Genomic DNA, 237,739 nt, shown 5'->3' on the forward strand with positions numbered 1-237,739 from the left:
GATGTCAACTAAATGTTTAAACTAAACTTAATGGAACAGAAGAAGAAGAAAAGCAAACGAATGAAATGAAAATGATCATAAAAATACATTTAAATTTTATGTATGGATATAGACAACACCAATTTTGTGTATGCCAATCGATATGCGAATGATATCGATAGCGACTAACGTCAAGCGACTATCGTCTATCGACTATCGCAATCGATAGGCGTATATACCAAGTATATCTAAAGTACGTACTTATATATGTATATCACAAGATAAAAACTAAGGCAATGGGGAATGATAACGATAACGATACCGATAACGTTTATGATAAAGCGAATGATGATGATGATGAGATGATGATGATGATGAATATGGAACTGCCAACTGGCAAACCAATTAAAAATACTATAACAAAATGAAACTTAAATACAATTCAACTGCAGTTTTATTCTGGGCTTATTTTTCATCTGAATGTTAACTTTAATTGCAACAAACTGGGAAAACTTAACAGCTAGCTTACATTTTATTATTGTATAACAGTTTTGTCGACTCATTTTCCTTTAATTTTAAAAACTTTTGACTTTTAGCTGTCCGAATTTATATTTATTTTAATTTGTCATCAACATGTTGGTAAGTCATCGTTTGATTGGCAAACTTACTTCGTTTTATTGCTAGGTGGCAACGCTGTGATATGCTCCTCATGTTTTATTTTTATTAAAAATATATTGGTAATTAGTTTAACATGTGGTTTGTATTTCACTACAATCAAATTGTTGGAAAATGAAGTTATAGTATTAAAAATCTCGTGGTTTTTTTTAGTACCGAAACTGAAACCGTAACTGAAATTATTACTCTTTCAAGAAAAAAAAATTGCTAGGTCAAAGAGTTGCCCAACTTCCAACTGTCATAACTTAATCAAAACTAAATAGATTTTGAATTTTGATCATGATTTGGCCTCTTAATTCGTCCTGCATTCAAATTTTATTAAATTCCTAAAAAAAAAATGTCTAGATTCTACAAGGTATTGATTTCGATGCTAAGGGTCCCCCCTTTGAAATTTTGAAAATTCAAAAATTTAAATCTCAAGTTTTCACTTTTGATCAACTCCTTATATCATAATTAGTATAATACAACACTTTAAACTTGATTCTGAGATCTTTCATTTTTTTTGTAAAAAATCATTTGAAATTGGACAAAAATGTGGACTTGTAAAGTGGCTAAATACGAAGTCTGACCAACTTCAAATTGTCATAACTTGATCAAAACTGAACCGATTTTCAAGCGGAATGTCATTTTGATCATTATTTGGTATTTTAATTCATTCTGCATTTAAATTTTATTAAATTCTAAAAAAAAAAAATAATTTTCTCTATATTCTACTAGATATTGATTTCGATGCTAAGAGTCCCCCCTTTGAAATTTTGAAAATTCAAAATTTTAAATCTCAAGCTTTCACTTTTAATCAACTCCTTATATCGTAATTAGTATAATACAACACTTTAAACTTGATTCTGAGACCTTTCATTTTTTTGTAAAAAATCATGTGAAATTGAACAAACATTTTGACTTGTAAAGTGGCTGAATCCGCAGTCTGACCAACTTCAAACTGTCATAACTTGATCAAAACTGAACCGATTTTCAAGAGGAATGTCATTTTGATCATGATTTGGCCTCCCAAATGATTCTGCATTCAAATATTTTTAAATTCTTTCAAAAAATTATTGTACCGTAACGTACCGGTACTGAAACCGGAACCGAAAAAAAACCTATATAGAACCTTTTACCGAACCGGAATGATCGGAACCGAAACCGTATTCCATATTTGTTTTGACTTGATTACCAGACTTTGTTAATTATATAAAATATTCCTAAATCTAAAAATGTTGTTAAAACTGGAAGTAAGCCAAATATAGGGACTTCGAAAATATGTTCGAAAAAACTGAATCTCTGACATTTAAGGAACACCAACATTTCGAACGTTTGTTTTCAAAATCTCTAGACTCCTGATAATGACATGTTCGTGTAAAACATTTTCAAATACACTTAATATTTAAGTTATAATTTCTGCCCATTTAATTAGGCGACATTTTGTAAGCTTTACTTCAGTCATGTTAACATGAGGTGTAGCAAATGAGACATGGACTTTTTTTGCTATATTATCTTAATTATGCAGATATTTATGACTTTTGTTAATTTCGCTAAAAATAAAACGTGTTATCTTGATCAGAGGTTGGGACGAAGTGAAGTTGATTTTTGTGTTATTGAGCTGCAGTTTATCGATAGAGTGGTTTGGTATTTTTCCGACCGCCACAGAGGTTGCTGTTAGTAGCGTTACCCGACGTTAGATGGCGCTAAGTTGCAAAGCAAATTTGAATATCCCTAAAATATCCCTTTGCCGTTAACTATCGTTGTGCTGGTCATGTAATAAACAAAATCGATATTATATCGATAAGGCGACTGGTAAAAGATTTGTCAATTAAGAATATATAAAAAACAGAAATATAAGCTAACAGAATTAATGATTTTGCTGAAAAAAGAACTTTTGTTTGGCCATATTTGAGTTAAAGTCCAATGTTTACATTTACTAAAGAGAGCAACTTGTAAGTGAGCGCGCTGTGTAAGTGACAGCGTGAGCGTAACGGAATGCGGCTCTCAATTGTCGCTGTCAGCGGGCGCTGTCGCTGCCGCAGTCGCTGTCGCTGTCACCGTCGCTGCCCCCAAATCGAGTTGTCGCTGCTTTTGGCTGCTTTATTTGTGCGTGCGCGTTGCCAATAAACGGGCAGAGGCTTCTCTGGCTTCTCCTCGCCAAGTGGCGCAGCGAATTTTGTTGTTTGTGATAAAAAAAAAATTAATGGAAATTGAGGCGTAACTAAAAGAAAAGTGCAAGCGTTTCCGTTTCCGTTAGCTCGTGTAAAATATATGCTAGCCCTTAAAGTAGGCAACAAAAATTGTGCTGCTAGTGAATTTCGCTTAAATTATGCGAATTGTAACTCAGTTGTATTTGCCAACTCTCTCACACACACACTCACACACACACCCAGTCACCAGGAATTCCCTAGCAGCGTCAAGCGCAAATTGTTTGTGTTATACACAGGACGTGGCAGAATACAGCGACGCGACGCCCACGCAGCAGCAGCAGCAAGAGCAAGAGAGCAACGACCACAGAGAGCGAGTGAGCGCAGGCACAGTGGTGCCAATGTTGCCAACTATCTTACAATTTGATGACTAATCCGCTGCCCAGCCCAGCTGTAGATAGGCTTAAGAACAGAAAGAGAGAGGGAGAGAAAAAGTGAAAACTGCTGCTGATCCGCTTTAAAATTGATAAAATAATGGTTAAGGCTTTACAAAGTGCTTACATTTAATTCAGCATTACCTTAATTTTTTCGATTATATTTTCCTTAAATTAAATTTTTTAATGTTATCCACATTACACGCAATCTGTTGCCTACTTAACGGGATCCACAAGGTTACGAATGTGAAGTGTAGAAAGAAGTCAAATAAAGCGCTCTCTATGTTGCTCTCTTTCACTCAAGCTCTTAAAAATTGTTCAATCAGTGTTACCAGAATTTTTTTAAAATTAAACTAAATTGGACAAAAATAAATAATAAATAAAAAGATGAAAAAGATATAAAAATAAATCAGGGAATGTAAACAATATAAATTATAAATAAATAAATATAAATTATAAATATGTACATATAATGTTAAACTGTCAGTAATGAATTCCCTCTGCCCAATTTAAAGCTTAACTGGAAATACTGAATGCACGCTGTTCATTACAAAGCTAAATGCTATGTGACTTCATTGCCTGCGCTCGCTTCAAAGCAGAGTTTGCATAATAAAGTCAAGAAGCGCAGTTTTCGCGCACTCTCTGCCCACTGTTTGCATTGAGAGAGAGACAGCAGCAGCAGAAGAAGCAGCAATAACAACAACAACGACAACAACTTGACAACGACAACAAATGCGGCGCTTTGGTTGCCAACGCGCCGTATAACTCTCTCCTGTTTTTTTTACGTTTGCTTCAGTGCCGTATTCCGTGTGTGTGTGTTTGTGTAATATTTTGCGCTCTTCTCTCATTACTTACGCAAAATTAGACAAAACGTGAAATGTGAAATGTGTGTCGTGAGTTGTCGCTGTTGCTTTTTGCTGCTGTTGATTGCAGCTATGCATTTATTTGTGCCCAAGTGTTGAAATATTAATCATAAAAATATTATTAAAATATGTAAAAGAAACACAACAAATATTTCAATTTTTTCTTGCAATTTTTTTGCGAGTGCGTGTTTGTGTATATGTGTGTGTGTGTGTTGCTCTCTCTCTCTATCTGCAATTCACAAATCATTTTCATTCACAAGTGCAATAGCAAACAACAACAATGAGCGGCAGAAGAAGCAGTGGGAGAAGAAGCAGCGGGGAGGGGGAAATAACTCAACGATAACAATGGCGCGGCTTAACGAAATGAGTGAAGCGCGTGCTTAACCTAAAAGTGCATGACAAAAGTTTTCGCACACTCAAACACAAACACACACAACGAGTGAAACAGCAGTGAGCTTCTGTGTGTGTGTGTGTGTGTGTTTGGTTAAACTCAATTCATTGCTTATTGTTTTTCACTTCCGCTATACACAGATAACAACAAGAACAACAACAAAGACAACAACTAAAGCAAACGCAACAAATAAATAATAAAAACAACAACAACAATGCATAGTTCCTGCTGAGTAGCTTTTTTTTCTTGCTGTCGCTATTGTGTGTGTGTATGTGTATGTGTGTGAGTGACTGTTATTGTGAGACTCTGTGTATGTGTGTGTGTGAAAGTCTGTAGCCATGTTAATGTTGTTGTTGCAACACTTAGTGAAAACTAAACACTGCCAGCTCGCAACAATAAGCTAACGACAACAACAACGAAAACAACAACAACAACAACTTCCACTACAGTTAAAAAAGCCCCTGTAGCTAGACACAATAAAAGGAAGGATAAACAAAAAAAAAGCAACACCAAAACAACAACTAGGTATTAAAACCGTAAGCGAAATCATAACCCTTAACCGGCATTAACCGATTGAAATCGGTAACCGTAACTATAACCCCAACCGGAAAAAATAAAATTTTTCTTAAATTATGTTAAGTTGTATTCTGCGTTTTCCAAACTAATTTTGATTTTCAATTTTGAAGATTAATCTTATTAACTAGATGTTTTTTTTAAATCAGTGAAATTTTGTTTATATCAAGGCTGCAAACCCACAAAATTTTGTTAAAGGTTCAAACCAAAGTGAAACACTTAGGTTCGGTTCGCATACCGGTTTATATAGCTCCTGAAGCCAAGATTTTGGTTTTAACTTTTGTTAAACTAATAAAATTTTTTTTTTTACAAAAAAAATTTGAATTTTGATTATTATCTAACTTAATTGAAGACTTAAATCTGACTTATCTTTATCTAAAATTTAAAATAGTTCAGTAATATTAGAAAAACTTAAAATTTAAATAGTTATTTTTTTTTTTTCGAAGCAAGTCTTTTATTTAGAAAAGTGATTCAGTCAGGTTCGGGTTCGTTGGGATATATAATTGCCAGAAATCGGTTCTTTGCGGCGTTCTCTTCAGAACCGGTTTGCAGCTTTGGTTTAAATATTAAATTTTTTTTAAAATTTCTTCCACTTATTATTATCATTATATTTTTGTTGATCCATAATTTCGGTTTTTCGGTATTTCGAAAACAAAACCTATTAAAAACCGGTAACCGTTACGCAACCGATATACAAGGATTTTTTCGTAACCAATAGCCAAAATAAAAACCAAAATTCGAACTGAAAGCGATATTCGATTAATTTTAATGCGCTGAAAACAGTAAATTAGACAAAGACAACAACGACAACAATTTAGACTAAATAGAATCCACAAATATGGAACGCATGTGGCGCAAAGTGAATCACAGTCTGCGCAATAGCAAATCGCAGTCGCAGTCTCAACTGCAACAGCAGCAACAACAACAACCGCAGCAGCAACAACAACAACAGCAGCAACAACAACTGCAACAACAACAATGTAATGCTGCAACACCACAATCCACCGACACCATTAGCTCAGCAGGCGGCTTTGGTGATGCACAACTTGTGGTTGCCGTGCAGAATTTACAGGCGCCATGTGGCGCCACAGCTGCTACTGCTGCTGCTACCTCTGCTGCCGCTGCCACATCCTCTGCCGCTGCCGCTGCCACATGCACAACTGCCGCCTCAGCCGCCGCCGCCGCCGCCGCCGCTGGTGGCAGCAATGCAACCGGTCGCCGCTTGGCCAGCAGCGGACTGCAACAACAAACTGCAACTGGCTCAAGTTGCCACAAATCGCTGAGTCAACATGTGCTGCAAACGCGTACCGCATCCTCGGAGCGTCGACGTCGACGGCGACGCAAGAGTCGACCGCGTCGCAGCGGCGGCATGGCCGGTGTGACCAGCTGTGTGGGCGATAACGGTGGCGATAATATGTCGTAAGTATGTTCCCGGATTTTCAAGAGAGAATCAATGCAGGGTGTCCAATTTAAGCTCTTACATGAGCTATTTATGCTGAGAAATGGTCACACTGAAGTGGTAGGATCAATAAACGGTGCTCCCAAAAGGTGTATCGGTTGGTCTCAGGCTTTACCATTGAATATTCTCTCTTAATTTTGTAATTTCATTGAAATATGGTCACACTAAAGCGAGAGGATCAATAGGGTGACCCTAAATAGGTAAATCGGTTCTTTTTAGGCTAATTCGACAAATTCATCCCCTTCGATAAGTTATTTATGCTGAGAAATGCTCCCAAAGGTGTATCGGTTGGTCTCAGGCTTTACCATTGATTATTCTCTTTTAATGATGTTGTTTCATTGAAATACGGTCACACTAAAGCAATAGGATCAATAGAGGGTGCTCCTTAATAGGTAAATCGGTTGGTTTTAGGCTAATTCGACAAATTCATCCCCTTAGATAAGTTATTTATGGTCACACTGAAGTGCTAGGATCAATATTGGTGGCTTCTTAATAGATTAGTCAGTTGGTTTATGGTCGCACTTAAGCAGTGTGTCGTATGTTCCAGGATTCTTGAATGGGTTAATCGGTTGGTTCTAGGTCTTACGATTGATTCTTCCCTCTCAATTATGTTATTTTCATTGAAATACGGTCACACTGAAGAGGTATGTCGTAAGTAGTTCCAGGATTCTCAAGAGATAATCAATGCAGGCTGCTCAATAGGTTAATCGCAGGACAGTAAATTATGATTATTTGGTTTTTTTAATTGAAAAAATCATTCACTTCTAGTAAAATATAACACAATTTTTCTTTACGGATAATCTATGCAATTTTACCATGATCTTAAGAACATAAAAAACCTCTACACGAGGTAAAAGTCTAGTGACAAAAGCAATTTCTAGCCCCAAAATTTCTGATATCCAATTTTGTGACGAACAAAATTCAGTTTATTATAAAAATTTAAAAAAAAAATATAAAATAATAAATAAAAAGACGCAATTTGGCATTGTGCACTGTGCGTTGAAAGGGTGAGCTTCTTTGTACATAAAAAATAACAGATTGGTCAGTTGTTTTTAACTGACCTATGACTAATTCTTCCCTTTTAATTATGTTATTTTCATTGGAATACGGTCACACTGTTCACTTTTTCCCAAGAGTCAAGGGGAAACGCTTGTTTGAAATCTTTAAACTGTCATAACTTGTTCAAAACTGAGCCAATTTCCTTGCGGAATGTAAATTTTATCTCTGTTTGAACTCTGATTTAATTCTGCATCAAAATTGGAAATATCTCTTTTTCCCTCACTGCCTATTTTTGCCATAGTTTAGATTATAGTTTTTTATTTCCACTAGTTTAACCCTGACGCTTTATGAAAACTTCAATCTGCCATAACTTTGTCAAATCTTAACCGATTTCCTTGCGGATTAGTATAATGGATGGTTTTTTTTTTCAATATAGCTACTGATAACATTTCCATGAATAGTAATGATAAAAGCTTAAAAATACATAAGTTAACTTTATGATAAATTTAAATTGAATTGTCGCAGCTTAAGCAATTCAACCTAACCTTACTTTTGTAGCTCCTCTGGCGGCTTTTACACACTGAAGGAGCACCATCAGCACTATAGACATGGTCATGGTCATCATGGAAGCGGCGGCGTCTCCAGTTCACATCGTTTGTTTGCCACATCGGCGCCCAGTGGCACCGTCATGATGTATCCAAATGCACAGCGTGCAACAGCAGCAATGGCTGCCACGGGCACAATGGGAGGTGGAACAGGTGGAGGAGCAGGCGGAGGTGGAGGAGGAGGAGGAGGTGGTGCAAGTGGTGGTGCTGGTGTTGCAGTGGCACCAACGCCACCGGACATTTCGCTGAGGCAACGTGCGGTGGCAAAGTTGCGCATGTTCAACTTTCATCTAAACTGGGATCTGCATATGACGCACTGCAAACCCTGCGGGTGAGTGGCACCTGTAGCAGTTGCAACCTGGAGTTGCTGCCTGGAGTTGCAACATGCAAGTGGCAACCACTTGAAAGCTCCCCTTTGTATACCCGTGACTCTAAAAATAAGTAAAAGGGTATATTGTGTTCGTTGGAATGTATGCAACATAAAGAAGCAGGCGTCTTCGACCCTATAAAGTATATATATTCTTGATCAGCCTCAATAGCAGAGTTGATTTTGCCTTGTCCATCTGTCCGGCCGTCCGTCTGTCTGTCCGAACGTCTGTCTGTCCGTCTGTCCGTCCGTGTGAGCGCCTTGATCTCAGAGCTTGGCACTTCTATAAACCACCACTCCTACAGTTTTAAAGATATACAGCTAATTTTGGTAACTAACTTTATCTATTATTATTATATATTATTCCACTTAATCACACCAAAATCGGGCAAGTAGAACGGCAGTAATAGCTAACCAAAGTTATTAATAAATAAGACAATGCAAGCACCCAAAAGTATGCAGTAGTTTTTTTTAGATAGTTATTATAATAAAGTACTCTTATATATATGGAAACAAGTAACGGGTATTCCTATAGTTGGACTCTCGCCTTTCCGACTAGTTTTTTCTTGCTTTTTTTTCTATTTTTTTCAAGTGTTTTTTGTGCTTTTTGTTGGGCATCAGGATTTGGTTTTTTTTTTTTTTTTATTTTATTTTGCTTTGTTTTGTGGCAAGGTTTGGGGGCACACACAACAGAGTCGGTTAGTTGGTTGCATTGAAGTGTGGCAAGTGCTGCGGGGCGTTGACTGAATACCCAAAGTGGGTCGTCAGTATTCCCAAACATTCTGCTTTAAATTTAGCGGCTTTAATCCATGTAAATTCAAGTAAGTAAATGAAACACAGAATCACAGCTCAACTCTTTTCAGTATCCAAATGTGTCAAATTTTAATGAAGCAACGAAGCTAACGAGCTTCTTGCCACGACAGGTGGCAAGTGGGGCATGCCACAGCGAGTTCGTTTGAGGCCTCTGTTGGCCGCAAGCCGCAAGCGCCAAAGTTAATGATGTGGGCCAATGGGAAAACATCCATTTACCTTCTTCTTTTTCCTCTTTTTTCATCAACTTTGATTTTACATTTTTTATTTTTTGGCAGCTCAAAAAACCGTAGAAATTTAGAAGATAAACTATGAGGTGGAATGTCATGAAAATTATTGAGGTCGATATAAATATATTTCTAGTCTAAGGTTAAAGATAGCATGCAATTAGAAAATGTACTATAATCTGAGATAAATGTAACATATTTATGTAATTTCAGTAGAAAAAGATTTGGAAAAGTACTGGCGGTTTTAAGTTAGAATGTGAAAAAGTAGAAATTAAAGAAATCGCTTGAAGTTTTATTTATCTATACTTTCAAGCGAACAATTGTTGAATAGTCAACAATTATCTTAATTATAATACTTGTTTTTATGATGAATTATTTTTTTAGATTTTTATATTTCTCTTAAAGTTCTTTAATTTGAAAAAATTACTATACAACATTTTTTTTGCTTTTAGAATCATGTCTTTTTTTTATTGTGTACATTAGATATTATTAAAAAAAATTGTTTATTCTATTTGAATTCAATACGATCAATGAACTTTAGAGATGAATACTACAGCATTGTCTTAAGCTAGTTATCATACCTTTAGTTCAAGTTGATTTCATACTAACTTGAATAACAATTGACAACTTCCACTTTATTATCTTCAACTATTTTTTTTTTTGTTGCATCTCTTTGGTACAGTCCACGTCTGAGTGGCAGCGGCAACATCATCACCCGTCGTCTGTGCCGCAATCGTCGACGTGAAGACAATGAGCTCTATCGCTCCAATAGCTTCAAGTTCGAGCGTTTCGAGCGCAAAGAATGCCTCGAGGAGCTCTCCAACACTCTACAGAAGCAGGTGAGTGCTACCAAGTATTTATATGGTATACATATATTTATGTACAGTTGTGCACAAAATCTTTGCCACACACTGACCGTTTTGAAAACACAAAAAAGGCAATATACCAGGAATGTTTAACAAAATAATAATATTAATAATTAGTATAAAAAGAGGCCATTGTAAAATTAAGTGTCCACCAAGAACTGTGATAGCCATAATCGTGATAATTTTTTTAGTTATTCTTGATCAGGATCAACAGCCGAGTCGATTGAACCATATCCGTCTGTCTGTCTGTCTGTCTGTCTGTCTGTCCGTCCGTCTGCTTGAACGCGTCGATCTCAGGAACCATAAGAGCTAGAGACTTCAAACTTGGTATGTTGCTTTCTGGATACCATACGCAGATCAAGTTTGTCTTTAGTTTTGGATAGGACCACTATATCATATAGCTGCCATAGAAACGATTCATCAAAAATGAAGTTTTAGTATGAAAAGTTTTTTGTTTTTTTGAGATATGTTAATCAAACTGATAGAATATGTATCTGGGCTGGTCTTATACATCCTGACCAAATTTGGCTAAAATCGGCCCGCTATATCATATAGCTGCCATAGGAACGATACATCGATAATGAAGTTTTAGTATAAAAAAGTTTTTTGTTGTTTGAGATATCTTAACCAAACTGTTTGAGTATGCCTTTAAGTTGGTTTTGTACATTATATCCAAATTTGGATTAATTCGGTTCCATATATCATATGGCTGCCATAGGAACAATCGGTCGAAAATCAACTTTCAGTACAGAGTAGCTGGGCACAGGGTATCCTACTGTCGAGCGTGCTCGACTGTAGCTCCATCCATCTAGTTTTTTGTGTGGCTGTGTTACCTTTAAACAATAATTTGTTATACACTTCACGGCCCTTAAAAGTAACTACAAGTAAATTTGTTTTTCTCTATGAAAAAATAAAACAAAATAATCATTATTTCTTTTCCCTAAAAAAAAAAGACAATTAAAGAGCCTGTTTTTGGTTAGCGTAATTTATGCGTGCCTGGACCACATGTTGCATGCCACGTCTATCCATCTTGCTAGAAAAAATTTATGCGCATAGATTACAACTAATTGAAGTGTCGAAGGAAGAAATTTTCTATTCGGCACTCCCTTCTAATTAGAAAGGTTTCCTCTTCCTTTATTCCCTGTCTCAGCTGCAGTTCAATGAAAATTGCATTAAATTTCAACTTAATTTGGTGTTGCGTCTAGGGGTCTAAGGGATCTAGGGACGGGGACGGGGACGGGGTTGGGGTTGGGTTTTTTTTGGGGGATCAGGTCCTGTGGTCTTCGTCACAGGTGTCTGTCTGAAACGCTTGTTTTGGCGAAAGTTCATGCCCCCCGGGGGGACAAGTTCAAGGGGTTTGGCAGGGGAATCTAATTAATGGCGCGCAACAAATTGAATTTTAATTGAGCGTCGAATTTGATTTGCCTTGTGAAGTGTGGTCCAGGGGCCATTTGAGGTGTTTACTCCCCATCCCCATCCCCATCCTCAACCTTCAACTATCAGTCTTTCAGTCTGAGCGTCTGCCTGGGAGCTGTTAACCAACTTAACTAAATTTTGTGCCATTGATTGGAACTTGTAAGAGAGCTGGTAATTATCAAAAAGACTCTCAGCTGGACTTGAATTTAACATGACTAATATTACGAATTACGAATTGATGTATAATTTATTTTTAGCACTAAAATAAGTGCTCTTTCAACTTGACAAAGTATTTGAAAAAGTAATGACGGTAGGCAATATCAGAAGAATCTAGTTTTTGGGTCTAAAATACCCAATAAGTTAAAATTGTTTTAGAAAAGAGTTGACCAACTTCCAACTATCATAACTTGATCAAAACTGAAGCGATTTTCAAATAGATTGTCATTTTGATCAGGATTTGGCCTCTAAATTCATTCTGCATTTAAATTTTGTTTATTTAGGAAAATTTATATTTTTCGATTATAGCCATGGTTCGATGCTAAGGGTCCCCCCTTTAAAATTTCGAAAATACAAAATTTTAAATGTCAAGTTTTCACTTTTAATCAGTTCCTTACATCATAATTAGTATAAAACAACACTTTAAACATGATTCTGAGACCTTTCATTTTTTTGTAAAAAATTATGCCAAATTAAACAAAAATTTGGACTTGTAAAGTTGCGAAATCCGCAGTCTGACCAACTTCAAACTGTCATAACTTGATCAAAACTGAACCAATTTTCGAATAGAATGTCATTTTGATTATGATTTGACCTCTTAATTAATTCTGCATTTAAATATTTTGAAATTCGTTCAAAATTTTTTTGATGCATCTTTTTAGTTTACATATTTAAAGTTTAGCATTCTTCGTCACTAGCACGAACTGCCGCCCGCACTGATGACTTTAATATTTTATTGATTATTAGGCTCACAAATAAAGAATTGCTTATAATGACATTTATTGTCATTCATTAGGTGCTTATTGTCATTCCACCACAAATCGCCGCAGTGCTCGAGATTATTATCGTTGTCTGGATCTGATGCATGCCAATTGAGATAGGTTGCTTGAAGACCGGTGCTTGCCGAGCGAAAGACTCCCTCCGTACCAAGATCGTTAATGTCAATCCAATAAGATTTATGGGGCTGCAGTTTAGCTACAATTGCGTTAAGCTCAGACCGATTTTTGATACTAACCAAGTGTCCACCTAATGTGAGACATTTATGAAGAGCTTCAAACCAATTCAAACCTTCCGATTGTTCAATATAATAATATTTCGAGCCAATTTTCCGAAATGGCCGCCTATCAGTTTTCGATTCAATCAATCTGCGTAAATCTTCCAACTTCTGTTCAATCTTTTTGTCTTGTAAATCATGTCTTGATTCTATTTTTTGTTCCACTTTCTCGAGCTTGTCCAAATATTCCGTTTTGTTCTTGAAATCTTCCATTTGGGTCTGCAAAAACTTTGTATAGTCCAAGATAGGCTTCAAGGCTTTAAAACAATAATTTCCACAATTTGGCTCAGCTTCCCTTGTGTCCTGACAATTCTGTTAATTAAAACTAATACTTTAAATCATCTCAATGATGATTAGACACCTGAACACACCTCTTTATATCCTTGCACTGCAAGGATTGAAATGAGAAGCACAATTAAAATGATTTTCATTGCGATTCAACTTATTTGGTCCGTTGTGTCCCAAAGATTTTAAAGCACTGAAATCTGTTTCCAACAACGCAATAAATGTCTACAAATGTATGTAAATTCGTATATTAAATATACCTGTACACTGATAAAAAAAATGTTTTAAAATCAAGATTTTGGTCTCAGAACTAAGATTTTTTGTCTAAAAAATGCGTCGAGAACATAAAATTCTAAAATTAAGAGAACACATCTTGATTTTAAAAACATTTTAAATAAGACCACGTTCTTATTTTAGGAATAAATGTTCATAAAATTAAAATCAAAAAAAAAAAAAAAAATAAAAAAATATTTTAGTTATTTATTTTTTTTTTTATTTTTTTAAATTTTGATTTATTTATATTTTATTCTGTTTTAGTAATCTAATAAATGTTATTTTAGTTTGTTACTCGTGGGATTCGAACCACCGCCTACTGCTTCCCAAATGAAGCGACCTCTCTAACCAGAGCGCCACAGCGCCACCATTTGTTTGATACGAAATAGTACCTATTTATATTTTCCTAACAATTTAGGATTTGTATTTTTATATTAAGATTTTAAGATTTTTGAGATTAATAATCTTAGTTTTAGTATTTTGGTCTTAAAATAATCTTATTTTAGGAACAAAATATTTAAGATGAATGTTCTTGATTTTAGAAGCTGGTCTCTTTTTTCAGTGTACCGCCTATTGAATGGCCTTGAGGTTATCAATTATAAAAAAATCATCTAAGAAAAACATCCGGTTCGCTTACAGTTATTGGTCAAACAGGTAGAACAAAATACCTAATCTTAATAATATGTATAAGTATATATAGCTTATCAGCAGTTTTTTTGCTATAAATATAATTGAGACCTGCAGAGTGTATTCACTAGGGCATATACGACTTCAAGGGCGTAGGGCAATATCCCTAAACTCATGGCTAACAAATGTTCAGCTTTTTATATCAATTCAGAGGGGATCAAAAAGCCGAAAAATTTCATATTCTCGATCTTTTATTGCTTGAAAGGTGTTGAATATGAATTCCAACAGTGGTAATACCACTGGACTGCAGTACCAATGACACCTTGGGCTCATCCAAGTGAGAAATCTATGTAAAATTCAATAGGACAACAATTTGAGTCCAATTTGGATAAACTTCACTAGAAAATCTATCGAATTCTGATGTCATTTTGCACACAGACACAAACAGTAAACAACAAGTTGGCAGTACCAATTAGGCCTTTGGCCTTTAGACCTAACTGAAGTGTTAAGCATTAAGTGTGGCATGTCCTGCACTAATGTAATTCAATTTTTAAAGCTTTAGCTGCCCCCAAGGCGATTTGCCGTTGCGTGTTTGTGTGACTGAATTGGCAGCACTGCCAGGGAAAATGCTGCTTTCTAAGAAAGGGAAGAAGATTGAGATTGTGGCTGAAGGTGGGTGGGTAAAAACCGCGTGACAGGCAGACCATTTATCAGAGAAAAGTTGCAAGTGCGCTGCGGCTTTTTTTTCGTCTGCAGAAGCACTTGAAAATGTTGTCGTCTTTTGCTGAGGATACAACATGAAGTCGCCACATCGTCTGTCCGTCTATCCGTCTGTCTGTCAGCTGTCCAACTCGATAAGCAGCACCTCTGCCAAGGAAGTGCAAGTTTTTATACCCTGTGATCATTTAAAATGTACAAAATTGGGTATAATGTATGTAACAGGCAAAAGCAGGTGTGACAGACCACATAAAGTATATAAAGTATATACAGAAAGCGAAACCAACCGAAAATCTCCCAAAACTCCATACATTTTTGGGAAATTTTTGGTTGGTTTCATTTTCTGTTGCACCCCTTAATATGTATATTCTGGATCAGTATCAACAGCTGAGTCGATTTAGCACTGCTCCGTACATCCATCCTTATGTTTAAACGCCACGATCTCAGTGTCTACAAGAGCTAGAGTCCTTAAATTTTGTATTTAAGGTACTGGATACCATACGCAACTTAAGCTTTTTTTTATTTTTGGATCGGACCACTGTACCATATAGCCGTCATAGAAACAAGAGGTTGAAAATTAAGTTATATTATGAAAAACTTGTTTTTTTTTAAAGATATCTCAATCAAACTGACAAAATATTCATTAAAGTTGATCTTATACTTGCTGACCAAATTTGGTTCAAATCAGTCTATTATATCATATAGCTGCCATAGGAACAATTGGTCGAAAATCAAGTTGCAGTATGAAAAACTTTTTAATTTTCTAAGATATCTCAACCGATCTCATAGAAAATGCATTTAAATTGGTATTATACATCCTGACCAAATCTGGTTCAAATTGATTTACTATATCATATAGCTAACATTGCAACAATCAGTCAAAAATTGTATACAAAGCCAAACAAATTTGTATAATTGAATTCATTGCAGCAAAAGCCATTAAAGTGTCTAAATACAGGGCATCCCACTGTCGAGTGCGCTCGACTGCTCCGCTTGTTTCTACAAGGTGATAAATAAATAAAAATTCATCTCCCTCCACCGCACATTCAATTAGAGGCTGACGTTGTCTGGCCAAAAAATAAGAAAAAAAGAAAAAAAAACTTCTCAGATTTTGATGGGTTTATCAGAAACTTCAACTTCAACGTCAACTCCCAATTCCCAGCTACTGACTCCGGTTACTCTTGCCGTTCCCATTTCGAATTTGAGTTGTACTTCAGCTTAGATTTATGTTCTCTGCGCCGCATTGTGACATGACGGTCTCACGTGAATCTCACCTGTCTGTCCCATTGCCATGCTACTAATCATGCTGGAGTGCCTCTGGAGTAGACGTGTCTGTTGCGTGCCACCTACTGCTGCCACATGCCACATGACCTGCCTACCTCCCACTGCCCCGCCCACTTGTGGCTGTCGCTGTCAATTTGATTTCCAACGGAGCGAGAAAAATGCGACGCCCAAGACAAATGGCAACGAAATTTTCTTTGGCAGTTTAAGTAGTTACCAAACCGCAGCAAGAACACCCCTACCAAAAAAAAAAAAAAAAATACCCCTATCTCTTTCAATTTTCCTTTTCTGGATGCCTACAAATATTTATACTTATGTAAATATTCAATTTTAATACAACTCACTGTCTTTTTTTTTTTTTGCTTACGTCAGCTTTGGCTTTTGGCTTATCGTAAGCAGCTTAAATAGGGTACACCTAATCACATGTATATCCTGTAATTATAAAAAGTTGAAAGATAATTAATTTCAACGCATTCGTTGAAAAAATCTTCTAAAACTGCAGTAAATTGGTAAAAAAAATAAGGAAGAATCACAAGTATTATAGTTTAACCCACTAGAATAGTTATTTAATAGAGTTTGTCATATGGATATTCTACTGCTTTGGCTTTTTCTAGAATCTTTTAAATCTTTCTTCTATTATTTTATACTCACTTACAGCTACTATACAAAGCTTAGCTTAGTATCTCTTTTTTAAAGCAACACTTTACAGTTACTTCGGAGACATTTCCTTTTTTTGTAGAAAATCAGGACAAATATGTTGCTTGCTGGGTCAAAATTCGGACTATCTTCAAACTGGCATAACTTTGCCAAAATTTAACCGATTTTTAAGCGAAATATAATTTTAATCATTATTTGGCCCCTAAATTGATTCTGCATCAAAATATTACTAGCTTAAAAAATTTAATTTTTTGGTCATCACTGTGCATTTTTTCCATACCTACCCCTTGACACTTTATCTCAAACTTCAAACAGCCATAACTTTGCCAAAACTTGACCGATTTTCATGCGGAATGTCATTTTGATCATTATTTGACCCCCAAATTGATTCTGCATCAAAATATTACTAGCTTAAAAAATTTAATTTTTTGGTCATCACTGTGCATTTTTTCCATACCTACCCCTTGACACTTTATCTCAAACTTCAAACAGCCATAACTTTGCCAAAACTTGACCGATTTTCATGCGGAATGTCATTTTGATCATTATTTGACCGCCAAATTGATTCTGCATCAAAATATTACTAGCTTAAAAAATTTAATTTTTTGGTCATCACTTTGCATTTTTTCCATACATACCCCTTGACACTTTATCTCAAACTTCAAACAGCCATAACTTTGCCAAAACTTGACCGATTTTCATGCGGAATGTCATTTTGATCATTATTTGACCCCCAAATTGACTCTGCATCAAAATATTACTAGCTTAAAAAATTTAATTTTTTGGTCATCACTGTGCATTTTTTCCATACCTACCCCTTGACACTTTATCTCAAACTTCAAACAGCCATAACTTTGCCAAAACTTGACCGATTTTCATGCGGAATGTCATTTTGATCATTATTTGACCCCCAAATTGATTCTGCATCAAAATATTACTAGCTTAAAAATTTCATTTTTTGGTCATCACTGTGCATTTTTTCCATACCTACCCCTTGACACTTTATCTCAAACTTCAAACAGCCATAACTTTGCCAAAATTTAACCGATTTTCAAGCGAAATGTCATTTTGATCATAATTTGACCCCCAAATTGATTCTGCATAAAAATATTACTAGCTTAAAAATTTCATTTTTTGGTCATCACTTTGCATTTTTTCCATACATACCCCTTGACACTTTATCTCAAACTTCAAACAGCCATAACTTTGCCAAAACTTGACCGATTTTCATGCGGAATGTCATTTTGATCATTATTTGGCCCCCAAATTGATTCTGCATCAAAATATTACTAGCTTAAAAAATTTAATTTTTTGGTCATCACTGTGCATTTTTTCCATACCTACCCCTTGATATTAAATTATAATTTATGAATAGCTAACTGATTTCCTGACTGGCAAAGCTCAAACCGTAAGAGCTAGAAGGCTGAATTTTATGCACATGTTGGTATAATCTTTTATGTCACGCTCCTTATCTCGATCCTGTCACTAAGTTTCATTAACGTTGCCATCTTCCAAGGATTTATTTATGAGAGAAAAATTAACAAAATTTCTGAATAACCAACCCTATATCCTAAGCAACTCGTATACAACTACAAATTTGAGTTGACACTTTCAATAAAACTTGCACAATTATCAGGAAATTAAGTACACATTTGCTTAACCATATTAAGAAACTATGCTGAAAGTTTGAAAACAAACGCTTGGCAAACACAAAAGTTATACAAAAATAAAAGAGTTTGAAAAGGGAGCAGAACTTTATTCCCACTCCTGGGTTAAACAGCCTACCTATCCTATTCGTATATTATGTTTTGTTTCCCAAAGGGCTTTGTAAGTTGGTCAATAGAAGTTCAACTTCAGTTTCAGCCTTCAGCTTGTAAATTGTTTATTATAAAAAACAAAACAGCAGAAAAAAAAAAATAAATACAAGAAAACTTTTGCCTTTTGGGCCTATTTTTTCTCTTAGCTATTGAATTATGTGGACTTCAAATTATTAGATATGGGGCTTGGTTTTGGGTTTTAGTTTTGTTTTTGTGACCCAACGCCCATAGGGTCAAATGCAATTATTTTAAATGAGATTTGACCAGGGGTCAATGCAACTGTTCAATAAATATTTTGCAAAATTTCATTTGTAAACCAAATTTATTGCAAATTTCATTTGTGGCTTATTTTTCCGGTTACCTGTAAACTTAACCGTTCGTATGTGTGTGTTTTTTTTTTAAGGAGTGAGAACTTATATTGTTTTTTGAACTAGCAAAAATAGTTTCAAACTTTATAATTTGTATATTTGTTGGCAAAGTTGACTATCAAAGTAATTAAATTTGTAGAAAACTGAGCTTTTTTAAATGTAGAAAGCACATGAAAGCGCTTGAAGGAAAATTTTACGATCAAAATATTTGAATTTGTAAAAAACTGAGCTTTTTAAATGTAGAAAGCACATGAAAGCGCTTGAAGGACATTGAAAGCTTTACTGAAGTAGTTTAAATGTACTTAACATCTGAGCTTTTTAATAAAAACTAGTTCTTTTGGTATATAGGTGCGTCAAAGCTTTAATACTAATTGAAAGCTCATTCCAAATATAAAATATTTCAAATGCTGCATCTTTGACTAGAAGTTATACTTTTGCTTCAATATTACATTAAAGGTTTTGAAAATATGAACTTTTTGATAGATTTATAACATTGAAATGCAGCTTATTGTCTTAAAAGCTCATTAAAAGCTTCACCACTGCTATGGTTTGCTATCTTAACGACAGTTTTCGTTCTAAAATCTAATAAAAAGCTGATTCTTACTCAATAATGAATCTTTGAAACGCAGCTTTTACTTTAAGAACTATAATTCATCGAAAACTACAAAATATTTTTTTTTTTCTAATTAGCTGTATCACAATAAAGCGTTCTTTACCCATGTCTGTCTAAATCTATATGCTTTTTATCGAACAAACTCTCTGTTTAACCCAACATTTATTTTCTAAAAGCCTATAAAAAGCTTCATTTTTCCTAAAAATAAATTTTTGAAATGCAACGTTTACTTTGAATGCTTGAGTCCAACATAACTTTAAAAAATGTTCAATTTGCAGTATCAAATGTAAGCGTTCTCAACCCATGTCTGCCTTACACAACATGCTTAGTATCGAACAAATTCTTTGTTTAACACTTGCTGGCACTATGGAAACTTTCTACTTGAAAAGTTGACAACTTTTCTCTTCTCATTATATGTTTCTACCTATTTTATCATGTTGTACATTTGTTTGAGCTGCAATTTATTTTAGTCTAAGTGAATTTCTCACACCATTGAGGCTTTGCCTGTGTCCATTCATTTTCATCTCACAACTGTCGACAGCCATTTGTTGGCGGGCATCGTCATTGTCCTTGATAATTTCCCCAAAGCATCTAATGCGCTATCAGTGCCCCGCCTACGCATTATATTTGATGGCACAATTTGGAGCACGCTCTCTACCTTCAACTTTAACCCCCATTCCATTCATTCCAGTCAAAGCATGGGGAAGAAATTGCGCAGTGATCTGTGTGCTGGCAATCATTAGCCTCAAACAATCAGTCGAAATAAGCTGGAGTCGCATCACCCTGTTTATTCATGCAACAATTGTTGATTGCGTTGCGTGGCTTAACCCACCACTGCCACAAATTTCATTTCTCTGCCTTTTTTTTCTTCTGGTATTTCTGTGTGTGTGAATTATTGTTTGGGCTCATAATGAGAATTACTCTGTCAGCTGAGATATGTTATGATATTTGACCCAACTGCAATTGAGAAATTAGTTAACTTGTGAGTTGCTTCCAAAACCACTTGATAGGGTGGGGCCCTTTTTAAATGAAATGCGCAATAAAACGAGTTAATTTCCGACGCCTTGGTAAAAGTACAAGTGGCAACAAATTTAATCAAACATTACACACGTATCCACATTTGCAACAGTCGGGGGAAAGCTGGGTACTACCTCTATTTCCTACATTTCTCTCCCTTTCAGCTTTTCTCCCCCCCTTCTCATTTCGCTTGGGCGTTCTAAATAATTCATGTCGGCAACATTGTTCTGTGTCCTTTTGTGCTGGAATTTTGTACGTCTAAAACTTGTTGTAATACATTCAAATGAGTCCACAGTTGTATGTGTGTACCCCTCTCTCTCTTATCATCTCTCCCTCCCTCTCTTTCGCTCTCTGTGTATGCGACCATGTATTTTGTGTAAATCTCAAGTTGTTGAAAAAAAAAAATAAATAAATATGTACAACAACGACGCAGCAAGTAGAAAGTTTTTCAAGCTTTTCAGCTGCACTGTGCGCACAGTGGTATCAAAGTGCTAAGTAATTGTCCAAAAAGTAATTATCCAAAGCTTTGAATATTTGTGATTTTATCTCTTTTAGTTTAAAGACAAGCTCTTAGAAAATTACAATTGACAATGGGAAATTTTTAAAAGTTCTTTATTACGTCAAAAGCTAAAAGCTCATTAAAGCTCTAGTTTACTATGTGATTTATTAAGAGTTATTTAAAGATACTTTTGGATGAAAGCTGCTTTCTTGCTGTGTATTACTGCAATTTAGTCGGTCTTAAGTATAAAAAGCTTTTCTAAAGCTTTCTTTTTAAAAACGCTTTGTCGGTTAAGTTTGACTTAGATAATGTATGCTCCTTAAAACCGTTTTTATTTATAATTTAATGTCAAACTATATTTATGAAATGTACTTACCTCAAAGACTAAAGCACATTAAAAGCCAACTTTTTATGCAATCTTTGTAAAATTAGATTTTTATTTGAACTACTTTACACAAAAGCTACTCAATATGAATAACAGCTGTATCAGGCTTTTTTTTCTTTCATAGTTGAAGATTAACATAGTGCTTTAAGCTTATTAAAAGCTTTTAATTTGCTGTTATGCAGCTTAAGTATTATGATAATTGCCTAATAATACTTAAATTACTTTGAAAGCTTGAAGCTTTGGACTTAAGTCAAAGCTCTGCTAAAGCGCATTAAAAGCTTTAACTTTTGCTTTGATTTTTAGGGACTTTAAGCTTAGTATGCTATACTGTGCGTGCATTTGTAACATTACTTTACTTCTATACTATCTCCTCTCCCTCTCTTTCGCCTTGCATCACTGTTGCATGGTCCCAAAAAAAAAATAGTCGGTGAATTCACGTTCTCATTCTCATTCTCGTAGTCAACTTAAATATGCGTTTCACTTGTCTTGCGTATTATTTGGCGCATTAAATTTATGTGCGCAATTGTGCTGAGTTGTGTGAAATACTCACACACACATCCATACACGCACACTTGACACCCTCCTGCTCTTCTTCTTCCCCCATCACTTCTCTCAGTTCCTTTATGGGTGTATTACATGGCACTGGGCTCCCTTTGTGCGCTTGTTCTGGTCGCAATTCTTGGGTTTCCATCTCGATTTCGATTTGAACCGGTGGTACCTTTCTCTCTCTTCCTGGTATCGCATAGCTCCTTTGGCTCCTTTGGCTCCTTTGGGTGCTTTGGGGCTCCTTTGTGTGTTATTATTCAAAATCCAGTCAATAATACGAAACGCGACGCTAATTTATTATCACAAAATGCGAGGCACTTTGTAAATATTTCAAGAGAGCAGTTACAATTACAGTCTTCTCATACTCCGTTCTTCAATCTCCAATGTACCCACCCTATTTTTTGGCTCCTGCCATGTGTGTATGTTCTGGCGTTTTTCAATTTTATCCCTTTTATTGGCTTTGCATTTTTTACAGCTGCTTAAAATTCATACACAAATATTCCGACAGGACCTTACATTGCCCGACAGGACCTCAACCTTCTGCTCCTCCTGCTCCTCACTTGCTTTCTACCCTTTCCCCTGAAAACTTCAATTCCAATCCCAGTTTTATTTTCATTTCCTTCGCTTTTCCCTCCGCCTTTCGCTGTCTTTCTCGCTTTCGTGTGCAAATTAGTTTATTGGAATTTCTTGTTTGCGTTTTACCCAATCTCTTTTATTCTTCCCTCCTCCCTTGCTCCTTTCGAACCGCCTTCGATACGTTCATCACTTGGTTACACTTTGGTTTTTATTGCATACATATGTGTCCACTCATTGCTGCGGTTGAACCGAGACCAACTCCACAAAACTCCAAAAACCTCCCAGGAAGTCGCGTACTGTATTAGATTTGAGCTTAAAGAGTTAAGCTTAAGCTTTAAGCTCTTTTACGTTTCGGCTGACGTGCAGTTTTTTCAGATATTTTTACTTTAAGCTGATCTGACTGACTGAAAATGCAATTTACTTTCCTTTTAGATTAAATAAATTTTTTTAGTAGCAGCTTAAAGTTGTGAAATACTTAAAAGCTCTTTTTTTAAATAAGCATTTCGATAAGTACAGTGTTTTCTAGTAGAGTTGTGTGTAAATCGAAGCTGATCAAGCTTACAAATTAATCAACTAGCACATTCCATATATGAGCTTTTAATTATATAAGTGCTTTAAGCTCAGCCCTTGGGGAGCTTATCTTTTGAAATATATTTATACTTTTTTTTGTATATTATGTATAATTTGAGTTGTAGCTTATAAAACATAATACAGCTTTAATGTGCTTTAAGCTTTGGCATAGGAGAGCTTTTTTTTTTAATCAAGTTTCAGCATGCTAACATTATATTGTCTATTGCATAATTAAAATTATAGCTTAGCTGTTTGAAAAAACTATTTTAGCTTTAATGTGCTTTAAGCTTCACGTATTGCAAAACATTTTAAAATAATCTCCTTAAATCACGTTATATAAACTTTTAGATTTGCTACCGCTTAAATAAATTCAGCATTATCATATTATTAAAGAAAATACGCCGTTGGCGAATTTTAAACAATCTGTATTTTATTTAAACAATTGAATTTTAAATACTCTGGGCTTTTTATAAGCTGAATTTTGCTCTTAACTATCTAAATACTATACTTAATAACTGGTACATCTGATGAAATTTTTTTATTCGAAAATAGGCTAAAGCCCTTTGAAAACATTAACCAAAAGCTTTTGCTGTGATAGCAGCGATCTCATTTGACATCTTCTTTGCTATTCTGCTTTGCTACGATATTCGCTAACGTTTTACGCTCTTTTTTTTAAGTTAAAAGTGTGTAAAAATAAACAAGCTGAAATATTTTGACACTGAGAATTGCCTTTCAGTTGTGTTGAGTGACTCTTGAGATTGGCGAGAAGGACATTGTTTTAGACAAGTTATGGATATGACTAGTTAGTTGGCAGACAGGCAAGAGGCAGAGAGACGGCAAAGGAAGAGGAGGGAGAAAAGAACAAACAAGGCTATTAAAATTTTAATGAAAATGATGTCCGCTGGGACGAGTAACGGGTAACGAGAGGCAACAACGAAACAAGCCGACAATGACTCACATAGCAAGAGAAATAGTGTTGGTAAATAAAAGTCAAGGAACGGGGGAAAAGGTAAGGGGTTAGGGAGTACAGTAGGAAGAGGGAAGTTGCATGAAATGTAGTAAGCTTTTAGGCGAGTGCGTGGAAAGAAGCGTTGTGCGTGCAACTGCCATATCAATATCAAAATAAAGTGTAGTCCACACACACACACACTCTTACACACACATGTGTGTATATAAACATCAAGTCTGACTGACACGCCGCTAGATGGCGCCCTTCGCAGCTACGCTTTGTTGACAGGCACGCAATGCCGTCCCAAATTCTCCAGCTCCCCAAACTTCTTCTTCCACAACCTTCAACTTTTTCTCCATCTGCTGCTCTCCTTCCATCAGCTCTTTCTCCTCCTTCTTCTCCCATTTAGTTGGCAAATTATTTGCACGTCTTTTGGCTTTAAGTTTGCGCATAGCTTTCAGAAGTTAACTACTTACTAGATGTTATTTGTTACTTGTGGAGTTATTCATGCTATTTATATTTTCCTCCCTCCATTTCCAAGCTATACTTTGCCAAACTCTTCCCCAAGTTGCTGAAATGTTGCAAAGGTTGTCTTTTAATTATTTAACAGGTGAAAGATGCTTATAATTTTGTTAATAATAGTTCGAACTTTTAGCAAGAGGTTGACATTGAGATGAGGAAAAGAACAGAGAATTCTTTGCTACCTTGAACGCTTCAATAATTGTGAAGAGATTGAAGTAGAATCGAATTTTTAAATTCAATTTGTTTGCTTTCGTTACTAAACTTTTACCTTGTAAAGAGGTTTTATATTTATAAGATATTCAAAATCAACAAATTTCTTCTTTTTTTTTTTGTATCTTCTGGTTGTAGCTTCTTGATGTAGAATAGTTGAATGAAAGCAAAAATAGCATCTTTTAAAATCAAGAAGATTCATCTTAAATATTTTGTTTTTAAAATAAGAACATTTTAAGACCATATCACTAATACTAAGAATTTTTACCTAAAAACTCAAAGTTCTTAATCTATATATATAAAATTCTTTGTCCTGTACACTCATTCACTCATCCATATATCATCGTACAGGCTAAACGGCTTAAGCTACAAGCTTGAAATTTTGACACAACACAGATATGACATTTTCATCGGGAGATACGACGGCATTTCAAAAATTCGACTTTCAAGTGTGTCAAAATCGAGGTCAAAGTTCGCGTTTATTTTGCATATAGCAACGATTGGTCAACCGGCGGGCTTAGTACTGAAGTAGTGCAGAAGTTAGTGTGTTAAATATATAAACCTCTAGACGAGGTGAGAGTCTAGTGATGAATGCATATTCAAGACCCAACATTTCTGATATTTGGTTTTGAAGGTTATTCTACTTAAATTATGAGCTGATAAAAAAAATAAAATTATTTTGCCCTTTAATGTTTATATATACGTGTAGTACACAAAGTAATTTACAACAGCTTAGAGGTGATAAGAATTAAAATGGCAAATTGTAAATTTTGGAAATAGTTATGGCATATTTCCGAAAAGAATTTCCAAATAGAGATAATAAAAATGATAATAAAAAATTCTTAGAAACTAATTCGATTGATAAAGTGCAAAACAGTTTTATTTCATTAGATAGCTTAGAAGTTATCTTGAAAGTAAGGGCAAAGGAAATTAATTCAAGTTATCATCATTTTTATAGGATGCGGGCTTTAGTGCTTTACTGATTAAAGACTTAAATTTATATAAGCAAAGATGGTTTGTCCTTTCAATTTTATTATGAGTTGAGCCTTTGTCTAATCTTAATATTCTTGTTTTCAAAACATAATTATAGGGATTGAAGTGTGTTCTTCGATATGATTAACTTTTTAATGCTGGAACTAGATTTCGTTGTTTTCTTTTTCAAAGAACTTATGATTATCATTAAATCTCTAGATAACATTATTGCGATCAGCATTTTGCCAACTGTACAAATATTTAATTGATGCCAAATCATGTACATAATGTATTTAGATAAAAAAAACCATCATTATCCTTTGTCCTTCTGTCTATAAAAATATAATAGAAATAAATTCATAGAATTTGTATTAGCTGAAAAAAAACTAATAGATTGGTTTTCAAACGTCTTTTATGAAAATAGAATCAAGTTTATGCATGCTCATTTTCTTTATTTCTCAAAAAGTATTTTTTAAAACATTTGTGTTTTTGGCCAAAACTGAAGTGTTTTCACAGGATCCAGGCTAGCGGCAAATCTTTGTATTATACTTAATTTTTGATTTGCTCACAGATGTAAGAACGCACTGCACTGCAATTTTCTACATACAGACCGCTATTTGCAGCGGGAACCGCGACGGTGGTCTCGTAGGGGTGAGAGGTGGTGCTGGAGGGCTTGGAGTTAAGAACCAGGCAATCTCCTTGATTTGGACGGGGCTGACCCAATGACCAAGGCAGATAGCTAGCCTTCTCTCCAGTGCTCTGCCAATAATAGACACCTTTATGACCAAAAGAATTTCCAGAAGTCCAGAACTCATTACTCCAAGTATCGTTTTGATCCAACCAGTCTTCAATCTGCTTCAACTGCCTCTGATTTTGGAAACTCAAGAGTCCAGCACCCAAGGAATGACAATGACGATCCGCGTTATGCCAATTGGTATTAATGTAGGAAATTAGATACAGACACTTGTCTCCCACCTTGGAGAATTTGTTAGTGCAACCGGAATCATGACCCTGGGCAAACTCGAGTTGAGTCAGCACCAGACTGAGAATTGCGAAGCCAATTAATTTGCACCCCAACATCTTCGATAGTCACTTTTTAAGTGGTAACTGGTCAGTTGGAAGTGCGACTTATATAGTCCATTTTTGTAAACTTATCTATGACATTTTAGTTTGATGAAATGATCCGCATATCTGAGCTTTGATTGAGTACAAATAATTTGCACGTGTCGCCAATTGGATCCATTTTTAACAACCTCAAGACATTTCTCTCCCTTCTGACATCGAGAATTAAAATAGAAAAGACTTTAAGTCGATGCCGATTCACGTTGAGACTGTATGCAGATGATTCATCACTTTGGTAATAAATCGGAATAATAAGACCACATTTAGTTGTGGTCAACTTGATTGACAACAATTTAACAGATAAGATAAGAATATATTTATGAGCATTAAAGTAAAATAAAATTAAAGCGTCAACCATAAATTTATCACGCCTCAAAGAAGCACAATAAGTCAAATTAAATAAAATGTCGATTAAATTTAATCTTAGGAAATAAGTAAACAGCCAATTTCCTGGTGCCTTTTTAAACAATTAAAAACGAATTAATCAACTATTCTTTTTAGACCCCGTAAAAGTACAGGGGTCTATTGAGTTTGTTTTAACGAATATGTGCGTAACAGGCAGAAGAAGGCGTGGCAGACCCTATAAAGTATATATATTCTTGATCAGCATCAATAGCCGAGTCGATATAGCAATGTCCGTCCGTCTGTATGAACACCTAGATCACAGAGACTATAAGAGCTAGAGACACTAAACTTGGTATGTAGGTTCCTCTATATTGCAAACAGATCAATTTTGTTTCAGAATTCGGCCACGCCCCCTTTTCCGTCAAAAAATCGACATAGAAAATTTCATATCCAAATTATAAGAACAATTTAAAAGCTAGAGACACCAAACTCGGTATGTAGGTTGCTCTATATTGCAAGCAGATCAAGCTTGTTTCTTTCTTCGATCAAACTTCTATATCATATAGCGCCTATAGGAACAATCGGGCGAAAATCAAGTCTTTGTATGAAAAACTTTTTTGTTTTATGAGATATCATAATCAGACTTTTAGAATATGCATTAAACTTAGTTTTATATATCCTGACCAAAGTTGGTTCAAATCGGACTACTATATCATATAGCTGTCATAGGACCGATCGAGCGAAAATCAGGTCTTAGTAGGAAAAACTTTTTTGTTTTTTGAGACATCGTAACCAATCTGATAGAATTTTTTCCATTCTTAGTTTTTGCCATAGTAAGTACGGGGTCTCCGACGGTCCAGTATGCTCGACTGTTGCACCGGCCCACTAGTTTTTATTTTGACTTTTATAAATTTTAGCATCACGGGGCCACCATTTGTTTCGTATGATATAGTACATATTTGTACTTTCCCAACAATTTAAGACTCTTAAAGCTTAAGACTTGATCTGCTTGCAATATAGAGGAACCTACATTCTAAGTTTGGGGTCTCTAGCTCTTATAGTGTCTGAGATCTAGGTGTTCATACAGACGGACGGACATTGCTATATCGACTCGGCTATTGATGCTGATCAAGAATATATATACTTTATAGGGTCTGCCACGCCTCCTTCTGCGTGTTACGCACATATTCTTTAAAACAAACAAACTAGACCCCTGTACTTTTTTTAAGTACGGTGTCTAAAAAGAATAGTTGATTAATTTGTTATTAATTGTTTAAAAAGGCACCAGGAAATTGGCTGTTTACTTATTTCCTAAGATTAAATTTAATCGACATTTTATTTAATTTGACTTATTGTGCTTCTTTGAGACGTGATAAATTTATGGTTGACGCTTTAATTTTATTTTACTTTAATGCTCATAAATATATTCTTATCTTATCTGTTTAATGTGGTCTTATTAGTCCGATTTATTACCAAAGTGATGAATCATCTGCATACAGTCTCAACGTGAATCGGCATCGACTTAAAGTCTTTTCTATTTTAATTCTCGATGTCAGAAGGGAGAGAAATGTCTTGAGGTTGTTAAAAATGGATCCAATTGGCGACACGTGCAAATTATTTGTACTCAATCAAAGCTCAGATATGCGGATCATTTCATCAAACTAAAATGTCATAGATAAGTTTACAAAAATGGACTATATAAGTCGCACTTCCAACTGACCAGTTACCACTTAAAAAGTGACTATCGAAGATGTTGGGGTGCAAATTAATTGGCTTCGCAATTCTCAGTCTGGTGCTGACTCAACTCGAGTTTGCCCAGGGTCATGATTCCGGTTGCACTAACAAATTCTCCAAGGTGGGAGACAAGTGTCTGTATCTAATTTCCTACATTAATACCAATTGGCATAACGCGGATCGTCATTGTCATTCCTTGGGTGCTGGACTCTTGAGTTTCCAAAATCAGAGGCAGTTGAAGCAGATTGAAGACTGGTTGGATCAAAACGATACTTGGAGTAATGAGTTCTGGACTTCTGGAAATTCTTTTGGTCATAAAGGTGTCTATTATTGGCAGAGCACTGAGAGAAGGCTAGCTATCTGCCTTGGTCATTGGGTCAGCCCGTCCAAATCAAGGAGATTGCCTGGTTCTTAACTCCAAGCCCTCCAGCACCACCTCTCACCCCTACGAGACCACCGTCGCGGTTCCCGCTGCAAATAGCGGTCTGTATGTAGAAAATTGCAGTGCAGTGCGTTCTTACATCTGTGAGCAAATCAAAAATTAAGTATAATACAAAGATTTGCCGCTAGCCTGGATCCTGTGAAAACACTTCAGTTTTGGCCAAAAACACAAATGTTTTAAAAAATACTTTTTGAGAAATAAAGAAAATGAGCATGCATAAACTTGATTCTATTTTCATAAAAGACGTTTGAAAACCAATCTATTAGTTTTTTTTCAGCTAATACAAATTCTATGAATTTATTTCTATTATATTTTTATAGACAGAAGGACAAAGGATAATGATGGTTTTTTTATATCTAAATACATTATGTACATGATTTGGCATCAATTAAATATTTGTACAGTTGGCAAAATGCTGATCGCAATAATGTTATCTAGAGATTTAATGATAATCATAAGTTCTTTGAAAAAGAAAACAACGAAATCTAGTTCCAGCATTAAAAAGTTAATCATATCGAAGAACACACTTCAATCCCTATAATTATGTTTTGAAAACAAGAATATTAAGATTAGACAAAGGCTCAACTCATAATAAAATTGAAAGGACAAACCATCTTTGCTTTAATAATTTAAGTCTTTAATCAGTAAAGCACTAAAGCCCGCATCCTATAAAAATGATCAAGTTTTGGCCCAAACTTAACTAACTGAAATTGATTTGATAACTTGAATTAATTTCCTTTGCCCTTACTTTCAAGATAACTTCTAAGCTATCTAATGAAATAAAACTGTTTTGCACTTTATCAATCGAATTAGTTTCTAAGAATTTTTTATTATCATCTTTATTATCTCTATTTGGAAATTCTTTTCGGAGATATGCCATAACTATTTCCAAAATTTACAATTTGCCATTTTAATTCTTATCACCTCTAAGCTGTTGTAAATTACTTTGTGTACTACACGTATATATAAACATTAAAGGGCAAAATAATTTTATTTTTTTTATCAGTTCATAATTTAAGTAGAATAACCTTCAAAACCAAATATCAGAAATGTTGGGTCTTGAATATGCATTCATCACTAGACTCTTACCTCGTCTAGAGGTTTATATATTTAACACACTATCCTCTGCACTACCTAAGTACTTAACCCGCCGGTTGACCAATCGTTGCTATATGCAAAATAAACGCGAACTCTGACCTCGATTTAGACACACTTGAAAGTCGAATTTTTGAAATGCCGTCGTATCTCCCGATGAAAATGTCATATCTGTGTTGTGTTAAAATTTCAAGCTTGTAGCTTAAGCCGATTAGCCTGTACGATGATATATGGATGAGTGAATGAGTGTACAGGACAAAGAATTTTATATATATAGATTAAGAACTTTGAGTTTTTAGGTAAAAATTCTTAGTATTAGTGATATGGTCTTAAAATGTTCTTATTTATTAGTGTCTGAGATCTAGGTGTTCATACCAATGGACGGACAGACGGACATTGCTATATCGACTCGGCTATTGATGCTGATCAAGAATATATATACTTTATAGGGTCTGCCACGCCTCCTTCTGCGTGTTACGCACATATTCTTTAAAACAAACAAACTAGACCCCTGTACTTTTTTTAAGTACGGTGTCTAAAAAGAATAGTTGATTAATTTGTTATTAATTGTTTAAAAAGGCACCAGGAAATTGGCTGTTTACTTATTTCCTAAGATTAAATTTAATCGACATTTTATTTAATTTGACTTATTGTGCTTCTTTGAGACGTGATAAATTTATGGTTGACGCTTTAATTTTATTTTACTTTAATGCTCATAAATATATTCTTATCTTATCTGTTTAATGTGGTCTTATTAGTCCGATTTATTACCAAAGTGATGAATCATCTGCATACAGTCTCAACGTGAATCGGCATCGACTTAAAGTCTTTTCTATTTTAATTCTCGATGTCAGAAGGGAGAGAAATGTCTTGAGGTTGTTAAAAATGGATCCAATTGGCGACACGTGCAAATTATTTGTACTCAATCAAAGCTCAGATATGCGGATCATTTCATCAAACTAAAATGTCATAGATAAGTTTACAAAAATGGACTATATAAGTCGCACTTCCAGCTGACCAGAAACCACTTTAAAAGTGACTATCGAAGATGTTGGGGTGCAAATTAATTGGCTTCGCAATTCTCAGTCTGGTGCTGACTCAACTCGAGTTTGCCCAGGGTCATGATTCCGGTTGCACTAACAAATTCTCCAAGGTGGGAGACAAGTGTCTGTATCTAATTTCCTACATTAATACCAATTGGCATAACGCGGATCGTCATTGTCATTCCTTGGGTGCTGGACTCTTGAGTTTCCAAAATCAGAGGCAGTTGAAGCAGATTGAAGACTGGTTGGATCAAAACGATACTTGGAGTAATGAGTTCTGGACTTCTGGAAATTCTTTTGGTCATAAAGGTGTCTATTATTGGCAGAGCACTGGAGAGAAGGCTAGCTATCTGCCTTGGTCATTGGGTCAGCCCCGTCCAAATCAAGGAGATTGCCTGGTTCTTAACTCCAAGCCCTCCAGCACCACCTCTCACCCCTACGAGACCACCGTCGCGGTTCCCGCTGCAAATAGCGGTCTGTATGTAGAAAATTGCAGTGCAGTGCGTTCTTACATCTGTGAGCAAATCAAAAATTAAGTATAATACAAAGATTTGCCGCCAACCTGGATCCTGTGAAAACACTACAGTTTTGGCCAAAAACACAAATGTTTTAAAAAATACTTTTTGAGAAATAAAAAAAATGAGCATGCATAAACTTGATTCTATTTTCTTAAAAGACGTTTGAAAACCAATCTATTAGTTTTTTTTTCAGCTAATAGAATTTCTATGAATTTACTTCTATTATATTTTTATAGACAGAAATATTATTAATTTTTGATATCTAATATCTAAGTTTTTTATATCTAAATACCTTATGTACATGATTTGGCATCAATTAAATATTTTTACAGTTGGCAAAATGCTGATCGCAATTATGTTAGCTAGAGATTTAATGATAATCATAAGTTCTTTGAAAAAGAAAACAACGATATCTAGTTCCAGCATTAAAAAGTTAATCATATAGAAGAACACACTTCAATCCCTATAATGAAGTTTTTTAAACAAGAATATTAAGATCAGACAAAGGCTCAACTCATAATAAAATTGAAAGAACAAACCATCTTTGCTTATATCAATTTAAGTCTTTAATCAGTAAAGTCAATAGTTTTTTCTCTCTTTTACTTATAATAGTTCAATTTTTCAAATTGATAAGTCAATGATAAGCAAAGATAAAATGACTATATGTCTGACCAGTTACTACTTTAAAACTGAGTATTAAAAATGTTGTGGCAAAGATTAATTGGATTCGCAGTTCTCAGTCTGCAAGGATAATACAGATTTTCCTGAGGCCCAGATCGTATGAAAATGAGTACGGGGTCTAAAAAGAAAATTATAAATTGAAAAATTCATTTTTAATTTTTTTATTTGAATTATAAGAACATTTATTCATTAAATAAGATCTTGGTCTTACAATTTCTGCAACTCTTCGTAAAGTCTGATAAATTTCAGTCCCAACAAACTGTTTATACCTCAAATGCAGTTTAACAATTGGCTTGCGAATTGGCAGTCAAAACTCTATAGCCATTTAAGCCAAGCAGTTGAAATTTATTATGTGACAGCTGCATATATTGTCAGTGATAATACAGTTAAAGCCAATGGCACTTGATAAAATTCATAAAACAGTTGAAAAAGTTGTGAAATGTGCGGCAGAAGTTGAACTTAATCAAAAGTGATTAAAAATGGTATCAACTTAATTCTCTTAACCACTCTGCTATTGCTGTAATTCCCTGCTTTGAATAAATTGCTAATTTTACTGCAAAAGTAAGTGTTGCAAATGCGCTGACACTATTGAGTTTTGCCCAACACTTGACACTAAAAAAAAAAAAAAATGAAACTTTAAATTCGTTTGACAAATGCAAAAACTAAGTAGAAAGTTGTGTGGGTGTTTAAGGTGCTTTGACAGCGACAACCCTGCATTGCACAACACTCACACCATCCGCTGCTGGCAACACTGAAGACGTTTTTGAGGGTTGGTAAACGCGTTTTGCTCGAGGCGCAACGCAAATCCGTTTAAATTTATGGCGTGTCATTGTTTTGGCATAAAATTAAGTGAGTGCAGTGTACGGAATGGTCGGGGGTAGAGCTTTGTCAAGGCTGGAAGGGTGGTAAGGGTGGCAGGGTGGTAAGGAGGCAAGGAGGGGTAGTACATGTGTAACTTGTGTGGTTAAACATGCACAGACATGCATGCAAATGATTGCAGTAGTGCGTCCAATGAAATTCAATAAGAATGTTGCCTACTTTTAGGCTTCCCACCTCACTCCTTACCTTACCGCCTCTTAAGAGCCAATGTCTGCTTCTAATGGGAAAATATAATTCATAAAATTCATAAGCGCCCTTTTAATTTATGAATACTCTCCCTACCCTTAAAATATACGCCCCCGAGCGATGCTGTGTAATTTTAATTAATGCGACCGTCGTTTAACATCAACGAAATGCGAATACGAAACGATAAATGAGAAGAATGCATAAATAAAACAAAAAAAAAAAAAACAAGAAAAGAAAGACAGTCAGAAAGGAATTAAAGTAGAGTAGGGGAAGACTTAAGACAGCTAAAGATGCTGAGGAAAAATCTATGAACAAAAAAGTTTTTAGCAGAGACAATGCTCAAAACTTGACAATTTTCTTCTTCTTTGCGCTATTTTTTTGTTCTTTCTATGATTATTGTATACCCTGTAATTATGCAAATACTAAGAAAGAGTAGCATATTCTATTGGTAGAGTGTGTAACTTTAAGTTGAACACTTTGGGTGACTCTGAGAAATATTCTGCTTATCAAGCACAGCTGAAAATTCTTTCTTTGCGTTTTTTCCACATTTCGAGCTCAACAATCTCGGGAACTATAAGACTTTGAGTCGAGAAATTTGGTATGTGCTTGCATTTGAACATAATTTAATTGAATTTCCATAAAACTCTGGAATATTATTAATAGTTCTTGTAAAAATTGATTTAAAAAAAAGATATTTCAGTGAACATTGCATAAATTTTTTTGCTTTTGATTCGAAAACATTAAAAATATGAAATTTACTTTTTGGTACTTATGTAACTAAATAAATCGTGTACTAATTGTAAAATCTATTTATTAAAAACTTGTACTTTCTTTTCAACTATCGCTAGGGTATTCTTTAGTTGTGCACACTCCCCATGCTAATTTTCTTTGTTGTTCTCAATTCCCATTTCGAAGAAATTTCTCGACAGCATCTTTAAGTTTTCCATCACTTTGTTTTGCATACTAAGTACGAGTATGCTATATGTTAACTGGTCTATCCAGATGGTATGCTTGGATATTTTATGGTCTGTTATATATGTATGGATTTGTATGTATATATGATTAATGTTCTTGACAATGGCAAAAAAGTTGCCAAAAAATAAAGTTGAGTGCGACAACTTTTTAGCTTGTTTTGATTTTAGAAAGCAGAGGACAAAACTCAAAAGGGAGAAAAGTAAGACTGAAGTGGAGAGAAGGGTGAAGAATAGAGGGGCAATTGTGGCTTTTGGTGTTGTTTTTAACTGCTTAACTGCATATTAATCAGTTTTACTTTTGCCTGACGATGGAACTTTGCCAAACTTGAGAGCATGCAGCATTTAACACTGAACAGCAAAGGGGCGTGCCAATAGACTTGGTACAGCCCTATGGGCGTGTATATGTGTGTGAGTGTATGAGTGTGTGTGTGTGTTTCAGAACTTGTTATAACAGCTGATGCTGCTGAATTTTTATAGAATAATGTTAACAATTACTGGTAAACACTATAATATAATTAATTTTGATAAACTAAAATCTGTCAATTTAAAAAGGATTTATTATAAGGAATAAATAAAAAAATCTCTAGATCTTATTAAATGTTTGTAATAAATGTTGACTGTTAATGTTAACAAACCAACTTTAATCTAAAAAACCTTTGTTTAAACTACGCAGATTTTCAACCAGAATGTCAAACTTCAAACTTCCATAACTCTGGAAAAACTGAACCGATTTTCAAGCGGAATGTCGTTTTGATCATGATTTGCACTCTTGATTGATTCTGCATTCAAAATTTAATTCATTTTGAAAAAAAATAATTTTTACTTAAAATCTTGATTTTGGAATTTCGAAAATTTCAAATTTAAAATCTCAAGTTTTCACTTTTAATCAACTCCTTATGTCGTAATTAGTATAAAACAACACTTTAAATTTGATTTTGAGACGTTTCATTTCCTTGTCAAAAATCATGTCAAACTGCATGAAAATTTTGACTTGTAAAGTTGCTAGGTCAAAGGTCTGATTAACTTCCAAGACTCTTAACTTTTTCAAAACTGAACCAATTTTCAAGCGGGAAGTCATATTGATCATAATTTGGGTTCTTTATTTACGTTGCATTCAAATTAAATTAATATCGTTAAAAAAAATTTTTCCTCTTGATTTTAATTTCGATTCCTCTGCTTTGGAATTTTGAAAAATGTTCCGTATTTTGATTGGAACGCGATTCTTAAATGAAAAGCTTTAATTTTTGATACGTTTATAGATATAGTATTTGTTATTATGGATTAGAATGCATTTCTGCCAAGTATACTTTTTCTTCTTTATTCCTGATATAATAAGATTAAGAAAACACTAAATATATCGGGAAATTCAACTAAAATTTATTCATATTCGAAAAAAAATACATTTTCTTAAAGAATAGAACTATAAATTGAGTGCAGGCCAATCTGAAGAGCTTGGGTTCAATCGAAAATGTGGTAGAGATCTAGAAATGTCTGCGCTGACGATAACCAGCAGGCAGATAACGGGCTGAAGTTGCTGGAGAACTGGCAGCACCATGATAGGAATTAGCATGATATCCTCCAGCGGAGCCAGCGGCACTACGATGTTGATGATGACTATAATATCAAAAGAAAAAAAAAGTGGAAGTGAAAATTTTTTAATAAAGTCTTAATCAAGTTGGAGAGTAGCTTAGAAATATTACTTACTCGGCAGGCAGCGATGGAGAGGTTGGCAAATGTGCACCCTCCGCATGGAAACCGTTCTTGTCGGCCTTGTAATTAACCGTATACTGTTGACCATCATCACCAGTGTAGGAATAGGAGCCACGTACGCCTAGGGAACCATGGGGCCAGCCTCCCTTGAACTCGCCAGTCTCATCGCGATGAATTCCATTGCCAGTATCGAAACTGAAAGTGCAGCAAAATTTTACAAAAGTTATACAATTTGTTCAATTTTCTTAATTATTTGAGTCCCCAAAAAATGTTCGCAAAATTATAGAATTAATGCGAAGGAGGGAAAAAATTAGAGTCACAAAATTAGAATTTAATTTCTATTCCTACTACTATTCAATTCAGATATGCTACTAACTATATCAGAATGAAATAAGATTTTTCGTAAAAGTATTTAAAATCCCTTCAGATTTTAGAAAGCGCATTGAAAATTAGAAGAATACTTTTAAATATAGTACATAAGTATGCTAGAAACTTAAGTGAATTCAAATGAATATTATAAATTGCTCCTTAGATATTTCAACCATTTTATGATTAACGGCTTTTAATGATTTAATGAGATTAATACCCCAACTTCTATTAAATAATGATACTACAGCAATTTCCTAATCAAAAAATGTTTAAATATTTCAAAATATAATTCAATCGGAGTCAGAAAAATTTTAATTTGTATTTTTCATATATTAAAGAGCTTGATTTCCCTTAGTTTTTGTAATCTACATGTTTTTTGCTTCATTTTCTACCAAAATAAAAAAGAATTATTCTAAAATTCAAAGTTCAATTCCAAATTTTGGATTTTTGTATTTTTTTTTGAGTTTGTATTCAAGATATTTAAATTAAGTTAAGACAAGAAGCGGATTACTTTATTCTAAGGCTCAACATTATTAAATTATCAGAAGTCTACAAAATATTAGATCTAACTAAAAAATAAATGAAAAAAAGAACCCAGAAAATCAAAATGTTGCTGAGAAAAATGCTGCTTGAATCAAGTGTTTTATACTTGGTTTAAGAAAATCCGGCATTATTGTATATTTTGATTGATATTATTTCAGAATTACGCAAATCTTTCTTTCTGTGTAGCATTTTAATTAGTGATGTAAGCCCAAACTTTAGATCGAGTCTTATATCGAAATAGAAAATCGCCAAAAATAAGTTTGGAGTTGTCGATATAACGGAAAATATTAGATCGAGTGGCAAAAAAAGAGATTAAAAAAAATAATTTTTTTTTATTTGAAATCGCTATAATCGATTTTACTATCGATATAACTATCGATATGTCGATATATCGAAAAATAGTAGATCTAGTTGCAAAAATAGAGTTTTTTAAAAAAGAATTTTTTTTTATTTGAAATCGCTATAATCGATTTTACTATCGATATTATTATCGATAGTTTCGATTGCGCTCACCCAAAGTTATAGTTGCCGCTGGTATCGCTCTGATAATCGCTCCTCACAATGGGAATCTGCTGCTGACGATGTCCATGTCCTTGTCCATGTCCTTGTCCTTGTCCGTGTCCAGCAAAAGACGAGGCAACTCCAGCTCCGATTCCAGCTCCAGCTCCAGCTCCAACTCCAGCAATTCTGCCATGGGACTGAGCGCCGTTAACACCATGATAGTGCAGCTGAGTGGACTGTGGGGCCAGATATTGGTTTGAGGGCAAATAACGTTGGTTCAGACGACCGGCAACGACGGCGCTAACAAACAACAGGCAACCAAAAAGGACGACACGATGTTGCAACATCTTCAGTACTAGCACTTGCCACAAAACACTCACAAAACAAAAAAAAAGTATAAGTAATGCACAACAAAAAAAATAATTAGTATCTGTAAGTTTCGCTTTCGTATCTGTATCTGTAACTGTATCTGTATCTGTATCTTTAGCCTGCTCGGTTGCTGCGACGACTGTTTGTGGGTTGATTGTGCAGCTTTGGTTTTATAGTCGTTGAGCGAGCCACATTTCATGCTCAATTTTAATTGTTTTTTGTTCAAAGTCTTGTCTTCAGCTCTTCTGCGTCTACGTCTACGTCTTCTTTTTCTTGTTCTTTGTTGTCTTTTTTGACGTTTAAGCTGGTTTTTTTTTTGTCTATTTTTTTTCTCTTCATTTTAGCCGTTTAATTAACCAAATGCTGACATGCACCAAAACGCTTTTTGCAATTTTCAAATTTTTTGTATTGTGTTTTTCATTTTTTTTTCCTTTTTTTTTTTTGTAATTAATGCTAGATTTTAGCTGGGTGTGTGTGTGTGTGTGTGCGAGTGTGTGTGTGTTCATGTGGGTGGCAACGGCAACTTTAGCATGTTTTGGGCCAAATTTTGGCGGCTTTAACTAATTATAGCAGCGGGCTTCAGCTCGCATTCCATCATTAGCGTAGCACACACACACACACACACCAACACACACACTCACTCACTCACACACACTCTGACACATACTCTGAAGTGTGTTTTCTAGAGCTTTTTAGAGTTCCGGCTCGCCTCGCTTCTTTGAAGTGGCTCTACCCGAAAAATAAAAGTGCCCTCACTTGAGGGCCATTACAATCGGGCTTAAAAGTGCCGCGGGGTGTGGGGCGGGGGGGAGGGGGTGGGATTCAAAACAACTTGAGACGTTGATCAACAACAAGTTTAATCCGTAAACGGTAGCCACAACATTTCTTCGTTCTTCTGCTCACCCATTTTTTAAACCAGCTCAGTCAGATATTTTTAGTACCATCTTTTTATTTTATTTACGTTTAGTAATAAATTTTATTATAATTCAACTTTAAAATACTTAAATTTTTTTTTTTTTTTACAAAATAATTTACATTTTTTTCGTAAATTTTTTAGTTTCTGTTTTTTGGAGTCTTCGGTAACGGTGTGACTATTACATGTAGAAGCTTTTAGAAAAGATGGTTAATTTTTTATGATATTTAAGACTTTTTATGGATCACATTCTATAAAGCTTTTATTTTGCCGAATTTAGACCACTGCAAAACTTTGCAAAACGTTTACGAATGCAATGCAAAGCAGAATGACGAAAAATTACAAATTTTCTTATCAGAAAAGTTACAGGTGTGTTTCTCAAAATTCTAGATATTTAAATGACAATTGCCAACACAATAAATAGCATATTCAAAAACTAATATCAAAATTAATATTAGAACTAAAGTTAATATTGTACATTTAAATTCATTGCTAACTTTTTTCTTATTAATTGTAAATTTTTGTTTTTTTTTAGGTCTTAATAACATCTACAAATTAATTATTAATTGTAAATTTGTGTTTTTTTTTTAATAACATCTAAAAATGTATAACAGCGCCTTAAATACTAAGCGTTTGCTTGTAGCATCAAGAATCAAAATATATAAATAAATAAATAAACATATAATTAAAATGCCTATGGAATAACAGAGACAAAAAATAATAAATAAAAAATAAATAAATTATTAAAATGCCTGTGAAATGTCAGACATTTATGTTAGTATTCTTTGCTCAAATTATTGGAGGTACATCTATAATAATAATAATTTTAATAATTAAAATATACATTGGTTTATTTTTTACCATGCATAAATTCAATGTATTTTATGCATTTTTGTTCAACAACATTTTTTTTTTCGTTTTATTTGAATTACTTTAAATTTTAACAAATATTTTGGCAATTAAAGTTTTTGGGTTGAATATACTTATATAATGGGAAATGATTTAAATTAAATAAAAGAAGAACAAATTATGCATATGCTGTCTATTAAAAAATAGATAAATTAAGTAAGGTATTTTAGATTGCATTAGAAGTATTAATTAAAAGCTAGCCATACAAATGCGGTTTATCATAGTGTAAATAGCAAGTTCATTTAATTGTCTCGCATATCCAATAAGAGGAACTCGAATTGAAAAGAAATTTGCCAAATCATTTGATATGAAATTCATGAGCTGACTTGCTTCCATTATAAGTGTAGGATTTTCCAGAAGCAATCAAACAAAACATAAACAAAATAAGAACTATTTCCCCTGCCTCTTTTGGCCGTAGTTCCTCTCATTTAAGCCGTAAATAAACTTGTACTCATAGCATAACAATGAATAGTTAAGAATTAACTCGCACATATCCGCAATTATTAGTATAATGACAACAAATTGTTGTTGTTGTTGTTGTTAACATTGTTGTTGCTGTTGTAGTTATTAAAAATAGCTGTCGATAAACGAAACGCAACTTTATTAATTAATAATAATTAATGATGATGATGAACTAATCAAATAAAAGCGTGAAAAGTTAACTTCGTCATAGTTCGAACTTTAACAATAAATCATTATCATCTTTATTATTATCTTTAGAGTAATATTCATCATGATCGGAGTGAATGTCGATAGCCCCAAAGAATTACAGAACGCGTGCCCAGCTCTTTGTTCTTTAGCGTCTTTTCAACCGTAATTATCACATTGTTTCTATATTTATCCAAACATTCAACTATCTAACTGATCATTCGTCTGTATATTAATCTTCCATTTCAACTGTTTTCTGTTCAACAATCTAAATTAGTATTTACCGATCGACGCTTTTAAGTAAATACTTTTTATCTATCGCTTATGCATAATTATTCTAAAAATACCAATTGAGCTATACATTTGCTTAAATATCTAAGTACTTATCTACTAATTTAAGCTTATTCCTAACTTCCAACACCCATAACTTTGTCAAAACTGAACCGATTTTTAAGCGGAATGTCATTTTGATCATGATTTGGCCTCTTAATCGATTCTGCATTTAAAATTTAATTCATTTCGATAAAAAATATTTTTCTCTTCAGATCTTGGTTTTGAGCTAAGGGTCCCCCCTTGGAAATTTTGAAAATTGAAAATTTTAAATCTCAAGTTTTAACTTTTAATCAACTCCTTATATCTTAATTAGTATAAAACAACACTTTAAACTTGATTCTGAGATACTTTATTTTCTTGTAAAAAATCATGTCAAAATTAAGAAATATTTTGGCTTGTAAAGTTGCTAGGTCAGAGGCTTGACCAACTTCGAACTTTCATAACTTTGGCAAAACCTAACCGATTTTAAAGTGGAATACCATTTTGATCATGGTTTAACCTCTTTATTCATTCTGCATTTAAATTTTGTTTATTTATAAAATTTTATATTTTTCGATTATAGCCATGGTTTAATGCTAAGGGTCCCCCCTTTGATATTTTGAAAAATGAAAATTTTAAATCTCAAGTTTTCACTTTTAATCAACTCCTTATATCGTAATTAGTATAAAACAACACTTTAAACTTGATTTTGAGACCTTTAATTTTTCTGTAAAAAATCAAGTCAAAATTAAGAAATATTTTGGCTTGTAAAGTGGCTAGGTCAAAGGTCTGACTAACTTTCGACACTTAAATCAAATCTTAACCGATTTTCATGCGGAATATAAATTTGATCATTATTTAGCCTCTAATTTGATTCTGCATCAATATGCAAAGATTTATAACTTTGTCAAATTTTAACCGATTTCCCTGAGGAATATGATTCTGATTAATATTTGTCTTCGAAATTGATTCTGCATCCAAATTTAATTATATATCTATCAGTTTCCTTTCATACTCGTATTTTTACTTAATCATCTATTTATCTATCTATCTATGACTTTCACAATTGGTTTAGTGACTCCAAAAAATACACAATATACTAAAAAAAAAAAAGACAAGTACAATATTCTCTTTGTCCTCTTCTGCTCGCTCCCTTCGGTCAGTTTTGAACTTCGCGCTTCGGTGGCGCCTCAAAATGCATATTGTACAGTTAGCTGGACAGCAGCGTCTCATTGCGACGACACTCGCTAATGGGGCATCATTAAGTTTCATTATGAGCTGAACTGAACTGCAGCAACATTATCATTATCATTATCATGACTGTACTGTCTTACAGTCTCTCCAATACGAAACTCTCTGTTTCAGTTGGTTCGGTTCTTCGACCTGCCTCTTTAATTTATGCAGCAAAAGTTGATATTCAGTTTGTGGCAGACCTTAAGACCGTTTAAGCGGATGTAATGCCGCATCCACAGCCGCAAATGAACTTGTAATTTACAATGAATTTGACACTGACAGCTGGCAGCTGCTAAAACGGCACTCACTGTCCAAGTATTCATATACTTTTGGCATTGACTGTACAACAAAGCTACCAAAAAAGTTGTGCAACTTTTGTTTTTTGTTTTGTTTTTGTTTTTTGTTTTGTATTCTTGGCTTAAGCCACTTGAGCAACATTTTGGATTAAACCACAATTTGAAAGAACTTCTGATTATGCAACAAATTCACAAATAGATTCTATTTTCATATTCATTAAGTTTATAATCTTGATGGGGGTTTTTCAGCTTATTTACTTCCAAGTAATAATATCAAATTTATATTCTTTCATCGTTAGTTCAAATGTCTTAGTTTTAGGGAATTTTCTTAGAGTTATTTCTAATATATCAAGGATTTGTCTAGAAATGTCTTTGAATATTTTTTATAAATACCTTTACACTGATTTCTAAGGATTGTAAAAATTTGTAAAAAAAATTTAAATTGTCAGCTAACTTAATGAAATTAATTTCAAACAATTTAAAAGTGTTTTAAAGAATTTCTTGACTAATAAAATAAATTGAAGTATAAGTCGTATGATGTTTCGGAAAGAGATCTTAAATAAATAAACAAGCCTAAGATTTTTAATATGCCTTACAAAACAGTAAGAAACAAATACCATAGAAATTTAAAGCTAAGTAAATTATTTAAAATTACAGACTAAAGTTCTATGATATAGGACTTACTTAAAACCAAAACTAGAGCTGCTCTTAAAAATTAAAATAATTTTAAAGCCTAAACTAGTTTTTTGTTTAAAAAAAATTTGTCAAAAAAAAAGATTAATAACTTGATAAGAATAAATTTTAATGAGTTCTAAGAAGGAACTTTTTTGTAAGTTAAATATATTTTAGTTCTCTCTGTATTAGATTTCCTAATCATTAGCTAGCTGATATAAGTAATTAAATAAATTATATTTTTCTTTACATATCCAATTATAACTTTCTCTTTTTCTTTTTCCCAGCCCTAGTAGACTCTTTAGAGCTTTTTGCAGGGTATCAGCTCTAGCGACTGTTCAGGATTGAGTTTATGTACTTTACCTTTTTTCCATTGCAACACTTTTTTTTCCCATTTTTTATTTGTGGTAACTTGGTTATTTTTAGACGCTTCTTAGCCATTAAAATTGTATTATATCAGATTAGTTGAAAGCTTAACAAACTGACGATGCAAAGGAAGAGTGGTATGGAAAGAGAGAGAGGTGGAGGGGGAGATAGAGAGAGAGAGAGAGAGACAGTTGCTTAACTTGTTTCTCTGGCCATAACTCATAACATGGCAAATGGGGGCAAGGCACTGGCTATGATAGATAATTGCTTTGCTTGCTTTTGATACCCTGTAATTGTAAATATGACTAAAAAGAGTCGCATAAAACTATATGATATGTTTTTAAACTATTTATAATCGATCAAATCATTATGGTTACATATTTAACTTTAATTTTAGATTAACAAATGGATCTTAAAATATATAACTGTTGAATAATATAATAAAAATACTAAATACAAACTCTGTAAGCCTTGGGATTTTTTTTTTTTAATATTTTATAGAAGAAGTACTTTTTAAAATAGCTAAAATAAGAAAATCCCATTTAGTTACAGCATATCTATAAATAAAGCAGTTTTGGTTACTTTGTTTAAAGTTTATGTTATTGTATTAAAAATATTTCTTATACAAAAATCGCAGGGTTTTTTAAGACTTTATTAAAAAACATTTTTATATGTATAGTCTTTTTTTATTCTTTAAAAAAATTTCAACCCCATTTTTTAAAGGGTTTCTATAAATTGTGCAGTCTTGGCTTATTTCTTTAAAATTTTTGCCATTATGTTAAATATATTTTGGAACATAGAGTGGCAAAACGCTTAACATTTTTAAACATATAATTTGATCGAAAAAAAAACTTTAAAGATGAACAGAAATAAATTACACATTGATTTGGTTACAGGGTATCTTTAAATCGCGCAGTCTTGGCTATTTTATTTCAGAATATTGCAGCTATGTTTAAAATATTTGAGCTAGAAACTCGCAAAGCTCTTGGATTTTTTTAAAACATGATTGAAATTTGCATTTGATAATTTATGCAACCACTTAGTTAAAAGGTCTTGGAAATTTGATTAATGATTTTTGATATTTAAGTTAAAATGTCTTGGAAATTTAATTAATGATTTTTGATATATAATTTTTTGAAATTATATTTTTATAATGTTAAATTTAAAGCTCGAAAAGCTCTTCCAAACTGTGTTTTTTTGTGTCGCAGCAAAGGGTAACTATTAGTCTAGCAGTCTTATACGTTTTTTTCCTTTAAATTTTTGTTATTTTTTGTTATATTACTTTATGGTTTTCAATTGAAAACTCGAGAGACACGCCCAGCTAAGCGCATTGGTCTGTGGCTAATTGAATCATGAGATGCTCCGAAGAAATTGCAGAAATGTTTATACCCATAAATGTGTGTAATCGCTTAAGAGGTACAGAGGTGGCTCAAGAGGGTGCAGAGGAGTTGGGGGGGTAGCATAGGAAAAAGAAGAAGAAGCAGAAGAGATGGGGGATGGTTGGAAATAAACATTTGCCTAGGCAGTGAGGACGATTGCAGCTGTTATTGTCGATGCCAATGCACTGATAAGAAACAACAAGAAGAAGCAGAGAAAGGGAAAGGGAGGGGGGGGGGGAAGAGATAGAGTAGGAAGAATAGGAAGTAAAAGCGGTAGCAGTTGAAAAAGAAAAATGACAGGGGACAACAGCTGTGGATATCGAAGAAAATGCTGAAAGTTGCCAGTCGATAAGCGGGTTCGATGCCAAGGGGGCGACAGAATGAGAGAGAGAGAGAGTCAGAGAGAGTGTGAGAGAGAGGTGGGAGGTCGCAGTTCAGTTGCGTTGTCCTTGTCAGCACTGTGTTATCGTGCTTTCTCAGCTCGTTATTTCCTTTAGCTTATGATATTCCTTTGAACTTGATGCCATTTTCTTTGGAGCCAACAAAAATGTCAAATTCAGCTATTTGTTTAATTGAAAAAATTGTTAAAGTTGAAGTGTATGAAGCAGCACAACGCCGCTCCCCACCTCTTTCCTCCCACTCATCCCCCTGCCCTTCAACTTGTTCCCAATTTCCTGTCACTTGAAACAGCGCATCAAATTGTTATGTGCCATTAAATTAAATAAGAGTGTAATGCGACCTTTTCTCTCTCCATCTTCCTCTTTTCTCAATGAATACCAATACAAGTACTCGTATTCGTACTCGCACTCATATGCTCTATAAGTACTCGTAATCACACTCATTTTCCATTCATTGTCTGTATTTGCTTCGTATGCAAATTCATTTGATATGCAGTTCTTAACTTTTGATATAGGGGATAACTGCGAGTTTTTCTCATTTTCCTCGTTTTCCTCATTTTCAGCTAAGCTCTGGATTTCAACTAGACAATTGATGGAGAAACTTGACAACTTTTTTTTTTGACAGTGCCGATTTTTTAAACAAATTAGGGAGAGTTCTAAGAGCCACTTCAGTCCTATTTTTATTTCGGTTTTTTCATGCTTTTTTTTTTTAAAGTCCATGTAAGGTCTATTAGTTTAATAATTATTAGCATCATTTAATTCATATGAACCTCTTTTATAAAGTTTTAATTTTTAAAAGTGCTCTTTAGAGGAATAATTTATTAACTTTTTAGACAACTATAATTTCTAGCTTTAAACTTATAACACAATTTCAACTAGAAATTTCCAAAAAAAATTATGGGATGTTTTTTAAGCTCGAATTAAGTTTTAAGCATCTCTTCTTGTTGAAAATTTTTTATTCAGAACTACAATTTTTCTATTTTAAATTGGAGTTATAAAATAAAACTAAAATACAATTATTAAGAAAAATTATGAAGTAAAATTTAGATAGTATGAAATAAGCTGAGATAAGAGTAGTTTCTACTCTAATCATTTTTACAGCATCCAAAATTAATCTTGCATTAAATGTAGTAAAAGACAAGTTTTAGTTTTTCAATTAAATATCGAAATTTCAGGTTATCTATCTATTCTTCATGATATTCAGTAACGCTATTCAGTTTACAAGAGAATTATGACAATTCCTATATGAGTTTTAGCTTTTCAGTGTTGAATGACGTTAAATAAATATGTTCTTAAGCTTATCTAGTGAATTTTCTCTAATTAAGTCTGACTTTGCTCATCAGCTAAAATATCTTTGCCAACTCACTCTTCTTTGTGTTTGGATTAATCATTGATACAAACAAATCTGATTTTGTGGTGTTTTTCTCTACGAATCTATTGCTGAATTCAAAAAATAATTTCCTTGACTTTTGCTCTGTGATTTTCTTTAAGCTGTCAGATCGCTTATCCACATTCAACGGATTAATTCCCTGTACGAGTTCTCCCTGACAATTCTCCCACTTTGAACTATGACTATTCGCACAGTGGCTGACAAAAGTCTGTTGCCTATGTAGTAACAATAACAATTTGTTGCTATTGCACATTTTGTTTGTCCAAACGCGAATTAAGCCACAAGTGACCCCCAGATCCGAGAGCAAACTCGACTCATTAAGAGAAACTTTTGGGCATTGGGGCAGATTTGGTCAGATATGCTTTGCTATATTCCCCCAATATGCTATGCTATGCTATGCTATGTTTGATTAAGCAATTCCAGGCGGAAATTAAATGGACACGCAAACAAACTGTGTACCAGGGACGCACCATCCATAGGGCGGGGGTTGGAAAAGGGATACCAAATAGAGAGAAGAGAAAAAAAAGCCAAGTAAGCACTCTGAAGTCGAGTGTGCTCGACTGTAAGATACCCGTTAACCCTTACGCATTTATACAGACGGTCATAGCTAAAAAAAATATTGTCTTCTTCTTTCTATTGACCTGATGTTGCTTAAAAGTGTTTCTTAAATAACTGCAGACTTTATAAACCGATCCTGCTGAAATTTTCAAGTCACTTCAGAACTATCATGTTGAATATATGCGCCAAAACTAAAGATTGTTAATTCAAAATTGCTTTAGTTACACATTTTTATGATTTGCTGGAGCGTAGGGCTCAAAATTCATAAGCAAACTTGATGTACAGGTACATTATAAACTTATATTAAATATGTTTCTATATGTTTTTTTGTGGTTAAGAGAACTTATTAGAAAAAGGCAAGGGGGCTCCGACATTTGCTCGCTTCGCTCGCCTAGCAAGATAAGATAAGTCTAAGACTTTTTTTTTAGAACAAACTCTAAAAAATAGGGTATTGCCAATAAATTTGGTAGCTTAAAGTTTTCTTCAGACGAGCGCTTTCTCACCGACAGTTTTTCACCTTCGGTGAATTTGTCTTTCGCATCGGTTGTCAAACCAAAACCTTATCAGTTTTTTTTCTCGCAGAATTTGGAAGCACTTTTAACAATTATATACCCAAAATTTCTAACCTAGTAGGATCTTGTCGGACACAAAAAAAATCCAATGGAAATAGGATTTGTTTAAGTTTTAAGTGTTCTGAGTGTTTATATTCTAGAGGTAGTGAAAAAAACGATACTTCAACGGGAATTATAGTCTTTGGAACAGGGTTAAAGATATCTGCTTCTGCCTGTTGCATAAGTTGAAGCGAACTTATAAGACCCTTGCACCATTTGGGTACAGGGTACAAAAAGGGTCAGCTGGTGACTTGGGCTGCTGCAAGGGAGTTGCTTTTGGTGTCTATCAAACTTAACTGAGCAGCGTTCAAGTGAGAAGATTAAATCGCCATAAATATTAACTACAGTTGCTTCCGTTTGTATACGCTCAGGGGGAGGGGGGAACAGGTGGGTGGAGTAGAAGGAGGAGAAGGAGGCGGAGCAATAGTAGTGAGGGCATGTGTAAGGTAAGACAATTTCGAAACGTTTGCCTTGATTTAGCACCGGAAGGCACGCACATCACGTGTCCGACTTGCAACCAGAACCCCCGTAGTCAAAGACGGACGGACAGACGGACAGACGGATGGACGGACAGATGGACGAACGGAGTCGTTCGGGGAACGCTTTAAGTTGCAAGGTTCTTCTCGCGCTTTGGGGGCAAGTGTACAAATCAAATGATTTATTGTGCTCCGGTCACTACAAAAATTGGAACACGCTAAAAATAATTGAAACGTACAGCTAAGCTGGCTACAAGAGAAGGGGGTAAAAAGGCAGGGAAGAGGGGAGAGGGGCGAAGGGCTGAGCTTAGTCAAATTGTCAGCTGATAGGGGAAAAAGAGAAAAAGAAACAGAGCGAGAGATTGAGAGAAATACAGACTCACCTGACACTTTTTTTTTGGTTGATATCTGTTAAGCCATGAAATTTCTTAACAACTTTTGCAGCTGCTAATTGACACACGTAGCTCGTGTGTCTGTGTATGTGTGTGTGGCATGATTAGGACTTGCCACATAATTGAGTTATCAACATGTCTGCGACAATTCTCTATACACAGTAAATTAAAATTCGGTCCAATCAATGCAATGTGGTGTCTCAAATTCACTTAAAAAAAAAAAGAAAAATAGAAAATCAAAAATATATATAAAAATTACAATTATAGCTAAAATTTGTTTTCTAAGTTTATCAACTTGTATAAAAGGCCTTACTGAATACTGTGACTAGCGCGATTATATAAAAGGAGCGAGACTTTAGCATTAGGAATTTATTAAAAAAAATAAATGAGGTAATACTTAAATAAATATTTAATTAAATAAATATATCAAACAGTTCACAATTACATTTAATTTTAATTGTTAATACTTATTAATACTTATTTTTATTATAAAAAAAATACTTGTTTCAAGCACATTTTTAAATTTGGTGCTTAGCAAATATTTAGATCTTATAAATATAAGATTTTTTTTAGTTAGATCCAATATATTAATATTCTTTGACTTTTTTTTAAGTCGTTGCCATTTTCTCCGCATATTGCCTTAGCAATAAAATCCTTAATTTCAGACAAAATTAGGAATTTTATACTTTAATCTTAGTAGGAGTTTTTTTTCTGTGCATAAACTCCACTCTGTCAATCAATCAGCTATTTTTACCTGTTTCTGACCAAAAACCAATTGCGCTGCAAATTGAGCAAAAATGTGTAGCTTTTTGAAACCGACAAACGCTTCCGGTTTAGCCAAATGAGCTGTTAGCCATGTTGCTGGTTTTGACCGTAAAGCATTTCGCGTGGCATAAGCCACAGCATTGCAAATAACCATCAGTATTCAAGTGGGAGTAGGAAAATACTCCATGCTCCCAACTTCATCTATACCCCCATCCACATATACTGCTGCAACCACAGTTTACCATCTCATTCTCATTCTTATACCTCCATGCCGATTCCCATTCCCATCATCATCATCATCATCATCATCTTATTCGTTGTGGAAGTCGCATTCGCATCGCATCCATTCAAAAATCAACCCCATTTTGTGTTAGTTAATTGCCAATATTACACAAGTGGCAAGCCAAAGCGCATAAAAGCATGCTACGCTTCTCTCTCTCTCTCTCCAGCTGCTCTCTCTTCATTTAACTCGCTCTCGCGCAACTACGCTCTTGCTCTCTCTGTTTTGCTTGAGCACAGTGCGTGCGTTCAGTTAACGTTCAAATTTCGTAGAAACCTAGTGCAGCTGCTTAAAATTCTTAATTTTTGTCTTTAAAATTTTATTAATTATTCAAAATATCTTCTATTTGTATGTTAAAATGATTTCTAACTACAATATTTATCTCACAGTTACACAAATTTCAATTATAATTATTTTGACGGATTTTCAAGATGATGTCAAAAAGAGTGTTGTGATTTTTTCTGAGAAAAACATTAACATAAATAAATAAAGGTCAAAATATATATATGCGTATTTATATTATTTTTTTCTATATTTAAAAAAAAATTTTAACTGTATACAAATTAATGTAAAATAAGAACAATATCTCTCAGATAAAATTTAGCTTAACTTTAAGAAAAATGGTCCTAACAATGTAAAGTATATTATTTATATTTGCAATGTGTGCCTAATGTATACTTTTCTATGGGTATTCCTTGTAGTGCTAGGATATGAGCAAAAATAAATACAAAATTCAATAAAATGGGCTTGTTACTGCAGTGGGATTTTATATTGATGTCTACATTTCTGTGTAATGCATACCAACTAATACAATACTACTTCAACCATTTAAGGTTTTCATTCTAAAAATTTCTGTTTGTATTTGATATTTCAATGAATGTACTTTCATAGACCCTGGGTTTAATAATATTAAATAATTTACATATTTGTATTACGTCGAAGTATTTTTATATAACATTTCCCTATAATTCTAATTAATATGAAATCCTGAAATTAGTTTTTAATAACATTTTTCTTCTTATTGTTAATAAGAAAAGTTTTTCAAGAATCTATGTTTCACCAAAATGTTCACTTTAATTCATATTAGTATGAATTCATGTTGCATAACTGCTGGCAGTGCCTGTTTGCGGCTGAGACGCAGCGCTGCTGCCGCGTTGTGCGCAGACGCTGACGCCAACGTCAACGTCAGGCCGGCAACGCCGCATAGCAATACAGAGAAGAAACAGGGTTGAGCTGCTGTTATTGTTGCTGCTTTGCTTTCGCTGTTACTCTCGCTGTTACTCTCGCTGTTAATCTGCGCTCACAACTGTTGTTGTTGCTGTTGCTGTTATTGTGGGTGCCGTGCGTTCGTCGCACGTGCCGCTGCCTTTGGGGGTTGTGAGAGCAGAGCAGCGGCAAAGCAGCGTGAAAGCGCAGGAGAGTAGAAATGTTTGGAGAGCGGGAGAACAGGAGAGCAGCCTGCAGCTGTAAGCTGGAGCTAACTTGGCAACCGCGTGTCAGGTTTGATTTTAGTTCAGCAGCAGCCTTTGCAGTGTACTCAACGTTAACGCAGAACGCGTCTTGACGTCGACGTCGTCGTCGCCGGCCACAGAAAACAACGACGGCAGAACAATAATAATAATAATAACAACAGCAAGAACAAAAACAGTACACACAAACAGAACGGAAATAGAGAAATAGCGCGAAAAATAAAGGAAGAAAAAACTAATTAAAAAGTGACAATTAAAACAAACAAATTATTATTGTTGTTTTCTACATTTTGTTGCATATTTTTTTGTTGTTAACTGCGGACAAATTTGCAAAGTTAAAGTGTAAACACACACACACACACACCCCTACACATATCAAAGAAAAAGTGGGCTAAAAAACAAAAAGAAATTTTAAAAGAGGTGAGTAAAAGAAAATGCAATTACAACAAATTGAGTCAACTGTAAATGAGCGGCATTCATTTACAGTTTGTTTTAATTAAGGCGACAACAACAATAACAACAACAGTTGTTGCAAATGTTGTGCAATTCATTTATAAACAAAGTGAGTGCAACATTTGCGACTAATGAGCAATATTAAGGCGCAAAAGCAGCAACAAAGTTATACAAAAAGAAAAAAAACAAACTCAAAACACAAACAAACAAACACAGCAGCAGCAGCAGCAGCGTCGCTGTCGCTGTCAACGTCAACATCGACGTCGTAACATTGCGAAATTGATTTTCCATAGCGGCTCTCCAAGCAAGCGCTCTCTCTCTCTCTTCTTCTCGCATTGTGCTTGGAGAGCGCGCTGCCAAAATGTCTGCCAGGCGCGTCGTCAACCTGTCACAACAGCAGCAATTACAATAAAAACAACAACAACAACTAAAGGAGTTGGCCATTGTTGTTGTTAGGACAACTAATCAAAGCGACTTTTGCTGCTGTCGCTGGCATGCCGTCGACGTCGACTTCGACGTCGCTGCCTGCCAGCTGCCCGCTGCTTTGCTTTCGTCATGACCTTCATGACTCATCGTTTGCCTTGTCAAGGCAGGGGCGAATTGGGGGGAAAAGGAGCACAGGCAGAGGCAGCGGCTGCTTGCTTCTGAGTATTTCTACGTGCCGCCGCATGGCCCGCCTTTTTAGCTCTCCTCTCCGCAGTGTTGCCACTAAAATATTATGCTCTAAAATGGCTAAATTAATATATAAAATTGCAAGAAATTGCTAGAAACAAATCAAAAAGTTCTACAGAAATTGCTTATGTTTTTGAATATTAAGGATAATACGTAAATAAAGCATTATATATAATGGCATATCAGCCATATATATTACTTCAGAATTAATTCTTCAATAAATAAATAATATATATAAATATATAAATTAAATTCTCAAAAAAGAAAAAAAAATACTAGAAATCATTGTTTATTCCTTGAACAGATTTATACAAAAGATATAATACTTAAAAAATACCTGTATTGACAAATTAAATTCCAAGAAATAGCTAAAAACTAGTTAAAGAGTTATACAAAAAAGTTTTGTAATTTTTTGAATAGATTTAGATTGCGTGTATCGTAAGATAAGTAAATAAAACATATGTATAATGTTTTCAAACTTATTTTATCGCAGCAACAATGATCTTTCAAGGATTTTACAATGTTTTTCTCCCTTTTAAGCTTTTGGATTCTCAAATAAATTTTAAATAATTATTTTTATATAAAGTTTAGAATCTTTCTTGGCAATTTGAAAATTTTGTATATGTTGTTAAATTTAGATTAAATCTAACATCTTCAAGATATTAATTTGTATGTTCATAATATTGCAATGTCTAAATTGATTTACTCTTTGACAAAATGGATTTTCTCATAGCAAAGTGATACATTGTAGTAATAGTAGTAAAATAGCTATATAGCTAAATAGCTAAAGTATCTAAATCGTTTTTAAACATTGCTAGACTTCTAGTTAATAACATTTCAATAGTTTTTCTAGCTTTTGCAATTAAAATAAAAAGTGCTAAATCTGGCAATAAATTTGCTAAAATGGCAACACTGCCTCTCTGTCCCGCTCTCCCTCTATCACTCTCACTCCCTCTCTTCTCACTACTTAACTTTGCCTATTTTGCCATTGCTTTGACTCCTATTTTGTTTTTGTTGTTATTTTTGTTTGTTTTTTTTTTCGCCTGCGCATTTAATTAAATAAATTGTCCTTACATTTAGCCGCAGCCATTGTTAATGTGCTTCTTCCTTGTCCTGCTTCCTCTGGCTGCATAAATTGGAGCGCGGCTAATTTATAGTTGGCCATTTTGTTCATTAATTTTGGCCACATTTAAGTCGAGCTGTTGTTGGTTCTTTCATTGTTTGTCTAAACAGGCCGCACCTGTGTTGCAAACAGTACAAAACTGTTTTAACGGCTTTCCAAATGCCACTAACAACACTTGCGGTTTGCTCACCTATTGGCCAAGTTATCTAAGCTCAGTTGTGGGCCGAACAAAACATACATTGAAATGTAATTTAATGCCAAGTATTTAGCATATTAACACGCAAAACTGGGAGTGCCGTGAAGAGAGTGGAGAAAACCACGTAATTCATATTTACTTGAATATAATTTATTATTATTTCATAGCATACTTTTAAGCGCAGTCAGACAATGTTAGTTATTCTTTAATCCCAAGTTTCTGTATGAATCAACTGAAAATAGTTTCAATATTCTCCGCTTAAAATAAACCTTAAAAACATTTTTAAAGAGTCAAACTATAACACGGATTATATAATAATGATCACTAGATTCTAGAAAGATCTAGTGAGCAAAAAAAGAAAACGATTTAACACATAGAAAATGGCTAAATTATCATAAAAATGATAATAACCAAAATTGTAAAATGATATTTTACACCTAAAACTTAAAACAGTTTTATAAAATGTATAATACTGACCCGAGTTTCTATTGAATTTCGACTTGAACATGAATTGCATTTCTTTTTTTTTTTCGATTTTTTTTCAGTCTCTTTAAGCCTGACAAATGCATGCAAAAGTTTTATCAGCATTTTCTTTTAGCGCTTTTCATTCTTGCCACCCACTCGACAGTGGCCAAAGCGATTAAATCTAATGCGCTTTATGCTAAATACCATTTTTCTAATAATTCTAATTTCAAAGTATTCACAGTACTCTCTCTACTTTTCTATGCATAACCATCCGTAACAGTCCAATTTCATTTTATTTTATACACCTTTTTTCTTTGCTTTAGTTTTATTTTGTTTTATTTTTGGTATTTTGCCAACTTTAATTAAAGTTGACTTTTACTCTTTTTATTTGTTTTATTTTTATTTGTGGCAGCTGAAATTGCATTGGCATGAAAAATTCGTATTATTTTTAAGCCTTTTAATGAAGCGCCTCTAATGAGTATAGAAGGTTGTGACTATATATATATATATCGAGGACAAAGTTAATGAAAGAGCCTTAACAGGACTAAAATGCAAATGAAAAGGTTGAGAAATAAAAAAAAAAATATACAGAAACTTTTTGCCCGCGGTAGGCGTTCCGAAAAGTGGGCGTTGCCAGTTTCAACGTAATAAGTTCGTATATCAACAGACTTACATCTAAAGTCGACAGTTTCCAAACTAGACCCGACCCCCAACCCCCACCCCCATCCGTATCCTTAGAATGAAATCTCAGACCAATAATAGAGTTGACAAGAGAGAGAAAGTAAAATGTAATCAAAGGGCAGTCGACGTAATATTAACAAATGACTGGCCATCAATTTGCAGCTTATTTAATGTTGCAACAATTGTCAAGGGTAGGGGGGCGGGTGGCACTTTACTTTTTGCCAGCACTGTCAAATTACATAAGTAAGCGACACTTTCCAAAAGGCCTTTCAAGAATGAAAAATAACACACGACACGCATGTAAAAAAATAAACACAAAAATGGAAGAAAAAAAAAACGAAAAGAAAAGAAAAGAAACTGAAAAACGTAACTACGTGTTGTGCAGGCGAATGATAGAGTGGAAAACACCCTGTATTTAATTTTGAGCATTAAATTAAATCTATGAAATAAGTTATTTTTATGTGTTGTTTGTTTTGAAATTTTAAAAATATGTTGATGATATGGAGATATTTTTTTTTTTTATTCTAAGAAATTTTGGCTATTTAAGGTTATATAATCTATTAACTATTTGCTAAAAAAAAAAGGAGAAAATGATTTACCACTTGTCAACTTACAAATTAATATTTAAATTTAAAGTATCTGGTTTATAAAATATGAATTGGGGACAACTAATTTTCTAATCAGGCCAAACGTTGGAATAAGTATTCTATTTTATTTATTTAAATATTTATTACTTTAGTTTTTTGTTGCTGTTAATATGTGTCTTATTAATTTTAATAGATCAAGTAATACTAAAGTTAAAACTAGGGTTATTTCATTACTTAGTTATATTTCAAATATTTCAAAAGGAATGTCCAAAAAGTTTATATTAATTTTAGTTTTCGAGCATTATATATTTATAAATATTCTACAATTATATTTATTAATAAACCCTTTATTTATGCTACCCTTTGCTGCGCTCTGTTTGATTCCAGGGTATTTAAATAATCACAATACTGTGCAAATATACTTGCTATATATACAAATGCATGAATAATAAATTATGATAGAGTCAAAGAAAAAAAGTTAAATAAATTTGAGGAGTGTGTGTGTGTGCGTGCGTGCGTGTGTAGCTTTTTTTTTTAAGGGACGGGGGGCTCTGAGTTCTAAAGTCTGTGTCATGAAGTGATTTTCCACAATTTTTCAGTACCTTTTTGCCATTTACTGTTTACCAGTATTTTTGTACAACTGGTTGCTGTGTGGGAAACGAAGGAGTAGGGTGGGTTAAGGGAAGGGAGTCACTTTTCCGGCAGACGTCTGCGAAATGAGATAAAAAACATTTAGGCCTCACAATGGCATTGTTGTATCGTCATGCTGTGTGGAGTATTTGTTGAAATGCCTGAGATGGCTAACAAAAAAAAGGCAACAAAACTGCGAAGCCGCTTAGCGCCCCAAACAGGGACATTGCCCAACACTGGTGCCCCTGTGTATATGTATTTGTATATGTATATGTATATATACTTGCTATTATCGTTGATGTTGTCGTCATCATCATCTGGTGGTTGCTTTCTTTGCCATAGACAGTCGCATTTTTGCGCTAATGATTAATGGTTGTCGTCCTGTCCTCCTGTTGTCCTCTTCATCTTTCCTCCTGTTCTCCTGTTGTCCTGTCCTTCCATAAGTTGTAAGCGCCTCAGGCGTAAAGCCTCTCGAAATGTCGAAACTTTTTAGCTATGTCTCTTCTACATCCTGTTGCCTGTCCACTTTTTGTTGCAGCTGTTGCAAATCTCAGAGCAGTGTTGATAAATGCACTAATATTACGCGCTTAACGCCATTCACTTGAAATAAACCAATGGATCACATGGATTCCAAATGCTGTCATCATGCAAATCATTCATTACATTCATTAGCTAAGGATTTGCTGACAGACAAACCATAAAACAAATTAAAATTGACAGGCTCAACTTTTACCTTTACCCAACACTACACAGAAAAAAATTTGGTGGAATCCCAAATAAAATCAATCCAATGCTGTGTCGAAAGTTTAGTAATCCCGAATTTTCTGATACCAAGTACAAAATACTTAAATCACGCTCAATTTATCTCAGCTATATTTCGATTTTCGGGATCCCGTAAGGTTTTTTTTAGTTAAATGACTAATTGTGTAGTTAGTGACTAGCGCCTTAATTTATAAGCTTTGTCTTGTAGCGTTGGGAATCATATCGTAAATAAATAAAAAAAAAATTAAAAAAATAAATTGAAATATTTTAGGCTTCTTTGACTTTCTTAGCCATTTCATCCGCATATTGTCTTAATTTAACATGAATATTCTGAATACATACTTACAAAATACCTTCCTAAATCAAGAATTAAAAAAAAGTGTTTTTCTCTATTTATTCTACTAATATACTATAAATAGGGACGGTGACAAAAGCCAAAAAACGCAAAAGGCCAACACGAAACAGTGTCTCATGTTTTGGTGTGGGAATTGCTCGGTAAATCGCATAGAAGGAGAACAGGAGAACAGGGGAACAGGGAGGGAGGAGGGAGGATCAGGGAGGGTACATGACTGGGAATAAAAAGTATACAAGCAAGCAAGTGGGAATGCTTTGGTGTCAAACGTTACCAGAATTTTAAAATGCTTTCTTTACTTTTTGCATTTTTTATTTCCTATTTTTTTTTTTTTTTTTTTTTTTGTGTGAGAAAGCCAAAAATGACGACAACACAAATTCAAAGCAGGTTTGCGGTAGCTATAAGTCAATAGATTGATTAGAGGTGTGAGTAATACCGTTTAAGACTTTGCAGTGTTCACTGTGCACATCAATGAGTTGAGTTAAGCTAAAGGGTTTTGGGTTCTAAAGTATTTTGAAGTCCAAAAGTTGTAGGAAGCTTTAAACCAGAAATGAGCGCAAGTAGCTCACAGATATCTTTCCTTTACTTTTGCAATTTACAAAACACGAAATTAAAAGTGAAATCTAACTCAATTAAGATAAAAATATTAATATCAGGAAATCAAATATCAGTCCCGGTTTCGGTTTTAAGACATCTCAAAACCATAATTTGAGTAAATCGTTATAATGCGTTATTGTCCTTCAGGTTCCTAAACGTACTAGATTAGAATAATTTTTTTTAAACAAAAAATAAATTTAGAAGCCATAACACGATTAAAGTGGCATTTCGCAAGAAAATCGGCTCAGTTTGGAGTGAGTATTGGAAGTTAGTCAGACCATTGACCTAGCAACTTTACAAGTCAAAATTTTTGTTCAATTTTACTTGATTTTTTACAGAAAAATGAAACGTCTCAAAATCAAGTTTAAAGTGTTCTTTTATACTAATTATGACATAAGGAGTTGATTAAAAGTGAAAGCTTGAAATTTAAAATTTTCAGTTTTTGAAATTTCCAAGGGGGGACCCTTAGCTGAAAACCAAGATCCGAAGGGAAAAATATTTTTTATTTAAATTTTGATTGCAGAATCAATTTAGAGGCCAAACCATAATCAAAATGCCATTTCGTTTGAAAATCGGTCCAGTTTTGCCAAAGTTATGACAGTTCAAAGTTGGTCAATCCTCTGATCTTGCAACTTTACAAGCCAACATATTTCTAAATTCTGACATGACTTTTTACAAGAAAATAAAGTGTCTCAGAATCAAGTTTAAAGTGTTGTTTTATACTAATTACGATATAAGGAGTTGATTAAAAGTGAATACTTGAGAAATAAAATTTTCAATTTTTAAAATTTCAAAGGGGGGACCCTTGGCATAAGAAATCAAAGCCCAGGTCAACAGAGAAAATTTTTATTTGTTTTTTGATTAATTTAATTTAAGTGCAGAATGAATTTTGAAGCTAATACATTATTATTATGACATTCCGTTTAAAATTTTTTTTATGAAGGTTTGAAGTTTTTTCAGAATTTCGACCTAGCAGCTTTACAAATCAAATCTTTGTTACCGGTTTCTATGGGACTTATTTCGTGCTTTATGTATGTAATATATGAATATTACAGGAAAACCATAAATCTTTGGTACCTTTTCAGTTGGCTAACATTTCTGGAACATCCCTAAAAAAAATAAATTTTTCAATTAGATTCTTTAAATAACTTCAAGTCGAACTCCCAAAAGGCGTTTCAATTAAAGGCAAAAGCTGTAGCGAATCTCTGGTGAGAGCTTCCTCTCTCTCCCTCTCTCCCTCTCTCCCTCTCTCTCTCTCTCTATCTTTTTTTCCACTTCCCTTCTCACTCCTTCTTGCACTTTTTTGCTTGCCACTCAGTCAACGATCCATGTTAGATGCCTCCCATGTGAAATCTACATGTAAATTGCGTTGAAAGGTCGAACCATTGAACTTTCTTCATATGAGCTAAAGTCAGAGTTGGGAGTTTGGAGTTGGGAGTTGGATACACGTGTAGCAACAAGTGTTAACTGAAACACCCCCCTCATATTGAAGCACCCTACGCCACTTCGCAATTTGTCATTTGGCAAATGAAACCAACGCGCTGGAAAAACAACCAAAAAAAAAGAAAAACAAAAATAAAAAATATAGTCAAAGTCCGAGCATAGAGTTCCTAATGTTCCCTTTTGTTTTGGGGGTTTGGGTTTTAGGAGCTTTTGGCCAGGTAAGCTGCTTGCTCTATTAAATATTCACCCTTTTTTCTTTATTTTTTTTTTTTTTGGTTGGGCGTTACTGACAAACACACTCCCCTGCCCCCGCCCCTCTTGCCTCTTGTGGCAACTTGAACATGCAAGTTTCGTTTATTCGCTGATGTTTACAAATTTTCATGCTAAAATGAAAAAAGTTTTTGTTGCTGCCGTTCGCAAGTCAGCAACAAAATTGAAGTTGGAGTTGCCTCACTCTCTCTCTGTCTCTCACACTCTTTCAACATATTGCTGTCTCTTTTGCGCCCTTTTGTTGTGTGTGGTTTTTGTCCAACATCTCCGGGAAAGTTATGTGTGTGTAAGTTGCCTCTTCTAGTGTTGTTGTTTTTTTTTCTTTGCCGTCTCGTTGTCATGTGTCAAGTGCCCAAGTAGTAAACAACATGTTTACGCTACCAAAAACAATAAAAACAACAACAACAACAACAACAACAACAATAATCTACAATCTACAAGAATCTGTTCAATTGGTTTCTTGCCCTTGAAGTCACTAACAAATTTGCCCTCGCTCTGTCTCTTTCTCTCTCACTCTATATATATCTCCATCTATTCTTTCTCTCTCTACTCACAACTCATAACTGTGCTTCTGTTTATTGCGTAACTTTGATTTCCCCATAGAATAACACTCAATTAACTTATGTTTTTAGAAATCGCCGACAATTGTTAACAACTTTTCAATTCATCTTCGATTAATTTTCAATTTTCGATGAATACTCGTATAGCTAACAAGATTTTGCATTTAAATATGGGCTAGAAAAATGTCTCTAATAGATACTCTAAGCTGTGAAAAGTTCTGTTTCTACACAGAAAAAAATTCAACAATTACAAGTTTAAAATTCTTGATTTTAGGATATATTTTTTAAGGACGTACTTAAGATATTATTGTTAAATTAAGAAATGTCAAGGACTCAAGCTTAAAAAACTCAAAGAAGGCTGAAATATATGAGCTAATTAAAAAACAAGGGGGCTCCGCCCTCTGCTCGCTTCGCTCGCGGTGAGGTATGATATAGTTAACCGAATTAAACCAAATCTGGTCAGGATGTATAATACCAGGCCAGATGCATATTCTATCAGTTTGGTTTTTATGTCTTAATAAACAAAAAACTTTTTTATACTAAAACTTCATTTTCGATGTATCGTTCCTATGGCAGCTAAATGATTGATTTTTTCCCGAAATCCCAACTGGATCATCACTTTACTTCGTAAGAAGTGTTTTTTCTATGCCCGACTTGTTTTTCGATTTTCTTGAAACATTTGGGAACACTGAAAGTAAAAGTTCTTTGTCTTACAGTGGAGTAGCTCACCGAGCTCTTTCGGTTATTATTGACAATAGTCTTTATTTTATTATTATTATACATTTTCAATTTTTTTTTAAATTATTGATCATTTTCTGAAGTGATCCAATCACATTTATCTGTATAAAGCATGCTCTTATTATAATATCATCGACTAGTTAAATTCTCTTCTTGTATAATCCTTTTTTCTGGTACATATTTTACAGAAACTGTGTAAAGCATGATCTTATTATAATATCATCGACTAGTTAAATTCTCTTTTTGTATAGTCCTTTTTTCTGGTACATATTTCACAGAAACAGTACAGTATTAACAAACTTATATCATCAGTTGCCAAAACACAACATTTACAGTGTATCTCTTGGTTCGTAGCGATTTAATGCAATGGAATTTATGAACTTGATGAATTTTCCAAGTTATTTTTTTATATTTTGTTGAGCATGTGTTGTGGAAAGTTTTTCGGAGCACGCCAGGCTTTAAAGAGGTTATTAATGTGGCCAAATGCTTAGTTGGCAACAGTTTGTGCCAATTGCTTATTTATGCGAATGCTGTGAGTGTTGTTAGAGCGTCTGTCCGGTGTCCAGTGTTGGCAAACAACTTATTAGTTATGTAAAGTGCGTTTTGCTGTTGTCGCGTCGCTTTGTTTGTGCGGTTTCTCTCTTTTATTTTCGTCTGTCCCTAAACAAGGCCTCGGAAAATGTGGAAAGTGGGTGGGTTAGGTAGACAGAGAGGGAGGGGGAGCGACAAGGACAGGAGCAGGAACGTTGGCAGGGGGGGAAGTTGCAACATTTTCGCTGATTTGGCACGTACACAGCCTAAAAATGTTGTGTCCTAATAAGGCCATTTGCACAACAGATGGCGCTGTGGTCGTCCACTGCCCAAATTGACCGCTGGTCGGCGCCAGCGTGTTAAATTTGTGAATTATGTTAGTTTCAACTCACTCGGTCTCTCTCACTCAATCTCTCTTCCTCTCTCTGTCTCGCACAGAGACATATGTGATGTGTCAAATAATGTAGTTTGTTTAACATACACTCAGAGAAATATGCCATTCTAGAATTGGATACCTGCCAACTTGAATTGATTCCGTTTTGTTCTTAAAATTTAAAAATTGCTGTGTACTTAAAATTCATAAATTGAGTATGAAGCAATCTTAAGTTTTAAATATTTAGTATGAATCGATATAAAATTAAAAATACTGACTATCCTTTCTATATCAGCTAAATAATATAATTGTTCAATTTTAACCAAACTTTTTCGGAATCTATGAGAATATAAAATCTGTGAGTTTCGTTGAGAAACCTTCAAAAACAACTGAGTTTTTTATACTCAATAAGTTCGAGTTTTTATTACTTTAAAAGATTGTTACAACACTTAAATTAACTTAAATATGACATTGTTTTTTCCTAGAATATAGTATATATAGTATATATAGTATATTTTAGAATGAGCTTCAAGCTTTTTGTGTACTTGAATTAATCCCAAAACGTTCTTATGGAATTGCATAAAAATTTTATTTTCAGATTTCTTCTTTATTCTCTGTTTCGGAAATTCTAAGCTCAGTAAGCTTTTGAAATCATATTTACTTGAATATGCCGTGTTTTATTTTTTTTTCTGAGTGTACTCCCTCTCTCTTTCCCTCTTGCCCACTCTCCCCCTCCCTCTCTGGTTGTTGTTCCCCTTTGCTACGCACTTTTCGGTCTGCGTGTTGTGTTTCACAATTTGTTTGGTGGCATCAGTTGACAGTCCCAACGGCCTTTCCCCTAACACACACTCAAGTGTGTGTGTGTGTGTGTTAGCGTGTGCTATGCGTCATCGTCTGCCACACACACACTCACACACACACACATATACACTTAGACAAATGCGTCGCAATGTCGTCACATGTGCGCAACAAATTGCGTCTGCCGGTTTTGAATTTTGCGGTTACATTTCCGTTGCAACGCCGGCATCGATATTCTTGTTGGAACAGCAGGAGAATGAGGAGGGTAGAGGGCATGGGGCAAAGGGGAACGGGCAACAGCAGCAGCAATATTCAACGTTGACAGCATTTCAAACAGCAAATAGCAAAGGGAAAAGAAACAAGCCAAAGGCGCGCAAAATAATAAGGGCAAAACCTGTCTAAGGCAGCAGGCACAAACACAGACACACACACACACACACACAAACACAATCATTGACACAGACATAGACACAGCTCAACAAATCCAAGCAGTTGTTCAAAGCACGCGCACAGTGTCTGCAAATGCATTTTTATCAAATGTCTTAAAAATTGTTGAGAGATTTGACAAAATTAAATATTTATTGAATTTAATTAAATTAATTTTTCAATTGAATAAAAATGCATAAAATACATTTTGTATAATTTTGTAAATTATATAAAATATTTCTCAACATAAAAATGTTGTTGAAACTGGAAGAAATGCCATTTTTTTTTTACTTCTAAAATTTGTTCGAAAAAACAAAATCTCTGAAATTTGAGGAACTCCGACATTTAAAACGGTTATTTTCAAAAGCAATTCTCTTCAAAAGCTCTAGAGATTTAAAGAACACTCCTGAATATTTCGGCTACTTTTATAATTAAAATCATTAATAACACCTACGAGTATTTAAACTTCGTACCTTGTGAATTAAAAATAATATTTTTAAATTATTATATCAGGCATGTTCCGGTTTTCACTTCCAATTTGATCAGGTGTGCGCTATAAATCTCTAACAGCGCAAAGGCAACCCAAAAGCAATTGTTGTTGTTCCTGAAAACAAGAAACCAATGCTTTCAAACGCATAAAAAAGTTCTTGAGAGACTTGGTAAATTTAATATATATTAAATTGAATTAAAATATCTTTAAATTGAATAAAAATTAAATTTAAAAACACCAACATTTCGAACGGTTGTTTTCAAAAAACATTTTTCTTCAAAATCTCTAGAGATTTCTGGAACACAACTGTATAGAATGCCACAAAAAATGTAGCATACATTGCAGCAGAAAATAGTTTTATAGTCTATTTTCACGACAGCACATTCGGCACATTCGGTACATTCGGCACATTCGGTAAATTCGGCACATTCGGCACATTCGACGCCATTTTCATCATTCAAACCAAATGTGGACTTCATTTCAGTACAAAATCCGAATGATCATTTTGCCTCATTCATATTAAATGTTAACATTTATGTTGTTTATCGATAAACTCGTGAAAAAAAACAATCATCACCTTAACCAGCTGTTTTGTTCATTAAAAACGGTAGGCATTAAATTTGCACCAATTATAATTTCTAAATAAATATTAAGATGTTGTTATTGTCAGCTTTTTATTATTTTTGCACAGAAACCGAACAGCTGAATTATTTTGTGTGAATGGCAAATGTTTTAACAGGTTTTACATTTGGTCGTGGAAAACCATAAATCTGACACACTCAAATGTGAGCAAATGTGGCAATATTAATCAGGCAACTTCAACAATTTTCTACAAATTGCAAATTTTAAAATTTTTTTTAACTAAAGTAGAAGTAAATTTGCCATACTTCTGAATAAAAGAATTGTGTGATTTCCTAACACTGTGCCGAGGCTTCTTATTGTCCAACACTGTGCAATTTTCTGTTCGCTGTTACTTTGTCGTTGTCTTCGCTGCGGTTTCGCATGCAGCCCAAAAGTATGCAATGCAAAAGAGGAGAGAGAGTAAAAATAAATCTGTAAATCTGATTTATGCGTTTGGTGCGCGACGCGACGTCACGTGAGCACAAAAGAGATGGCAAAAACCAAAGCAAAGAATGTAAAAAGAAACAGGGAGAAAGAGAAAGAGAATGGAGTTGGGGGTGGGGGAAGACCTGACTTGAAAGTTAGATATCGACAAATCGCATCAGATTTTCATCCTCAGAGCCCGAATTACGAATTGGCAGATTATGGAAATTGCTGTGTGCCACAGCTGGATGTTGCAAGTTTATTGATCAGCCGCATAGCCAAAAAGCTGGACACAAATAATGCTGCACATGATGATGATTATAATGATAATGGCTATATATATAAGCTCAAGTCTCAGTAGTTGTAGTTGTCTGATGTTATGACTCATGTCCGGCACAGCCATAAAAGTGAAAGCGACATGGAATGAAGAAAGAGAGACTGAAGAGAAGAGAGTGAGAGAGAGAGCGAGGGGGGTGCATAGTTAGGGGTGTTGTGCAGTAGGGTGAGTCGTGTGGAATGTCATAATTTGATATGCGGCTAAAGTAATGCCAAGCTTAATACCTGTAGACAAATAATTACAACAACAAACTCAAGAGTGACAGTTAAGATGGAAAGAGAAAGGCAGCTAAAGGTGACAGCGAGGGGTGGGAAGGGGGGGGGGGGTGGCTTGGTGCCACATGTAGCATATTTAATGACAATGAAGCTCGTGTCAAGGATTACTAATTAGTGTCTGGACTTTGGATGATGATGATGACGATGTTCATCTTGTTGTTGTTGTTGCTTTTTATGACCCGTGTGTATGTGTGCAGTACTGTTATCGTGGACTTAAGTGCACACACAAAAACACACACACACGCATACACACTCATACACACACACATACGCATCACAGTCGCATCAAGCGACAAGATATTTGCTTTTTAAATTGACTTTGCCGCCCACAAATTGAGTTGTCCAATGAAATACCAACTGTCACCCCACTGTGCCACCCTCCCCCTCTGCCAGCCCCACCCCCTCCTCCTCACTCCCCTTCTCTGCCCCCAAATTCACTGCCTGTCTGTCTCGACTGTCTGATAAGCATTCATGTCTTTGGTTACCTGCGGCTTAAGTGAAATTTTCGTTGATGTTTTTCTGCTACTTTCTCTATCTTTTTTTTTTTGGGGGGTCTCTTGTGTGTGTGTGGGTGGGAGGGGAGGGGAGTTGCTGGGCGGTGCAGAAGGCGTGTCCGTTTAATTGCAGCATCAGTTTGTATACAATTGTAGAGTATGTGAGCAATATAATTGTTGTCAAATTGCCTATGTTGTGATGAACTCACAAGAAACTTGGGCATTTATGATTCATTAAATAAAATGAAAAAATAAAATTTCTTTTTGTAAGCTAAATTTGTATTTTTTTAGTATTTAGTCAGAAAGTTGAAACCAAATGACTCATCTAAACGTATTCACTTTTCGTTACATTAAAATTTGGTATGTGAGTAATAAATACTCAATATAATTAAATTAAGTGTGTAGTTTTAGAAAACTAATGCTTTTGTAAGCGCCAATGTGTAACGTTTTGGAATGACTAAGCTTAGCAAAAAACTGCTGTAATATAAGAGAAAACATTGTGAAATGATTTTTCACATATTTCTATAGAAATCTTTTATAACAATGATTCACATTTATTGCATTTCACATGAAATAGCTGACTGAGTTCACTGCTATGAATTGATGATTATATTGCAAGTACATATACTATAGATCGGTTAGCTCAGACAGAGGGTTAAAAAAGACCGTATCAGTCGCAGTACACTCCCCAAGCCAATAATAATAATAACAAATAAGAAACATAATAAAATTTTATACTGAATAAATCTAATTATGTTAAAAAAAATTAAAATAAATTAAATATGTAAAATAAAAATTAAAATAAAAATAAAATAAATAAATAAATAATTTAATAAAGATGAGTTAGAGAATTGTAAATAGATTTGTAATATTTTCGTATATTCAGTTTCATTCGTATTGTTCCACCCAAGTAAATTGTGAAATATTTTATTTACTAATCAGATAGATTTTATTTAGGAATGTTTTTTAATTATATATAATTGTATTTTTAGTAAGAATATGCAAGATTAGTTATTAGTTTGTTCATACGGACGGACGGACGGACGGACAGACGGACAGACGGACGGACGGACAGACGGACGGACGGACAGACGGACGGACGGACAGACGGACAGACACACATGGCTATATCGACTCGGCTATTGATGCTGATCAAGAATATATATACTTTATAGGGTCGGAGATGCCTCCTTCTCCCTGTTACATACATACATACATACATACATACATACACAATATACCCTTTTACTTATTTTTTAAGTAACGGGCATAATAAAATAATTTATTTGTAAGAGTTAAAGAATATTATAATAGATTAATAAAATCTGAGTTTATTCTAGTTAAGCCCGTTTGCCGTTTTTTATAACAATTTGCACCCAAGGAAATTGTGAAATAATTAATTAACTACTCAGAAAGCTTTATTTGATGAATGATTCGAGAATATTCTTCTTTACAATATTTTTAGAAGGAATACGCAAGTTTTGTTAGCTGGAATAATAAGTTGAGAGCACAAAGATTTATGAGTGTTTCTAGAATATCTATTTTTAGAATAATTTTAGTAAGAATATGCAAGATTCGTTAGCTGGAAAAGTTAACAAAGTTGAGAGCACTTAAACGATGATGCTGTGTGAAAATGCGTCTGTTTGATGCTGAGGCTGTTGCTCAAATTCTTGCCAAGCTGATTTGTATTTAATGAGCTGTATATGCGACACATACACACACACACACACACACACTCAGACTCTCACACACACACACACACACTCACATACCTTACTGTGAAATGAAAACATTTACATTTTGTAAGGGTGTGGATTGTGAATTGTGGATTTACCGGCTGTGTGGTTGGGTGCTTTTTGGATGGGTTTTGAAGTGCCGACGACTCGTCTGGCTTTTTGGATCTGCCTCATTGGGGGCTTGGCTTTATCGCAGAGACACAGGCTCGTCAGTTTGTCAATTCGTCAGTTTGTCAGCTCGTCAGTTTGCATAGGCATCAGAATCATTTGCCACGAAAAACCACCTGTCAGTCGACAGCTCCTCTGTTGCATGCCACACACAAGTTGCTTATGCCTCATGCCTCTGTTTTTTTTTTTAACATTCGATATTAACATCGACATCCACATCCACATCGACAACATGCGACACGATTATTTGCCTTAATGTTGTGCTTCGTTGCCATTTTCTAGCCTCGGGACTTTCAGCAAATTTTTTATTATTTGTTTAGCATTATGCGTTGGTTTTTGATGCCACCAAAGTCTTTCCCATTCCGCCCAAATAAATGTCTGGCCTCAAAGCCGGCAGCGCACATCGTTTTAACCCCTAGAGTGAAAATTCATAAATGAAATTCCGCAAATATTTTCGTTGGTTGATTTCTAGACTGCAAATGATGCCCTCGGCCTTGCATGTTTCTCATGCCCCAATATTTCACATTTTCCATTTACCATTTTCATCTTTCCCTCTGGTTGATTTCCTTGTAGAAATTTCCATTGAAATCTGACCAAGAGTGCATTTATTTTTGGCATCTTTTTAATTTAGATTGGCATTTTGGCTTTAAGCCTATATAAATATTTTATTAATCTTAATTGTCGAACTTGATTATGCTTCTGTAAGCTTTTCACATGTCTATCATTATTAAAAATAGATTTTCTCAGTGATTCTGGCAAACTCTTTCCTTATCTTTTTCATTCCATTTTCTTTTATTAAAATCCAAACCAAGATCTAGAGGGGAAAAATTTGTATAAAAAAATTATTTTAATTTAATTGCAGAACAAGTGTAGAGGAAATTTTTGATCAAAATGACGTTCCGTTTGAAAATCGGTTTAGTTTTGCCAAAGTTATGACAGTTCGAAGTTGGTCAAGCCTCTGACCTTGCAACTTTACAAGCTAAAATATTTCTTAATTTTGACATGATTTTTTACAAGAAAATGAAAGGTCTCAGAATCAAGTTTAAAGTGTTGTTTTATACTAATTACGATATAAGGAGTTGATTAAATGTGAAAATTCGAGATTTAAAATATCCAATTTTCAAAATTCCAAAGGGGGGACCCTTAGCATCGAACCCAAGATCTGGAGGAAAATAATTTTTTTTGCAAAACTTTTTAAATTTGAATGCAGTATGAATTAAGAGGCCATACCAAGATCAAAATGACATTCCGCTTGAAAATCGGTTGAGTTTTGCCAAAGTTATGCCAGTTTGAAGTTGGTCAAGCCTTTGACCTAGCAACTTTACAAGTCAAAATTTTTGTTATCTTTTAATATAAAGCATAAATCTCTTTTGAGAAAGAATTATTTCTTTCAGTTCTTATTTTTAACTACAAATAGTTTAATTTGGTACTTTCTCTTTTTCTTACAACATTCTTTATTTTTCAGAATAGTTTTTTTTTTTTTTCTTTCTGTTTTCTATTTAGAGACTTTCTCTGGACCGTGACCATGGCCTTTTTATTATCTGGAGCTAGCTGTTTTTTAGTTGTTCTATATTTTACTATTTCCTTCTTTTCAGTAGTGTTTTTTCTGCTGCTTTTTCTGTACAACTTTCCCATTGAATTGGGTGGTACTTCCCTTAACCCCATAAATATGTTGCATTCACAAACCGCTCAATTTCTTAACAAGCAATTTCTTAAATTGTTTTGCACTCACAACTAATAATGAGGACGACGACAAGGATAAGCATAAGAGACTGGCATTTGTCTAAGGGTAGGGGGGTGAGAATGAGGGGCAGCATAAGGATGGGAATAAGGAAAAGGGTCTTGCGAATCTGGCTGAGTCATAGACAACATTAATGTGGTCTTGGTCGTAGTTGTAGTTGGTCGTAACGCCCCATTTCTAGCATTGGCCTTGCTTAGCGGTTTTTGGTTGACTCGCTCTTTCTCTCTCTCTCTCTCTCTCGTTCTGTCTCTGTCTCGCTCTTTCGGTTAGCAGCTGCTTTGGTCGCTTTGTCTGAAAGCCAAGAAACCGCCTTGGACGTACGGCGCTTAATCGACTTTACCAACATTAAATGCGTGTGGTTTCACTGCCCTTCTGCCCTTCTGCCTTCCCTTTTCCTTCTGTCCTTTGCCCATTGAAAACTCTCCCCGCATGAAAATGGCGTGAAAAACTGTTTTTTTTTTCCCTACCCACCCTATTCAACTGGTTCTGCTTTAACTTCTGTCTCAGTTTCTGCTGTATTATTTATGCCCATAAAAATATTATTGCCATTTTTTCGCATTTGGATTTTTTGTAGGCGTCATTCTTATATTTTTCTCCCTTGCTGCTCTACCACCTCCTTTTGCTTGTCCTCATTTCACCCCTCTCAATCTCTTGTCAAATGTCAGGCGTGAAGTGTTTGTTGATGCGCTCTTCGTGCGATGATGAGTAGCAAGAAATGAATATGGAAAGGGCAACAGAATCGAAGGAAACGCCGGATGTGCTACGTAATTGGACCCATATGCTTCGAACTAAGGGGGGAAAATTGTAGCCAAGAGCAAGGGGGGGAAGTAGCAAGTGTATGTGTAGTTTCGGGTGCTTTCGGGTGGTTTCAGTGGTTGCGGCTTCGCTGGTGACGACACTTATCCACATGCTCGGTGTAGTGCCGATTAGGCTCCGTCTTGAGCCACAATTGGGTTAGTGAAATGAGCTGGTATAAATTTAAGTCAACCAAATGCTTCTTCTCACTACCAGTTTTAAGGTTATGTATATCTAAAAAGTGAGGTTAGTTACGCATTAAGTGTGGTTATGTCTGTCATAAGTTGAAAATTTGGGAGCAAAATTATAATGGTATGAGATTAAACTTTTAATTTGTTGATGACTAATAAAAGTTGGTTTAAGTTTGACAATGACAAGTACAGAGAGTAGAAAATTGAGGTTATGTTAGTTAAAGCGCTCCAGTTAAATAAGTAAGGTTATGCAAGTCTTCTTATGAGTTTATAAGCCTAAAAAATATCAAGTTAAAAATAAATTGAGCTTAAACTTAATTTTTAGTTGGATGTTAGCATAAATGAGTTTAAGATTGGTATTTTTTCTAAGATATAAAAAAAAAATTTTAAGCTAAAAAGTGAGATTATAAATGATAGTTTAGACTTGATTATAACTAAAGTTTGTAGGACTGTTAAATTTGAATAACATGACTGTTAAATTTGAATAACATGACATAGGTGACGTAACATTAAATTATACACAAAAAAAAAAAAAACAAAGCGAAATTATAAAAGTGAGGTAACTTGAAAATTGTTATACAAGCTAAATAAAAATAAATACAAGAAAAAAATAAAATAAATTATATTAGATCTATTGCAAATATGGAATTACATAGCATAGGAATTCAAATTAGTAAGGTTAAGTTGGGTAATTTTGCTAAAATATGCAAAAAATCAAATACAAAAATGAGGTTATGTTGTTTATAAAAGCTATTTACTGGATGTGAATAGCTTAATAAAGTTTCATTGTAAATTTTTGGTATACCTAACAAAGATTTGAAGTGAAGTCTAAGGCTTAAGATTTAAATTGAGATTAAATTGATAATTTTGTATCATTGTACATTGTTTTGAGCTATTTGTAGTTATATTAAAAGTGCGCTTTAAATCAGCTAATTGCAGTTTATTAGATCAAAAGTTAAACACAAAATGTGAGGTTATATGTATGAACATTGAGGTTATGTTTGCTATTTAAAGGATTATTCGAATATATCAAACAAGTTTTGGTTCAAAATTTGGCTGTAATAGTGTTAGATATTCATGAGTGAATCATATTTATGTGAATGGACACAAATAACATTGCAAATGGCGATTTACTGTTATGTGAATGTTCCGAATTGTTTTTTGTTGGGCTCTCTCAATTATTGTCCATTGGCAGCTGGCAATACATATTGGTTTGCCACGTAATGCCCATTTAAGTGACTACACACAAAAGGCCCAAAAGACGCCCAATCCCCTCCTCTCTATAGCCAGCCAAGAGACGCCACCAATCAGAGGCAACAACAACAACAACTGGGGAAAAACGGAAGCTTCACAAATAAAGTGGCGATTGGATATTACAACTTTCCGGTCACTGCATTTCTGCAAAGTTCACAAAACTACAACTACAATCCCCCCGTATGTTTCCCTCTCTCTCTCTCTCTCTCCTTTACTCATGTCTCCCCCTCCCAGCGCCCTCTCAGTCACAACTTCTGCTCCCACAAGCAGAACAATTTCGAATGTGCGCTCAACTGTAGTGGCAAACGGGTTGATGCAACGTTGCATGGATTGAAATGGTTGCCAGAGGCTGAAAAACGAGGTGAGGTGAGGTGAGGTGAGCGGGAGAGGAGTATGGGGGGGCAGGTTGCCACTGGGAGGCGTTGAGTGTCGTGTAGTGTAGTTTAAACAGGAAGTGGCATACACACACTCACACACAAATACACACAATACACACACACACATGCGAACACAGTCAACATTTGGCAACATGTGTAGAATTGCGAGTATTTAAAAAAATGAAATTGTCCTTTTGGCATTGGCCACAAAATGAATTTATTTATTTTACGGTTTTGACCCACGCCAAATTACGCCCATTTCTTTAGCCTACACCGCAAAAAAAAAAGTTGCTGTTTAATTAAATATTATGTATTAACCATCAAACTTACATAATTTTTATTGAAATCAACTAAAAAACACTGATTTATATATATCACATGGGTGAGTCAGTGAGTCAGTGAGTCAGGACAAATAGTTTTTTCAACTTATGAAATTACTTAATTAATTTTAAAATCAACCAAAAAATTATTTTGATTCCACCAACAAAATTTTTAATATTGTTTAATTCAATTTAAAATTAAAGATTTTTATAATTAATTTAAATGTTTATTACATATATTAAAGAATTTCGTAAACGTCGTTTTATTGCACATTCAAATCGTCTCAGCTATGATGTGTGAAAATTTCATCTTTGTAGGTTTTACGGTTGGGTCTCCACTTTGATCAGTCAGTGAGTCAGTCAGTCAGAACAAAGAGTTTTATATATATATATTGTTTAATTTATGCATCAGCTTATGAAATTACTTAATTAATTTTAAAATCAACTATACAAACATTTTGATTCAACCAACAACATTTTTGATTTTTTTTTTCAATTCAAAATTACAAATTTTTATAATTAATTTAAATGTTTATTACACATGTTAAAGAATTTCGTAAATGTCGTTTTATTGCACAATCAAATCGTCTCAGCTATGTTGTGTGAAAATTTCAGCTTTCTAGGTCTTACGGTTGGGTCTCCACTTTGATCAGTCAGTGAGTCAGTCAGTCGGAACAAAGAGTTTTATATATAGATTTAAATTAAATTTCTCAACCAGATCAAGCTTGTTGTATTGAAACATATTTGTATTTAATATAGTTTGAGAGTTAAATTAAAAGTGATCTTAACTTTAAAATTATTATTTAAGTTTAAGGTTCACAAAAAGGCGTCTAAACTTTAACTAAAAATATTTGAATCAAAGCGTAAATGTTGTAGATTAATTTCTTTTTTTTTCCTGTGTAGGCTCGTTTTTTATTTGTGCAATTTTCATTTCCCTCAGCAATTTATGCGGCACGCCAGGGTTGTCATCCACACCCAATATCTGTGCGAGGATGCGTTGTCTGGTTTTGGGTTAAAGCAACCCCCGAAGGAGTTTTTCCGGTGGTTGCGACAATGCAATTTATAGACTTGCCACAGTCGCAGTCAAAGTCACACTCACAGTCAGGCAGTCAGTCAGTTAGTCAGTCAGTTAGTCAGATGGTGCGAATTTCAAGTGGTGCCCGCAGAGGATCTCTGCTCTTGATCTCTGACTTTAGAATGCGAGTCGCTTAAAAAAAAAAATAGAAATTCAAATACAAATTCAACAACACACAATGCCAAAAAATATTTAATTAAAATTTATGGCGCAACCCCGAGGGTGCAGGCAGCCAAGCGAGCCACCTGACGACCCAAGCAGACACCCAGACCCAACGACAGGACGCACAGGACGAACAGGATGAGAAGGACGACAGTCAGCGAAATGCCAAACGATGACACCCTTCAACAAACGTTTCATTTTCTCCCATTTCAACTTGAAATGCCTGGCAACGTTGACTTTTGCCTTTGCCTTTGCCTTTGCCCTGCATCCATCCGTTTCTCTACCTTCCACAGCCTATGCCCTGTTTCTCCCTGTTGTTCTCCACTTGAAAGTTGCTGCTCCCAAATGTCTCATTGACGGCCATTTTTAATGGCCTGCACTTGAAGTACAACAAAAATTACAAAATATAAACAAAAACAAACATCAAGTGCAAGCATTTATAATGTGCGACTAGCAGACACCCTGGAACTCTCAATTGAGCTATTAATTAGAAAGCGCAGGAAGCTTAAAATTCAAAAATATTTATTTAAAGTTTAGCTCTGCAACAAAGTTTAAGAATTATATATAGATTTAGATATTGACAAATATAAAAAATCCTATATGTAGCCTTATTATTAATTGGTAAAAAGCAATGAATATTATAATTTTATTAAGTTTTTGACTTGTTTCAAGCTATTTTTTATTGCAATATAAAATAATTAAATTTCTTCTTGTCAAAAAAGTTACTTGCACAACTGTAGCTTGTATTATGGTTTTTAAGCCTATTTTTTTTCAGATTGCATTTAAAACAAATGCTAAAACCTTAAAAACGTATCGAACAAATGTTTTCAGTTATTAAAAACCTTAGCTTAAATTCTAAAAAGATTTTAGAAATGCATTAAGTAACTATTGAAGAGTCTACAAATCAAATTGTATGTTTCTAGTTCTTATAAGAGCTGAGATAAATGATTTTATAGGAAGCGAAATAATCTTAAATGTTGTTTCTTGAATAGAACAAATGGTCATTAAAATTGTAAATTTAATATATAGAGTCGAGCTTTCTTAAATGGAATTACTTCTCGAATAAAAACAATTCATTAAATACAAATAAAAGTTTGAGTGTATCTATATTGGTATTTAGAAGAATACATATAGTATGAAACATGCTTGAAATAAGTACAAAATGTTTTTGAGCTTATTCCAAAAGTACTTAAAAGAGTCTAGAATCAAGTATTTTGGGAATAATTAAAAAATACTTGATATAAGAATTTTGTACTTGAATGAAGAATTTACGGGATAGAGGCAATTCTGACATCGATCGTACGGAATACTTGATTTTTTTTCTGAGTGTAAATTAATATATATTGTATCTGTTTTGAATAAGAAATTTAATTCAAATGTATTAATTTTGAATAGTATTTTTATGCACACACTTTTCTATATATATATTTAACATATATAACTGCTGCTGTAACTACACTTTTTACACATTTACAGGGTATTGTGAAGTAAATACATTCAAGAGAAATATGTTGCATACTTTCGGGCGCACAATGCACATGCAAGCTATTAAAAAGTTGCAACGTTATGACAACAACAGTAGCTATGTGGCAAGGGGAGGGAAAATTGATGTGGCATGTAGCAGAAGACACTCAGGGGTGGAGGGGAGGGGTGTGTTACACGATGGCTTGGCGCTCTTTCCGACTGGATAAATCGAGTAAACATTTCATAAAGCAATTGACGATGGCAGGGCGGAAATTTACCTGTAATCGCGCCACAGAGCAAACAAATCAATTGAGCGTTAAAGGCCACGCAAGTCGCAGTGCCTCCCACTCCCGCTTTAACCCCTCTTTCGCCCCCATTTTGAGTCCCGTTTAGTTGGTGTTGCCAACTGTTGTTACAACAGCTGAAGCTGACGGGAATGTAACGCTTTTTGCAGGTAATTGAAAGCGTCTCAGTTAATCAATCAGCTAAACAGTCGATCGATCAATCAATCAATCATTTAATCAGTCCAAAAAGGTCAAAGGGGTGTGGCTTAAAGGGGCAGAGAAAGGAAGAGGCAAAAGAAGAGTGTGTAGGTGCTAATTGCAATTAGTGCGCGACTTTGACAGCCACAGTAACAACAACAACAAACAACAACAATGACAACAATAGCAGCAACAACAAGCATAGCGAGGTCAAGCGTTAAGGGTTGCCCCAGCAGGGTTAAGGGGTTAACTAACTAGTTAAGCACTTTTACAATAGACATGAACGTGAAGAGAGTCCTTTGGAATTTATTTTTGTATATTTTTTTATTTATTTAACGTCGACTAGAAGCAAAGAATACAATAGATCTATGGGATTTAAAAATGATATAAGAAAAAATAGATTTTAATGAAACAAAACTTTTATTAAAGCTCATTAAAGCTCACTTAAGGCTTAATAATAAAATAATTACGTTAATCAAGATTAATTAAGTTTAATAAAACAATAATTAAAGCAAACATTTCTTTAGTTTTTTTTGTAAAAAGCTCAATAAAGCTAAAAAAAAAGCTGTTAAAGTACATTAAAGAATAACTTTAAATTAGGAAAAATAAATTAAGAAAGTTTCTTGAAATTATTTCATATTTTTGTATATATATTTATTTCGATTCTTAGTGTTACAGAAAATAAGTTTAGAAGAAAATGATATATAACTATTTTATCTGTCTATATATTTCGTATATTGATGTGATTAGGTCAAACAGTGAATACTGAGTTTGCATATATTCAGAAATTGTGCATGTTCAGCGTTGCCACACTGTCAACATGTCAAAGGTTGACAAGTTGACTTTAATTGAACCTTTTTATAAGACTTTTAGCAACTTTAGCTATTCAGTAACATTTGCTGTCCCTCTCATCCCCCCCGCTCCCTTTCTCTTTTACACTCTGTCTCTTTCAATCTGAATAATATAATATAATATCTGTCAAATGTTGGTTTCGGTCGAATCTAAATTAAGACTGGAATAAAGCAAACACTTTTAAAGGAATCAAATATATTTCCGTACCGATACCAGACCCAAAAAAAATCTATCCCTGCTCAGCTTTCGAATGCTGTCAATCCCTACTCAATTACGAGTAATTACGCCACTGAAATGAGTCGTTAAATGGAATAAAAACTGGACAGAACTGAACTGGATATATGACTGTCATCGCAGGTAGAATTTGTGCAACACACTCCAATTTAACGTTGCCAAACCATGCAATATGCCAAAAGTCACAGAAAGAGATGGAATTGAGAGAGTGAGCAAGAGAGTGAGTGAGAGAGATAGCTAGAAAGATGGAGGAAAGCAAAGAAAACGACAATCAGGCAGTTTCATTTCCTCGACTGCAAAACCTGAGCAACAAACTGTGTCAAAGCAGCTGTGTGGCAACATGTGGCAATAGTACACAGAAAAAAATTATTATTACTATAAATAAAAAAATTTAAAAAAAATTTTCTAATTTTGAATTTATCTTGTTTTTTTTTTTAAGTGGAAATTGGGAATATTATTGTTAAACTAAGATAATATGCGTATCAAATGGCAAGGACTTAATTTTAAAAAAGTCAAAGAAGCCTGCATATTTGATATACATAAAAAAATCTTATAGAACTTTAAAAATCAAGATATTTGCTTAAATCAAGTATTTTTGATTTGTCTCAAGAAAATTCGGTATATATAGCATAAAATATTTGATCTAACTAAAAAAATCGTTTAGAACTCAGACAATTCAAAATATTTGCTGAGAGTCAAATAAAAAATCTTGCTTAAATCAAGTATTTCTGGTTTGGCTCAAGAAAATTTGGGATAAGTAAAAACAAAGATAATAAAACTTAAGAAATAAATAATTTTAAAAAATTAACACAAAAAATTTAAAATTTTAATTTATAATAAGTATTTTAAAATTTAAGTTTAGATTAAGAGTCATAGAATAATTAAGTTTTTAGGTATATAAATAAATATTATTAAAATAAGTCAATATGCGCATAAAATGACAACGACTTCACATTTAAAAGATCAAATAGCCTTAAATATTTGATCTAACTAAAAGAATCGTATAGAACCCAGAAAATCAAAATATTTCAGTCAACTAAAAAAACTTGCTTAAATCAAGTATTTTAGGTTTGGCTCAAGAAAATTCGGGATAAGTAAAAATAATGATAGTAAAACTTGCGTAAATTTAAAACTTAAACATATGAATATATTGAAAAATAAGATATTCATGAAAAATATTTAAAAATGTATTTTTAGATTTTTTTTCTTCAGTGTAGTTATAGTCTGTGTGTGTGTGTGTGTCTGTGTGTTGTGGCTGTTGCAGGAAACGGGCGCGTTGCCAAAGTGCCTGCGGTTATGCGACAGTGTTTGAGCTTTGTCAGTGCCACCAAGGCTGCACTTGCAACGTGCAACGTGCAACGTGTGCAACTGGCAACTCGAAACTGAAACGAGCCGCATTAACGCCGCCTTTAAAATTTATGATATTTACTCGAGCAGACAGCAGAGGCCAACGAGTTGTGGCAAGGTGGCAAGGTGGCAAGGTGGCATGGTGGCATGGGGCATGACGATAAAGGGCCACATTTTACTTACCACTTTGGTGGGCGTGGACACGTGGCAGCCAAGGCTGTTGCCTGTTTTGGCTATGCATTTTTTATGGCTGCACATCAAAGCCAAACTAAAGAGACGCCAACAACCAACAACAACAACCTGCAACAGCAACAACAACAACAACTTGGCAATCACTGCCGCTCAGCATAGGCCAATGAGTAGCCTTTTAAGTGTCTGTGACTCATCTTGGCTAACTTGTGCACATTTTGGCAAATGCTCACACTATCAATACCCTGCAAAACTCTACAAATACCAACACAGAAAAATCAGGTAAAATATTTGGCAGAAAATCACAGAAAAATTACAAAAAGAATCAGGCCTAAAATCAAGGCTGCAAACCTCCAAAATTTTGTTAAAGTTTCGGTTCGGCGGCTCGAACCATAGAGCGAGACTTTGGTTAGGTTCGCGAATTGGTTAATATACCCCCTGAACCCAAGGTTTGGGTTCGAACCTTGGCTCAATTCTATACAAAAAAAATATTTTTATTTTAAGACCAAATTACTAAAACTAAGATTATTAATCTTGAAAATCTTAAAATCTTAATATAAGAAAAAAAAATCTTAAATTGTTGGGAAAGTATAAATAGGTAATATTTCGTATCAAACAAATGGTGGTCCTGCTTCAGTTGTGAAGCAGAAGGCGGCGGTTCGAATCCCACAAGTAACAAATTTAAAATAACATTTATAAAATTACTAAAACTAAATCAAAACAAAATATAATGTAAATAAATCAAAATTTAGCAATAAAAAAAATTATAAATACAAAAAAAAATTTTTATTTATTTTATTTTTGATTTTAAGAACATTTATTCTTAAAATAAGAACTTGATGTTATTCAAAATGTTCTTAAAATCAAGATGTGTTCTCTTAATTTAAGAATTTTATGTTATCGACGCATTTTTTAGACTTATCTTAGTCTGAGATCAAAATCTTGATTTTAGAACATTTTTTTTATCAGTGTAGGAATTGATCTTAGACGCATAATTTTGTGCTGAAATACATAGTTAAAAAGTTGTTTGCTATAATCGTTATTTTTTTTTTCTGTGTACTAGCAATTTTCTTTCGTCTCTCTTTTTTTTACCACTTCTGTGTCTTTGTTCTTTTAAAGAATTTGGTCAACTGACGTGGCCGGTAAATGCATTTTAGTTGATAATTTTTTTCTTTTATAAAACAGAAGTGGGCTCTTTCAATTATTTTATTTTTCCTTATATTAAACCATCATACAGCCTTTGACTGCCCATCCCTGGTATAAAATATATCCGTAATAAAATATCTTCGAATCTCATTTATTTTAAATTATATGCTACATAAAATATATCAATAAAAAAATATCTTCAAATCTCATTTATTTTAAATTATATGCTATATTCGAAAATTCAGCTAAAATTTGGAAAAAAATATGTTGAAACTCTAAAAATATGTAGTAAAAATAAAATCCTTGCACATTTTGAAACACTGACATTTTCTTGGGTTGCTTTCCAAACAAATTGCCAACAAATTCTCTATAGATTTAAAGCAGACAACTGTAGATTTTCAACTTCTTAAGTAGTTCTCTTTCTCCATATTTCACTTTCCCATTTGTCGTTTATTAAACAATTCTCCAGAGAGCTTTCTTCAATTCAACTTTCTTCAACTTGTTGTGTGGCAAATACGTAGTGTTCAAGTGGCTGCATCAACTGCTGTTGTCATTTATGTGTTGCAAGTTGCAAGTTGCAAGCGTGTGTTGCAAATAGTGAAGTGCATTATGCACACTAACCAACTGCCTTCATTTGACTCTGATTGGCCTTTCAATTTCGAAAAGCGAATGCCCCAAAGGCAATGGTTGTAATATCTGCCACACAGTTGCCGCACTTGCCACAGTTTCTATGGCTGCCACACTGAGTACTACTTATATAAAGTTTATCTTTGCCAAAAGTCGCAAGTCGCATCTTGTGCTTGTTCTTAACTCTCAGTGCCGCGCTGCCCGTTCGCCTGTCAACACCTGAGCTTGCCACTTGCCACTTGCCACTGGCTGCTTGCAACTTTTTTACTTTTACTCCTTTCGCCTGCAAATTTGTTTTTTTTTTTTTTGTTTTTTGTAATTTTCTTAAGTGTTTTGTGCTGTGAGACAAGTTGTAACCGAAAAATTATTAGCAACATGTTCTGTCGTCGCTGTTGGATTGATTTCACCGTCGGTGAGGATTACGTGGTGTGCTCCGGTCCCTGTGCCCGGCTCTATCATGCCACCTGCGTCAATGTCCCCCGGGAATTGGCCCGTAACTTACGACGCTTCGAATCCAGCAACAGCTTTGCCAACTTTGCCAACAATTTGGCCGAAAGCAGCTACAATTTTGGCTCAGATGCTGCCGCTTTTTCTTCTGCTTTTTCTGCCTCTGCCGCTGCCTCTGCCTCTGTCTGTGGTATGGAATGGTATTGCCGCAATTGTCGTCAACTTTATCGCCTGCAATTGTACTTCGAGGTAGCTATAAGTTGCAACATCTGTCCTTGCTTCAATTGACATTTAACAGATGCGGTTATTCAATAAAAAAGACATCTATAAAGATACTAAAAGGTGCATGCAGAAAATGATTAAATAGATAAGATATCCATTAATAATAGATACAAATGTGCAAGATATAGTTAGAGAAATATAGATACAGATATATACAGATAGATATAGACTTCTGGTATAAATGCATTTAATCACATACAGAAACAGATATAGATAGATTTAGATTTAGAAATAAAGATATAACTCTAAGATATACAAAATATAATATATACACATGTACATTCTCTGAGATACAGTTTCAAAAATATAGCTACATTGGAATACAATTATATACAGACTTAAGGTCAAGATGCATTTAAAGACATTAGGATACATTTTCAAAAAAAATATACAGACATTATTAAATAAAAAAAAATACAAATCTATAAAAACTTATAAAGAATTATATTTATTTATATCTTTCTTCAGTTCTGAATACAAAATTATAAAATATGGTATTCGATACACAGTTGTGGATCCAGACCGTTACATAGAAAGAATTATATGGCTACTAATAATGACAAAAATAATGAAATACATATCCAGACACAAAGATACAGACACAAAGATACAGACACAAAGATGCAGAGAAAAGAGATAGATAGAGTTTAAATTACAAATCTACAGATACAATTTTAATGATATACTAGTAATAAGATACAGATAAATATTTTGAATCAAATTCTGATAAATTTAAGCTATAGATACAGATTCAAATGTAGAGAGATATCGAAAGATACAGATATAAATGAAATTGGACAAAAACTAATACCATAAATAGAGAAAATTATACATATAATATTATACAGATGCAAATACAGATAAAAACAAAATTTGCAGAAAAAAAGGTTTAAAATCGAATAGAAATCTTCAGATACAATTGCAAAAATATACACTAAAACATATTAAAATGCAGATACAACGTTATAGATACAGATAGTGACACAAATGTACAGATAATAAGATGCAGTAACAAATACACAGTTAAAAAAAAAACAGCTTGACGAAGCTACAGTTATTTTATGGCTACAAATACAGATGCAGATACATCTAGCAAAGTACACAGCTGCAGATACAAATTTACATATGCAGATACAATTTGAAAACTGCATGCATAAAGATGTAGATGCAGATAGCGACACATTTATGCAGTTACAGATGTATCTGAAATAGTTTTGAGATGCAGTTGCAAATGAAAAGATGCAACTACAAGATACAGATAGAAATGAATGCAGTCTATTTATGTTTAATACAAGTTAAGTTTTAGATTATTATAATTTGACATTAACATAATTTTATATATATTTTTAGACACGCCCCCTATTTATAACAGTTTTCCGCCCACTTAACGTTAATTGCAAAACTCGTGACATTTTTGTATTTTGCTTTTTATAACTGAACATTGGTATAATAGCTAGAGGGTGGCGGGGGAGGGGGGTGGAAGGGTGGGCGGGGTCAGGGTGGCACTTGACAAAAGATTCTCGAGGCGTCTCGAAAGGCAGCGACGCCATTTTTAATTGTAACTGTAATTTAGCCATTGTGCTGAACACTTTTGATGACGCAGCCAGCGAAGCTTGCAACATGTGCTTGCAACGTGCCTCCCCACCCAAAAATACGCGTACCAGGGATGGAGGGTAGGAAGGGGAGGAGCGCGAGAGGGGCAGGGACAGGGGTAAGGGGTGCGGGTAGGTACCAAAGGGAGGGTGTCTACACTGAAAAAAAACGACCAACTTCTAAAATCAAGAACATTCATCTTAAATATTTTGTTCTTCAAATAAGACTATTTTAAGACCAAATTACTAAATCTAAGATTATCAATCTAAAAAATCTTAAAATCTTAATATAAGAATAAAAATCTTAAATTGTTAAAAAAGTATAAATAGGTACTACTTCGTAGTAGGCGGCGGTTCGAATCCCACGAGTAATAAATTATATTAACATTTATAAAATTACTAAAACTAAAACAGAATAAAATATAAATAAATTAAAATTTAAGAATAAAGAAATATATAAATATAAAAAATCATTTTTATTTATTTTATTTTTTGATTTAAATTTTAAGAACATTTATTCTGAAAAAAATAAGAACTTGGTCTTATTTAAAATGTTCTTAAAATCAAGATGTGTTCTCTTATCTTAAGAATCTTATCTCGACGCATTTTTTAGACCAAAAATCTTAGTTCTGAGACCAATATCTTGATATTAGAACATTTTTTTTTATCAGTGTATGTGTTTAAGGTGCACAGCTGTGGCCGCTTGGCTTCTAGGTGTGTGTGTGTGTATGTGAGTGTGTGCGTATCTGTGTCTGTGTGTGTGCACGTGTCGTGCTGTTGTTGTTGTTACTCTTGTTTGTTTGCCAGCTTGAAAATGTTATTTTTAGCATACATTGTGCACTTCTCTTTCGGTATCTCTCTCTCTCTCTCTCTCTCTCACACTTACTATACATTTACACCATTCTCGCTGTCTCTTTCTTTGCTTTAAGATTGCCATCTGTGATGATTACAGCCTGCCTGTAGACTTTGTTAAGAAACGACCGTCCAGTTTCGATCCCTGCCTGGCCGAGGCAATACCAACAAATCCGGAGCATTGGATAGCACCGAGTCCACAAACTGAATTTGTAAGTAAACCTAAACTAACTTAACCCTTTGTATGACATGCTTTCCGATTTTTAAACGGTTATTTTTCTTAAATAGAAAACCTTAATTAAAAATACAATTCTTTTTAGTTTTTTTAAATTTTATGAAAAAAAAAATTTTGTCATACTTTATCCAATATATTGTAATTCTCTTGTTAATATTATAAAACTCTTATCATATTGACTAAATATCAAAACTAAAAATACAAAGCTTTAAAATAAATTAATGAAGTAATTAATTTTTCTAAATAAATAAAAAAAATTAATAATGAAGTTTGCAAAAAAAAATATAAGGGCTACTCAATTTAAAAAAATTACAAATTTTTTGGGAATAGCGATTATATTGTGTGAAAAACATATTAACATAAATACAAGAAACAAGAATTAAATAAAATATATGTTTTAGATACACATTAAATCAAAACATTGCACATTTTTATTCCAAGTACCGAGAAATATAAGTAAAATCGATTTGTTGCGTATATACATCACGGTCATATAAAGGGTTAACACAAATCTGACTTGCTTGTTATTTCAAAGTAAGCTTTAGTGCTTGAGAAAGATTCAATATGCTGGATTTTTATAGCAAATAAATATAGCATACTTTTCATATGAGAGATTTAATGAATTTAATGAGGAAACTTCTTATTAAGTCTGAAAAAAAATAAAATTCCATTTTAATAAAGGCTAATAAATTAATTTATTTAAATCTATTAAACAATTTTGTTAACTGACTTAATAAAAATAAGTTTTAAAATATAAAAAAAAAAATAAATTAGAAATAGCTCTTATTTAAAAAAAATTGATATTTTATTTGTCCTTTGCATTTTTTAAATACAAATTTAAAGTAAAAATTAAAAGCGATTAATATTATATACATAAATCGTAGTTAGAAGTTTTTTGCTGATATTAAAAATTTTTAATTTTGGTGTATTCTATGTTTTCGTAACATATTTTCTTTCCGCAGATGTATTAGTAAAACATTTGCCTTTTCAACTCCTTTTTGCGCTTCTTGAAAAAGTCCAAAATAAATAAATTTCTATGTTTACAGTAAAAATTCTTAAACAACTTTAAAAATTGTGTTTTTTTTTACTATTTCTTGGATCAGTTTTTGTTTCTATTTGATTTTTATATATCTCCGAACGTCATTAAAAATAATATCATTCGAAGAGATTTTATTTCGTCATTTAAATAAATTAATAAAGAGACTAAAAGTACACATAACATATATTTCCACTTTATTTAAAAGTATTGCTATAACTTTATAAAGCTTATATTGTGTTCAGCGCCTCAACTCGAAGCAGCGCATCTGCTGAACTTGTTAATTACCTTCATTTTAAGTCACTTTTACACAAAACATAACAGCATTAAACATGCTTTTAAGAACTTCAAAGACTGCTTTTAAAATGATCTGCGAACTGGTTCGCGAACTACATTAAATGAACTGCAAATTGAAAGCTTTCAGAGTTATAAAAGTTGACCCGCAAAGTTGACAGCCTTCGAATTAAAGCGGAAAGTGCAAATTTTGCAGTTGATGCAACATTGAAAGCGAGCAAAGGAGAATTTGGGGAGTAAAGGAGAAGACGGGGATGGGAGTATTGGTAAAAAGCAATTAACTGCCCTCTGGCGGCTAATTGATAAACTGCACGCATCGACGAAGAGAACGACGACGACGTCAGACGCATCGTCAATGCGCTAATGAAAAGCATGAAAAGCATTTTTTCCCCCACTCCAACTCTTTGTTACTCTCTCTCACTCCCCCAGTACTTCCCTCTGTCCGCCTCATTTCCCCAGGCTTTTGATTATTTAACCGGAGCGAACAAAGCGCCGCTCAAACAATGCAAAAGTCTATTGGCTAAATATTTGCAAACAAAATAATGGAAGAAATAAAAAATAGAGAAACAGGCAGAAAAACAGGAAGAAACAAGCAGCTACAAATGAGCGCACTCGACAGCAGAATACCCTGTGCTATGATTAAATTTATCTTATTAAATTTGCAACTGATTGTTCCTATGAGAGCTATATGGCATATGATATAGTGAATTGGGTCAGGATATATAAGACGAACTTATAATCTTTTTCAGTCAGATTAAATTAGATATCTCGAAAAAATATAAATGTTTTTCATACTAAATTTGGATTTTCGACCGATTGTTCCTATAGCAAGTATATGAGTACTTGAGTCAAATTAGTTCAGGTTGTTTAAGACCCACTTAAATGCATATTCTTTGAGATTAGTTGAGATATCTAAAAAGAAGTTTCTCATACAAAGACTTGATTTTCGACCGATCGTTCCTACGGCAGCCATATGATATAAAGGACCGATTCAAGGCAAATTTGGAGAGTATGTCTAATAATAGGAACACTTGCCGGTACTTAAAACACGTGTGGTCCCTTGGCTCAGTTGTTAGAGTCGCCGACCTATCGCATAGCTAGAACTAGAGTTTGAAAAATAACTGGGTTCGAACCCTGCCATGTTCAAAAATCAGCAACTTACCTGTTTTGTAAATTCTTGAAATTTATTTAAAAAATGTATAAAAAAAAAAAACTAAAAACACCAAGTTTAATTAATCGTTTTGATTTCTTTGTAAATTACGCCCCCTATAGTGGGCGTGGCAAAATTTAAAAAAAAACACACCTGTCTTAAGTTTTAGGAAGTCTATATACTAAGTTTGGTGATCCTAGCATTTACCATCTCTGAGATCTAGGTGCTCATACGGACTAAAAGACAATGGGATATGGCTACATCGATTCGTTTGATGCTGATCGAGAATATATATACTTAATAGGGCTGCCACCTTTTGACTGTTCCTTGTAACAAAACTAATATACCCGCACTTGGTAAAAAAAGAGAGAAACAGGCGAAAAAAAGGAAGACAAAATGGAAAAAGCCCTGTTAGAGTTGCCACAGCGGGTGGTCAGCCATAAAAACAGTCGAGCTGCAAGATACTAAGTATGATGAGAGAGGGAGAGGAGAAGAAATGGTAGGAAGGGAGAGGGAGATGACAGGAGAGGGACACAGGGCAACCTGAGGCTGCAGCAAATGTTGTTGGCCACAAATCAAATGGCGAATGTGAATGTGAAAGCTGCTGTCCTCTCTCCCTCTCCCTCCCTCTCTCTTTCTGATTTCTCTTACCCAAAAAAAAATCTCAGCGCGTTATCTCGAGAGTTGCGCTTTGGGAGGCAAGAGAGAAAGCGAGTGGGAGAAAAAGATAGAAGGATGAGTTGGAATTCAGTTTTTTATGGTCACATACGAAATATATTTTTGTGGCTCTTGTTGTTGTTGTTGCTCTTATTGTATATTGTTTTGTGTGCTGCATTGTTATTGCTTCTATTGTTGTTGTTGTTGTATTTGCTTTGTCCTTTTGCATATTGGTCGTAAAGTGAAAGCGAAAGCAAAAAAGCAAAAGCAACGCGCCGCATGAGGTGCATAAAAAATGTTGCCTGCCACTTGAATTTTCTTTTTATTGAAATTTGTTTAGCCGCGAGCCAAGCTTCCCCCTCTCCCTCTCCCTCTATGAGTGTGTGTGTGTGTTGGTGTGAGTGTGTGAGAGTATAAAAGTAAATAGCGTTGTGAGTGTGGCGCAAATCTGAGGCAATATACACTAATAGCTAGTTACAGTTCAGGCGAATAATAAATAGCATTCTAAAAATAGCTTTCGATTGCTTTCGTAAACGTTTCACTGGCTTCTTGCACCCTCTGGGCTGGGAAGAGTAAAAATATTATCTTTTTAAATTAACAGCCTTTGTAAACGTTATACTGGCTGTTGACTTTGTTTCCCTGTCAAACATTATCGCATTCAATTCCTATACTTTCCGATAGTAATCATTCATTTTATGGCTGCTCATCAGTATAAGCTAGAAGGCAATATTTTTGCGTTTTTAGTAAGTCTTTTTCATAAACGTTTCACTGGCTACAAACTCGTTTATTGTCGCACTCAAACAGTCACATTTAAGCTGTGCTTTCTTGAAATAATTGTTATCGATTATTTAAAATGGCAGCATTCGTAAACGTTACAATTAAAATATTGCATATGTAACAAAAATTATTCATTTGTCTACCCAATATAGTATTGCTCTTAAAATGTATAAGGTTTTATAAAAGTTCTTTGTATCTCATTCGTAAACGTTGCACTGGTCGCTTCTCTTGTGCTCACTGTTCTTACTAATATTTCTCTCTCATTGTTTCACCATATTAATCAATCTCTATATCCCTGTCTCTATATATATATAGATATATAATATTTATAGTTAGTTAGGTGGCTACCTACTACGTCTTGACGGTTACTCCTTTATTATCAGGCCTACATGTATATAACTTCCCTCTTTCACTTGAATAAACATTGATCTATAAATAAACTCATAATTCCATTGAATTGTTGCGGGTGAAGCAATTGAATTGCATTTGCAGTGCAGTAAATGCATTTGAAATGCAGCTCAGTGGGAATATTGATTGGTCATAGCATGGCCAGATGAGAGTGCTCATGAATATTTCAATGAGTACTCGATGCACAATCAAATGCAGTTGTGAGTGCTTTGCATTCGATGCATTTACCAATAAAACTCACACTTTCCTAACAACTGAACTGAACTGCCGTTGTGACTGGTCTTCACCCACGTTCTTTCCTCCCCCTGCTGCCACTTATTACCCCCCACCACTGCCTCCTACCTCCTGCTCCCTTTTTCCACAGCCAATGGCCCAAAGCGACAACGTTTAGTGGCAACTCCATGTTATTCCACACTCACTTTTCCATTTTCCTTCAGCTGCCTGAATGCTGCTCATATGACTGCTCTTCTGCCTCTCCAATCTCTCTTCCTCTTGTTCCCTCTTGCTTTCCCTTTATACCCTTTACTCGTATAGCAAATGGGTATATTGTTATAGGGACAAGGAGGTGTATACATAATCTTGATCAGTAGTGACAATGAAAAAAATATATTCTAAAATTTTGATGCAGAATGAAAATAGAGGCCAAATATTGATCAAAATGATATTCCCCATGGAAATCGTTAAAGTTTTGACAAAGTTATGTCAGTTTGAAATTTTCGATAAAGTGACTCTAGTCACTAGAGTAAAGGAAGACATGGAAAAAATGGACAGTGTGGGTCAACAAAATATATTTTTAAGATTTGATGCAGAATGAGAATAGAGGCCAAATAATGATCAAAATGGTATTCCGCATGAAAATCGGTTAAGTTTTGACAAAGTTATGGCAGTTTGAAATTTTCGATAAAGTGACTAGACTCTAGTCACTAGAGTAAAGGAAGGTATTGAAAAAATGGACAGTGTGGGTCAAAGAAATATATTTTAAAATTTTGATGCAGAATGAAAATAGAGGCCAAATAATGATTAAAATGATATTCCCCATGAAAATCGGTTAAGCTTTGACAAAGTTATGGCAGTTTGAAATTTTCGATAGTCACTAGAGTAAAGGAAGTTGTGGAAAAAATGGACAGTGTGGGTCATAGAAATACGTTTTCCAATTTTTATGCAGAATGAAAATAGAGGCCAAACAATGATCAAAATGACATTCCCCATGTAAATCGGTTAAGTTTTGACAAAGTTATGGCAGTTCGAAATTTTTGATAAAGTGACCAGACTCTAGTCACTAGAGTAAAGGAAGACATGGAAAAAATGAACAGTGTGGGTCATAGAAATACATTTTCCAATTTTTATGCAGAATGAAAATAGAGGCCAAATAATGATCAAAATGATATTCCGCATTAAAATCGGTTAAGTTTTGACAAAGTTATGGCAGTTTGAAATTTTCGATAAAGTGACTCTAGTCACTAGAGTAAAGGAAGGTATGGAAAAAATGGACAGTGTGGGTCATAGAAATACATTTTCCAATTTTTATGCAGAATGAAAATAGAGGCCAAATAATGATCAAAATGATATTCCGCATGAAAATCGGTTAAATTTTGACAAAGTTATGGCAGTTTGAAATTTTCGATTAAGTGGCTAGACTCTAGTCACTAGAGTAAAGGAAGGTTTGGAAAAAATAGACAGTGTGGGCCAAAAAAATATATTTTTTTAATTTTGATGCAGAATGAAAATAGAGGCCAAATAATGATCAAAATGATATTCCCCATGAAAATCGGCTAAGTTTTGACAAAGTTATGGCAGTTTGAAATTTTCAATAAAGTGACTCTAGTCACTAGAGTAAAGGAAGATATGGAAAAAATGGACAGTGTGGGTCAAAGAAATATATTTTTAAATTTTGATGCAGAATGAAAATAGAGGCCAAATAATGATCAAAATGATATTCCGCATGAAAATCGGTTAAGTTTTGACAAAGTTATGGCGGTTCTTCTTAAGGGTAAACACTTTTTTCTATTATTTGCAATCATTTCTTTAAGTTTCATAAATGCCGATTAAATAAAACTTTAGTCATGACTGTTTTAAGTAACTTTAGTAGATATTTTAAATATCGTAGAAAATTATTAATTTATTTTTTTTATTTAAATGGTGTAACGGGTATCTTAAAGTCGTGGATTTTGATAAAAGCATTCTTACTTGTTTTTTTTTGTCTCTCTCTCTTTCAATTATTTCTCTTTTGCTTGCGCCTCAGTTATTAATGTAATTTTATCTTATGACTTTTGTTTTTGGCGTAAACAGCCGCGGCGCGTGTCCAAAAGCTTCAGGCTATGCATACGTGTGTGTGTGTGTGTATGAGTGTGTATAAGTGTGTGTGTGTGTGTGTGTGTGTGCCACATAAATGTGCTGCATGTGTTGCTCTTTTTGTGGCTCACGTTTTAATGGCAACGCGCGCGACATTTTTCGATATGAAAACAGCCTGCTTTCCCTCTCTCTCTCTCTCTGTCTTCTACTATATTTCGCTCTCTCTTTCTTGCCCGTCTAGTGTGCATTGTGAAGTGCACTTGGTGTGGGAGTCGTCGCCTGTTTAGGGAGCTCTCTTGTATTACTCTCCATGGAGTAATATCAGCGATAACTCAGCAGCTTCAACACAACACGTTTTATTTCTCTTACTTTGTATGTATGTGTGCGTGTGTGTGCGTGTGTGTGTGTGTGTTGTTCTTGTTTTTGTTGCTGTCGTCTTTTTTGCTTATTTCAATAACTTGGCTACGGGTTTTTGTGTTGTTGTTTTGTTGCACACACGACATCACACATATTACTCATACGCCGCTTTGTCTAGCTTAGAAACTAGAAAAACTGAAATGAAAAAGCAAAAATCAAAGAACAATAATAACAATAACGAATTTTGAATGCCCTATAGAGACTTTGAAACTAGTATATGATATTATTACCTATAATTAATACAATTTTTCTTGCTCAGCAATTGATTATAATCGTAAAAATAAAATAATAGTATGTATATACATATATTCATAATATTTCTTGTCGATAATTATAATTTATAATATCAGCTGTCTTTTATTTGGATGTATAATATTACCTAAGTTCTTCGTCTAACTTTATCTAGAATTTTTAGCGCAAAATAATATTGTTATATATTAATCGTTCAATTGGATCACTTGGCTTGTCTTTTAAGCTCGTATATTATAATTACATATAAAATATTATTTAATTGATATCATATTTACTATGTGTTAGGCCCTTTATTCATTTAAAGTCTTATTACTTAAATTCTAATATAATAATTATTTTAAAATTTTTTATTGATTTACTTAAAATATAATCAGGAGTGTTACAGAAATCGATTCCAACCATAAATCTTCCAAAAATGTTTGTAGATTTGGAAGATTTTCGGTTGTTTCGATTAATTTTGAGTTTCACTTTATAGCTCGAAAAATATTCATTACTTTTGAGCCAAATAAATAGAGCTCATAAACTAATGATTATTTCTTGAGTTTTTTTGTTCACAACTGGTACATTTTATCAGCTCAAAAATAATGTTTATGTTTTATTATTATTGTACTATATCATATCAATTCTATAGATTTATTCATTTAGTTGCTACATACCAAATTTTACAGCTTTAGCACTGAAATTTCTAGAGTTCATAGGGACAGTTTATTATAGAAAGTATGCTACTGCCTTAATAATAAAAATAGAAAAACTCTTTGTAATTAAAAAGTGACAACTTCAATCTTATTATTTAGATAAGAAGCAGTTTTTATGCAAATAGTAGCTTCTACTTCTGCATTCCCACTTTTCAACTCTTGCACTTGTCTTGAACTTGAAATACGAGACTTTCTCATATGGGTATTATGGTTCTTTTGGGGATTCTGTTTGTTGTTTGGTCCGAAAGTTATGAGACCCGCTGGGCAAGCGTATTAAAAAGCACTCGTCATAAGCATTAGCAGATAGAAAGCTACACTGATAAAAAAAATGTTCTAATATCGAGATTTTGGTCTCAGAACTAAGGTTTTTGGTTATAAAAATGCGTCGAAAACTTAAAATTCTTGAATTAAGAAAACACATCTTGATTTTAAGAACATAAATGTTCCTAAAATTAAAATAAAAAAATAAAGTAAATAAAAATTATTTTTTTATATTTTTATTTTTTTTAAATTTTGATTTATTTACATTTTATTCTGCTTTAGTAATTTTTTAAATATTATCTTAATTTGCTACGAGTGGGACTCGAACCGCCGCTCTAACAATTTAAGATTTTTATTCTTATATTAAGATTTTAAGATTTTTAAGATTAATAATCTTAGATTTAGTAATTTAGTAAAAAATATTTAAGATAAATGTTCTTGATTTTAGAAGTTGTTTTTTTTTTTCAGTGTAGGAAAAAAAAGGGATATGAGGAGGTAAAGCGGAAACAGCAGAGATAAGAGAGAATAGCATAAACAGAAGGCAGAATTTGCTCAGCGTATTTGTTTTTGTTTTTCTGTTTTTTTTTAAAGGAAAACAACTTCAGAGCCATAAAGCTCGTTAGTTTGCACGCTTCTTATGACGGCGACGTCATCATTATCATTATCATCATTATCATTATCTGGCAACGTTTTCATTAACGTTGGCATAAAAATCACGTTGCTTGGGCAACAACAACAACAACAACAATAACAGGAACAACAGGAACAGTTACAACAATGAGAACAACGACCGTTAGACATTGAGTCAGTTTGTTGCCCATCCGTCTAACCATTTTGATTGTAGTTTGTCTAGCCTGACAGCCATTTTCCCCATTTCCCTTACATTCCCCCATTCCCCCATTCTCCCATTCCTCCTGTCTGTCATTTTCAGCTCCTGCTTTGCTTGCACTGCTTTCTCTTCCTTTCCACTTCCATCTCTCATTCTCCCCTCTATTGATTGAAAGACACATTTTGCCAATCGAGACGCGCGTGTGGAAAATTCACGTTTGCCGATAATCAAGGGCAAATATTTAAAGAGCAATATGTGTGCACAATATGTGAATAAGATTTCCAATTTAACCCATGCCCCAGGACCTCATAACCTATCCAGCAACCCAGCCACCCACAGCCCCCATCTTGAATACTTAAATAGCGATGACAAAACATGCTTAAATATCGTCCAATGAGATGAAAAATCCAGGGACTGTAATCATTATAAATTTTATTATAAAACTCAAGAAGTAATCATAGTTCCATGAGTTGTATTATTTTACTTATCAACAAAATAAAACTCAGGAATTATCATTATTTTTGAGCAAAAAACTAAAACTCATAGAATATGTATTATTTGTTGAGTTTTATTTTTTTTAATCAAAACTCAAGGTGTTCTTTTGACCAACCAACTTGAGTTTTATTTTTGATTCAAAATAAATAAAACTAAAGAAATAATTATATTATTGTATGAGTTTTAGTTTTTTGCTAATAGATAATGATTTTTCCTGAGTTTATATTTTTGTTTAAAAATAATGATTATTTCATGAGTAAAATAATAAAAATCATAAATCTTAAGATCATGGTGAAATTGCTAGATTACCGTTAAAGAACAATTTTGGTATTTTTCACGTTTATTTACAGTTACTAGAAGTGAATGATTTTTTCTTTTGAAAAAAAAGAAAATAATGATTATTTACTGTCCCTGCAAAAATCATTTCTATACTTTTTCTAGAATTGTTTAATTATTGGAAAAGCATTTTTGTATATTTTTCATATAGATTTATTTATTTAAAAACTATATAATTTGTATATTTATATTTTAGATTTAAATAACTTTAAACTACAAATCAAATGAAAATCTGAAAAACTTATCATGTGTTAAGCTGTCTTTAAGACTTATATAACATTCAAATGTGTTCAAGAAATAAAAACCAACCAAAACGAATCCAAAAAGTCGTACATTTTTGGTTGGTTTTGGAATATATAGAATTACCTGAAAGTATTCACAAATTTTCTTAGTTTTACTTAAAATTTATATTGCTTTAATCTACAAATCGAATTATTTGAAAAGCTGATCGTTTATTAAGTTTTCTATATTATATTTACATATTATTTTAAACAATAAATAGGATTGTCCTTATTATTTTTACAAACTTATTAAACAAATTGAATTATCTAAAAAGTATTTTTTTTAATGTAATATTTAAAGTGTTAAGATTTATTATTTGTTATGTTAAAATATGCATTAAATGGGTTTACAAATTAGATGTGATACTTTAACCAGAGAAAGTTGAAATATGTTTATTTGTTTATTATACAAAATTTATTTTCGTTCAAGTAAATAAATATTTAAAATTTCATAACTTAAGATCAGTTTAGATACGAGAACTCTGATGATAGTATAATCAGTAATATTTATACTTATAATAAAAGTTATAATATCCTGTAATTATAGGACCCTTTAAATATTTTATGTTTTTTTTATCCTAAATAGCTACTTATCTTAGCACCTTTGCTTTTTTCATCTTTTTGTCTTTATCAAAAGTTAAGATCTTGGTAATATCTAAAGCTTTTTAAGTCATTTGAGGTTAGGTAAATCGTGGCTTTAAGGATTTTCAAGAAATGCGCTTGAAAAGCATTGGAAGTAAAGTAATCATCTCTATACAAATATGATAGACAAACACGCCAAACACCCTAGGATCAACCCCATCAGCGATATGCCAGTTATTGAGTGTGTGTCTACACACACATGTGTGTGTGTGTGTGTGTGTGTGTGTGTGTGTGTGTGTTTGTTTGTTTGCTGTGTGTGTGTTGTATTTATCTATCTATATTGTCTCTGGCATTTATGAGTGTCGAGTTGAATATAGAAGGGCTTCAGTTGAGTTATCAGCAACCTGGCAACCTGCCCGGGATACGGGACTCGAGATACGGGACTCGGGACCACAAACAATGCGGCTGCTAGGGGCAACCTGGCAATGATGTGGAAAATGAGGAGAGACAGGGGGAGAGATGGTGAATAAAGTGTAGATTTGCATTGCATTGGTTTCCCCCAAGTTCAAACTCATTAAAAGTGTTTTTAAATACCCGTTTCTCGTAGATTACTCAGCGAGTATTGTCTACGCTGCAATGTATAGTTTGTAACGGTTACAGTCGAGCACGCTCGACAGTAGGATACCCTGTGCCCAGGTACTCTGTACTGAAAGTTGATTTTTGACCGATTGTTCCTATGGCAGGTCCATGATATATGGAACCGAATTTAACCAAATTTGGTAAGAATGTAGAAAACCAACTTAAATGCATATTCTATCAGTTTGGTTAAGATATCTCAAAAAACAAAAAACTTTTTCATGCAAAAACTTCATTTTCGATGTATGTGTTCCTATGGCAGCTATATGATATAGTGATCTGATCCAAAAATAAAAACAAACTTGATCTGCCTATGGTATCCAGGAATCTACATACTAAGTTTGAAGTCTCTAGCTCTGATGACTTCTGAGATCGACGCTCTCAAACAGACAGACAGACAGACAGACAGACAGACAGACAGACAGACAGACGGACATGGCTCAATCGACTCGGCTGTTGATCCTGATCAAGATTATATATACTTTGTGGGTTTGCCACGCCCCCTTCTGCCTGTTACATACATTCTTCCAAACACATTATACCCTTTTTTGCCCATTTTCAATGGGCTCAGGGTATAAAAAGGTTAAATATTCCTAATCTTGTATAAACTACATATTTTCTGCTTCCTCGATTTAATTTTAACAACTAGCTACAATCCAGAAACTCCAAATTTGATAGACAGTCGCGTTTTATTCCCCCCGCGAATCGGAAAAGTCCACAACAAGCATAGTTTTGAAGATATTACACTTATTTTGGTGTTTAAAATTAATTGTTATTATTATCAGTCAAGTCTCTTAATTGCTTCAAGACTGAATAATAATAACAATGGTAATGCCTGTTTAAAGTTTTTTATTTATGCAGGAAATTAAAAAGGTTTGGATATTCAAATTCCTGGAAATACATTTAAATTAATCAAACTTTAGCTTATACTTCCTTTATCGATTGTTGAGTTTTTGTTTGTTTTTTTACTGTGTATTTTGTTGCTATCGATGAGGAGATGCAGCAGCAACAACAGCAACAACAACAACAGCTACAGCAGTTGACGCTTAATTTATGAGTTTCAATTAAAAATTCCTTTCAATTTCAAAGTCCGAGCAACAAAAGCGACCAATGCTTAGTCCCCAGTCGTTCTCTCTTTCTCTTGTACATTTCCCCTCCCCCTCTCTCTGCCTCCCTCTGTGTTGTGTGGCATCAATTTCCGCTTGCAACATGCCCCATCACACACACACACACAAACACACACACACAACTCGTCACATGGTTTTGGTGCATGTAACGGAAATTTATGTTTAACAATAATGCGCATATTTACGGCTACTCCCCTTAAGGCGGGGCTAGAAAGAGAGGGAACTAGAGGGGGAAGAGAGAGATAGATAGAGAGAGAGAGAGAGAGATAGAAAAAGAGGGGAGACAGTCTGCTGCTGCTTATAATGTGTTCACATTAGGGACACGTTAATGTCATTCGCTCGAATTGCTCCAAGTTGCTCGTTGTACGACCTGATGTTGCAGTTTCGTAATGTTCAGCTATTTGTCATGCCACGACCGGACACTGTCCACTGAAAGTACATGGACAGCAGCTGAAATGAATGACAACAAAATGGGGCAAGCAATAGCCAACTTTATGATGGATAGTTTGACAGATTGATAGCTAAAGAAATTGATAAAAACAATATGACTTGTAGATTAACACGATTGATTCATAATCTGTCAATATAAGTCACTTGTCACATTTCTATATGTTTACAAAAACTATGTGATTGGTAGTTTCAATTTCTTTCCTTCCGTATTCCTTACAATCTTATACTCAAATATGATTAAGTACACTAAAAAAAACCAGCTTCTAAAATCAAGAACATTCATCTTAAATATTTTGTTTTTAAAATAAGTTTATCTTAAGACCAAATTACTAAAACTAAGATTATAAATCTGAAAAATCTTAATCTCTTTATATAAAAATAAAAATCTTAAATTGTTAGGAAAGTTTAAATAGTTACAATTTCGTATCAAACAAATGGTAGTCCTGCTTCAGTTGTGAAACAAATTATAATAACATTTATAAAATTACTAAAACTAAAACAGAATAAAATGTAAATAAATCAAAATTTAAAAATAAGAAAAATTATAAATATAAAAAAAATTTCTTATTTATTTTATTTTTTGATTTTAATTTTAAGAACATTTATTCTTTAAATAAGAACTTGGTCTTATTTTAAGAACATTTATTCTTAAAATAAGAATTTGGTCTTATTTTAAATGTTCTTAAAATCAAGAGGTGTTCTCTTAATTTAAGAATTTTATGTTCTCGACTCATTTTTTAGAACTAAAATCTTAGTTCTGAGACCAAAATCTTGATATTAGAACATTTTTTTTATCAGTGTAGCAGACTAATTCTAAAAATAAACCAGCAAAAAGACATCATATTATGTAGAGTCATTTATTAAAAATTAAGTAAAATCAATCAACATATAAATAATGTGGATTAAAGGCAGAAAAATCAAAGCTCTTTTTTTCCAATGTTAATGAACTAGATTTCTTTCCTCTTTTTGTAAGACCCAATGAAATTGTTCCTAATTTTGACCATTCATAATTATGGGTCTTCCTAGTTCCAATTGTTTTTTCCTAATTTTTATTTTTAAATTATATTATTTCTAATTATTTCCTTTCATATTTTTTGTCTTCCCAATTGTTTTTTCCAATTTTTTTTATTTTTAATTATATTATTCCCAATTTGGACTTTTTATTCAAATTTATTTCTATTCAATTTATTATTTCTTATTTTTCCGAATTTCCGAGTGTTTTTCCAAGTTGAATTCCATAATTTTTGATTCCAGTTTTTCATCATTATTTTGGTTTTCTAAAGATTTATTCTTTGTTTTTATATTCTTCAAAAATATTCGGAATTTTTATGAAGTAATGTGAGAGTTCACTATGAAAATCAGCAGTTATAATTTTGGCTGCATTTCTATTGGCCTTGTAGTTAATTATAAAGGCAATAGCAATGGAAGGGGAAAGGTTAAAGGGAAAACCTAAAAGCGCTAAGCGAGTTGACACCACTGTCAAAGGGTCAACACAGTGTCACAGTGTCACAGTTGCACAGTCCAAAGTGCAAGGGGCACATTACTCAATTAAACGCTGGCAAATTGTAATTGAAACGCAAATCAAATTAGTTGCAACCGCAATTGCAACAAGAAAATGAGAAAAAAAAAACAAAACAAAATGTTAACTCTTGTTTTATTTTTTCTTTTGCCAATTGCAGCTGCCATTTAACGAAGCCCAACAAGCGACACTGCAACAACAACAACAACAACAACAACAACAGCAATCGACAACAGGCACAACAGCAGCAACATCAGTTGCGCCACCGCCAGTTGCCCCTTTGGCCACATTTCCCAGCCAAGCGGCAACAGCAGCAGCAATTTTGGGCAGCAACAGCAACAACAACAACAGCAGCAACTGCAACAACACGCACAACAGCAACCAATTGCAACTGCATAGCAATCACGTGCACAACAACAACACATTGCCGGCAGCGCCGCAGCAACAGCAGCAGCAACAGCAACGTGCAACGCTGCAACATCCACCGCTGCCCAACAGCAACATTAAGCAGGCATCCGTTAAGCTCATCGAGGGTTATTCCGATCCAAAGGACACACGTAAACACGCCCAAACTAACCACAAAAAGGTCTACCACAAAAAAGCCAAACGTCGCACGGCGCCAACTCATAAGCGACAGCAACATCAGCAGCAGCAACATCAGCAGCAGCAGCAGCAGCAACTGAAGCAGCAACAGCAACAACAACAGTTGCAGACGCTGCCAACGACACGCGCACATCATCAGCAGCAGCAGTTGCAACAGCAGCAGCAACAACAACAACAGCAGCAACAACAACGTCATTCCACATACAATAATAATAACGGCAACCACAAAAAGGACAAGCGCAGCAGCCATTACAATTCAGGTGAGTACGACGCAACAGCAACGTGGCAACAACATGGCAACGTGTTGCACAAATGTGCAAAATGCATGCAAATATTGCACTATGGTGCGGATGACAATTTTTTTGAAAAAAAGTCATTTGTTAAAGTTGTTCAAATTAGGGATTTTTTGATGGCAATGCATTCAAAATATTTCCAACTCAAATCTTGCATAACCAAAATTTTCACATTGTCCAACACTGTTGAGCAAACAGCTGTGAAACAGTGTTGCTTTCAACAACGAGCACATGAAACGGATATTCTCATTTTTTAAGGTTTATTTGAATTGTCTTACAGCACTAATTTAAAAGCTTTTTTAACAAAATTTATCATGGATTATATTCATTGTGGCTTGTACTTTGTGTTTACATATCCGAGTTGTCGAAAAACAACGTGCAATGGATTGTTTTATATAAATTAAAAACTTGCCTCGCTAAAAAAATTTTTGTTTAAATTTTATTTTTGGAAAGAGGTAACTAATTTTTCTGGAATATGCTAGCAATGCGACTATATGCATTTTGTAGAGTAATCAATTCTGAATTTGTACTATTAAGCTGAAGTTGCGCAGTTTTGCGCATTTCTCAAAATTTCACTTTATTGTAGCTAACCTCATATTGAAAAGTGCGTAGTCGCTTAAAGTGTGGCGACAACACATAAGACAAAATGAGGAATATTATAATTTTTTGGCTTATTTTAATGTGCGCATTGGCGAAAATTACAAAAACTTGTCTTAACATATTGAATAAATGTTAAATCTTTGCAATCGCCAACAAGCATTGAAATTTCTTGTTTCATTTTATAATTTTTTATAATGTGAAGAGCATGATATTATAAATTATAGTATTCTGATCTTGATATCTGATAGCCAGAATGTGAGAAGCATAATATCACATATATACTTTCAGCTTGGTCAGCTATTTTGGAAAAAATATCATTGTTATGCAAAAAATGACTTTTCGACTGATAATTCGTATTATTTCTATATGATATAGTTGTCCGATTTGGATGAAATTTCGACAACACTTCAAGAGCATAGTCACACGCCTAACCTGCAAATTTGGTGCTGATAGCTTGAAAGAACAAAAAACTTGCAAGTCGCAGAATCCAAGATATAGGCGGCACCACGCCCACTTTTGTAGGTTATTTGCTTATTAATATTATAAGCCCAATGCAAAAAACTAAACCAAAAAAACTTTATTCGTTCTCAAATTATTAATTTATTCCTAAAAAGTCTTTTTTCTTTTATTAAAAATATAATGACATTTTTAAAAAGGATGAGTATCCAGCTACCTTACAAGGCAACTTAAACTAATCAAAAATTAAACTAAAAATAAAAACAAAGCTAATAATGATAGAACATAACAATGAATTAAAGATAACTTATAAGGGGTCCTAAAAAATCGTCATCCGGCCCATAGTGTATTGTAGGAAATAAAACCAAAGCAGCTTCAGTTAGAGTGAAGTAGCTAAACTGCAACAGATTGTTCAAAATGCATTGCATACTTTTAAGTGTCGCATTTAAAGTAATGCAATCTACAACATGTGACCAAAATTGCCAAATGCAATTTAAGTAAGAAATATTTCAAGCTATTTAGCTTAAATATCAACTAGTTGGCAAGGCGGGTCTGGCAGCAAACTCAAAAAGTATTGCATACATTTAAGCGCAAAATAAATAATAGCAACATGTTGCCAAAGAGCGCTTAGACTGAGGCATACAAAAATCCAAGCATACTTTTAAGCGCGTCTGAAATATAAATTTATTCAAATTCACAATAGACATTTGAAATAATGGCATGCAAATAACGTAGCATACTTTCAAGCGGCTACTTTAATAAATAATTACAAATAAGTTGAATTCGGTAGATAATTCACAAAGTAAGGAGTATTTTAACGCTGTTTTTTGGGCACTCAATGAGTAAGGGTCTGTCGGTGGGTGGCAAGGGTAGTTAGTGGGGAACGTCCATTAAAAATTAAAATAACGAGCTAGTGGCAATTAGACGCACTTGCTGCACTCTTTTAGCTTGGCCACAACGTGTGTCAAGCTGGCAAGTTGGCGTCACTGCGGCGCTTCAATGTTGCGGCTGCAAAGATCAGCGAAGCGTTAAATAGCAATAGACGGAGATAGAGAAAATGAAGGAGAAGAAGAAGAAGAAGAAGGAGAGACGCATTGCCGGGCAGCCAAGCGCCTAATAGACTGCAACAGAGAGACGCCGCAAATCGCAAATACTCGAGTATATAAGTGGCAAGAATGCCGGCGATGCCTCCAGCTGCTGTGGCAAAGACTGACGCTGCCACATTTGCCTTTTTCTTTTAGTGACTACGTCTCGACAGCTGACTCAATTAACCTCGAATTGGGCATGGGAACTATTAGACAGCCTGAAAGTATGCTTCAAGTTTACTTTCTTATAGGAAAACTAAATAAAGTTATTAACGAACAAGAAATGATGTTGAAAAACGTTTTATTAAATACTTCAAAAGAATAAAACATTTATTAAAACAACAAAATGCAGTTTTACATTCAAAATTTATATGAAATTGTTCAAAAAATGTTTGATGATAAACTAATAAGACAAACTTAATCAGACAACTTAAAAAAGTTATTAAATATAAAGAAATTATGTTGAAAAACGTTTTATTAAATACTTCAAAAAATAAAACATTTATTAAAACCAAGGCTGCAAACCGGTTCTGAACCTAACCTCGAAGAACCGGTTCGGTTCGGGTTTATAGGCAGCCTGAACCGGATCATAAACCAAACCCTTAAAATTATTTACTTTGCGAACCCGAACCTAAACCGAACCGCTTTCCAAAATAAAAGGTTCGGTTCGAAAAAAAAATAATTACATAAATTTTATGGTTTTCCAATATTACGCAATTATTTGAGACTTCGGATTAAAATAAGTCATATTTAAATCTTGAAATAAATTTAAATTATCATCAAAATTTGATTTAAAAAAAAAAACTTTAATTTGTTCAAAATGTAGAGAAAAATGTATAACAATAAAAACATTTTTTTGCTTGAAAACAAACAAGCATCAAATGTCAAAAAAATTGTTAAGAGATTTCACAAAATGAAAAATTTTTTAATTTAACTAAATTAATTTTTGAATTTTAATAAAAGTGCATAAAAATCCATTTTTTTTTAATTTTGTAAATTATATTAAATATTTCTCAACCTAAAAATGTTGTTGAAACTCGAAGAAAACCGATTTTTTTGAAAAATATGTTCGAAAAAACCAAATCTCTGACATTTGAGCAACACTGACATTTCGAACGCTTGTTTTCAAAAGCGATTCTCTTCAAAAACTCAAGAGATTTCAGGAACACACCTGAATAATAGGTTTAGCAAATAAATTTAAGTTTTGCACCTACATTTGTGAGTAAATTTTGAAATGGAGATAAAAATGGAATGCAGAAAAACAATCTTAAAAAAAAAAACATGCTCTTGTTCAATTAAAAATAACCAGAGTTGTTTCAGAAAATTAAAACAATCGAAAAACAATTAAACATCCCTAAATCTTTGGTTGCTTTTCGGCTGTTTTGGAACCCTCCTGAATTACTTTTAATTTAAGGATTTTTATTAAATAATTTAAATATACTTTTAATAAAAAAAAAATATTTGAAGATTTGCTAATTTATGCAACTCTTTACAGATTCCTCAGCTCCAAAATCCTCGGACGAAGAGGCGGACATAGACGAGGAGGTTGAACGCATTGTGCCACCAGCTTTGCCACCGCCACCAGCAACAGGTGGCAACACTGGAGCCAGTGGAGCACAGGCTGTTGCATTGCTCAACTCACCTGACAGCATCTCGGATGACCTTGTGCGTCCTCTGCCACCGCAGCTGCAGCGCAGTCCACGCAAACTGACTGTGGCACAAACCGAACACAGCAAGCGACAACCATCGCCATATTATTACTCGGATCTACTCAAAAGTCGCGACAAGGAGGACAAGGATAAAGATAAGGATAAGGATAGGCAACAACAACAACAACAACAACGCACACTCGATCGTGAGGCAAAGCAAAAGTGCCGTCAATCCACAGCAAGTGAGCCACCACAACAGACACAACAACAGCAACAGAAACAACCACTTTTAGGTACTGATTGCTATTTCAAACCACAATGCATCGATTAATCGATTTATGCATCACTATTTTACTTCGATTTAAATTCATTTGCACTGAAATTTGGCTGACAACATTTCTTCCCTCTAGTTTTGGGTTTCGATTTCGATTGCTAAGGGTCCCCCCTTTGAATTTTTGAAAATTAAAAATTTTAAATCTCATGTTTTCATTTTTAATCAACTCCTTATATCGTAATTAGTATAAAACAACACTTTAAACTTGATTCTAAGACCTTTAATTTTCTTGTCAAAAATCATGCCAAATTTGATAAAAATTTTGACTTGTAAAGTTGCTGGGTCAAAGGTTTTGACCAACTTCAAACTTCCATAACTTTCTTAAAACTGAACCGATTTTCAAGCGGAATGTCATTTTGATCATGGTTTGGTCTCATAATTCATTCTGCATTCAAAATTCAAATTCAAAATTCATTTCGATAAAAAATAATTTTCTCTTCAGATCTTGGTTTTGAGCTAAGGGTCCCCCCTTTGAATTTTTGAAATTTGAAAATTTTAAATCTCAAAATTTCACTTTAAATCAACTCCTTATATCGTAATTAGTAAAAAACAACACTTTAAACTTGATTCTGAGACCTTTTATTTTTCTGTAAAAAATCATGTCAAACTGCATGAAAATTTTTATTTGTAAAGTTGCTAGTTCAATGGTCTGACTAACTTCCAACACTCATAACTTTGGCAAAACTGAACCGATTTTCCAGCGAAATGTCATTTTAGTCATGGTAACGCCTCAAAATTCATTCTGCATTCAAATTTAATTAATTTTGTTAAAAAAATTATTTTCCTTTAAAACTGATTCTGCATTTAAATTCTGTTCATTTAGAAACTTACTTTTTTTTGACTATCAATCACCCAATTTTATGAACTCTCATAACTTACTTATTCCAAATGCTAAAAATTGGTTTAAAATCGGCTTGGCCCCCTGCTCGCTTCACTCGCCAACCCCAAGCTTAATTAACAATAATATTTGCAAATAAAAATAAAATAAATAAATAATTATGACGGATTTCCATTACTATTCGCAGGTGGCTATCGCAAGAGCAGCAGCTTGGATGCGCCACAACAACAACAACAACCACAGCAGCAGCAACAACAACAGCATCAAGGCGAGGAGGAGGAGGAGGAGGACAACGAAGAGGACGACGAGTGTGAGGGTGAAATACTCGATGATAACAACGATTTAACGGAGCAATCGACACCAAAGCGATACAGCTTCACCGAGGAGGGAGTGCGGATCATTCGCTGTGAGACGCCGAGCACGAGCACCTCGGAGGAATCCGATTGCAGCGAGTGCCTCAAGCGACGCGAGTGGCATGCACGTGCCTTGGCACTAGTGCGCAAGACGTGCAACGTGCAACCGCGACAACAACAGTCGTTGCAACAGCAACAGTTGCCCATTGGCAGCGGCGAGTTGCAGCTGCAGCTGCAACATTGTGACGCCGGCGAGGGAGAATTGCTCAAGTGTTGTCCACCAGCAATTTCTGAATTGAGGGAAGCTGCCGCAGTGGGCGTGGTGGGAGCAGAGGATATAGCCGCCTTGGGCTTGGGCTCGGGGTCAATGCCGCCGCACCGACTGCTGGGCCCAGCAGCCGTGTGCGGAGCCTGCATTCCCACCGCCGGCAATATTGGTGGTTTGAACACCAGCGAATTGGATGAGCTGGAGGAATACTTTCGACCCAGGAGCATCTTCTATGTGCATCCGCATGGTGTGCACGAGTGCGTCGAGTGTGCGCCAACAGCAACAGCAGCAACAACAGCAGCAACAACAGCAGCAACAGCAATCCAAGTCAAATCCAAGTCCAAATCAAAGCCAAAATCGAATGCAAAATCAAAGATCAAGTCCAAAGTCAAGTCCAATTCAGTAGAGACTGCAGCAGCAGAGGAAGCAAAGCCAGAAGCAACAGCAGCAGCAGCAGAGGAAGCAGAAGTGGAGGAGTTGCAAGAGGAAGAAGAAGAAGAGGAGGAGGAAGAGGCAGAGGCAGAGGCAGAGGAAGAGGAGGAACACGATTCCGACAATATGGCAAGTCGACAACGCCGTCAAATCTATGAAACGGCCTTCGATTGCAAGATAGCCAAATCGGATGATGATCTGGATGAAGTTGATCGCATCACCAATCACTGTGTGTTGCTGCAACTGAGCAGCAGCAATGGCAACACGGAGGCGCCACCACCGTCCAGTTTAAGCAATGCCAAAGCCAAATCGCGACTCGAATGCAAGCGAGCCAAGAACAGCAAGAATCAAGCATTGCAGGAGCAACATCATCATCAGCAGCAGCAGCAACAACTTGATTCACCCGATGGACAACAGGTGTTGCAGGTGCTGCAGGTGCAGGCAGAGCTCAGTCAGCTGCAGCTCAGTCAGGTGGATCAACAGAATCAGAATCAGCAGCAACAATTGCAAGCGCAGCAGCAGCAACAATTGCAGCCACAGCAGCAGCAACAGCTGCAAACGACAAGTGTTGCTGCTGTGTCAACGCAACAATTGCCCGCACGCGGTTACACCCCCTCGCCGCCCTCCACCGCACCGCTGCCCATGAAATTTCCGGGCAAACACGAGCGCTACATGAACAGCATTAAGAGTGCACCAAATCTACCAGCAGCACAGCCGTCACATCCACGTTTGAGGGATCTGCGGCTGCCATTGCAATCGCTGCGACAGCAGCAACAGTTGCAGCTGCAGTGTGGCAACAGCAGCAATGACAACAGTCTCACCGACAGCGCCTATGTGAATCCGCCCTCAACCAACTCCAATTCAAATAATTCGGCAGCTGCCTCCGTATCCGCATCCGCTTCAGCATCCGCATCCGCTTCCGTCTCAGTCAGCGCATCCGCATCCGCATCCGCATCAGTTTCTGCCGCACGGCGACCGCGCAGCTTTGTGCTGGAATCGGGACGCGTTTTGGAGCTGAGACGCAGCGGACAAACGCATCAGCAGCAGCGACAACAACAGCAGCAACATCAGCAGCAACATCAGCAACATCATCATCATCACAGTCATCATCATCAGGCTCAGCTGGCACATGGTGTGGCAAGGCACACACGTGGCACACACAACTACAGCTCCACGGAGAGCATTGCCACCTCCAGCAGCGGCGGCAGCATGGAATCTCTGCGCTCCAGCACCAGCGAAGGCAATCGCAGCACCTCCAGCTCCGAGTCGCGTCACTCCAGCTCCCTCAGCTCCCACAGCTCCGAGAGTGGCAGCAACAGCAACAGTGGCAGCGGCAGCGCCAGCTCCAGTGTGGCATACCCGTTGCGTGCCCCCGTGCTGCTGCACTCCAAGCTGCACATACTCAGCCCCATTTCGGACAAGTCCTCGCAGGAACCAGCTTCCGCTTCCGCGTCCGCTTCCGCGTCCGCCTCCGCCTCGGAGCAATCACAGCAACCGAACGCTACGGCGACAGCGACCGCGACGGCGACGACGGCAGAGGATGCTGCCACAGTGCCAGCTACAAGGTATGTTACCTCATACACTGTTCAAAAAAAAAAATGTTCTAAAATCTAGATTTTGGTATCAAAACTACGAACTTTGGTCTACAAAATGCGTTGAAAACATAAAATTCTTAAATTAAGAGAGCACAATCTGGCTTTAAGAAAATTTAAAATAAGACCAAGTTCCTATTTTAAGAATAAATGCTCTTAAAATTAAAATAAAAAAAAAATAAATAAATAAAATTATTTTGTATATTTTTAATTTATTTTTTTTTTTTCATTTTTATTTTATTCTGTCTTAGTAATTTTATAAAGGTAAGGATACAAGAGTACTAAACTGATAAAAAAAAAATGTTCTAAAATCAAGATTTTAGTCCAAAACTTTTAATTTTGTTTTACAAAATGCGTTGAAAACATAAAATTCTTAAATTAAAAAAGCACATCTTGGTTTTAAGAAAATTTCAAATAAGACAAAGTTCTTATTTTAAGAATAAATGTTCTTAAAATTAAAATCCAAAAATAAAAATTGATAAAATTATTTTGTACACTGAAAAAAAAAAATGTTCCAAAATCAAGATTTTGGTCTCAGAACTAAGATTTTTGGTCTTAAAAATGCGTCGAAAACATAAAATTCTTAAATTAAGAGAGCACATCTTGATTTTAAGAACATTTCAATTAAGACCAAGTTCTTATTTTAAAAATAAATTTTCTTAAAATTAATATAAAAAAAAATAAAATAAAATAAAATTATTTTGTATATTTATAATATTTTGTTCTTTTATTCTGCCTATTTTATTCTGTCTTAGTAATATTTTGAATTTTATTTTAATTTAATTCGGAATAATTCTTTAAGGAAACTTAAATTAGAAAAAAAATTGTGTCGAAATTAGAGCAGAATGTCATTAGGAAAAGAACAATTGGGAACACAAAAATTATGAAAGTTCCGAATTAGGAATAATAATTAGGAAAAAAAACATTTGGGAAGACAGAAGTTATAAAAATTCAATATTAAAAAAAAGTTATTAAGAAATAAATATAAGAGCTAGCACACAAATATATAGCGTTTAAATTAGGAGTAATGTTATTAGGAAATACACATAAGAAAATAAAGAAATCAATTGAAAAGACAAAAATGATGAATGGTCAAAATTAGAAATAATGTTATTAGAAAATTAAAATTAGGAAACAAAAAATATTGGAAAGTCAAAAATTATAAGAAAAATTAAAATATATATTAAAAATTAGGAAAAAACAATGAAGCAGACATGAATTATTATAAGGTCTTACTTATTGCTATTCAAATCATGCGTCGAAAACAATAATAAAGATTTTATTGAATTTTTAAATACGGTGACACCCAAAATTTCAATGTGACCCTATTAATTTTATGATAAATCGCTCGACAAAATGTATTGTTCTTTTTGTTAGTAGAAAAAAGTTCAAATGCCAAAAACTTTTAATAAAATACTATTGATTTTGGCTTTTCCTTATTTTGGTGCTCCCAATTTAATTCCTAATTTTTATTTCCTAAAAACATTATTACTAATTTTGGTCTTTTCTTATTGAAACCTTCTTCATTTTGTTCTAGCTAATTTTTGATATCATAATAAAAGAAATTCTAGTTTTGTTGTGCTAATATTTCTTTCCTCATAACATTATTCCTAATTTTGGTCTTTCCTTATTTTAGTCTTCCCCATATTTTTTACTTGATTTTTATTTCCTACAAACAGAATTCCTTAATTTTGTTTTCAAATTTTTATTGCCGAATTAAATGCATTTTAGTTTTGTTTTCCGAATTTTTATGATAAATGTTTCTGAGTGATGTTTTTTTTATAATTTGTATAGGGAATCGCTGAGTAAGCCACGTGGTGGCAGTCAACGTGCCACGGCAACAGCGGCAACAACAGCAAGCGTAACAACAACAACTGCAATTGGGGCACCCAACAAGACCTTGTTGCATCTGGCGGATGAATTCCTCGGCTCGGACAGCGGCATCTCGTTGCATTCGCGTGAGGATCACAAGCCGCCACTGTTGGCCTTGCAACGCCTCACGCTGCCCAAGTTGCAGCTGGGCAATGGCCATGATGCCACAGCAGCAGCAACAGCAGCGGCAACAGCAGCTGCAACGGCAACAGGTAACGCCGGCTTGCCACAAGAGTTACGTGATTTGCCGTTCGATATGCCCAAGCTGCGACGCCGCAAGACGCTGCAACAGGAGGCGGCATGCACCTCGGGCAGTGCCACATCCGTGGACCTGGGCGATCTACCCTTCGACATGCCCAAGCTGCGACGGCGACTGCGCGCCAATCAAGCGGAAATCAACAACCTCCTCATGCACAGCACCGAATCCAGCGGCATCTCGCAGGCATCCTCCAGCCACTCCATGCGGGAGGAACAGAAGCTGGCCAGCAAGCTGGGTGAGTACCGCTAATTCCCAAAAAACACCCAAGAAATCCTAACTAATTACCAGCAATTACCTGCAAGTAATTACAAGTAATTAAAACACTTTTTCATATATGTATTGTCGTCAAATTGCTTCACTTCAAAGAATAATTGCACCAGAAATAAAATACAACATTGAAATTAAAAAAAAAAAAAAAAATAATTTAAAAATATTACAATTTTTATTTGACAACGTAAAACTAAACTGATGGATTTAAGCCAAATTAAAATGATGCAACATTTGTTAAAAGAATTGTCTTAATTCAAAAAGAAATCAACTTAATTACCAGTAATTACTTGAAAGTATTTACAAGTAATTAAAGCAACTTTTTATAGTTTTTTTTACATGCACTAAAAGCAATTCAGCTAAAAAACGTTCTCGCAACAGAATTGTAGAATAAAATAATAAAATATTTTTAAAATAACATAAAAATATTTAAATTTGAAAATAAAAAGAATCCATCAAAAGTTTAATTTTAACGTATAACTTTTTTAAACTAAATGAACATGTTTTGCATGAGTTGGTCTATTTCCAGAAATCACTTAATCTCATACTTTTTCGCTTATTTTTCTCCAGACACCGCTCTCTTCCGCCAGAATCTCACCTTGAATCTGAATGAGCCGCGACAGGTGAGCAAACAGTTTGGCAGCCTCGATTTGCGTGGATTGAGCAGCCACAAGGAGTTGAATATGAATCTGTGCCAGGGCTACGTCACGGCTGTCGATCTCATCGATGTGACCATACCACTCGAGCGTCAAGGGTACGTTTAACATGCCTAGGCTTTCTTCTCAAGTATACTCACTCTCTCTTTATCTCTCTCTCCAATTTAGTTGGTATCACGGCGCCATCACACGCATTGAGGCGGAGACAACACTACGTCCATTGGCCGAGGGATCCTTCCTGGTGCGCAACTGTGAATCCACGAAGCAGGATTACTCCCTATCGCTTAAGTATGTCTTAATACATCATTTATGTTAAACTACAGTTTTAGATAATCACAATGGTTCACAATCTAGAAATATAAAACTGTTTTGTCCTAACTGACTGACTGATCTTTGTGCAGCCCAAACGGTAGGACCTAGGAGGGTGAAAATTTCACACAACATAGCTAAGCCAAATTTTTCGTGAAATAAGACTGCGTCTTGTGAAATTAGAACTGGATGTGGGTCAAAGTGCACACTTGGAGGGAAATGCTTAGTGGGAAAAACATTGCAGATTTTAGAGCCAATTTAAACTACATATTTATACCCGTTACTTAAATAATAAGTAAAAGGGTATATTGTGTTCGTTGCAATGTATGTGACAGGGAGAAGGATGCATCTCCGACCCTATTAAGTATATATATTCTTGAGCAGTATCAATAGCCGAGTTGATATAGCCATGTCCGTCTGTCTGTCTGTCTGTCCGTCTGTCTGTTTGTCCGTCTATCTGTCTGTATGAACAAAAGGATCTCAGAGACCATAAGAGGTAGAGCAATCAAATTTGGCACACCGATTTCTATATACCCCACGCAGATCAAGTTTGTTTCAATTTTAAGCCACACCGCCCTCCGCCCCCGGAAATCGCGAAAAACCACCACACCCACAGTTTTTAAGATAATACAGTTTTTATGGTAAAAAACGTTATCTATTAATATTATCTATAATCTCACTTAACCGCAGCAAGATCGGAAAAGTAGAACGGCTGTAATAGCGAACCAAAGTTATTAATAAAGTTATTATTTCAATACAATCACCTTAAAGTATGCAGTAGTTTTTGTTGGGTAGTAATTTCTTTAACTAGTTTTCAATTAAAAATTAATCACATTTCCTTTTCTCTTCAATTACAGGGGCGCCAAGGGATTTATGCATATGCGAATCCAGCGCAACGAATCTGGCCAATACATTTTGGGCCAATTCAGTCGACCCTTCGAAACGGTGTCCGATATGATACGACACTTTTGCCTGAATCGATTGCCGGTGCGAGGAGCGGAGCACATGTGTCTGATAGAGCCGGTTATAGCGCAGTTGCTGTAGACGTGATGTTAACTTTGTTAACAGAGCGCTTAACAGAGCTGTTAATTACTCGCAGTACGAGTAATTGAACAAAACAGAATTCCACATACATATTGATAGCATATAAAGAGTACTACTTCAATATAAGTATATACACAACACGTACTTCTATATAGGATATATACAGTATATATATATAGTATATATATATATACTTATGCACTAGTTATATGCTCTAGTCTTAAATAAACTGTTTAAACTCTCATCTTCCGTTCAACTCAAACTAATTTATGTTTTCATCACACAACAAAACACATACAGAGAGAAAGCTAGAGATAGAGATCGAGAGAGCGAAAGAGAGCGAGAGAGTGAAACACAAACTATGTAGTTTAGAGTTATAAAGAAGTACGTAGCACTTTCAGACAATACCAGATAACAGAAATCGCATAAACCAAATAACATAATTACTATACATACGAGTACATTACATGATAAACGATATACATGTTATATATAACATACTATACGATCATATAGATCAACAATATACATAGGTATATATAAATATATATATACGAGCAATGTGAGCACTTGAACAGTTGCTAGAGACGTACTACACGATATTCTATAAATGATTTCGCATGTTTACACGATAATTAGTACGCGATAACTCGAATCTACTTGTAGCGATATCACGCGAATATTCAAATACTTACAAGGTCTAAAAATACTACGTAGCACACACACAAACACACACACACACACACACACAGTTAAAGTCCCGTTTTTACCGTGATACGGGCATCTAACAGCACGTTTACACGACATACAATACACGATACAAAGACGATTAATAATAATGTTTAGATTTGCGCTTTTGTCGGAATGTTTTTAGCGTGGCAACTCTAAGCAAATTTGTTGATTAATTTTATGTTCCAAACTAACTATATATAGTATATATACATATATAGATATATATTTAACTTATATATACATACATATATTATATATATATATATAAATGAGGCATAAGTAGAACAGAGGCGATGTGGAAGAATATCTTTTTTTTTTTCCTAGTTTTAGGCCAGGCATTCAAAAGTAGAACGCTCAAAGCGCTTTTGATTATTGGATATGAGTAGTTTGTTTAATCGGTATGTAGTTTTGGTAATCGATATCGATATCGACGGCGATAACGATAACGATAATAAATGGCAAAGGATATAGCAACGCATATGAAAGGTCGATTTTAAGTGTTAGTTTCTAATATACGGCAAACCACAAGTATATATATATATGTATAACAAATGATTCTTACTATTTATATATATATATATATACATATACACACACACAATATTAAAGAGCAGTCAATGGTTTTTTGGTTCCAGTAAAAAAAAAAACAAAACGAAACAGAGACAACAAATTGCAAAAAAAAAAAAGAAAGAGAATTTTTGATCAGTTGAGTTTTTAGATCGGATGGTATTATGTGCAATATACAATTACTATATATATTTTTAAAAGTATAAAACAGTTATGATTTAAATGAGGTTATGTTTTATGTGTGCCAAAGTACTTAAGTATTATTAATATTATTATTGTAATTAGTTTATGTGATTAGCAATTTTTATTGATTTTATGCTTACATTGTTGCCTAATTTCTAATATATGTTCAAAGTCTGGCAACGCTGTGCAATAACATGACTTGTATTTTTAATAATATTTTAAATTCCTTTTTGTAAATTGTTTAATTCCCTTTTAGTTGTAAGTTATGCAACATTTGTCAAACCACACGATAGCGATAGAGAACGGGATAGAGATAGAGAGAGAGAGAGAGAGAGAGAGAGAGAATTAGAAAGGGAGAGCATGAACACACATCGAGTGCAGTTTGTTGAGAAGTTGTAAACGGCTTTTGTAAATAACTACTTTAAATGTATTATGTAATAACAAATTATACGATTCAATATTATTTGATTTGCAATACAATTTTAAGGATAAGATTTCCATTTCACATAATAGCAGTAAAACAACAACAACAACAACAACAACAATAATAACAATGAAGAAGAAGTTGAAAAATCAGAAGAGAAAGAGAACTTCCCTCCCCCGTAACAGTCAGCAAATCTTAAGTACATATAGCAACAATTTTTGAGGCTTCCAATAGTAGCAGTAAAAATACAATAGACCCTAAGTGAGAAAGATACACACAGAAACCCAGAAACACACACACACAGATACACATGTATATATATGTATCTGCATACGGAATACTATCTATATATCTACTATATATAGTCGAGTAGTGTGTAGAAGCTGGCAATCGCCGCTTGTGTAATTCTAACATCTATTCGAGATTTCAAATTCGATTTAGAGTACACACTCTTTAAGGTATTCTACATATATTTTCATGCAGACACACATGCATACTCACATGTATGTGTGTATCTACGTATCTTAACTAAAACAAAACCGAACAACATCAACACCAAACAACAACAAAATAATTATAAATTATATTAATGAGAGATGAAAACAATGAACAGCAACAAATGCATACAAATTTAATATGAAACCGAACAACAAAAACCAAAAACCAAAAACAACAACAACAAGTGAACGAAATGTATTTAATAAAAATATAAAACAGAAAAAAACTTGAAAAAAAAAATTAATTAAAGTCGAATTTGTGTTTTATTTCTATATTGGAATAATCTGAAGCGTAATTGTCGATCAAGGATATGTTTTTGGTCCTCCTCACTCTTTTATTTTGTTCTCACAGGAGCCGAACTATTGATTGGTATGCAAGGATTTTCAGGATCTCAACAAATATTATAGTTTAACTTCTATTAGTGCCTGATCCTTAGATGACCCTCTTATCCTTTGTTGCCAATTGATAAAGTTCGTCCTTCTGATCACAACACACCAAGTTCCGTCAAAATGAAGAAGGATATGGCCGAGTTAGGGCTTATTAACTTTAAAGGATATTACTTAATGGCTGTAACTCGACAGTGTCCTGATGCATTTCAAATGGACATGCATTTTTTTGATCTCATTTTGCAGAACTACCAATCGGCATTCAAGGATTTTCAGGATTTCTCGAAAAAAATCTGTCAAATTTTTGTATAGGCAGTTGTTAAGAAAAAAAACTCTAAATACATAAAATCCACCATATCTCGGCTATTTTAAGGACGATTTTGATGTTCTTTTCTACATTGATAGATCTAAACGTAAGAACACAGAAAATATAACTGAAACCTGAATCGTTCTATAAATAGTCAAGATATAAGGACTTTTTCGTACACCGAAAATATGCTATAACTTAGCAATCCTTGCCAGGATTCGGTTAAAGGCTGTGTCAAAAATTTTCTTTTAATTGGGACTACCAACTTGCAAAAGGACATTCAAATCGTCCCGCTCCTTTTGGAGTTATAAAGGATTTCCTGATTTTCTGCTGTTTTCCACGAGCCCTGAGAGTGAAAATTTACAAGTCTATGATCCTTAGATGACCCCATATTTTTTTGATGCCGATCGAAAGAGTTCGTCCTTATGAATCGAACGAGATTTGTCCTGCCAAAATACGCAAGGATATGGCCAAGTTATGATTAATTTCCGAAAAAGGATGAACTTATCTTAGCTACTGTTTCTCTGTGTCCTTTTAAATTTGAAAAGGACATCATTTTTTATACTCACAGGAAGCAGGACTAACGAATGGCATTCAAAGATTTCCAGGATCTAACAAAAAATTCATATTGAAATTTGTCAAGGGGTTGGCATAGGAAAATCGTCCAGAAATCACAAAATCGGCCGTAACTTCTCTATTTGGAGGACTATCGAGATGTCCTTTGGCATATAGATAGTCGTAATCCTGCAGATTCAGAATATATAACAAAAAGGACGAAAATCCTTACAGGAAGGAAAATAAATGGGTTTTTTTGTATGCAGAAAATAAGCAATTACTCCGAAATCCTTTGAAGGATCCTGTTCAAACTAAGCGCAATCAAAGCGCCTACAAGATCACTATCGACTGGCCAAAGGATATTGAAATCGTCCTGTGCATTTCAAAGTTATCAAGGATTTTGTATTTTTGGCCTGTTTTCAATCAACTTTGGGCTGCAATTTTTAAGTTGATGATTCTTAGATGATATCATAATTTTGTGATGCCAATCGATAGAGCTTGCTTCTGTGAATCTAAAGAGACATGTCCTGTCAAAATCTGCAAGGATATGACGAAAATAGAAGCTGTTTTCCTTAAAGGGTACTGTAAATTTATATTTACGCATAAAAGTATGCAATGATTATTAATATATCAAATTCTTAGTAATTAAAATGAAACGGCCAAAAGTATGCAATGATTTTAAAATATTGCGACTGAACTCAAGCAGCAGTAAGTATGCAATGATTTTTATTATTATGAATTTGAATAAATAAAGAAAGCCAGTAGATTGTTAACGGTATACATTAATATATTTTATTAAATCGTTTTTCGCATAGTATTGATATATCGCATATCGTGTAGTAGATACATATATATTATTGTATTACATTTACATACAGATAGATACGTTTTACGGCTACACATAGTGTTATTTATGTGCGCGTAGAATTGATTTTTGATTTAATCATCTTTTTTTTTTTTTTAATTTCTTTCAATAAATTATATAAGTAGTTGGAACTTGCACTTGCAACACGAAGAATTATGTACAATAGTTTAAATCTCTGAATTTAACGTAAACATTGAATAAATTACAGGATATACGTGAAATATAAGTACATGGACCTTTTAAAAGTAATTCGTTGATAGCATACATAGATACATATCAAATATGATCTTCGACGAAAAAAAAAAAAACAAAAAACCATCTAATTATGGTTGGCAGGGGACGGGGGAAGTGGTAGGTGTGGTTCTTAATGTTTGTTTAGTGCTTGGGACATTACAATAATAATAATTTGGTGTGCTTTTGTTTAGGCCACGTGCTTAGATGGCCGCCTCAATGCCCTCGGCATTCTTCTTGATCAGGCTCTCCCACTGTGCGATCAGGCGATGCGACGACGGCGCCTCCTCCGGCGTCAGATCACAGAGCTCTGCCAGCGACATGGCCGGACGCATGCCGGAACTGGAGCCAGTTGTGGTCAACGAATGGCCGGAGCCATTGGCCAAAACAGCGGCAACATTCAAGCTGCGATTACCCGACGACTTGTGGCCCATCATCTCCAGATCGGTGCTGCAAATGAGGAAAGAGAGGAGAGGGAATTTATTATTACAAATCACATTTAATAACAAAAGAAATCTCGGTGCTCCTCAAATACCAAAAAACTTTCAATTTGCGTACTTATTTGAGAAATTACAGCAACAATTTATTTAAATTTAATTTCTCTAAATTATAAATACCTAATAAAAACCAAAAAAGTCAGATAATACTGTACTTTACGTCAATGAATCAATTTAAATATAAATTTGCAATTAATTGTGTTCAGCGACTCGACTCGAAGCAGCGCTTGTGCTGTGTATTTTTTGTCTGTTTATGTTCAGAATTTGAAGTATTATAAAATTGGTTTAGAAAACATTTAATTTTACAGAATACTTTTTACTGTTTAAAAAAAATTGAATATTAATAAAGAAACAATAAATAATATTATGATGAGCAATTAAAAAATATTAAAAAGAACGTTGCTCGCTATTTATATTTTGTTATATGTTTTGAGTTTGAGTTTGGAGCTTACCTTTCTCTGTCCAACTCCAATGTGGACTGTGCATTACGCAATTTGCCAGGACCATAGCAATGTTCCACCTCCGAGTCATCATCATCATCATCGGCATCGGCCTCATCGTCTGTGCTCAGATGGCTGAAAGTGGAAATCAGCAGAGGACTAATGAGTAATAGGAATAGGAGTAGGAATTCCAATAAAAGTATTAATAGAATTATGATGTAGGATTTATAATTGGAATGTGAATAGGAATAAGAATGGGAGTATAAATAATGATGAGAGTAGGAGTATTATTAGGAATAGGTATAAAAATAGGTACAGGAATAGGTATAGGAATATGTGTAGGAGTATTAATAGGAAATAGGAGTATGAATATTAATATGATTGGGAATAGTAATTGAAATATTATTAGAAATAAGAGTATTAAAAGAAATGGAAATAGTAATTGAAATATTATTAGGAATAGGAAAATAAATATGAATAGATATAGGAGTAAGAATAGTAATAGGAATAGGAGTATTAAAATATATAGGTATAGGAATAGGAATAGGAGTATTAATAGGATTGAGGGTAAGAATATTAATATTAATGGGAATAGTAATTGGAATATTAATAGGCATAGGAAAATAAATAGGAATAGGAGTAGGATTATAAATAGAAACAGGAATAGGTATAGGAATAGGTATAGGAATAGGTATAGGAATTGGTATAGGAATATTAATAGGAAATAGGAGTATGAATATTAATATTAATGGGAATAGTAATTGGGATATTATTAGAAATAGAAATAGGAAAATACATAGGAATAGATATAGGTAGGTATAGGAATAGGTATAGTAAGAATAGCAATAGGAATAGGAGTATTAAAAGAAATGGAAATAGTAATTGAAATATTATTAGGAATGTTATTGGGAATATGAATATTTTTATGAACAGGAAAATAAATATGATGTGATAATATGATATAGATATAGGAGTAAGAATAGTAATAGGAATAGGAATAGGAATAGGAATAGGAATAGGAATAGGAATAGGAATAGGAATAGGAATAGGAATAGGAATAGGAATAGGAATAGGAATAGGAATAGGAATAGGAATAGGAATAGGAATAGGAATAGGAATAGGAATAGGAATAGGAATAGGAATAGGAATAGGAATAGGAATAGGAATAGGAATAGGTATAGGAGTAAGAATAGTAATAGGCGTATTAAATGGATTGAGAGAATGAATATTAACATTAATTGGAATATAATTAGGAATAGGAATAGAAAAATAAATATGAATAGGTATATCCGTAAGAATAGTAATAGGAGTATAAGTATTAAAAGGAATAGGAGTAAAAATAGGATTAGGAGGACTACTCACAGCTTATCCTGCATGTGTTGTCGGTTCAGCTTCCTTAGGCGCTTCAGTTCCGTCTCTCGGCACTTGAGATCCTGCAGCTCCCGCTGAATCTTCTGCTCGACGGGCACATACCCTCTCCGCAGTGGCCTTCCCTCCGAGTCCCTCTCGATGGCGCCCTGCGACAAAGTGTTGCCAGCACTGTTGTTGTTGTTGTTAATGTGATTGTTGTTGTTGTTGTTGTTGCTGTTGATCAGGTTAAGGGTCAAGGGGGAGGTGGGACTGCCACCCTCGAGGAAGGCCAAAGCATTGCGTGAATTCAATTTGAGAGTTTGACTCTGATTGTTGTTGTTGTTGCTGTTGTTGTTGTTGTTGCCATTGCTGTTGTTGTTGTTGCTGTTGGGTGATAAAGTGGTCGTTAAAGTGGGCGTAACATTGCCCAACTGCAGCTTGCCGTGTGAGGCAATGAAACGTTGCATGACACCCTTTGTGGCATTGTTGAAGGCAAACTGACGCTTCTGCTGCTGTCCGTGCAACTGTGGTGTCGATAACGATAACGATAACGTGCGCGTCATCAGCTTCTGCTGCGGCGGCTCTGGCGTCATATTATAACAGTTTGGTCCAATATAACGTTGCTCCTGTCTGGACACAATATTCAGTTTCAAGGGTTGCTTGCCACCTCCATTGTTGTTGTTGTTGTTGTTCTTTGTCTTTTGGGAGGATGCAGAAATGCCCGAGTCATCGGAATGATGCTCATCCAAGGATTCCTCCTTGTGGCTGCTGTTGCTGTTCACACTGGAGGCCAAAGAGGGCGTGTTCGAGGGCGATTGCTCCTCGATGGGCACCAGGGTTGCCAGAGTTGCTGCCGCCGGTTGAGCGGTAACGAGTACTCCTTGATCCTGATCCTGTTCCTGTTCCCCCTCCACTTCCGCCTGTGTTGCCTCCCCGTTGCCATTTAATCCAAAGCTCGCCTCGAACGCCTCCACTTTAATTGGGGGCGTGCCGTTGGCGGAGAGCGTCACCAGCTGACGATATTCCTCCTCACGTCGCACCACCTCCTTGATCTCCTCCTGTATGCGTGTCAACGGATCGATTTTCTATGGCAGAGACAGAAAGAGAGAGAGAGAGAGAAAGAAGAAGCGAGTTAGGCAAGTTGAGAAATGCAGGAAGTTCTCCGATTACCAATCGATTGTAATCGAATATGACGACACAATCAAGCGACAGCTGCTTCATGTTCAGCTACAGTGAAGCCTGACTAAGTCATAACAACAATGGAGAAAGTTTTCCTATATACTATGTATGCAGATCTGATGTATCCTAAGTGCGCCTAAAATCATATTCAAGTACATGATTCGGTCTATTAATTCATGCTGCATTTAAATTTTTTGTATTTAGAAAATTGTATTATTCTTCGACCATCATAGCCATGCTTCTATGTTGACGGTAAGGGTACCCCCTTTGAAAATTTTAAAATTAAAAATTTAAAATCTCAAGTTTTCACTCTTAATCAACATTTTATATCATAATTAGTACAAAACAACACTTTAAACTTGATTCTGAGAGCTTTCATTTTTCTGTAAAAAATCATGTTAAATTGAACAAAAATTTTGACTTGTAAAGTTGCTAGGTCAAAGGTTAGACCAACTTCAAACTGTCATAGCTTTGGCAAAACTGAACCGATTTTCAAGTGGAATGTCGTTTTGTTTATGGATTGGCCTCTAAATTCATTCTGCATTCAAATTTAATTAATTTTGTAAAAAAAATTATCTTCCTCCAGATCTTGGGTTCGATGCTAAGGGTCCCCCCTTTGAAATTTTCAAAATTCAAAATTTTAAATCTCAAGTTTTCACTTTTAATAAACTTCTTATATCATAATTAGTATAAAACAACACTTTAATCTTGATTCTGAGATGTTTAATTTGTCTGTAAAAAATCACGGGAAATTGTACAAAAATTTTGACTTGTAAAGTTGCTAATTCGAAAGTCGAACCAACTTCAAACTGGCATAACTTTGGCAAAACTGAACCGATTTTCAAGTGGAATGTCATTTTGATTATGGATTGGTCTCTAAATTCATTCTGCATTCAAATTTAATAAGTTTTGAAAAAAAAATTATTTTCCTCCAGATCTTGAGTCTGCCATAACTTTGGTAAAACCTAACCGATTTTCAAACGGAATGTCATTGTGATCATGGTTTGGTCTCAATATTTGTTCTTTATTCCAATTTTATTCATTTGGAAAATTATATTATTTTTCGACCATCATAGCCATGATTCTACGTTGATGGTAAGGGTAACCCTTAGAAATTTTGAAATTTGTGATGATGACATTGTCAACCCGCAGCTTGAAAAGCTGAAGAGATCAAAGTGTGGGGAATTCAGACGATCGAGGGTGAACTTTAAAGGAAAGAAAAGGGTAGGAGGAAGAAGCAGACACAGCTTATCAAATTGACAACAAAAGCAAACAAATGAAAAGCCACACACAGAGCAAAAAGCTGCAAGATCTTCACTAGAAATAAAGCATAGGGGTATAAAGAGGAGTTGATAAAAAGAGGGAGGGAGGGGGAGGCAGATGCAGGTGGCAACCCGCAAACGTAACCCTCATAAGCCGCTTTTTTTTATTATTTTTTATTATGTGTGCGATCACCAAATATGTTGCGTGACATTCGAACCAAAAAACAAAGACACAAAACAATGTAAAATGTAATAAATTGAAAATTCAAAGCCAACAAAACAAAAGGCTTAAAGGGAGGTGGGGAGAGGGGGGGGTAACCTGGCATTGTTGTTCGTGTTTTATCGGTGGCAAAGAGCTCGTAAAAATGCTAAACATTTTCGAACAAAAAAAGATAGACAATCGAGAGTAAAAGTGTTTGAAAGTAAAATACAACAGCAACAAACACAGTGTTGTTATTGCGTAAAATTGTTGTAGTTGTAGTTGTTGTTGCTGCTGTCACATATTATAATTGATAGGCGTGACAAAGGCGACCTCAAAGTTATGACATCGCATGAAAAATGGAAAAAATATCAGAAATGAAATGGAAAATGAAAATGAAAATGTGAAGCTTTTGCCTTTGTATGCGGTTGACTGAGCTGTAATTTAATCTGCTGCCCTTATGTGTGTGTGTGTGTGTATGTGTAGGAGTGTGTGTGTGTGTGTGTGTGTGAAAGAGAGAGCAACGCAAGACCAATAGACAATTCAATTCAAATTATGTTTTTTAGTTGCAAACTCATTAAAAACAATAGATTAATCTGAGCAAAAATCAAACATTTAAAAGCTCTAGTGTTAGAAAGTGTGCATATTAGTGTTGAGAACTTTGAGCTTTGAGCTTTCACCTATGCCATTAAGTTGCTATAATAAAGCTTTTAGGCGCTTTTAGACTTCTAAAATTCCAAAAGTGCTGAAATACATTTTATAAAACAGATTTAATGTGTGCAAAATTAACTTTAGGGATTTTAAAATGAATTTTAATCAAAAAAATCCATCGAAATTAATCAATTTATCAGCTTGTTTTAATACGCGTTTAAGATTTTGAAAAGGTATTAAAATTAAACAAAACTTTAATACTTATTTTTACCGATTTTAACAATTTTTTGTAATATTTTTAATTCTTTTCTTTATATAAATTACTTTATTAAATTTAACTTTTTTGGAGAGACATTGAAAAGTTTATTAAAATTAAACAAAAAAATTTAACAAATTTTTCTTTTTTTTTAATTTGTTGTTTTTTTTTTTTTACTTTGTTTTTTATATTATTTTTTTTATTAAATATAACTTTTTTTAAGAGTCATATTCTGGCAATAGAGCTTGATTTAATAAACTTGCCAACATAGTAATGTATGTGATGCCTTTAAGCTCGTGTCATTGTGCTACTATTCGTATGCTGTCGGCCAACTGACAAGTCAATTGGACACGACTCTGAAGCCAAAGTCCGGCACTTAGAGAATTCTTCTCTCTCTCTCTCTCTCTCTTTGCCCCAGAGAAGAATTTCTTGCTGCATTTAGCGACGATGATTGAATGCAATTTGTGGTCTAAATGTTTCCTTTTCTCCCCAACGGCGACAAATGCGAAAATGCAGACAAAAGAATGGCAAATAGACAAACTAAGAGCGACAGGTGAAAGGGGAAAGGTGGAAGGTAAAAGAGGAGAGAGGAAGAGAGGTTGGCTAGGAGTTTAAGCTGGTACACAGAAAGAAAAACGGCGGGATTTCGAAATAAAATCTATTCAATGCTATATTACAAGTACGGAAATTTGAACAATATTTCAAACAAGCTTTTGCTCAGCAATATTTAGATTTTTGAGGTTCTATAAGACTTTTTAGTCAATTAAAATATTTTAGGAGTTTTTGATTTTGGATTTTTTAAAATTTAAAAGCAATAATCAAAAAACAAGCTAAAATTAAGAAATCTAGACTTAATTAATAGATAGAATCGAATATCGGTTTAAGTTAAGGTTTCGGTTATGTGTATATAACTATCGGTAATCGGTTACGAAAAATCTTTGTATATCGGTATCGTAACGGTTACCGATTTTTTGTAGGATTTTTCTTTTGAAATAACTGTATGATTTCGGTTCACAAAAAAAGTGGCACAAATTTAAAAAAGTTAATTTTTTACATAAGCGAAAATTATTTGATAAAAAAATAAATGATTTAATTTGACCGATAATCAAACGTAAAATCATAATTAGTTTGAAAAACGATGATTACACTTTAACAACATGATTGAATTTAATGTTTGATTGAGCCGAAACTGAACATAATGCATAAATCGGTAAGAAATCGGTTGGTACGGTTTGTATAATTTCGGTTTTGTCGGATTCGGTATAATACAAGAAAATATATTTTTTTTTTTTTTGGTTTGAGTTTCAGTTACGGTTACCAATTTAAATCGGTTGCTAGCGGTTAGAGGTTACGGTTTTAATAACTGATTTTAAACTTGAAGTTTAAAATGATTTCTTTTTTTTTAGGTGTAACATTTTCGGGTCAGTGTTCAGGTCTGAGGTCTTGGGTCTTTAGTCTTGGGTCTTGAGTCTTCCACGTGGGTGCGTCAACTGTTGACTGTTGCTTCCGCATAGCAATTGTTGTGGTTGTTGTTGTTGTTGCTGTTACTGTCGCATTAGAAAGTGGCAGCAAATGTTGTTGGCTGTTGCAGGTTGCAAGTTGCAGGCATTTAGAGTCACTAAGTAGTCACAAGTCAACGCCAAAGTGGCATAAAGACAGACAGAGGCAAGAGACACCACAACAACAAATGCAATTTGCTTACATTTTGTCGTTGTTGTTGTTGTTGTTATCATTATTGTTGTTGCTGTTGTCGAAGCTCATCAAATTTTTGCACAATTCGATGCAGATTTTCACTCAATTGTGCGTTAAACAACGACAACAACAAAAAACCCGCCAAACTGTCGTTTTCACTGGCAGCAAACAAAACACACACAAAAACAACAACAAAAACCAGATGCCAAAATGTTGTGGCAAAACGGAAGTTTGGTTAAAGCGGCAACAAGCTGCTAGCAACATGTGACCAGCAACATCGGAAAGTGCAATGGCATGCAGCTAAAAACAACAACAGCAACAGCTACAGCAGCTGTTAACTTGACAGCTGTTATTCCTTCCTCTTCTGCTTCTGCTTCTCCCTCTCCTGCTTGCAAATTTACCGCAACATTTTGTGTGTGCGTCTTTTTTTTTCTTTTCTGTTATACACATGCTGTATAACGGCAATTGGGGAAGCGCATGTCCAAGAAAAAAGTCGCTGGCCTAAACTGAACTCATTTGCATGCTGCCGGGGTCAACAGCAACAACAGCAACAACAACAACAGCAGCAACAACAACTAAGCGCCAGACACATTTGTTGCCCTCGCATGCAAAATGTGCTGAAAGATCAGCAGCAACAACAACAGACGCCAAGAACACGAAATACTACAAGTAAAAAGCACAAAGCAAATTAGCAGCAACAACAACAGCGAACATCAAGCATGGTACAAATACAAGAACAGAACGTGACGAGAAACGTGACCGTGACTTGACTGCACGCTCACTCTCTCACTGCTACGCTCTCTTCATCTCCCCTCTCTCACTCTCTCTCTCGCTCTCCCTGCCACTTTAAGCATACGCTCTCATGCTCTAGCACTTTTACACTCTTCAGCTTGTAAGCTTGCTCTACTTCTAGCCGAAAAAAAGGCAAAAAAGCAAAAACAAAACAAAACAAAACAATAAATGACAGCGCTGCTGGCGTTGGCGTTCGACGTTGGCAGCGCTGCCTGGCTTGGGCTATCGTTTCCAGGCGAGTGATCAGCGCATTAGCATGATATGCTGCTGACGCTGACGCTGCTGCTGACGATGCTGCTGCCAAGGGCGTAGGCAGGTGTAGACAGGGGAAGACAGCTGCTCCCCTAGATCCTTCAATTTAGAGAAAATTAATGGAAAAGTATTAAATATTTTATCTCAAGGAGAAAAAATAATATAATGAGCTTTACGAGATGCTATTACTGCTTAAAATTTATTAAAATCAATGCAATTGACGCAATGCGGTTGAAAAAATAAAAACCACAAGGCAAGAATATTTAAATATAATGAATACAAAAAAAAATAAAGTTTCACTATGCTTGAGAAAGCCAAAATGTCCATAATTTTAACACTTTTCTGTACTCAAATTTTAATTTTTTTTAATTTTAAATATTTGATATGTATTTATTTAAAATCTGTCAAATTAGAGGTAAGCTTGCATTTTGGAACATTACTAGGGAATCTCACAAGCGTTCTTTAAAAGCTTAACACTTTCTGAAAGTTATAAAATTTTTATAATAAGAAAATTATTTTTATTCGTCGGGTTTTTCCAATTTTTTGACTTAAAAATTCAAGCAAAACTCGATATCAATGTGTAATTTGTTGATACACCTCCTGGTATTTACAAATTTGTAATAATAAGCGTCTCTTAAGATATTAAACATGAAAATTTATAAAGAGTAGGCTGAGATATTAATCAAATCATCAGACCCAAAAAATTTCAAAATATTACGAGCTTATAATTTAACCACTCTAGTGTGAATGATATTTTTTTTACACTCAGGAGCAATCAATAAAATTTTATTTTATTTGATTTAAAAAATCATGCTAGCACTTAAAAAACAAATTTAAATGTTGTTAATTAAATACCATAAAAAATAAGGAATTTTTTTTTCCAAACCTTTAACAAAATACATCAATTTATATTAAATTTAATTGAAATTTTTGCCTCCCCTAATTTTCATCCTGAGTACGCCCATGGCTGTTGCTGTTTATGCTGATCATGATGCTTGATGATGAAGATGATGCTAATGATAATTATAATGATGATGATGCTACAGCAACTTTACACGTATTTGGGGCAATTCATTTAGCGTTTTTTTTTTTTTTTTCTGGTTGTGCCTTTTTGTTTCGCAGTGACCGACGAAGCTGCAATCGAAGCGTGCAATAAAATATAAAAAAAAAAAAACAAATAAAAAAATACAACTACATCAATGCCAAATTGATATGCAAGAGTAGAGAAAGAAGAAGATGCTGAGAGAGAGAGAGAAGAAAAATGTGGGCGTTTACTCAGATTTTGGCCCGCAAGGCATTTGGGTCAACACCAATGATAATATTTAATGTGAATGCTAATGATAATGCTGCTGCTGATGAAAGAATGCCATGGCAATAAAAATAACTATGGGGCGTGGCAACTGAATCTGATTCTGTTATTGTTGATTCTAACTACCTCCCACTCTCTTCCTTTTCCTCTCACTTCCACCTTTCGTGACATTGATCGGTTTTTTTTTTTTTTGCTTTTCGCTCAGTTGGCAGTTTTCTCTTCACACTTCTTTCAGTTGTCCAAGTCAACACTTCTGTTGATTCTGCTGTCGTTTCAAATTTGCTGCGTTGCTTTCCCAACTTCATCTGGCTTTCATCTTCAGCATGATAAGCCGTTAAGCCAGAAGCGATAAATGCCAAATGAAAAGTTTTCAAGCTGACGTTAACAAACACTTGATTCTCCTAATGACATGTAAGTATCTCTATCTCTATTACTCGCTTCATGTAGATTAGCGTCAGCTTAGTAAAGAATTCTCAAAAGCGTAATACACTTTTAGAAATCTTTTAAAATTAAGTTAAGAATCTGTTTAAGCTTATAACAGTTAAAAAAATGAATACAATTAATCATATAACAGTTATAGTTATTTTTAAATTAAGTTAAAAATAACCATGAAAGTTTAACACTTATAGCATTTTTTTTCAAATGATGCAAAGAACTTTTTTTAGCGCTTGTAAAATAGAAATAGGAATATTATGAAAATGATCCAATATACTGTAAGTATTCCCTTTAAAGTCGAATAATAAATATAGAAATCTTTAAAAATCAAATACATTTGACTCAAGAGCGTATAACAGTTGTATAACTCCTTTAAAAAAATAAAGAACTCCACAAGGTGTATAACAGTTTAAACATGATTTTGAAAATAAATATTTTGCAAAGTAGTAAATTAGTAAAATCTTTTTTAATGCGTATAACATTCAGATATATTTATTGGAAATCAGTATATATCGCTTAAAAGCAGGTAACAATTAGTAAATTATTTATTTTATCGATTCTTGCACTGTTATATTTTGCATTTGTAGCGAATTAATCGTAAATTGTACATTTTCTCTCAGTTTGAAAAATTTCTTCTCATAGCGCTTACGATCTATTCTGGTTGAGATGATTGACCAACTCATCATTCAAGCTTATTAACTCGCTCTGGCATTCAATCTAGAGCATTTGCGAGTGCTAGTTTAACTATCATTAGTGATATTCCATATGCTTTATCGATTATCCTCAACTCTCACTCAGAAATCAACACCTTCTCAAGCGTTTCTTTCACACAGATACAGATTTAGATATCAGACAGTGTTATTGGTACTCAGTTCATGCGATCGACCCAGATATTGTGTAAAAATCGTGATTTATTCTCATGCAGCGATCAACAAACTCTACACTCTACAATCTACAGTCTTCTGTCTTTGGTCTTCTATCGTCAGTCTTCTGTTTCCAATTTGCAATCTGCAATTTGAAATCTGAGACGGATGCACTTGAAGCATGTGTCAATTATGACGCCATATTATTGGGGGGGGGAGTAGTATTACAATTACCGTTATACCGATACCAATTGCTGTTATTAAGTTATATTTGCTATGGGTAGGTCGTCGCTTTGCTTGGCCCCAAAATCTTGGCTAAAATCTCTGCACAAAGTCACGTCTTGGCCGGGGCGAACCATTAACAAACTGACAAATTGCTAAACAAAGCAAAAATAGAAATAGACAAAAAAAAAAAGCAAAGATATATATATATAAATATAAATATATAAACAAATATAGGTTAAGTTACACTTAAGAGCTTTAGACAGAGACAGCGACAAAGAGAGAGAGTGAGAGGGAGACAGAGTTAGCTTGAACTACATTGGCTCTTCTCTTATCTCACCGTTTGGGGGGAAACTACGACGCATTTACAGCCAGAAAGGTATGAGAATCTATTTACCGCAATGAATTTGCGATAAGCGTCAAATGGAAAATTCATGGCCAAATGCTGATAAGGCGCACACAACAACGATACATCGATTGTGTCCTGCGTGACTTGGCCAAATCAGTGGCTTGTTTGCCCATTGGCTTTTAGCCTGCTCACAACTTTATTGGTCGCTTAGGTCATCAGGTTAAGTGCTCGCTAACGCGCAATTCTCATCATCAATTGGCGACTCGTTGAGCCATTTCCAGAATAGGCACTATGTCAATTGAGGGTGTGTTGCACTTTATACATTTGCAGTATAACAGGTTTAGCCCAGTTTCGACTTATTCTTTTTTTTTAATACTGCCAGTGTGTGCGTGAAGTATGCGTTGTAGAGTCGTGATTTCTCTAAAGGGCCATCAAAACAGCTTTGGGAGTGCTTTATGAGTGTATAACAGCTCGGCGAGCCTTTATTTTGCAAAATTGAACTTATTAATAGCATTGTATTCATCTAGAACAATACTGGCACATTCAGTAAACAACATGACAATCGTATAACAGTTTGTATAACAGATGTATAACAGTTTAAAATTTTCACTTTATGCATTTATATGCGTCTCAGATACGATTAAAGCATTACATCAATAAAATCTCTAACAAAATAGTTGTATAACAGTTAACCTATTAGCAAAGTGACAAACTATAGACATTTCTGTGCGAATTTTAATACAAATTATGTCACCCATCTCACTAAAGAGCCATCACATTCACTGCATGCCAATAGCCGTCGAGCAACCCAGAAAACGTGCCCGGCATTCGTAAAACAACAAAAAACAAAGTTACAAAAAAAGAAGCGTCACTCACATTATGTCATGTATAACAGCAGTGCAACAAGTATAGCAACAACAACAACAACAACCACAACAAGTTGAGGCAGCTGCTTTTGCCCTGGGCCATTGACATGCAGTCGCCAGAGAACAAACTGTCCAACAATAAAAACAAAAGAAGACGTTCAAGTTGATAAAAAAAAAAGAGGAAAAAAAATGCAGCTAGATACATTTGTATCTGCATCTGGATGAGAGAGACGCTTGCGAATGCATTTGGATTGCGATTGCGTGTCTATCTGACTGACGCTTGGGTTTTGTGAACTTGAAGCGCGCTTCTTTTTTTTTTTGTATCGTCTTTTTTCCATTATTATTGGCCACAGCTGCTGGCATCTGGCAAGCTGGCAAGCTGGCAACTGTTGAAGCTGCCACGCTACATGGAGCACGTAAAAGATACAGATACAACTATAGATACAGATACAAGCTATAGATAGAGATACTCTTCTATGGATGTAGAGACGTTTCTTTGGTAATTGCCATGTTTTGGATCGCTTCTTGTTTGTCTTGTAATTAAAACGTTGCTCGTTTTTTTTCTCCCCCTCTCTCAATTCTCCTGGCTCTCTGCTCCCTTCTCCCCCTTTCTCCTCACGCTTCTAGCTTCTCGTTGCGCTTCTCGCTTCTTGCCCCTTGATTGAAATATGTAGACCCAAAATGAAAATGAAACAAAACAATGGCAAATATTTGCGGAACGTTTGTCGGTGAGATACAGATACAAAAAGTATATTGAACGCGCTTCTTCTACCTTATTACCTTCCTCCCTCCTATACACTCTCCAACTGCAACCAGTCAATTTTAATTGAGTTGCTTTGTACCACTGTGCAAATAGTCGAGCAAAGAAAAACAACTGAACACGAAACAAATAAGACATCAGAGCCCTTGAGAATTGGTCTCTCTGCAGTTAGTACATCTTAAATGGGGTTATAGCCAAGTTTGTAGATCAATGGGTATGACAACAGTTGACTCAATTCTATTATGATGTCACTTGTTCCATCTCGAGATCATTCGATCACTTAGTCATGGATATTTTAAAATGAGACTCAGCTTCGATATAATAGATCATCTCAGAATTTTTAAGTTATATTTTTAATTAAGCAACTTTTCGGAAAACCCAACACAATTTAAACAAAGTATATTATTTAGTTTGTCAGTTACTATATGATTTAGACTGTTTTTTAAGTGTTATACACGAGATTGTATGACAAAGAAACCTAAATAATCAAAGGCTAAAAATGATGATAGCTTATACATAAAAGGAAATGAATGGATTTACTTAAATTCTTGTTTTCTTATCAAAAGAATAATAGATGGTTAATAGAACCAACATTTTTTCTTAAGTACTTCTTTCTTTATTTTCACATTCGATTTGTTGATGAAAAAAGAGTCGCGATCTCTTATAATCAAAAGTTATCATTATCATGATAAATGATATATCATAAACTCTGAGCATAATTTTCAAAAGAAACTCTGCATTGTATAAAACGAATATGTTTCTGTTATACTATTATAACAGTATACATAATGTCAAAAGTATTCAACTTAAAAACCCTCACTTTACGTGGCTATAAAGGAACATAACAATGTTGAGAGGGAAATGCTTGGCCCACTAATTCTCTAGTAGAGACCAATTGAATGCAAACAGCAAACAAGCAGAAGAATAAAAAAGTGAAACCACTTCATGGTGGCACTTGAGCGATCGCCAAGTATCATCCAGAAAGCCACACAGTTAGCCGTATCATCAAGAGCTCTGGGAAAGTGCCTTGTCGGACGGGGCGGACGTGACAATGATGTTAGAGCCGGCATAATGTTAACCATTAAAGCGCTGACCAACGGTTTTGGTAATTTACCACATCTTAACTGTTAACTCCACCCCCCAAAATAAGAGTAGTAGCTTAGCTGCCTGTCAGTTAGTCCGACCATCCGTCTGTCCGTCCGTCTGTCCGTCCGTCCGACCGTCAGCAGACAGTTTACTAGCCAGCATGTGTGAATGGGTTTTCCATGAATGAAAATGCCGGTTGCCCATGGTCAACAGACATCGCCCATCAGTCAACAGGGAGATGTTGTTGCTGCTGTTGTTGTTGTTCTTGTTGTTGCTGGTAGTGCAAGGTCTCATGTCCGAGGTGCAACGCTGTGTGGCTGGAGTTGCGCTTTTATGACATTTAGCGGTACGTTGAAGCGACTCTGGGCAACGGTAAAGTGTTTAGACGTCTTTAACACATGCTAACTGCATATTTTTGTCTGCACTGTCAGCCTATTCGCTTTTCGCTCTCTGCTTTGGCATGATCGTTAAAATTATCATTATCATTATCATAATCATTATCGTTAGCTTGGGCCGGCTTTGTGAAAGGTTGTGCATACACACGAGTCTTTAGCCAAATACATTGTGCTGGGGAATTTGTCATGTGTGTGATGGCATGCTGCCTTTCACCCACGTCGACGCAGTAATGAGGTACTAACTAAGTGATGTATGCTTTTATGGGTCGTCTGCTGTGCGAAATGTCAAAGTTGTGGCTGTATAACAGTTGTATAACACTTGTATAACAGTCGTATAACAGTTGTTAAACAGCGTGAAATTTGACAAGGCAATGCTGCTAGATTGAAACATAAGTATTAAAATTTACTTTAGTTAGTATAACAGTTACTAAACGTCATAGATTTCAAATTTAAGTAATGTGATTCGAATTATGTGCTGATATAAAATTGATAAGCAGAAAATCAGCGTAAATCATTTTGTATAACAGCTGTATAACACTTGTTAAGCAGCTAATCAGTGTCCAGCAAAGTCTGTCTATATTACAACAAGCAGGCCATAAACAATTTCAGTGGTTGTATAACACATTTTAAAATCTATTATAATAGCCTGTCGACTCGTAAATGTGTGTACAGTTTAGTAGTACAGTCGCCGGAGCAAAGTCAGTCCACTCATTTAATCGTTTAGTATGTAACCAGCCAGAGACGAGAGTTACACTCTACTTAACACTAGGCAACAGTCCAAAGCGAAGAAATCCAAATTAGCTAAATTTCAATTTAGCATGACTAAAATTAAAGCACAATGGTTATAAGTTAGTTTAGTTTAGCATAGTTGTTGTTGTTAGATTGTTTACTGCTTTGCTAATTTAAACAAATGTAGTCAAATTTACGAGTATAACAAAAAAAAAAATATATATATATATATTTCTAAGTTGAGTTTCCCACGCTTTAGAAACAAAATGGCGACAGCTAATGACAATGGAGATCTACTAGAAGATTTATGAGCTAAGTAAGGCGGGGGAGAGGATGGAAGAGGGAGATAGAGACAGAGAGATAGAGACAGAGAGAGAGAGAGGCAGCTAGAAAGTGAGTGGCAAGATTTACAAACTGAGAGGAAGCAGCAAAAAATAAATATATAACTAAATGAAAAAAAATGCAACAGTAAAATAAAAATTGCAAATGCAACAGAGATAGAAGAGGCAGCATAGAATGAGAGAGAGAGAGAGAGAGAGAGAGAGATATATATATTTATATATGTACTCGTAAGTGGTAAATGCAACTTCCCAGTTTCAGTTTTATTGTCTCTTATTTTGCATTCAAATGAACGGACAGACCAACTGTCGCACTTTGTCTTATTTATGTTACTGTGTTTATATGACGATGACAATCATGATGATGATGAAGATGATGATGACGATGGCGCTACTTAGTGTACACAACGTTACAACCGTTAAACAACACAATAGACTGTCAGACAGGCGGGCAGTTGAAGACATTCACAGAGTGACCAGCAGGTTGCCACCTCGACCAGCGGAAATGCTGTGCAAATATCTAGCAGACATGGCTTCACACACATATTTACACACATATTTACACACATACATGGCAGCATGTATGTAATAGAGCGTTAAATGCATTACAAATGCCAAACAAGACATTCGCTTCTTAAACGAATCAAATGAATTAACTTCCTTACAAGCAAGTATTTCAAATGAATTGCATTTGCAAATACCAAGTGATTTGAATGAGAATATTTGGAAATTGGGATTCATTTTACTCAAAAGTGTCACTTGTTTTAGAAAATAAAGGTATTGAATTAGACAAATGCCAAACAAAACATTCGCTTCTTTATAAAATGAAATGAATTAACTTTCTTACAAGCAAGTTTTTCAAATGAATTGCATTTGCAAATACCAAGTGATTTGAATGAGAATATTTGGAAATTAAAATTCGTTTAACCCACAAGTGTCACTTGTTTTAGAAACTAAAGGTATTGAATTAGACAAATGAAAAACAAGACATTCGCTTCTTAAACAAATCAAATGAATTAACTTCCTTACAAGCAAGTTTTTCAAATGAATTGCATTTGCAAATACCAAGTGATTTTAATGAGAATATTTGGAAATAGGGATTCGTTCAACTCAAAAGTGTTACTTGTTTTAGAAAATAAAGGTATTGCATTAGACAAATAAATTTAACAAATCAAAATATTTAACTGCGTTAATTCCACTTATAAAAGCCAAACATTTGGAGGACGTAAAAAAGTATTTAAACATGAAAGTACAAACATTTGCCAAATCTTACAAATAAAATTGTTTCATTCTATTTGAAAAAAAAAACCCAATGCTTGATTGTCTTAAAACAAGTGTTTAAAATGAGTTTGATAGGAATTATAATAGAAAAAAAACGAAAGCAAGTATTTTAAATAAGAATGATTAAGTTATATGAATGAGTAGAGATAAATGAATAAACATTTGAATCAGTTAAATGTGTTGAATGAATTTTAAATATGAAACTTGTAAGCCATTTCATTAGACTCAACATTTGTTACCATTGACTAGCAACACCTTTAAATCGTATATTAATTTAGAATTTTAAATAGTTCCTTTCTTAGAAAATACTCAAAAAGTTTGAACTTTACTCCCCAAGCTCTTCAAGTTCATTTGATGCACTCGTTACCCACAAAAAACTTTCAAGTTTTAACCAAATGAAATCAATTTTGAAATGAACTTTGAAGTAACTGATAATGTATGAAAATATGAGGGAGAGAGAGAGAGATAGGCAGCGAAAGAGAGCGAAGGAGTTGCTACCAAATGTTCATCAGTCTGTCATCACTTTCCTAATTGTCAACTTGATTGTTGCTTATCTTGGCAACAAAAATATTGTTAACATCAAGCCCAAAATAGATGTGTTTATGACAAACCATTGTGTTATATTTCGTTCTTTTGTTGTTTGGGGTACCAGAAACTCCCCGCGAATCTATCAGCCAAATTGAATGCACATTCAATAGATATTTGTCGCCAATTTGACTCGCCTGACTCATGTTTTGAGGAGCTCGGAGCTTGGAGCTCGGAGCTTGGAGCTCAGGGTCGCTTCATTTTATAATTAGTGCTGGCATTTCAATTACTTTTTGTGCTCGCAGCGAGTAAATATGTAGCTAAATTGGTTAAAATGGTGTAGGGAGCGGGGGGAGTATAACAGTTGAAAGTATCTTATCTGGTTTCCTTTTGCCGATTGCCGCACACTTGATGCCCCCACACTTTAGAACAGCAAGAGTTCAGGTGCGCCATATTACATGACTCTGGTGCACCATTATCTCAGTCCAAGTTGTATATAGAGTTCATATAGTTCAGACATATGTACATATAAACGGTGTAGGACAGTGCCAATTCTTTGGCGCCGTTCTGTGCTGATCAAATAACAGTACATGGTGCAAAAGTGTGTGAGTGTGTGAGTGTGGAAATCTACGTCTGATAACGTGTTATCAGCTATCATTTTGTTATCGATATATACGGCACACACAGTCGGTCGGTCGGTTATAGCAAATACTGGTATCATGGCTATTCATGGCTTTCAAGTTCAGATAGTTCGAAGCCACACTGAGTCATTCATGGCGCTTATCTTGGCCCAAAAGCGATTTCAACACTAGCTGAATTATAAAAGCATTACACAAAAAATTACAAAAGACATGAACTCATCCCCTTGGCGAAGGTCTTAGTCACTGACTAAACTAAAACAGCTAATCATATCTATAATTAATATTTATATATTGTATAATAAATCTTAAAGTCTGCAACTTGGATTGTACCATGTACATTTCGCGTAAATATAAAGGTGTATAAGTAGAAATGACTTGGACTAATAGAACCAGTGATTAGATAAAAACCAATTTAGTCACATTGGTAGCATTGAAAACAAATCAATTGATAGACAGCAAATATGCGTAAAACAGTTGTATTTCTATATTTTTGAATATATTACATACGTATAACAGTTGTATAACAGTTGTATAACAGTTTATTTTTGCTCGATATCAACCCTAATTGACACTCTTTCACTCACGAGTTGGGCAATTTCATGTGAACTTAACACAAATTGCTAATTAGCCTAAAAACCTTGACATTGATGAATGGTTGGATTGCACAGAGTTGCATTAGCAGACCATATGCTTTGGGGCCTGATATCGAGCCATTGTACATGTCATATATTAAAGTATGGCTAATACACTTGCATTGCAAGCGATAACCTTATCAGCGGCAATTGAGAACCTTGACTTATATGTAGGTGTGTGTACGTTGGTAGCAACCATGCACGAGTATCTAGAAGTTATTTACGATTTTGCCGGTTTGCCCGATTCGTTCAATTTGTGATTTCAACAACAGGCCAACAAATTGCTCTCTAATAACCAATGGGGTGTCAACAAAATACGAGCTGCATACCATGGTATATATAGTATGTGTGACTATGGTATACCATGCCATACCATATCATATCATATCATTCCATTCAATTGGAGAAAGTGCAGAGAGTTGTCAGTCGGTCGGTCGAACGGTCGAACGGTCGCATTGTTAGACACTTTTGATTTGATGATGGAAAATGCGACACGCTTTTATTTGATTGTGACTTTGGTGTTGGCTTCATGGCTTTGTCGTCTGCCATTGACTTTCATTCAAATGCATTGCAGCTGGGTGGCAACCCTGGCCCTTGTCAATAGAAATTGCCCCACGCGACACACTCGGTGCGAAAAGTAAAAGCCCCTCAATAACAATGCAACTTTTGTATGCGAACGGGGAGCAATGAATTCAAATATATTAAAAACGAACTTTAGGCAAACTGCAATGTTTCTTGCCCCCACCCCCATCCCCTTTATCTAGAGTTGCCAACAAAATGTTGTTGCATTTCAGTTAATTGATACTTTTACCATCCATATTCATAAATGTGGCACTGCAATCAGCCAAGGGAAAATCACAGGTGCTTCAGCTACAACTAATTGAAAGGGAGAGTGAGACAGGCACACAATTAGAAAGAGATACACACAGCTAGCGAGGGATTTACATACTAGGAGTTAGACTAATGACTGAGTACATATTTGTGCCAATGGGTTAAGGTTGAAATGCGAATACGTGCATACAATAGATCTCTGTTATACTACTGTTATACTGAGCACTACTTGAGGCAGGTCGCTTTGCATACAATACTCGTTATATGCATAGAAAGTCACGCTCAATCAAATATACTTTCAGTCTATACACAATATATTCACCAGGGAATCTCAGCAACAAATCCATTAATTATAGTCTATAAAAAAAACACTTGCAACATTTTTACTAGTGGCATACAAAAGAAAAACAAACCAACAAAATAAAGAATACTTTCGAGCTGGAAAATCTGGAGATCTTGATAAAAGTTCTTAAAATTTTACAGCACGTTCTTTAGAAAATTTGAACAAATAAAAATAAAATGAAAAAAGCTCAAGTTATCAACTCATGAACTGTCTCAACTGTTGTTTCGGTTTTATAGCGATTGCGTCAATCAAATTGTGTGTGGTTTTTTTTTTCTCTCTAAAAACAACAAAATTATCGCACGTCGTGGATCAATAAAAAAAAAAAAAAAAGTGGGGGAAACAAATCAAGACAGAAATTATGGCATACAGATAGGTCTTACAAAACGTGGAGCTCAAATCAAATTATTTACTAATTGCAGTCTATTTATTAGCAATTATGCTTTAAAGCAATCAGTGTAACCTCTCTCCCCCTCCTGCAGTTCCAGTTCCGAACCCAAACGAACTGAACCGAACCGAAGTCGATAACTAAAATTGTCGTCAGCATGAGATAATCGTTTGGACTCTGATGGCTTCTTTCACTTTGATTGAGTTGACATGGTTTTTGGTTTATGGCAAATTGATTTCGGTATTATAAAATCGACACAAAAAATGCTGCAGTGGAAGGGGGAAAGACTGTTAAGTCAGTCAGTCAATGCAACGGTAACATTGCCTCAATTAATTAAGCGACGCAACTGCATCATATTTATATGAAAAAATGATAATAAAGATGTGGAAAAGAAAAAATGATATATAGTTCATGTAAAACTTTCAAAAAATTGCATTGTTTGTTGTACGCCTAACGGTAAGCCAAAGCATAACATTCATAGCATTCAAAGCATTCATAACATTCACTTTTCAATACCCAAAACAAACTCATTTGAATACGCAGTCCAAGTCAATGTTAAGTCTATGCATGTTTAACGCTATCATTTTTATTATTATTATCATTTCTGTTAACTATTATGTGGAGATTTCGTAATCTTTCGCCTTTACACCTTTTGCATCTCAAGTCTTCAATCTGCCGTCTGCAGTCTTTCAAAATTGAGTTCATTGTCAGAACTGAAGCCGGTTTTTTTTTTTGTGTTTTTTGGTTTCTTTCTTTCCTTCCTTCCTTCTGTCTAGCTTTCATGATTGTTTGCGGTGAAATTTATGAGGCATAAGCTTAAGAGTTTTTCAGTTTTATTCGCCATTGTTGATGATCATAGGCAAAACGATCTCAGTGCACCCGAAATGCAGTCGAAAGTTGAAAGGCCCGAAATTCCCGGAAACATTTTTCGACTTGACTTTTGAGCAGAAATGTAAAAGATGTGTGGGATTCCTAGAAACTAGGACGGAAAACTATACCAAACTAATCAGGGGGCCTTGCAACTCTACTAAAGATATCAAAATTCCACTGGGAATTACTGATAAGCTGCCTCAAGTTGTTGTTGTTGTTAACTGTTATATTTAAATGTGATTCACTGCAAAGCTATCATAAATTCATTGCACATTAAATCGATGGAACTTGTTCTAATCAGTAATCAATTAAGAAAGTCCCCCTAAAATTAGAGGAAGTTTCAATTGAGCCAAAATTTACAAACTAAAAATATAAATTCTTGTGGCATATAAACTTTTGACGTCACGAAAACTTTTTAGGAAGTAGAAAAAAAGGTTGAAGTGAATTTTTAGTAGATAAAGACATATAGCTTATGGAATTTGAAACTTTGTTAATTCGAATATTTTTTCAATTGGCTTTTAGGATTTATTTCGTAAAAGTAGCTATATCATCTTTGAAAAAGTAGAAGATCTTATCAACTCAATCTTGATTTGCTTAGCATCTTTTCTCAATTTCTACTCAAAAGAAGAATTGTTATTTCTACACAGAAAAAAAGGAGACGGAATTTTTGAAATAAAATAAATCCAATGCGGTGACATAATTGTATTAGGATTTTTTTTCGTAAAAGTAGCTATATCATTTTTGAAAAAGTAGAAGATCTTATCAACTCAATCTTGATTTGCTTAGCATCTTTTCTCAAATTCTTTTTAAAATCTAAGAAGAATTGTTATTTCTTCGCAGAAAAAAAAAGCATAGGGAATTTTGAAATAAAATTAATAAAATAATAAAATTGCTTAAGCTTCAATTTTTCAGAAAATATTTTGATATTTTGGTTCTGTAAGGTTTTTAAACTTAGATAAAATATTTCAGGCTTCTTCTACGTTTTAAATGTTGAGTCTTTGTTACTTTATCCGCATATTGTCTTAATTTTACAATAATATCCTGAATACAGGCTTAGCAAATAAACTAAACTCAAGAATTTAAATTAAATTTTTAAAATGATCTCTTTTCTGTTTAGACAACATTTCAGTAAGCAAAATCGTTTTAGTTTGCAGTAGATTGAAGCTGTACTTTATTTGCAGCCTCCTTTTGAAGTGCTGCTCCAATTTCATGCTCTCTTTTGCTTGTCTTGATCTTTACAGTCTTTTACAGTCTTCTCCCATCTTTCATCCTCCTTGCTAACATTTGTTTCACTCAGTTTGGCACAACAACAACGAGAGCGTCTGACAAGGGTCAAGAGTCATTGACCCAGGCATTGACCTCCACCTTCTCCCGAGTGAAGTCCCCATTACACCCAACTCCCCAGTCTCCAATCTCCAATCTCCACTCACCACTTCTCACCTCCCACACCCCACTGTCTACTCTCCACAGTCCACTCTTCCTCCCCCCTCTACTCTCTACTCTCTTCTCTGTCTCTTCCCTGTTCGTTTGCTCGCTTCACGATCGCCAGCGACAAGTTTCAAGTTTGGCGCATTTTCTGTTTGTTGTCGTTTGCATTGTTGTTGTTTTTGCTATTGTTGTTGTTGTCGTCGTTTGCGTTTTTCATTTGCCTCTGTTTGTTGTTATGTCCCCCCTTCCTCCTTCCTCCTTCTCCTTCTTCAGGTAGTCGTAATTACAGCCAAGTCGAGTTGAGTTCTTTGGTCCGATACGCCTTTGGCTTCAAACAGCGTCTTTTGTTAGAGATTTCAGCTTTGATTACCCCTCCCTGCCTCCCTAAATTCTCCCGCTCTATGCCACTTCTTCTCCATTACCATCTTCAAACTCCAAGCTTATTTATTTTGCTCTGGGCCAACAAGACCAGCTAGCTAACTACTCCTTCCCTCCACACTTAATTATGATGATTTTACTGTCTTTTTTTTTTGAAGTATTTAATTTATATATTTTTACAATGACTGTAATGTCCAGTTTTGAAATTTATCTGGCATCGTATCGGCTCATCATGATCACTTTTTGTTGGCATTTCAAGTGGCGCCTGCATCATTTCGGTTGACCGGTTTTTGGCCATTTTTACTTTCAATTGCACTCAGCGCGAAAACTGACGCTAAAAACTCGCAAAAAAAAACAAGTAATTTTACTTTAACTGGTTAAATTTGTCGCCGTCTGAAAGCGAAATTTTAACAGCCACACAAACAAAATGAAGCAGAAGACAAGAGAAGGCGGAGAAGTGGGAGTGTGTGAAAAAATGACAGTTTAAATTCTAACCGGTTTTTCGGTAGACTTCCTAAAAAATATTTCAATTGAGATCCTTAGTAGAGAAAAATATCCTAAGCAAATTGAGGAACTATAAACTTTTTTACAAGTTTTGAGCTTAAATCTTTTAAATATTGGTTTATTATAATCACAAAAAAAAAATTTTTTATTTAAATTATTATAATCGGTGTAAATAACAATTTTTTTGAATAAAAAAAATATATATATGATATCATTATCTGTAGGATTATTAATACCGTAACCATTCTATATCAGCAAATCATGTAAACCTAATTTTAAAAAAAGTTTCCTGTGTAAAAACTACTCTTTAGATTTAACAAGAACTAATATTAAATATCATTATCGGTACGTTTATTAAAAAAAATAATATTTTTTTATTTAAAAAAAAATTCTTCAAACCGATCACCTTTTTTAAAAGTAATAGGAAGTCTGAGAGAATCATGAAGTTATGATTTTTCAAAAAATTCGAAAAACTATATACAGAATTTTCAGAAGTGTAGAAAACGTTGGTGACAAAAAAATCAGCAGCATTAATATCTATGTAAAAATAATCACTCAGAGAAATTAGCTAAGTTTTGAGCAATTTAAAGGAGCAAAAAAGTCTAAAAAGATTTCAAATTCAGTGAAATTATTAGGTGAACTTTGGCAACTCTAAAGAAATGCATTTTTTTCGACTTTTTTTATAGTACATTTTAAAGAATGTGGCAACACTGGACACATATTTGACAGCAGACACAGAAAGTCTAAATAGATTTGAAATTCAGTGAAATTATTAGGTGAACTTTGGCAACTCTAAATAAATGGATTTTTTCTGACTTGTTTCTAAAATAAATTTTAAAGAATGTGGCAACACTGGACACATATTTGACAGCAGACACAGAAAGTCTAAAAAGATGTCAAATTCAGTGAAATTATTAGGTGAACTTTGGCAAGTCTAAAGAAATGGATTTTTTCTGACTTGTTTTTAAAATAAATTTTAAAGAATGTGGCAACACTGGACACATATTTGACAGCAGACACAGAAAGTCTAAAAAGATTTGAAATTCAGTGAAATTATTAGGTAAACTTTGGCAACTCTGGATGGAAATGGATTTTTCTGACTTGTTTTTATTATAAATTTTAAAGAATGTGGACACACTGGACACATATTTGACAGCAGACACAGAATTGGTCGTATATATGGCACATCCTCAAATCGACGATTTGCTCAAATGAGCAATCAACCCGTCGCTTAAGCTCCGTCTCCCTCTCTCTTCCTCTCTCTTCCCTGCATCTCCATCTTCATCTCTAGCTGTCATTCCGTCTTTCTCTTTGTTTTTGCTTTTGTAATTCTTGTAGCATTTTTCGTTTAGTTTCATTTATTTGGGTCATGGACAGTCATCTTCTGATGATAAGACCTCACTCCTAACCCCTCCCCCCCTCTCCCGCTTCACCCGCTTCTTCGGAGATGCCCGACAAGCAGTTTCTACAGGTTTTTCGACTTTTACTTGCAACTGCAACATGGCAAGGCTAAATGGATAAATGGCTAAATGGAGCTTTAAGCCAGTTCAGTCCAGTCCAGTCCCAGACCTGGCCAGGCTACAGCATTATTTTATTTTTATTTTTATTTGTTTTTTTTTTTTTTTTTTTTTTTTGTATTTTGGTTCCGTCTCGCAGCTTGCAACTTGGACTTGCCCCACGATCATTTCGCTCGGTTTTGGGGCAATTTTTGTTTTTTTTTTTACTTTGCGTTAAATGAGTTGTAAAAACAGCTGTTGATTTATGTTGTTGCTAATGTTGCTGTTGTCACTTTTGGGTCGACAGTTTGTTGATCGAACTTGGCACTTGTGGCACACTTGCGGTTACGCGGGGTTAACATGCAACAGCAGCAACAAGAACAACAACAAAGACTAAGAAGACCCCAAAGCAAACAATAGAAGTTTTTCGAGCAAAGAAATCGCCCAAAAAGCGAAGAAGAAATTTCACTGAAAGCAACAACAGCAACAACAACAACGTTAGCCATGACTTTGACTTTGCGGCCACACACACACACACACATACACACTTACACACACACAAAAGCAACATACACAAAACAAAATTGTTATAAACAATGCCATGAAACATGAAAGCAAACTGAAACTGAAGTTGACGTTCAATCTGAAGTTGAAGTTGAAATTGAATTTGAAGTCGAAACTAAAGTTGAAGTTGATGCTGAGGCCAAAGTTTCAGTCAAGGGTGTAGGCAGGATGTAAATCAAGGGGGTGTTAGAATTTTTTTAATAATAGTATCTAGCTACACTGATAGAAAAATTATCTAAAATTGTAGTATTTTAACTTTGATTTAACTTAAATATATATCATATTAAATCTTAATTTTTTTCATATTTAATTGTAGTATTATAATATTTAAATTTAATATACTTTACATTTAAAACAAACGTAATAATTTTTAGCTAATTTTGTATTCGCATTAAAGTAAATAAAACAATATTCCCTACTTTTATTATCACTAATGCTACATTATTTAAATAATGTCTTGTTATTTTTTTTTATTTTTTACTAAATCCCAATTAAAATAATCTCAACAAGACCCTTCACTTTACATCGGGCAGATTTTCTGATATGTTAATAATATCTCCATAGCATTAAATGTTTAAAATCTTTAAATAGGATGAGTGAATACAATTAGAATTAATTTAAATTATATATGAATTTTTAAGTAAAAAAAATAGACAATATCCCACAAAAATAAAGATCATTTACTTATTTTAAAAAAATATATAAAAACAGCCTTAGAAAACATGAGTATTTTTAAGGTAGGCTCTATATTAATGTTTAAATCTTAATTAATTCTAATATTTTTGAGCTGTGATCACATTTTTTTAATCACGTTATTTTAATTTTAATCATAAAATCATTTCTTTACTTTGTACCCCCACCCCCCTCACCGGCATACCTGCGTATGCCCTTGGCTTTAGCTCAACCTGACTGCTGCGTCGGCGTCGCAGTCGCCATGATCGTCTGGGCGCAACAATTAGAAGAACAACCAACGGCACTGACAAGAGCGTCAACATGTTGCTGTCGGCAACTGTGCAAACACCGCAAGCAGCGAGGACAAAAACAAAGAGACACTCACAAAAAACAAGCGCGCAAAAAAAAACCCAAAAAACACACAAAAATAATAAATAAACCAAATTTAAATGAAAAGCCAAACAGAAAAGAAAATAAAAAAAAAACGTTTACAATGAGGTCGTTGTTGTTAGTGTTGTTGTTGCTCTTGCGGTGGTGGATGATAGTCAAGAATCAGTCAATGGAACGTCACGGCACAAGAACCAGCAACAACTACAGCAGCGCAGCAGCAGAGCAGCAACAATAAGAAGAGAGCCACAAAAATAAAAAGAGTTCAATGCACAGCAAAGTCAAAGAAATTGAAGTTCAGCAACAAAGTTGCACAGGATGTGGTTAGCAACAATGTTGCCTAGGACTCGGCAGCAGCAAAGCAGTTTGCGCAGCCGCCGACGCAGCAGCAGCGCTGCTTTTATCGCTTCCTTTTTAATTGCAATTCTTGTTCTATTTGTATTCTATTTTGTTTACTACTCACCTCATCGGCCTTTTGCTGCATTTTGTCGCTTGTTTTTTCCGTTTTGTTGTGTTTGCTGCAAAAATAGTATTTATGGCAAATTAGAAAACACAGCCAAATACAAATCTTAAAAAAAAAAACAAAACAAAAAACAATTTACAAAAAAATATGTGACAAAAACACTTTCACTACTAAACATAAAAAAATAATAAACAGAACAGTAACATAAAAATAATAATAGTAATGCAATTATTACAATTGGTATTGTTAAACAGTTGCAGTTGTTTTGACTGCTGTTGAATTTGTAGCTTTTAATTTTTGGAGTTCTTGTATTTTTCGTATTGTTGCGCGCGCGCAGCGCAAGACACAAAATGTAACAGCAAAAAGACGAACGAACGAAACGTAACGTAACAACAGATCAGATCAGATCAGAAACAAAATGTATGCGGGAGAGAGAGAGGTGAAAAACGCGTAATGCACGACCAGCACGCAGCGCCACAGAATAACAACTGACGGGACGGCACCGAAAACAACTGCCGATAAACACTGCAGGCAAGCGCAGTGGAAAAGCTCGTACACACACACACGTGCACACATGCACACCTGCTCTTACACAGTGAAGGCGCGCAGACTGTTAACAGTTGGTTGCTTAACAGCGCTGTTAATGAGAATACCGAATGTTATGGTTTTTGGTATTTGCCTCTGACAGCTAACAAAATGTACTAAAATTAGCCTACCTTATGTTTATTTTATTTTAATTTTAATAATAGCTAAGTTCAAAGAAAATTATTTTTAAATTTCTTAAATGGTTCTTAAAACCATAGGTAAGAATAATAAAATAAGAAAAAAAATAAATGTCCATTAAAAATATATGATTTTTTACAACAGAATTATTATACTATATACTAATTATTTCACAACCCTTTCTTAAATAAAATTTATTTTACTCTAAAAACTGTTGTATATATTTAATATGAATTTAATAAAATATAAATAATATACCTTAAGCGTTATTGTGGAATTTTAGCTGGTGTTTTTGGTATTTTGAGCTAATGTTAAAAAATTTACTAAAATTACTTACGGCAACACAATATAATTTGTTTAAATGCAGCTTTATTGCACAATTTTATCTGCAGACAAAGTAGCTCCCTTTTACTATCACTCACTCTCTCACTCTCTCTTTCTTATGCTCTCTCTCTTTATCACACACACTCGCACTCACATATTTTGAAATACAAGGCGCGCGCCAAAGTTGGCAGGCCCTGTAAAAAATACCAAATAATTGTCTTTTTTGGCATAAATAAAGTTCATCGATTTATCGATAGGTGCTTATCGTTGTCATAACGACAGCAAATTCAACTACAAAAAGCGAGATAAATAAATGCAAACAGCAATTTGACAATTGTTAAATAAATTAAAGATGTACAGAAAAAGCGCAGCAAAACGAACGGGAATTTATCGTGTGAGCGGCAACATGGCGGATTTTCAAATGGAGATCAAATTGCGGCATATTAGCGAATGGCTGCCAGTGCCGAAATTTGAATATACGGGCGCGAGTTCGAATTCGAATGCGAATGCAAATGCGAATGGCGAACCATTCTCGGATAGCCCGATGAGCAGTACTTGGGGTGATTTCTTTATCTATGTGCCGCACGAGGATCAACATGGCAATTACTACAATTACTTTAATTATTATAATCCCGGCAGTGAATATCCGAGCAGTGCTAAGGCTTCGGGCAGCACAAACGAAAGTGGATGCCGAAGTGCCGTTAGCAGCGCTACCGCCGCTGGTACCGTTAGTAGTCTGCAGACAAGATCCTACGAATTCGGCGCTCAATTGGAGCAATTGGGCGATGGTTTCTACGCCCAGAACAAGGAACTGTGTAACGGTGGTACGGCCAATCTCTGCATTGCCTGGCAACAGAAGCATTTCAGTCGCACGGAGCTGCAGCGTTATGGGGATGCCACCAAGTGCGTGACGAGCTTGCAACGTCGCTATCATCGCTGGACGCAGGACATCCTGGAGCTGCAGCAGCGCCATCAGCGTGAAGTCGACCGTCATCAGGCGCTCTACGAGGAGGAGCTACGTCTACGGCGTCGCCGATCGAAGCGCAAGGAGAAGGAGCGGGAGAGAGAGCGAGAGCGGGAGCGGGAGAAAGCTGTCACAGCGCTCTCCTCGCTGGCCATATCCGATTATAGCCTGGAGGCGCCGCCGTTGCCCGAGGATCCCAATTTTGCGGCACGCACCTGTCTCATACACACGCTGATCGATGTGGATTTCGAGGAGCTGGACGGCTTGGAGCCAGGGCTGCAGCAGGAGGTGCTCGAGCTGCACAGTCAGGGCTACCAGCTGATGTATGTGTATGCGCAACTGCAGCGGGACACGTTGCTGCTGACACTGCGCTATTCAGCCGCACAGGGATTACTCTATGTCTATCCGGATTTTAACTTTAGTGCCGATGACATGGACTATGTGCTGGAGATTGATAACGATTGCAGGCAGCTCTATGCGTATGGCTTTCAGAATGTGACGCCTTTAAAGGCGCACCAGCCCAAGGAGCCGCTCTACCAGCAGCTTAAGCAGCCACAGCCGGAGGAGGAGCAACCGACTTGGCCCGCTGCGGATGCGAGTGCGGAGCAGCTGCTCGGCTTTTATCAACGGCAGCGTTTGGAGGCCGTTGAGCGGCGTCGTCTGCTGCAGTTTTCCGTGCCGCCCAAGCGCATGAGACGCGTCTCGCTGCTGCTGGAGCTGCGACAGGCGCAACACTTTGAGTACGCCAATATACATGTGCGCTACTATGTGAATCCGCCACAGAACACGCTTTTGGAGCCGTCCAATCCCGATGATCCGTTTCCGCTGCGTGGCGCCACCGCCACCTGTGTGTCGGGTGGTGGCCAGAGCTTGGCCAGCTTCTGCCACTGCTGGCAGCTGACGCTGCTGTGCGAGGAGTCCTATCAGCCGGATCAGCTGCTGCACATCTACTTTGAGGTCATCAGCATCGACAGCTGGCAACGGGAACGCTGCGAGGGTTACGCCCACTTCTCCTGCGCCTTGCTGGCGCCGTTGCCCGCCGCCGTTGTCAACGGCATTCAGCTGCAGTGCATCCGTCCAGTGGGCAGCTGGCTGGATGCACTCAATCGTTACTTTATCGGCGGACGCACACTCTTCGATTTTGTGGGCTACTTCAATGGCAGCTCGAGGAACAGCTCGTTGCACAGTCGCCTCGAATGGAACACATCGTGTGCCATGCGCAGCACGGGAACTCTGCTCTTCAGCATGCGAAAGCTGCAGCAACGCCAACTCCAGCTGGGACATCACCTCAGCATGTACGACAGCGATGACGACGAGTACAGTCCCTCGAAGGGGCCAAAAACAACTCTGGACGAGGTGCTGGCTGCCTATGTCGATGCCAGGGATCGCATTGAGGCGCTGCTCGGTCATGCGGCGGCGCTTTAGAAGAGCTTTCCTCTGAGCTTTTAAGCTGGACTTAATCAGCTTTAGAGGAAGTCTTAAAGTTCCACTTCATCGACTTTTAAAGAAGCCTTAAAGTTCCACTTGATCTAATTTCAAAGAAGCTTTTAAACTGCACTTATTCTACTCCTGAAGAAGCTTTTAAGCTGAATTGAATATGCTTTTAAATAAGCTTTTAAGCTGAACTTTATCTACTTTTCAAGAAGCTTTTAAGCTGAACTTAATCTACTCATGAAGAAGCTTTTAAGCTGAGCTTAATCTACTATGAAGAATCTTTTAAGTTAAATTTATTATGCTTCTAAAGAAGCTGTTAAGCTGAACTTAATCCACTCCTGAAGAAGCTTTTAAGCTGAACTTAATCAACTCCTGAAGAAGCTTTAAAGCTGAACTTTATTTACTACTGAAGAAGCTTTTATGCTGAACTTAGTCTACTCATGAAGAACATTTTAAGCTGAACTTATCTACTCCTGAAGAAGCTTTTAACCTGAACTTACTCCTGAAGAAGCTTTTAAGCTGAACTTTTTCTACTCCTGAAAAAGTTTTTAAGTTGAACTAAATCTACTCCTGAAGAAGCTTTTAAACTGAACTTAATATGCTTTTAAGCTGAACTATATCTACTCCTGAAGACGCTTTTAAGCTGAACTAAATCTACTTCTGAAGAAGCTTTAAAGCTAAACTTATTGTACTTCTGAAGCAGCTTAAGCTGAACTAAATCTACCTCTAAGAAGGAAGCTTTTAAGCTGAACTTCAACAGCTTTTGTCAAAGCTTTCAAGCTTAACAAAGCTGCACCTAATCAACTTTAAAGTTGCTCTATATCAGCTTTTGAACTTCTCAAATGGCGCTTTTAATCTGTACTAAAGCTACGATTTTAAGCTTCAAATAATATCAGCTTTTAGACTACAGTTCATGCTTTAAAGCTTAATTTATGTTAAGCTTTTAAGCTGCACATAAGCTAAGCTTATAAGGTTTACATCACATATCTCAACAACACCTATTCTAAGCTTTCATCTTATCTAAGCTTTTGGATTCATTCATTTTCATGTGGACTTTTAAGCTTTATCATAATACGCTTATACTATATATACTTAACTTTTTAAAGATATTCTGGTACGTTCTAAAAGATAAAGCAAATTTTCTTACCATAGAATACTATAAAATAGTACTATACATTTATAGATTTTTTTTAATTAACTGATAGCATACTTTTATAGGCAACTGTGTTGTCATTGATGCTTGGAAAAGTGCAAGAAGATTAGCTTAGTTTACCCAAAAACCCAGAAATTTGGATTTCAATTGCTTTACATTTCTGGGAAACTTTAGAATATAACATTTTGGGCTAACTGATTGCATACTTCTAGAGACAACTGTACTGCCAATGGAGTTTTAAAATGTCTAACTTACTTTAAAATAATTTTGACTTTAAAAGATTTGTCAGAATTAATTTTTAAATTACCAATAAGTACAGATAATAATTAATGGCATACTTTTAGGCAGCAGTGTGACAGGAAATTTTCTAAGTTGCTACTAAAAATAAATATATAATAATTCAATAGATACATTTACCTATATAATAATATATCAATTATCTTAGAATATGTGATTTTTGTACTCAAAATAAATATATATACTTGAACTGCTGCATACTTTTAGGCAACAGTGTGCCTAAATTGAGCGCCCGTTGATTTACAAAATGCATTGAAGAAAACTTTTTAGTTTAGCCATTTTATTTACTACTAATATCACTCAGTGTATATACATATATATATTCATATATATAGATTCATTGTCAAGTTCATTTTGCGTCTTGTCATATCTTGTCTGGCATTTTGCGTAGTGTTTTCTTTTTCTTTTCATTCATATTCTTTAACTTTCTTTTTTTTCAGGGTAGTTCGTTATTTCTTTTTGGTGGTGGAGTTACGTTAAAAATGGAATACATATTGCATATTGTATACATATAACACTAAAAGATGATAAAAAAAAAAAAATTCGCTACTTGTTAATTTTGCCTGTTGAAGTTGCGCTTAAAACTAAATACTTGCAGCTTAGGGTCAAGGAGGTTAAGGGGCAACAAGGGTGGGAGGGTGTTAGGGTTGTAGGGGGGTCGGGGCACTTATGCCACCGGCAGGTACTGGCGCGAGGGTGTATCCAAAGGCACCGAGGGGGGCTGATAGTTATAGCCATTGCCATTGCCGCCAGCACTACCGGGTCCATAGGGATTACCGGCACCAAAGCCCGATCCGAAACCGGAACCGGTACCGGTACCAGCACCGAAACCATTGCCATTGCCGTCCGATCCATAGGGATTACCGGCGCCAAGACCATTGCCATAGGGATTGTTGTTGTAGTCAACCTGTGGTCCAGGTGCCGAATAGCTGTAATCATCACCGCTTTGTCCGCTGCCACGCAATGGACCACCCTGTTCCGGGTTGAGGCTCTGCTGCAGGAACTGGAAGCGATTCTTGTTGCCCAACAAACTGCTGGGATCCACACTGGGACGCTTTGCCACCGGCGACAAAGGCTGAGGTCTGTTTCGAAAGAAAAATTCCAAGAGCCGTCTTTAGTGTACCGCTCAAAAAGGTACAAGTTGAGAGCACTACACTTACTCGGGTATGTCCAGATCCAGCTCAGTGATGGGATGATAGCCAAACTCATCGGCAGTGTAGCGTGTCCTGTAGCGCTTGCCATCGGCACCGGTAAACGAATACGAACCGCTCACCACAAATGTCTTGTCGTCCTTCAGTTTGCCCACGCTGTTGACCTCAATGCCGTTCTGGGTCTTCAATCTGTACAGCAATTTATTATATAATTACATTTATTTATTAATAAACAAGAGGTTGAGATCCCGACCATAGGATACCCGTTACTTATTTCAATATGTATAAAACTGCTTTAAAGAAATTACTACCTAATAAAAACTACTGCATACTTTTAGGCGATTGTGTTGAAATAACAACTTTATTAATTACTTTGGTTAGCTATTACTGCCATTCTACTAGTCCGATTTTGCTGCGGTTAAGTGAGATTATAGATAACACTAATAGTTAACGTTATTTACTTATTTCAATATATATAAAATTACATTAAATAAAATACTACCTAATAAAAACTACTGCATACTTTTAGTTGATTGTATTGAAATAACAACTTTATTAATTACTTTGGTTAGCTATTACTGCCGTTCTACTTGTCCGATCTTGCTGCGGTTAAGTGAGATTATAGATAATACTAATAGATAACGTTATTTACTTATTTCAATAAATATAAAATTAATTTAAATAAAATACTACCTAATAAAAACTACTGCATACTTTTAGGTGATTGTATTGAATTAACAACTTTATTAATAACTTTGGTAAGCTATTACTGCCGTTCTACTTGTCTGATCTTGCTGCGGTTAAGTGAGATTATAGATAATACTAATGGATAACGTTATTTACCTATTTCAATATATATAAATTAACTTTAAAGAAACTACTACCAAATAAAAACTACTGCATACTTTTAGGTGATTGTATTGAAATAACAACTTTATTAATAACTTTGGTTAGCTATTACTGCCGTTCTACTTGTCCGATCTTGCTGCGGTTAAGTGAGATTATAGATAATATTAATAGTTAACGTTATTTACTTATTTCAATATATATAAAATTAATTTAAATAAATTACTAGCTAATAAAAACTACTGCATACTTTTAGTTGATTGTATTGAAATAACAACTTTATTAATAACTTTGGTTAGCTATTACTTCCGTTCTACTTGTCCGATCTTGCTACGGATAGGTGAGATTATAGATCATATTATTAGATAACGTTATTTACTTATTTCAATATATATAAAACTACTTTAAAGAAAGTACTACCTAATAAAAACTACTGCATACTTTTAGGTGATTGTATTGAATTAACAACTTTATTAATAACTTTGGTTCGCTATTACTGCCGTTCTAATAGTCCGATCTTGCTGCGGTTAAGTGAGATTATAGATAACACTAATAGTTAACGTTATTTACCATAAAAACTGTTTTATCTTAAAATCTGTGGGTGTGAGCCAAATAAAAAATCAAGTGTTTCAAGCTTGGTTGAAAAATATTCGGCATCAACGTGTTTCTGACACCGCATTGTATTGATTTTATTGCGGAATTCCGAATATTTATACCCGTTACTTAAAAAATAAGTAAAAGAGTATATTGTGTTTGTTGGAATGTATGTAACAGAAAGAAGGAGGCATCTCCGACCCTATAAAGTATATATATTTTAGATCAGCATCAACAGCCGAGTCAATATAGCTATTTTTCGACTGTGAACAAAAGGATCTTAGAGTCTATGAGAGATAGAGTAACCAAATTTGGTACACAGACTTATAGAAACCTTACGAAGATCAATTTCGTTTTAAAATTTTCCTACGCCTGCTTTCGCCCCCGCAAATCGCGAGAATCCGTCGCACCGAAAGGCCGTAATCGGAATTTAAAATTGTAAAAGTATGCAACGGGTATTCCCAAAGTCGGGGTCTCAACTATAGCCTTTTCGACTTGTTTTTCTTTCAGTGTACTTACGCCAGCTTGAACTTATTGCCCGAATTGTAGTTCTGCAGTGTCTCGGTCTTGGCCTTCATGACATCACCGCTGAAATGCACGGCGGGTTTATCATCATCGATGTCCTCGGGCAGGGTATAAATATCGCTGGGATTGTATTTGAACAGATCCAGATTGCGATCTGTCAGATGCTTGACATCGGCCACTGTCAGCGCCACAAAGCACAAAAGCAGCTGCAGAGGAGGAGAGGAAAAGAGAGAGAGAGAAAGTGAGAGAGAGAAGAAGCAGATAAATAGATAATAATACGATTAGTTGATTGAATGATTTGTGTATACACATTTAAAATGTATATGGCCATAAACGAAGCTGTCACTTAAGTTAACACCACAACAACAACAATAAAATAGATGCAGAAGAAGAAGAATATGTAAATGTATGTCGCGTTTATTTAGTGTTATTATTTTTACGATTGGCTCATAAATCAACACTGTGGTCTGTGCCAAGTGTCACACGAGTTGTCATTGTTGTTGTTGCTCTTTTTAGTTTTTATTTTTATTATTTTTTGTGTAGCTGCAACGCAGAGCAATTAATCAAAGTCGCAGCGTGCGCACGCGTTTTGCTGGCGTTTTGCTGGCGTTTTGTTGGCGTCTTTAAACGCGTGTTTCGCTTCGTCTCGTCGCGTCTCGTCTCGTATTGTCTCATCTCTTCTCGCCTTGGCTGCCGTCGCTTTGTCTCGCGCGTTACGTTCGCTCGTTAATGTGTTCGTGTTCTTTTTTATTGTTCTTGTTGTTGTTTTTGCTGCTGCTAATGCGTTTTGATTTATTTGATTTGATTTCAATGCTTGCCATTTGCTTATGCTTCTTCCACTTCTCTTTTGTCACCCATTAAGCAACAGCCTCGAGTTGCTCTTGGCTCTTGAGTACTTTAAATAGTTGTTGCCTGCCTTTTTGCTTGTTGACATTTCTAATGTTGCCCTGCGATTGAAAGAGATCGCTTAAAAGTGCCTGGCAAGAGCTTTCTCTTAACGACTGCAGGCTGCGCTCTCTTTGCTTACGTTTCTAATGGCGTCCTGCACTTTCTGCCACTGCGTGTAAAAGAGAGCGCTGCCTGACAAAGGCTTTCTCTTACCAACTGCAGGCTGCGTTTGCATTTCACTCTCTTTGCTTAAAGCTCATTTTACGCATGTGCTTAAGCCGGTTTTGAATTAAGAATAAATCAGTTAATATCCTGCCTAGCGCGTTTGCAGTGTGTTTTTTTGTTTTGATCTCACAATTTTTACCGAAAGTCGCTTTAATTAAGACTTAAATCACTTGGAAATCGCGGTTGCTGCAGAAATACAAGTGGAATACCCCGAATATCAATTAACATACCGCCTAAATACGAGTGGCTAAAAAAGACATCTAAACTTTAATCAAGATTTGGCTTTAAAAAAAAGAAAACACCTTTTGATCGAGTCGGTTATAAAAAGTTAAAAAGGTTCGATTAGGGAAAATACTACATCAAATTTAATATACTAATTAAAGATTTTCCTTAGGCAATATGATTTATCATATCATAATATAATATCAAATTCGATTTATTTTCAAATTCAATATAATAATTATAGATATTCCTTAGGAAATATCATAACCGATATCCTATCATAAAATCTTATTTGATTTATTTTCAAATTCAATATAATAATTATATATATTTCTTAGGAAATATCGTATATCATATCACAATATCAAATTCGATTTATTTTAAAATTCAATATATTAATTGTAGATATTCCTTAGGAAATATCGTATATCATATCAACATATCAAATTCGATTTATTTTTAAATTCAATATAATAATTATAGATATAGATATATATTTATAGGATATATCAGATATCATACATAATATCATATCCGATTTTTTATTCAAATTCAATATAATAATTATAGATATACCATTGGGAATATCATATATATATAATTCAAATATCCATGATATTATATTATGTTTTGAATTCAATTTAATATTTATAAATCCATTGGGAATATCATATATCATATTATAATATAATAAATAATCGCTCTTTTTCTTTAACAAAAAAAAAAGAACTATGTTTCTTTGAAAGAAGAAAGGAACACCACTTTTTACGAATTATCTATCTTTTTTTCAGTTCTAAAGATTAGATTCTGAAACATGATTTCCTTTACAAAAAAACGTCACTTTTACACACACACTTTTTTTTGATTAAGAAAAAAAATTAGTTTGAGGCTGGATCAAACTAAATATCACAGGATTTCATAATTATATTTATTTTATATATCATTTTATTTAATTGTTATTTTTATTTTTGTTCTTTTTATTTTTATTCTTTGTATAGATTTGCCTTCAATTGTTCCACACTTTACACTTGTTTTCAAATGAATTTTGATATTTATTTATTTATTTTGTTAACTTACAAAACTCTTCATATTTATTTTGCTGTTTTGGTAGTGTTTCAAAAAAATATCCTAAGTTGTGCTGGATCGAACTGGGAGCTGCTCAGCGAGAGACGTGCGTTGCGCACAGGTTCTAACAAATAAATACAAACGCTGCTACTTCTTGTTTCCTTATATATCGTCTTTTTCATAAATCCCCCCCTTAACAAAAGACAGTTGAAAAAAAAAAGAAATAACGCTGCCGGCGTCGCGAAGAAGAAGAAGACGAAGAAGAAGACTCAACCGAACCGGACAACGAACCGATGCGGACATTGAGAGAACGTCGCACAGGTTGTCAACGCGCTGCGTTGCGTTGCGTTGCGTCTTACATACCCTACCAAAGGGTATTACAACTTTTCAATAAAATATATGCAACAATGCATTGCATTCAATGTAGAGCAGGCAGTCGAAATTCTGCAAATGAGTTCTACATATACAATAACTACACTGTTAAAAATAACCAACTTCTAAAATCAAGAACATTCATCTGAAATATTTTGTTTTTAAAATAAGATTATTTTAAGACCAAATTACTAAAAGTAAGATTATTAATCTTAAAAATCTTAAAATCTTAATATAAGAAAAAAAATCTTAAATTGTTAGAAAAGTATAAATAGGTACTATTTCGTATCAAACAAATGGTGGCACCTTGGCGCTCTGGTTAGAGAGGGCGCTTCAGTTGTGAAGCAGTAGGCGGCGGCTCGAATCCCACAAATAACAAATTTAAAATAACATTTATAAAATTACTAAAACTAAATCAAAATAATATATAAAAAAATCAAAATTTAGCAATAAAAAAAATTATAAATATAAAAAATAGTTTTTATTACTTTACTTTTTGATTTTGATCTTAAGAACATTTATTCTTAAAATAAGAACTTGGTCTTATTTAAAATTTTCTTAAAATCAATATGTGTTCTTAATTTAAGAATTTTTTGTTCTCAACGCATTTCTTAGACCAAAAATTTTACTTCTGAGACCAAAATCTTGATTTTAGAACAGTTTCTTTTATCAGTGTACAGCAACTTTTGTGCATGCTCATAAATTATTTGTGTTCAGCGCCTCAACTCGAAGCAGCGCCTTTGCTGTGTGTTGTTAAAGTTGCTTGTTTTTTTGCTAGGATCATAGAATTATTGTTGTTGGTTTCTCGACAAGATTAAAGTATGCGACATTTAAGTTTTTTGAGCAAATCTTAATTAAATTTTTCAGCTTTAATCTTATTTTTTTTTTGCTATATAATAAATAAGCTAGTCAGGGGTGTTCCAAAAATGTAAGCCAACTAGTTTTCTAGATCCAACACAAATTATGTTCAAATTCATTTATTTATTTTTGTAAATAAAAATAATTTTTTTAATTAAAAATAAGAATATTCAATTATGATATTTAAGTATATAGTAATTATTATTGTTGATAATAAATTGACCAATGCCCAATTTGTAAAAGATCAGTCAATTTTTAGCTGAAAAATATTTTTGAAATTGACATTAATTTCGTATCTAATATTTGGTGAACTACGCCCTTAACTAAACATTAAAAAAATGCGTTTAAATGTGAGTTAAAAATACCTACAGAAACTAATTATGTAAAAAGAAGTTTTTTTTATAATTCAGTTAGATTTCATAGACTCTGATGACCAAAAAAAGGTATTTCAACTTCAACTCAACAACAGCAAGTGGTTCTTAGTGGTTTTGGGTTGCTGGGTTGATGGGTTGTTGGGTCGCAACATCGTTTGTATCTGCACTGATGTAACTGTATCAGAGACCAGTCGATAGGGTGGGGCAGGGAGGAATGGGAGACTCGTTTGTTGTAGGGCGGCTGTATTACTACTAAACCTTATAGAAATCTGGTTTTCTGGCCAATACAGTGTGTGTAGAAAACAACAAATTAGAAAACCGCCATCATCAAATTAGCATACGCGTTTAAGTTTAATGATTTTTATTAAGTTTATGTGCGTGTGTGAGTCTCATATACATATGTTTATTTTTTTTTGGCTAGCATTCATTTTTTATAAAGCGTACAATTTTTTTTTTTTGTATTTTCTGATGAAGCATGAAGGGGGAAAGATGCATGAAAGCGTTAATATATGCAGATAAGTTGAGTTCGATTCGTTCGATTTGGGAGTCCATTTGAAAGACCAGTTTAAGAGCTGAAGATTTAAAGTGTTCTGTGTTGAATTGAAATCGGAATCGATCGCGAGACTTGATCAAATTATTATGACTATGGCTTCATTCCATCCAAATACTGAATGAATGATGAACTGACAGCGACGTCGACGCCGACGCCGACGCAACGGGAATGGGAATAAGAATACTAAGAATGGAAATGATTTTGATAAATGTGCTACGATTATGCATTCTCAGGTTCTTCTTCAGAATCTATATGTATCTATGTATTTCCCAGATATGTTTCGTATGTTAATTCATGTCTTATTTAACCTTCGGTTAATTAGTCCGTTCTCTTCGTTCCGTTCCGTTCCGTTTTCGGCTCTTATCACATTTATCAACGCCGCTCATTGAAAGAATGCCTCATTTTGAATGCAGATACTCGTCTATCTCTATGGCAAATGATCCCCACCGAGGCTGAGGTATTTAAATCAAATCTAATAAGCTCAAATATTGCTAAATTTCATCATTAAAAACACTTAACAACATTGTCAATATCAAATAACCGATTTGCATTTCAGATTTCAGCGCGGTTGCCAAATTTCAGCATTGAATTTATTTCGCCTACTTTGTCAGTATCAAATATCTGTTTATTGTTGACAATTTTCTATGAAAATTGGGCTAAAATTCAATAAGTTTCAAAGGTTTCTTATGCCATGCTGTCAATTTTCACTAAAGAATGGGCAATGTTGTCAAATTTCATTGTTGCATGTTTTTTTTTAGATTCCGTTTAATGCAAATTTATCGCTTTCAATAAACAGTCGATAATGTTGTCTTTTGTAATTAATATTGTATGCATTGTTGCCCATTTTCTGCCACTGTTGCCAAATTTCATTTAAACTCAAAAAGGTTCTTTAACAATTTATATGGGAGAATTCCGTCTGTCATTGAATTTGAATGATAAAAATTACTTTGCAGAAATTTTTCAAAAAAATTATGCATTTGAAGAACAGTACCATTAGATGCAAATTCAAAACAAGATATGAAGAGACCCAGAGATAAGCGCCGAGAACCGATCAGACCGGACACAGAGCACGAATGGAAATCATTGATGATGAGATGATGATGCTTTTTAATGCTCGTTTATGCTTAATAACCTAAACGAATGCCGCTTGGCATTCATGTTTCAAGAATCACAAGAAACGCATAGCTCTAATCTTTAAGTTTGGTCAGGTTTCTTATAGATGTAGATGCGATAATACTCTGACGGCATTCGAACCGATCCGACCGTCTTCAACTGACAAATTATATTTGCTGGTAATTTCAGAATTAATATAAACGTTAAGCGCTTTCAGCAGCTTGTCAGAGTTGCTCAAAATTTGTCTCGGATGCTGTGAATCTTGATAATCATGATGTTGTTCTGCACAATAATCGTGCCCATTTGCCTTGGATTTGGTTGTCTATTTTGTTAAGTTATGCTGAAAACACAATTTAACGCCCCAAAAACTACATGAACAAATGCCTAAATGATTTTCAAAAACGCTTCCAAAACTGATTTATTTGACACGCCCCATTGACAGTTACGAAGTGATGTCTTCACTGGGCGAACTCCAAAGTGGAAACGAGTTTACGATCTTACGACTTATCGTGTCAATTGGTCACCTCTAACAACTTACTCATTTTTATTTCCAAGGTCAAAGATGAAATAAAAAGGAAGACAATAGGATAGAATTATAAAATCTTACTGAAGAGAGTCATGTGTATATTAACAAATCTTATGATCAGTGAGTCAGTGAGTCAGGACAAAGAATTTCAAAATTTTTATAATTCGTATCCATATAAACATCGATCAAACGAAAAAATAAAAAAGAGCCCTAAGAATTTGCTGAAGAACCTTTTCTTGAAATAACTTAATTCCCTTGTCTACTAAATTTCCTTTGACCATTCTATCTGTAATGAATTTTCTTTTCCTTCTTCCTTTACATTAAAACGTATCTCTTATATTTGAACTTACTTAAATGAAATAAACTACAACTGATTCATTCTAAAATCAACTAATTATGCACTCTTCCTAGAAATAATCAAAAAAATTCCCCCATATGTAAATGAGATTTTATCAGATTAACTAATCCTAAGAAACTGACTCATTCCATAATATATCCCGTTTAAAAGGTAAAAGTCTTGACAATGTATGGAATTTGCTTAAAAGTCTACAGTTAAGATATGCATGCGCATTTTTCAAAAAATGCAAATATCGATACATTATCGATAACATAACAATTATTGCTCTGTTTTCAGCTAATTTGCAATTTTAATACGCAGCTGGACAACGAAAAGAAAGTGTTTCTTATTTCGTATTAATATCTTTAGCAAATTAACAGATGTATTTCAAAGAAAACAACAACAACAACAAAATCAACATCGATAACAACAGCAAAAACAACAACAACAACTCAGACTTGTTACGCATCGCCTTTGAAATGCGCCGAATTCGAAGTTCATTTTATTTATTTTTCTTATATCATTTTTTGTTGTCTTTCGATAGATAATAAAGAAGGCAATTAAAAGCGCGGATCGATAAATTAGCAATTATGTAGACAGACAGAGATGCGAAAGAGATGGAAATATATACAGAAACCAGATCTTTCAACCTGGCCAAAATCTAGACATTATTCTAAGCCCTCGATCGAGACGCAAATGTAAAATTATGTAAAGTTCAAGGCGTGAAAGATTTGTGGCATGGGATCATTCGCTATATTTGTAAGCCGTGACTAACCGCACTAACAAAGCAGAGATTAATGCGATTCGATACCTTAAAATACAAGTGCCGCACAATTTTGAATTTACGACTCCAAATTGGGGACCCTAACCATTAAACCATGGCTATAATCGAAAAATATAAATTTTTCTAAATAAACGAAATTTAAATGCTGAATAAATTTAGAGGGCAATCTATAATCAAAATGGCATTCCGTTTGAAAATCGGCTCAGTTTTGATAAAGTTATGACAGTTCGAAGTTGGTCAAACCTTTAACCTAGCAACTTTACAAGTCAAAATTTTTGTTCAATTTAACATGATTTTTTACAGAAAAATGAAAGCTTTCAGAATCAAGTTTAAAGTGTTGTTTTATACTAACTACGATATAAGGAGTTGATTAAATGTGAAAACTTGAGATTTAAAAATTTGAATTTTCAAAATTTCAAAGGGGGGACCCTTAGCATCGAACCCAAGATCTAGAGCAAAATAATTTTTTTTACGAAACTTATTAAATTTGAATGCAGAATGAATTTAGAGGCCAATCCATAATCAAAATGACATTCCACTTGAAAATCGGTTCAGTTTTGCCAAAGTTATGACAGTTCGAAGTTGGTCAAGCCTTTGACCTAGCAACTTTACAAGTCAAAATTTTTGTTCAATTTAACATGATTTTTTACAGAAAAATGAAAGCTCTCAAAATCAATTTAAAAGTCTTGTTTTATACTAATTACGATATAAGGAGTTGATTAAAAGTGAAAAGTTGAGATTTAAAATTTGAAATTTTCAAAATTTCAAAGGGGGGACCCTTAGCATCAATATCTTAACCACAATGTAGAGGGAACATTTTTTTGTAACGAAATTAATTAAATTTGAATGCAAAATGAAGTTAGATGTCAAATCATGATCAAAATAATATTCTGTTTACAACTTAAGTTAAGTTTTAATAAAGATATGGAAGTTTGCAGTTGGTCTTCAATTAATTCAATTAATTTTTTAAAACTTTCATTTTAAATTCCTTGTAATATAACATTTCTAACATCTAATCTGATCTCACTACTTAACTTTACATTTATATGCCTCAATTAACAGTCAATACTCGAAATTTGAAAAAGCAGACTTTAATTTTTAGCAATTTTAAATAAATATTATATTTAAATAAATTCAATAGTATTTCAACTCGCTTCTGAAACCCACAATATAAAATTCCTAAAAATTCTTAGATGGTATTATTATAGTTTCATTCGATTCCTATCTTTAATGGGAGCTCCCATCGGATCGACTTTGAGCTCAACTCAGCATTCCAGATCTGGCTTCAGCTGTCAGATTTGGAGCATATTGTGGCTTATTAATTTAAATTATTATAATTGATATTTTATGGCTGCATTTGCACGCCATGTGCGGACTCATTTATTCAAGATTCCCCCTTAAGATCCAGGCTCTTGAAATTTGATAAACTGGTCAATGTTGTTGTTATGCCTTTTGTCGACAGTTTCAAGTCATAAATAATATCTAACTGGCTATATAATTTGTATACCCATGCCAAAAAATTTTATTAAAAGGTATATGCGTTATACAAGAAAAGATTTGTGTCCGGTATTTATATAGAAAAATCTTCTAAAATGAAAGTCTGGTATTGGAATCATATTTCCCCATTAGTTATATCGATTTTCACAGACATTTTTTTATATAAAATTGTTAAGAGTGTGACCAGATTTGTTTGATAACCGATGCAAATAATTTATGGCAAATTCACCGATGGTGAAAAAAGAGTGAGTTAAAAAAAGATCGTCCGACGTTTACTTAAATATAAAGTAGTAAAGAAAAGATAAACCCTTGAAGATGTCTTTCATTTTAGTTAAATGAATTTCTTATAATAAAGTTTTTCGAAAATAACTGAAGATTTATGTCTGCTTTCTATAAAAATACACTAATTTTCATAAATTTTCTTAAAAGTATCTGATTTCTTGAAACTCTATTAAAAATTGGAACTTTATATTGGAACTGAAAGTAATAAACCAATAGTTACGGGTATATTTTTGTCAATCATTCTTGAATATGTGAAACCCACTCGACTAAAGTCATCTTAAGGAAATACACTAAGCAACACCAATTAGAACGACAAAAAGAATGACAAAAAAAAAAAAAAGTGGAATAGAAAAAACAAACTGTTGATTTTTTGGCAAACGGCAACAGCAACATTAGAATCTGAATCTGAATCCGAATCCGAATTGAAATCAGGTTTTTGATTTAGATATTGATTTTTGGTATTGGTTCTGGTTCTCTGTGGTCTTTGACCGGTTATGCATATCAACCAATTTTTTTTTTCTTCTTATTTATTTATTTTTTTTTTTTAATTTTTTCCTCAATCATCCCTCCGTCTTCTCCACAGTTTGCTCCTTTTTATGGCTGTTTTTATGTACGCCGTGTGTTTTCTACTCATTTTTTTTTTTTTTTATTGTGGCTTTTTCGCATATATTTATAATGCCTTACAAATAAATAACCGATCAAAATTTGCATAAGCTAAATAGAAAGCTAAACACGTTTTGCTTTTACCCGAAACGTAAAGTATTTTTTTTTTTTTTTTTAGTTTATAGTATTTTTGTTTTTTTAAATATGATTGTGAATTTTGGGTAGGTGTATCAATAGATCGTAGTACGTAGGCATCGTGAATTCATTGTACAAAACTCTTGTCTTTTTTTTTTTGGATTAAAACAGTTCATAGTTTATTTATGTGAACCAGTTTTGAAGACTTGGTTCTTGACTCGTCATCTTAGTGATCTCAACGCATTTGGGGCGTGACGACAGGTGCAACACTCACTGTAGCCTGGTAACACCCAAAAATGCGCTAGAATCACCTTCTTCTTTTTCTTCATCTCTATTGTCTCTTCTCTGATCGTCAAATCAAATTAACACGCGATAAAAATGTAAAATTAACAAGTCTGAGTAGCGACTGATCGACTCAAAATTACCCTGCACAGTGTAGATTTTTTTCAATTTCAACAAAATACAAAATACTTAAAAAAAAATGTATTTTGTTATTTAAAACTTAAGAATTAAGCTATTATAGTAAGTCAATCTACAATGCAAACAAAAAATAGAATCGCTTGAGTTTTGACGGAGTTAGGTCAAATTTTGTAGATTAGGGTGACCATATAACAAGCATTTACAAATTTTAAAAGTAAAAATTATGTTCAACTTATATTTTTGTAAGCAAATATTGTGCATAAAAAGGTGCGAATTGTTTAATACGCACACTTAATCTTTTATATTTTATTATAATCAAAAGATTTTAAAAGTAATAACCGTTAAATGTACGAAAAGATTTGATTCTTAATATACCCTTAAAATATTTAATTTTTTAATTAAACAGAACAATCAAAATGACACGGAACAAAGACATTTCGTGAAATGGAAAGACTAGAAAGATTGCAATTTAATTATACCCTTATCTATATATTTTATGACTAGAGGGTATACAAAGTTTATACGGGGAAACGCCATAAAACTGTTGATTATGCTTATGATGTATGTGTGTGAGTTTCTGGTTATTTTATCTTTTAATTATAATTTGAATACTAATTATATTAAAAGTCTTTATTAGATGGTAAGCATAGAAAACCCAAATAAAAGAAAAGAAAGACATGAGTTCCCAGCTCCGTCCTGACAAATGTTTATAAATATTATTAATACCAACAATCGAGATCAATTCAGTTGTACAATAATTGGATTTTACGAGCTGTTTAATAAACAATATTTTAATTTATTTTAGTTTTCCGCAACGCTCAGACCGCCCAATAAAAGCGGAGACCAAAGCGGGTTTCTCAAAAGTCTATGGATCGTTAATTTTGGTGTGAGCGGATTCTAAAAATACCTCAGTCAAGAGCTATAAAGATAAAGATAAAGCTTAAATAAGTTGCAAGTCACAAGATTCAATAGATACATAAAAATATAGCTTAAGTTTAGCTCGCTACTCAGTAGAAACGCTCTTCAATCAGTAATCAATCTCTTAAAAAGTGCTTTTCTACAGATTAACTGTCACTCAATCAGCCATCAATCATACACAGACTGTGATTTTTAAACAACACTTAAAGTAAGCTAAGTCAATTTATAGTTAATTCAATCAAGGTAAAATTCAATTTCGCTCTTCAATCAGCGTTCAATTACTTGAGTCGTTCTTATTTAGACGTTAATCATCCATCAATTAAACACTGACTGTGATTTTTATACAATACTTTTAGTAAACTAGGGAAATTTATATTTAAATCACATCAATCAAGGCATCAGTCAAGTACTTACGCTCTTCAATCAGTATTCAATCACTTACGACGTGCTTATCTACACGTTAATTGTCACTCAATCGACTATCACTTTTTATACAACACCTTCAGTAAGTTTAGACACTTTTCTCATCATTATCATCAATCAAGGCATCAATCAAGTACTCACTTGCACAATCAATTCAGTTTAATCAAACATCTCTTAGTCTATTTGCTTAGATGCTTTGTTGCAGATTTGCTAAACTTATGCAGCATTTAAAATCCATCAATCAAGCTGGTGTGTTTTAAATGATTGTAGCGCTCACATCAAAGTCAGCAAATAATCAATCACTCAAATCACTTCAATTGCCACTCAATCATCCAACAGGCACAAATTAGCTAAACAATAGAACCACAGGGAGCAATTATCATGATATTGTCACGCACACTTCCGCAATTTGAGCGGATTTTTAAGTGCGCAACTCTTGCAGTCAAAAATTTATGAAGAGAGCGCATAGCAGGCAGCTTTGCATTGTCACTCAATTCATCAATTGCAACTGCGCTTGAGTTTTTCAAGGGCATGTAAATGGAAAAGAGCGACAAGTTAAAAAGAAAACAAATAATTTGCTGGCAGTCACACAAATCACTGCTCAAATTTGAAAATCGAAAAAACAAATCACACATACAAAAATAAATAAATAAAAGAGCAAAAGAATGCTGAAGACACTTGCTCCACTTCCAAAAGGTTTACACTGCCAGACAGCGCGACTCCAAAAGATCACACATACACTCTCACACACATTCACACGTATGTATGTACAAATCATGCGAGAGTGTGAATGCTGCCATTGAGAGCAGCAGCAGCGCGTGCGCCGTTTGACAACAACAAGTTGGCAGACAGAGCAGATGAAGAGAGAGAGAGAGTGAGGGGAGACTTACAGTTAGTTAGTTAGGCAAATTATCATTTGAGTGAATATGAGTGTTTTTGTGTGACGCGTGCGTCGCATGCGCAGCTTACACACAATTAATTATTTGCTTTTATTGCTGTCTCTGTCATTTTGTATGCTTCATTCGCTTTTATCTCTTTATCTCTTACACATGTCGCATTAAACCTTTTTTTTTCGTCTGTTTCTTTTTCCTCATTTTAGCTATATTTTTTGCTTTCTTTCGCTATAGCTAAATTATGGTCATTTTATTGTTCTTGTTTAGTCGCAATTTTTTGGCGTTTTTTAGTTGTTGTTGTTGTTGTGGTTGTGCTTCATCATAATTTGCACCTGCATGAGAAACCGCACTCGCAAATTAGGTTCATTAAGGCGCGGCAGGTGGCACAGTGGCTGCAAAAAGTTAACAGCTGCATTGAGGAAATAAATGACAGTGATTTAATAATACAAATGAAAGACTAGCTGATACGCTAATCTCTAGAAAAGGTCTTTATAATCCAAGTATACTATTAGTTTTTTTTATTTAAAATCGACGAAAAAAAATAATATTTTGTTATTTTATATAATATATAATTTTAACATAATTCTTGTAGCGAAGTGAATCAATAAAACAATATAAGTTAAGCTTAAAAAAATTATGTTACAATAAAATTATTAATAATAATAAATTACAATAATAATCCACTAAAATTTATGTGCAGCTTTAAAAACTTGTATGTTAAAAAGTAACGAATTTAAAAGTTGTAAATGTATTATTAAAAAAAATTTTTAATGATTCAATATTTAATGCAGGGACTGGGAGAAATTTAGAATTAGACAATCAGATCAATAATTATTAGTTTTAAAATAAATAAATAAAATATCGTATGGGATATTTTTTAAAAAATTGACTTTTTGATACAAATAAAAAAGTTCTGTGGAATAAACGTGACAAAGATCATTATAATTAGCAGGTCAAATTTTCCAAAAAGCCGCATTATTGCATGATCAGCTACGCTGTGTGAAAATTGTTAGCCTTCTACCTTTTACAGTTTGGGTTGCGCAATATTCAGTCAGTGAGTCAGTCAGGACAAATATTTTGTATAACAGCTTGCAAGTCTTTAAGCTGGCATATCATTATTGTAAAGACCCCTTTATCTAGGTAGAGTATTTTCGTAGCTGCATACCAAATTTTACAATTGTAGATCTTAAAAACTCCGAGTTCACTGGGTTCACAGAACTGTACAATCGACTGGTTCCAATCGAAAAATGATTGAAGATGTTTAGCCTGTTTCAGCTAGATTATGGCATTTGTCATAAGAGTTTTTTGCAGTTTTTTATTTTTTTTTTTAAGTTTTTTGTGAGATTTGTAGTTTAAGATCGGTTTATAATTACATAACTTAGTAGATCCGCTTTGGTGTTTATTAACTTTGAGTATTGACTGTGCGGTTGTCTCATCTCATCCAAAAACAAGTTTGCCCATTATAAGCAACACAAGCTACCAAATCTAACCAAAATCTAGAGACAATTCTTCCTCTTCTTCTACGCTTACTATGATCCATGAGTAATACATCATTTTGTGCGTGAGTGTGTGTGATCATCATGATGATGATGATCACTTGGCACTTTAATGGACACACTAACCAAATCGATTCGGATCGATTCGATTCAATTCGATTGGATTCAATATATATTCGACATATTCGACATTTCCGCCTGTTGCTTAGGCGCAGCAATTTAAGAATTAAATAATAAAAAAGAAAAAAAAATTGACAGCAGCTCTGCCAATTAATCTAACATAAAAACAATAAAGAACGTATCGAAATATAAATAGAAATAAAAAATACAAATAAATATACAAATCGAGTATACAAATCCAGATAAATTGTTATAAATGTCTTTACGAATTAAGTTCATAAATTAAATAGCAGCTACAAAAAACCAAAATGTCAGCCATAAATTTAACTCTGTTCCAATAGTTGAAAGTTGTGTGAGCTGAAAAGTTTTTGTTTATTTTTTTGTTTTTGCCATTTATTTATTTTTAGTTTGCATTAGGAAACTGACAAATTCCGATTCGGTTTGTGACGCTAACGAAAGCTAAATTAAATTCTACACTTACCTTTTTCACTTCTTTTATTTCATAGGGTATCTTTGATATTGCATATTATTACACAAAAATATTGAGCTATTTAGCTATAATAATTTTAGGAAATTCATTAGGAATTAATTGATATTTTCGTTGTTGGGGATTTCTCTTGAGAATTTCCTAAGCTTACATTTAAATTTTGAAAATTTTTTTATATTAATTAGTGTTGTAAATCTAAACTGTAAATCGAATTAAAAATCGAAATATAATTATTGAAAAAATAGTATCGAAGTGCTGAATACTCGGCAAAACAGTTACAAGTTACAAATATCGAGTATTACTGATAGACTTTTTTTAAAGTGTAGAAAACAAAACATTGATGTAAAAAAATTGAATTTTAATACAGAATCAAATAAGAACAATAATAAAATTAATATTCTGCAGGGATATCTGTTCAGTTTTGACACTTTGAAGTGTCATGGGGAAAATATGAAAAAAAAAGAACAGTGATCAAAAAAATTTACATTTTCCAATTTTGATGCAGAATCAAAAAAGAGGAAAAACAATGATAAAATTGATATACCGCTATAAAATAGCTTCATTTTTGACCAAGTTATGACAGTTTGAAGTTTTTGAGAAAGTGTCCAAGGAAAAAATGGAGCCTGATCGAATGTATGGAAAAAAATGTACAGTGATCGAAAAAAAATTAAATTATCTAATTTTAATGCAAAATCGAAAGAGGCCAGAAAATGATAAAATTTAAATTCCGCATGAAAATCGGTTAAGATTTGACAAAGTTATAACAGTTAAAAATGTATGAAAATGGTTTAAAGGTAAGCGGCAGCGGACTTGACCAATTTGCAATATAGTGTATACGCTGTATACCCTATAAATAATGTAAAGACTTTACTATACGTTTAAAAACTTAAAAAACATTTAAGAAATCGCAAATCACAATTTACATCACAGTTTTTGCAAAAAAACTATCTAAAACTTGACTTAATACCATAATAAATTTTAATTATTTAAAGTACGAGTATTCAAGCTTCGTTTTTGCCAAGCCTGAAGATAAATAAAATTTATGCATATTAATTGAATATAATCTCCTTTCAATTACAACCTAAACTCATTATAGCAATCAGCTTTTGCTCGTTGGTCGCAGCTTTTTGTGAGCAGCCTGAAAGCATGCTATAATTTTTTACACTTGCGAAGTCTAAGGTGCGCTCAAAAGCTCGCTACAAAAGTTGCATAGCATACAAAAACTTTGGTTTGGAATTTTCGTTTCATTTGTTTTTCGTTTTTATTTAGGATTTATACAATAACTTAACATTTTTTGTTTGCTTTTGGAATCGGAAATATACAATATTAAATATTGATTTCTTGTTGCATTTATTTTACTTAATAGTTCACTGATTTTTTGTTTGTTTTCATTTTGTTGATTTGCTTTTGCTTCTGGTTACTCATTGTTTTGATTTGTTGTTCATTAATGTATTCGAAATTTAATTAGCAAATATTTCAGGGACTGCTATTACATATATTTTGTTTTGTTTTGTTTTGTTTTGTTTCTTTTTTTTTTTTAGTTCTTTCGTTCTTTAATAATTACTATTACATTTATCAAATGCAGCACATTAATGCTTAGGCTGAGTGTGGGTGTATATATGTGTGGGTGTATATATGTGTATGTGTGTATATGTATTGTGTTTGTGTGTGTGTGTGGCGGTTCATTTCGGTGTTCATTCTGTTTAACTATTTGGTTTAGCTTTCTGTAAGTTTCCATTCTTGTATATATATATATATATATATGTGAGTGAGTGTGTGTGTGTGTGTGTGTGTGTGTGTGTGTGGGTGGGTTGATGTGACTTACATACACACAAAATTATCTATATTCAGTTGGCTGCAAAATTTCAATAAAAATAACCCAAGCTGCTGAAAATCAACATGAAAAATCAGCTTACTTCACAGTTTCCGACTCAGTTTGCAGGAAACAAGCACAGAATTTATAAAGCTCCAGTCAGACGAGCTTTTTCAGCGACATTATGTTAAAAAACACTCGGAATCGGTTATAACAACCGATATGTTTGACAAATTCACCGATGGTAAAAAAAAAGTGTCGGTGAAATAGCGCTCTACCGACGGAAACTTAAAGAACCTAAAAGCAAAAAGCTTAAATTCAGCTAAATAAATGAGAAACGTGAGAAAAGCAGCGAAAAAATCAAAAGTACAACTAAAGTCTGTTGATTTTCTGTGCGTTTTTCATGCGTGAAAGCTCAACTGGGGTAACTAGGCTGGATAATCGATTGAGAGAGACAGAGAGTGAAATAGAGAGAGAAAGCTTTTGCTGTTTACAATTTCTTTGCTTTTAATACAAATGCAAAATTTAATTTCAGCTATGTATATATGTATATATATGTGTGTGTAAGTGTGTGTTTGTATTTTCATATATATATATATATATATATTGTGTGTGTGTGTGTTTGTGTGTGTGGGTGTGTATATAGTTTTGTATATTTTGTTTAAGGTTTAACATTTAATTTAATTTCTTTACTTTCATCGTCATATAAATAAAAAATAAATACATTTTTTTGTTTTTCTGCTTTTTTCTGTTTCTTTTTCTTGTTCTTTTTGTTTCTTATTATGCATGCAGGCAAAACTGTTTCATTTTTATGTATTTTTTTTTGTTTTTCTGTTCATCATTCTCGTTTTTATCGACTTTTTAAATGTTTCTTTAAAAAGCTGCACTAATTTTACAAATACGAAAAAAATATATATTATATATATGTATGTATGTATATAAAGTCAAGTCACATTACAAAAAAAAAAAAGGAAAAAAATTTATATACACATATACATATATAGAAATTTTATATATATATATATATATATATATGGGTATATATAATCAGCATCATAATAATTAACAGTTGATCTCATGTTCGGTTTATAATGATGTTGTTTCAACTGTAGCATCGGCTTTACACTTAAATCCAGAGACTAACAAATATATATATATATAAATATATAATATACATACATATACAGAGATATACATATGTATATATATTATATATATATTGTATTATAGTTACAATTTCTTTAAATTTATAGGCTGCAACTGCAACGTGGGTTAGACAGCGACAGCAATAGCGCGCATTGAGTTTTTAGAGTGAGTTGGCAATAACAGCAACAGCCGCTGTTAACGCTGTTAACATTGCTGTTACGGTTACTGTTACTGTTACTGCTGCTGTTACAACTACTGTTACTGTTGTTTTTCGTTTGTTGTTGTTGGTTCTGTTCAGAGAGCTTGTGTTTCATTTTCTATTTTCTACAATTTTCTTCTGTGTGTTTTTCGTTTTCTTATGTTTCTTTTTATCTCTTTCTTTTTAAGCTGTTTTCGTTTTTTTTTGTTGTAAGCGATTAATGCAGCAGTATTCAAATATCAACAGCTTCTTCAGTTTGTAAAAAATTAGCATTTAACATTAACATTAAATATGATAAGATCTCAAAGAAAACACCACGCCCCCTTTTGATCCTTGATCCTTGACCTTTAGTCCTTAAAAAGTAGCTGCTCTTGCTTTTCTCCAGCTGATCCTTGAGTTGGGCTCTCTCTCTCTTTCTTCCGCTCTTTCTTGCGCTCTTTCATTCGCTCTTTCTCTCTTTCACTTGGTGTTTCTTGTGTTCTGCCTCTGTTTGTATTTGTTTGTTGTTGATGTCGTCTCTTTCTCGCACTCGCTCCCTCTCGCTCTCGTTGATTATTGCACCACACAGCAGCCCTTTTTCTTGTTCTTCTTCTCGTCGATAACCACATGACTAGCCGAAGTTGGTCCAGGTACCACTTGCTTTGAGACTTGAGCCAGCGATGTGACGCCATTATTGCTCTCTCCTTTTCCAGCTGCCGTTGCTCCCGCTCCCGCTCCTCCTCCTGTCCCACCTCCACCACCGCCTCCACCGCCTGTCGAACTGACCACCTTGCTGCCGTGGGAATTTGTACCATTTTGTGCTGTCGCTTGATTCTGCGAGAGCTAAAAGAGAAGTGCGAGTATGATAAGCTATTAGCGAGAGAGTTTCATAACAACGAGTAAGCTTTTAACGAGTATACTCTAGCGAGTCATATATTAACGAGTAAGCTCCAAACGAGTACAACTAACTCAGCGAGTCATACATCAACGAGTAAGTTTTTAACGATTATACTTCAGCGAGTTAAATATCAACGAGTAAGTTTTTAACGATTATACTTCAGCGAGTTAAATATCAACGAGTAAGCTTTTAACCAGTACAACTCAGCGAGTCATATATCAACGAGTTAGCTCTCAACGAGTATACTTCAGCGAGTTAAATATTAACGAGTTTACTCTAGCGAGTTTAATATCCACGAGTAAGTTTTAACGATTATTCTTCAGTGAGTCAGATATCAACGATACAGCTCTCAACGAGTTAAAGTATACTCGTCGCGAGTCATATATCAACGAGTAAGCATTTAACGATTATACTTCAGCGAGTTCAATATCAAGGAGTTAGAATTGAACTTTTATACCAGGGAATAACACCGGAACCGGTACCGGAACCGTTAGCCAAAACTAACCGTTTCATTTTAAGTACCGGAACTGAAGCCGTAACCGAATGAAAATTCGCTGTCAAGAACCTAATACCGAAACCTTTCTACCGGTACGGTTGTGGTAAAGTTGCTAGGTCAAAGTGTTGTCCAACTTCCAACTATCATAACTTGATCAAAACTGAATAGATTTTCGAACGGAATGTCATTTTGATCATGATTTGGCCTCTAAATTCATTCTGTATTCAATTTCTGTTCATGTAGAAAATTTAATTATTTTCGACCAAGATTCGATTTCGATGCTAAGGGTCCCCCCTTTGAAATTTCGAAAATTCAAAATTTTAAATCTCAAGTTTTCACTTTTAATCAACTCCTTATATCATAATTAGTATAAAACAACACTTTATACTTGATTCTAAGACCTTTCATTTTTTTGTAAAAAATCATATGAAATTGAACAAAAATTTGGACTTGTAAAGTGGCTAAATCCGCAGTCTTACCAACTTCAAGCTGTCATAACTTCATTAAAACTGAATCGATTTTCAAGCGGAATGTCATTTTGATCATGATTTGGCCTCTAAATACATTCTGCATTCAAATATTTTTAAATTCGTTCAAAAAAAAATTTTTTTTTTTTTGATTCCCCTTTTTATACTTTAGCGAGTTCCATATCAACGAGTAAGATTTTAACTATAATACTTAAGAGAGTGGACTCGCTTGGCTCTTCAAAGAGAATTAAGTTGAAAGCTGTCATACTCAACTTGAAAAGAGAAAGCTTTAGAGCAGATTTGACTCTTGGTATTCCCCATTTTCGTAGTCTATGCATTAAGAAACTGAATAATATCATACTTTCTTTGAGAAGAGCAAGGCTTAAAGCATTTTTCCTTTCTCTCCTCATATAGAAACTTTGCTGACGTTCTCGCAAGACAGTTGTAATGTTAACAGCTTCTATTTTTTCTTTTTTTTGAGAGGGAGAGAATTTCTTCTTACATTTGTTTTGGTTACACTCTCGCCTATTGCAGTGCTTGCTCCATTACAGTTATCTTCTCCATGCTGTGCGTTGCCATTGCCTATTGTACGATCCTCTGTGGGCGTGATGGGTTTGCCACCTAAACCAGGACAAAACAGAGTGATAAATGAGAAACTCAAGAAGAGAGAGAGAGAGAGAGAGAGAGAGAGAGAGAATGAGTGTCAACTTACCACGTATCATGCTAACAATTTCATCAGCCTCTCTGGATAAATCGCCGCCAGGACGAAATGGATTATCCCAGCCGGAATCAGTGCTGGAAAACGCAATATTATTATTAAACATTGAATACAGCAATCAGACACTGTAAAAGATTATAACTTTTAATATAAAAATTATGAAATAAGCAATATTTGCGGATTTTTTATCATACAAATTTAATTTGACTTTTATTTTAAATTTCAATTCAAAAAGTTTCATAAAATTAAATTTGTATTTTTAATTTAAAAATCACAAAATAACTCTTATTTTTAATTTTAAGTCAATCTTTGAAGTAAAGATTTAAAATAAACATTATATTTCAAGTTTTTACAAGGTTAATATATGTGAAAGTAAATATTAAAATAATAGTTCAATTTTTATTATGTTTATATATGTTCTTTAAAGAAATTTGATGTATAAAAGCTTCTGGAATTACACCACTTGGTTTAAAAAATATTCATAGTAATAAATATAATTCTTATTCTCATTTAATTTAATATTAATTGTAATTGTTAATTCCTAATATGATTCTTAGTCTTATTCTTTTAACTAAATTTTTTTTTATTGCAGGCTGCTTTTAGTTGAGTTTTAATAAATAAAATAAATAAAAATTTAATATTTATTTATACTTGTTTTTTTTTTTTGGCAAGATTCCAAAAAAAACAATAATTGTATTAAATTTTTATCCAAAAAATATTATTTGATTTTTGATTTTTTTCATAATAATTTGAAATATTGAAATATTTCAAAATTTTATTCTTTTTCAGAATCAAAAATAGAAGTTAACTAAATGTTATTTAGAAAAATCAGCTATTAATTTTAATTTTATAATTTTAATTTTATAATTTATATTTTTTAATTTTCTATTTTTTAATTATTATTTTTTAATATTTTTTAAATTTTGATTGTAATTGAAATGTACCTCTGCTGTCTGTCGTAGGCTGGTCCCAATCCTCCAGTCGGCTGCATCGTCGCCGTCGCCATTGTTGTATAGTCTAAGTTACAATTGTAGCTACTAAACGTATTATCTAAATTATCCGCAAAATTCGTTAATGAATATTCGGTTGGTGGACAAATCTGTTGCGGTTGACTGCTCTGATAAATTGAAACGCGAACTATCGAACGTTCCGATCTGAAATGAGTTTGAGAAATACAAAAAAAAAATCATATTAGTAAGATGAAAACACACACATCAAATGGTTTCAAATGGCCTCAAATACACACACACACACACATGTAACATTCCTAAGCAACTGCGTCACTTTCTATATAGTTCCCCACCTTCCGAAAAAAAAAAAAAACCGAATAGAAACAAAACTCGTACCCACCAAAAAGCGTATTCAATGTCAATTAAATTAAGTCATTTGCCAATTGCGCGTCGCCAGCGATTTGAACTTTTCAATTCAATTTTCAATTCATTTAGTTTACAAATGGAAATTGACAAGACTCTGAACCGCAAATCTCGACTAGTTACATTCCTATTCCCATTCCCCTCATTCCTATATTTCCCTTTCCTTTGCAACACGTTTTGCAGCGCGTGCCTCGCATTTATTATATAATAAAACAGCCCAGACTCAGACCCAACCCAGACCCAGAAAACAGCTCCATAACTGCCACATGTTGTTGCCCAAGCAAACCAAGTCTGCATCCCTGGAATGTGTCAATCAACTTGACTGCAATTTCCTTGAAATGCAAGTCACTTCCATTGATTTCAGCTGCTCACATTAAATAGATGAAACTTCATTTCTTTCTCATCTTCATGTTAAACTTAATGTTAGCTGCCCAAGTGGCAACGCCACGTTGAGAAGATGAACTGCAATTTCCTTGAAATGCAAGTCACTTCCATTGATTTCAGCTGTTCACATTAAACAGAGGAAACTTCATTTCTTTCTCATCTTCATGTTAAACTTAATGTTAGCTGCCCAGATGGCAACGCCACGTTGAGAAGATTAACAGTGATGTTAAAATGGAATTTTTCAATAATAATAATCAAATTAAAGGCCAAATATTGATAAAAGTGATATTTCGCAAGTTTTGACGAAGTTATGACGTTTTTGAGAAAGTGTCAAAGGAAGTGTTTGGAAAAACTGACAAGTTTTGAATAAAATGCAATTTTCTGTATTAGAACCTGATCTTTCTAAAAAACGCAAAGTTGTTGCTAAAAAAAAAAAAATTTGAAAAAGTTTTGAAATTTAAGCTTTGTTTTCTTTTAAAAGTTTTTATAATTATTTCTAGTTGTATTTGTCTTATATATTTTACTAGTCAGCGAGTGAATGAGTGAGTCAGGACAAAGAATTTTATAGATTGCTTTTCATTTCTAGCTTTTTTAACTGTCAAATTACTGGCAACGCCGTTGTAAGTGCGAATTTCAGTGTTGCCTTTAATTCATTATTAGGTGGCAACACTTATCCAAGCTAAGCTGCCAAGTTTGAGTTGGCTTTTTAACTTTTAAGTAATCATTTAAAAGTTTTATATAATTTAATTGAAATTCTAATTTTCATAAATTTGAGCAAGATGGCAACACTGTCCAAAGCAAATCTTTAAAGCTAGCTATAAAGTTTAATACTTTTTTTTATCTTCTCAGCTTAATATTTAAAATGTAATGAAATTTAATTCAATATCATATTTTACAATTTAATTTTAAATATTTATGTAGTGCATATTTAAATTCAGGTAATACACATTTTAAATATATATACATAAATCGTAGTTAAACTTTAACATGTAGCTGAGAAAGTGTAAACTGGTTTGCGCTTTAATCAGTTTCCAAATATAAATATAAAAATGCATTGCGCCGTGTGTGTATATTATAGTATATGTTGGTTTTATAATGATATCCGACCCCAACACGACATTTCTCCATAAAAAGAGAGGGCAACGCAAGGTGACTGAAAAACAACAACTAGGTGGAAAGTTAAAAAGTGAAAGAAAAGGGTTGCCGACAGAGTTGTCAAGTGTTGCCTCCCTCCATTTAATACAGCATATAGAGCACAAACATCTAGAAACGACCCTTCAAGGCTAATTGTGACTCATTTTCACGGTTTTTTCCCCATTTCTCTCTGGCTATTTTATCATCCAGTTTGCATAATTGTTTCTAGAAGTCTATCAAAACAGTTGCCCCATCGCAATTATGTTAATTACTTGCGTTTTTTCACGTACCAAATGCTATAATTCACAACTGGTTCTTGTTGAAAGACAGGCAAAAAAATAAAATGAAAAAAAAAAAAAATTTTAGAAAACCAAAAGGTAACTCACTTTACAACGTTTGGATTACGTTTTTTTTCTTTACTTTGCCTTCTTTTTTCTCTATTTCTTTTTTTTTCATTCTAAATAATAACAGTTTTCTTTTTTCTATTCTTGGCTATTTTGTTGCTTCCCAGAAATGAGAAATAAGTTGAGGACCAATATTCTTAGCTCCATTTAAGTTGGTTGCTTTTTTATTATGTAGTATCAGCCTATTCTTTTTGCTTTTTCTCCTACTTCTCCACCTGTTCTACCTCTCTTTTTTTGTTGATCTTTTGTTTGTCTGTTTAGGCAGTTGTTCTGCCTATTTTGCCAGTCATTATTCAACTTTATTTTCTATCTTTAAGCTTGCTTAAAACGAGTCGAAAAAATGAAGAAGAAAAAGTAGAAACTTGACTAAAAAAATTTAATACCAAATAGAAACGAATCAAAATAGTGATGATCGAGTTTAAAATCGAAATGTAAAAACAAAAAAGCATCGATAATATATCGTTATACAACATATCAAGTTTTTTCAAATTATTATTTTTTTTTATATTAAGAAAATTGTAAATTTTGTAAATATATAGCTTAAGTAAAATTGTATTATTATAATTTAATTTCCTAATTTAAAAATTATTTTTTTTATTCCTTTATCTTGGTTTTCTTAAATTTTATTTTTATTTTTTTGTCTTTGTTTTTGTAAATCCTAAAAAATATTCGGAATTCGTATGCGGCATCGTGTTAAAGTACTTGAAAACCCTATCGCTTAAAATCAAGTTTTCGATATTTCGCTAAACTGCATTTTTTACAACACAAAATCAAATTGAAATCGCTTGAAAATCGCGCGAAAAACGCACTGAAAGCGACGATTTCGTCAGCGTTTTTATCTGTTTACATTTCAAATACACTTCATAAATTGAATGTATGAAGTGTGACTAGTATTGTTATTGTTGTTAGCTCATTGAACATGTGAAGATTACGTCATGTGCCGAAATTGATATGCGAATGCGACAACAACAAAAACAACAACAAGTGTAACAAGCTCAGCAACAAGAACTTACAAAGCACAACAAATAAAAGAACAAGTTTTTCAATGTTTTTTTCGAGTGCCCTTTTTGGAGGTTACGCGAGAGAGAGAGAGCGACAGAGGGAGAGGGGAGAGCTGTTGTTTCACATCACAAACTTCCTTTTGAAGTGTTCAAACATCACGAATATTAAAACTAAAAAAAAAAGAACTTGTTGCCCGTGTTGTTGTGCGTGTAAGTGTGGGTGTATGTGTGTGTGTGTGTGAGTGAGATAGAGCATGAGGTGTTGCAAGACAGAATGCAGCGCGAACTTGAAGCTGTGCTGCTTGCGCTTTGCTCTCTGCTCTTTGCTCTTCGCCGCTCTCTTTGCTGATGGACTCTGCTTATAACAGTTATTGCCGTTGTTGTTGTTGTTATTATGATTATTTTGCTGCGATGAGCGCATCAAAAGTTTGGCGGCAAAGCAGCGACGCCAACGCAGCGCAGCGCAGTTTTCAATTAGTTTGAAGACGTCACAGCAGAGACGCACACATACATACATATATGTATGCACAGTGGCTGTCAGCTTATTTGGCCCTCTAAATTTTAAACTACGTTTTTCTTCTTCTTCTTCCTTAATTCATTTATAAAATATTTAGTAATATGAAGTAACTGAAATTCGTTTTCGGAAGAAAACTTTAGAATAAGTGCGTTTTTTTTTAACAATATTAAGACTTCGGTCGCGGTGGAGTAGTGGGTGAAATAAGCTGACAGGCACTGTGCATACAGTGGCTCCCACCTACTACTTTTACATTTTACACATTTTAAATGCACTTATCTAAGTAATTAAAATTTAAACACACATTTGTTTAAAAATATGATATGAGTTTAAGCTGAGTATTTTCATTAATTTTTTTATATAAATTGAGCAATAAAATGTGTTGGGTCAAATAAGCTGTGAGCCACTATACGCACATACATACAAATGTACACGCACAGGCGTAAGAAGAAGCAGCAGCAGAAGAAGAAGAAGCACACGCAATGAGAGCAGCAGTAAATTAATTTAACAAATTACACACACACAAATGTACATCGATTTATTTATGTACATATGTATGATTGCTTGTTTGCATGTGTGTGTGCGCTACAAATATAATGAAATTAACAGTTGAACGAAATGTTAATTGAATATTTTTGCACTTGACGTCAAACAACAACAACAAAAGCAAGCACTTATTTGCATGTCGATTGGCAGAAAAAAAGAAACGCCTGCATTTTGTTTTTGCATGCGATAAAAGCAGCGCTGCATTGCGACGCGTTTCTGCTGCTGCTGCTGTCGCTGTCGCTGCCTCTGCCGCCTGCCCTCTGCCTGCTTTGCCCAGCAGTTGATCGGCATTTCATTTTTGAAATTTTTAAAACATATACACACATAAGTACACAAAAAACATCACATGGCTATATTATAGAATTTTCTATATTATGTACACACAAACACAAAACACACATGTAGTATATATAGAAATAACAACGCGTCTAAACTTAAAGCTATGTCTAATTTATGTACAAACAAGGCACTATATTTTAACACACACTGTTAAAGCCGATACACCACACACACACATGTACACTTGCTAGTCGGGCAGTGTATTTTAATTGCGTTCACAGAGCATTAGCAGCGAGAGAGCGAGAGCGTAAAATGTGTGTGCGAGAGCGCACAGCAAAAAGAGAGCGAAACATTTGGCCGCGTGGGGAGTGGCAAATGGGGTGGTGAAGTGGCGTTGGCGGCTAAACTAGGTGTGTGTGGTGAAGTGCGGGGAAGTGAGCGGGGGGAACGAGTGTGAGGGGGAGGGAGAGGGGGGGATTGGCAATCGGACTCGTGTGTATTATTTTTTGCGATGAACTCACTGCGCGCATCCCACCATGGAACAACAACGACAAAAACAACATATAATAAATATAACAGCAACTGGCAAAGCGTAACACTGTGTATGTGTGTGTGTGTACAATAACAACAACCATCACAAATTACTTTCACATTGTTTTTTATGTTGCTTTCATTTGATTTGATTTGAAATTTCAATTGTTTTTCATTTACCAACACTGTTGTGGGTGTAGTGTGTGCAAACACCCAACCACCTTTACCCCCCACCACCCACACAATCCACCTCCTAGCCAATACACCAACCACTTGCACTGACTGCCTTGCATTGCACAGTGGCGCACAGCTTATTTGAAACACTACGCTTAAATATTAAACATTTAAAATTAATTTATGTAAACTTAATTTAAATGCACTTAGTTAAAAAATTAACTAAACTTGAGCAATATATTTTTATTTTTATTTTTTTTTATATATTTTAGTAGATTTAAGCGATAAAACAAATATGTAGTGTGGCAAATAAGCTGTGAGCCACTGTATATATATGTGTGTGTGTATTTGTGTTACTCTTTTTGGCACGCACGATTGACTTTTGCAGTTGTTGTTTATGTAAAAAAAAAAAAACAAACTGTCACTTGGTATCTGTATCTCAGTTTGGCATTAAATTTGTTAACATTTTAATTTCACGCACTTGACAATTTTTGGATTTCGACAGCTGCCGCTTTTTGTTGCTGCTTCTTCTGCAGTGTTTTTCAACGTTCTGCTTCCTCTTTGCGATTCTACGCGCGTTTTACTTTTGCGACCACCGTACGTCCTCTCTCTCTGCTCACTGCTCTCTCGCAAGCGTACTACTCACTATTCTGCTCTGCTTCTAGCGCTGCTACGACGACGGCAGCGGCTGCTGGGGTTGTTTGAAAAAACAACAAAAACAGTAGGAAAAAAAAACAATAACACACGACGGTACTACGGTATAAAAAATATAAAAAGCATCAACAATAGCGTACACTTAAATTAAAGGCAATTCCCCGCACGTAATTCTCGTTTGTTGTTGGCTGTTTGGCGTTGTCGCTGCGTTTGCCTAGCGAAACTTGCAAGCTTGCTGCTAAAAAGTAAAAGATACAATACGCACACACACACACACACAAACACACAAATGTTTGCAGGAGCCGCTGAGAGAGCGCGCTTACAAGAAAGAGCGAGCGCGCTCTCATTTTGAAGTTCACACGCAAGCGTTGCCACCTGACTACATTTTTTTTTGTGTGTTTTGGAAAACTTACTGCGCACAGTTTCAACTTTTTTTTCTTAAATCTTTTGAAAATTAGCTTAAACTCAAATTTGATGAAACAATTTTTAAAAGTATATAAACATTTTAATATTTAAAATTCATACGCAGAAATTTTTTATTTAAAAATTGCATTAACAACATACAGATTTATGTTTACCTAATACAAAAAATATCAATTTTTCATTGTGTATATCAAATCATTTTTATTGTCACACATTAAAGAAAAAATATTTGGTTGCAAATCATATCAGCAAATTAATTTAAAAATATGTATAATATTTTTGTATTTACGCAGAAATGTGAAAAATAAAAATTGAATTTGGCTTAAAAGATTTTTGAATTAAATTTATATTTAACATTTTTATAATAAAAATTGATTAATTTTCCAAAAATACAACTTTAAAAAAACATGGTTTAATTTTCTTTAAATTGAAAAACGTATTATAATTGTAGTTAATTTTCAATACTCAAAATTTATTTTCAAATTTAAAAATTAAATCAAAAAATGACTTTTTAATATTAATTAAAAAAAGAAAAAATTGTATTCAAAAATATCTATAAATATACATACATATGGTATACAATAAAAAGTGAAGCCGAAATAGACCTGTTAATCATTTATGTTTATCTATTCTGATAACTAACCTGAGTCAATAAGAAAAATATTTTAATAATCATTAAATTTACTAATTTGCTAAATTATTTTGTTATCTTTCTTAATGTAACACATTTAGAAAAGTTGTTTACACTTTTTATAGAGTGCATAAAATTAACACATTCTATTAATATTTGTCCGGTGTAATTTACAAAAATAAATACATTTAAAATTAGAATCGTTCGAGAAATATAATCGAAGCGTTAATTAAAGCCACATTTTCACGATTTCTGCTACCAACAACAAACTGGAATTTCTGTTTTTGGCATAAAAATAATCTAAAAGCAAATAACAGTGAAATGCGCGAAAAATCTTTTTTCCCCCAAACAAAAAAAAAAAAAAAACAAACAAAAAAGGCGGCAATTTTCAATTGTTGGCAGCTGTTACAACAATAAAAACAATCAGAAACGAGAATTCGAGAAGCTGAGAAACTGCGCCAATTGCCGTATTTGCGTCGTATTGTTTTTATTATGCTTCTTCTTTTTTATTGTTGTTGTCAAGATACGCAATAACAACAGCAACAACGTCACACATTGTAATAACGAAAACAAACAAAACGTAAAATGTAATGCGCCACATCTGGCAACGCTGTTAAACCAACAAACATGACATCACTTTTTTTTGCGCACTCACAGAAAATGCAAAGTAATGTGGAGCCAGAGAGAGCAGTCCAAAGAGAGCAAGCTTACGCTCTCGCGCGCTCTCTGCTGTGTATAACAGAAGCAGCGGCAGAGGCAGAGGCAGCAGCGGCAGAGGCAGCAGGCAGTGACGGCAGCGGACAGCGTGAACAGAAATAAAAATAATAACACAAGAAACATAAACACGTAACTATATAAAAAGGTACCACTCGAAAAAGCCGCTGCTGCTGTTGGGGAAGCTGACTGATAAATGCAGAGCAGGCCAGTGGCGAAGGAGGAGGGGGACAATGAGTGGGGGAAGGAGATGGAGGCTGAGTAGGGGGAGGGCAACACACACACACAAAATTGAAACGGGAGCAGCAGCAGTGTGAGTATTTTTTTTTTGTATTTATTTAAACATACAGATAGTCAAGTAATTATTTTGACTGTCGACAAAATTCAAAATAAAGATAACAACTGTAATCCTTAACCGGTTTCGATTCGCATTGGTAAGCCTGACTGACACTCTAAGCGAAATAAAACTTGTTTATTATACCGAAACCAAAATAACCGATTAGTAACCGATTCATGTATTACAAATAGTTCCAGTTTAATCAAACAATAATTTTAGTTATGTTGTTCTTGAAAATGTTTCATTATCTTATTTTGGTTTTCGCTTATCAGTTACACGAAATTTTTGTAAATCGGTTTTATTTTGTATATTTCGGTTTCCAACAAACGGTAAGATTTCAGTTCACAAAAAAATTCAATTAGTTGTGAAAATTAAAAATAAAACCCTAATATACATAAAAAAAAATGATTTGATTTAAAAAAAAAGTTCTTTCTATTAAGATTGTTATTCAAATTTAGGATCAATATTAGTTAAAAAAAAAAGAAACAAAATTTTCACCTCAAAGACAATTGAATTTTATGTATTATTGAACCGAAACTATTACATGAAACGATTACTAATCGGTTAGTTTCCAATCATTTAATACCGGTTAAAGGTTACGGTTTTGATTATAATTTTAATCCCTAATTTTTGTAATTTACAATATTATGCAAAAAATTACATTGTATCTATGTAGTTTGATATTATTATCTGTTGTATCCCATTTTTTATTATTTTTTTTTGCATTTCTTTCATTAGTTTAAAGATAAGATACTAATAAAACACAATGTGGGTTTTTGTGTTTTGTCAAAAAAATTACTTGACATACTGTGTGTGCTATTATGTTTGTTGGGGGAGGAGTGGGCGCTTTGACAGTTAATAAACAGGGTTGCCACGGCGTCTGGCGGTTGAGCGGACGGACAGACAGACAGACGGATAGACAGACAGACGGACGATGCTGATGCTGACAATTGGGGACGTTGTTGTTGTTGTCGTTGCCACAAACTATTCAGATCAGACATGCACAAGCACGTACAGAATGCGATGCATGTGTGTGTGAGTGTGTGTGTGTGTATCTGTGTGTATGTAGGTAATAGGGTTGACTGACAACAACAACAACAACAACACGCACTGTTGACCAGCGGCACAATTACCGTTAACATTGCATACATACGTTGTGCATACAGTCATGTAGAAAAGTATTGACATATTGTTGATCTCTACAGTTATCGATCGAACAAATATTTATCTCTTAATTTATTGTTATTTATTGTTGATATGGCAGCTATATGATATAGTAAACCGATCTGAACCAAATTTGGACAGGATGTATAGTACCAGCCCAGATGTATACTGCGTTAGATTGGCTGAGATATCTCAAAAAACCAAGAAGTTTTTTATACTAAAACTTCATTTTATCGATACAAAAATATGAATTGTAAAGTTTTTAGTCTTTTATTCTAATTAGAATTATTCTATTTTTACCAACTAATGTTACCCATATGTAAGTTATTGAAGCTCTTTGTATCGATAGTGCTTTATTTGCATATCGATACAAATTGCTTATCGATTCTTATTTTACTTTTTATATACCAAAGACTAAAGTAATTATAACGATCTTTATATCATGGGGGTCCCGAATTCGACCCCCTTACAATTTGAATTTCGCAAAACGCCGTCCTATTGCACTTTGAAAGTGTCTAAGCTATGTTGTGCAAAAATTTCAGCCTTCTAGGTCTTATGGTTTGGGCTGTGCAATGATAAGTAAGTCAGTCAGTCAGGACAAAGAGTTATATATTATAGCAATAACTACATTTTTTTGTAGCTTTCTATGCGACAATAGTAAAGCGGACAATACTTTTGTCAACGACTGTGCGTGACACTGTCTGTTCCTTCTTCCTCTTCCCCTCTTTATTACTCTTCCGCTGCTGTTGCTTCTTCTTCTTCTTCCTGCTATGCATGTCAAGTGTGGCCACCGGAAAATCAATCGACTGACTGACAGTTGAAATACACACACACACACACACACACATATATATATACATACTACTTTCACAATAGATATAACACACACATGGACAAAAGCTGCTCGAATTTCAAGACATTCACTTTAAATGTCTAACGAAATGTTGTGAGGTGTGGAGGGGAGAGTGGGTAGGGGAGGGGAACGGTCATGCTTCACCTCATCGCATCGCATCTCACCTCATCACAGATCATTTCACCTCACCCCACCTCACCTCACTTCACCTTTCATCACATCTTATACTCATCTCATAAATATAATCGATAATAACAACGGTTTGTGCTAGCATTCTTATTCTTCTATTCTTTATCTTCCTCGTCTGCTGCTGTTGTAATTGTTGTTGTTGTTGTTGTTGTTGTTGCTAACTGTAGATTGTATTAAAAGAAAGTTCTACACAGAGCAAGTGGCGCACTCTCCCTATCTCCCTCCCCATCTCTCCCTCTCTCCACTCTCTCTCTCTATCTCTGTCACTCGCTGGATGACATCACGTTGCGCTTAAAGCGACCAACCGGCAAATTAAAGCTCACTCTCACACACACACACACATGGAAAGGTCAAAAATGTGTGTGTGTGTGTGTGTGTGTGTGTAATCGCTTTAATCGAAGCCCAAATTAGCTTGGCAGCTCTAAACCAGGGATGGGCTACGTTATGGCATTATCGATGTTTTTATCGATAAATATAGGCGATATTTAAGCGGAAAACGATATGATATTCAAAGCGATAACATTTAGTTATATTAGTGATGTAAATCCAAGTTTTATATCCAAATAGAAAATATATCGAGTTGTCAATGTATCGCAAAATCAAAAATCAAGCTAAAAATATAGAGATTTCTTAAACAAAAATTCTTTTTATACCCTGAGCCCATTGAAAATGGACAAAAAAGGGTATAATGTGTTTGGCAGAATGTATGTAACAGGCAGAAGGGGGCGTGGCAGACCCCCCAAAGTATACATATTTTTGATCAGGATCAACAGCCGAGTCGATAGAGCCATGTTCGTCTGTCTGTCTGTCCTTCTGTCCGTCTGTCTGTCCGTCTGATTGAGCGCGTCGATCTCAGGAACCATAAGTGCTAGAGACTTCAAACTTGGTATGTAGGATCCTGGATGCCATAGGCAGATCAAGTTTATTTTGATTTTTGGATCGGACCTCTATATCATGTAGCTGCCATAGGAACGATACATCGAAATTGAAGTTTAAGTATGCAAAAGTTTTCTGTTTGTTGAGATATCTTAACCAAACTGATAGAATATACATCTGGGCTGGTAGTATACATCCAGACCAAATTTGGTTCAAATCGGTCCATTATATCATATAGCTGCAATAGAAACGCTCACTCGAAAATTAAGTCTTAGTGTGAAAAAGTTTTTTGTTTTTTGAGATATCTTAATTAAACTGATAGAATATGCATTTAACTTGGTTTTGTCCATCCTGTCCGAAGTTCCTTTAAATCGGTCTACTTTATCATACAGCTGTCATAGGAACAATCGTTTGAAAATCAACTTTCAGTGGAAAGTATCTGGGCACAGGGTATCCTACTGTCGAGCGTGCTGGACTGTAACCGCCCACTTGTTTAAATAATAAAAACTATTATTTAAATCGATTTAAATAAGATGAGATTTGATCGATATTTATGATGGATATGATATATTCGATATATTATGCACGGTAACATTTCGGATTTTAATGTTGTCACTTTCTTGGATATCGTCGCATGTTACCGATTTAAGTCTGACCAAATAGGAAAATCCAATTTTTGAAGAAAAGGTAAAAAAAAATGTGGGCGGTTTATCGATGGGCAGTTTTTTAACCTTCTAATACCCAAGAGTGCCTCAAGGCACTCATCCTCTTAATAACAATAACTACATATGTAAGTAATTCATTTTTTAATAAAAAAATATTTTCTGACTGTTGCTTACAAATACATCTAATCATTTGCATATGCGTTAAATCTCTCAGAAGCTTTTAATGGAACTTTTATTTTTGTCTTACACATTTCATGTGATTTTTTGTGTGTTAAATTCCATCTTTTAAAATGGGATTTTTTTGAATTAATACAATTCAAAAAATAACCCATCAATTTTACTTATTCTATTTTTCTTTGAAAGGTAGGTTTAATTACTAACTAAATTAAATAGCATATTTGTGAAAATATTAAAATTGATCAATTTTTTACTAATAAACTTTTTGAAAGTTTTTTTTTACATATTGTCACCTTGCAGGTAATTGAAACCTTCTACACAGTTTTTGAGCTCATTTTTGAATTCAGAGGTCCAAAAAATAGTCTTAGGAAAAGTTATTTGACTTATTTCTGTTCATTATTTCGATGATTGGTTCTTCGAGGGTTAAGGCATGTTTAATTAAAGAGGCGTTGCGTGGGTGTGGCAACTTTATTAGACACACACACACACGCACACCTATGCAGCCGAAAAAGATGTGGGTCAACAACCACCAAATGGAGTTGACCTACATCATGCTTTAAAATGCACACACACAAACACACGCATACTCATAAACGAAGCATTATGTAATAAAATGACGACGACGACGACAGCGCAGTTTAACGGTATTCACTAAGCTTCATTTGAGACTGCTGCTGTCGCTGACGCCGCCGTCGCTGCTGCTGCTGCTGAGCACGTTCAACTGCAGCGCCGGCGCAGACAGCAAAACAGTTACGACTCCAATTGGAGTTGTTTGGTGGTGGCATGCAAAATGTTCTCCAATTGGATTCACATACATATGCATATAGCAAAAGGGAGAGCGCGGCAGCAAGAGAGAGTGTGGCGCCATAAAAACAAAGAGAGTTGAGAGGAGAGTAAACATTGGTAAACAGCGCAGTGTTGCCAGAATATTATGCACTCAAATAGCTAAATTGACACACACAAAAATGGATATAAATAGCTAAACAAGAACAAGTTCTAAAGAAAAAAGCTAATTGCATATAATACTTAAATGTAATGAAGACATTGGTAAATAATAAAAATATATAAAAAATATTTAAATTAAAAATATTTAAATTCGACAGAATCTTTAAATCTTGCCAATTTTTGAAAACAACAAATTAAAATTTTTGAAAATTTTATAACAAAATCAAATTTAAAAGTTAATTTATATTTTCAATATAAAAATTTAAATTAAATTATTTCTTATTTATCATCATTACTAAGAACAGATTTAAAAATAATTTTTATAATTATAAATAAAAAGTTTATCCTGTTTTCCAATATTTTGCATTTTTTCTATTCATCTAGATTCCAAATTATATTTTTTCAGCTTCAATGATTTTTTTAATTTTTTCTTATTGAAATTTCTTGAAAATTTCTAGATTTCCGCGGTATAAAAAAGCAAAAACTAGCTATTAAATAGCGAAAGCGGCAACACTGAAACAGAGCGTCGCATCCTGTATTTTTTATGTCTGTCTACAAGAGTGTGTGTGTGTGTGTGTGTTTGTGTGTGTTTGTCTTATCACAAAAAGGAAGTTTTAAAATCCAAAACGTAATTATCGATTAAAAAGTTGATGGCGGGGGTTGTTGTTGTTTGTTTTTTAAGAGGACGTTGCGCTAGAAAAGTTCATTGCATGCAATTTGGCTTAAATGTAAATGTGTGTGTGTGTGCATTTGTGTGTATCTATGTTAGACAGATCAGCTTAGAGCTTAGTTATGGATTGGCCCAAAAGTGAAAGCTGCCAAAAAGTCATTATTCTGATGTTTTTTTTCTGTATTTCATTTGCATTGTCTTAATGAGCGGTAAAAGTAGGCCTAATTCCATTCCAGAGCACATCCATAAAAATAAGCACATGTATACAAAAAATAATTAAAGAAATGTACAAAAAAAAAATAAACAGGGCTCATTAACTTTGCTAGATAATCGTAGAGATGAGATGAGAGAGATGAGCGTAAGTTAAGCTAGCAGTTGAAGAGCTTTCACTCACGTCAAGACTTTCTCAAGAAATCTTTAGAGTGATTCCTGAAACAGATTATACTTTGATTTGATTAAGGATTTTAGGAACGATCCCGTTTGCACACTGATTGAATTTTGATTTCGTGAATAAAAAAATAAAAGGCACAAAATGACCAAATAAACTGTGACAACAAAGATTTTTTAATAATTGTAGTAGAATAAAAATGCTATTTTTTATAATGCTTAAGCTGAAATCTAAGCATTATCAGCTCCTTTTTAATTATTTTAATCAAGATTAAAATTCAATCGAGTTTGTTGCAGAAATATTCCTAAGCAAAATTAAAACATAATCAACATTGTAGTCTGTTGCAGGAATGCCCCTAATCTAAATTTAAATAAAATCTAATTCTCACATATACCAAAAATACTCCAGTTCAAACTATAAATAAAATCTAATGTTAAATTTAAAAAAAACTTATCTTAATCTGTTGCAGGAATACCTCTATTTTTATTATTAATAGTTGCTTATGTGAGAAACCAATCAACATACAAATCTAATCAAATTTATCCATATTTGTGATTTTCGTTGATAAAATCCAAGCTTTATTTGTTTCAGGAATGTCCCTAATTAAAATTTAAATAAAACCAAATATTTATGGGTTGCAGGAATACCCCTTTTTTATTATAAATAGTTATTTATGTGAAAAACCAATCAGCATAAAAATCTAATCAGATTTATCCATATTTATTAAATTTCTTATTTTCGCTTATTGCTTCAAGTCATGCCATTCTTAAAGGCTCTGACGTCACGTTCGCTTTCTCTCTCTCTCTTTCGTTAGCAATGGAAATGGGCAATCTCTTAGCAGCTCATTAAACCACGATCAAAGCTCAGCCATTTTATTTGTATCTTTCTCTTAATCTAATTGCTTGTTACTGTTTTTGTTGTTATTCTGTACTCACTCTTCTTGCACCTCAATGCCGCTATCATCCATATTCCCTCCTCCTCCCCCTTTCGCATTCGCATAGTCACTGTTAAGCGGTAAATGCGTCGCTGTTGTTGTTGCTGCTGCTGTTGTTGTTGTTGTTATTGCTGATGATTGCAATGCTTGCTGCGACTGACCAGCAGCAGCAGAGGCAGCAGCAGCGGCAGCGGCGTCAACCGCATCGAAACCAAAGCTCGGCTCCACGTGCTCCGACAGCGGCGTCGGCGTCTCAAACACCAACGTCTCGACCATTGAGCCCTTTGACGAGCCAAACGAAACACTGCAAAAAATAAAATACAAAGAGAGAGCGAGTGTGAGAGAGTGTGAGACAATAAAGAATTATAGCAGCATGGGAAGGAAGCAGTGCTGCCACTACAGCTTTTTCCCGTCAAATCTAGTTTTCGTTAAAATGTATTTGTAAAAATAAAAGTCATTAGCAGAGAGAATTTTAAATTTTTTTAAATGTGCGTTGTTGCTGTTTTACCCATTTTTTTAACCTTACAAAAATATATACATATGCACATTTTAGGTTATACTTTTTATATTGATAAGTCATGGCGAATTGATGCACATATTTATATAACTGAGTATTTTAAATTGACGATTTTATGCTGAACTTTGAGAAAGAATGGGATATTATTGAATATAAAAGATTTTTAATTGAAGCCGAACATACATCGATGCTTATTTTTCACAAATATTATAGACCAAAATTTGTAATCTATGGTCAAGTCTAAGACGTTTTCACCAAAAAACCATAGTTCTCAATCAATTCAGTTGAAAAATTGTGTTTTTTGTCCTTGCATTGACAAAAATTATGTTTTAAGGACAAGAGGTCCATTGATCCCATTTAATTTTTTTCCTGAAGTCTAGCTTTTTTTTTAACGATGAAATGCAAAAGGACTCTCAAAAAAAGAAGCTAGATTTGGCGGCAAAACGATATTCAAGATATTCGTCATAATTTTAATTATTAAGTTAATTATTATATTAACGTTCCAACTGGTAAATTACACAAAGCAAAAGGACTCTAAAAAAAGACTAGATTTGACGGGGCAAAAAAAAAAGGCTGTTGTGTCAGCACTGAGCTTTTGGCATTTGTTAAGTATACGCACCGTTTGAGTCCAACGCTTTTGGTGCCCAGTTTGCTGAGTTTTGGCTTTTTCTGACTCTGATTTTGATTCTGATTTGTGGGCGGGGGGCTTAGCGGGTTGTGCTTATCACTGTGATCGGTGGCCGTCGTAACGGTTTCCTCCGACAGATCGTCAATGTCGCTTCTGTTGTTGTCGTTGTTGTTGTAGCTGTTATTATTACCGTTACTGTTACTGGCCATATTCAAATCGTTGTTGTTGTAATTGTTGTTATTATTGGCGGACGGATGCAGCGGCAGCGACGTTGGCGGCGATGCAGCTAACGGTGGCGTCGGCGTCGCTGCATTGCTGCTGCTAAGCAGCCGTGTACGCTCATCACAGCCAGCAGCGACGCTGGCAGCGGCAGCGCTCGACGACGAGGACGACGACATTGCGGTCGACGGCGACTGCGACGCTTGAATAAAAGTTTCGTTGAGTTTTGTATGCAGATGATTTACAACAACTGGAACATTTGTTGTTGTTGTTATTGTTGTTGGTCCGGCTAGGGACAGCATGTGATGCTGTCTCTTTCACACACACGCACACGACGCGAATGCGGGCCAAGCAGCGCAGCCAACGCAGGCAGCAGCAGCGACAGCAACAATAACAATGCGACGTTGGCAATGTTTTTTAGTTTGTTTTGTGCTTTTAATTCTTCTTTTTGCCGCTTGATTGAATTTAAACCGGACGCAGCGCGGCAACGTCGACGTCGACGTTGACTTTATAATGACAGCGACAATTCTTGCATACGAATTTGCTGCCTCTGCCGCTGTCTCAGTCGCTGCTTTGTGGCTGCCTTTTTTTGTAGCACCTTTTTCTTTTATACACACACACACACGCAGATACACAGAGATAAACGACGTACGTCAATTTCTGTATAGAATTCGAAATATCTATTAGACACACACAAAATATTTAGCACCCAAAAACAACAACAAAACACCAAAACAACAACTGCTGTCAAAATGAGAGATGCAAGCAGCGACGTCGCGACGCTGCTGCTGCGCTCGATAAATTGCAGAACACGAACGAGACACGTTTATAAATAAATATGCAATATGCACAGGCATTTAATAAATCCGTTTAAGTGGACTATTCTTATTCCTATTCCTGTTGCTTTTGCTGTTTCTTTCTGGCTGTTTATTTTGGCCCTTCTTGCGTTCGTTTCCCGTTGCCGTGTGTATTTAATTTCAGCCACTGTCGCCGACTAAATTGCACGCAGAACTGCCAACCAACAACAACTCACGGCCAAGGGCTGCCATCCCGTAAAAATTTCCGATCTGGTTGGATTTTTTTTTACCTAAATAATAAGTACATTTTCGAAAAAAAAGGTACTTAAGCCGAGAGCTGCCATCCCGTTAAACTTTCCTATCTGGCTTGATTTTTTTTACTTAAAAATTACGGGCTTACGAGTTTCAAACCTTAGTTAAAATGTTAGCAACTACTTAAGCAAATTTTTTTTTATAACAAGAAAATAGTATTAAAGTTTTGCCTGAATTAAATCTGATCTATCGATAAGAATAATCTTGATTACCAGCGATAGCTTGGCGCCAAGTAGGTGAAATAAATAAATTATGCTGTAACGACAGGGCATAGTGGATAAATAATTACACATTATATTAATTTTTAGTATCAATAAATAATTAAACTGTTATGCATGTGATATTGTTGTTTAATTTTGAATAAATTAATATTACAGCTGTTATCGTTTGTTAAGCAACTCTGGATAGAGTTGCTGCGCGCTTGCAAACGATAGTTGAATTCATCGCACGTTTTGATATATAAGTTATCGCCCATATCGATATACACAGCATTTGTCATCTGTGCAAACAACGTTCAACACAACAAAAATATTCAGCGGCAGCAACAGTTCAATTAACAAGCATTAAAAAAACGAAACGTCCGCTTCAGCTGCAAAAAGTGTAAGTTAAACATAATAAATTAAAAAACAATAAGAAACACAGACAGTTAAAAGATTAGCAATTGAATGCGATCTGCAACTCGCTCTCTCACTCTCTCTCTGCCAGCGCATATGTGTGCATGTGTGAGTCAGCGTCGCAGCCCTATAAAAGAAACGAAACAAAAAACAACAACAGTTTAAGTTATTTGTGTGCGTTCTGCTTTTACGTGGAATTCATGATAGCAGCACATTTGGGGGCTGAGAAATGAGAAATGGGGCGCGGTTAATGGTTATATGGAAAAGAGATGGCCTGCAGCTGTCTCACACACACACACACAAACACAACTAAAGTCAAGCTTTGACTGCTGTTTTCATTCCTTTTATGGGCTTTCAATTAAGCTATACGCTGCATGTGAGTGTGTGTGAGTATGAGTGTTTTTTTTTGTTGAGCTAAATTTTGGAGACACCGAAACACAAAAACATCTTTATATATATATGGAGTCATACGGCGACTGTCGTTGACGTTGTCATTTTTGCGTGACTCACACATGTTCATCAGTGTTGCCAACTCTTAGAGGCCTAAATTAGCTAGTAAAAGCTAGGTAGTCCACAAGAAAGCCAGATTAAAAAGCTATCAAAGTTTTTAGCTTGATTTTGTAGCCGGCAACTTTTAAAAATAGCCAAATATTTAGGAACAGGCTTAAGAAAACAACTTGGATCCTGTAAGGTATAAATATATATTCAAGATGAGTAATAAAAATAGGGTCCATTTAGTTTTATAAGTCTGTCAGTCTGTATGAACACCAAAAATACAGGGACTTTAAAAGCTAAAAACTAAGATATTAAACCGATATTCGGTTTGAAATACGGTTTTAGTTATGTTTGTATTTTAATTTCGCGGCTATCGGTGACGCAAAATCTCTGTATATTGGTTTCTTAACGGTTAAACGTTTATTGTATATTTTGGTTTCAAAATAAAGGTATGATTTCGATAAACAAAAAGCAATTAGTGCATTTTTTATTATGTCTTTAAGACTTTTGAAATAAAAAAAAATTCTAGAATTTCCGCCAGCCAGCATTTGACAATTTGTTTCGCGATCACTGTTGACTTTTTTTAGGGGCTTAAAATAGTTTTTAAGTATAAAAACAATAAATTCGTAAATATTTCTATGTGATTTAAATGCGTTTATATTTAGCCATTTATTTATTTATTTATTTTTTTTTTTTTGGTATTTCTTCTATTTTTTAAAATCTATTTTTCTCAACTTCAATTGTTTTAAATCTGGCTATTTTTTTTATTAAACCCAAATTTAAATAATTGAAAAAATGATTTGGATTAGTTTTTTGTTTAGTATTTCTAGTCTTTTTTTTTTTTAATTTTATTTTCCCTTTAATACTTTTTGTTTAAATCTGGCTATTTTTCTGGATTAAACTCTAATTTAAATATGTAACAATTGGCAACAGATCTAGCGGTAAAGTAGCTAAGTTGTTAACACTGCTTGTTGTGCGTGTGTGCGTGTGTGTGTGTGTGTGTGTTATGTTGACACAGTTTATCTGAAGCTTTGGCTGAACTTGCCGCTGCAGCAATGCTATGTCTATATATAGACACAGACATGCACACAGACTGGGAGAGGGAGAGAGGCAGGGATATCTTTAATATTGCTTGCAACTAATAAATAATGTTTGTTTTTGTACAGTAGCGAACCACACATCAACATCACTATTCACGCACACACACACATACACACACAAAAGTATCTTAAAGATGTCTTCACGCAAAACCGCCGGTCGTCGTGCCACAACCAAGAAACGCGCCCAACGTGCCACCTCCAATGTGTTCGCGATGTTCGATCAGGCGCAGATCGCCGAGTTTAAGGAGGCTTTCAACATGATCGATCAGAATCGTGATGGTTTCGTTGAGAAGGAGGATCTGCATGATATGCTCGCCTCGTTGGGTAAAAATCCCACTGATGATTATCTGGATGGCATGATGAATGAGGCGCCGGGACCAATTAATTTCACCATGTTCCTAACGCTCTTCGGTGAGCGTCTCCAGGGCACCGATCCCGAGGATGTCATCAAGAATGCCTTTGGATGTTTCGATGAGGAGAATATGGGCGTACTGCCCGAGGATAGACTCCGGGAGCTACTCACCACAATGGGAGATCGGTTCACAGATGAAGATGTAAGCTATTCTAAAGGATTTCCTATACGAATGTCGAAAATTATTACTCAGAATACGAAAATTCGTAGGAAAAAATTATGAAAACAAAAATAGGAATTCAAAATTAGGAAACCAAAATAAAAAAAAACTGTCTTAGGGAATAACAAATTAGAACGACAACAATTAGGAAAAGTCAAAAATAAGAATAAAAATAACAAGGAAAATATGGGAATTCAAACTTTAGGAAAAAAATTCGGAATTCGTTTGAGGTATCATTTAAATTTTAAAAGATTACCTCTATACGAATTTCCACAAAATTTGGAAGAAATAACTTTAGAAACACTTGATTTGGAAATATAAATTAGGAATATTGTTATGAAGAAATTTAAATTTTAAAAAATAGTTAAATTTAGGAAAGATAATATACAAATAGGGAATATTAAAGGATGTTCCACAAATGTAAACCAAACAAAATCCTACACATTTTTTGTGCTGCTGGATTTACATTTCTGAAACTTCCTGATTAGGAAATTTTGACTTTAAGAATAATATGTGAGGAAAAAAAATTAGAAATTGTAACAATGAAAAAGGAAGAAATACAAATTAAGAATATTGTTAAGAAATTTATATTATTAAAAATATATGAGAACTCAAAAAAAAATTGGGAATGCAAAAATGATAGAAAAAGAAAAAAAAAAAAAGGGAATTAAGATGAGGTTTTCATAATCAAGAACAGTGCTATTATAAATTTTAAAAGAGGAACATAAAATTGGGCAGACAAAAATTAGGACATGAAATATATAAATAAAAATTAGGATGTATTGTAAACGGAAATTTAGATCAGAAAAAAGCAGTTGGCAACAATTGGGAAATAAAAAATTGTCTATTGAAAATAAACAAAATTAAAAATATTTTAATAAGAATCGCGACATACGACGGTTGTCAAAATACTTTTTGCAAGAAATTATAATCGAAGGCAGAAAAATCAAAGCTATTTTTTGCTAAGTTTGATAAAGTAGATATTTCAAAAATTTTCTAGACCGAAAGTTTTTCTTATTTCAATTGCCTGATCTTTTTTTCGCTCTGAAATTTAGTTTTTTGTTTAACTTTTCAATTTTTAATTGAACTATTCACATTAAGTTCATTCTTTTTATAGTTACTTTTAGTTTTAATGTTATTCTTATTTTTTGCTACTTTGTTTTTGTAATTCTTTGAAAATAATTCGAAATTTGTATGAGGTACCAATTTAACTGATGCTTTTGATTGACTGACTGATTGATTACTGAATTTACTTGATTTTTTTAGGTGGATGAGATGTACCGTGAGGCGCCCATCAAGAACGGTCTATTTGATTATCTGGAATTCACACGCATTCTCAAGCACGGTGCCAAGGACAAGGATGAGCAATGAGCAATGAGAAAGGCAGCTAAACACTTTTTATAATTGCTGATAATTCCGGCAACCGGTTGCGCTATTTTCCCACTTCCAGCTGCCGGCAACTGTCCATATACGAATCGCGTATTTTTTTATATAATATTATTAATATTATTATTCCTCTTATAACCTAATTTTTTTTGTGACGTTCCGTTTTAATTTTTCCCATCAAAACGCATTTCGATTTCTACAATTAATTATGTGTGTGTGAACTGATAACAACAATGATTTTTTCCGATTTTCATAAGTATTAACTCATATTATTGTATACATTACCCAAATACAAATACATGCCCACTGTACTTCAACTCCAACTCTTTGTGGAGTGAGTTCCATTCGAAAATTCACTTGGTTTATGTCTTATGCTTTAATGATGCTTGAGTTGTATATAAATATAGATTTAATTAACTAATTTGTATAACTATAATCGACTGTATTCAGCGCTTGTCGGAGCGGTATCAAAGCGTCTTTGGCAGCGTATTCTGTAGACATCCAACAGCTGATTCAGCACATCCGCGAAGAGTATGGTGCCAAAGAAGACGAGAACGGTGCCCAGCCAGTGGCTGAGAGTGAACGGATTCCGGAAGTAGATGATGGAGAAGAGCAGCGAGACGAACTTGCGCAGAGTCACCACCAGGGTAACTGTCAGCGAGGCACACTCCGTAGTCAGCACATAGACGGAACTGATGCACACATATTGAGTGATGACATTGCACAGCAGATAGAAGAACATCAGCGGAAAGGAGAGGGACCAATTCAGGCCAGGCACAGGCAAGGAAACACTCTCCGAGGCGACAGCAATGCTCCAGTGCTGAGCAATGTTGCTGGCCATCACCAGGAATCCGGGCAGCGGCAACATGTGAGTGTAGAAGAGCGCCTCATTGGGATGCTTGCCGTGTCGCTTGAAGATCACCTCCTGGTAGATGCCCATGTAGGCGGTAACAAGCAGCGCAATCGCCAGCAGAGCAATGCCCACACACCACCAGAAGGAATCCGAGAAGGAAGTCTCCACCTTGAGTGAGTGATGTGTGTTGTCCTTGACATCGCCACTGGACATCAGAGTGCAGAGTATTATGCCAGCTGTGATCATGCCCACCGAACTATACTGCCGCAGATTGTAGCGTTTCTTGAGCAGTATAATGCCCATGATCATGTTGGCCATTAAGGAACCACTGCGAAAGATCATGTGCAGCGGCATGGGAATATTAAAGTTGAAGGCATAATTGTTGCACACATTGGCGCCAAAGAAAAGCACCACAAGCATCACATAATCCTTCATCGCAATCTTCGGCTTGACCGTGAAGAATTTCGAGGTGAAGATCAGACCCTCCAGCGCAATAAATAGGAACTGTAGAAAGGTTATTAGATTTCCCGCACCGGGATCAATCTTAATGATGAGTTCCAAAAAGACGACATTGCTGCAGCATCCCAAAAAGACACAGATCATGGCCAGGCAAGCCTTTAGATTGAATGCCATGTTGAAGTCTCAGGTTTCTCAGCCTGCACCAAAGAAAAGCGAAATCAGTAATACACAGAAGAACTTTAAAACTACACTTGATTATCTTTTTTCTTCAAACTTTTAAACAAGTTCCTCAATTCCTAACGCTATCATAGGAAATAAAACTTCTCGTCTTTAAGATAACTTTTGGTTCGACATTTATTAATTTACTATCTTTTTTTTAATATCACAGTTCCAAGAAACCAAGCAAAAACCAATAGAAATATTTTGATTACTGAAAAAAGTTTTTTGATTAAATTTTTGTAAGTTTATAAAATGTTTATTTGTTGAAAAATGTAATTGTTTTCGGAGTACCTTCAATATGAAGCAATGGATACCGACTGAAGATTATCAAAATATGAAGAAAGAACAACAAAATAAATTTTGGGAACACGTAAAGTATGCTCGACTTACAAACTACTCTGTAAGCAGTCACAACTTATATATTTCTCAAGCGATTCAGCTGAAATTATTAGAAATCAAAGAGAACAAGTTTATATAAACTTAAACCAATAACCAAGACCGTAAAATAAAGGACATCATTATAAAGCGATTTTTAAAGTAACGAAAAAATAAATAAATTAAAGAAAATAGCTTATAAAACTATTAAAGATATCTCAGACTATTTTATTTCACCCACTTTATCAATACAGGGTATATGGAAGTTATTATAATTGTCTATTGCGACTGATAATGATGTGATATGATTAGAGTTGGCAATTGTACAACAAAACAGACGAAAACATCAACTACAAGTATCTATTTTTGGGGGTCTCTAAAGATTAAAAGAACCTTGCAGAGAAACTTATTAAATTAATTGCCTCACCGACAGTCGTGAGTTATGTGTTTGCTCTTATCTGAGCTTCGGGAATATAGACCGAACAATAAAACTCCACGTAATATGCAGTAACTGGTTTAACTCTTTAAGAACAGTTACAGTTTATAAATTAATTCAGCAAATTTATTGAAATTAATTACACTTAACATAACCTTTAAAATGAGAGAAAAACTGACGCACATAACCTCAAAATTGTATAAAATTTTGAGTGTATTTTGAAGAAACTGGTAAATATTAACAAACTATGAATTTTTCTGGAGTAGATAATTTATACTTTATTTTAAATCAATATAAATTTAAAAATGAGAGAAAAAAGACTCGAAATTTAATGGAATATGAATATGTATTCGAAAAATGAACGGTTTATGAAATATATTTATATATTTTTCATACTTTTTTAGTTAACACATCCACAAAACCGCAAATTTTATATATTTTGAAAAGAAAAGTTTAGAATTTTTGTATTTTTTGCACTTTATAAAAAAACACATTGAAAAAACTCTAAAGTCTTATCAATTATATTTTAATATTGAAAATATTAGTAAAGTTTTGCTTAAACTCACTATATAACTCAAAATCTTTTTGTAATACACTCGTAATTCTGTAGAATTTCCCGAACGTCTATGTACTCTGTGGTATTCCCACAGAATGATTCTCTTTAACGACTTATCCATGGGAAGATTTAAACCTGAGTTCTAGCTTGGCACAACGTGTGACAAACAATCTAGAAATGTTTGGAAGAAACGCATACGTCTGCAGCGCAGTCAGATGGGCTTTACGTATCGGGTCACGTACCAACTGAAGATACCACTCGGAGGTTTGTTCGCTTGATTAATTTTTTTTCTCTCATAAACTTTATTTGCGCAAGTCTAGAAATAATATAGTTGAGCTAGAAATGAAATTTTGCAGGGAATTAATCGAAACTAGTAACAGTACCGGACCCGTAACCGAAACATATCTTGGTTTCGATTATAGTGCTAAGGGTCCCCCTTTGGAATTTTAAAAATTGAAATTTTTTTATCTCAAGTTTTCACTTTTAGTCAACTTCTTATATCGTAATTAGTATTAGACAACACTTTAAACTTGATTCATGTCAAAATTAAGAAATATTTTGGCTTGTAAAGTTGCTATGTCAGAGGTCTGACTAACTTCAAACTTCCATAACTCTGGCAAAACTCAACCGATTTTCAAGCGGAAAGTCTTTTCGATCATGATTTGGACTCTTAATTGATTCTGCATTTAAAATTTAATTCATTTCGAGAAAAAAAAACTTTCACTTAAAATCTTGATTTTGAGGTAAGGGTCCCCCCTTTGAAATTTCGAAAATTCAAAATATAAAATCTTAAGTTTTCACTTTTAATCAACTCCTTATATCATAATTAGTATAAAACAACAGTTTAAATTTGTTTTTGAGACCTTTCATTTTTCTGTAAAAAATCATGTCAAAATTCAGAAATATTTTGACTTGTAAAGTGGCTTGAGCAACTTCGAACTGTCATAACTTTGGCAAAACTGAACCGATTTTCAAAAGGAATACCATTTTGATCATGGTTTGGGCTCCAAATTTATTCTGCATTTGAATTTATGCACCACCTTGCGTTATTAAAAATTTTATTTTTCAAAGCTCAACCTCTATTAAACTTCATATATCATAATTAATATAAAACACCACAAAAACATTTTTCAAATTTTCCAACATGGTTTTTGTACCGTTCTTAATACCGGAGTCGAAATGACAAGCCGAAATAGAACCATTTCAATTCACTGAACAAAATAAGCAGTTTCAGAAAACATTTATGTTTACTTTCACATACTTCTTAACTTAGTTTCCAAAAAACAATAAAACAAAAATTAACAGAACACAGCACAAATACTGAAAAAAAAAATCAACCGCTGCGGTAAAGTTATCAAAACTCTGTCAAGATCTAACGATATTGCGAATTGACAACTGAATTGACAATAGAGATAACCAAAAAAAAATTCAACTTCGTATTATTTATTAAAGAACACTTCGTTTAGATTTTTATTTACTTGACAAGACGGTACGGTGTTCGTCTAACGACGATCCTCGTTGAAATGCGAGTGGAACGTAAATGACAGACCAAATAATTGTGGGGGCAGAAACGACTTGTAGATAGGGAACTTGGGCAGGTTCGTTGTTGAAACAGCTGTTGGTAGTGTCTTTTAAACGTGTCTAGTCTTTTGTTTGACTTTTTTTTTAGTGGAGCATGTGTTAAATGATTATAATTCTTTTTGAAAAATAAATTTAGAAATGTTTTGGTTGATTAAAAGACTAATTGAAAATCTACACGTATCTTAAACTATAGGACCATTCTAGGGAAATTCATTCTTCAAACTTAAAAAAAAAAATGTTTCTATTGATTTATTTAATTCTTAAAATTAAAATCTAGCTTTTTCCAGCGCTTTGGTTTGTTTTAATATGAACAAATATATTTAAAAAAAAAAAAGTATATTATAACCTTTACAAAAGTCTTCTTATCCCCCTCTTTTTAAGGAAAAGAACACGCACAAGAAATGGAAAAAATAGAAAGTCATTATGTTTGAGTGCAATTCGTTATATCAATAGAAATTGAGTTTTAAGGTACGTAGCCTAATTGCAATTTGTGATAAGGTTATCAAAGGTCGAAGACTCCAGTAAAAAAAGGAAGAAGTAGAAGGTTAAGGGTGAGAACTCAACTTAACTTTCTACAAAAGAATTGTTACATAACCTATGAGGAATATTTTTGTAATGAAAATATATTTTCAATATAAATATATTTATTAACTTTCTCCACACTTTTTCTAAACAATTTAAAAAACACTAGAAAAAAAATGTTACCTACTAAGAAAATTGTAATTTCAGTAGGCGACGAGTAAAAATTTGGTAACGCGTATTTTAATAGATATTATAACACCTGTAAAGCTCGAAGCCCAAAAAAAAAAAAAAGAGGGAACGACTTGGGGTTGAATTAACTGTGTTGAGTAAACATATTAGACATGTGTCTATTCTAAATTATATTTGGAAAATCGTATGACGTTTGCAGATTGATAGACAATTTAATACCCTGTCAACCATTCAAAAATGCTGCAGGGCATTTATACATATAAAAATATTACTTTTGCATTCAATATTTATTTGATAGGTTTATTCTTTTTATTTCACAGTTTTTTTAACTTTAATTGAGGTTATGTTACATTTTAAATTAACCATTTATAGCAAAGTTTTGTCAATTTGTACTTTAATTGAGGTTATGTTACATTTTAACTGAATAATTTACAGCAAACATTTGTCACTGCTTGTTTAAAAATTTGTGAAGCGTGTTTTTTAGCTTATAGTTTAACTAACCTCAAAATGTTATAAAGTTGTTTAAAAATATTGCTTTAAAATTTATTACAGGGTACAAGCTAGTTGAGCATGTGACTAAAGTACGCTCACTTGTTGATATTTCTATGTTTATGTTTCAACAGCTGGCCGAAAAAAGACAATAAAAAATCGAGACATCAGATAGAAAGGGACAGCATGATTGGGACTGGAAATTCGGGCGATTTTAAAAGTGGGAATGCTCTAGGAGGACGGAAAAAAGATAGTGGAGGGATGAGCTTAGAATTAAATTAGATAAGACTTAATGAGAAATGAAAATACAAAAAATGAGAAAGTTAAAGAGACAGAGAAAGAGGGAATGATGGGTTGAGAGAGAGGGAATTTTAGGTAACGAGAGAGAGAGAGAACAGATAGAGTAAGGGGAAAAGTAAAAGCGAATAATTTTTAAGAATGAAAGGTAAATACATAAAGTGAGAGAGAATGATAGAGAAAGAGTGGGAGGGAATTCTGTACAGTCTAAAAGAAAGAGAGAGAATATGAGAAAGATTGAGAATACTATGTTTACATCGATTGTTATTGTTTATGACCATTCTACTACGTTTTTACCAGGGATCGTAATGTTGATTATTTTTATATTTTTTAATGAAAAAATCAAAGACAATGAATAAACATAAAAAAAATTGTAAGAACTATTATCCTTTTAAAGACATCTTTGCATATTCACAATGATTTAAAATTGATTGATTTTTATGGATTTTCATTAATGTTAATGAATAATTTTGAGTAATTTTATAAAAATCTGACTATAATCATTACATTTGAGCGAAATAAAAAATAAAAATCACATGTCGATTTAATTTGTATTTTTTTTTTTCAAAATAAAATTTATTTTTTATCTTATCATGTCCTTGAAAGAGAAACCCAAAAAAAAAAAAAAAAAAAAAGGCAACAAAAATTGAAAATTATTCATAATAAAAAATAATATTATAAATATTATAGACTTTTTTCACTTGATTCATTGGGAATGAATAAAAAAGAGACTTGAGGAATAGTTCATAAACCTTTTTTTTCTTGGGTTGGGATCCTTTTTTAAGGAATTGCAACAATTTGAAAGTAAGGTTTTTAATTGTGTTTTTAAATTGTATCAAAGAGATATTTTTAAATTTGACTTTAATGTCTATAGTATAGACTCTATACATTTAAAGTCAAAATATCTCTGATATAGTTATCAAACCCCTTGACTAGACGTTGATAATCCGCCCCTATAAATCATAAATATTAATTAATTGAGATTTCGCTCAAATATTATAATAATAGTGGAATTTTTTTTAAATTGCAGAAAATCAATATCAATATAATTGATGAAAATTCTTAAAAAATCATCATATATTCATTACTATAAAATATTTATAATATAAAATAGCTTTTAATGACTATATTTCCTGGTTTTTACACAAATATTCCACGATTAATTACAAAACGTATTTAGACATGAAATGTAAAAAATGTTAGATGGTGTTAGAGAAAAAGAGAGAGAAACAAGAGAATTATCGGCTTTGTCAGTGATTTATTTTTTAGAAAAAATTTGCTAAGAATACTCGTACATTAGTATAAAAAGGGTAAAAATCAGCAATTTTAAGGTACAGGGTGTGGGAAGTAAGGGATACAAAAAGAGTACAGAAATACATTAAGCAGTGTCAAGTGTATGGATAGAAATAGAGGCTGTGCTATATAGAGAAATACAGAAAGTTGACCTAACTAATCATATTTACAAACATGTACAAAAATAGAAAAAAATGAAGGAAACTGAATTAAGAGACACAGCAATGGCAAAATATGAATTGGCCTCTAATAGCTTGAAGAATGTAGCCTCTCTTCCGCTTAGCCAGTCTTAAGCTTTGTCTTCTCCTTATCGCTCGCCAATTGCCGTTGAGCTCGCGCCTGATAAGCATCCTTCACCTGATTAATCACATTGGCAAACAGTATGGTGCCAAAGAAGACGAGAACGGTGCCCAGCCAGTGGCTGAGAGTGAACGGATTCCGGAAGTAGATGATGGAGAAGAGCAGCGAGACGAACTTGCGTAGAGTCACCACCAGGGTAACTGTTAAGGAGGCACACTCCGTAGTCAGCACATAAACCGCACTGATGCACACATATTGAGTGATGACATTGCACAGCAGATAGAAGAGTATCAAGGGAAAGGAGATGGACCAGTTCAGGCCAGGCACGGGAACAGACACCGCCTCGGAGCTGACAGCAATGCTCCAGTGCTGAGCAATGTTGCTGGCCATCACCAGGAATCCGGGCAGCGGCAACATGTGTGTGAAGAAGAGCGCCTCATTGGGATGCTTGCCATAGCGCTTGTAGATCACCTCCTGGTAGATGCCCATGTAGGCGGTAACGAGCAGTGCAATTGTGAGCAGAGCAATGCCAACGCCCCACCAGAAGAAGTCCGAGTACACGGTGTCCACCTTGAGTGAGTGATGTGTGTTATCCTTGACATTGCCACTGGACACCAAGGTGCAGACTATAATTCCCGCCGTGATCATGGCCACAGAGCTGTACTGCCGGAAATTGTAGCGTTTCTTGAGCAGTATAATGCCCATGATCATGTTGGCCATTAAGGAACCACTGCGAAAGATCATGTGCAGCGGCATTGCAATGTTGAAGTTGAAGGCATAATTGTTGCACACATTGGCGCCAAAGAAAAGCACCACAAGCATCACATAATCCTTCATCGCAATCTTCGGCTTGACCGTGAAGAATTTCGAGGTGAAGATCAGACCCTCCAGCGCAATAAATAGGAACTGTAGAAAGGTTATTAGATTTCCCGCACCAGGATCAATCTTAATGATGAGTTCCAAAAAGACGACATTGCTGCAGCATCCCACAAAGACACAGATCATGGCCAGCAGAGCCTTCATATTTAAAGCCATCTCGAGACCTACAAAGAGTTAAGAGTTAGTTGGGATAAATTGAAGTCTGCTTGGAATAGTCTTATCAGAGACAACAGGCAATTTTACGCACGTCGTTGATAAGAGCAATGTTTGTGTGTGTGTGAGTGAGTGTGTGTGACACTTAACAAGTGTTTGTAATAAACTCACTGTATTAAATAATTTGTGTTGAAATTCGAAATACAGCTAGTCAAAAAAGTGTTTTAACAAAAAAAAAAATGTTTTAACAAGATATGCTTTTAATAACATGCTGAAAATTAACAAAAAAAATTACATTTTTCAACTTAAAAAGCGGGGACTAGGAATTGATTTTAGAACCTATTATTTCTTGGTAAAAACATCTTAGAATTAACTATAGATTACTAAATTGGGTTACAATTTTTCAGTTCTTTTGGGTTTTAACGTATTTTTTTTTTTTTATTTCTTATGAATCAGGACAAAGAGTCTTATATATATATTGATTTTATTATTCATGGTTTTTAGAAAAAGTTAAAAAAACTAAATTAATTTTCATCAATTTAACTATTTTTAAAACTAACTAACGGAATAATAAAAAATTTAATTTTTGATCTTGTCAAAACACTTTCTTGACTCACTGTCTTTTCAAACGAGTTGTTTGTTCTCATTGTTTGTTTTATTTTGTGATTAATACTGTTGTGTCATGATGCGTTTCTTATTAAGCAGAATAAATTATCAATTAAAAATCAAACATGCACACACACACACGTGCTTCAATTTCAGACAAACCTGAGTATTTTGTTATTGTATTATTATTATTGTTGTTGTTGCTTTGGCTTTAAAATGCCTCTCTCGCTCTCTCTGTCGCTCCTTCGCACAGTTACAGCATTTAAGTGAATTGACCTTCAATTTTCGCACACCTTTGGCAGCTCTAAAGCAAAAGTCACAGCGATTTTGTTGTTATCGTAGTTACAGCTTTCGCATGTATGCAATAAGTTATTGTTGCTCGTTTTTTTTTCTAGTTGTTGTGCTTTGTGAGCTGAGCGTAATTATAACGCTGCTGTTTTATTCTATTATTTGTTGTTTTGGCTGCCGAACAGCTGACTCACACACACACACAAGCAACCCACCGACAGTGATGCCAACTTGTTTTATTAGACATGCGGATACAAAGAAACGGGCTGCCTGACTTGGTTGCGGCTTTCATATTTTGATAAATTGCCAGAAAGTATACAATTTTGCAAATTCAATATTTTTAATGCTAAAATTTTGAACACTTTGCAGATTTTTTGGTAGCAATTGATCTGATTGGGCTTTTTCTGGGTTTTCCCCAATCCTTGCAACTATTGTTGGATTAATTAATTAATTTTTTTAATTATTCAGACTTAACTTAATTTTACTTTTTTCAGTCATATAAATAATTTGTTTTTTCTTATTTATAATTTAATTGTTAATTTAATTTTTATTTAAATTTTGTTTTATTTTATGAATAATTTAACTTTTTCTTGACTGATCTTAGTTGACGTTAATAAATAAATAAATATTTTTGAATTCTTGGATTGAATAAAATAATATTAAACTACGCAATTTTTAACCCTGATGCACAGCGAACTCCCAGCAATCTTAAAAAAAATCACCTTTATTTTATTTATATTCAAATTAAATGTTTATTGAATTGAACTTGCCAAAATATACCCTTAAAAATAAAATAATTTAGATTGCGCCGTTTGCATTTTGAACCGTGCGGCAGCCTTTAATTAAACGATGTGGCAGCCTTAGTTCCCAGAAAACGTGTGGCAGCCTTGCTTAGTATCGATACCAACATGTGCGCATAATTGATACCATGAGCGCATTTTGCGTTGCCAGTTCTCATGCTTCATACAAATTCAAATTTAACGACTTTGTCTTATTAGATGAATAATGTTGTTTTTTATATTTGAATTCGAATTTAAATGGAAGCAATAAATTATTATTATTGCAGCACGATCGGACAAGAAGAACGGCATTAATAGCTAATCAAAGTTATTTTTTTTTTTTTTTTTTTTTTTTATGTAGAACCTGTACAGCATAAAATGTACCTTAACAACACATGGATGGAACATTAAAAAATAGACCAAACCTCATAGTTCAGTATGAGGATTCTTTATATAAGTAGAATATATTTTACCGTTGTTCAAATGTCTTGGCAAAGCCTTGCCGTTTAAGACGCCTTAAAGTTTGTCAAAGTTATTAATAATTAAATGCAATACAAGCACCCAAACATATGCAGTACTTTTTTTTTAAAATAATAATTTCTATAAAGTTCTTTTATTGAAAAAAGTTACGGGTATTCTATGGTCGGAATCTCGACTATAGCCTTTACGACTAGTTTTTTTTATTTAGTCAGCTTAAATTTTGATACTGTGATAGCAAAATTATTTTATAGACATTGCATCAATTTAGCTTAAAAGTTATTAAAAACCCGTTAGACACTTTTAATCTTATCAACCGACAGTTTACACGATGTATACGCATATCAAATACATATATGACAAACAATTTGCTGCAATTAAAATCATTTGTTTTACTGTTGATCTCTCTGATCTTTGCACATTTATTGAAGTCTTCGTGGCCGATAAAGATGACATGAGTTTTCAGTTAAAATTTGGGCATTGACACGAAATGAACCTTAAAGTTTTTCGGCTGCTTTTGTTGGCCACACTGTTGGTTAGCACCAAACAGGTAAGCGAAGTGCTGCCAAACTGTAGAATATTCAAATTTTAAATGTCAGAAACTTTCTACTTTGAAATCTCCGGTAATGCTTTAAATAAGTAAAATAATTGTAAGTTAAGAAAATTAGATATTTAATCTTTGCGTTGGCTGTTTTCGAAGAATTTCGACAAATTATGTTAAGAATATTACATTTAAATTAACAAAAAAAAAAAAAATCAAAAATTAGAAAAACACAACTAATAAAAACAATGCATTTAATTGGAAAATACATATTAGAAATATAAAATGTTAGAGGAAATTTTAAATTACGAAAATAAAATGCGGATATTAGGATTGCCGATATCAGAAATTTTTTTTGTTATTAAAACTTTGCGAGAACAGAAATTTGGAAACTGAACTGGAAACCAAAAGTATAAATCAAAAATGTTTTATTATTTCATAAAATCAGCTTTTCAATTCCCCAGTCTTCTGAAATTTTTTTCATTTACAGTTTAAATTTTTGCTAAAATTTCAAAAAAATTGTTTTTAAAAAAGAATCAGCAAATAAACACAATTTTTTTGTATGCTATTTAAAATAGTTTCAAGTAGTGTCGACATTTAAATATAAGTATTAGTCAATCAAAAGCACATAAGTCAAATAAAATTATTCTAATTATAATAAAAATTGTTTTCTAATTTTTTAACTCTGATTTTTTATATATTTGAATTTCCAAATTTTGGTATTCTAAATATTTTTCATAATTTATACTCGTAAATTTTTAATTTTGCCTTTCTATTTTCGAATTAAATTTTTTTTATTTGGAAGTTTGGAAAATTCTTACGAAAATATTCGCATTTTGTCGAAACTTAAGACTTGAATATAATTTAAAACGTATATTTTTTCAGCTGTCGCTGCGCACGGATTCCAGTTATAATGCCGGAGTCGTGGAGTTCAAGCTTATAGAATCGGGAAACCCATCGGATCGCGTTTCGCAGGCAACAATGGAGTATATGAAAATCATCGAATCGAATGCTACCGCCGATCTGGATATTCTGGTATTCCCCGAGTATGTGTTAAATAATAGAGAGATGGCCACATTTGTGCCACATCCGTCACAGAATGTGACACCCTGTTTTGAGCCGGACTACGAATTGTTCCTGGTGGAATTATCCTGTGCCGTAAGAGCTCGAGGCATCTACGTGGTCCTCAATGTGTTCGAGAAGGAGCTTTGTGGCAAGGACTATGGCTCAAAGACTTGGAATCCTTGTCCGGCGGATGGAGTACGTTATTTCAATACAAATGTGGTGCTGGACCGAAGGGGACAAGTGGTGTCCCGTTATCGCAAGACGCATTTGTGGCGCGGCGAGTACAAAAAAAATGCCGTACTCCGTGAACCGGATATGGCGACCTTTGAGACGGATTTTGGCGTGACCTTTGGCCACTTCATTTGCTTCGACATGCTGTTCTATGAGCCGGCCATGCGACTGATACTGGAGCGTAATATTACGGATATTATCTATCCAACATATTGGTTCTCGGAGCTACCGTTTCTGAGCGCCGTACAATTGCAGGAAGGTTGGTCCTATGCCAACGATGTGAATTTGCTGGCAGCAGATGGCAGTAAACCCGCTGGCCGTACCACCGGATCGGGCATCTATGCCGGACGTAACGGTCGCCTGACGGCCGCCATCTTTGAGGTACCGACCACACGGCTTTTGACGGCACGTGTGCCCAAGAAAAGCCGTTACAGCGGCAAACCCTTTGAACTAGCCACAAAAGTAGTGCCCATTTTCAGTGCACAATTGGTCACCAAACGGTACACGGAAGTTGCCACCTTTCGGGATTACAATGTGGACATTTTTCAGACACAACTGCTCGAGGCGGACTTTTTGAATGCCACACAAAAACTGTGTCACAATGATTTCTGTTGTGATTTTCAAGTGTTGCGTCGTCCCATCGGCAGTTCGGTCGATTATGCCGCCTATCGTTATCGCTTGGCTGTCTATCGGGGCAATGAGACGACCTTCATTCGTGTGGATCGCAGTGAGCAGGCGATTTGCGCCATCTTTGCCTGCACCACAGAGCATTTACTCAGCTGCGGACGCATTTTTCCCGCCGCTCAGAATGTGGCCAATAAATTGTATTTCGAGAAAATTCACATTTCCGGCGTATTTCCCGCTGCGCCGCGTCGTCTCATCATGCCCAGCACTTTGGATGGTGTCTTCCTGCCACTGGATGTGGCACAGTACAAGTTTGAGGAGTCGCCACCCGCCAAGGAGCTGAAGCATACTCGCATCGATATGCAACTCATACAACCCAAAAATGATCTCTTGACCTTTGGCATTTGGGCCAATTATTTCACCGAATTGCCCACCAGCCACAATTTGGATCATTTACAGCCAACGTTGGGCGGTGGTTCCACTGGTTCAGCTGGTACTCCTGCTCCCAGCACCACTGATAATGCAGCTCCTGCTCTAACCTCAGCTTCAATAGCGTGTTTCCTACTGGTTGCATTCGCACTCAAAGTTTAAATGTCCATATCACCTTATCTTTTTTTTTTTTTTAATTTAAAAACAATTTTTTTCAACACTTTTTAGTTGTTTGTGTTATAAAAATATTGTTATATTTTTATTAAGATTATTATGTTAAATTTTTTAAAATAAACTATATAATCCAGAAAATAACAAAAACGATAACGTTACTGAAACCGTTAACCAAAACTTTTTATTAACTTTAATGGCAAGGGTCCCCCCTTTGAATTTTTAAAAATTTCAAATTTTAAATCTCAAATTTTCACTTTTAATCAACTCCTTATATCGTAATTAGTATAAACCAACTCTTTAAACTTGATTCTGAGACCTTTCATTTTACTGTAAAAAATCATGTCAAAATTAAGAACAATTTTGGATTGTAAAGTTGCTAATTCAAAAGTAGGACCAACTTCAAACTGGCATAACTTTGTCAAAAAGTAAGCGATTTTCAATTGGAATATCATTTTGATCATAAATTGTCTTCTAAATTCATTCTGCATTCAAATTTAATTAGTTTTGTAAAAAAAATTATTTCCCCCTAGATCCTGGGTTCGATGCTAAGGGTCCCCCCTTTGAAATTTTGAAAATGGAATATTTTAAATCTTATGTTTTCACTTTTAATCAACTCCTTATATCATAATTAGTATAAATTAACACTTTAAAACTGATTCTGAGACCTTTCATTTTTTTGTAAAAAACCATGTCAAAATTAAGAAACATTTTGACTTGTAAACTTGCTAGATCAGAGGCTTGACCAACTTCGAACTGTCATAACTTTGGCAAAACTTAACAGTTTTTCAAGTGGAATAGCATTTTGATTATGGTTTGGCTTTTAAATTCATTTTGCATTCAAATTTTGTGTACTTAGAAAATTTTATAATTTTCGATTATAGCCATGGTTTGATGCTAAGGGTCCCCCCTTTGATATTTTGAAAAATGAAAATTTTAAATCTCAAGTTTTCACTTTTAATCAACTCTTTATATCGTAATTTGTATAAAACAACACTTTAAGCTCGATTCTGAGAACTTTAATTTTTCTGTAAAAAATCATGTCAAAATTAAGAAATATTTTGACTTGTAAAGTTGCTAGGTCAAAGCTCTGACTAACTTCAAACTTCCATAACTCTGGCAAAACTAAACCGATTTTCAAGCGGAATGTCTTTTTGATCATAATTTAGACTCTTTATTGATTCTGCATTAAATTTTTTATTAATTTCGAGAAAAAATAATTTTCTCTTAAAATCTTGATTTTGAGGTAAGGGTACCCCCTTTGAAATTTCGAAAATTCGAAATTTTATATCTTAAGTTTTTACTTTTAATCAACTCCTTATATCGTAATTAGTATAAAACATCACTTTAAACTGGATTCTGAGACCTTTTTTTTTTTGTAAAAAATCATGAGAAATTCGACAAAAATTTGGACTTGCAAAGCTGTTAGTTCAAGGGTCTGACTAACTTGGAACACTCATAACTTTATCAAAACTGAACCGATTTTCAAACGGAAAGTCATTTTGGTTATAGTTTGACCTCTGAGTTCATTTTGCATTCGAATTTCATTAATTTGGTTTAAAATTTTGTTTCCTCTAGATCTAAGTTTTGAATTAAATGCAACGATTTAACTAAAATTTAAGATATTTATTATATTAAGATTACATTTTAATAAAACTTGGAAATACGAAATAAAAAATGTGTCGAGAGAACGTTTTTGTTATTTGTCTTGAATTCCAAAAATCTTTGTAACGGTTTTCTACTGAAATTCAAAAATGGCGCATTTCGTGTTTGTAGAGATGTGACTCGACACAAGACAAGCAACGACATGTTCAGCAAATTGTAGAGTTGCTTCCAACGCATGCGTGTTGCAAGCTCTGCTGGCGTTGCTGCCGCATGGGGCAGAGGGAGTGGGCAGAGGGAGAGGGGTAGACCGTCGTGTTTGCATTTCCAACAGGTAGCCAGCGTTGGCGTCGACGTCGACGTCGCTGCCGTGCAACAGTCGGGCCGCTATTTATAATGAGGCTGTTGCACAAGGCCAACAGCGAGCGGAGAGCGTGGGCCAAAAGCATTGGCCAGTCCCGGCTGTATACGTGTATATGCCACATGCTACTTGCCACATGCCACTTGCCACATGCCGCGACACCACATGCGGCACTCGTTTCACTGAAGCAACTGATACTGAAACTGAGGCCGATTTAACTTCATTTGCCTGACATTCTGAAGAATCCATCTTGCTCTTCTTCTTCTTGCCACCTTCTGACAGCAAGTTGAGGCGGATTTTGTGGCATTGCCAATTGGACACTCCAAGTGCTAAATTCAGCTCAAGATCTGCATATTCTTTGTATTTAGCATATTTTAAGCCAATTTAAATTAAACTCAAGTTGAACTCCTTTTTTTTTAATGAAAATTTCCTTGTCCCTCTATCGCCGAGTTTTTCATTTAATCCTTCATAATTGATTGTAAGGATTTGCGACTGCATTTAACGGCTTAAGTCAGGTCGCTGCCGGAATTCAATAAAAAAAATCAAGGAACCAAAATTTAAAGACTTTAAAGCTGAATTCTTTTCGGGAGATTGAAAAGCAAATGTGTTTTTTTTTTGTGTGTAAAAAGATTCTCAAATATAGACCGAAAAAAGAATATATTTATTTAAATATATTGTATTTTAATTTAAAAATTAAGTTTGTGTTTTAATTTCTTTCTTTTTAACTTTTCAGTCAGTCTTTTAAAATTTTTAAAATGCGTTTTTTTAATTTAAGTAAAAAGATTCTTAAATATAGACAGAAAAATAAAAATATTTATTTAAATATTTTGTATTTTTATTTAAAAAATAAGTTTGTCTTTAAGTTTTATTTGTATTTGATGGATTTATTTATTTTATTTCTTTTGTTGCTCATAAGATTAAGATATTTAAAAGTTGGCTGCTTTGTAGACAATCAGACTTATACTTTAAGTCCTTCAAGTGTTTCCTCATACTCAATTTATATACATATATTTCAAATTAAAATAGAAATACATTTCCTTTTTAAGTAACTCAAATTCTTTAGCTCAACATGTAATGTAAGTAATAAATTTTGAATTGTTTTTGATAAAGTATAATTATATAAATTTTTGAAATTCTCTTTGCCATTTTAAATCTAACAAACTTTGCTCATTTAAACAAAGTGAATAGAAGCATTAATTGCACATTTTTTTTGAATTCCCAATGGAATCAAATTCTTGTTTATCTCATGCTCAAACTTGCTGATGATATTATCTATTTACTTTGCGGTGTCGAAACTTGTGCCATTTTTCTTCTACTTGCTGCGTTGCATGCGTTGGAGGCGCCACAAAAAAGAAAAATTGAAAATGAAAAAAAAAAAGGAAGCTGCTTTTATTAAACGAATGTTTGTCTAGACGCTAACGGTCAGAGATCAGCGGTCATCTTCCCCCTCTTAAACTGTCATTCTCGTTGTTTGTCTCGCTTTATGCCAGCTTGCCGTCTCTCTATCTCGCTCTGTCATGCTGTTTCCTTTGCTCTGATGTCCTTATCAAACGCCAAAGCGACGCACAGCATAAAAAGTCAATTAGTGCGCCCAAAAAAAAAGCCCCAAAAAGTATGCTACAATTTCTGCTGCTCCCTCTTTTGTTCGCTCTTCTACTCGCTCTTTCTCTCACCTCTACTTCTCCCACCTCTGTCAGCTCCTCTTCCTCTTCCTCTTCCTCTTCCCCTGCTTCTTTCCTGCTTACAACTCAAACGCAGAATTTGAGCAGCTGGCGGGCAAACAACAAACTTCATAGGCAGCCCGTCTGCCACGCCCATTTAGTTGGTATTCTGACTGCCCATCATTTCATTCATTGTGGTCCTCTTCAAGGCTACCTTAAGCCCCCTCTCACCACCGCCTCCTTCCCTCTCTCTTTCCAACGCATTTTCATTTTTCACACAACGAAAAAAAAAAAAAAAAACGCAAAAACATTTTTCACAAAAATCAAAAACTTTTTCTTTTTTTTTTTTTTTTATATGTTTTGTTTGCGCATTGTGGTGCGGTGGTGATGCGGCTGGCTGCCACGCCTACTTTCCAACATAGCCGCCTTCAACAGTGTCTCAGCTTCAATTTTGCCAAATACCCTGTAGTTGCTAAGCGGATAGTCTGATTAAGTACAGTCAACCCACGTTATGACGAGCCAAATCTTAGTAAAATTTAAATTTTTTATTATTTTACGTACGAAATTCTGATTATTTTTGAGCAAAATAAATAAAACTCAAGAAATAATCATTATTCTTAAGAAAAAAAATTAAACTCATAAATAATGATTATTCCTTAAGTTTTATTTTTTGTTCTTCCAATCAATCATTATTTCGTTAGTAAAAACAAATAAAAATTCGTAAATTTGAAGATCATTTAAAAAAAAAAAATTTAACTCATAAATATTGATTATTTCATGAGTTTTATTTTTTGTTCTCCAAAATAATCATTATTTTGTAACTAAAAACAAATAATTATCGTAAATTTGAAGATCATAGTTGAAATGGCATAGAATACCCAAAAAGTAACAAGTGGAAAAGGCTATAGTCACGATCCCGACCACATATTTCAATATATATAAAAATACCTTAAGTAAATAACTACCTTATAAAAACTACAGCATACTTTTAGGTGATTGTATTGAAATAATAACTTTATTAATGACTTTGGTTAGCTATTACTGCCGTTCTACTTGTTCGATCTTGCTGCGGTTAAGTGAGATTATAGATAATATTAATAGATTGCGTTATTTACCATAAAACTGTATTAACTTAAAAACTTAGGGTGTGCATGATATTATATTCAGAAAAAAACCTATTTACAAAGAATGTCGTCATTTTTTCGGCCTTTTTATTTTATTTTTATTATCATAGAGATATTCTGATTAAATAGGAAATCAACCATGTTACAAAATATGGTAAGTATTTATAGTAAAGCTTTACTGTAATGTTGCAACTGTATTCCCAATCAAACAAATTCCTTTAAAATTATATATTTTGTGCATGCCAAATTTAATTCAATTCTAAGACCTTTCGCCAAAAAATGCTTTAAGAAACAAAAGTTCTGGAAAATAGAAAAAACAATTTAATTTCAAGAGCACTTGCTTTTATATTTTTCCTTAAAAGTTGTCTTATTTTAAATATAAAAAATATTTTGTTGCATATTTTTGACTCTAGAAACTTTTGTATACATTCGAATTTTATATCTTTTACCCGAAATAGTTCGAAATGAATATAGAAGAAATCATAATTTGTAGGTTTTCTTTTAAATACTAATCTCCCTCCACTACAGGGTATCCACTAATCGCTTCCTATGCTATAAGAATAGGACTTCTTCTTGGTTTTGAAACGCTTTGTTGGTTTGCAGCGCCACCTGGCGCTTGAAAATTCCACACGGCTTCTGTTACATTTTGATTTATTTGCTGAAATTTATTATAAAGTTGCCCCCAGTTGCCAAAGTGAAATGTTTTTTTTGCCGGCAGGAGGAGTTCAGATACATATAGGTAGTGATTTGACTCAGGAGCACTGAAGTACTCAACACTTGCCAATATTTTTGGTGCCACCTTTTCACCAGCCCTTGATTCCGCTTGCCTCCATCTCTCTCTCTCTCAAAAAAAGAGAAGAAGACAACAGAAAGATGTCGACCACAAAATCAAAAAGTCTGACAATCCATTCAGGCAAACCGCCCCCTCAATTCAACCGCAATGCCCAACCTCAAACTCTCTCTCAATTCTCAATCCTCCACCCTCAATACCCTATAAGGCCCACTCAACTCCCAACTCCCAACTCCCAACTGCCAGCTCATATGGAGCCCTAAGCAAAAGCATTCACAGCTGGGCATTGTTGCCCGCTGGCTTTTTTTTGGAGGGGCAACAAACTGATTGAATTGAATATCAGTTTTCAGGTTTTTCCAGATTTTCACGTCTTTCACTTTGCACAGTTTCTCTCCTACATTCCGATTTGATACTATATATATACATATTTTTTTTGTCTTCAATTTTTCATTTGTTGCCGCTGGCGACAAGCTCGTACTCAACGCTTGGCTGCCATTTGAATTTGAATGGAAATGATTTTACTTGATTTTCATATTTTTATTATGCTCCCAGGCATTCGCCACGACGCGTCGTCTTGCTAAGCTGCTGTTGTCCTTGTTTCTTCCACTTTGTCTCTCTCTTTTGGGCGCAAATGTGAGAAATCTGTGAAAATAATATTTGGCATTCTCGGCAAACAGCTTGTTAATGCATTTGTCATTTATTAATTGCTTTACATTTCAATCAAGCTGTACCACTGTGCCAGTTATTACCCCAAGTAACTCTGGTATTTATCAGACAATTCTTATGAAACTTGCAGCAATGTTAGTTGGTCAGTTTATAGTTAGACATACCAAATTTCAGAGCTGTCTCTACATAAATATAGTTTCTATGCATTTTTTATATTTTCAACTTGAGTTAAGCAAAATATTATAATAGTTTTATTAGTTTTAAGGTTATATGGTCTGGTTAAAAAACCATAACAAATTTGGTGTCTCTAGCTTTACTTATAGCCGAGTTCACTGAGGTCAGTAGTTGGTAAGGATAGTAATTTAATGGTTAGGCTAACATCTGCTGGTCATTTAAAATTTTTTAAGTGTCTAAAATAATTTAAGAAACTCATGTTTCTCAAATTTTGGCAATATTATATTTATATTAAGTTTTTCTTATATTTACAGATTAAATTCGAATTTATAAGTCAATAACTCTCGTGTTTTTCAACGAATTGTCATTAAATTTTTAGAATATAGACTTGACACGTTTATATGCATGTAAGCTACATATTCAAGTTTATCTTTTTACCAATAATGTTATAATGAGATCTAATTAAAATGCCAAAACTTAGAAAAAATATACTAAAATGGCAAACTTTGTATTACGTGTATAATTTAAATTTTAGCTTATAACTTCTCCTTTGCTACAATTTCTTTTAGATACTCATGTTCTAATAAAAATCTTATTTCTTTTCCATTACTTTATACAATTTTATTCGAAAAACAGACAAGCAAATAAAAGTTGAGCATTTTCTTAATTTTCTCGCGTGTTTTTACTTTTTATTAATGGAAATTCCCTTTTTTGTTTTCGCTTTACGTTGTTAGTCAACAAATTTTCCAATAAGATGCAGAGATGTTGAGAGTTTGGGAGGACATGGAAAATTTGTGTGTTTTGCTTCGATTGATTTGAAGCGATTCGAATGCGGGTTAGTAATTTCGGTAATTTTGCAACGTTTATTGGCTTTTGATGGCATTCGCCATGATATACCAATTCCTTTTTGCAATTGCTTTCAAGTTCATTGAGTTCTCTGGCTTTCGGACACTTGTCCACGCACAGGCCTCCAAAATTTTATCCTACCTCCCCATTTTCCCCGATTTTCTTGCTGTCTTCTTATCTTTCTTTCTATGGGTGTGTGTGTGTTTGTGTAATGGCATGCAGATGTATAATTTAACGCGAAAGCAAGAGAATGTGTAAGAGAGAGAGAGAAAGAGGGAGAGAGAGGGCGGGAGAGAGAGCACACAGTGAGAAAAAATTGAGCACTTCGAACCGGAATAAAATGTTCAATAAGCTTCAAATTACTAAAGACAAATATTTTCAGCTAATTAAAAGAATGATATTTTTAGCAGGAAAATTAAATAAATATTTTAAAATTTCTTTAACACTTACTTGATTTAAGTACAATTCAAACTGTATACAGTTCTTTAACATTCTGAAAAAAAGTAGAAAAAAAAAGAAAAAATATTTTCAAATAAGAACGCGAGTTTATTTAAGTTACAGCAGATTTTAATAAAAATTGTTTAAAATTGATTTGTATGTAAAAAAAATATATTAAAAGAAGTATTATAACTTTAGAATATTTAATATTCTAAGTCAGCCTGGGTGTTAAAAATTTTGCAGCTATTGTGAACGTTACTAAAGACTGACTAAAGAAATTATTATATACAAACTTAATAAGTGCTAAATTATACTAAATTATGTAAGAAAGTCTCTGGAGAAGCAAGAAACATTTAGAAATTATGAGAAAGCAAACGCAAATAATATATAAAAGTTTAAAAACAGAGTCCCGAACTTATTTTGATACTTTTTGTACTCCTTTCTAGTAATTTTACCACTTGCTTAATTTTCTTGTTACTTTTTAGTCATTCTTAATTAACAATCTTAGGTATCGACAAAATGTAATTCAATGTAACGTCTGGACCCATCAGACTTTGGCTATATCTTAATAAAGAATTGCTTTATTGTTGTAAAATTTACTTTTAAATTTGTTTCAATCTATGTATATAATATAAAACTCTTTGTCCTGACTCATGCACTTACTGACCAAACCATAAGACCTAGTATATATACCAAAAAAATTATAAAACATTAAAAAAGCATAATTTGAGCTCATTTGAATCAGACTTTGGCTATATCTTAATAAAGAATTGCTTTATTGTTGTAAAATGTACTTTTAAATTTGTTTCAATCTATGCATATAATATAAAACTCTTTGTCCTGACTCATGCACTTACTGACAAAGCCATAAGACCTCGTATATATACCAAAAAAATTATAAAACATTAAAAAAGCATATTTTGAGCTCATTTGAATCAGACTTTGGCTATATCTTAATAAAGAATTGCTTTATTGTTATAAAAGTTACTTATAAATTTGTTTTAATCTATGTATATGATATAAAAGTCTTTGTCCTGACTCATGCACTTACTGACCAAACCATAAGACCTCGTATATATACCAAAAAAATTATAAAAAATATTAAAAAAGCATAACTTGAGCTCATTTGAATCAGACTTTGGCTATATCTTAATTAAGAATTGCTTTATTGTTGTAAAATTTACTTTTAAATTAGTTTCAATCTATGCATATAATATAAAACTCTTTGTCCTGACTCATGCACTTACTGACCAAACCATAAGACCGTGTATATATGCCAAAAAAATTATAAAAAAACATTAAAAAAAACATAAAACATAAAAAAGCCTAATTCGAGCTCATTCGAACTTAAGTTAAAATTAATTTAGTATGCTTTTTTTCTCAGAGTGCAGACAGAGCTGAATATGATTACGTATACGCAACGTGAAAACTTCTTCTTAAAGTTCAAGTGCGTTTTGTATGTGCGTATGCGTGTGTGTGTGCGTGTGTGTGTGAATGGTCATTACGCACGTACCACTTGTATGAATGGCCAAGCACCTGCACCAACCAACCACCCAACCACCCAACCGCCCCCTCATAATCCACCCCCTCAAAAGGCACCCAAGTCAGCTCGTTGAGCACATAAAAATAAATCAAGTTTTTCTTCATTTCCTTTGCCGCATTTCGTTCTTTTTTTTTTTTTTTTGGTTGTTTGTTAACTTTTGTGTGTGTGTGTGTGTGTGTATTGTGCATACAATATGGGCCTTTCAAGATTTTAACTTTATATTGCATACTTTTTTGTTTTTTTTGGTTTTTTTTTTGGTGCTGCGACAGGTAAAAATAAAAATACAACTTTCAGCTCGACTCGACGCGACTCGCTGACCGCGCGCGTCTTTTACGCGTTTTTTATGCTAACCAAATGAAGTCAAATCTTTATTTTTATGCACACGCACAAGGTGCCAGTAACAACAACAGCAACAACAACAACAACAACAGCCACAACAACAGAGCAACAGTTACGACAACAAAAATAATGACAAAATATATATTGTGCAAAATGTTATTAAAGTTAATCATAAATTCTGCTGTTGTCGTCCGGCAACTGTGCAAAATTCAATTGAAAATCATTTTATTGCCAACGCCATAAGCGCACGTTCTACAGCTTCTTTTCAACTTCTCTCACTTCTCTCTGCACTCATCATTTGCCCTTTCTGCTGTCTCCGCCCTTACCTAAGCCTACACAGCAAAAAAAATTCAGGATTTCGGCAAAAAAATTCGGGTTCTTGATCAGCCTGAACCGGATCATGAACCGAACCCTTCAAATTATTTACTTTGCGCACCCGAACCTAAACCGAACCGCTCTCTAAAATAAAAGGTTCGGTTCGAAAAAACAAAATAATTACATAAATTTTATGGTTTTCTAATTTTACGCAATTATTTGAGACTTCGGATTAAAAAAAGCCATATTTAAATCTTCAAATAAATTTAAATTATCATCAAAATTTTATTTCTTAGTTCAAAATTTAGAGAAAATGTCAAACAATACAAACATTTTTTGTATGAAGTTGAACCAAGGTTCGAACCCAAACCTTGGGTTCAGGGGTATATAAACCTAAACAGCAAAAAAAAAAAAAAAAAAATGCGTAATTTCGGCATAAAATTAATCCAATAATTTGTCTAAAATTAGTTGATTCCAAATTTTTTTTAAACAAGTACAAAATACTTAATTTTTTCATTGCACTGAAAAAAAAAGTACAACTTCTAAAATCAAAACAATCATCTTAAATATTTTATTCTTAAACTAAGACCATTTTAAGATAATATTACTAATACTAAGAATATTAATCTAAAATCTCGCAGTTTTTTATATAAGCATAGAAATTTTAAATTATGTGCAAAGTACAAATATGTCATATTTTATTTAAAAATTATAAAATTAAGATAAAAAAATTTAAAAATTAAAAAATCTGTCTGATGTTTTTATTTTTATTTGTGTGCTTAAATTTTGAAAACATTAATTTCTTAAAGAACTTGGTTTTATTTGAAATATTCTTAAAACCAAGATATGTTCTCTTAATTTAAGAATATTATGTTCTCGACGCATTTTTTAGACCAAAATTTGTTTTAGTTTTTAGAAAAAAAATTTTGAGCTTAGAAATTTTTTTATCAGAAAATATTTTTATTTTCTAGGGTCTTGAAGGATTTTTTTTTTTAATAAGATCAAATATCTTAGGTTTCTTTGACCTTTTGCCATTCGCCGTTGTCATTTTTTTCCCATATTGTCTTTATCTAACAAATATATTCTAAATACATTTTTAAAAAATAAATGAAAAAATCAAGAATTGCAGAATTGATTTTTCATTCAGTGTACTTGCCATTTGCTGCCTACACACGCAGCATTTGCCACACGTATGTGCTACGTGTTACCGCTGACGCTGACAATTTTGTGGTGCATACTTGCCGGACAACAACAACAACAACAACAACAACAACAACAACAACAACAACAACAACAACAACAACAACAACAACAACAACAACAACAACTTGCAACTGCAACAACATCAAGTTGCAACAACTGGCAGGTAACAAAGAGTTTCGCATCTTTGGCCATGATAACTATTTTATTGATCTTGCCACACTGGCTGGCTTAACTTTTGAAACTAACTTAAGCAGGGAAATTTCGAGAAAAATCTACTTTTAACTAGAAAAGAATTTTCCAAAAATTCTTTATTAAATAAACGACAAATTTATAATAAATAGATTCAATATATCAAGTATTTGGGAACAAAAAGCCAGAGCGCTTAAAGATGTAAGTGGATAAGACTTTAGCTGAGCGTATTCGACTGTGAGAGACCCTGTACTTATTTATTAAATATACCGACAATATACCGATTTTACTTATATTTCTCGGGAATTGGAATAAAAATGTGCAATGTTTTGATTTATTGTGTATCTAAAACATGCATATTATTTAATTCTTGTTTCTTGGCTTTATTTTAATATGTTTTTTACACAATATAATCGCTTTTCCCAACAATTTTTGTGATTTTTTGAAATTGAGTAGCCCTTAAATTTTTATTTTGCAAACTTCATTATTAACTTTTTTTAATTTATTTAAGAAAAATTAATTACTACATAATTTAATTTCAAAGCTTTGTATTTAATTTTTGATATTTAGCCAATATGAAACAAATTTTATAATGCTAACACAAAAACTATATTGGTTAAAAAAAGACAAACTCTTTTTTGTTCTTAAAAAAAAAATGAAGAAATTTAAAAAACTAAAAAGAGCTATATTTTTTAATTTAAGTTCTCTATTTAAAAAAATAACCGTTTCAATATCGAAGAGCATGTCATACAAAGGGTTACAACTTGCTGTTTCTCTCAGCTTATTAGACCCACTACTCTAATATACTACAATTTTTAAACTAATTAATTTTATTTATGGAAAAAAGATATTGGTAAAATTTAAACGCAGATTTGTTAAATAATGCTTAAATTTAAGCAAAATAATCTCATTTTATTCCTTTTTTATATAATATATCTGAATAAAGCAATAAAAACCAAAAAAAGTAAAAGTTGAACTGGGTCAAATAAGCTGTGAGCCACTGAATATATAGAATTAATAAGTCCTGTATAAGATATATAATGCATCGTCAATGCTTTATAGGTATTTCATTCATGTAGTGTTGCATTTGCTATTGTTGTTGTTGTTGTTGTGGCATTAGCAACAACAACAGCAATAACAATAAGAATCACAACAAAAGGCAAGTTTTGTCCTTGCTCTGGCATTTGGCATTGATGGCATCGCATTGACTCTCTCCCTCTCTCACTCTCTTTCTCACTCAATCACTTGCTCTCTCTCTCTCTCTCTTTCCCTCTCTCTCTTCCTCTCTCTCTCTTTGGCATACCTCTACACACACACCCATTATTTTGATATTAGTTTTGAAAGCGCATTACGCTGCGTGGCTGTGTATTGGTATGAGAGGGGTGTGGGGGGGTGGGGGAGGTAGTGGGGGTATAAAATGGCGGCCATTATTGTCCACATTTGTCGACAGCAACAACAACAACAATAGCTCAAAATTTGCATGCAAAACGATGCGTTCGCGTTGAAAGCGATTTGTGCAACGCAATGTGTTCAATATGCCACAACAACAACAACAACAACAACAACAATTAGAGTCACAACAACACTATTAGCAACAACAATATACCAACGAGTTGCAAATCTCCACATTGATATCTCTTTCGCTGCAATTTCACCTGCAGCATTGTAAAAGCTTTTTCGTAGTTTGTCCAAGAATGCGAAAAATAATGACAAATCACATAAATAAGAGCACAGAAAATTTAGAATACCCAACAAACAGATACCCTGTAACAGAAAGTTTTATAAATTAATCAAGGCTGCAAACCGGTTCTGAAACTGACCTCGAAGAACCGGTTCGGTTCAGGTTTTTAAGCAGCCTGAACCGGATCATGAACCGAACCCTTCAAATTATTTACTTTGCGCACCCGAACCTAAGCCGAACCGCTGTCTTAAATAAAAGGTTCAGTTCGAAAAAACAAAATAATTACATAAATTTTATGGTTTTCTAATATTACGTAATTATTTAAGACTTCGGATTAAAAAAAATCATATTTAAATTTTCAAAAAAAATTTAAATTATCATCAAAATTTTATTTCTTTGAAAAAATAAATTTTAATTAGTTCAAAATTTAAAGAAAAATGTGTAACAATACAAATATTTTTTGTATAAAATTGAACCAAGGTTCGAACCCAAGCCGAACCGATGTCTAGCTTTATGGTTCGAACCGCCGAGCCGAACCTTTAACAAAATTTTGGAGGTTTGCAGCCTTGAAATTAATACTACTCATAGACGAAAAGCTTAAAATTGCAGAGTCAATTTGAAAAGAACACATACACGAAAAAAAAAAAAAACTGGAATACCACACAAAAAAAAAAACAGCACATAAAATCAAGAACATTCATCTTAAATATATTGTTCCTTAAATAAGACAATTTTTTGACCAAATTTCTAATGCTAAAATTATTAATCTAAAAAATCGCAGTTCTTAATATAAGAACAAAAATCTAAAATTGGTCTTCTTTGACTTTTTAAATTGTGTGTTGTTGCCCTTTTATTTACATATTGTAAAAAATAAATCAAGAATTTTAAACATGAATTTTAGACTGATATTTTTTTTTCTGCGTAGTACATAAGAATTTTTATAGTTCAGATCGAATCGATAGTCAATTAAATTGTATGGAATTAGATGTTTAACATTGGAATGCATCTGATTTATCTAATGTACTCATAGATTAGTTGGACTGCACATTATCATACTAAACTAGACTTTTTGATATAATTTTATTCTCTTTAAAATGAAATAAAATAAAAACTGTTTCGTTGTCATGTATAACCCAAATCAAGAGTGAATATTCAATGAAGCAACTGGGTGATGAGTAATTTAATCGAATAATCGAATAGACCGAAAAAGCATCTTTCACTTGGTCAGCGTTAGCAGCAGAGTTCGAAGGGCAGAGTGAGGGGAAATGGATTTTATTATAAGGTCCATAAGTAATGACACTAATAACTAACTAGAAACTAGGCGCTGTGGATACTGAAGCAACCTTTTTGTTGGTCAAATCAAGCGTAAACAGACAGATAAACCCGATAAACAAAACAATTAATTGCATTGTGTGAAAGAGAAAGAAAGGAGAAAGAAAGAGATAGAGGGAGAGTGACAGAGAGAGCAAGAGAGACATACACATGTGAGCCTTACGGGTATACACAGACGTGTGCAAAATAATAAGAATAGCATAATTAAAATGTCTCTTTTTTCATATAATCTCTGATTTTTTATAGTATAGTAATTTTGTTAAAAGAATAATCATACTTATAGGCTAATTCCACGACCATTCACATTTGTCACATTTGCTCACATTTCCTCACATTTGAATGTGGCAAAATTTTGGCTTTCCACGACCAAATGTGAAGCTGTTAAGACATTTGCCATTCACGCAAAGCAAATCAGCATTTCAGTTTATAAGCAAAAATTATAAAAAGCTGACAATAACAACATTTCAATATTTATTTTGATATCATATTTGGCGCAAATTTAATGCCTACCGTTTTTATTGATGAAAACAGCTGGTTAAGGTGATAAATGCGTTTTTTTTTCGCGAGTTTATCGATAAACATCGCGTGTTCGATAAAAAAATACTGTAATTCGCCGGGGCGAATGGCAAAAAATCTTAACATATGAATGATCCAAAATGATCATTCGGATTTTGTACTGAAATGAAGTCAATATTTGGGCCGAATGTTGAAAATGGCGTCGAATGTGCCAAATGTGATGTCGTGGAAATAGGCTTTTAGACTTCGAATAATAATCATATGATATTAATGAGTATTTAAGCAAAATAAAAAGTTACATTTAATTAAAAACTTAATTTTTTGCATTAATTTTTTAATTAATTTAATTAGTCAAGGAAAAAGTAAGGCAATAAAAATATTTTTTTATAATAAATTAAAGCAAGATTAGAGCGGAAACTTAAGGTTCAGATAGTATATAAACCGTTAACACTCATAGTTAGGTTATTATATTAAAAACGAAGAAGCTTTCTTAATATTACCGATCATTTTGGCCCATCTAGAGTTACGGAAGCTACAACTAAAGTGAATTATTGTTCAAGCTTAACAAATTCTTGTCAAAATTCTTTGAATTTTTAAGGTAAGATTTGATTTAAGCTCTGACAATTAAGGCAATATTTTGATAAGGTGCTCCTATTAACTTGCACACATTTGTACAAACATAGAATAGTGGCCGGTATCACCTCCAGCCGAAATGTGGACCCTCTTCTATAGGTCATGTCTTTTTAATGACTATTTTATACACACGACTGACGCTGGGCATACAATTTATTATGATTGTGGACTTTACGTACTGTTAGTTTGGCATGGCACACTTTTCGGTCACTGACTTGGAGATGTTGCCCAGACCTCACTTCATCCTCTCCCTCTTTCTCTCCCTCTCTCTCTCCCTCCGTCTCTATCTCTCTCTGTGTGTATTGTTCGGTCGTTGTTGCAACTTGTTGTTGAAGTTAAAGCAACATTTTTGCCTGTGTTTATACAATTTAACGCCTCAAAAGTATGCAGTGTGTATTCTGTACGTGTGTGTGTGTGTGTGTGTGTGTGTGTGTGTAATGCCCACAAAAGTATGCTACGAAATATGCAACGTTGGCAATTGACTTGTCGTTGTTGCAGTTGTTGTTGTCACACCATAAAGTATGCAACAAAACATGTAAAGTGTTGACAAAGTGTTATTGAGTTATCCCAACTTAACCCACTCCCATTCTCTCCCACTTTCTCCCATTTCTCTGCGCTTCTCTACTCCATATACAAGCCATAAAAGTCACTACAGAAGAGTAAAACCATTGGCATTGGTATGCTAATGGAAAGTCATTTGATTGCCAGCTGACTCAGATGAACTACAAAACAAGCTGAAGGAATTAAATTTAAGTGTGCCCAAGTTGTGAACAGGTCATAAATTTAAGAGAATTGTCCAAATGTCGAAAACTTTGACTAAAACTACCATATTTGGAAGTAAAAATTAAGACAACTTAACTAGAAAGCATTCAAATTATAAATAAAAATTAGGAATAATATTATTGGGAAATGAGAATTGGAAATTGCAATTACAATCATTGTTTTATAATTTTCTCAAATAATATAAAGAATAAACCAGCAAATGGATTCAAAATTTTATTAAACTCTTGAATTAAAAATAACTACAATTAAGAAAATTTAAATTAGAAAAGCAATTTTGCGAAAAATGTTATTAAAAAATACAAATTAAGCTAGAATTTTAAAAGATAAAAATTATAAAGTTTGCTTTTGACTTATAATTTTTATAAGTTAGAACATTAGTATACAAAAATTAACCAGCAAAGAGATAAAATATAGAATTTCATCGATGACCAGTTATATTTAAAACTAGCTAAAATCAAGGAATTCAAAATTGGAAAATACAAATTAGAAAAAAAATTTGGAAAGACAAAAATTGGGAAATTGACTTTTGAGTATTTTTTAACCATTATTATAATTTTTTCCACAAAGAGATAAAATATTTTATCGCAGACCATTTATTATAAAGATTCAAGAAGGGTCTACATTCAAATATATATGAAGATTGTGCGCCATCTAGTTAGCTAAAATATTGTAGATTAAGGCTGTTCCCAACTTTTTTTTTTCGAATTTTTTTATTTCCTAAATTTTTGTACTCTTAATATTTATGTTAGCTGAATTTTTAAATTATTGATTCCTTTTTTGTCATTCTTATGTTGGTTTCTGAAAGTTTTATGCTTTGTTTTTGTAATTCCAATACCTTGTTTCTATAATTACTATATATCGATAGGCGTCAAACTAATTTTAGATAAGTTTAACCTAAAAAGTCTTTATATACTTTATATACTTACATACTTGATTTAAAATATGATTTTTGAAGTGCAACTCATCGTGTCCTTGTTCATTGATAACTAATGCATTTATCGATGCCTTATCATTTCAAAATCATTACAATGCAAACTCACAACCAGTTGCGCGCAGTGTACCCATTATTCGACAGCTCTAAAGAGTTTTGTATTGAAAAAAAAAAGAAACACGTGAATAGTTCACAAAGCAGCCAAAAAAAACTCCCCTTGCCGCGAATTTTTCGCCACAAGTTGAAAGCCACAGTCGTCATAGCGAATAGAAGGTACACTGAAAAAAAAGACCAACTTCTAAAATCAAGAACATTCATCTTAAATAATTTGTTCTTAAAATAAGATTATTTTAGGACCAAATTACTAAAACTAAGATTATTAATCTTAAGCTCTTAATATAAGAATAGAAATCTTAAATTGTTAGGCAAGTATAAATAGGTACTACCACTCGTAAAAAATTAAAATAACATTTATAAAATTACTAAAATGAAATCAAAATAAAATGTAAATAAATCAAAATATAAAAATAAAAAACATTATAAATATAAAAAACTAATTTTTATTTATTTTATTTTTTGATTCTAATTTAAAGAACATTTATTCTTAAAATAAGAACTTGGTCTTATTCAAAATGTTCTTAAAATCAAGATGTGTTCTCTTAATTTAAGAATTTATGTTCTCGACGCATTTTTTAGACCAAAAATCTTGGTTCTAAGACCAAAATCTAGATTATAAAACATTTTTTTTATCAGTGTATGGGGTACAGGTATGAGGTATAGCTATGGGTATAAGGGATACGGATGCGGATACTCGTACTTCCGGTTGGTAGTGGTGATTATGCTGGTGTCGGTGGTGTTGGGTGTTGGGTGGTGGGTGGTACCATTGTGAATGGGCCACAACAAGCCGCCAATTACGATAGAAATCTACAAAATGTGCAAAATCGAACAAAAATTTGCGACCATAAAACGCGAACAAATTTACATGCAAATCTGTCTCTCTCTCTCTGTCTGGTGCTGTCTCTTTCAGACGACATTCAGTGGCTTTGCGAATATCAGGCAACAAATTATCTCAATTTAGCATAATATTTACTGAACTGAACTGCATTGAACCGTTTCGGGGCAAACTACAGAAGGCAGCAAGGCAAAAGAAAGAGCGGCAGACAGCGAGGAAGAGAGAAGGGAGTGTAGGGCAAGAGGGTAGCGGGTTGAGACCTTGTTAGGTAGTAACTATATAGTAGTTCGGGTTGAGCGGTAGAGCAAGCAGATGGCAATGTCGCGACATTGGCGGCGTTTCATGAGCTAAGAAATTGAATTGGATTTCAAGTCGTTGTCGTTGGCGTTGGTGTTCTCGTTTGTCGTTGTCCTTGTCTGTCTCTCTGTCTGTCTCTCTGTCTGTCTCTCTGTCTGTGTCGCTGCTTGACTTATGCTTCTGCGAAGGCATCACAATACAGGAGCGGACTACCTTGGGCCCTAACCTGTAAACTACAGACACACGGCGGTAAGTTAATATTAATTCCTTGATTTTAAACTCGCATAACTTCATCCAAACTCAACAGATTTTTATGCGGAATATCAATTTTATCAGTATTTGAACTCTATTTTAATTATGCATCAAAAACTTACAATTTTTTTCGATCACTGTCCAATTTTTTCATAAATTCAATTAATGTCTTTTTCTTTCATACTTTTCCCTTCACAATTTTTCAAAAACTTCAAGTAGCCATAACTTTGTCAAATCTAAGCCGATTTTATTGCGGAATGTCAATTTGATCATCATATGAGCTCTATTTTATTTATGCATCAAAATTAGAAATTGTAATTTTTTTCGGTTACTGTCCATTTTTTTCATACATTCGATCACTTTCATACTTTTTCAAAAACTTCAAATTGCCATAACTTTGTCAAATCTTAACCGATTTTATTGCGGAATGTCAATTTTATCATAATTTGACCTCTATTTTAATTATGCATCAAAATTAGAAATTGTAATTTTTTTCGGTCACTATCCATTTTTTCCATACATTCCTTTCATATCCTTACTTTCACAATTTTTCCAAATTTTCAAACTGCCATAACTTTGTCAAAATTGAACCGATTTCCTCGCGGAATGTCAATTTTATTATTATTTGGCCTCTAATTTAATTCTGCATCAAAATTGGAAAAAGTATTTTTTTGTCCAACACTGCTTATTTTTTCCAGATTTTCAATAAGAGTCTATACATTCCCCTTGACACTTTTTCAAAATCTTTAAAATGCCATAACTTTGTCAAATCTGAACCGATTTTATTGCGGAATGTCAATTTTATCTTTATTTGACCTCTATTTTAATTATGTATCAAAATTGGAAATTATAATTTTTTTCGATCACTGTCCATTTTTGTATACATTCGATCACTCTCCTTTCCTTTCATACTTTTTCAAAAACTTCAAACAGCCATAACTTTGTCAAATCTGAACCGATTTTCAAGCGGAATGTCAATTTGAACATTATTTGACATCTTTTTTAATAATGCATCAAGACTAAAAAATTGTAGTTCTTTTCGATCACTGTCCTTTTTTCATACATTCGATCACTATCCTTTCCTTTCATATCTTTACCCTTCATAATTTTTCAAAACTTCAAACAGTCATAACTTTGTCAAATCTGAACCGATTTCCTTGTGGAACGTCAATTTTTTTATCATTTGACCTATATTTTAATTCAGCATCAAAATTGAAAAACTTTATTTTTTACCATTACTGTTCGTTTTTTCATACCTTCGATCACAGTCCATTACTACCATACTTTGCCCTTGAGCATTTTCTAAAACTTTAAACGGCCATAACTTTGGCAAAACTCTACCTTTTTTTATGCGGAATATCATTTTGATATTCTTTTGGCCTCCAAATTGATTCTGCATTTAAGTATTGTTGATTTACTACATTTAATTTCCTTTCGAACATCATCTCTTGCTTGAAAGTATGTAAGTAGGAAAGTTTTAATTATTTTACCGGAATAAATCCGATTTAAGTATGTCTTAATCTATTGTATAGTATGTCTATTGAATACCTTTTAAATTATCTTTAATCATTAAACATTTTTCAGGTATAACCTAACACAATTTTTAGACATTTAAAAATGCATCTAAAATTCGCTCCTGTTGTCTTCCTGTAGCTGAGGTAGAAATTTCAAAGATGAGGTTGACATTGTCACGCGTTCTATGGCAAAGCATTTCATACCATACTATACCATACCATTTCACTCGAAGTCATTTTGATTCGATGCGAAATTCGATTGGGATGAGGTGAAATGTGAGATGTGAGGTGACTTCAACTGCAAAATTTGGTCGAACTAATGTCGTAAGATTCTCTATCGAATTCTGTCTGATTCTGTCTATTCAGCGACAGCGGCTCAAGGTGAACACCAAAAAAATAGAAAAAAAATAGTACCAAAAATATAAAAAGCAAGAATAGAATAGAAATATTTCTAGAGAAATTGCAAGTGTAAAAGTTTTTCATTATGCTGACATTGAGAAAGTGCACGGCTGCTGATGACAATGGCTTAAAACGAGGATGAGAAACTAACTCTGCTCCATTTAACTCAATACCTCAATTCGCAAGAATCAATAAATGAATGAATGAATGACCCATAATTTGATGCTAATCAACAAAATATAGCTAAATGGAGCTGGTGAAAAAAATAAGGAAGAGAAAAATTGTATAAAGCTGAAACCTGTGCCACAGGAAATTGCAGTCGTTTTTTTTATACCCTATACCTATATAAATAGGTCAAGCGGGTGTGCTAAATTTGTGATCATCAAAAGAATGTAGCTTTGAAGTGTTTGTTTTAATTTTTTTAAGTAAAGTTTTTGTTTAAGTTATTCAAAGTTAGGAATGTAAAAAATTATTCAATTAATTATAATTAAACAGAGGATAGCGACAGCAAAATAACTTGAAGAATATAAATATTGAAAAAAGAAAATTCCTACAGTTACGCTCATTTTAAAATAAAAATTTTAAAATTAAGATTTTTTCAAAACTAAAACTTACTGTCAAAAAAATTGCTACAAGTACCAAAACTTGTTAAAAGTAGGAATAGACGTTGATTATAAAAGCAATTAATAATATTTTTATTTTTTTGTATTTTCGTATTTTGTTTTTTAATAGAAAGTCCCAATTTTTTTTTTATATTTTATTTTTTATTTGCCTTTTAAAAACGTGTTTGATTTTTTACCAGCATTTTTTACAAATTAAGTACAGGGTCTTTTTTTTTTGATTAAAAATCCCAATTTTTTTTTTATATTTTATTTTTTATTTGCCTTTTAAAAACGTGTTTGACTTTTACCAGCATTTTTCACAAATTAAGTACAGGGTCTTTTTTTTTTGTTTTATTTATTGAATTTTTTTCTTAAATTTTTAGTATATTCCTAGACTTTTTACAGGATAAGTTGCTCGTACATCACTCCTCTTCTTGTGTACTTTGAGTTTTTTGCACAATTTTTCTCAAAATATTTTTTCTGTGATTGCCCGCTTAATTGTCCAAATATGCAGTTATAACTGTTGTCGCTATCCATACATTCAATAATACCCGACTATACATGTGGAAATTGGAAATTAAAAGAGTTGCCTAAACTAAATACGAAATCTGTTTTTTTACCTCCCTCGCATTTAATATATATATTTTTTAGCTTGCAATATGCTATTTTTTTTTCTTCTTTTTTTCAATTTACTAACGGAAATCCAAGCAGTAAAACGCATTCAATCAACTGCTCCTAAACTTTGTTCATCCGGCAACCAGCTAAGGGCGGGAAAGAGAAGGCTAGCGCAGAGCGAGAGAGTACGAGTGTGTGGGGGGTCCAGAGGTTATGTATTAAATTTATATGTCAATAAATCTCCAAGTGCAAAAGGCAAACGCGATTCATTGGCTTAACAAGAAGCTTTCTTCCTTGATTTTGCGTCTTAAGTTGAAACTTATTAACAGGCATTTGAAGAGGTATATACACATGTGTAGGGTAGGGTGCATCGATTTTTTTTTCAAAAAATATTAACAGAAATTTCCAATCTACGGTCAATTCTAAGAAGTTTTCACCAAGAAACCATTATTCTAAAATCAACTCCTGGTTCTTGCTTTATGAAATTAAATTTTTTTTTTATTTAATCCTTGCTTGGACAAAAATTATACTTTAAGGCAAATTGATTCTATGAAATTTTCTGGTTCTGAAAGTTCCGGTCCTAACAAGAGTTTTAATACCAATTTTGTCGGAATCGGACTAAAAAAAACTATAGATATGCTAATAATAACATGCTAAAAATTTCAAAAATATTAATTTTTCAACTCAAAAAGCGGAAATTAGAAATTGATTTTCGAACTATGGTTTTTTGGTGAAAACATCTTAGAATTGAGAGTAGATTTCGAATTTGGGCTGGCATTTTTCATTTTTTTTTTGGTCCCACCCTAATGCAGGGTCTTGGGTCCTGGCTACAGGTTCTAGTCCGGTTGCAGGTCAGGTTGGGTCAGGTCGCCGCTTGCAGGGACATGCCTATAAATCAGACCCTGACACAAACAGCAAATCGAGCTATGAACTCGACTCAGCTCGCTTTTATTGGTTGCCCCGAGTGTGTGTGTGTATGTGTGTGTGTGTGAGCTAGACAGACAATCTGTGTGTGTGTGTGTGTGTGCGTGTGGATTTCAAAAATGCCTGACCAAATTGATAATCAACATTAAATAACGGCGCGCTTGGAAAAATGCAATAGATTTAACGCAAAGTTTAATTAAATAACTCAATAAGAACAGAGAAAGAGAGAAAGAGTAGGTCAACAGACAGCGACAGACAGAAATGAGGAAGAGAGATGGCAGAGCAAGTGTGTGGATAATTGTGAGGAGAATCAGATTAAATATATGTGGAAGAAAAGCATGAAAATAAAGACAAGTGTTTAACTAAATTAATTGGAGAGGCAAGGAATCAGTCTTAGAAGAGACAGAGGGGAATAAATAGAGAAAGAAAGCAGAAAGAGGAAGAAAATAAGTGCAGCCTATAAATTAAAGAAATATAGATAAGCGATATATGACAATGATTAGTTAAAATATAAGTAAAAGATGAAGAAAAAGGCAGAAAAAAGACCAGAAGGTATGGGAAAAAATAATCACGTTATAAGACAAAGAGGAGGTAGGATTTGAAGAAACAAAAGAAAAAGAAACAGAAAGATAGAAAGCTGAAAGTGTAGAAATAGATAGATACGATAAACAATGATATATTAGACTTTAAAAGGACAAAGGAATAAATAGTAACGTATATAGAAAACATTCTGATAACTATGGAAAAAGATCGAAACAATATAAAACAAAGAAGAGCTAGAATTGCTAGAAGAGAGCTAGAAGAGCTAGAATGAGGAGAAGAAACAGAAACAGATAATAAGAAAAAAAAAAGAAAATTGTATATTAAATAAAAATGAAATAAGTCAAAGGAGAATTAGAATTTTAGACATAAAAGAGAAGACAGGAGATTAAAACAGTATAGGAATTCCTGATATGGGAAATGCCGCAAAGAACAAAGAAAATTTCATTTCTATGAGAGAATGCAAGCAGATTAATATCGAAAACATGCTATGGAAGCCATATAAAATTAAGAAATCTGAGGAACGTCAAGAAAACACTAATTTAAGAGAGTGGAATGACGAGTTATTAGCCTAAGTATTAAAATCCTAATTTTTAATGGAAATAAATAAACTTTACATCATTATTTTTAGCGCATTAATTTTAGTTCAACTTCATTATGCTTTTCAAATAATGAGATCAAGGTCATCTCACAATTGGTGTCAATCAAGTTGAATATTCCATTTTAGGCTAACGACTTAAAGAGCCACCTTCATAAAGTTTATGGGAGTTGTTTGAGTGCTTAAAGCAATTAAATACGATAATCTTGAATACACTGATAGAAAAATGCAGTGAAATTTTTATATCTTTACATTGATTGAACTATTTTGCTCAATGATTTTGCATTAAATACGAATTTAGTAGATTTAAAGTGTAAGAACTTAAAATCAAACAACAAATATGAATATATTCATTTTAAATATATTTCATATTTAATTTATGTCTTATAATATATTAAAAACAAACATGACTTTATTAATAGAATTTTGCATTTGTATTAAAGTGAAAAAAATTTTCATACATAATTTGCTGTATTTATTTTGTTTATTTTATGTTATTTATTTTTTTTTTCGTTTTTAATTTTTTTTAAGCTTTTCCGCATATTTAACATAAGTATAATTTAAATTTAAAAGAAATACCTTAATGGTATTATAAATTTGATGAATTTTTTTTTTTGTTTTACTATATTTCTATCAGAGTAGGGTCCATAAGCATTATCATTACTTTTTAATTCGCATTAACAAAAGTAGTGCTAATAAAATTTCATTTCACTAGCATTGAAAAAAGTAGTGCTAGTGAAAAATTATTTAATTGGCATTAAATTAAAAATTTTTCGTTGGCATTAAGTTATTTCTATTAACATTTAAGTAACTTTTTCTTAGTTAAATTAAAGTTTATAAGATTTAAATTTTGAAGGCCCCTGCTGCCATAGCCAAGAAACAAGCTAGCCTAAAATTTTATTATTATAAAGTTAGCTAGTAAATTAATAAATAAATAAAAATATTTAATTTAAATACGTTTTCTAGTTAAATCTAAAAGAATAACATCAAATATGGTTATATTTGTGTTTTTTCTATCAGTGTAAAGTAGTCAGTTAAGTTGTTAATCTGCAGCTATCATTCATGCCCAATAAAATGATAACAAGACAGCTGATAATAAAGAGATAAGAAGAGAAAGAAGAACTTGACCCACAGAAACAGAGAAACGAATTTGAAGATGCGTCTTAACACGCACATGTAAACGCATGTCAAGTGGCTTAAAGTCTCAACGAGGCAAAACTGCCAGAGCTTAAGCTTAGAGATTAAAGACAGAGAGAGCAACAATAGAGAAAGAGAGTGAGAGACAGTAGGTTAATAATTCGGCAATTCGTTGTCCTTGCTGGCATTAAAAGCTGCTAATTAATCAGTCAATATGCCGCATAAGATACAAGTAACTTCCTCCCTCTTTCTCTCTCTCTCTCTCACTCCCTCTCTCTCTCTCTCTCTCTTTCTGAGCCCTTCTCCTCTGCTTTACAGCCACTTTCCACTTTCAAACGCAGACACGCATAAATCTCAGTTGAAGACAACGCGTCGTATGAGTTATGTCAAATGCAGACTGACAACTGCCACCAGAGTTGCCATCATTAATAATATTTTTAGTTTAGCCTGCATGCGTTCAAGTGCTGAGGAGTGAGGGAGGCAACTCCCTCCCTCTCTTCCACTCTGTGCCTTTAACAAATGGCTCCAGTTCGTACCCCTAACTGATCCCCATTTTCGGGTCCTCGTTCATCTTGCAATTAATCAAGCAGACAACAGAAAATCTGACAGAGCCTGCGGCCAGGGTTGACATTCCCTCCATTTGCTGCAATTCGATACGCTGACGTTGACAACGACGACGATGACGATGACGATAACGATGACGATGAGAATAATGGGTTGTGTATTATTATGTCAACTTCAGTTGGTAATATGTAAAATGCTGTCACCTTAACTGTCTGAATTTGCGCGGAATAGAAAAGAAGACTAAGAAAAGAGAGAAATGCTATGGAAATAGAGACAGAGAAGAATAGAGGACCAAGGAATAAACACATTTTAATGACTGTATCAAGATTAATTTGTATTAAATGTAGAGTAATCTTAATATTGGAGTTGACGTATATAAATAAAAATTAATAAATAGTATTAAATAAAATAAATAAAATAAATAAAACAAATAAAATAAAATAAATAAAATAAATAAAATAAATAAAATAAATAAAATAAATAAAATAAATAAAATAAATAAAATAAATAAAATAAATAAAATAAATAAAATAAATAAAATAAATAAAATAAATAAAATAAATAAAATAAATAAAATAAATAAAATAAATAAAATAAATAAAATAAATAAAATAAATAAAATAAATAAAATAAATAAAATAAATAAAATAAATAAAATAAATAAAATAAATCAAATAAATCAAATAAATCAAATAAATCAAATAAATCAAATAAATAAAATAAATCATATAAATCAAATAAATCAAATAAATCAAATAAATCAAATAATTCAAATAATTCAAATAAATCAAATAAATCAAATTAAATCAAATAAATCAAATAAATCAAATAAATCAAATAAATCAAATAAATCAAATAAATCAAATAAATCAAATAAATCAAATAAATCAAATAAATCAAATAAATCAAATAAATCAAATAAATCAAATAAATCAAATAAATCAAATAAATCAAATAAATCAAATAAATCAAATAAATCAAATAAATCAAATAAATCAAATAAATCAAATAAATTAAATAAATAAAATAAATCAAATAAAAAAAAAATAATAAAATAAATAAAATAGATAAAATAGATGAAATAATTATAATAAATAAAATAAATCTTTCTTTCTCTTTAGTCTCAAAACTTTAGTCTTTCTAATTTCTTTAAAGTCTTTATGTTCTCTCCAGTTTAAAATCTGTAAATTTTTATGATACTCCCCATTATATATCTTCTTCTTCCTTAGACCCTTATATTTTTTTTAAATTATTTTTTTTTTTGTTTTCATTGTAATTATCACTGTTTTCAACATGGTCATTTTATTTCCTGATCTTTTCATTATCTATCACTTTCTAATATATATTCAATCTCATATAAATTGCCGTCATTTGAATTATAAATGTACATCAATCATCACATTTGAAATAACTCGGCATTAATTATAAATCTAAACTCCATGCTAACATTATAAGCATGTAATTTATCTCTTGTTATTGCCAAATAAAAATCGAGTTTAGCTCAATAATTTTGACTAGCATATGAATGCTTTGAATATTTATGATGTTCAATGTGAAATTTTAGATGCGAGCTAAAAATCAAAATTTATGGCATTTTGATGGGGTAAATTTTTGTGAAATAAAATTGCGAAAATTACTTTTAGAGGCGAGTTTCGGTTCTCAGTTTCATTTCTGTGAACGCTGTAAGCCCCAATATAATTATTTATTGATATAAATAGATTATGAACTGCAAATAGAAATGCGAAATTTCCTTTATTTTTTTCTTATTTTTTTTGTGAACATCGATGGGAAAGACAGACAGACAGACAGCTGCAAAAAACAAGTCGGTGCTTAAAGTTGTTGCCCAAGTTCTTAGACAACTACACACACACACTCACAGACACACACAGACACACACACACAAAAGATGGCCCAAAGAAATTAAATTATTTGTTAGCAGCAAAACGTTGGAGGACAACAACAAAAATTGTGGAACGTCGAGCCCATGAAGGGCATCTAGAAAAACGAGCATGACAACAAGGACATATAGATTACATAATACATATAAACACATACACTTGTGTATATATACACACACACACACACACACATATGTACATTCACGGGGGGCAACAAGTGAAAATCCATTTGTTAGAGGAAATCGTGCAAAAAGCTTAAATACAAAGCTTAAACATAAGTAGCAAGCAGCACACACACACACACACACACACACACACACACAGCTGACCCGGCAGTCAACCACACTCACACACACATACATACTTGATATATACACATACACAGTGAGCATTCGGTTATGCATATGTGGAGCAGGGACTTAAACAGAGCAAAGCTAAATGAAGCTGCCTTCGTTTGCCTTTTTTTATACCCTATACCCATTAGACGTGTGAATTGGGATATGCCATGCTAGACAAACACTTTGCTTAAATGCAAACTAAATGATTTCAGCAAGTCAAATGTCCCTACACATCTGAAAATATCCCTGCTAGGCTCCATTTATGCCTAATCAGACGCAAATGTCCCAGCCTCATCATAAATTTCCCTATTGTCTTCTATATCAAACGTTTCGCCATCAAAAAATTCCTCTTTATGTGTTATTAAATGTCTCAGCCCTATGCCTACTCAGACGCAAATGTCCCAGCCTCATCGGAAATTTCCCTGTTGTTTTCTATATCAAACGTTTCGCCTTCAGAAAATTCCTCTTTATGTGTTATTAAATGTCTCAGCCCTAGAGAAAATGCCTCTGTTCAGAAATAATTTCCCTGATCCTGCTAAATATGCCTGCTTGTGTGCAAAAATATCCCTCTTGAGTTTGCAAATATCCCTGCTTTACTCCAATGTTCCTGCCTCTTTAAAAATATTCCTGTAACTTTCTATATTTAACGTTTTTTCATCAAAAATATCCCTTCTTATGCATAAATAAATATTCCAGTTTAAGAGCAAATGTGTCTGCTCAGAAACAATTTCTCTTAGTAAATATCCCTTCCCAAATATCCATATCATAGCGTCCTTTTAGAAATATATTTCTGTTGAAAAGCTCTTACAGCTCTTACTGTTTGTATAGAAACTTCCCCTCCACTTACAGGGTATTTCCCAGTCGTGCACTGGCAAACAAAGCAGCCTCATTTGTTGCCGTAGTTGTTTCACGTCTTACCTTTTAACGTGTTTTACCGTTCGTTTCTTCTTTATGGCAGCCTTCGCATAAAATGAGCAGCCAAAGTCTCAGTCAAAGTATGTGTGTGTGTGTGTGTGTGTGTGTGTGTGTGTGTGTGGCAAGGGGGCGGGGCTGTGGGCGTGTACACGCCTCGGCTCCCTTGGGTAAATTTTCGTATTTAAAATATATGACCAAAAAAGTATTCAAACATTATTTTTAAATTTTATATAAAAGATAAAAATAAAAATTTATTTTTCTTTCGACTGCCTAAAAGCAATTATCTTGGATTTGACAAAGATAAGAAAGGATTGGGAACTATAATTTGAGAAATTTGCAGTAGCTGTGAAATAGCCAGTAAATGCATAAAAGCTAAAAGCTGATTGCTACGAAACTCAGGCACAGGCTTAGTAGGTGGGCAGAAAAGTTGTTAGTACACTGTCCAAAAAAATACGACAAGTGTGAGTGAATAGAGGAGGTTGCTGAAATGGAAGCGGATAAAAGCGGATAAGTACGGATAATAGCAGATAAACGTGAATAACGCATATTTAACTTAAGTACAAGCATAAGAATAAAATTCATGATAACAGTTTTTGTAAGGAAATTGAAATGAAAAACTAAAAAACTAATGAGCTACGATTAAAGAACTGAATGCAAACCGAAATTATTTAAGGTTAACGATACTCTGAATAACCGCTATAAAGATAAACAACATCAACATTATAATTAAGTGTAAAATATGCGATAATATATCAGATATATACGACCGATAGTAAAAGCAAATTAAAAGCGACAGATTAAATGATAAAGCGATTTAATTCAGTTAGGTGTACGAGTACCAGATAAAACCGGCTGATAACAACATCCATTAGTCGAAATCGTAAATAGAGACTCATCGTTATTTTTTTTGGAACTAAATGATAAGGCAACAAATATTGCACTTGCCTATTAATAAATGTAGAAACGATCGTAAATCCCAATATATATGGAATAACTTGTCATTAGCCCGATAGCACGCACGGACCTGTATAATCAAAAAAAAAAAAAAAAAAAAAAATTAGTTGGGAATATTTCTTAAATAGTTTTTGGACAGTCGTTCAATGTCCAAGCGCCAAAAAAATAATTGCGGTTATCATGCCATTCTGTTTAAAAATGATATTCGAATAGGTGAGCAGAAAAAAAATTACGGATATAATTCAAAGTCCCACAAATATAACGCCATCGATTTAATTTGATTACTAATTGGCACTTAACTGGTTAACTCAAGTTCTACAGTGGGTTAAAAGTGATTTGCATGAATTAAAATTTATTTGAACACACGTGCGAATGATTATGAGATCATATATCATTTTTAACCTATGTGAACTCAGCTCTTACTTGTTTAATATTGTTGAAATTTGGTATAGCTGTTGCTTTTAATGGTATATAGTGCATATGTTGGAAGTAGAAGTATTGGATGGGATTTACCTATAG

The 237,739-nt window shown here is 33.9% G+C and overlaps 11 protein-coding genes across 16 annotated transcripts; 4 read left to right on the top strand and 7 right to left on the bottom strand.

The window, feature by feature from the left end:
• Positions 1 to 5,882: 5,882 nt before the first annotated feature.
• On the top strand, positions 5,883 to 111,618 carry LOC117784861. The gene is made up of 13 exons (XM_034622713.1): positions 5,883 to 6,126; positions 6,217 to 6,463; positions 8,061 to 8,438; positions 10,194 to 10,350; positions 83,233 to 83,367; positions 98,045 to 98,747; positions 102,417 to 102,863; positions 103,930 to 104,690; positions 104,850 to 106,360; positions 108,248 to 108,753; positions 109,356 to 109,539; positions 109,610 to 109,729; positions 110,608 to 111,618. The coding sequence occupies exons 1-13, from the start codon at positions 5,883 to 5,885 to the stop codon at positions 110,792 to 110,794; spliced, it is 5,580 nt and encodes a 1,859-aa protein (XP_034478604.1). The 3' UTR covers positions 110,795 to 111,618.
• LOC117789856 (C-type lectin 37Db-like) lies at positions 26,379 to 27,054 on the bottom strand. Its single transcript, XM_034629013.1, has one exon. The coding sequence runs from the start codon at positions 27,025 to 27,027 to the stop codon at positions 26,497 to 26,499; it is 531 nt and encodes a 176-aa protein (XP_034484904.1). The 5' UTR covers positions 27,028 to 27,054; the 3' UTR covers positions 26,379 to 26,496.
• LOC117789847 (pupal cuticle protein 20) lies at positions 36,322 to 38,512 on the bottom strand. The gene is made up of 3 exons (XM_034629001.1): positions 38,102 to 38,512; positions 36,671 to 36,871; positions 36,322 to 36,580 (listed from the first exon to the last, which is right to left on the bottom strand). The coding sequence occupies exons 1-3, from the start codon at positions 38,434 to 38,436 to the stop codon at positions 36,448 to 36,450; spliced, it is 669 nt and encodes a 222-aa protein (XP_034484892.1). The 5' UTR covers positions 38,437 to 38,512; the 3' UTR covers positions 36,322 to 36,447.
• A 3,594-nt stretch (positions 111,619 to 115,212) lies between the features above and the next one.
• LOC117793835 (probable serine/threonine-protein kinase DDB_G0282963) lies at positions 115,213 to 143,376 on the bottom strand. 4 transcript variants are annotated; one of them, XR_004618317.1, is made up of 6 exons: positions 143,100 to 143,376; positions 142,865 to 142,919; positions 117,842 to 118,914; positions 116,492 to 116,614; positions 115,668 to 115,992; positions 115,213 to 115,636 (listed from the first exon to the last, which is right to left on the bottom strand). XR_004618317.1 is itself a non-coding variant. In XM_034634278.1 (6 exons), the coding sequence occupies exons 2-6, from the start codon at positions 142,883 to 142,885 to the stop codon at positions 115,746 to 115,748; spliced, it is 1,431 nt and encodes a 476-aa protein (XP_034490169.1). In that variant the 5' UTR covers positions 142,886 to 142,919; positions 143,100 to 143,376; the 3' UTR covers positions 115,213 to 115,745. The 4 variants fall into 4 exon arrangements, 3 of the variants coding, with proteins under 3 accessions (XP_034490169.1, XP_034490161.1, XP_034490151.1); XM_034634278.1 differs by having other exon boundaries at positions 115,213 to 115,992; positions 117,842 to 118,186; positions 118,220 to 118,914; XM_034634270.1 differs by having other exon boundaries at positions 115,213 to 115,992; positions 117,842 to 118,189; positions 118,220 to 118,914.
• Positions 143,377 to 144,263: 887 nt separating this feature from the next.
• Positions 144,264 to 146,300, top strand: LOC117784890 (Meckel syndrome type 1 protein homolog). The gene has a single exon (XM_034622746.1). It carries the CDS (start codon positions 144,264 to 144,266, stop codon positions 146,298 to 146,300), a length of 2,037 nt encoding a protein of 678 aa, XP_034478637.1.
• Positions 146,301 to 148,022: 1,722 nt separating this feature from the next.
• LOC117793858 (cell wall protein IFF6) lies at positions 148,023 to 153,393 on the bottom strand. Its single transcript, XM_034634290.1, has 4 exons — positions 153,288 to 153,393; positions 150,870 to 151,081; positions 148,920 to 149,099; positions 148,023 to 148,841 (listed from the first exon to the last, which is right to left on the bottom strand). Exons 1-4 carry the CDS (start codon positions 153,297 to 153,299, stop codon positions 148,427 to 148,429), a joined length of 819 nt encoding a protein of 272 aa, XP_034490181.1. The 5' UTR covers positions 153,300 to 153,393; the 3' UTR covers positions 148,023 to 148,426.
• Positions 153,394 to 169,118: 15,725 nt separating this feature from the next.
• LOC117793955 (homeobox protein Hox-B3) lies at positions 169,119 to 188,700 on the bottom strand. Of its 3 annotated transcripts, XM_034634418.1 has the most exons (6): positions 188,279 to 188,700; positions 187,144 to 187,446; positions 172,127 to 172,336; positions 171,177 to 171,259; positions 170,967 to 171,085; positions 169,119 to 169,446 (listed from the first exon to the last, which is right to left on the bottom strand). In XM_034634418.1, the coding sequence occupies exons 1-6, from the start codon at positions 188,683 to 188,685 to the stop codon at positions 169,177 to 169,179; spliced, it is 1,392 nt and encodes a 463-aa protein (XP_034490309.1). In that variant the 5' UTR covers positions 188,686 to 188,700; the 3' UTR covers positions 169,119 to 169,176. The 3 variants fall into 3 exon arrangements, with proteins under 3 accessions (XP_034490309.1, XP_034490311.1, XP_034490310.1); XM_034634420.1 differs by lacking the exons at positions 187,144 to 187,446; positions 188,279 to 188,700 and adding an exon at positions 178,169 to 178,381; XM_034634419.1 differs by lacking the exons at positions 187,144 to 187,446; positions 188,279 to 188,700 and adding an exon at positions 178,004 to 178,381.
• Positions 188,701 to 190,083: 1,383 nt separating this feature from the next.
• Positions 190,084 to 194,099, top strand: LOC117793958 (myosin regulatory light chain sqh). Its single transcript, XM_034634423.1, has 3 exons — positions 190,084 to 190,215; positions 191,891 to 192,378; positions 193,663 to 194,099. The coding sequence occupies exons 2-3, from the start codon at positions 191,959 to 191,961 to the stop codon at positions 193,765 to 193,767; spliced, it is 525 nt and encodes a 174-aa protein (XP_034490314.1). The 5' UTR covers positions 190,084 to 190,215; positions 191,891 to 191,958; the 3' UTR covers positions 193,768 to 194,099.
• Positions 193,986 to 198,193, bottom strand: LOC117793957 (UDP-xylose and UDP-N-acetylglucosamine transporter-like). The gene is made up of 2 exons (XM_034634422.1): positions 198,159 to 198,193; positions 193,986 to 195,291 (listed from the first exon to the last, which is right to left on the bottom strand). Exon 2 carries the CDS (start codon positions 195,266 to 195,268, stop codon positions 194,213 to 194,215), a length of 1,056 nt encoding a protein of 351 aa, XP_034490313.1. The 5' UTR covers positions 195,269 to 195,291; positions 198,159 to 198,193; the 3' UTR covers positions 193,986 to 194,212.
• Positions 198,194 to 200,996: 2,803 nt separating this feature from the next.
• LOC117793956 (UDP-xylose and UDP-N-acetylglucosamine transporter-like) lies at positions 200,997 to 203,490 on the bottom strand. Its single transcript, XM_034634421.1, has 2 exons — positions 203,152 to 203,490; positions 200,997 to 202,394 (listed from the first exon to the last, which is right to left on the bottom strand). The coding sequence occupies exon 2, from the start codon at positions 202,384 to 202,386 to the stop codon at positions 201,331 to 201,333; it is 1,056 nt and encodes a 351-aa protein (XP_034490312.1). The 5' UTR covers positions 202,387 to 202,394; positions 203,152 to 203,490; the 3' UTR covers positions 200,997 to 201,330.
• Positions 203,491 to 205,002: 1,512 nt separating this feature from the next.
• LOC117793954 (vanin-like protein 2) lies at positions 205,003 to 207,652 on the top strand. The gene is made up of 2 exons (XM_034634416.1): positions 205,003 to 205,083; positions 205,960 to 207,652. The coding sequence occupies exons 1-2, from the start codon at positions 205,024 to 205,026 to the stop codon at positions 207,583 to 207,585; spliced, it is 1,686 nt and encodes a 561-aa protein (XP_034490307.1). The 5' UTR covers positions 205,003 to 205,023; the 3' UTR covers positions 207,586 to 207,652.
• Positions 207,653 to 237,739: the final 30,087 nt, after the last annotated feature.

Source organism: Drosophila innubila, chromosome X, assembly GCF_004354385.1.
Source record: "Drosophila innubila isolate TH190305 chromosome X, UK_Dinn_1.0, whole genome shotgun sequence".
Lineage (NCBI taxonomy): Eukaryota > Metazoa > Arthropoda > Insecta > Diptera > Drosophilidae > Drosophila > Drosophila innubila.

Coding starts and splice junctions, on each gene's coding strand:
- LOC117784861 (XM_034622713.1), top strand. CDS start 5,883: ATGGAACGCATGTGGCGCAAAGTGAATCACAGTCTGCGCAATAGCAAA. Junction 6,127..6,216: donor GAATTTACAGGCGCCATGTG/GCGCCACAGCTG, acceptor CTGCCGCCTCAG/CCGCCGCCGCCGCCGCCGCC. Junction 108,754..109,355: donor GAAGCTGGCCAGCAAGCTGG/GTGAGTACCGCT, acceptor ATTTTTCTCCAG/ACACCGCTCTCTTCCGCCAG.
- LOC117789856 (XM_034629013.1), bottom strand. CDS start 27,027: ATGTTGGGGTGCAAATTAATTGGCTTCGCAATTCTCAGTCTGGTGCTG.
- LOC117789847 (XM_034629001.1), bottom strand. CDS start 38,436: ATGTTGCAACATCGTGTCGTCCTTTTTGGTTGCCTGTTGTTTGTTAGC. Junction 36,872..38,101: donor AGCGGCAACTATAACTTTGG/GTGAGCGCAATC, acceptor CTGCACTTTCAG/TTTCGATACTGGCAATGGAA. Junction 36,581..36,670: donor TCTCCATCGCTGCCTGCCGA/GTAAGTAATATT, acceptor TTGATATTATAG/TCATCATCAACATCGTAGTG.
- LOC117793835 (XM_034634260.1), bottom strand. CDS start 142,885: ATGCAGCAAAAGGCCGATGAG. Junction 116,615..117,841: donor CAACACATGCAGGATAAGCT/GTGAGTAGTCCT, acceptor TTCCACTTTCAG/CCATCTGAGCACAGACGATG. Junction 115,993..116,491: donor TTGGAGTTGGACAGAGAAAG/GTAAGCTCCAAA, acceptor CCTCATTTGCAG/CACCGATCTGGAGATGATGG.
- LOC117784890 (XM_034622746.1), top strand. CDS start 144,264: ATGTACAGAAAAAGCGCAGCAAAACGAACGGGAATTTATCGTGTGAGC.
- LOC117793858 (XM_034634290.1), bottom strand. Junction 149,100..150,869: donor GGCAATAAGTTCAAGCTGGC/GTAAGTACACTG, acceptor ATTGCTGTACAG/ATTGAAGACCCAGAACGGCA. Junction 148,842..148,919: donor CTGGATCTGGACATACCCGA/GTAAGTGTAGTG, acceptor CTTTCGAAACAG/ACCTCAGCCTTTGTCGCCGG.
- LOC117793955 (XM_034634418.1), bottom strand. CDS start 188,685: ATGTCGTCGTCCTCGTCGTCGAGCGCTGCCGCTGCCAGCGTCGCTGCT. Junction 172,337..187,143: donor GGCATTGAGGTGCAAGAAGA/GTGAGTACAGAA, acceptor AACTCATTTCAG/ATCGGAACGTTCGATAGTTC. Junction 171,260..172,126: donor GCCTACGACAGACAGCAGAG/GTACATTTCAAT, acceptor TGCGTTTTCCAG/CACTGATTCCGGCTGGGATA.
- LOC117793958 (XM_034634423.1), top strand. CDS start 191,959: ATGTCTTCACGCAAAACCGCCGGTCGTCGTGCCACAACCAAGAAACGC. Junction 192,379..193,662: donor ATCGGTTCACAGATGAAGAT/GTAAGCTATTCT, acceptor TGATTTTTTTAG/GTGGATGAGATGTACCGTGA.
- LOC117793957 (XM_034634422.1), bottom strand. CDS start 195,268: ATGGCATTCAATCTAAAGGCTTGCCTGGCCATGATCTGTGTCTTTTTG.
- LOC117793956 (XM_034634421.1), bottom strand. CDS start 202,386: ATGGCTTTAAATATGAAGGCTCTGCTGGCCATGATCTGTGTCTTTGTG.
- LOC117793954 (XM_034634416.1), top strand. CDS start 205,024: ATGAACCTTAAAGTTTTTCGGCTGCTTTTGTTGGCCACACTGTTGGTT. Junction 205,084..205,959: donor TGTTGGTTAGCACCAAACAG/GTAAGCGAAGTG, acceptor ATATTTTTTCAG/CTGTCGCTGCGCACGGATTC.